Raw genomic sequence first — 277,078 nt, 5'->3', positions numbered from 1 at the left:
AGGCCCCTGCGAAGCCGTGCTTGCACTTGGCCAGAAGAACAAAGAGCTGTTGTTGGTGCGGCCGCGGCAAACCTCCTGCAGCCAGAGGTTGCCGACCAGAATCCTGGGAAGGGGGGAGGCGAACGAGACCCGGCGGGGTCAGCTCTGGCCGCCTGTGGCCCCCGGCCGGCTCCCCAGGGCCACTCTCCCCCGAGAGCAAGAGCGGTTGCGGGCTGATTAAGCGAAGGTCCCTGATAGATCGCAGACTGAAGGTCTTTCCGAAAGCTCTGGGCGATCTTTTTATCTGGAGCCAAGTCAAAGATAAATTGGCAGAAAGGAAACTTTCATCCACATTAATCCCGTCTCCTTACAGCTCTGCGGGCAGCACCAGCTCAGACGGATGGTTCCGGAGCAGCGTTGAAGCCCCCCAGTCCCGAGGCGGCCTTGTCCTCCGTCCCGGTGACTCTCTGACTCGTCCAGACGGCAAAACCCCAGACCCGTCCGCCTCTGAGACTCTCCGTGCTGGCCTCTGAGTCTCCCCGACCCGGGTCAGTGCCCAGGACAGTGAGTCCTGACCCCACAGAGGCTGGGCCCTCCCCCGTGTCCCTAGAGCAGGACGGCAGTGACCACAGCCAGCTCCCTCTCTCCCCCTCCCTGAGCATCCTCCAAGGCCGCGGTCTTGGGCAGGGCTGAGGGACACCTACGCCCTGGGCCCCACTGGACAGAGGACGCCAGATGCACCCACAAAGCCGGTGTCTCCAAGGGGCTCACAGCTCTCCAGGGCAAGACATGACGGGGCGGGTCCTGGGCCGGCCAGGACAGCAAAGCCCGGTGCCCCACACCAGCCTGGTTAAGCCGCCAGGGCAGGGGTCCGGTGGGGAGCTCTGCCCGCAGCCACAGAGCAGAGCAAGTGGCTTCAGAAGGGCAGGACCTGCCAGGGTGAGGGTGATGGACGGACCAGGTCAGACACGCCCTGACAGCAGAGAAGTTGGGTCACAGGCGGCCGGAGGGGGCAAGGGGGCGTCTGCACCTGGACGCTTCGTCCTGCCCGCTGAAGCAACCCAGGTGCCACCCTGGAAGCAGCAGACAGGCCTGGCCGCCTCGTCGAGAGCCTCTTCCCTCAGACCTGCCCTCCGGAGGGGCTGCAGCAGCCGGGCGGGGGGCTCAGGGGCCCTCCCAGCTCACTGCGGGACTGTGGCCTGGGGGAGTCCAGGGCCCCAGGGCGGAGCTCCGTGCTGCTCCCACGGCCTGGAGCTCCAGAACCCACGGCACACACGGCAGCACACACCCGACACACACCACAGCGAGGCCCGGGCTGGGTGTTCCCCCTGTACCCCACCCGCCCGCGCGCGCAGCCAGCAACTGGCCCCATCTTCCAGACGAGGGAGCGAGATAAGTGTCTCCAGATGTCTCGCACCCGCCCTGGGCCTCCCCGCGGGCTGCAGCGGGAGGCAGGAAGGGGTCAGTGTGGCCTCGGGGGGGCAGGGGAGGCCCCGCTCGGGGCTGGCAGCACCCGGCCTTGTGCTCCTGGTTCCGGCAGAACTGGAGGGGCAGCGCAGCCCCTTGGCTCCCCCCCGCCTCCAGCAGGTGACCCCTGCACCCAGGGGCCTGGGCAAGCACTCTGCCTGCCTCCGACGGATGGCCAGGGGGAGTGGAGCCACCCACAGTCCCCGGCCCGACCCCTGCGGGAAGCCCCTCAGACTGGGTCTGCAGAATGGAAGCACCAAGGTGCCCCGGCCCCATGCCCGTGTCCTGCCCTGTCCTTCCAGGGCCAGGACCCGCATGCTCCTGGGCGCTCCTGCCCTCCTGCCCCCACACCCTCAGCATCAGGGGTCAGGCGCAGAGGCCCAAGGTCCCCTGTGCCCGAAGACGCCGCCCGCAAGGTTCTGAAGCATCCCGGCCGTTGTATGCACAGAAGTCTCCAGAGTTCTTCCTCGACACCTGCTCGAGGCGCTCTGACCAGGATGCTGGAGAGGGCAGAGGTGGGCAGAGGCCCCGAGACCCAGGGCCACGCGGGTGCAGTCAGGCGCCTGCAGGCTTCTCCTCCTCGGGTCTGTGACGCGGGGAGCAGGGCCGGTTCTGCACCGTCACCTGGGTCCTCGGGGCTGAATGGTGAGCCTTGTCTGCCTCCAAGTAGCCCATCAGCAGGGCAGAGCCATGGGACAGGGAGAGGGGGTCTGCCTTACCCGTCCAACTCTGACATCCCACAGGGTCCCCCGAGCACCACCATAGAGACCCCTGAGCACTGCCAGACGTGGGCTGACACCCCAACCTGCTCCCCTGCCTCGGGACCCCAAGCCACCTGCAGAGTCTGCGGCATCCCCCACTCAGGGGCAGCCACACGGCCGGCCTTGGCCCCGGGACTCGCTCTCCGGTCTAGAATGACCCTCTAGAATTTTCTGCTACAGCTCTGTGTCCTCAGGCCAGCAGAATGCAGGACCAGTCCCCACCCAGGAGCCCTGACGCCCTGCACCCCAGCCTGCCAGGGTCCACAGTTCAGGAGAGCACGGTGGGAAGGACCCCTGGGGGTGGCCAGTGGCTAGCCGCAGCCCTGGGGTTCCACACCCCGGCAGCTGGCCGTCACCCTCCATGGCCCAGGGTGGGATGGGGAGGACATTGCTTGGGGGCGTTTCAGCGGATCAGATCCAGGTGAGAAGCCACCAGCGTCCCCCCCCAGTCACTGTCCCCCCCACAGCACCTCCAACCCCCAACACCATCTCCGGAGCCTGTTGAACTCACTTCCTAGTGCCGTGTGGGCTTGGACACTTCAAATCCCACCTAGGAGGGGCCCGGAACCCTCCTTCACTGCCGAGCAGGACGCAGAGTCACTGGGGTCTGTTTGGGAGGAAGCGCTGGCCGGCCTCCCCGCGACGCGACACAGCCCGCCTGCCGAGGGTCTTCCCCATGCCCCTGCTCAACACCAGCCCTGGGGGAAGCACCCAGGACCCTGTCAGCCCAGGGGGACATTCTTGCATGCACGGAGTCACCCAGCTTGGCAGCAACCCGTGCCCACCTCACCCTCCCCTCCCGGGGCTGCGGGACGCTGGTCCTTGTTCGCATTCACGCAGGCCGCCTCTGCTCCCCGAGAGCAAACTTGGCAAACACCCGCTCACCCGGCAGCTGCCAGAGATGCCACCAGGTGTGCCAGCTGCCGGGATGAGCACTCAGAATCCCTGCCCTTGCCACCCCCCCCCCCCCCCACAGACGCACAGACGCTTCCCCTCGGATGCTTAGCTAACGCTGAGATACACCGGGGGAAGGCGGCTTCGTATTCTCCCTTCGTGCAAATAAAGAAACAAAAGCCAAAACTCAAGCGCTTTAATCTCTTGCCGAGTTTCAAGGACACTGAGCCCAGGAAAGACTTCAGTCAGTGAGAGCGAGTGTGCGGGTGTGGCCTGTGGACACAGCCTTGCTCCCGCCACAGCCAAGGTCAGGTGATTAACGTGAAGGGGTAGGGAACCGACTCCAAAAGGTGAAGCCGGGATTTTTTGTTTGTTTTCTTAATAGGCCTAGAAAAATTGGGATTGAAAAAAATCAGAGCTGAGTGAGGACGTTTTAAGAAAATCCTTGAAGAAATTGTCGACCGTAGCAATGCCGTGGGGGGGGATCTTACCAGGCCTCTCCCAAGACGGCCGCAGAGGAGAGCCCCTCTTCACCACACCCTCCTGGTCGTTCCTGCCTGCTCGGGTAGCAGTGCTCTCCCTGGGGCAGCCACGCAGGCCTGGCCGGGCACGAGAACAGACCCCTGCAGAGAGGCAGAGCAAGGAGCCCCGGGGCCCGGCCGTGGGGCCCAGGGGACCGTCCAGACCTGCCCCTGTGAGTGTCGCCGTCATAGGGTGGACAGTTTCCGTTCACGTCGCTCCCGTGGATTCTCCGCTCAACCCTCGCGCCCTACGCTGACCCGCTAGCATGGGCCCCACCTGCTGCAGGGACAGTTCAGGGCTGGCCGCCGGGGACACGGGCACACCCCCCTGCAGGAAGTGGGGGCAGTCGTCCCTACTCCCAGGCCATGCAGAGGGTGCTGAGACACACGTGAGTGTCCCCGGAACAGTGCTCTGAGAGCCACCCCAGGAGACAACTGAAGCCGTGGTGGCCGTCTCACAGGCACCCGTGGGAAAGTGATGGACCACCAGCCTTGCCCTCCTGCTTCCAGGAGGTGAAAGGTCAGAGGTCAGGAGTGCTGCAGGGAGAAGGCGCCTTCAAACATCAGGGGACAGGAGGCAGCATGAAAGGCGCAAGACCGTGGCCGCGTGGGCCTCAGTGGTCCACAGGCCGTCCCCCACCGGGTGCTGCTTCCTGCGCTGAGACCCCCCCACCCAAACGGCCGAGAGCATCTCAGACCAGGGGCGAGGACCCTCCTGGACGCATGGGCAGGGCTTCCCCGATGCCAGGCAAGCAGAGTGCTCCAGGCTCTCTCCGTGGGCCGAGTCGCCGTGAGGCGGTTTGTCTGCGAGGGCTGGAGCGAGCGCCTGTCTCTTCACTCTCCCGCCTGCTCCCACACAGCCCTGGCGGCCGCGTGCCCTGGTGCCCGCCTCTGAGGCTGGGAGGACCCCGGGGAGCAGCTTCCTGGCTTCCGGTCCTGCCTCTGTCCACGGCTGCCTGGGAACCCAGTCGGCCTGTTGTGTCAAGACGAGACAACGCCAGGGCCGGAGCCTCGCAGGTGCAGCCCGGCTGGCCAGGGCCTGAGCCCCGCCATGTCCTCCAGCCCTGGACTGAACTGTGGGTCCAGTCGGCACAGACCTGCAGGAGGGGCCCCCAGAACTCCTGGGCGCGACTTGGGAGACCAAGAGTGCAAAAAGGGGAGAAGTGCTTATTGCGCTGACCACCGCGTGTGTCCTGCAAACAAAAGCTCGTCGGCATGACCCACTCCCTTCCGAAGAGCTGAGAATCCGTGGCACGGCCCGTGGCATGGGTGGAGCCGCTAGTGTGAAGGCTAGCATCGCTCTGGCTGGACTCAGGACCAGCTTCGAGTCTCGATGGTCAGTATCTTCCTAACGAGCTTATCCAGCCATTTCCAGTTTTCCCACTAAGCACTGTGGCACTGTCCTCCCGTTGTTCATCCATTTGCTCCAGCGGGCACCAGTAATGTCTCCATTGTGAGACTTGTTGTTACTGTGTTTGGCATATGGAATACGTCACAGGGAACTTGCCAGGCTCTTCTGTGCAGGCGGGATGCTCTCGGTAGCTTGCCGGGCTCTCCGAGAGGGACGGAGGAATCGAACCCGGGTTGGCTGCGTGCAAGGCAAATGCCCTCCCCACTGTGCTATTGCTCCAGCCCCTTTTCCACTAAAGCAGAGAATAAACTACACAACACACACAGAACTTCCTGGGACACTCAGACACCCTCTTGGCTGAGAAGGAAAAGCCCTCGCACTCATTTCTGAGCTTTAATGCTTTCGCTGAGAAGCGCAGGAGTCCTACTCCGTCTGATCACATAGCAAAGAGCCTCACGCTTGAACTCGTCCACATGAAGGGCCAGAAGACGCCCCCCCCCCCAGCACATACAGGCACTGGGGGTCCTGCCCCACCCCCACGCACGCGGGCTTAGGGGGAGGGGGCAGACACGACCCACCAGGATGGGTTTGCTTCCAAACCAGAAAGCGGACTTTGACCTTATCTCACTCCGTTCTGGAAACTGAACACGGCAGAAGCGTTAGCTGGAGAGAGCACATCTGGGCACTCCGAAACGTGGCTCCTTTTAACCCTGAGAATCCTCACAAAGGGGCCGGTGGGCGGCTCCCCCTGCCGTCCGCGCCTCTCCTGCGCCACCTAGCGCCTCCAGCGGGCAGCGGGCAGCGGGCGGGGACACTGCCTTCAGGGCAGCCCGCGGCCCTGCCTGGAGCCTGCCCGCACGGTGGTCTGGGCAAGCACACAGCCCCTCACCCCGGCCAAGTGGGGCTGAGAGAGCAAAGAGAGGTTCTGCCGAGGGCCAGGAACCGTGAGCACATGGAGAGGAAACCGAGACAGCCAGGAGCTGGAGCCGGTGAGATCCCCACGCAGAATGACCGCCTCAGCTGGGCCTCACCTGCAGGGATGTCGCGGGGCCGCTGCTGGTGCCCAAGTCCGCCTGGCCACCCCAGCTGCCCACACTGCAGGGGGCTAGACTGACCTATGGTCACAGGGGGCTCCGCCCTGGCCCAGCACGGGGTCCTGCTGACCTGTGTCCTGAGAGGGGCTCGGGGCTGCTCCCCACGCACCCTCCTCAGGCCTCGACTCCTTCCTGGCTCTCACTGCAGGACCTGGGCACCGCCTACCCGGCCTCCCAGTGCCCCTGCAGAGCTGAGCCAGGGCGCGGGAGCCCAGGGGGGTGTGGGGGTACTCGTGCTCAGGGGGCTGAAGCACAAGGGGATTGTGGCACGTGTGGAACTCGAGCACACGTTTGGGAAAGGGAGCACCTATGAGCCAGAGCACTGGGCTCAGAGCACTGTGGGCTGGAGCATTGTGGGCCCAGAGCACTGTGGGCTGACTAAGCGTGAGTGTGAGCAGCCAGGTCCTGCTCCGTGGACGGGACACGCAGCCCTGCCCTGCGGGGGCCTGACTGTCCCGCACCCCTGCTCCCTGTCTCTCTCACGCGTCGGCCCTGTCCCTGGAGCCAGCAGCCGGGGAGCGGCCTCAGCCCTGCAGGCCAGGCCCACTGGTCGGACTCGTGGTGCCTCAGATGCGGGTGCTGAACCCCAAGACTCTCTCCCGCCCCGGGTCTGAGTGTGGGGCTGTCGGGGCCTGCTCTCGCCCGCGGACGCCCCCGCCGCGCCCACCAGGCGGCTGGCCTGAGTGCCCCCGACTGGTACCGGGCGGGTGACGTTCCATGGTCCCCATTGTTCCTCCTCCCACGGAGACAGAGCAGCAATGATCTCTCTCCGTCCTTGCTGGGGTGGGTTCCCCCTTCACGCCCAGGAATCTGGGCTGAGTCTTGGCTCCCGTTAACGGGCGCAGGAGCCGCTGACCCGGGCCCGGGGGGATTCTCCCCTCCAGAGCCCCCAGATGCCGCGCCCTCCGCCGGCCCCCGGCCCCGGTCCAAAGCCCTCCTCACCCCGAGGGGGCCTTGTGTGCTCCCCGGAGACCTGAGCCACCTCCTCCGCTGATTCCCGGGGCCCCATGCAAGTTGGCGCCCTCCGCGTCCGGGGCCCTCAGCCTCTCTCCAAACCCACGGCTCAGCGTGTCGAGCTCCTCTCTGAGCTGGGCTCAGCGGCCAACCGACCCCACGACAGGGGCAGGGGGCCCCGGGCTGGCTGTGCCCCCAGCAACGGCAGAAGCAAGCATGAGAAAGACAAGCACTGAGGACCCAGGGTGCCCAAGGGTGCCTCTGGGCCCACTCCCGGCTCTAGCCCTGGCTCCACGCGGCAAGATGCAGTCAGGACGGCTGCTGGCCAGGGGCTGGACACCTCCCGGCACAGGCGACCCTGCCGTAGGCTGAGAAGTGAGGAGCAAGTCGCCCTCTTCAGGGAGTTTGTAAAAGTGGCTCCCGAAATCCGCAACAGCGCCAACTCCACTTAACACGCTCTCCTCCAGTGCCACCCGTGTCTTGGCCAACTGCACGACTCATCATTCGTTACAGCTGCGTAGTACTCCATGCGTGTTCTCCCATGTCACCGTGAGCCGCTGGCCTGTGGTTGGACACCGAGGCTGACTCCAAGCCCAGCCACTGTCCTGAGAGCTGCAGTGGATGACGGTTGCTTACGTCCTTTTGAGCAGACGCTTTTCTGTGCTGGACTACAACCCCAAAGGGGACTTGCCGGGTCATATGGCAGCTCAGTCTTAAGTTTCCTGAGACCCCCTCCCCCCACCACCCTGTCTTCCGCATGAGACCCAAACTTGGATAGCCAAGCTTAGAGAGGTACTGTCAAGGATGCAGGCTGGGGCGGGGGTGGGTGGGCCCCGGGACCCCGGTGGAGGGAGGCTGAGCCCGTGGCAGAGATGGAACATTGTGCGTCTAGACCAGCTGTGAACAGCTTTGTAAATCATGGTGCTTTCAGAAACACAATTTAAGGAGGAAAATGCACTGCACTGTGGCACTGTCCTCCCGTTGCTCATCGATTTGCTTGAGCGGGCCCAGTAACGTCTCCATTGGAGACTTTGCTGTTACTGTGTCTGGCATATCGAATACGTCACGGGGAGCTTGCCAGGCTCTGCCGTGCGGGCGAGATGCTCTCGGTAGCTTGCCGGGCTCTCCGAGAGGGGCGGAGGAATCGAACTCGGGTCGGCCGTGTTGGCTGCGTGCAAGGCAAACGCCCTACCGCTGTGCTAACGCTCCAGCCCAAGGGGAAAAATACAAAATCAGAAATACTTTTTCTACTGATTAAAAAAAAATTCCAACTGTGTGGCTCTCTAGGCACGGCCACAGGTTGGCTCTGCCCACCCTACCGGCGCACACACGTGCTTTCAGGCTTCTGGCTGACAGACCCCACCAGCCTCCCCCTTTCCCCAGAGGCTCCGGCGGCCTGTCTCGGGCCTTGCCCCAGGTGGAGCAGTGGGGCCATCGGAGGCGGGTGGGGAGGCCCTGATCGTGCCCGACCTGTACAGCATCACCTGCCAAGAAGCATCCAAGCCAAACAAGCGGGCTTGCCGCTGCAGGGCCAGCGCATCTGTGAGCATGTCCACGTGATGTGGGCCATGCATGAGGGCCCGTGAAGATCACAGGTTCTGGTTCGGGGAGGGGGGAGGGAGGTGGCCGTGGTCTGTGCAGACACCACGTGTCTCCGGCTCTTTGGTAGCAGCCCCTGAAGTCACAGACACAGCGAGTGGTCCCGGGAGCCGACTCCACCCTCCCTGCCACGCCGACAAGGAGAGGCCCTCTCAGAGTCAGAGGAGCACCCGTGTGGCCCCTGAGATGCTCCGGGTGTCCAGAGGACCTACAGACCAGCTAGCGCACTTCTAGAACGGGGAGGAGAGGAGAAACGTCCTCAACTTCCCGCAAAGTCTGAGCACCGGTTCCTTTAAAATAAATCATTTCTCTTTCTATTGCTATAAAACACGTTTATGATTTAACTCGCACTCACATGGACGTGTGCAAACATGTTGGAGGAAAATACACAATGCCGACAGCGTGCGACAGCCTGGCCCAGCCCGGCCGTGCTCTGGCCGTTCACAGGGAGGCCCTGGGCTGCCTGGCCATGCAGGACGCAGGGCCTCAAGCATCGGCGCTCCCGGGACTGCGGAGAGCCGAGCCCACCTTACCGTAACTGCACCCGAGGGTCTTCTTCCTGTTGGTGGACAGTGCCGAGACTGAGAGCCAGAGGCAGTTGTCAAGGAAGCGAGGGCCCACGCGGTTCCTTAGGGCTCCTCCATGGTCTCCCCGCGGTGCAGTGGGGCTCCGGCAGCTGCCTCTCTCTGGGGTGTGCCCAGGCCCGGGAGGCTGCACCCCACATGCTCTCCTGCCCGGCCGCGGCCTGCAGCCTTGAGAGTTCTCACAGGATGCTGCTGTCCCTCCAAGTGGCCCCGGGTGCTCCAAGGGGCTTGCTCTCTGTGGGCCAGAGTTAGTCTCTGCGCCACCTTCTGCAAGGCTTTCTGGGCTGTGTGTCCAGGATACAGCCAGCCCAACAGACCAGCGCCTGGCCAGGCTCGGAGTGTCTGCGCCTGCCCGTGTGCGCCCTGTCTGGGAGGGGTTGAAGGCAGGCGGGAGGCTGAGATGTCCCAGCACTGCATGGGCCTGGGGGTGAGGTCACACCTGTGGGTGCACATGCTGACTGGAAGCGCTTCCCCAGCCTGCCTCGGAGCCCCTCTCCGCATCACGGGGCTGCTGGGATAACGTGGTCTTGGGCGACCACATTTCACAGGTCAGGTTTACCCTGCCAGGCGAGGCCCCATCCTGGGTTTGCTGGTGTGATTTATCGCCTTCACGCTCTTTCTAATTGCAGAGGATTCTGTGATGTTGAAGGAAGTGTTCGAGACCATCAGCACTTTTGTAGGTTTTCTTGTTTTATAAATATCTGAATCACACCTCTACTGACTGGCTCTTAGCAACTCTTCCCCATCAGACTCAAAGATAGCAGCCAGGAGTTAGAAGACTTTTCCGTCCCTAGAGCTCAAGAATATCTCATATTTTCAACAGTGCTAAATGAGTTGTGTATGGGTGGATGGACGGACGAGGATGGACGAAAGCACGAATGAATAGAAGGATGGATGGTTGGGTGGGTGGATGGATGGATGGATGGATGGATGGATGGATGGATGGATGGAAGAAAGGAAGGAAGGAAGGAAGGAAGGATGGATGGATGGATGGATGGATGGATGGATGGATGGATGGATGGAAGGAAGAAAGGATGGATGGATGGATGGATGGATGGATGGATGGATGGATGGATGGAAGGATGGGTGGATGGATGGATGGATGGATGGATGGATGGAAGGATGGGTGGATGGATGGATAGATGGATGGATGGGCAGGTTAACATCCAGGTGGCTGGATGAGCAGGTGAATGGATGGAAGGCCAGGGACTGCCTGGCTGGATGAGTGAGAAGGTCGACCAATGGGCAGGTGAACAGGTAAATGGGTGGATGAGTGGGTGGATGGGTGTGTGGGGGTGGGAGGATGGGTGCTTAGGTGACTTCTCTGGAAACTGCTTTTACAAAATAAAGGATGGCTACCTGTGATGTATTCGATATGCCAAACACAGTATCGACAAAGTCTCCAATGTAGACATTACTGGGCCCGCTGGAGCAAATCGTTGAACAACGAGAGGGCTTAAAATAGTAAATGAAAAATCTACTCCATTTTTCTAAACCTGGTTTCACTTATTCATGAAGCAGGAAGAATAATTAATGTATACTAAAGGATTCTTGAGATAAAAATGTCAAACCCAGGGCCAGAGTGATAGTACTGTGGGTGGGTCTTTGTCTTGCACAGGGTTGATCCCAGCACCCACATGGTCCTGGAGAGGCATCAGTGGACAGGATGGGGGTGAGAAAGGCAGCCTGCTAGGCCTGGTCTGGAGCAGAGCCCAGCAGAACCCAGCAGAACCCAGCGGAAACCAGCAGAACCCAGTGGAACCCAGCAGAACCCAGAGGAACACAGAAGAACCCAGCAGAACCCAGCAGAACCCATTGGAACCCAGCAGAACCCAGCAGAACCCAGCACTGCTGAGGGAAAGGCCGCACTAAAGCTCTGAGCCTGGCAGGGGCCATGCCGTAGTCTCTGCCTCAGCATCCGCAGAGCCCAGCGCAGGGGCCACCCGCGCAGACACGCGGCAGGGGACAGGCAGGAGACACAGGAGCACCCGAAGGGGCCCACACGGAGAGCACCTGGGAGGGCTCCCGCTGCCTCACCCCCACAAGCACCCCCCAAAGGAGCAGCAGGAGGGTTAAGCGGCCGCTGAGGGAGGGCCAGGCAGGGCCCAGCCCACGCCTGTCTGAGGCCGCCTGTTTGTTTCTTCTGCCTCGCCAGACGCTGCGCCTGAGGCCCAGCTCCGTTGCCTAGAGTTTGCGGGGGCGGCAAGTTCTCAGGCAAGGTGGGCTACAGCAGCACCGGCCCCGAAGGGAGGCGCGGGGGCCCCACGGGCAGCGTCAGTCACAGCCACACGCCCGTCCCGGCCGCCCCTCCTTCCCAGAGGGACAGCAGACGCCCTGCACGGGCAGGGAACCAAGGGAGGCAGCAGGGACGGCGCCGTGGCCCTCCACACTCTCGTCCCTTCCTCAGGTGTCGCCTGTCACAAGCATACTCTGTCCCTTCCACCCACAGTCATACTTAGTCGCCCCTCCGGAAGAGCCTGAGACGCAGCCTCCAGAGGCTCTGGGCCCAGAGAAGACCCTCCATCCAGTGGGACCCCCTGGCGGGGTGGGCAGCTCTGAGCAGGAGGGACGGGCAGGGGCCCACGTGTGTCTCCCAGCAGGCCTGCAGCCTGGACACGGAGCCACTCCAGCTGTGGGGAGAGTGTGGCGTGTCCTTCGGCCCCTGGCCACCAGCACACGGGCAGGACAGGACCCCGGGCCTCCGCTCTCTCCCCGGTGAGGCCGCGCTGGCTCGGGCCGAAGGCCGTGGGAGATCAAGGAGGGCGCCCAGGAGACCCTGTCGTTTGCAAGGGACTGCAGCTGTGAGAGGCGGGAGGAGCACCTGACAGGGGGCTGCTCCCTGGGGGGCAGCAGGTCTGGGCCCAGGGTCCACCTTCAAGGAGCCTGACAAGGCGTGAGGCGCTGCTCAGGTGCCAGCCCAGTGCTCAAAGGTGCTGCTGGAGGGACCCTGACTTAGAGATGCTGCAGAAGTACAACAGCCTCCCCCCCCCCCCCGCTATCCACGGGCCCCGGTGCCCACACTGTCCCCCACTGTCCCCGGGCCCCGGGCGGATGCCCACCTACCCCTGCGCCCCCTTCCTGACTCTGTCCATCCCGGACACGGGTGAGCTCGAGGAGGCCCTGTGGCTCTCTGGCCTCTCAGGACGTCCAGGAGTGCCGGGCAGGTCAGGACCCCGAGCTCCTGCCTGTCTCTGGACTGGCCTGAGGCCCCCTCGTGCCGTGGGCCGTGCGGGGCAAGCTGGCTGCGTGTGACATGGAACAACACATGTGCCCTGGGAACTCGCCCATCCCGGGAGCAGAGCTTGGAGCGCCAGCCCTGCCGATCTGGGGAGATGTGCGAGGGGCAGGGCCCATCACCTCCGTCCTCTGCCATCTGACTGGGTGGCAGGGGGCCTTCCTCTGCAGGGAGAGTGTCGACCCCAGCGACAGGCGGGAAGAAGAGAGTGTGGCTCCGAGTGGGCCGAGGGCATGAGCTGGGGGCACCCAGACCCAGGCCCCGCCCAACTCCTGTCTCGGCAGAGATGGGGAGGTTGACGCTGCTCGGAGCCGGCTGCCCACGAGAGCCAGGTCAGTGCAGACCCAGAGAGGAGTCTGGGCCCACGGGTGGGGGGCAGTGCCCCCAGACACAGCAGGAAGCTAGGGGCCCTGACCCATGACCTTACAACAGGGGCCCCACCCGGACCCCTGGGGGTCCCCACCCCGTCCCTGCCACGGGCTCAGTCCTGGCCAGGCCACCTGGAGGGAAGCCCATCGCCCACTGCAGAGCCAGCCCACGCGGCAGCCCCACAAGAAGCCGCTCGGGATGAACCCCATGACATCTCCCCTCGCGACTCACAGTCACGGGCACGGTCACAGCAAGCCTGTGGCCGTGGGGACATCCCAAAAGAGAGTACACGTGTGGGTTCGAGAGACTTCATGCTGACCCGCATGCAGAGACACCCGGACAGCTCCGCCCCTCCCCCACCGGCTCACTTCCTCACAAGCCCTCACTCTGCTGGTCCATGGCCTCACTGGCCACGTCCCCGACCTGCCCTGATGTCCAGCAGTGCAGGAAACCCACGAGGAGGACGGGGGTTCACTCCGTTCTCAAACTCGCGCTTTGTTGTGTCTCTGGGCCACAGAGCGCCGCAAAGCGTTTTTCACTTCAGTTTGGCGATTAAGTCATTGTTGTGTACGCTGCCAACATCTCCTACCTCACTCCTAGTTACAGGAGTACAAATAAAACAACAGACCCCGAGAAAGCCATAAAACAAAGGTTGGGTCACTCTCCAGCATCGGGGAAAGGACAGCCGGCACGAGGGAGGAGCGCGGGGAGCGTTCCAGCCAGCAAGACCCTCGGCCAAGCCTCGGACGGGCTGACAGCTCCGAGTTTAATGCCCACAGCGGACATCCCGGACGCTGTTCCAGCAGGTGAGGAGCAAACTTTTCCACGGCCACAGCCAACCAGCCCATCTGTGACACTGTCCACTCACAGCCCCGGGCAGGGGCCTCCGTTCCGGGACCAGATGTGGGTCTTGTGAGAGACGCTCCCAGACTCAAACTCCAGGCTTCACGCTGTAACAGCATTCTCTGACTGTTCCCTGCCTGGCGCAGTGACACCAATCTCCGACTGTACCCTCAGTAACACCATTATCCAACTGTATGTTCCTTGACTCCAGTAACACCATTTCCGACTATACCCTCAGTAACACTGTTCTCCAGCTGTACCCTGCCTGACTCAGTAACACCAGTCTCCGGCTGTACCCTGCCTGATTCCAGTAACACCATTATCCAACTCTACCTCCATGATTCTGAGTTCTGGAAAATTGGGAACATCCAGTCATACACAGAGCAAGGCTCACTACATGACGCAGGTGTGACTCTGGTTCAGGAATATACTGCTTGTTAAGTAAATACTTGCACACCAGCTAACAGGCCTGGGGTATGGGGTGGGAGCCCCTTACCCACTGCTGAGAGTGTTTATTGTTCCAACCCCTTGGAAAACAATATGAACACGTCTCAAAAAACTGAGAATCGAGCTTCCGTATGACCCAGCAGAACTCTTCATAAAAAGGGTAAAGGGTAAAGGCCCTCCCGTTGATCGTCGATTTGCTCGAGCGGGCCCAGTAACGTCTCCATTGGAGACTTTGTTGTTACTGTGTCTGGCATATCGAATACTCTCGGTAGCTTGCCGGGCTCTCCGAGAGGGGCGGAGGAATCGAACTCGGGTCGGCCCTGTTGGCCGCGTGTAAGGCGAACGCCCTACCCGCTGTGCTATTGCTCCAGCCCCATAATCGCCAAGATCTGGAAAGAACCCAAATGCCCAAGAACAGATGACTGAACAAAGACTCTGGCATGTTTACAGCAGAGAATACTGCTCAGCTATAAGGAAATAAGAACCACACCGTTCACCACCTTGTGGCTGGACCTGGCGAGTACCACGCCGCGTGAGTACCACGGCTGGTCCCCCACGTATCTGTGACATAAAGGAACAGTGAGGAGCAACAAGCGGCCAGAGGCGACAGGACTGAGGCCTTGGGACGGCACATCAGGCATCTGCCTCGCACATGGCCGACCCCATGAACCACATACGGTCCCCCCAGCACCGCCAGGAGTGATTTCTGAGCACAGAGCTGGGAGTCAGCCCGGGCACTGCAGAGAGTAACCAAAACACAAACACAGGCACAGGCTGCATAACCGGAGTTGTCCTCCAGCTCACGCTCCCTGGGGGCCGGGAGAGGGAAGGTCCCCGGGACACGGTAGGGGGGAGCAGCCAGCACCCAGGGGTGTGCGGTGTCGGGACAACGAGCACGGAACTGTCTTTCACAGGACCGAGAATCATAGAATCACAGTGAAAACGGGTGCAGGGCTGGGTGAAACCCAGTCTCCCCAGAACCCGGCAGCCTCAGACACAGGCACCGGGGAGCACACGCACGCCCACCCACACGGCGTCACCCGAGGGGCATCCCACAACCACCAATGGCGCACACCTGAGCAGTCAGCTCCAATGCCCGGAGAGAGCCGCGTCCCAGGGGCACGCCCCCGCTCAATGCCCACAGCCGCGGGCAGCAATGCCCACTAGGGCGAGGACAAGCCCGGCCAGTGCCCATGAGGAGACCCGCCAGGCGGCCAGCAGCAGTGAGGCCTGGAGCCCGGACCACCCCAACGAGCTCACACATGGGCGGGAGGACCTGAGGCCAGTGCTACAGGCGTGGGAGACGGCGAGGAGAGTGACCGGGCAGTGGCTGTCCACCAGAGAGGAGGGGCTGGAGGGCGTCTGTGCCGGGACATGGCCGGGCACTGGTCCTCTGAGTGCGGTGGCCATGCTCAGGCCCTGGGAGGGACACGTGGGGCTGTGCTGGCCTCACCCGCTGCGGCCGGGGGCTCTGAGGCAGGGGCTGTGCCTCTCTTCCCGGAGACCCCTGAGCCTCGCCCCTCCTGGGGGATGCGGGTCACCCTCTCTGAGAGCGTCACGGCCCTTCAGGGCAGAGCCAGTCCCTTGACACAGCCGCTCTGGCATGCAGAAGGTTCCCAGGGCCCTGACCTGTCCAGTGTGGCCTACTAGTCCCACCAGCTCCGCAGCAGATGGCCACAGGCCATTGGCACGTCCTTCCTGCCTGTGCCTCTTCCCCACTCCGTCTGCGTCCCCTTAGACACGGTCTGGCTTCTCGGGTGGCCGCCAAGGGCCTCAGGGTCGGCAAGTCCACGTGGGGGAAGTTCCTCTGAGCCCCCATCCAGCTCACAGAGAGGCACGTCGAGATTGGGGGCGGGGTGGGGAGCTCCCTGGGGTGTCCCTGGTCAGTGGCCATTCTCATGGGGGACGCTGACCGAAGGTGCCCATGTAGCGTCCTGTCCGGATGTGCAAGCCGCAACCAGCCCCTGCCAGGGTCTGGAACTTCCCCCGATTTCAAGGCTGAATCAAGGCTTGGCTGCCCGTCCCCGCGCAGGGAAGAGGCGCCTGCAGCCCCCAGCCAGCTGGACGCTGGCCCCGAGGCTGCGGCCACAACACTGAAGTCCAGGGGCACCCAGCCCCCGCTGCCCCTTCCCCCACCCCAGACCCGGCCAGTCGCCCTCAGCAGCCCCCAGCCCCGCCCCCCGCGCCTGCTGCCAGTCCCCCGGAAACGGGTGCGGGAAAGGCCCCCCTACCCGGGCTGGTCACTTCAGGAGAGCGGTCAGTCACCCCTGGCCCTGGCTCTGAGACCGAGGAGAATCCGGGCTGATGGTTCCCACAGACGGGCTGGAAGCGAATCATTGTTTAGGTTTGTTCCTGGCCGTCCCACCCCAGCCTCAGGCCTGTTTCCTGAAGGCCGATTTGGAGCATGCTAAGTCCAGAACCTTCCGAAACCCACGCCTGGAGGGGATCTCTGTCCATCACACGGGAGGAGGTGGGAGTCAGGCCCCCCGGCGAGGCAGCAACGAGCCTGCCCTGCTCTGACTCTCCAGGGGTGGAAACGGATTGCGTTGGGGTATTTTCTTTCTTTGTTCTATCTGATACCCGTTAGGTTTAAGCTTAAACACGGGCCTGTAACGTTAGTCCGACGACGCTGAAATCTCTCAGCCGGGCTGTAAGGCGAGGGGACGGGGTGGAGGACAACCAGGCAGTGGGCAGGAGCAAAAGCTCGCTGGGAGGAAGCGGGAGCGTGGGGGAGAAGCCGTTTCCCTGAGGCTGAGCTGCTGGGCTGTCACCTCAGGCGCAGTGTCAGGAAGGGTGTTGGGACAGTCGCCAGCGCCGGCCCCAGCTCTGCCGCGCGGAACCGCGGCCCAAAGCACATCCTGCGCGTGACGCGTGGGGTAGGAGCCTCTGCCCGACAGTCCTTCCGGCGGGCGGTGGGGAGCTGCCCCCCACGGCTCATTAGCCTCCCCCGGCTCACGAGGGTGTTACCATATTCTGTTGAGACGGAAGCGGTCATTGAAGCCCTAGCCAATCAGGGCATTCAAGCCCAATACATCAGGATCCTCCGTGAGCTGTATTGCGGATTCACTACCAGGATCTCACCATTCTACAAAGAAGTGATCGTTGATGTCAAGAGAGGGGTGCAGCAGGGTGATACCATTTCACCGAAACTTCAGTGCCACCCTCGAGAACATCATGCGACGACTGGAATGGGAAGGAATGGGAGTGAAGATAGATGGTCGGCAACTACACCACCTCCGCTTTGCTGATGACATTGTTTTAATAACACCAAACATCAGCCAAGCGGCACAAATGCTGGCCGACTTTGACCGTGAGTGTGGAAAGGTAGGACTACAGCTGAATCTTACGAAGACAATGTTTATGAGAAACAGCCTTGTTCCTGACGCCCCATTCGCTCTCAATGGAATGACCATCTCCGAATGCAACAGCTATGTGTACCTAGGTCGAGAGGTCAACATGACAAATGACCTGGCACCCGAGCTGCGCAGGAGGAAGAGAGCGGCTTGGAACGCCTTCAAGAACGTCGAAGAAATAGCTAAGAGGACGAAGAACCTCCGGCTCCGGGCACATCTCTTTGATTCCACTGTTCTTCCTGCATTAACATATGCCTCAGAGACCTGGGCCCTACGCAAACAAGATGAGAACGCCATTCAGGTCTCCCAAAGAATAGAAAGAGCTATGCTTGGAATATCACGTTTCACTCAAATGAGAGAAGGAATCCGGAGTTCTGACATCCGTCGACGATCAAGGATCAGGGACGCTGTCTCATTTGCCAAGGTGTCGAAAATCAGATGGGCTGGTCACGTAATGAGATTTAAAGACGACCGTTGGACTAGAGCTGTTACTGATTGGATTCCACGGGATGTCAAGAGACCGCGTGGCCGCCCACCTACCAGATGGTCAGACTTCTTTGTCAAGGTCATGAACGATCGGTTTGAGGCCCTCCATGTTCCCGGAGCGAAGAGATGCCATTGGGCTACACTAGCACGCGACAGGGACAAATGGAGACGTTACTGGCGCCCGCTCGAGCAAATCGACGACTAACGGGAAGTTAAGTGATTAAGTGATTAAGTGGCTCACGAGGGCACCAGGTTTAGATCAGCACGTCGGGGCGCGGGCAAGGGCTCCCACACGCGTGTCCCTGGGCTAGGGGGCATCGCTGGTGTCCCAGCACTCCAGGCACAGAAGCACTTGGGGACCCCTGGGAGTTCGCCTTCTTTCAAGAACAAACAAAACGTGTCCCCCAGCTGGGCAGGCGTCCGTGCGCCCCTGGACGGAGCCAGAACCCCAGAGTTTGACTCGGCAGCTCTGGGACAGCCACGCCCGGTCCCTGGAGAGGAACTTTGCTGGTGCCAGCACCGGCCGGTGAGCAACTCTCGCCCAACACGGGGTCCAGCCCTCTCGGTCACCAAGTCACGGGAAGAGAAAGAGCAGCTTTGAGGGGCAGCGCCTCCCGGCTGACAGCTCGGAGCGCCAGAGCGATGCCGGCGTGCAAGGGTGGGGCGGGAGAAGGACCACCACAGCGGCCTGAGCACTGCAGGGATGGCCTGTGGGCAGAAGGGCTGAGGCTGGGGCGGTGGAGCACTGCAGGGAGGAGGAAGAGGGCAGCGGGCAGAGCAGCTCGTGCACAGACGGACCCAGCATGCACGCCCGCAGCGTCCACCCCGGCTGCTGGGCTCCACTTCCACCCGCCGAGTCCAGGCCAGAGCAGAGCTGTGTTTGCGGGAGCCTCAGCCCTGGACCCCGGGGCCTTGAGGAGGAGCTGCCTTGGGAGTGTCGCGTGCGGGCACAGTCGGGTGCAAGACAGCCTTCCTGGGGCTCCTGGGAACCCCAGGTCTCTCACGAGCTCTCGCCGGCACCCAGCTTTCTGCAGGCCAGGAACACACTCCTTCCGCCTGAGGTGGCCAGTGCGGTGGCTTTCCAGGTCACACCCAGGCTGACGGGACCCGGGAGCGCAGGGCTGGGCGGAGCCGTCTCCTCAGACACTGCGTGCTCTGACCGAGGTGCTCCTACCACAGACCTCCCCGTCCCCTCAGACGCTGACCCCGAGAACAGGGGTGGAAGCCTGTTCTCGGCACCCCTCAGCGTGAGCCCAAGGAGACCAAACGAGAAACAGGAACTCACGTGGACAGGTCCGTGGCCACCCCCAGACCAGCCCCCGGCAACAGGGGGTGCTCAGCACACTCACTGCCCCGCACGTCGGCTGACCGTGGGAGGGAGGCCCAGCTCGGGCCCCCGGTCAGGGCAACCTGACTGAGCCACGTCAGCCACGTCCATCCCCCAGGCATCAGTGGGCACAGGAATAGGCTTAACCATCCCCAAGAAGAGTTAAAAACTAGGGGATGGAGGATAGCACAGCGGGGAGGGCGTTGGCCTTACATGTAGCCAACCCAAGTTCAAGTCCCAGCACACCATATGGTCCCCTGAGCACCGCCAGGAGTAATTCCTGAGTGCAGAGCCAGGAGGAACCCCTGTGCATTGCTGGGTGTGACCCAAAAAGAAAAAAAAAATCTAAAATAAAAAAAAATTAAAAAACAGACTCGAAACCACTGACGCATCTCCCCCTGGAGGCTGGGCTCCTGGGATCTTCCCCAAGGTGCCCCCTGGCATCTCTGTCCCCAGGCGGGGGAGAACCACCTGGATGGACACAGCTTCTCCCCAAGCAAACGTGTGACTCCGACCTGGCAGCTGTCACAGGGACTCATGCCCCACACTGCTGCCAGGACCGGGCTCAGCAGGACAAGTCAGGGCCAGGGCCGAGAGGCGGGGAAGGGGCTCCCGCCACGGACTCCCGCCCCCGAGGCTGGCGCTGCAGCACGCACAGGGCCCGGACCCCCAGCCCACCCGGTCTTGGTGTCCTCACCGACACTGTGTTTCTGTGCCTGGGGTGTTCCACCCCCTCGAGCCAAACAGCCTGGGTCTTGGGGACAGCCAGCTGGAACCCCCTGACAGCAGCAGCTGGGATCACTCAGCCCCAAAAGCCCCGTCAGCTAAGGCCAGTCGTGTGTTTTCAGCGCGGCAATCTGCTGAACAGCTCAGGAATCGAGCCATGAGACACTCGCCAAGCTCACCTCGGGCCTGCTCTGCCGCAGCCCTGGCTACAGATGTCAGAGGCCGCTGGCCAGAACCGCGCCCCGCTGGGCACCCCTGCCCTGGACGCCGAGGGGCTGCTGCCCCCACTGAGGCTGAGCCCTCAGCTGACCCAGAGGCCCGCTGGCGCCCACGGCCCGGTCAGCAGCCGCGGCCCAGGCCCCCCTAAGAGGCAGCCCAGCACTGCCCCAATTCTCCTGCCGGCCACGCACGGGGACCTGGCAGGCCCCTGACCCTCCACTGCCCTCGGTTCTAACTCACAGCTGGGCATCCTCCTTCCACCCCACGTGCCAGGACACGGGGACCACTCACGCCGCCCACGGAAGGGCCACCCACCCAAGCCGCCCGCAGAAAAAGCACTGCACACCTGGAAAGGGGCGGCCTTACCCCGAAACGGGCGCCAGAGTCCATGGGTCCTGCAGCCCCATCCCATGCCGCCCATGCCTGTCTCTCCCACACATGCTCCGTCCCGCAGAAGCTGCCTGGAGAGTCCCCCCCCCCCTCCTTGAGGACCACATTCCGGAAGGTTCTCGGGAGCACCTCCTCCACCTGCAGGGGCCAAGGCTGTGAAGGGGGTCCCCGGCGCCCCAGCCGCCTCACGTGCAGGCAGAGCCCACAGGACTCCGCCCACCCTGGTCAACGGGGGCTGGTCAGCGCCGCCGTGTCCCCCTTCCCAGGAGTCAGGGGGACACGGCCTCGAGCTCAGGCCCGCAGCCCAGAGCCGGGCATGAGAGGCCCAGAGAAAGTCAAGGCAAATATTGTTTTAAAGAACGCCGGAAACCTAGTGTTCATTCCTGAAATTCAAAGGAGTGGTTTGCCGATGCCACGGAACAGAGACCGCCCATAAAGCACGACTATCACCATTTGGACGTTTTTTCTTGGACCTGGATGTCTCCCTGTTCTCCCCGCTGCCTCCAGGCCCGAGCCGACGCTCCCCCCTGACCGTCGCCTCCCTCCGCCCTGACCGCTCTCCTTCTGGAGCCCACGTGCCCAGTGTCATTAAACTGTCCATCACAGCATCGGCCGGCCAGGAGCGCCGATGAGAAGAGAGTGAGTGCTCCCAAGACCATCCTACTAGGGCTCTGTAGGCAGTGCTGCAGGGCCGGAGTCCCTGTAGGGAAAGTCCTCTCTGCTGAGAGCAGTCAGGGAAGCGAGGTTCTAGCTCTCTCCAGGCAGCGCTAGAAGCTTCCGGATGAGGTCTGGCTTCATGGATACTTCTGCACTCTTTGCAATGAGAGGCCCCACGACCCCACCTGCCTGGGCACAGCGCCCCCGGCAATGCCTCGCACCCACCCTCCCACCACAGCCCTCGGCTCCACAGCCAGACCCCCAACTCCCCTCTGGAAGCTTCAGGCCCCCCTCCTGCCAGCACCCCAGGGCACAGGGACGGCCGAGGCAGCGGGTGGCTGGAGGCCTGAGGGTGCCTTGTCCTGCAGAGCCCACGTATGGGGCTGTGAGCGTCCCAGCACCCTGAATGCCAGGCCCAGGCTGGCTGGTACTCAGGGACCGTCTATCTCATCCTCGCCCCGTCCTCACGCCTGCCTCTCCTGCTCCTCTCTTAGGCTTAGCCATTTCTCCTTCCTCCTTCTCTGTTCCCTCTCAGCACAAACAGAGACCATGAAGAGTGGGGTACACACAGGTGGGGGTTCAACATTGTCATTACAACAGAGGCAAAGCCCCTCCTGGGCAAAGTTCCAGGAGATTAACTCAAGGACAGGATCTCTTCTGAGGGTTCAGCACTCCGGATTACTAGGAGATTTGCTCGAGGGTGAGATTCCATCCAGGGTGTGTTGCTTTCTCCTTTCCCCAGCTAGTAATCCATTTAAACAGTCATAGTGAATTTACATCTTATAGTATTTCTAGTCATTTTGTATGGACACAGTAAGAGCTATCTTAAGCTTAAAGGTGGGCTCTTCCTGGGGACATCTCGCCATGTATCCCAGGCCACAGTCCTCAGGCCAGGTCAGTCTTTCCTAATCCCAGCAGGGTCCTTATTCAGTTACTTCTTTTTTGGGTCATGGCAGAGTTTGTTCCATGACCAGGCTCTTAACTATTACACTTATGGTGGTAGCTTGTCCCTTTCCGATGCCAGGGTAGCTTACAGCTTGCCCTGGGTCCGTCCTTGTCCCTTGCTGGGACCCTCCTTTTGGGGGTGCTAGGAAGCAAGGGCAACTGAGGCTTAAGTCAGGCCAATATGATGGATGCCCGGGAGTGAATGTTATTCAGAGCCAACGTACTCCCATGTTACAAAGCACAGCCTGAACTGTCTTCCTGTGTCTACAGAAAAAGGACATTGTTAAACCATGCAAAGGACATAAAGGAGAGAGAAAAGCAATAGAGGATTATCAGTGCCTGGTGGAATTGGGTGTGCCTCGGGAGCACTGTGGTGGGAGTAACTCCATAAACCTGAGCTCTCTGCGGGAGCGGCAAGGACAGCCCAGTGCTGCCCAACACGGGAGGTTGGCGTAGCGGCCACAGCATCAGGACTGACGCCTTCGCCACACACAGAGCTGGTTCCCGCAGACACGTTGGAGAGGCGCCTGGGCACACGAACCCTGGCACTCCCCCGCGAGTGTCCACGTTCTCGGCGCCCAAGTCGCCTGCTTGGCCTCCTCCCTCCTGCCTCTCCCTCTCCCCAGGCCCCGCTCTTAGGCCCGTGGCGGAAGTGGGGGTCTTGGCAAGCCTGGCCGCAGTCGAGGGTCTCCCGGTGCACCCAGCCCAGCCGTGCCTTGGGGATGGCTGCCCAGACCCCGGGGGCTCGGGCCGCATGTCGCGTGTCTCGGGACAGGCACGGGTAGGAGTGGCTGAAGGCCCCACGGGAGGGGGAATCGGGGGCTCTGCACCCACCCCCGCGTGCCCGGGCTTCAGAGATGCCACAGCAGTGACGCGCGCGGCCTGTGACGCCTGTGGGCAGCGGCTGACCCAGCGTCCTCACTCGGGACCATCCGAGGAGAGTGGAGCGCCGCCCAGTTTCACGTGTGCCGTGGGCCGGCCGCCCCACGAGTCAGGCCTCTTGCTCCAGGCTTCGAGGAGCTGGGAATTAGCGCTTGCGGCCGCCCCGGGCCCAAGACCCCATTAGTGACCGTGTGGCATGTCCGCGCAGCTCAGAGCCCAGCTGCGGTCAGTTTGCTGACACCGGGAGGCGCGCCCGGGCCGTTCTGCCTGATTCCTTCACAGCCCGCGAGTCACTTGCTCTCTGCGCATCTAAGCGGGAGAACACCCATCCCCCTTCCCGAAAGGAAGGGTCAGCAGCGTCTGCGAGGGGCGGGGTCGTGGCACAGCCTGTTTCTTCACGATGGGGAAAGAGCCGCAGGGAGCGGGATGCCGAGCAAGAGCCGGGGAGCGGCTGGGGAGGAGGAAGGAGGAGCGTCCAGGGGTCGCGCGGCCCCGAGTCAGGGACAGAGACCTTCAGGGGAGCAGAAAACTCACGAGCTCGCGCAGAGGAGACACAGACGGCCAGAGAGAGAAGTGTGTGCAGCAAGCGTGTGTGCGCGTGTGTGTGCACATGTGTGTGCGTCTGTGCATGTGTGTGCATGTGTTGATGTGCATGTGTGTGTGCACACGTGTGTGTATGTATGTGTATGTGTATGCATGTGTGCATGTGGGTTCACGCATGTGTGTGCATGTGTGTTCGTATGTGTGTGTGCATGTGTGTCCATGTGTGTGCATGTGTGTGCATGTGTGTTCGTATGTGCGTGTGTGTGCATGTGTGTCCGTGTGTGTACATGTGTGTGTGCATGTGTGTGTATCTGTGCATGCATGTGTGTGTGCATGTGTGTGTGTGTGTGTGTGTGTGTGTTAGAGAGAGAAGTGAGAAAGCTCAGACTAGACACAGGCAGGGAAATGTCTGTTTGAGGTGATGCTTCATGTCAGAGCGGAAAGGAGCCGCCAGGAGGGACAGGCCGTCAAGCAAACCCCCATCGGGAAGAGCAGAGGTGGGAGACAGCAGAGGGGCCGCGTGCAGGGCACAGGCCAGAGCCCCGGCTCCATCCCAGCACCACTGGGCGCCCTGCCAGAAGTGACCGCTGAGCACTGAGATGGAGGTGACCCAGAAAGTAAAAAAAGATGGAATTTGAGTCTCACTTGACATTCCAGACAGGTAGGGGTCCCAGAGACGGGGGAGGCACCTGGCTTCTTGTTACGGGGAGACGCACCGCGCTCCAGCCAGGCCACCACTCAGAGGTACCTTATTCCCCACATCACCTTAAATGATGCACGTGAAGATTCTCTGGGACCCCTTTTGTCTTCTTCTGAAAGGTGACTTTTTTCAATCTTCTTGTGTGAATGGAGTCAGATAGGGCTTCTCGGAACAGGCCACGTGCCTGAGAATGAACCTTTCTGGGAGGTTCCTGGAAGATTCCCGAGGAGAAACGGGTCTTCTGGGGTCACAGGTGGCACGAGGCTGCGTGTCTGAGTGACCACGAGACCCGGGCTGAGTCGGCGAGCGGCCCGAGGCGCAGACGGGGTCTCAGCCGGAGTTTGTGGCGAAGAACACAAAACACTGAAAATTGCACAACACCAAAATTAAATGATTTCTCTTCTATAAACACCACTGGTACACTGAGAAAAGAAATACTACAAAGCCACCAGCAGTGGGAGGACACCTGCCAAGGGAACATTTGATTCAAAAGCTCGTGAGCATACAACATAAAAGTCTCTTACAGCTCGATGACAACGATGCAAACAGCACAATTTTTCAATGGGAGATAGATTTAAATAAACAGTACACAGCAACAGTACACTTGCCTTGCAGGATGTTCCCTGAGCCCACTGGGAGTAATCCTGAGCACTCCTGGGTGTGCCCCACCCCCAAAATACACATGGCAACTAGGACGTGAAAAGTGAGTTGCATGTGAACCCAGAGGAGAGCCCAGCACCCACATCTGCGTGAGCTATCAAGGGCAAACAAATCCAGTTTGCGGACAGACGTAGGGTCCCCTCGGAGGACGGAGGGTGGGTTTTATTGCAACGCAGGCAAATGTGCTTTGGGAAACAAGCGATGTCTTGAGAAGTTAAACGCACTCAGCATGTGACACAGGACGCCAGAAACTCAGACGCGGACTCGAGACGGGAAACAGACGAAACCAGGGCTTGCACTGAAGCACTGCGGGTGTTTATAACACCAACAACTGGAAACAGTTCCAAAGCTAATCTTCTGCGGATAAATAGGTTTTAGGAAGCCTGTATAATGGAATATTAATCGCCAATTAAAAGGCCAGCATGGGGCTGGAGCCATGGCACAGGGGTAGGGCATTTGCCTTGCACGCAACCAAACCGAGTTCAATTCCCAGCATCCCATATGGTCCCCCGAGCACTGCCAGGAGTGATTCCTGAGTGCAGAGCCAGGAGCAACCCCTGTGCAACACCCGGGAGTGATCCAAAGAAGAAAAAAAAAAAAAAGGCCAGCATGTGGGGTGCCAGTCAGGCCCTATGCCTCCCCCATCAGGCCAGCGTGTGGGGTGCGGGCAGCCCCCCCCCATTGTCCCTTTGCTGCTGCCATGGCCCCTGAGTCAGGGACCCTGTGGCCGTCCGCGCCCTCCCAAGAGGCCAGAGCCCTGCAGCTCTGTCCCTGGGGCCGTCCCTGCGCCAGCACAGCTCATCTCTCCCCAACTCCCCCCCCCCCCGCCTCCTGCTGTGCGTGACAAGCTCGGCCCTCAGTGCTCAGGGGAGTGGATGGTCGGCTGCGCCTTGCAGAGACCCTCAGGCTCACAAAACCCCCAACACATGAGTCGGAGTCACCAGGGTCCGGGAGTCTGAGCCGCGTGCAGGGTCTCGAGGGTAAGGGCATGAGGCCACAGGCCAGGGGACACAGCCCCGATCACAGAGCAGGGGCTCCTGGGCTGCCCCCCCCCCCAGCAGAGTCTCCGAGCCCCCAGTTGCAGTGACTCAGCAAAGCCCCAGACCCACAGTCTTCATTAAAGTGACCAAAATAGCTCTCGGTGGCAGCTGGAAGTTCGAGGATCGAATTCATCCTCCTGTCCAAGAATAACAGTTTTATTCTGAATCTGATAGGCTGACTCGGCCGTTCCCTCAGAGGGAAGCTTTGTCCTGCCAACAGCTCTGTTTGATTCTGAAAGAATAACGAGGTACCATCATTATCCACCAACCTAAGGACAAGCGTTGCCTGTCCCCCATCCGTGAGGCACGGGGGGCTCGTGCACCGGCACGTCCTTCCCCCTGCCCACGTCCCCGTCATCAGCAAACACTTGTTGCCGTTGCCCCAGGAGGTGGGGCTGAGCGTCTGAAGGCCACCCTGAGTCTGCAAGGACCCGCCCGGCATTGCTGCCCAGAGCCACGTCCAGACAATCCACCTCCGTCTCCCTCCCTTGGGCACCCATGCAGGCGCCCACAGCCCCACCCCACCCCCACCTCCTGCAACTCCACCCACATTTCCATCCCCCCACCAGCTCCCGCCGCCAGGACCCCAACAGCCGACACCACCGCTGACCCTGCCTCCTGGAGCAAGGCACAGCCACCACAGCCCCACTTCTGCCACCCAGAGCCCGGGCCTGGCCTTCCCGCAGCCTCTTGCCCGGCTCTGACGTCCAGTCTCTGCCCTCCACCTGCCCCACTCTGGCGCAGACGGGGGACCCCATCACAGGAGCACATACTGGCCACGACACCCACAGCTCCCAGACACCACGGCCAGTGACAGGCACTGGGCCTGCGAGCCAAATGAGCCACGTGGGGCCACACCGGCCAGCACGGAGTCCTGTGGAGAAAGCAGACCCCGTGACAGCCAAGGAGGCCATAGAGCACAGTGAGTCCAGACCGGCAGAGGGGAGGGAAGGGCTGAGGGACCACCAAACCCATCAGTCCCGGGCAACTGTTGCAGTTAGAGCCTTCACACTCACAGTTCACACACACGCACGCACACACATGCACGCACGCACACACACACACACACACACACACACACATCTCGTCTTTGCTTTATGAATTTGTGTTAAGAAATAACAGACTCAAGCAGGACCAATCTCAGGGGATCATTAGGATGGTTAAATCAATGGGTGTGTGGAACAATCTAGAGCAGGAGGCTGCCAAGAGTAAGCTCTGTTCGGAATGCTTATTCTGTGCTATGGTACAGAATAGACATCATGCGCCAAAAAAAAAAAAAAGAAAAAGAAATAGCACAGCAGGTGGGGCATTTGCGTTGCACACGGCCGATCCAGGTTCGATTCCCAGCATCCCATATGGTCCCCTGAGCACCACCAGGAGTAACTCCTGAGTGCAGAGCCAGGAGTAACCCCTGTGCATCGCCAGGTGTGACCCAAAAAGAAAAAAAATAAAATAAAATAAATAAAAAATAAAACAGCTTCTAACCCAAGGAGAAATGATGTTTGCTACACGTTCAAGAAGACGGAGGGAACAGTGTGGCTGCCAGGAGTCCTAAGAAGGAGCTCCAGGGAGTGAAACCCATGAAGCCTTCCTCCGTGCCCCCCCCCCCCCCGCCCTTCCCGGGTCTCCCAAGAACCACACCACCCTTGGGGCCACAGAGGAAGCCTCGGGAGGGCCCAGCAGGGGTGTTTTCAGCTCGTCCCAGCCCCAGCCAGTGAGGCCTGAGCCCCCGTGCTGAGCTGCGTCCCCCCACAGTTTCTGAGCCCCAAAGCAACTCATCCATCTTCTACCTATAAAGGCGGGAGGGCGGCCAGCCCTGCTTTTCTTGCCCGTGTGCCAGAAGGTTCCAAATAAACTATCCGATTTCATTGAGTTCGTCTGCACAACTGGTCCCAGTTAACTGTGTATTACATTTCATTTTCCAGAATGTCCGGTCCACGTTTGTTTTCTCAAAGATCCACTGGGCTGTGCACACAGCAGAGTGTGCTTCGTACCAGGCCCTGTGCACAGATGCTCTGAGGGCTAGACCTCACGTCTGAGTTCCTGGCTGGCATTTGAGAAGTGAGGAAACCAGGTTGCTGCAGCGACTGAATCATGATTACTGAGTTACGGACAATCATTACTGCAATTCCATGATTTCCCAGAAAGAGCACCGATGACCTCTAAGGGTATTCACCCCACCACAAAGGGAGAAGAAGGCCAGGGTGCGGAGATCAACATTTCGTAGCCGGGACCTCACGGGGACACGGTGGGTGGAGAGAGAGATGGCCCAGAACCTCGAGCGACTGACAAGATCTCCTTTCAAATGCGTCCAAAGCGCAATGGAAGAACCAGGCTTCATGCTTATCACTGCGATTAACAGTCCCAGGACAGGACATCGGATAAGCAGAGCACAGGGACCGAAACAGAACTGGCTGCCGGGACCTGAACACAGATGGCCGAGATTCTCACTCGTTCCCAGCGAAGGGGAGTGGGAAATCGGAGGGAAGCAACACCACTTCCAGTCACTCGAGTTCGCCTTAATTTACCTCCTTCACTCTCCAGTCGACAGTCTCTGGAGCCCGGCACATTCCACAAGCTCTGAATGAACATCCTCCAGAGACTGGAGTCCAGGGCTTACGTTGGCATGAATATTCTGACGCCCAAATTGGATAAGTTCTAAAATAAATTCAGATTTGGGGTCTAAAAAAATGTTTACTGTTTTATAAAAGCACGATTTATTTTTATTTCAAAATTACACACCATGAATTGACATTTAGTAATGTAAATTCAAGCATAAAACCACCACCAGAACTCTATCACCCGGTCCCCTGGTTTCATTAGTCAATAAAAATCAAGTTGATGTCCCTGTCATTCAAGCCCATGAAGAGTAGCTGGTGGCTGGCAGCATGAAAGTTACGGAGTCTAGGGCCAGGGCGATGGCACAGCTGGCTGGGAACTTGCCTTGCAGGAAGCAGACCCAGGTTCAATCCCCAGCATCACACAAGGTCCCCGAGCCTCAACATATTATGTTTTGCAGAAGAAAGAATTGGTGGGCTTCAAGAACCTCGTTGAGCAATAGCATATGATGTTGATTCACATTAATCCAATAGCAATAGCATGCAAAACTGAACACAGGAAGAAAGGGGGGGAAAACCTAGTAGATAAACACAACACATCTGTAAGCTTTTGGATACCTTCAAGTGTCCTAAAATAAGTGTAAAGTATCTCTATAAAAGGAAGGGACCAAAAAAAGAGATTTCAAGAAATGATGGTGGAGATATTTCCAGATTTCTTGGGGAAAAAACACTTGGGCCTTGAGGCTGCAGACTCACTGTCTCATGCCAAGAGGTCACAGTCTCTTACCTCTGCACAAAATAAGCAGAATAAAACTTGATGTTTGTAGCAACAAAGAATGTGCAAGAAGTCCAGCTTTCAGAGAGGGGGCGAGTGCGCAGTGCTCGTGAAGATCAGTTAGAAAGTTCCAGGAAGGGGAGTCATCCGGGGAGGGTGTAGGACAGGGTCGCCCCATCACAGTACGAGCCACCAACAATGGGTCCATGTAATGAAACCCCAGAGCACCCGGGAGAGAGACAGGAAGCACTAGCAAGCAAACCTGGAATGAGAGCAATGGAGAGTGAGTGGGAAGGCCGGGATGAATGGCCCAGAGCGAGGAGGAAGACCAGGACAGCTCGACATCCTCAGCTTATCCTGAAACTACAGAAGCTGATGCAGGGCTTTGGGGAGGAAAAATCGCTTAGCTGGTTAGATTTTAGTTGGTTAGAGCTGTGCTGCGAACGATTGGTCTTTTCCGGTTCAAGTTTGCATTATCTCACTTGCAAACTTGAACTGGAATAGACTAGAGGTGGGGGGCCCAAGAGAAGCCGCTGGATGTTGAAACTGGAGGTGGGAGGCTTTGCCGAAGGCAATGGAGTAAGTCCACGGAGTATCCGCGAGGTACTCGAGTAACAGAGTAAGACCGCAGAACAGCGGAGCGAAGTCACGGAGTACAACGGGATGATGCCATGAAGTGACAGTGCCGTGGAGAAATGCAGAGAGGCAGCGGATGGTGCCGTGAGCAACGGAGCAAAGGAGTAGGCCCTGGAGTAATCGAGTAAGACGGGAGTAATGGAAGAAGGCCAGCAAGTAATGGAGGAAGGCCCTGGAGTTAATGGAGGACGGGCATGGGGTAATGGAGGACGGGTGCGGGGTAATGGGGTAAGGCTGTACAGTATGCGATGGAAATGTGGGAAGGACACGGCTCTCCGTTCCTGATGGAAAATCAGGACTATTTCTTGGCAGGGTCACTGCTAGATGCTGGGTGTGTTTCGCTCCTGGATCTGGATGTCATTGGGACGAGTGCTCTGGCCCTCCGTGGTCAGATTAAGCGAGGACGTTTGGAATTGGAATATTCCACCCATGTTCAATTTTGCTCGGCCTGGCAAGCTCCCCGTGATGTATTCGATATGCCAAACACAGTAACAACAAAGTCTCCAATGGAGACGTTACTGGGCCCGCTCAGGCAAATCGATGAACAACGGGAGGACAGTGACAGTGACAGTTCATCTTACTGGTTCCTCTTTTCTTGGTCCAAGCGAGAACCATGACCCTTCTCGTTCCCACGAGGTCCAGTTGGTGTCCACCTCAGAGCACGACTCAGAGCCTCGGGAGGACGGCCAGGCTGCAGCCAGCAGCCGTGGTTAGTGACCACAGGGAATGGACAGGAGAGAGAAGCGACCAAATGAACAAGGACCGACTAGGCACCCTACAGGGAACTCGGGGCTGACAGGACAGGAACAGCCTATGGTGACCGGGAGCCAGGGTCCAGGGACCCTGAGTCCAAGGCAGCGCCGGGAAGTTGCCATGAAACTCCCTGCGCTGCGCCCCAGAGGCCTCCCTGCAGGACAGGCCACCGTGCCACACGGCAGTGAAAGGGACCCAGGAGGTTCTCCGGCCTCGCTTGACTGGGCAGTTTGCTCTGACCTCCAGGCTGAGGGGCTGGTCCAAGCCCACGGGAAACCACAATCCCTTCACCCGGCCCAGCAGGTCAGGACCCAGGTCGGCTTCTCTGGGGTTTAATTCCCTGCTATTTTTCTGAAATCACATCTCCGGTGTCTTGATTTCTCCAACAACAACAGAGCTGCATTTTTCAAAGAACAGAAACTTCCTGCCAGCTCCCCCAGTGGGAAACCCTGGCCGGGAGACAGCGGCCCAGGAACAGGGATGGGCTCTGAGGGGGCGGAGCACCCCACTGGACACTTGCTGGCCAGCACCCGCAGGGCACTGGGGAGAACACGGCCAGGGCAGAGCTGCTGCCACCAGCCAGGGGACAGCGGTCACCACCCTCTGCCACCCTCAGCCACAGCCGGCTTGGAGCGGGCCTTGCCCGGGCTGCTGTCAGCCCCTCTGACCCATGGCTGGGCGTGAGTCACGGGGAGCCCGTGCTGGGCGGAGCCGGGCCTGGTCAGGGCATCCCTGCTTGTCTGTCCAGCACTGCAGCTCCGTTGTTTCCGAGCCCTGACACTCTCGGGCCAGCTCCCGCTCCTGCCTGAGTCTCTGGGTGTCTGGGCTGCGAGCCCCTGGTCTGACTCTCCCTTTCCTCCTTCAGGGGGACGGAAAACGCTTCAAGGACCACACAGACCCCACCCCAGAGACCCTGGCCTGTCCTTACCTCTCGGACATTCCTGCTCCGGCTTGGGGCCGTGAGTGAGGGAAGTCGCCATCACCCAAGGCCCTGGACAGCAGAGCAGCCTGGCCACAGTTTTCCGAACGTTCCAGAATCACCTTCAGTCACGCTGCACCTCCCGGGACCACACGCCTCTCCCCACAGCCTGTCCCCTACCCGCCTGTCCCCGCGGTGACCAGCACAGAGCAGACTGTGGCCGGGCGTCCCCTCGGGCAGGTCTGAGCGGGAGGTCGGGCGCGGGGGAGCAGGCGCCCAGACGCATCGGGCCGATCCTGAACCAAACATTCACATGAACCCAGACACCAGCACCAGAGCCCGGCAGGCCCTGCCCGCCTGAGGTCTCCGGGTCCCCAGCTCGGGGGTCTCCTCTTGGACCCCAAGTGCCACACTCCCTTGTGAGCCTACACTAGGAGCGTTTCCATGGAAACGGGGGCACATGTCGAGATGCCTTCTCCCCCACTGCCTTGGTGGGCAGAAGGTGGCAGAGAGGAGAGAGGGGCCGGAAGGGTGCAGGAGGCAGCGCACGGCCCAGGCCCCCAGCACTGAGGAGCCGGCCTGGACTCACGTTGGGAAAACCAGAATTTCATCCTACACTAAGTGGAAACCAGCATAAAGACAGCAAGAAGAGAAAGTAGCTCCAGTCCCCCCCCCCCCCCCCCCTGCCTCGGGGCCTAGGGAGGCTCAAACACTTCAGGGAAACTCCCAGCCTTGGGCAGGCTCGGGCCACGCCCCAGGATGGACTAGGCGACTCAGCCACCACAGGCCGCCCCAGGCCAGCCCGTCACGTGGAAACATCCCAAGTTTTCACTAAATGCCATCAGATGCTGTTCTGGAGCTTGTTAACGGATCTGAAGATCGTTCTCAAACCAAACAAGCCAGGAAAGCCGAGACGCTGGGGAGGAGAGGCGTGACCAGCCGGGCCGACAGCTCGCGGGAACGGCCGACTGGTCAGACGCGGAGCCGGGAACGGTCAGACGCGGAGCCTGGCTGCAGAGCAGACGACAGCCAGCGAGGCGGAAGAGGCGAGAAACGGGCCCGTCAGCGTGGACGTGACGCTTCGGCAAAGGACGCAGCTCCGTCCCCTTGGCTCCAGGCCCAGGTCCTGAGCCCCAGCAGTGGACGGTGGCCAGTGGGCAGGGGGCAGCGCTGGGCGGGAGGGAGTGAGGCACGTCTGGACGCTCCTTGCAGCCAGGAAAGAGCGAGAGCCCAGGCCGTGGGCGCATAGAATTGAAGCGGAGGCTGTGAGAAAACCCGGACAAAGTCTCTCCTGGAGCAGGACGTGCTTCTAAGGCCAGGAACAGTAAGAGAAAAACTTACTGAATTGCAAAATTTAAAGGCATGGGAAAGAGAAACCTAAAAATGAATAAGGGGGAGCAGAGGACAATGTTGGTTTCTTGGATAGCCCCGTGTAATCCCATCAACAGCCAAGACTCAGAGACTATAACACCCAGCTCTTATCATCTCATCCCTACTTTGGACATACTGGCAGGCTACCGAATGTAGCCTGCCCACACGGCAGAGTCTGGCAAACTCCCCGTGGCGTACCCAATATGCCAAATACCAGTAACAATGGTGGGTCTCATTCTCCTAAAGAGCTTTGAATATGGCACTTTCTTAAAAATCTCAGGGCTAGGATGAAGGAGACGTTACTGGGGCCTGCTCGAGGCAATCGACGAACAGCAGGATGGTCGTGATCATCGTGGATATCCAAGGCGAAGAGCTGATACTCCCGTGCTGTGAGGAGCTGTTAGACTCGAGAAGAGGAAGGTCAGCGTACAAACCAAGCCCAAGAGCTCCTGAACAAGTGCAAACATTTTCAACCACATGAAAGGTCGCTCAACCTCAGCCTTCCTGCGAGAGGCCTGGGGCGTGCGGCTGACTGCGCGTGGCCCAGCACTGACAACCTACACCACGGCCTGCCTGGTGGAAGGACACCAGGACAACGGGGGCTGCCTCTGGCCCGAGAGACCCGCGCCTCCCCACCACGTCCCTACGCCGTGCCCTGCCCTGGCCGAGCTGGTGCCCGGGAGAAAGGGGCCCACACCAGCTGGCCACTGCGGCACTCTGTACCGAAGGACAAGGGAGACTGCCCAGAGGCCCAAGGACAGCCGAAAAGAGCCAGGAGGGCAAGTCCAGCATGGGGCCCCTCAGTGCCAGAGAACCTGGTGTGCTGAGTGAGTCCCCTTGCCAGAACACCACACCGTAGCCAGAGATGGCCCGGCCCTCGCTGCAAGCCCGGCCTCCTCACTCCTGCGTCTCCAGAGCCCCAAGCTGTGCAGAGGGTCACCGGGGGCCAAGCGTGTGCTCTGGAGGAGAGGGAGGTGCCCCCCTTTCCAGGACCCCCACAAGGTGTCTCAGGGCGATTCACGTTTTGCAGCACGACTGATCATGCCAGGGCATCCAGCAAACCCACTGGAGATGACGCCCTGGACCAAAGCAGGGCATTCAGCCACGTGGAGGGCAACCAGGTCTGCTCTCCCCCGGCCCGCAGAGAACCCGGATGAGGGTCTGACTGCGCTCCTCCCGCCAGGCTCACTCCCCAATGGCAGCCGCGGCCTCCACACGCTAATAAACCCTTGGGGCTGGGTGCTGCCTCTCTGCCAGAGGCCCAGCTCTGGCCCTCACAGGCACAGGCCACCAGGCCACAGGTCCGGGCAAGCACAACCCCCGCCCCCCCCCCCCCCCCCCCCGTCTTCACCTGGCTACAGGCTCCTGGAACGCAGAGCAGGCCCGCCGCGGGGTGCACAGATGGCTGGTCCCTGGTGCTCCACGGCCTGCCACGCCACCCGGGCCACCTTCCATCAGAGCAAAGCTCCCCCCTCTCCCGAGACAGCTGGCCGTGTGCGAGGAAGGCAGGGTCCTGGTGATGTAAGCAAGTAGATAGGGAAAGGCCCTTTGCAATGAAAAAAAGGTTTCATGGAAGAAGAATTCTAGGAATGACCCATCTTTTGGATACAGAAAACAAAGGCCTGATAAGACCATCTGCAGACCCTCGGGATATAGGCCTCCCCATGAAATTCCTCTTTTTGGACCTCCCTGGTAACCTCCTTAGCAACGAACTTTTACCTGGAAAGAAGCCCCACGTGGGGGCAGGCTGGAGAAACCCTATAAAGGCCACCTGGAACAAAGGAAGGGCGCGCAGATGCTGCCTGAGCCCATGTGTGCTTACGTCCATGTGGCTGAGCACATGTGGTGCCCGAGCACATGTGTCGCCCGCATCTCCCCTCTTGAGATGTGTACTTTCATGCTTTCGTGTCTAACTTTACTCTCTCTCTCTCTCTCTCTCTGTTCCTCCCCCCCCCCCCCCGCACCTAAAAGTCCTTCAAATAAAATCTATTTGTTTCACTGCTTGTCTACTCCTGAAATTCCTCTCTGCGAGGCGAGACAAGAACCCAGTAACCCTGGGTCCCGAGTGGCAGAGGCGGGTGGGGAGAAAGTGACCGTCTTTCTCCTCCCCGCTTCACATAAGTCACCTGTGGGGCCCACCGACATCGGCCCACCGACATCACTGGCTCGGCATCGCAGGGAGCTACACAGCTCAGCCGATGGCTCCCGCGAGGACCCCGCCGTGCCTGACTCGGGGTTCGTTCTCCCGTTTTTATGGAGTCGCCGTGATTCACAGCAGTCTAAGCGTTCCTGCAGTGATCTGACACGACGGCCCACCAGAGCGACCCCTTCCTTGTCCAGACCCCCTGCCCCTCCCCCACCCCCGCCCTGCTCCAGACCCTCAGCTCGGTGAGCCGCCGCCTGTCTGTTCCCTTTGGCTGCGGTCACTCCTTCCCAAATTTCGACTCTCATGAGAATCGCCTGGAATCCCTCTCCCATTGACTCCGCCAGGATTGACCCTCCAGGTCGTGGCGAAAGCATGACTCACCTCAAAGCCAAGGGGCAATGCATTTCCTGGTGCAGACATGTCATGCGCCACTGGGTCTGCACACCGCGCTGCCTCCCCCGTGTCGCCGCCGTTCCCTCCTCACGGACAAGAGCAGACGGGACGCAGCCCACAAGGCCTCAGCAGCAGAGACCGAGCACAGCCCGGTGTGGCTGGCCTGGGCGCACACTGTCCAGCAGGGCTGAGGAGGAGTCGAGGGAGAGCAGGAAACCTGCATCACGCCCGCCGGACGCTCCACGGACAGCCCCACGGCACACGCACAGCCTTAAACCCCTGGAGGCTCAGTGCTCCTGGCAGAACCTCCCGTGTCACTACGGGGACAAAAAAAACAACAGATAGTGCCTCCTGCAGGGGCGTCACTCGGGTCCCTTCTCCCCCAAAGGCCCCCTGAGAGCAGAGCACCACCGTGAGCACACACGGGTGTGCCTCTGCCTATGCATGTGTGAACGCGTGCGGGGGTGTGAGTGTGTCCATGTGTGGAACGGTGTGCATGTGTGAACATGTGTGCGTGTCAGTTTGCACATGTGTTTGGTGTGCATGCAAGTGTTGCCTGTGTGTGCACTAACGAGTGTGCATGTATACTTGTTGGGTGTGAAGACGGGCACATGCAGATGTGATTGTAGTGTGTGTGCAGGCCACGAAACTGCGTGCAGTGACTGTATGGGTTGAGTATGAGTGTGCGTGTGTATGTGGGTAGGCACAGCACGTGTGTGTAAATTCTTGTGCAATGTGAGCGGTATGACTCTGTGGTGAGTGCCTGAGTGTGTATATGCATGTGTGAAGTGCATGTGAGTGCGTGCACACGCAATGTGTGCAGTGTGACTACATGGCAGGGTATGTGTGCGTGTACATATGTGGGTGTGTGCTCTGCTTTGAGTGCATGCACATATGTGTGTGGTGTGATTACATGGATTGAGTGTGTATGCGTGTGTGTACATGTGTGTGCAACGTGAGTATATGTGAGGTGTGACTGCGTGGCTGTGTGTATATTCATGTGTGGGTGTGTGCAGTGGGTATGAGTGCGTGCACAGGTCATGTGTGTGGTGTGACTGCGTGGTTGTGAGTACACGCACAATGGCGTGTGTGTGGTGTGACTGGGTGGCTCAGTGTGTGGGTGTGTGCAGAGTGCGTGAGTGCGTGCACAGGTCATGTGTGTGCTGTGGCTGCATGACTGAGCGTGTGCGTGTGTGCAGGTGACCTGAGTCTCCTCACCCTGGGACCGGCTTTCCCAGAGGGAACCTCGGGCCCCAGGTGGGCCTCCCTGCCCTGGTGTCACGTCTGCCGCCCCAGAAGCCCTCGCCAAGGCAGCCCGCCTCTCCGTGACCGTCACACCAGCAACGCATAAGCTGACCCCATACCTCGTCCTCCCCTTGAGACGGGTCAGCACCAGGCCACCCTGCAGACCAAGAAGAGCCAGCGCAGGTGCCCTGGCCCCCGGGCCGCAGACAGGCTTGGGGACACGTCTGCGAAGAGGCTACGAATGAGCCAGTGGGAGGCCAGCAACGGGCCACAATCCTGCCTGTTCACGTGCAAACTAACACAGCACAGATGTGTGTGCGTGGGCTGCTTCCTGCCAACTCCATAGACGTGACCGTGTGACGCAGAACACATGACCGGGTGACAAGAAACACGGTCCTTGGGCACACACCAAGCAATGTGGGAGCTCGTGTTCACACACCAACTCCCACGTGGGGTGAGTCGGGTTCTCTAGCACCAAAGAGCCAGCAGGACGTTCGGGGAAAGAACAAGAGCGATGGGACCTCACTCAGGGGATCGTGGGACCCAAGCGTCCAGCTCAGTGTGACCTCGCCAGCCGCAGACCCAGGAGCCAGTGCCCAGTGCGCGGGGTAGCCATGCAGACTGCAGACTGAGCGGTGCTGGGGACGGGTCTGGAGCCTTCTGCTGTGACGCAGAGGTGCCGGCCGGGGTGCAGAGTCTAGAGGAAGCTTCCAGAGAATGTCCTCATGGCGAAGGGCAGGGAAGTCCACCTTTTTCGTTCTAATCGGGCCTTCAGTTGCTGGCTGGCATCCACCTGCAGTCGAGAAGATGCACCATCTGCTTTACTGGCAGGATTGAAGTGTCAGTCTCATCCCGAACCACCAGGAGACCACCCTGGGCTCCTCAGAGCCTCCCGGTCACCGGGCCAATGCTCGGGTCTCACACAGCATTTTCACACAAGCGTCATCCCTGGGTTTTCACAATCAGCCTTCTCAGTGTCTCTGACACGCCACCGTCAAGTGCTGTCATATTCAGGCTGTAATTCTGGGTTCATGGAGAGAACCGAGCAGCCGTCACCCTGGTGAGGAGCGTGGCCCCCTCCCCCGCCTGCGCTCAGGCCTCCTTCTCTCGGCCAGTCACCCGCCAAGCTCTCTCTTTCCACCCCAGGGGCTGCCTCCCGGCCACCTCAGCAAATGCCCCACTCATGTTCCAGCTCCGGAACCGTCTCTGCCTCAGAGCACACGATCACGAGACTCGTGCTACGGGTCACTGGCTGGGTTTGTTTGCTGCCGAGTCCAAGGCTGTGCCACCACCCTCACTGGGGTCCACCCCCGGCTGGTGGACAGCTACACTATGCCAGCGTGGAGCCCTCAGAAAGAAAGTCTCTACGTGTTGGCGAAGGACACTTTGCCCTGACATGCGTCTTTACTTCTCTCAGTTCCTCTAGGAGAGGAGCTGGCAGGAGACCTAACCCCACGGCCAGACTGAATCCATCCGTCCCGGGTGGGCTGGTGCCTGATGGTGCTCTCAGATTTCCTGCGCCTCATGGTGTCGGGAGCGTTTCCATAGCTTCTTTGCTACCTATGAAGCTTTTCCAGTCAAGTTTTGAAGTATTTTTCTCACTTATCAAGGTGTTTTGTCATAGTAATATTTCAGAGATGCTCTGTCAAGCTCTTTCTTAGATATTTCTATCGTGTATATTTTCAGCAACTGGGAAATTCCCCCACGCTGGGGGGTGGGGCGGTGAAGAGCAGGAGGGCCAGGGGAAAATGTGAGTTTTAGACCCCAGGCAAGCTGTAGCACTTCTCATTTATCATGAGCTTCCAAAGCCCAACAGCTTTCCCCAGAAGGTCAAACTTCATTTCGAAAGTAAGCTTTAAGTACTGAAAATAAATAAGTTGTCAATCACTCCAGAATTCTGTGCTCCTGCAGTTTCATGCTAGCCCCGGCGGCATTAGTTTTTATTTTATAACTTTATTAAGTCATCTGTTTGGTTACAGACATTCAATATTCTAACACCAAACCCTCCCACGGCCCCTTCCCTCCCCCACAATTTCCAATGTTCCCAACCACCCCTGAGCCTGCCCCATTGCAGGCCCTCAATAATTTATTGTATATTGCTTGTTATTAATAATTTGCTAAAAGGATGATCAAAAATGTTTTCTTGGGGGCTGGAGCGATAGCACAGCGGGTAGGGAGTTTGCCTTGCACGCAACCAACATGGCCAACCGGGGTTCGATTCCCAGCATCCCATATGGACCCCTGAGCACCGCCAGGAGTAATTCCTGAGTGCATGAGCCAGGACTAACCCCTGAGCATCGCTGGGTGTGACCCAAAAAGCAAAAAAAAAAAAAATGTTTTTTTAAAAGAAAGTGTGTGAAGTTTGTTGCATCTCACCCTGGAGCAGCAACTAGGAGGTTGTTACAGGTGAAGACTTGAAGCCTTCTGTGTTCACGGTTTGTTAATGACTGGTCATCTTCTACGCTACACCCCACCCAGTCTGGTGTGTTACACCTGGCGTATCAGTGTTGTGGGGTTTGAGATGTTGTGTGGCCATGAATGCAGCCACATCTCCAGGGTGTTCAACATTGCTTTTTTTTTTTTTGCTTTTGCTTTTTTGGGTCACACCCAACAATGCTCAGGGATTACTCCTGGCTCATACACTCAGGAATTACCCCTGGGGAATTCAGGGGACCATATGGGATGCTGGGAATCGAACCCGGGTTGGCCGCGTGCAAGGCAAACCCACTGTGCTATCTCTCCATCCCGGTGTCCAACATTTCTAACGGGGTGATACAGCTGGAGTTGAATTCTTAACTGAAGGGCAGCTTTGGAGTTTGTGTGTGATGGCCAGGCTTCTGGGAGGACAGGGAGATGGGGAGGTCACCCATCCCCAGCCCCGTGAAAGCTGGAGATTTCAGTCACAAAACCCACAGACCTGACTGCAATAGATTAATTTCTGGATGAGGCTCCTCCGAGCAGTGGGGTCTAGAGCGTGGCGGCGATTGTGGAGTGTGGAGGTTTTCAGCTGCCGGGGCTCTGTTTGGACAGGTGCTGGGCTCACCCACACCCCCCCCCCCGGGGTGCCCCAGACAACTCAGCCTGGCGCAGGGGCCAGGAGAAATTCTGCCACTTTTTGATCGAGATTTATTTACTCCGACAGCATTTTCATCTCCAGAGACAAAAGAGACTTTGGTCTGCGCCAGATCCAGCAAAACTACCACTTAAAAAAGTAAAAGAGGAAAAGCCAACAGCAGACTTGGCCGTGGCCTCGGGCCCCGGAAGGCTCTCGTAGAAAGAGAACGCAGCCCGGGCCGACCTCCCTGCCAACCACGAACAGAGCCGAGGGAAGCCGGGCCAGGAGGGTGCCTGGTGTCCCTTGGGCCTGAGCCCACGCTGCTGCCGGTTCCGGGGGGAAGCTCAGAAGGGAGACACGCAGACAAACCTTTCATGGCGAGGTGACAGCCTCGGTGCTGGAGGACGGGGGCTCGGTGCTGCGTTCCCACCTGAGTGGCCGAGTCTTGTCCGCTGCCTGATAAACGCTCACGTTACTCCCTGCCACCGCGGTGGGGTGGCCCACAGCGCCAACTACACAGAGTCAGAGAATCCGGGACCTGCCCCTGCCGGTGACGAGGGAAGAACGGGAAATACAGATACCTGCAGCCACGTGAACAGCAGCCCGGACCCACAGCTCAGCACGAACCTCAGAGACACGGAAGCCACGCTTCGAGATGCGTGGGTAAGGTAGCCTGGGGGGGGGGGCAGGCGAGTCCCAGCCCACAGCCCACCACCCACAGCCGCCATCCCAAGGCCAGCTTCCTGCTCCACAACTGATCTCTGCAGACACCAGACTGGCAAGTATCCCAGGGACACCAGCCTGGGGGCTGGAAACTCTGGGGTCTTCTTGGAGGGGGGCGGGCAGCGTCCCCCACACCCTGGACCCCGGAAGAACAGCAGCCACAGTGCCACAACTTCATGACAACCCTGGGAGTGATGCAACCCACGCCCAGCCCTGAGACTCTGCGGCCAGCCCTGCAGGTGCCTGTGTCCCAGAGCTGACAGCCACATGCACGACCAACGCCCCCTCCACTTCACACTCCACGGTCCTGACAGCGCAGTAGGAGCACAATTAGGTGGGAAAGTCCCACAGAAGGCAGCTCTCAACAAGAAACAGTGACTGCAAATGGCCCAAGAAACAGTAACAACACAGAATGAACGGCTCAGTGAACCCTCAGGCAAGGACTTAAGGACCCCTTGAGATGTAACAATTTCTACAAATTTTGTTTTTTACCAAAGTATTTTCTGATAATCGCCATGTCGTTGTAACAAGCAATATAAAATAAATTATTTTATGTCAGCTAAGGGGCCGGGCGTTGAGGACTGGGGACAGTTTTGGAACATCAAATGCCCAAAACAACTACACTCTGGACAGCTTTGCAAACCACAGTGCTTCAGTAACGTTTAGAAATTATATTCAGTTACAAAAATCACATTAAATTTTAAAAAGAGAAGGAAATACAGAAGCTTTTGAAAAGAAAGGGAAACATGGATATTTTCCCCTCTCGGATGCCCTTAAGCTAAGTCCCCCGACCCAGGCCCGGCCACCCCATCCCCCAGCCAGCTGCCAGGCGAGCCCCCCGCCCCCCACCCCCACCCCCGCCATTTCCATGGGCGGTCAGTGCATCCGGGACTGCGGCTGAGTAGCCAGTCGGTGCTCTCGGAGGTGGTTCCTGCTGCCCCCATGGGCAGAGCCCGGCTTGGCCCAGAGTCCCCCCGCCCTCCCCCCACACAAGGGCTACCCAGCCCCACCAAGGGACCCTCAGGGCTGGAAACACGAGGAACAGACACACCAGATGGAGCCGTGCCTGCAGAGAGTGAGGCCAGGGCTGGATGGGAGGTGACAGAAGCCGAGAGGAAGCAGGACTCACACTCTGACGTGTCCCTCCCCGGGACCCCTCCCCGCCCTGTCTCCCGCCACTCCCCTCAGGCGAGGCCCCTTGCCTCCCTTTTCCTTCTCTGCGCTTATTACGAACATACTGTAGGTGACAGGGTGACACTCCAGCTGCCACAGTCACGCACCCCCACCTCCAACACGCCCTCGACCCTCCACCACTGCCCCTAGGTCACCCCGCTCCCCTCTCCACGCCCACCCCACACCTCTGCCCAGTGTCTGTTGTATGTTTGCAGACCAACTAACGTCAAGCACTCATCGTGGTGTGGCATGATCTGTTCACTCCTGACAGCCCACAGACAAGGGAGGTCATCGATGCTTGCTCTGCCTCTGATGTGTTTCACTCAACGTGACGCCCTCTAGTTCTGGCCAAGTTGCAGGAAGCTGCAAGATTTCGCCCATGCATAATTTCTCTTGTGACGTGTGGTCTGAGCCTGTCACAGGGACCAGAGATGGGATTATACTGATAGGCTGAGGTCGAGGAGGAAGACAACCCCCACCCACCCCACCAAGCTGAAGTCAGTGCCACTAGCTGGTGGCTGGCCCTGGGGCCAGCCTGGGCCTGGGGACTTGTTACACTGGTCCCTGGATTTCTTCTTTCCTCCATAGTCAAAAAGTGTAGGAACGCCCTATTCTTCCTCCTTGCTAAGATGGTCTACTGTTTGGGGTGAACATTCTTACTTTGCAAAACAAATCTATAGTTAGGATATAGTATGAGACTAACACCCAAGGACAGTAGAGACAGGGACAGGAAGATTGCCCCATGGTTGGAAGCCCACCTCAGGAGCTGGGGGAGAAGGCAGCTGGGATGGAGAAGGGGTCACTAAGTCGATGATGGTTGGAGGGATCGCTCGGGATGGGAGATGGGTCCTGAGAGTAGACAAAGGACCAAACGTGATGGGCCTCTCAGTATCTGGATTGCAAACCATCATGCCCAAAAGTGGAGAGAGATTATGGGGAATCATATTTGCCATGGAGGCAGAGGGAGGGTGGGAAAGGGGGGGATACTTGGGACTTTGGTGGTGGGGAATGTGCACTGGTGGAGGGATGGGTGTTGGATCATTGTATGACTGAAACTCAAACATGAAAGCTTTGTAACTGCATCTCACAGTGATTTGATTAAAAAAAATAGAGAAAAGAAAACAAAAGATATAATCAAGAGCAGTTCGAGGAAACCTTTCCTTGTCTACTCCTTTGATTGTGTGACCAGGTCACGTTCCCACTGTCTCTGGACTCGTGACACCACTGCTTTCTCAGCTGTTTATCTGTGCTGGGGCATCTCTCTCTACACCCAGTGACCACTGCAGCGACCATCGCCCAAAGGAGACAGAGCAACAGCTGAGGGTCTAGATCCCAGGGAGACAGAGCTGGGGGTCGCTCCAGCAGGAAAGAAGCCAGTCCAGTCACAGCCTGCACACGGGAGGGAAACCCACCCTGGGCCGTGGAGGAGCAGGACCGGGGAGCCCCAAGGAGCAGGACCGAGGGGCCTCAAGACCACGGCGAGGATCACCCACAGACACCCTTGACCCAGACTGGGGTGAGGGCAAGTGGCCGCCCAAAAGAGGCCCTCGGCTGGTTAGAGCTGGCGCTCCCCAGAGGGCAGATGGGAGCAGCTGCCTCCAGAAGGGAGTCCGCCTTCCAGGGAGAAGTCTGCAGATCACTATCGAGAAAGATTTACGTCTCACGTCCCAGGCGCTGGCCTGGCTTGCTCTCCTGCACCCACAGTGGGCTGTGGTCCCAAACTCAGGGGGTGTCGCTGGTTTCTCTCTGCTGAGTCGATGGTCACCATCTCTCTTCGCATGGCGGAGCAATAACCGAGGAATTTGCGCACCCTGCCTAGTTCGACAAGGCCCGATGAGCACCATTCCATCGCTCTTCATTAGCGGGAGGGAGCATTTGGCAGGTTGATGCTGCTCTGATCATCGCTTTGGATCTCAGCTGCCAAGAACTTGGCAGAGCAGAGGAATGACAGCTCACAGCGAGTTCCAGTGATGGGTCCTGAATGGCAGAAACCTTCTCGGAGGAGGCTCTTCTCTTTCCACTCCCAGAGCACACAGATGGAGACTGTCTGCACATATCCCCTCAAAATGAAGCTGTTTTCCTGCCCTGGGATCAAGAGCATTTCAAGCCAAATGATGCACCAGCATCACAAAGGGTCCGCGAGAGACCCCAACCCCAGCAAAAATCGTATTTCCATGAAAGTTCTTCGCTGTTAGACAAGTGCTTTCCCCAAGCTTCCTCAGCTGTCTAGCACAAGTCAATTCCGGCATCTTTTGTGCTTCCGGCCTGTTTTCTGAGACTTCTGCAGTTTCTTAAACCCGCATAGTTGGGCTTCCTGCAACGCTCTGCAGTTCCTTAAACTTATATAATCATGCTTCCTGTTCCATTGAATTTTCCCCTCCTCAGCATCAAGCTGATGGTTCCTTCCTGCGATTCATTCATCATCTTTCCTTTTCCTCCCCATTATCTCCCTTAACTTAATTTTCAAAAGTAGCTGCAGGTCACGAGTTGCCCCCACGAGCAGTTCTCCGGCACGGCCATGGCTCCAGAAGCACAAGGACTTAACGCAGAGCCCGGCACCTTGCGGCAGAAAAGCGAATGGACTATGTGTTAATCCACGCCACCAGGCCTGCCGGGGAGGGAAAGGGTGTTGCTCCCTTTCGCCTTTTCCCCCTGGACAGCAAGATGGCGGCCGCCTCGGAGCTTTTTGGAAAGCCAGGTATGAGCCGGTGGTGACAGGGCAACTGAAACCTCATGGGAAGGGGGCATTCCTGGCTCGTCCTTCACGCCCTACCGAGGTCACGAGTTGCCCCCCACACGCGGCTCTCCAGCATGGCCATGGCTCCAGAGCCACAGAAACCATCCTCATAATTATCTGGCTCGTGGCAGAAATACCTCCAGGCTTAATAAGTAAAATATCAGAAATCCAAATTCGTGCGACCACTGTTATGGCCGTGCGACATCATATGGTTCTCATAACTAACTGTAGAAAACAAATTATTTCACAATGCCTTTTCGGCAGTTCTGATTGTTGGGTGTAAACTGTAAACAATAATGGTGCATCTTTTGTCGAAATAATGAACGTAATCAAAGTAGATAGAGTGTGAGGTAGAATTCATCTGCCTCACAGGCATTGGGAGGGGTAGCAGGGGGCTATATTGGGGTTCTTGGTGGTGAAAAATAAGTACCGGTGAAGGGAAATGTATTTGATCATTGCATAACTGAGACTTAAACCTGAAAGCTTTGTAACTTTTCCCACAGTGATTCAATAAATAAATCTAAAAAAAAAAAATCAAAAGTCAGCAGGAAAAAAATTAAAAAATAAATTCTCTAGGCAATAAAAAAGAAGTAGCTGCTAGAGTAAGACTGTACCCTGACCTGCTCGGGGCACAGCGGGGAGCCCCCTGCCCCAGTCCTCCTTCCTGCCCTAAGGGGGCCCTGCTCTGGCAAGAGTTGACGCCACCTGTGCACACCAGCTCCCCTCCCACCATGGGCAGCACCTGAGCTCTGCCTCGGGGTCCGGGAGCTGTTCACCCCGCAGGGCCGGAGGGTCTGCAGCCCTCTGCTCCTACGACTGTCCCCATGGCCCACCCCACTCTGCACGGCCCCCACCAGCCCCGGTCTCACTGCAGGGGGCACGTGCAGGCCAGTGGGTGCCGGACTCCAGAGCAGAAGCCAAGACTGCCGTCGGCAAGCAGTGTTGCAGTGGCCGTGCAGGTGAGCAAGAGAAGGTTCTAGAACACACGTGGCTATCTTTGAATAGGGACTGCTTCCGGGAAGGCCAACTGGAGGAGGGAGATTCTCGATGGCGCTTGGAAGGCAAATGCTGCCCCTCCGGGAGTGTGTGGAGAACCCCACATGGCAACAGGATGAACAGTCAGGAACCGGCCCTTCTGGGCCCCTCTGGGCCCCTCCAGGAGCCGCAGGGCCACCTCAGTGCAGAGGCCCGTTGGCCCGGCCACAGCCCACCCAGCTCCCTGTGGAGGGAGAGACCAGGAAGAACCGCAGCACCCTAATGTGCCACCAACCGTACACACCTGCCGCCTGCTCTCCGGCAGAAACTCTGCTCTTGAACTCTGCCCGTCAGAGCCACCTGCTTCTCGCCTGGGGTTGGCAGAGCACACCGCCAACTCCGCAAGGAGAGGCCGCGTGGACAGGCCGGACGTGCCACATACGCCAGAGTCCCGGCAGCCTGCGCTCAGAGGAGCCGCTGTTGGCTGAAGTCTCCGTGTTAACCTAAACCTCCGTTTCCGATGCTGCGAGGGTTTGGCTCTGCGTCTCTGGCATCTCAGGCTTCGGGCGCAGGTGCCGTGCGTGCCAGCAGGGAAGGGGCTTCCTGAGGACCCGGACCCGCCCCTACACCCGGGGCACTGCCAGCACAGGACAGGCTGCTCCACCGTGACAACCTAACTCGCTTCCACGATATTGTTCCAGCTCCGCCACCAGGACCGTGGCACAGAACCGTGGCAAACCCACAGTCCTGCCAAGGGGCACGGACTCTCCCCCCCACCTCCGAGTCCCCTAGGCTCCCTCCTTATCAAAGAGCCACTGAGAAGACCTGAGCATTGCTCACAAATTTCATTTTCATTTCATTTCATCATCCTGTTAATCGTCGATTGCCTCGAGCAGGCCCCAGTAACGTCTCTTTCATCCTAGCCCTGAGATTATATTCAGGGCTCTTTAGGAGAATGAGACCCATCATTGTTACTGGTATTTGGCATATTTGGTGCGCCACGGGGAGTTTGCCAGACTCTGCCCTGTGGGCAGGCTACATTCGACAGCCTGCAAGTTTGTCCAAAGTAGGAATGAGATAATAAGATGTCGCGCGGCCGCGAATGCGGCCGCGCGGTTCCGGGATCTGGATTTTATAGTCTCTGAGTCTTGGCCGCTGATGGGATTGCTCACAAATATATTTTAAATATGCACATTTAAATATGCATATAATATGCATTTAATATATATTAAATCCCCGCCCGCTCCTCTCTGGAAAGAAAGATGGCGGCCGCACGGGAGCCTTGTGGACAACAGGTTTGAGCCGGGCTCGGCGGGAGCGGCGGGGACCTCATGGGAAGGGGGGCTTTGTGGGCCGTCCCCCACGCCCCACCGAGGTCGCCAGCTGCCCCCCACGAGCGGCTCTCCGGCACGGCCACGACTCCAGGGCACAGAAACCAATCTCTTAACTAGCTAACTTTTAATAGAAATTCTTCCAGGGTCAATAAGTAAAATAGCAGAAATTCGCCGCGCGACATCATTTTATTCTTAAACCAAGTTGTAGAAAGCAAATCATTTCACAACGCTGTTTCAGCATGTCTGATTGTGGGGGGTGGGTCGTAAACTCTAAACAATAATTGTGCATCTTCTATCGAAACAATCTATCTAGTCAAAGTAGATAGAGTATTAACTAGAACTCATCTGCCTCACAAGAACTGGGAGGGGTGGGAGGTGGGGGTCTATTGGGGTTCGGGGTTAAAAATAAGTATTGGTAAAGGGAAATGTGTTTGATATTTACATGACTGAGACCTAAACCCGAAAGCTCTGTAACTTTTCCCACAGTGATTCAATAAATAAATAAATTATAAAAAAAAAAAATATATATATATATATTAAATCACTAGATTATTGTATCACTGTCATCCCGTTGTTTATCGATTTACTCCAGCGGGCACCAGTAATGTCACCATTCGTCCCAGCCATGAGATTTTTTTTTTTATTATCGCTGGAGCGATAGCACAGCGGGTAGGGCGTTCGCCTTACAAGCGGCCAACATGGCCGACCCAAGTTCGATTCCTCCACCCCTCTCGGAGAGCCCAGCAAGCTACCAAGAGTATTTGATATGCCAGACACAGTAACAACAAAGTCTCCAATGGAGACGTTACTGGGCCCGCTCGAGCAAATCGACGATCAACGGGAGGGCCTTTACTTTTACCTTTACTTTTATATAATATGATTTGTATTTTTTTTAATTTATTTATTGAATTGCTGTGGGAAAAATTACAAAGCTTTCAAGTTTAGGTATCAGTCATGCAAATATCAATCACAATTCCCTTTACCAATACTTATTTTTCACCACGAAGAACCCCAATAAACCTCCCCAACTCCCCCCCAATGTCTGTGGGGTAGATGAATTCTAGTTAACACTCTATCTACTTTGACTAGCTTCATTGTTTTGATAAAAGTTGCACCATTATTATTTAGAGTTTACCCCCCCCCAAATCAGCCATGCTGAAAAAGCATTGTGAAATGATTTGCTTTCTACAGCTGGGTTCAAGAATTAAATGAGGTTTTGGATTTCTGCTATTTTATTTATTTTTTTTTGACATAACTCTTTATTTGCAGTAGTAATAGAGAAATGTACTACATGATATGGCAAATGAGCTCCCATATACAATTCAATGTGTACATCTGAAGGCCTTATGATGGCTCTAAGTGAAAAGGGGACACTTGGTTATTTTCTCATGATATATCAAAATGACTTGATAATTTTTCAGAGCTCTTATGATACTAATTAAGACTTTTGAGACCCTGCAAGTATTTCTACTGAGAGTCAGATAGTTAAGAGATTGGTCTCTGTGCTTCTGGGGCCGTGGCCGTGCCGGAGAGCTGCTCGTGGGGGGCAACTGGTGACCTCGGTTGGGTGTGAAGGACGGGCCGGAGCGCCCCCTGTCCCATGAGGTATCCATTGCGCCCCCACCCCTGGCTCAGACCTGCTCTCCACCAGGCTCCCATGCGGCCGCCATCTTTCTTTCCAGAGAGCGAGATTTTTTTTAATCTTTATTAGTGAAACACCATGAGTTACAGTTGTAGACTTACAAATTTTTGTACCCATCCCTCCTCCAGTGCCCACTCTCCACCACCACTGATCCTAGTATCCCTCCCACCCCCCAACCACCCCATCCCACACCCTGCCTCTGTGGCAGGGTTTTCCCTTTTGTTCTCTCTCTTCTTTTGGGTACTGTGTTTTGTAAGAGAGGCATTGAGTGGCAATCATGTTCGGTCTAGAGTCTACTTTCAGCATATATCTCCCATCCTGGGAGGAGCCTCCCAACACCCTTTACTTGGTGCTCCCTTCTCTATCTGAGCTGCCTTTTTCCCTAGCATGTGTGATGGCCTCCAAGCCATGGAGTGAACCTCCTGGTACTTACCTCGGCTATTCTTGGGTGTTAGTCTCCTATTTTGTTATTGTATGTTCCCCAGATGAATGCGATCTTTCTATGTCTATCCCTCTCTTTCTGACTCATTTCACTTAGCATGACACTTTCCATGTAGTACCACTTGTATGTAAATTTCATGACTTCATCCTTTCTAACAGCTACACAGTACTCCATTGTGTAGATGTACCAAAGTTTCTTTAGCCAGTCATCTGTTCTCGCCAGCCCTGAGATTTTAGCAGCCTCTCCTTACTCGTCCTTCCCAACGCTGCCGTATTGGGGGCTCTTTCAGGGCCAGGGGAATGAGGCCCGTTATTGTTACTGTTTTTGGCATATCGAATACGCCACGGGGAGCTGAGGTCTCAGTCATGGAAGGGGAAGGTGCCCCACCCTGAAGCCCATCCCTGCCTCATGAGAACATCTAGAAAGTGGGGGTTCAGAACACAAACCCCAAAAGTGTGGGTGGCAGGAGAGTCAGTGGAGGTCCCAGGACCAGCCTGGAAGCGGCCTACTCCCCACTGCTCTCGAACCCCACTGTCTCACTGGCCACATGCACCGCATTTGCCAAACTGCTTCGATTTTATCTGCAACCTTCTTACTTGAGTTTTCCATTCTACTTCATTTTAAAAGAAAAACCAGCTCCTGGCCTCAAAAGTCATCAGGATGAATGATGCCCAGAAGTGGACAGGCTGTTTCGCAGCGACCAGGCATGCCCACTGGCTGCCAGTTTGCTTCTTCAGCTGCATTTTCAGGCCTCGCCACGTGTCTGAGTGTGGGTCACATTCTAGAACCTTCCAACCTTCTGCATCCGTATTTTCCTTCTCAGCACCCTTTCTTCTCTTTCCTATCACAAAGGCAAGTGTGAGTTGCCCTGAAAAAGGCGAGTTTTAAAGACCATCAGGATGAAAATCGGCACATTTGGCATTATCCAGTCCTCACCCAAACACAATGGGCCCTTCCCCTGAGGACTTCTGACAGACAAGCACAGAGTCCAGCTCGGTGGGAGTCGTATTTTTAGGACATGACTGTAACATAGGACATGGATTTTCAAGATGTCTTTCACGTGTTTCCATGCCCAAAGGGCCTTTTCAGGGACCCAGAGTGGAGAGCTGTGAGGAGGACAGATTCATCAAGGACAGGGAGTGGGGTGACAAGTGACAGACAACAATGACTTGGTTGCCTGCTGTGCTTTGGTTAAAGACATGAGCGTTTGTTTGGATCAAAAAAAAAAAAACCCTCAGGAAAAAAAAACCCTCAGAGTGCAAGAATAAATCCTAAAATTGATCTGATTTTATAAATAATCTCAAAGAGTGTGCACAAAGAAATCTCTGGGGAGTCACCTGCTCCCAGGCTTCTCTGAAATCTAGAAAACTAAGGCAAACTAAGCTACAGTTAAGAGAGGGAAAACTCCCAAAGTTTCAGGCCCAGGAGAGGATCTGAGAGCAAACCACTATTTCTCTCCACAGAGAAGGACTTCAGAGTTCAAGAGACCATCAAGGAGAAGCATCTGAAACACAAAAGAGCTGCCCTACTCTCCTGCACGTGCCTCCTGAGAAACCCCTGAGACAACCCTGAGAGACCTCTGAGAAACCCCTGAGAGAAGCCCTGAGGGAATCCTGAGAGAAACCCGAAAGACCCCTGAGAGACTCCTGAGAGACCCCTGAGAGGACCCCAAGAGAACTTTGTGAGACCCCTGAGAGAACCCTGAGAGAACCCTGAGAAAACCCTGAGAGAATCTGAGAGACTCCCTGAAAGATCCCCTGAAAGACTTCCCTGAGAGACCTTTGAGAGACACCCTGAGATAACATTGGAGAATTCCCAAGAGATCCCTTTATAGATTATGAGAGACCCCAAGAGACCCCTGAGGGAACAAAAAAAAACCCTAAGTGAACCCCTGAGAGAAACATGAGAGAACTCCCAAGAGAACCTCTGAATACCCCCTGAGAGACCCCTAGAGACCTTCTGAGAGATACCTGAGAGACACATTGAGAGACTCCAAGAGACCCCTGAGAGAACCCCCTGAGAGAACCTCTAAGAGACACTCCGCCCACTCAGGGAGCCTTGCCACAGGGAGGGGCCACACAGGAGTCTCCCAGAGGGTGAGCCGGCAGACCACTGAGGAGACACAGAGGCCAATAAAGGGCTTGAGAACCAGGTTCCAGTCAGGAAAGAGAAATCTGAGAAGATCTGAGTCGTGTGTGTCTCAGGACGAACAAAGTCACCGAGGCCAAGGCCCCTTCTCCTGTGCCGGCTCCGGGAGCAGCACAGCTTCAGCAAACACAGCCTGGCCCCTCTGAAGACCTCCCTCCACCCCAACCCCCCAACTTCTCTCCCGTCCCAAGATCATGGCGGGCTTCCCCGTCTGATTTGGGGGTGCATCTGGTCGTCTCCAGCAGCGGGAACCCCCTTCTCCCAGGTCCCAGCGTAACCACTAACCCACACTATCACCTGTGAGTCAATACAGCAGAGGGGTAAGAGGGGCTGGTGTGGGCCCGTTGCACACCCCACGGGGACAGGAATAGGGGCCTGGGGTCAGGTGGGCGCTTCTCTCTCCAGGGTGCAGTGGCCACCACGAGAGTTGGCGCTGACCAGAAACACGGATCATTTCTTGTTTGTTTATTTGCTTGTTTGTTTGTTTTTATTTTTGGCCTTTTTATTGGATTTGGGGTCATACCTGGCGGTGCTCAGGGCTCAGTCAGGCCTCGCCACGTGTCTGAGTGTGAGTCACATTCTAGAACCTCCCAACTCTCCGCGTCCGTATTTTCCTTCTTAGCACCCTTTCTTCGCTTTCCTATCACAAAGGCAAGTGTGAGTTGGAGTCTGCACTCAGGAGTCACTCTCCTGGTGGTGCTCTCAAGACCGTACAGATTGCTGGGGATCGAACCCCGGTCAGCTGCATGCAAGGCAAGCGCCCCCCCCCCCACTGTGCTCCAGCTCCGGCCCCCACTCAGCTCATTTCAGGGCAGGCAGGAATCTCCAGGGGGAGCCTGGCAGGGGGCTCTCACACCTGTGCCTGAGGGACCCGCTTGACCACACTGAACGCCTCTCTCCAGCGTCTCCAATAGCCGTCACCCCGACCCGCTGCCAGACCCATCACCCCTCTCTCCCGCTCCTTGCCCTCAGCTAGTCCAGTGACTGCTCAGGAAAGACGGCAAATGCCTGTTCCTGGGGACTCGTAACCCCAAAACAACAGGGTCTGAGCTGGAGAAACTCCTTCTCGGTCTTCCCGGGGACCGAGAAATGTTGGGGATGAGCCGTGCCTCTCTGCTGTGTGGCAGGGAGCGTGCTGGGCCCCCGTGTCCCCTCCCCGCCTCAGCCGACAGCCCCACCCGGGCAGCAGGGGGCCGCCTCAGTTCCCTCGAACGAGCGCGACTCTCTTGTCTTCCCTCGTCTCAGGCCTCAGTCCTGAGCTGCACTGTCTCCCCGTCACCAACACCGCCGTGGGCTGCAGGGATCTCCTGTGCCTTCCATGACTCTAACTCCCAACCACTCAGACCCCACTGAAGAGCACTGAGATGGGTACTCAGAGTATTCCAACAGAGGAAGAGAGCGGATGGCAGCGCCGCAAACTAACGTCTTGCACACACGTGACCAGACCCTCCTCTGCGAGAAGCAGCCCCGCGCCCAGCCCAGCCCAGCCCTGCCCTGCCTCGCCCAGAAGCCCATGCAGACGGAGGGGAGAGGGAAACTGGACACAGGAACCCTCGTTCTTGTCCTCCCCTGGCCTCAGAATAACTCGCATACAACAAACTCAACGCGAGAGGATGCACCAAAGCAGACGGGGGCGGGGCGGGGGAGCCCTGGAGGGGACAGCTGAGCGTCACTGCACTCAGAAGCAACAGGAAAAATCAATGATGCGTGTGGACACATCCTCAGCCTGGAGGATTGGCGCGAGGAGAAGTGGGAATTGCTGCAAGGCCTCGTTCCTCAGCGTTCCACATTCTGGAGCAAGCTTGGTGGCCGAGGTTGGCGACATGACATGAGTGTCATAAACTTGCCGGGAACTTGGAAAGCAGCGCGCGCTGGAGAGCGCAGCCTTGGTCTGGCAGCCGCGGAGACCTTTATTAGGAAATATTTCCATTGCAACAGCAAATAGGATATTAAAGAGATCAGATCCAATTTTTAGGATGTTTGCGGTACAGCCCTGCCTGAGACAGAGCCATAGACCAAGTCTGTGAGCACGAATTTCCACAGACTCTGGAACACAGCAAGAGGACGGTCCGGCTGGCCCCCAGCCCTCCAGGGGCCTGTCAGACCCTCCCCTACCCCTCATGTATGCTGGAACCATCTGAACAAGGCTGTCGGGACTCAGCCCGTCCTGGCTCCATCCGAACCCAGTGCTGTGAGCGCAGAGCTGTCGCCTCTCCGGGACCGTTTCTCCTTCACGCAGCCAAAGGCCTGACAGTGCAGTGGCTCCCGCCCAGGGCGAGCAGAAGGAAGTGTCCCGGGCAGGTCTGGCAGTCAACCATCTATGCTGCTAGACTCTGTGTCTCGGTCAGTAGTGACCCTGAGGATCACAGGAAGCGGGAAGCTGCCCGGAGGCGGGGGCAGAGAGGAGAGACGGGCAACCAGGGGCTCCATGCCCACGTCTCGCCCAGCCTCTTTGTCCTGTCTGAGGCAACTGGCACAGACAATGCGTTACCTGCAATGAAATATTAGATCTCAAGTACACAACTGAATAAAGCTTGGAAAAAGCTTAGGCCCAGGGAACCAGCACCACGGCCAAAGGTACGAGACGCTCCTCAGCCCCAGAAGGTTCCAAGAGAATTGTTCCAGCTGCCCCGACACCCTGGGCAGCCCCTACATTGATCACTGACCACGGGTGCTGAGTCTCCCTCTTCACAAACACCCCAGAAACCAGCTCAACGAGGTCCAGGCCTTGGGGCTATCCTGCCACTTCTGTTCAAAGCCACTTGAGAGCGAGCTCCAGCCTCGATGGGAAAAGTCAGTTCCCTTCTCTCATCAGCAAGGCCCACGCGGGTGCTTTGGGGGTGTTGGGAGGAGGAAGGACCCAGTGTGTGGGGGGGGGGGTGAATTCAGAGAAAAAGGGGAAGCAGGGATGGAGGGAGAGAGGGGGGAGCACGCCAGGCGGGGGGAACTAGGGTCATGCTCTGGGTGGCCAAGTCTGGAGTGGGGTCAGCAGTGTACGGCCATGCAGAGGGGAGGGGAGGACTGGCCAACGCAGGAGCCCTCGGCGACTTGCAGGGACGCACAGAGGGAGGGGAGGTCTGCGGCTCCCTGGACCTCCTGGAGATTAGCGGGGACGGGAGCCCTGGTGCTTGCCAAGCTCCGCCCGGGCCAGCAGATGCAGGATGGCAACTCGGCCTCTCAGCAGGGTGGGGAGGGACGGGCACCACCAGGCAGAAGCAGGGCAGAGCATGGGGATCTCCTAGCGCAGACGGGTGAGAGTGTGAGCGAGGGGGTGGGGGAGACAGTGGGCCGAGCCCCCAGACACGCGGGTGTTGGCAGGGCCGGAAGCTGACCTCTGGTCGATCTCCGTTGGGCCCCGCTCTGAATTAGCAGAGAGTGGCCAGCCCCTGGGCTCATTCCCGCCCCCTGCCCAGGCACGCAAGTCCCCGCCGCACCCCGCTCTCTGGTCCCAGGGCCATGCTCCCAGTCAGGTCCGCAGAGCACAGCTACTCAGGCAACACCAAGGTGGGATCCCGCAGCAGGTGGGAGAGGCCCCCCCAGCGGGGCGGGGGCTTCAGGGGTTGGGGGCTGGGACCAACCGAGGCTCCGATTTGCCGAGCCCAGGGCAGAGACGAGGTTCAGGCGAGGAGAACGGCGGGGGTTCCAAACAGGAGCAGGTTTTGATTTACATTTCTCTGACAGTACGTGACAGTGCCTGTCCCCAGCGCCTGCGGGCCATCTGCGTGGCTGAGAGTCACCGCCTGCTCCTCTGCGTTGCTGTGAGCTGGTTCCTGCTTATGCCTCTTCTCTACTGAGCCCTCCTCAGGCGTGTGATGTGCAAACAGGACTCCCACGGTTTCCTTTTGATCATCTTCTTCCTCCAGGCAGAATGAGAGCCATCCCCGTCCCGAGAAGGAGACACAAGAGGGACAGCTGTGGAACCCGCCACCCCTTGGGACAGCAGTGCAGCCATCACTGCCTCCACGTCGTCCCTGACTGCCAGGAGCCCTGGCGGCCTCTGCCAAGGGCCTGGTCATGTCTCCGGTGACTCCGGTTCTTCTCGCGCTCAAACAGTCTGTACAAACGGACACTTCCGCTCACCCTGAGCCGCTGAGTGCGGGGAAGCAGCAATGTGGACCTGCTCACCCCATCTTCAACCCGAGTCTCACTGCTGAGCCAAACCCCATGCCAGGGAAGGCTCTCGACGCTTCCCCTGGGCATGGTGTAAAGTGAGACTCTGGGCGGAGGATTTCTCTACACGGACCTTTTACCTAAGGATGGCAACGCGTCTTGTAACGGCAGCTGAGCGGCCTGTTGGAGACAAAGGAGCAGGTCGGGTCCAAACCGCCCAGTTCAAGTCCCCTTTTTTTCCCAGAGCACAATTCCTGAGGACTAGTTCTACCATCACGAAAGGAACTGCATGATGTTGACCGATGTATTCGTTGCCCAGTGACTCATTCTTACCCACTCATTAGAAGGGTGAGCATGCACAATTCTCTGGCAGTTTTGTTTCGGAGAGCTTCACCCGCAAGATGTAAGTGTTTCTGAGAGTGCCACCTTGCGCGGCCTTCCGGGTGAAATGGGAAGGCTGGCAGACACGCCTCCCCCAGGCTGGGCTCCAGGCTCTGACTCCTGACACTGGAAGCACACGTCCTCTCTGCCACGCCGTGCAACTTAAAGAATGTAACTGAATATTGCTGCCCATAAATCCCTGAACCATACCATATTTTACACATATTGAAATGCTATGTTTTCTTTTTGCTCATTTATGAGAAAGAATTCTCTACTCATTTCCTCTGATGTCCCCCCAAAATAATGACATGAATTATATTTGGTCTTTGAAAATAAAATGTTGTCACTACTCTGAGTGGGTAACCAACTCCTTCTGATTTTATGCTGTTGTTTAAAGCTTATTCTCTAACAAAGAACATTCTGGAGTCCGCTGCTCACAGGGATCTGAACTCATTGGCAAAACAGCACATAGATTGCACCATGGAACATTCTGGAAGCCCCCCAAACAAAAACATAATTCTGGAATTTGAACTCTCAAATCAACCTTGTATCACTTAAATCACTTGTCATCCCGTTGATCGTTGATTTTGCTCAAGCGGGTGTCAGTAATGTCTCCATTCATCCCTCTCATGTGCTAGTGTAGCCCAATGGCATCTGCTTGCTCCAGGAACACAAAGAGGAATTGAAAGGAATCGAAAGAGCTATGCTTGGAGTATCACGCTTCACTCAAGTGAACAAAGGAACCCAGAGTTCTGACCTCCGTCACCAATCAAGAATCAGGGACGCTGTCTTGTTTGCCAAGGCATCGAAAATCAGACGGGCCAGATACATAATGTGATTTAGAGACAACCGCTGGCCCAGAGCCATTACCAACTGGATTCCACGGGACGTCAAAAGGATGCGTGGGGGGTATGGTGCCGCCAGCAGGTCAATCTGTACCTCTGAGGCGAGTGCATCAGCAGCCTGATGGCGCCTTCAGACTTCCAGATACCCCAAAGTTGCTGCTGTGCCATTGGCAAGACCCCAAAAAGTTGGGGCAAAGTTTACCAAGAAAGTAAACGGCCAAAAGTCAAGTATGTGGGAGACACACCCACAAACCACCTCTGGCTCAGCTATAAAATTGGAGGCAAGGCCTCTCTGGTTCCTGATCAAACTGCTTAACAACCATGATCCCAGAGACTCAGAAACAAATCTCGAAACCCAGCGGCTTTTGGCAGAAATGTGTCTGGTCCCTGCAGTAGGTTACTGGTGCTGGGCCAACCCAGGTGGGAATAGGTTTCGGGCCTTGGCCTGTTCCCCCGGGCGGCCCAGTGGCCGCCATCCTCCACAGGCCACTGGACAGTCAGGTTTGGGCCCCCAGTGACGAGACACGCAGGGCCTCACGGGATGGGGGGTGGAGCCAATCCTGTCCTCCCCACCCCAACGAGACCCTAAGTCATCGCCCACTAACGGCCTGATCTCTGGCTCCTGATCAAGCTGATTAACGACTGTGATCCCAGAGACTCAGAAACAAATCTCGAAACCCAGCGGCTTTTGGCAGAAATGCGTCCGAACCTCGCAGTAGGTTACTGTCGCCGGGCCACCCCAGGGGGGAAAGGGTGCTGTCCCTCCGCCTGCTTCCCCCTGACGGCTCAGTGGCCAACATCCTCCAGTGGCCATTGGGAAGTCAGGCTTGGGCCCGCAGTGATGAAACTTGTTGGACTTTACAGGATGGGGGTGGAGCTGGTTCTGGTCTCCCCGTCCCAATGAGACCCCAAGTCATCACCCACGAATGGCCTCTCTGGCTCTTGATCAAGCTGCTCAACGGCCATGATCCCAGAGATTCAGGAGCAAATCTCAAAACCCAGTGACTTTTGGCAGAAATCTCTCCAGATTTAAGTGCTAAAATTTCGGAATTTCAAAATCACTTGGCGCTACTGCAGCCACGCGACATCATATGTTATTCATAGCAATAGAACACAAATTGTCTACTGTTGCCTTTTCAGCAGATCTGAGTGTTGGGGTAAAATCTCAAATAATAATGGTGGGTCTGGTGTCGAAATACTGAATGTGATCAAAGTAGAGAGAGAGTAATGTGGAAATCATCTGCCCCACAGGTAGGGGGAGGGTGTGGGATGGGGTATACTGGGGTTTTTGGTGGTGGAGAATGGGCACTGGTGAAGGTACAGGTGGTTTCATTGTATGACCGTTACTTAAACCCGAAAGCTTTGTAACTGCTCTCACGGTGATTCAATAAATAAAATTATAAAAAATTTAAAAAGTAAGGTGGAGTTCATGCACAATTCAATCAGCTAATCAGTGGCTGAATAAATAGCAGACTCCTACATAAAAAAAAAACAAAAGGATGTGTGGCCGCCCACCTATGAATTGGTCAGTTCTACCAAAACCCTGAACAAATGGTTTGAGGCTCTTCGTGCTCTTCCAAATCAACCTGTGCAAAAGATACTCAGTTTCAGTACTCGGTCAAAATCATGCTGATGTTGCAACAACAGGCAACGAATCCCTAGGAAGGGATGAACGCTCATCGTTCCTAAGCGCTGTGGTGTCTTAGATTTTCCAAGGGTTTATTTGGTCCAGAACGTATGTCAATCACTTTTTTTAAAAATAGACGCAGATGTCCAGATATAAATGTTAGCCGAATAGCCCCCGTGGACGGCAGGGTAGTGTGTCTCCCCACACACCTGGGGCAGAGTCCTTACTGAGAGCAGATAGTCTTCCCTTGGATGGTTTGAGGGCTTCGGAAGAATTCCAGCAGGAATGCGCAAGTATGTTAGTGCTAACGTTACTTACATCGACAATATGTCATATTAAATTAGCAGTAGCTCATGTGTTTGGTTCCAAAAGTTCTCAAGTGTACACTTAGAGAATGGTATAAAAACATAATGGAAAATAGGAATGAAAAGGCTAATGGCAGTGAGATGCTATCTGACAGATTGCTACAGGCGAACCTCAGGAAGGAGCAAAAGCGCCCAGACGCTCGTGAGGAAGGTCCACATTGCCAGGAGAGCGACTCAATCACCAAGTCTTCAGAGATTGCTCCGCCGGGCTACCGCGGTTCCGGAAACCAAAGGCTCCATTTTCCAGGAAAGCACTTTTTTTCTAAATAAAATTTAAAGCCAATGCCAGCCAAAAAAGTCAGAGAGAGAACAAATTAGGGTAACATTTTTTTTAAATCTGAAAACAAATACTCCATTTTTTTGCCAGTAGCTTTTACTTGCACCGGAAATTGCCCTAAATCTTACGCCTCAAATAGCATTTATTTCTTGTGATCCCGGGAGGCGGCTGAACGTGCCAAAGGTCCACTTCTCCACGGCTGCCCAGCCGGCTCTGTGGGTGCTGAAGAGCAGAGCGGGCCTCTGCTTCCGACGGAACCCACCATCCAGGAGGACAATCGGGTGTCTGGGCACACTGGGAAAGAGAATTCTAGCGCACTGTCCCTGACGAACACATGTGCAAAGATCCTTAGCAAGATCCTAGCGAATCAGATCCAATTACACATTAGAAGGATCGTACACCAGGATCAAGCAGGATTTCCTTTGGATCCAAGATGGTTTAATATAGACAAGCCAATCAAAGTAAAACACCATATTAATTCAAGTAGAGATGAAAACGTCAACATAGCAGCAAAGAAACATTTGACAAGCTCCAACACCCACTCATGATTTAAAATTTCTCAATAAAATGCGAATAGAAGGAACTTTCCTCAATATAGTCAAAGCCAGCTACCACAAACCCAAAGCTAGCATCAGACTCAAGAAACTAACATTATACATTCCGTGAAAAACGGAAAGCCTTTCCTCTAAGATCAGGCCGAGACAGGGCCGCCCACTCTCAGCACTACTATTGCTTCTGATTAGACAGGAAAGAGACATTCAGGGGATCCAAATTGGAAAAGACAAAGTAATTCTCACTGTTTTCGGATGACATGATACACTCACTAAACCCTACAGACTCTTAGAAGTAATAGACAGTACAGTGGTGCGGCAGACTGCAAAATCAACACGTAGAAATCCAAGCACTTCTGTGTGCAAACAATAAAGTGTAAGGAAAAGAAAAAAATAATCCATTGAAATTTGTGACACAAACACACACACACACACACACACACAAGCACAAGTTCCTGGAAACCACTATAGAGAGTTAAAAGACTTAGACGAAGGAAGCTATGTTATTACAAAAAATAATGATAATAATTTTTAAGGAAAAGAAAAAGGCACAAGGGAATGGAAACTCATCCCCTGTTCATGGACGGGAAGGATTAATATTGTTAAAATGATCATCCTACCCGAAGCACTTTACAGATTCAACGCAGTCCCTATAAAAATTCCTGTGGCATTTGTTTAGGGACACGGACCAAATGCTGTTAAAATTTCCGTGGAGTAATAAAGTTCCCCATAGCCAAAGCCAGCCTGGGGGACTCAGAGTGGAGGATCCTCTTTCCCCAACTTTAAATCACATTGTAGAGCTCCAGTGCTGAAGACTGTGTGGTACATGTCAGCACTAGGGGCTGAGACCCTCCCAGAGTAGGCAGAGGCTCTAGGCAGGGGGTGGGGGTGGGCACAGCCTCTACAGCAGGTGGTGTCAGACCCCGGACATGGCAGGGGGACACTGGCACTGTGGGGGGGACGCAGTGTTTGCCTGTCGTAAGTCTGAAACTTCCACCCACGTGGCGAGCAGCGGAAGCCATCAGACAGAGGGACGGTGGTCCCATCCCCACCCCCTGAGGGCCACCATGCCTGCCAGGATGACCCCTGAGCACAGGCCCAGGAGTCCGCCCTGAGCGCAGCCGGGTGTGACCCCAAAACTCAAAGATCCAGTGTTCCTAATCACGGTGTCTCAAGAACAATTGGAAGGGGAGGGAGAACAGAGCTGCAATCTAGTGGACGGTCTATTTTTATCTCAAGTAATTAAAAGTGGGTTGTTTTTGTTATTTCCATTACAGACATCACAAAATATTTCCCAAAAAAAGTGGATCCTTAATATGAAAAATAAGGTAATCCAATTCTGTAAGCACTGTTTAGAGGCAGTAATTGAGGAGCGAATGCCAAACATAATTCTGCGTGCTTCGCTGACCCTGAGTCACGGAATCCTGGTCCTCAGAGAAACAGCCCCAGCGCCGGCCAGCGCAGACCGCCTGAGCCTGGGCGAGTGACAAGAGAATTTCCGACCATCTAGAGCAAGTCCAACAGCCGCTGGTCTCCCGGGTAGGAAGTGTCTGTCACCGCCACTTCACACTTCTGGAAACGGCGGGAAACGCGCGTCCTGCTGCGGTGTCAGGGCCCTTAGGAGGGGACCAGCCCGAGAGGGGGCTGCCCACCATCCCGTCCCTCTGCCGGCCCCAGAGCCTCGTGCACCTGACGGGTCCCCCAAGCAGACGTGGCACTGACGCCGTGTCACCCCCAGCTCCTGCTCCAGCAGACGCTGAGGCAGAAGGTGCGTCGGGGGCAAGAGCCATCCACGCCTTCCCACCGTCTGAAGGGACCCCCTTCTTCCCTTCCGACCTTGAAACCAACCCCTGACCTTTGTCTCTTATTGGCCCGTCTATACTCGAGTCTTCATGAAATGCTTTTACCTTAAGATGCAAAAAATAACATATAATTTTGCGATCTTCCATTTAACTCAATAATTGTTTCCATATTCTCTGGCCCTCTCTGGCTAGTGTCAAGCTGTTTTGATTATTGGCTGATGAAAACGAGGAGACTGTTTTCCTCCCTGTCCTGCCGTCCGGCGTTCCTCAGCGCGTCTGTTCCTCGGCCGCCTCTGCTGCCCAGTGCTGCTTAACCCCTTCACGGGCAGGCTCCCCTGCTGGCTCGGCCGGACGCGTCTCTGAGCCACAGGAGAAAGTGTCTCTGTTGGCAGTTGTGCGTCCTTGGAGCGACATTGGCCCACGGGGCCGCAAGCCACCTTCCTTCCCTCCAAGGATGGAGGAGGCACCACACTGAAGCGACGCCTCTGAAACACGGCTGAGGAAAAGGACATTGGCCGCCTCACCCAACCCGTGCGTCAGACGTGAGCAGGCAGCACTCTACCTTGGTGGACTGGTTCGGTTAGATTTGGGGTTTAGTGTAGAGAGTTTCATGAGCTGCGTAAGAGGCCAGGCGCCCGGGGAGGGTCACTGCTGGGAGTTTGCTGCAGAAGGAGATTCTCCCTCAGCAAGCACCTCAGAGGTGAACCCATACCCTGTGTTCTGGGCATTATGGCTCTTCCACTGTCTACCTCAGCAATTAACCATCCACGCCCGGCCACCTCCCCTCCCCGCAGAAGCTAATCATGTTGGAAGCCAATTTTCAGGGAAGACTCTGAGGAAATGAGCACAGTCTCCCTCCGACTGCCTCTCCCACACCCCGGCCATGAGCTCTCTCCTGGGCTCGGCTTCTGGCAGCCGCCTTCCTACCACCAAGGCCTCCCGGGGCCTCGGCCAGCAGGGGCCTGTGCTGGCTTTCAGAGGGGAGACGCCGAGCCAGCCACTTGGCTGATTCCAAAAGGGCCTGAGTTCCTGAGGGATCATTGTTCCTGAGTTTCCTCAGGGCCGGCGCCAGGACACCCAGCTCAGGGGCCCCACAGGCGCCAGGGGAGTGGGCACATGTGGAGAGACCCAGAGACGCTCGGGGCAAGGCCCATCCTCAGGGGACATCTCCCACCGACACGCTCTTCCGTCACCTTCCCTCATCAGAGTCTCAGCTCGACCCTCTCAGGAGCCGCGTCCTGAAGAGCCCGAGCTTTGTGCTGAGTGACGTCCTTCTCTCCTTCATGCTGAGGAGAAACAAGGTGACAGGGTCGTCCCTGAGGAGACGACACGCGTGGAAGAAATGCCGAGGAAGAGGAAAGTCGTGTCATTTCTTGTCACCCACGCGTCAAGGACATGTCCAGGACACAGAAGCCACGAGCAAGCAGAGGCTGTGTGCAGGGCGCCCGAGAGGGCCAGCCTGTGGTCCCTGCAAATGCAGCGCCACAGACACACTCTCCTGCAAGAACATTCACCCGTCCCTGTGCCTGTGTTTCTTGGTGTTGTTCAGTTAGTGCTGGGAGGACACCGAGCCGCCCCAAGGGGTGCTATTCCCGCTTTCCTGAGCGGTGTGGGTGCGTGGGGGGCTGCAGGGAGTCCGTGGAAACCACAAGACGTGGTTCTCTTCTGCCGTTATTATTGTTTGGCACCAGGACCTGTGCCTGAAAGATTTCTGAAAAGTTCAGAACACATCTTGTGTGCACGATGTAATTATCCTATTATATGTGATTTTTTTTCTACCTCCTTGAGGGAAACATGTTCTTCTCGTTTGGTTCCCAGATGGCACAATTCCTAGGCCTTGTGCACGTGTGTGAGTGTGTATGTGGATGAGTGTGTATGTGACTCTTTGTATGCGTGTGGGTCCATGGAGCTACATCGATTAAAAAGTGTGCACAGAGGTGTGACCGTGCACATCTGTGTGCTATGGATATGTATGTGTGCTGTGTGTATATGTGTACGGGGTTGTATGTATGTGTGGATGCATTGTGTGTGCGTGTTGAGTGTGTCTGTGACTGAGGGAGTGTGCTTTTGTGTGTATTTTGTATCTGCATGCCTGTCTATGCAAGTGTGAGTGTATATGGGTGTGAGTGTGTGTATGTGGGGGATGAGCATGGGTATGTATATGCGAGAGTGTATGTGCTTTGTGTGTATGTGTGTGGCTTATATGTGTGTGTTACGTGTACACGTGTGTGCTTGTGTGTGTTGATAAATCCACCCCAAGGAGACTGTGACTGTGACAAGGAGACTGCACATACACACATGCGCACACACGCATATGCACACACAAGCACACGCACACACACACTTACACGTTCCCAGCCTCCTCTCTGGTCGACAGTGCAGAGTCACGTGCCGGCCTGGCAGGCTCGAGTTCCTGCAGGCGTCTGCCTTGAATATTCACTTGCCAGCAAGAGTCCTGCTGCAGGCGCTGCGTCCATGGGCCAACACCGCCACCTCGTGGCTTCATCTGGCTGTGGCGTGAGCAGTGGCAGCCTCGGGGTGGGGCGGGTTCCCCCAGAGAAGAGCCCAGAGGGTCGCAGAGGGAAGGTTCCTGGGTGCTGGTGGCTGAGCAGCAGTGCACGTGGCTCTGTGCACGGGGGCAGAACCCCAAGAGCAGCCTTGGGCTCCGAGGCTCCTCCCCGAGGCCCAGGCCGAGGCCAGGGACCAGCTCTCCCCGGCTTTTCAGGTTTCCCAGCTTCAGCAAGAACCTCCAAATCAGGGAAGAAAACCGGATCCTCTACAGCCACCTGTAAACAGTGAAGGTGGAACCACAGCGCACACTCACGCCGGAGACCCGCGGCCCTGAGCACGCAGAGACCGACCAGACCCAGACAGCACACGGAAGGGGCACCGGCAGGGTCCGGGGCAGGTGTCCAGTGCGAGGCCCACGGGCCAGACAACAGAACCAAAGCAAATGGACGGCGTCAAACTGAAAAGCTTCCGTGTTACCGAAGAAACTAATCAAGACGCCTAGGTGAGGGGAGAAATGCTCACACACCACCCACGGGCAGAGGGCTGAGCCGCGGGGCTCTACGGCACTCACAGAATTCAACAACCAACGCCCCAACTGCCCACGCACAGGTGGGCGGGGAGGTGAAGGCCCCGTGGTACCAGGCCCGGCGAGAGAGAGCACTGGGGACCCTTTCTCCAGGCCCCCCAGGAGGGGGAACGGCAAACGCAGCCGCAGCCGGGCCTGCAGAGGCCTGCGGGGAGATCTGAGAACACACACACATGTGCGCGCACGCACACACACACACATGAACACACACGCATGCACACACACGCGCACACATACATACACACACATACACACACGCACACACATACGCATGCACACACACACACAGCCTGTGAGGAGACAGAGCGTTTGCTCTTGGGGCAGGGTGCTCCTCCCCATCTGGACTCCTGTGGCTCCTGGTCCTCCCTTCAGGGCCGGCCGCTCTCCCCGTGGCGTCCTCCCTGGCCACACCGGTCCCTCGTGTCAACAACTCCTCCTCAGCCCTTCTAGGTCGACCCGCGAGGTGTCAGGACAGCCCAGACGGAGGTGAGAGTGGGAGGGAGCCTGGAGCCGCCCCGGGCGGCCACTCTGACTGCCGCCACGCGGGGCCATGTGGGCGGGCGGCCAGTGGCCAGCCTGACCGTTTCCCATGGCCACAGGCCCCCGCGCAGGGCGGCTGACACCAACTCCCACCTCGCTCCCACAACTCTCCAGAATCTCGACTATTTCTCTCAAATGAAACTGTCGCGAATCTGGCCAATCAAGAAATAAATCCATCTCTTTTTCCAGGAAAAATGTACTAATTGGATCTCTCCCTGAAGTTGAAAAATCCCCAGCACGGATTTTCAGCTGAAGCGACTGTAAATTCTCTAACAACCGTTCTGCTTCTGCCTCCTCGGCCATTCGCAGGTTGCGGAGAGCAAAGCAGCCGGCCACATGGAGTTCCCCTCGGACCCTCGCTCACACTGACAAGCCCCGGCTGGGGGCGGGGGGGCTGGCCAGGGAGCCCGCACGGGCATTTCTAGGCCTTGCAAAGCCTCCCCAAACCTCCATAGCGCGTGTGTAAACAGGGACACTAAACGCAGCATCGCCAGGACCCTCAGCCCGCCGCAGAGAGGAGCACAACCCTTCTCTGCCGCTTGATGTCTGTACAGGGAGTGTTTGGAGGCGCACACAGTAGGGCCACGTGGGCACGGAGCAGATTTAAAGAGCAAGTCGATGCACCTGCTGGGAGCCAGCAGGGTGTGCTCAGGGACGCCTTCCATTCTCGAGCTGCCCCGTGCTGGTTTCCCGGTGAGAGGGGGAGGGGTCACACGGGAGGGGCACGTGCTCAAGGCGGGACGTGAGCAGGGACGCCAAAAGCCCCGTCCTCGTGGGGTCAGGACAAGCAAAGCCACGATCAGACTGGAGAGAAAGTCAAGTCAATGCGCCCAAGACAAGGCAAGCCTTAGGTCTCCCTCTCTCTCTCTCTCTCTCTCTCTCTCTCTCTCTCTCTCTCTCACACACACACACACACACATACTTTCTCTCTTTCCCTTGCTCCCTCCCTCGTTTCTCTCCCTCTCTCTCTCCCTCTCTCCATCTCTTTCCCTTTCCCTCTCTCCCTCCCTCTCCCTCTCTCTCCGTCTTTCTATCCGTCTCTCTCCCTCTCTCTCTCACTCTCTCTCTCTCTTGCCCTCCCTCTTCTTAAAATTAATATAGCCCCATAAACTTCCATTAGAAAGCCTAGGGTGCAGGATGTGGGGGGAGGGAACGGTGAAGACTCGAGGGAGCAAATACGTGTCCCCAATTAAGTAACGCTGCCAAGAACATTTACTAAGATATTAAGTCCATCTAGACGTGAATGTGTAGTATCCACAGCAAACCAACCCGCCTCCGCCCACACGGCCATGACGGGAGACCAGGAAATGGTCCCATGAGTGTGCCCTGTGGAGAGGCAACATCAGATCATCCTACGTCATCCACCAAAAATGCGGCCATGGGCGAGGAGAAGCCCCTCACGCGGGTAACGTGTTCCAAATCCCGCCGCAGCCCCAGGGCGGGTGTCACTGTCACCGGGAAATCTGAGGCTGGAAGTCGGTTTCTGCACTCCCCGGCATCAGCTCCCCAATACTCAGATTCCCAGCGGAGGGCGTGGAGGGGACGCATCTGTGGCAGGGGAGGGAGGGACCATTTCCAAGCTTTCTTTCCCTCTCAAGGGCTACAACGGGTTGAATCTGGTGACCTTTTCCCTCTTTCTCTGCAGACAAAACGCTACTAGGACGCATACACAGAATATATTTTTATTAAAAGTGTCTAACGCCTAGGGGAAAGCTAAAACTCGGGGAGCAAAGTGCCACGAAGCCCCCGCCCCGAGATCCCTGGGCCCTGGCAAGGCTCTCACGGGACCCCCAGCCTGTGCTGACCTCCCAGACCCTCCAGACGTGCCCCAGGGCCCCCTCAGCAGCGACCTCTCATCCCTCTCTCCCACCGCCTCAGAGACCCCTACTCTGGTCACTACTGGTCACTCCTCTCGTCGGCCTCCATGACACTCTGTCTCACCCTCTGAACCGAGGACCCCACTAGCCTCGGCCTGAGGCCGGCTCAGAGGGAGCCACGGGGTGCGTGTCCACCCACAAAGCACGACCCACGGGGTGGGCGGTTCCCAGGGGGACTCGAGCACCGGAACGGCTCAACGAGAGAGCAAGGCTCTGCGGCAGCCGTGACCAGCAGGGGCTGACGACCTCCGCGCCCACAGGTGGACACCCTGGCCACTGCGTGCAGGACTGACCACCCAGCCCGGCTCCCAGCCCCAGTGAGGGCAGCTCAGCTTCCCCGGGGATGTGGGAGCCAAGGGCCTGGGCCCCGCACAGAGAGACGCTCCCTCGGGGCCAGTGGCCCAACACTGGCAGCAGAGACGCACGACCCAGGGCCAAGAATCCCCCTCCCAGTGCGCAGAAAGAGCCAACGGTGCAGGGTGGGGAGGGACGGCTCGCGGTGTCGTTGGCACTGGATAAAGTGGCAGTGGCCTTCCTCGCCGTGACCAACGCAGGCTGCTCCCCAGAAGGGGTGACTCCTGAGCACTGGCCCCGAGTCAGCCCTGAGCACTGCCGGCTGGGCTGGATCAATAGCACAGCAGGGAGGGCATTGGCCTTGCACACGGCCAACCCGGGTTCATTTCCCAGCATCCCAGAGGGTCCCCCGAGCACCGCCAGGAGTAATTCCCGAGTGCAGAGCCAGGAGAGACCCAAAAAGAAAAATGAGCAATGCTGACTGTGACCCTGAGCCCAAAACAAAAGAACCAGCCAGGGGGCTGGCATGGGTCATGCGGGCAGTAGGGGGGTGGGCAGCCAGCCCAGCCCCCTTGGCTCTGCCGGCTCCTGAGGGCGAGGACCCCCGAAGCATCCATGACAGTCCCTTGGATGGGCAACGGCCCGGCCAGCTCGCGTCACAGGAGACCCACTGCCAAGAGCAAAGGCCTGCGAGCACGTCTCCTGGCCTGGCCCCCCTGCACCGGGTCCCTCGAGGAACGCATCAGGGTTCTTGCCGGAACCTTCCTCCGCCCCCAGGAGAGGCGGGCCCTCTCAGTCCCCTTCTCTGACCGGTGGCAGCTGAGTGCAGAGTCCAGCCACAGTCTCCCTCCAGGCCAGCAGCAGGGCAGGGCAGTGCCCACCCCGCCCTTGGCCAAGGCCAGCCGGGCGGCCAGGCCAGGGTCATGTGTGAGGTTTCCGCAGGGAGGCAGCAGCCAGTTCCCAAGCTCGGCTGTTCCGACAGAGAGGGGTGAACAGGGCAGGACGTGCCGAGTGGTCTCAGTGCGGTCGCTGTTGTTGCGAACAGCGGCCCCTCTAAATCTGGAAAGAGCAGCCCCGCGTCAAGTGAAGACAAGCTATTTCAGACATCAGTGATGCAATGGGTCATGACTCGAAGGCTTCTATTTTTTTGTTAACATCACACCCATATTCTGAAAGCTGTGGTTTTATTGGAGGAATCCTCATTCGCTTTTTTTTTCCTTTTTGGGTCACACCCGGTGATGCTCAGGGTTTACCCCTGGCTCTGCACTCAGGAATGACTCCTGGCAGTGCTCGGGAGACCCTACGGGATGCTGGGAATCGAACCCGGGTCGGCCGTGTGCAAGGCAAACTCCCTCCCCGCTGTGCTATCGCTCCAGCCCCCTCATTCACTTTTATGGGCCACATGCAGTGACCCGGGGAGAGGGGACACCGGGAGCCCGGGGCCTTGCCCATGCTGGGCCTTCCTCTGACTCGGTCCCTGAGACCCGGCTCTCACATACAGAGCCCCAGAGGCACCGACGGCTGTGGCGAGGTGAGAGGGGGCCATGCCCGGGCCAGCGCATCTCTCCCACCTCCTGGAGAACAGACAAGGGGCACCCCCGCCCGCCCACCGTCTAACACACCCCCCGCACTCACTCTAGCACTTGTTTGGGGAGATTCTGTCCCGGTTGGCGTCCATCCTCGTGCCCCTGGAAGCACCCCCAAACAACGATCCTTCTGGCCTTTGCGGTTGTGTTTTCTTCTGTCTCCTGAACTCCTGGCCTGTTGTTTGCGGGGTCATGAGTGCGCCCTGACCCCTGCAGCCCCCGGCCCTCGGGCCTGACCCATGAGGCAACTCCCTACCTGCCGTGCTCCCCTGCCACTGGGACTGTCCCTTCAGGTGACAGCCCCGGGACCCGAGCTCAGGGCCCTGGAGACCGAACCACCTTGTGAGCAGGACCAGCCTGGACCTGGGCCGTGGCTGCCACCTGCACATGTTCACGCCGAGACTCTCAGCCACGAGGAAGCAAGAAGCAGGCGAGGGAGCCGTGCGGCGTCTGTTCCTGCAGAAGCTTCACACAGCAGCCCTGGGAGCCTCGAGCCGGCCCCCGCCAGGGTACCAGGCGCCTCTCATAGGCCCAGACAGAAGCGCTCTTCCCAAAGAGCCAGGTAGAAAGCACGTACAAGAATCTGATTTTCAACTATTTCATTACAGCTTGCTGACACCTACCTCGCAATTTCTTTTTTAACTTTTTGATTGAATCACCGTGAGACAGACCCTTACAAAGCTGTTCGTGATGGGATTTCAGGCCTACAGTGTTCCAAGCCCATCCGTCCACCAGGGCACGTTTCCCAGCACCAGGGTCCCCAGGTTCTCTCCCATCACCCCCCACTCTCCACCCCCACACACACACCTGCCTCGATGGCAGGAGCTTTCCTTCTCTCTCACTCTCCCAAAACAACTATTTTTTTAACTATTTCACAACAGCAGAAAGAACGACCAGCTCAGGCAACACTTAACTCAGTCACACAGTGACCCCAACTTAGAATTTAAATGAATTCGTACCAAGGGGCAGGAGTGAGGTTGTGACGTGCAATTATACAGCTTACTCGAACTTTCTGTGTGGGAAAGGCAGTTGCTTTTTGGCTCAGATTAAATCTGCTGTGACTAACAATCAAAAAATCTTGCAGGAATCTGGGCCCCCTGCAGAACGCCCTCCAAGTCCCTCTGAAGAGTGCTCAACTGTGTGGGTTCTATCTGGGAATAGTATACAGCCAAGTCCTTCTTCCTAAACACTCCAACCCACACGAGCTTTCTGGAAAATGTCACTGTGCCCTATGCATTTCAAGGTGGGTATAGTTGATCAGATCCCTTGGTCGGGTTTCCGTGACAAAATCAGGGGTGAATCAGACAAAAATACACCAGCACTCTTTTTTTTTAATAGTAATTCTTTTTTTTTCCTTTTTTTTTTTTTAGTTTTATTACCGAAACGCCATGAGGTACAGTTGTAGACTTACTAGTTTTTGTGCTTCGGTTTCAGTTATACAATGATTGGGTACCCATCACTCCACCAGTGCCCGTTTTCCATCACCACGGATCCCAGTATCCCTCCCACCCACCATCCCTCCCATCCCCCCCTGCCTCTGTGGCAGGGCACTCCCCTTTGTTCTCTCTCTCCTTTTGGGTTACACCAGCACTCTTCCTTCAATTACGTCTGTAAACATTTCTATCATATGCTTTGAAGGAAGCGAGTCTCTCTCTCCCTGTTTGGGATCTGAGCTGAACACCAGAGCAGGCCCCGCATCTCAAACAGTCGCAACTGAGACACCAGGAGATTTCCTTGGGGCGTGGAGCGCCGCTGTCACGAGCTTTCCATTAGAACAGGACAGCGGACAAGCAACACATTCTCTGCATTCCTGCCTAAATGACCTGGGTCCCAGAAAGACCGTCCCACACTTTAAAGCTGCGTGATCCCCCTGCAGAGGGGCCTGGAGGTTGCGGCTCCCCACGGCCCGCGAGGATTTTCTGGACTCCGTCCCCCGCGGTGCGTTTACGAATCCCATGACTGGACAAAGGGAGATTACCCGTAGCAAAGCCGTCCAAACGGGCACCTGTCCAGCAGGCCGGGCCAAGGCCGCCCAGGGGGAGGCCGCACCGACTCGGGGGCAGCTGTGCGCTCACAGCAGACAGCCGCCTGCTCTCCCGGTGCCCGGGGTCTCCAAGAAGAATGAGCTGAAAGCGTTGCTGGGGCCAAGACTTTTGGGCAGGAGCCCAACCATCTGCCTACGTGTGGTGTGTCTGCCTCCAAACAATTATTCAACAACACGAGATCCCCGGCTTCACCGCAGGGCAGGAGGGTTCTCACGGCAAACCAGACAGTAGCCACGGGGGCAGGAGCACTGGGCAGTGGGGGCCAGCGATTCCAGGGCCCCCGGTGGCAGTGACTGCCCTGCAGGGCACGCGGATTCACTCACACCCTCCCGAGCACCCAGCCACACCTGTGGGGTCTCCTCGGCGCCTCGGAAGTGCCGCAGCTCTGGGCCATCCAGACGGCAAGCCATCCCGGAAGAACCTGGCGGATGCACAGGTGAGCCGAGCACAAAGGACATGACTGTGGATGGTAGATGAGGTGTATGGAGATGGGTTGGAGAGACGGACAGGTCTGAGACAGCTGCCGTGCTCTGCTCAATCCCGGCAACTCAGGATCCCCCACGCCTCACCAGGACGAATCTCTGAGCACAGTCAGGACACGACCTGGGTATTACACTTATCTTAGCACTGTAGCACTGTCCTCACATTGTTCATCAATTTGCTTGAGCGGGCACCAGTAGCATCTCCTTTGTGAGACTTGTTGTTACTCTGTTTGGCATATCGAATACATCACAAGGAGCTTGCCAGGCTCTGCCGTGCGGGCGGGATACTCTCGGTAGCTTGCCGGGCTCTCCGAGAGGGGCGGAGGAATCGAACTCGGGTCGGCTGCGTGCAAGGCAAATGCCCGACCCACTGTGTTATCACTCGAGCCCACGCTTATCTTACAGTAAGATAAATGTGAAAACGCGAAAGAAAGCATGATTATACAGCAAGAGGAGAAGCCGTCGGTCTACTAGACGGGCCTCGCTCCAGCCTGACAGTCTTCACACGCCCCGCTAGAAGCAGGGCAAGCTGCGTGAGGGCATGGCAACGGGGGCATATGAAAGTCAGAGGCGGAGGGACGGCCTCTGAGGAGGGGCGGCAAGTGCTTCCTCCGCTGACTGACGAGATGGCGGGGAGAGGAAGCGAGGGTCGGGTTTGAAGGAGAGGCCCTGAGGAAGAGGCGGCCCAGCAGAGGACGAAAACCACCGTGTCGGTCACACCTGCCTGTGTTAGAATCTGCTTGAGACCCATGCTTTCTCTTACTGTTCACAGCATGCAAATACCATGTTCTGAAATGTGTAATCAGCATGTACGCGGACGAGAATCAGGAAGTTCACTCTCCTGCAACAGGCCTCCTGTGCGAACCACAGTTCCATCTTTTATTCTGTGTAAATGTGTGCTTTTGTTTTTGTTTTGTTTTTGTTCTTTGTATATATGTTTTTTAAACGTTTACCAAAACTGAAAGCTGGTTTAAGCACAATAGTTCACAACCTGAGGCCTCGTCACGCTGCGTTCACAGAGCGGGAAGGAACTGCTCTGCCTCTTCAGAAGTCTCCAGACCGCTCCATGTTTGCGATCTCTCTGTTCCAGCACGAAGAGGAATGCCTTCGCCGAAAATGAGAGCTCTGTGAGGAGAGGCTCATATCCGAGATGAATGTGCCTTCTGACGTCATGCCAAGGCTAGAAATTGGCCCCGTAAATAACCATCACTAGAGCTGATAGAATGATACAAAATGATCGCTGTGTGTGGGACTCAGATACGCAGCACGGTAGTAACAGGAGCAAAGGCAGCACAGTAGAACGGTCTGTCCCTGATGGGGTGGGGCGGAGTGGGGGTGCCGGGATCTTCGGGGAGGGAGGTGAGGACCCTGGTGCTGGGCTGGCGTGGGAGTCATGTGAGTGGGAAACACTCACCAACGTCTCATCCATCACTGCAGGGACGTCACTGGCCTTGCACGCAGCCAACCCAGCTTCCATCCCCAGCATCCCGGATGGCTCTGGGATGTTCCCCAGGGCACCGCCAGGAGCGATTCCTGAGTGCAGAGCCAGGAGTAGCCCCTGAGTGTCACCAGGCATGGCCCCAAAACAAACAAAAAACTTGGAATAAAGACAGACCCTCAGATCAACAGGACAGAGTTGAATATCCTGACACAGATGCCCAAATATATGATCACTTGATCTTTGACAAAGGAGCAGTAATATGAAGTGAAGCAAAAAAAGCCTCTTCAACAAGCAGTGCAGGGAAAACTGGACAGCTACAGGCAAAAAAAAATGAACCCGGATCTCTTTCTAATGCCAGGCAAAAAATAAAATCAAAATGGAGTAAAAATCTCAATATCTGAATCCATAAGGCACAGAGAGGAAACTGTAGGCAGAACCCTCCATGATGCTGGAGATAGAGGCGTCTTCAACGATGAAACACCACTGACCAAGCAAGTGGAAGCAAACATAAACAAGTGGGATTACATTAATTTAAGAAGTTTCTGCACCAAAAAGGAAACAGTGACCAAGATACAAAGACAGCCGAGACTGGGATAATTTATTTACCTAACACCCATCTGATAATGGGTTAATATCCAAGATATATAAGGCACTGGTAGAATTTTACAAGAAAAAAAATAACATACAACCCCACCAAAAAATGGGAAAAAAACGAAACTTCCTCAAAGAAGAATTCCAAATGATCAAAAGGCACATTAAAAATGCACTATGGGGGACTGGAGTGATAGCACAGCGGGTAGGGAGTTTGCCTTGCACGTGGCCAACCCAGGTTTGATTCCCAGCATCCCATATGGTCCCCTGAGCACCGCCAGGAGTAATTCCTGAGTGCAGAGCCAGGAGGAACCCCTGAGCATCCCTGGGTGTGACCCAAAAAGCAAAAAAAAAATCTCTATGTCACTAATTATGAGACAACAAGGAGGTATCATCTCACACCACGGAGACTGGCCCACATCCAAAAGAACAAAAGCAACCGGTGATGGCGTGGATGTGGGGAGAAAGGGACTCTCCTTCACTGCTGGTGGGAATGCCGACTGGTCCAGCCTTTTTTGGGGAAACAATCAAATACTCCTCATTAAACTAGAAATTGAGCTTCCACATGACCCAGTAATACTGAATATTTACAAACTCAGCAGTTATATAAATAACCAGACCAAGCCTAAAGGATGCTTGAAGTTTTAAGATCGAAACACTGGGAACAGACGATGGCGGCCCAAAAGCACACACAGCAGAAATGTCATCTGCCCTTCTAGATTCATTGCAGCACTATTCATGATTGCCAGAGTCTGGAAACAACCCGAGTGCCCAAGAGCAGATGACGGGACAAAGAAACGATGGTGATCTGTACAATGGAATACTAGGCAGCCACTAGGGGAAATGAAGTCATGACATTTGCTTATACATGGATGGACATGGAGAGTATCACGCGGAATGAAATGAGTCAGAAAGAGGGGGGCCACCGCCTGTAAACTTCCCGTTCCAGCCAAGTTCTTCCTTTCCTTGCAGACACCGCTGCCGCAAGCAGGGGGAACGTACTGAAAACCCGCCGGACTTTTTGTAAGAAATGTGGCAAACATCAGCCCCACAAAGTCACACAGTCCAAGAAGGGCAAGGGTTCTCTGTAGACCCAGGGAAAGCGTCAAGACGGGAAGCAGAGTGGTTATGGAGGTCAAACTAAGCCTATTTTCCAGAAAAAGGCTAAAACTACCAAGAAGATTGTGTTGAGACTTGGATATACCCATCTGCAGACCTAAGAGAATGCTGGCCATCAAGGGATGTGAGCATTTTGAACTGGGAGGGGATAAAAAGAGAAAGGGACCAGTGATCCAGTTCTAAGCTTCATCTTTTATTGTGAAGACAGAAACCCTGGGCTGTGTTAGACTGATGGAACAACCCATGTTTTAGGAAGGAAATTAAGTCGCGTCATGAATAAACTCCCTGAGAGGAAATTTGTGTGATTAAAAAAAAAGAAAGAAAAGAAAAGAAAAGGAAGAGGGGGGCTGGAGCAATTGTACAGTGGGGAGGGTGTTTACCTTGCACACGGCTGACCTGGGTTCAATCCCCAGCATCCTCCCCGCCTGTGGGTCACTGGGTGGGTGCCTTGTGTGTGAGAAAGCCCCACGTGGGCTTCTGCTCGGGCATCGGGGACAGGGCAGGCCTGGGCACCCACGTGGTGGTTCCCGGGAGGCTCCGGGTTGTCCTGAGACCTCGCCTCGGGCTTGTGACTCATCACCACCTGAGACGATCCCTCAACCAGGGCAGGGGTGACGCCCCGCCCCGAGCTCTGCCACCTCCAGGGAGTTTGAGACATGGACGTTTCCGGAGAACCGCGTAGGTGACGGCTGCAGGCCTGCGTGCGTGCCAGCGTGACGAGCGGCCGTTCTGGGGGGAGGCGGGAAACGCGTCTGAGTCACACTCTGTCCAGTGGGAGGCTGGAGGGCCATAATTCCTTCTTCCTCAGCTTCACTTTCCAAATTTTCTCCAAGTCTAAAAATGTTCAGATTTAATGAGGGGTGCGGGCCAAACGTGCCCTCAGGAACCTGGAAACTCTGGGTTTCTGGGTCTTGCCTGTGAGAGCTCATGTGGGGGGAGCTGCTCTTGGTGGGCGTCCAAACTCCCTCCAAACCCACGCGGCCGAAGCCCCCAGGGTCTGTAACGCAGTCTACTGGCTGCAAACCCCTTGTCTCAGCTCTCTGACTGGGGGCAGGGGTGACGCGCCCCGAAACCAAACCCAGGCCAGGCCCTTCACAGAGCCGGCGGCCAAATGACCCAAGGAATATGGTACCTTCACCCCGTGTCTTCCTTCTCAGCGATGAAGCTGTGTCTCGAACAAGGCTGTGAATCCAGGGTTTGCCCACGAAAAATGGTGGAAAACCCACACACTTTGGACCTTCTAAGGCCTGACCCTGCTGTCAGGGACACGCGGATGGAAGGAAGCCCAGGAAAGGGGGGGGGGGCAGTGTCCCCAGAATGGTCAAGCCGAATGTGCTCAGACGATGGAGTCCTGTCGTGCCAAGGAAGCTCCACATGGATGCGGCTCAGAATCAGCAGCCGTGGAGACTCCGCATGATTGCCCCGAAGCCCCAGAAGTTTCCAGATGCTGCTTTGCCTCCACGGCTCAGCCCTGGGCAGCTTCACAGTAGACAGGAGCTGTTTGCTGGTGCCCAGGGACAGGCCCAGCACGACCCCTGCCTTTCCCACGGGCCGGGGCCCCATCTCAGCCCAGTTCTGGCCCATGTGTGCGTGTGCGTGTGTATGTGAGCAGGCCGGCTGCGGCTCTCGGGGGCGTCAGCCTTCCCTCTTGGGCCTGTACTGCCGTTCCCTGGCGGAAATGTGCACGGGGTGTGGGCATGCGGACGCAGGTCACAGGCACCAGTCGCAGGCGCCAGGCCACAGACGCTAGTCACTGGCCATGCGCCCCTGAGAGGTGGAGGGAAGAAGCAGGTGAGAAGGAGGGAGGGAGGAGCCAGCCGGGACCGGGAGGAAGCTGGGAGGAGCAGACGTCGAGGGCAGGACCCCGCTCTGCTCAGGCCTCCTGGGGGGCCGGAGGGGGCCCTGCTGGGCGGGGGGAGGTCTGTAGCTCCGTCCCTCCAGGTGAAGACCACGCAGGGGGAGTGAGGGTCATGAGGGGCAGGCAGGAACCTGGGGTATGACAACCCCCCCCCATGCCCGGCCCCCTGCAGGAGGTACCCGGAGATAAGGGAGCCCTGCCAGGCGGGGGTGGGAGGCCCCGTGGCCCTCCCCGTTCTCTAGGCGGGAATGCGTGTGAGCCCAGCGTCTTGCCTACGCAGACCACGGGCCCCTCCACGCTGGCCACCTCCCGGGGTCCCCCTCATCCTGCTGCTGGGAGTCTCACCCAAGGGGGTCGCGGTAAGGAGTGCGTGGCCCCAAGGGTGTGAGTCGGAGCCCCAGGGAGCAGACAGTGGGGCGCAGAGCACCCAGGAACAAATCGTGGGTGGGCCAGCTCTGGAGCGGCTCCGTCTGAGGGGCCTCAGGAGACGAGCAGGTTCCCGGGCAGATTTCCCCTCCACGAAGGGGCCTCCACGCCCGGGCGGCCAGAGAGCAGGTTCCGGGTCCCAGGTCACCGCCTGTCTCCTGCCATGCCTAATGCAGCGGCCCCCAGCCCACCTGGGCCCATCACCCCCAAAATCTGCCTCCTGTAAGCGGACGAACGAGAGGTGCCCCAGGTCAGCCCCGACTGCTCCAGCACCCCAGGGTCCCCTCTGCGGGGTCAGAAGCCCCTGGGCTGTGCGGGAAGTGGCTGGAGCATGGGCGGCGGGCCCGGGCGGGGGACGGGCTCCTCTCCGGGGTGTCCCAGCACCCCGTATCCCACGTCCCAGGAAGGGTCTGACCTGGGCAGGACTGAACGCGGCCAAGGCCACCCCCAGAATGCCCACAGCCGCAGACATGGCTCACGGGCACAGAGTGAACCCTCTTCCTGGCCCGGGTCAGACACCCCAAGAAGCTCCCAAGACTCCATCACTTCCTCTCCCCACATTGCGGCAGAGAGGGGCGCTCCCTGCCTCCCTGCTGGGGGGCTCTCTCCACAGAGGCCTGTCCCCAGGCATCCCCTGGGGCAGGGCTTAGGAAAGCCCGTAAAAATGCCATCCTGAGGCAGTTTGTGTGCACGGGAACAGCTAATTAAAGCTTCCCTCCAGGAGAACATGTAAACACTGGCCTCGAGAAGCCGTTTCCTGGGGCAAACGTCACGGCCTGATTTCCCAGAAGAGCCCTGGAAACTGGACAGGAGGCAACGCCTTGTCCAGGGCCCACCGGCCCGGCTCAGCCCACGCCCCCGGAGAGTAGAGTGAGGCCAGCGTCTGTGGCCAGAGCCAGGAGGGGCTTCTGTTGGGGAGAGCCCGGTCAGGGCCCTGCGGCCCTCAGCCCTGTTTAAACCTGCCCGGACCCGAGCCAGCGTCCAGCCCGCCGGGTCCCAACCTGCCGTGCAATCAACCCTATCCGGGTCCAATCCCTAGGTCCCATACAGTCCCCAAGCTCAGAGCCGGGACTCAGCACTGAGCACCGCCCGGGGCTAGGAGGGGGGAGTGGCCCCCAATGAGCCCTGAATCTGTGTGTCTGCCTTGGGGAGGGGCCGGGGTGAGGGGGCAGACCCAGGCCTGGGTGCGCCCTCACCATGGGCTCATGAGTGGGCCGGGGACAGCCACTCCTGCATGACTGTCTCCACCACGTCTCGTCAGAATCAGCCCGTCAGCCCCTGCCTGCCCCGCCCGGCCCACCAGCAGCCAGGGCCGGTCAGCAGCGCCCCCTGCACTGGGCCTCCCGTTGCTGGCCGCTGCTGCCCAGGGCTGCCCTGGACATCCTGTCCACCTCCCAGCCGCCCCGGTCAGCCCTCGGCCGTCTGCTCGGGCCCCATCTGGCCTTTCTTCCCTGGCAGCTTGGCCCTGGGACCCTGGGGGGGGTTTCACCATCCCTGACTTTTACACACGGTCCTGCAGGGCTAGTTTTTGAGGCTCGCCTTCCTTGCTCAGAATAATAAGGATGATTAGTAGAGAGGCAGATGGAATTTATTTCATTATTTTTAATGGAAAACTTTATGGTAATCTTTAGGCTCATAATATTAAAGTACACACATACGTGTTTCTGGTCCAAGCATGTAAAACGCCTGTGCCAGGTATTTTGTAGGAGAAATTATTTTTCACCCGAAATTACCCACTGGTTGCAAACGCCTGTAACTCAGCTGTTGTCTGATGCAATTGAAAGCACGGGGACTGGGCGAGAGATAGCACGGGGTGACCCGGGCTCTGTCCTCAGTACCAGGGCTGTCCCCTGAGCATGGCCAGGAGTGACCCCTGAGCACAGCGCCAGGAGGAAACCTTCAGTACAGGTGGGTGTGGCCCAAAATAAGAGAAAAAAGAAAGAGTATTGGGTTATAGGGTTTGGATTTTAGTTCTCATTCTTGGACAAATCATTCATTTGAGCAGTAGTTTAGTAACAGAGAGAGAAGAAGAAGAGAAAGAGGAACAGGAGGAGGAGGAGGAGGAGGAGGAGGAGGAGAAGGAGGAGGAAGAGGAAGAAGAGGAAGAGGAGGAGGAAGAAGAAGAAGAAGAAGAAGAAGAAGAAGAAGAAGAAGAAGAAGAAGAAGAAGAAGAAGAAGAAGAAGATTGTTCCAAAAACCTCACCAAATTGTCAGGGTCAGTGAGGGACCAGACTCATGGGGAAGAGTGTGTCAGCCTCACCCCCTCCTCCCACCCAGTGCCTATGGCCCTTGCCCTCAGCCCACTCCCCCTCCCAGGGACAGCACTGCAGGGAGAAGTTTCTACATCGCTGTAAGGGCATCTAGCGGGGAAGTCATTCTCCACCTCACTCGCAGGCCCACCGGGCCACGGCCAGCCCTGTCTCTGCAGAGAGCTGCAGAGTCCAGAGGGCCCGTGCAGCCGTGTTTCCTCCCCCTGCAACCCCACTGTCCCTGCAAACCCTCCTGACTCTACGTGCAATGTCCACTCCTCCTTTCAGGAACAGCCAGGCAGCCCCTGGGTGGGGGAAAGCCCACCTCACCTCTATAAGGGCCCTCAGCCGGCAGCCTCCAACATCTGCGCAAGAAGGTCTCATCGGTTCATGGTCCCATGGTCTCATGGGCTCGTGGGCTCATGGGCTCATGGGTTCACGGTCTCATGGGCTCATGAGCTTATAACCTCGTGGCCTGTGACATCGTGACCCCTGAGAGGAAGGCCAGAGGCAGAGTGGGGCTGCGTGGCTTCCTCTGTGCTGGCAGCACTGGGCCCCATTGGCCAATGTCCTCAAGCCCTTTCACTGAACCATTTGGCCCACGGGGCTGCATGTCATTGGGGTGACCCCCAACCCCCTAAGCCAGGCATGGGCAGCCCCCTCCAAACCATGCATCGTGCCCCAAATGAGTCACTCCAGCTGCGTTCTATTTGTGGGGCGGTTGCAGTCACACCCAAGCACAAGGTGAGGGAGTGCCCCCGTCTCCTGAGAAGTGAGGTTCTCAAAATACCCTGGTGAGAACTTGGCCGTTCCCTCCCCATGGACCCCACACCCCGCAATAGCAGTAGGGGCACACAATTAGGGGAAAGACAAACAGATAAAAATAAAAACCAGGGGCTTAGTAAATCTAATACTAGAGACACAAACATAATTCGTTCCTACGTTCCCAATTAGCAATTGAAAAATTTTAATTTTACGATTGTAAGGCACAGAGAGGTAAGGAGTTAAGATGCGTGCCCCGCAGCTAGTGATGCAGAGTGATGCCAGCATCTCCCGGGGGGACCACATCCCGAGCATGGAGCCACCAGGGGGAGAGAGCTCACCATATGTCACTCAGAGCAGCCCCCGGGAGGTGCTGGTGGCCCACGTCTTGGGAAGCCCCAAAATAAAATTCTGTTTTAAACCTTTCAATGAGAATGGGTTCAACCCACAGAGAATGGTTTGTTGGTTTGTGATTGTGTGGGCAGGAAACAGGGGCAGCTTTCACACACACACACACACACACACACACACACACACACGAACCCCACTGGGCTGTACACCACGACCAGGCAGTGTGACTGTCTCCTGGAACAGAACCACTCTGAACTTCTTGGATTCTCTGTTCAGAAACGCGGGAGGCCCGTCCCAAGCCCACAGACCTTCATGACCCGGGGTTCAGTCCTGTGCCGACTCATACGGCATCACTGGTCTGTGACGCTCAAACCCACCAAGTGGCGTGACTGGACTGTGCCCTTCCTGGAGGAGCGATCGTGCCTCCGGGAGCTGTGAGAATGGGCACAGGTGTGGCCCTGAGCCCTGCCAGAGACCACGCAACCAGCACTCGGGCCAACACACCAAACCTGATCCTCCGGGGGCCAGGTGGGGGCCCAAGCAAGAACACGGCGGCAGCTTGGAGCTGTCCACACTCTCCGAGTTTGCAGGGCTTAGCTGTGTTTACTTGGATTGTTAGAAAATACTGAGAGAGAAGAGGAGGAAACCGAGGGCCATGGGGCAAGAAAGAAGTGACTTTCTTAGAGTGGCCCGCTGCCCTTCCAAAGCCATAAGTTTCTTTCCTGGACGAATGGGCTGAAGCGAGGCTCGGTGTGGGCTGCTGGCGGCCGGAGGACGGCCTGGCTCCAGCCCCAGCCTCTGCAGCGGCTGCCCAGGGCTTGTGCCCGTCGGACGCAAACACATCAAAGTGACCAGACGTCCGGGGCAGCCCTGCTCATTCCGCTCGGAGCAGGGGACTCAGTTCAGGCCAACCCACCTGCGTGTTGGTGAGACGCCAGAGAGATTTCTGCCGCGTGAGGGGCCTGAGCGGGCTCACTGCACCCCCCAGCTTGGCGCAGAGTCCCTGGCACCCTGGCAGGGGCCCTGTGCCCGCAGCTGCCCCAGGAAGCGAAGCGCAGGATTAAGTCGCCTGGAAGGAGGGGGAACACACCTCTGCTTGTCGGAGGGGAAACTGGGACGCCAACACCTGGACGCAGAGCGCCAGCCTCAGGGCCCCGGCCCCGTCCTCTGCTGACTCGTGAGCAGACGCTCATTTCTTCCCCCCCGCCTACCAGGCAGTCGCAGTTATGAGGCTTCCCGCGTGCACACGATGGATCATTTCCTACTCTCTGGACTGAGCGAGTCCCTTTCAACACACATGTCAGTGGCAGGATCCAAATGATCGAAATGACGGTTCGTTCCAAAGCAAGCGCAAAGGGAGCTTCTCGGGCCCAGGTTTCGGGGAGCCCTTGGATGAGTCTTGAGCGAGGGCAGGGCCGCAGGACCAACGCAGGGCCGTCACGCCCCGCCAGGCTGCCCTCCTGGCTGTGGAAATGCCTGCGCGGGCAAGGGCAGGACGAGAACCCCCAGGGGAGGGAAATATTCAAAATATTCACCTACTGGAAAGTAATGGAAGGAATTAAAGACTATGGATGTTTAGAGAGTCATGGAGATACGTTTCAAAATTTCATCTTAAGGAAAGCATCCCTGTTTTTAAGGAATCGGATTCAAAATGATTAAAGCCAATGTCCTATCGATTCCTTATTTCTTAACACCGTTTTAGGTAGATTGATTTTTCAGTGATCATATCCTTTCCCCAAAGAAAATGATTTCTGATATCCTTGGAGATGGAACTTGCTAAGAATGGATTAGTGAACAAATTCCACATTATCTGTAAATATTTGGGTCTTGAAAACAGAAATAAGCATAAAGAAATCCAGCCTGAGAGCGGGAGGGGACCGTGGGTGTGGGTGGGTCCGTGCCTTGCGGCTGACCAAGGTCCTAGCCCTGGCACCCCAAGTGGTTCCCCGGGCTCCCAGGGGTGACACCCGAGCACAGTGAAGGGTGTTCTGAAAATCAAAACAAAACAAAAAAAAAGTGAAGAAGACCCAGACAGAAGTTCTGGGGCCTTTGGGAAAAGGCCTAACAAAACCGTCTTCCTGCTGAATGTTGAGGAGAGAGAAACTGGAGCGGAGAACAGGGACCAGATGGACAGAACAGCCCAACCCACAGGGAAACGGGCCGAATGGCTGAGCCACAGGGCCAGGGTGCAAGGCAGGCGTTTGCCTTACACGCAGCCAGCCCAGGCTTGATCCCCAGCCCGCCAGGAGTGACCCCAAGTGCAGAACCAGGTCTGCCCCCGCCCCACCCCCAAAGAAGAAACTCTCCAGAAGGCCCGGGACTCAGCAGACCCACCCGTCCTGCCGTCTGTGAGAGACGAGACTTGTTGCGACCACCTGAGGGTCCCAGCAGGGTGGACAGGAAGCGTCAAATCTCCCTTCGTGTCCCGCAAAGGGCCTCCCTCCCCCGGACTCGCCCCCCACTGTGGGACCTGCACCCCCAAAACGGAGGTGGGTGACTCAGCCCACAGCTTGCAGGGCACTTTCTGAGGATGTGGACACAGACTCGAGGGCACAGGTAAGCGTCTGTCCTTGGGGGAGGGGGTCCTCACTCGTGCCTCTGCCGGATCTCGCCACGCCAGCGAGAGCGGAATCCAGGCTGCTCCACGCAGCACCAGAGCCCCTTGTGACTCCGTGGCCTCCATGGCTCCGTGGCCTCTGTGGCTCTGTGGCCTCCCGTGGTTCCGTGGCACGCTTCTTTTTAGTCCTGGAGAATGCTCTGTGTTGGGTGAAGCTGTTTCTTTCTATGTCTGCCTGCTGACGGCTTCCTGGACGCTTCCTCGCTTGCAGAATTGTGGGTGAAGTTGCTCCAAGTCTCCACACAGGTTTTGCTGGATACGGGTTTTCCGCTCCCCAGTGCCGATGCGGGAGCATATGACAGATGGGGCCTCTGTGCCCCGACTCATCCTCAGCCCCGCCGCGGGCCCTGAGCACCACCCAGGGCCACTCCTGCCTCTTACACCTCCCTCTCTCTCCGGACCCTCTCCCCCCTTTCTCTCTTCCTCTCTCCCCCCACACTCCCCCCACACCCCCCTCAACCTGCCCCCCAGAAACTTAAGTTAAAACAAGGAAAAGCACCAGGGTCATTGGTTTCACTTTTCTTGGTGTCTCCAGACCACCTGCTGGAAGATTTATCTGGCCCCTAACTCAGCACAGGGAATTTGAACTCCCACCGTTTCTGGTAGAGTCTGACGATTCTCAGACAACACCGCCCCCCCCCCCCCCCCGCATGCGTGCCCCTCTCCTGACTGGCAGATGGAAAAGTCAGAGCAGTTTGGTTTCCAACGCAAGGAGTCGGGGGAGGGGGGCGTCCAGGCACGGTCAGACAAGAGTTGCCCCGTCTTCGGGGGCGAAGGCTCCAGACGCACCCACCACAAGGCCAGCAGGGGCCACCAGCCCTGTGGTGTCTGGGATTGTGGAGCTGCCCCCGGGCCCAGGGCCGGGATGCCCAGACAGAAGTCGCCGTGGGGTAAAATCACAGCCTCCTTTCCACCGGCAGAAGCTCATTCGCCTGCACTTTCTTCAGCCACAGGAAATGGGATTATTCCAGGAGGAAATGGAGCTGCGGTTCTCCTTTCCGAGGGAAAGGCAGCTTGGCTGGGATGAGGAGTGGCCCTGCTGCCAGCCGTCTGGGCCACCGGTCTGAATGGCCTTAAGTGATGTGAGCGAGACGCAGAGCAGACGCCCGGCCCCAGGGGCTCCCCCGGGAGACCAGCAGGAATCAGTCATCCACCTCATCAGGAATCAGTCATTCAACTCAGTGACCTGAGACGGTGGCACAAGTGCTCAGGAGACCCAGCGAGACTTCACGCGAGTGATTTAAAGTCTTGCGCTGTGTCATCACAAGGCCGGCTCAGCCTCTGCAGAAACTCCGAGTGTTTGTTCTGTCTGCAGTTACCTGCTCTCGGGGTTTGGCCAGAAATCTCAGCTTCCTCCCAAGCGTGCAGAACGTCCCGGCAGGAGAATGTTCGCAAAGGAGCACCTGGAGAGTCGGGGGCGTCTGAGCGGAAGCGGCAGACGAGGCCATCGGGATCTAGGGCAGGTTCAGGGCAGTTGCGGTTAAGCGTCTGTAGCCGGCCAGAAGGTGGTCCCATGGTCAGGGTACAGCCAAAACGGACCCAGGTTTGATCACACCACCAGACAGACCCCAGCAGCACTGCTGCAACCGGCAACCCCGGGACCCCCACGCCACAGGTAGCTCCGAACCCCCAGACCCCTCCCGGCCACACATCCCCCGTCCCAGCCAGCTCCCAGCTCTATCGGGGCAGGTCTCCAGCCAAGGCAGACGAGGCCGTGGAGTGCCAAGGTCAGCGCCACCTCGAACCTGCTGCCACATCAGCCTCCCCCGAGACCCACTGCCCGGTTCCACGGGCCCGTTCCCCATCAGGGGAGACCCCCAGAGACCACAGTGGTGCCTGTTGCCTCCTCTCCAGCCCCCCACATGAGCTGCCATCTGGGCTGGCCTGGAACATGGAAGAAAGTGTGTCCACAGCTGACGGACTCCCACAGAGGAAGCGCCAGGCCAGAGAGGTCGCCCTGGGATGCCAGAGACAGCCACGGGAGACAAATTTCCCATCGTCGAAAAGCCAGTTGATCTTCGAAGGATGGTGCACGGGAGCTGGAGACCCAAGAAGCAGCTGACCATCTGGCTGACCAAATGGGACCTGGACATGGCGTGTGGGCCCCAGATTCTACCGGGTGATCCCCAAGCACAGAGCCAAGAGCAAAACCAAAACAAGACAAAACCAAAAACAGGTCCGTTAAAGTTAAAATTAAATCAACCCTCCCTAAAGTCAATCAAGGTTGATCCTTTCCTAGGGTCTTGACTATTTTTTTCTGTCCAGTTTTGTTTTTAACTTAAAGTCGTGTGATTTTTCTCTGCTGTATCAGTACTTACAAGGTGCTTTCTTTCTTCCTTTTTTTTTTGCTTTTTGGGTCTCACCCGGCGATGCACAGGGGCTACTCCTGGCTCTGCATTCAGGAATCACTCCTGGCAGTACTCAGGGGACCATATGGGATGCTGGGATGCTGGGAATTGAACCTGGGTCGGCCGCGTGCAGGGCAAATGCCCTCCCCGCTGTGCTATCGCTCCAGCCCCACAAGGTGCTTTCTTTCCTTATTTGTTTACTTCTCGTTTTGATGTCCTCTAGCTGTCTAGTTGATAATTTTACTGATGTTTCAAAGAGTCAACTTTTGACGTTTTTATTCTTTATTGCATTGTTTTAAACTTCATTAATATCTTTTATCTTTATTATTTCCTTCCTTTTATCACTTATCACTTATCACTTAACTTCCCGTTAGTCGTCGATTTGCTCGAGCGGGCGCCAGTAACGTCTCCATTTGTCCCTGTCGCGTGCTAGTGTAGCCCAATGGCATCTCTTCGCTCCGGGAACATGGAGGGCCTCAAACCGATCGTTCATGATCTTGACAAAGAAGTCTGACCATCTGGTAGGTGGGCGGCCACGCAGTCTCTTGACATCCCGTGGAATCCAATCAGTAACAGCTCTAGTCCAACGGTCGTCTTTAAATCTCATCACGTGACCAGCCCATCTGATTTTCGACACCTTGGCATATGAGACAGCGTCCCTGATCCTTGATCGTCGATGGATGTCAGAACTCCGGATTCGTTCTCTCATTTGAGTGAAACGTGTTATTCCAAGCATAGCTCTTTCTATTCTTCTTTGGGAGACCTGAATGGCGTTCTCATCTTGTTTGCGTAGGGCCCAGGTCTCTGAGGCATATGTTAATGCAGGAAGAACAGTGGAATCAAAGAGATGTGCCCGGAGCCGGAGGTTCTTCGTCCTCTTAGCTATTTCTTCGACGTTCTTGAAGGCGTTCCAAGCCGCTCTCTTCCTCCTGCACAGCTCGGGTGCCAGGTCATTTCTCATGTTGACCTCTCGACCTAGGTACACATAGCTGTTGCATTCGGAGATGGTCGTTCCATTGAGAGCGAATGGGGCGTCAGGAACAAGGCTGTTTCTCATAAACATTGTCTTCGTAAGATTCAGCTGTAGTCCTACCTTTCCACACTCACGGTCAAAGTCGGCCAGCATTTGTGCCGCTTGGCTGATGTTTGGTGTTATTAAAACAATGTCATCAGCAAAGCGGAGGTGGTGTAGTTGCCAACCATCTATCTTCACTCCCATTCCTTCCCATTCCAGTCGTCGCATGATGTTCTCGAGGGTGGCACTGAAGAGTTTCAGTGAAATGGTATCACCCTGCCGCACCCCTCTCTTGACATCAACGATCACTTCTTTGTAGAATGGTGAGATCCTGGTAGTGAATCCGCAATACAGCTCACGGAGTATCCTGATGTATTGGGCTTGAATGCCCTGATTGGCTAGGGCTTCAATGACCGCTTCCGTCTCAACAGAATCAAAGGCCTTCTTTAAATCAATGAACGTTAAGCAGAGCGGCATCTTGAACTCCCGAGAAACCTCAATGAGCTTGGTTACCGTGTGGATATGGTCGATGGTGCTGAATCCTTTGCGGAACCCTGCTTGCTCGCATGGTTGTCCTTCATCTAGTGTTCTGCCAATCCTATTCAGGATGACTCGAGTGAACAGCTTGTAGATGACAGACAATAGGCAGATCGGGCGATAGTTGCCAATGTCATGGATGTCTCCCTTCTTGAACAGTAGTACGGTCCTGCTGGTTTTCCATTGGGACGGAACCTTGCATTCAGACAGGTAGCGAGTGAAGAGCCGAGCCAGTGTATTGATGAGTACTGACGGCAGGTTCTTCAGGTGTTCAGGTCTGACCTTGTCTGGGCCGGGTGCTGTTTGCTTCTTTACCAACGAAATGGCGTGTCGGATTTCGGAAGGGAGAACGTTAGGAACGACATACCCATCCTGTGGAATTTGGTATGTCGGCAAGTGGACATGGCTATCGAAGAGATTTGAGTAGAAGTCATGGATAATCTTCTCCATTGCCGTTCTGGAGGATGTGATGGATCCATCAGGACATCGGAGGGCAGTCATCTTGGTCTTATAGTTGGCGAAGGACAGGCGGGCGTTACGAATACTTTTCCCGGCTTCTGCCGCATCTATCAGTACTTCTGCTCTTCTCTCTTTGAGGTCTTCCTTGATCGCATCTCTGCACTGCTTTGCAAGCTCGGACGTTAGCTTGCGGTTGCCTGAGGCATGCGCCAAACCACGCTGGCGAATTAGCTCAAGAGTTTTCGAAGATAGGCGACTTTTTGTGGCTATCTCTCTCTTGGCGTTCCTCGCACATTCATGGAGGTGCTGAACCAGTCGATCGTATTCCTCGTCAATGTTGTCAACAATGGCATCTTCCCATGTTGCCGCAATAGTACCAAAGAGTTCCCAGTTGGTGGTCATTCTGGGAGTTCTCTTTTTGAACTTTGCAGCCCTTTCTCCCCTCTCTGTGAAGTAGAATTTTGCACGAAGGAGACGGTGGTCCGATCCCGTTCGAAATTTTGGGACAACAGCGACATCAGTCAGGCAAAACCGTCGATTGAATATGATGTGGTCTATTTCGTTGTGGAATCGTCCACCGGGAGACTCCCATGTCCATCGTTTAGATTCTGCCTTCTGGAACTGTGAGTTACCATGAATGGTCTTGGTCGACATGATGAACTCAGACAGTCTCTCACCCTGTTCGTTCCATTCTAGACCATGGGTCCCGATGTGAAGTTCTTCAGCTGATCTTCTCGGTCCTATCTTGGCATTAAAATCACCCACAATGATCTTGTAGAAGGTGTGGTCTTCTTTATAGAACTTCTCTAGCTCCATGTAGAACTTCTCGATTTCTCTTTCATCATAATGAGATGTTGGTGCGTAGACAACGAAGATAGAAACTGCAGGCAGTGAGCCACATCTATTCAAATGTAAACGTCCGATTAGGGTTGTTAGGCATTCAAATGAATCAATGCTCTTGGCCAAGTTTGTGTTGACAAGGACACCGACGCCTCCAACACCTCTTTTATCGCATGTTCCGAGGAACAATTCTTCTCCGGTGTCGAAAACAGCATGGTGAGATTCGTGCCTTCTTGTCTCGGTCAGACCAATGATGTCGTACTTGATCATTCGCGCTTGTACCATCAGGTCCTCGATGGATGCATCTGATGCTAGCGTACGTGCATTGAAAGTACAGACGATCATTTTTGTCTTCCTTCGTTGTGGCAGCCTAGGTCGGCCTTGAGATTTTGTCGGCCTCTCCTTTTTCATCCTTCTCAGTGCTGCCATGTCGGTGAAGCCTTCAGGGTCAGGTGAATGAGACCAGTTGTAGTTACTGGTTTTGGCATATCGAATACACAGCGGATAGCTTGCCAGGCTCTTCCGTGCGGGCGGAATACTCTTGGTAGCTTGCCAGTCTTTCCGAGAGGGATAGAGGCTTTTGGGGTGACCTCTAATCACCCTTGTAGGTGTTACCATATTTGAACCCTATCAAATATGGTACGACAATTCCAGAAGATGGGTATTTAGTGTATTATGATGTGTCGCGCGGCCGCAAGCGGCCGCGCGGGTCCAGAAAGCATCCTGGAGTGTGGCGACGGCTGGGTAGTGGAAGTCCTTCCTTTTAATTCATTTATATTTATTTTTCTGTGTTTTTTTTCAAATTTCTAAAATGACCTGGCTAGATCGCTACTCTTCAGATTTCTATTTTTATAATGCAAGTATTTAAGGCTACAAAGTTCTTACAGATTCTTTTACTCCAGTTCAATTTTTTCTTGTTTCTAATACGATTTCTTCTTTGAATAAAATGATGGAAGATATTTTTTAATTTTGATGATAGGCAGCTTGTTTTGTTATTTATTTAGTTTTATTGCATGTTACAATTATCTTGCAATCAACAAACATGGTCAGGGACTGTGACTGATAGCAAAACTGGGAGGGTGTTTGCCTTGCACATGGCCAACCTGGGTTCAATCCACGGTATCCCACCGCCAGGCAATTCCTGAGTGCAAAGCCAGAGTAACACCCCTGAGCATCGCTGGGTGTGGCCCAAAAGCCAAAAAAAAAAAAAAAACACTATGATCTACACCATACTCAGCATACAGTCAAACTTTAGAAATGGTCCATGAATGTTCTTGAGGAGAACATACATGCACTAATTTTAGGGTTTCATTTTCTATATCTGTCCATTAGACGAGTTCGATTCCTCCGCCCCTCTCGGAGAGCCCGGCAAGCTACCGAGAGTATCTCGCCCGCACGGCAGAGCCTGGCAAGCTCCCCGTGGCGTATTCAATATGCCAGACACAGTAACAACAAGTCTCATGACGGAGACGTTACTGGGCCCGCTCGAGCAAATCGATGAACAACGGGAGGACAGTGACAATGACAGTGACAGTCCATTAGATTTTGTTGGAGTCTTTGCTAATTTTTTTGCTGGCTTAACTATAAATTACTTTAAAGGGTTATTAAACTCCCCTAGGCAATTGATGATATTTACCAACTGGCAAGTTGAATACTAGACAATGTCTCTATTTCTATCCACAGTTCTGTTCATTTTTACCTTATAAGCCTAAATCGACATGAATTTATCAACTGGTACATTTAAGCCTGGAGTCATTTCAGTTCTTCTTTCCTAGTGTTGAGACTCAGTCTGTTCCGTCCAGAGTGACTTGGCCCTGCCAGCTTCCACTGGCTTGGCTTTCCCACGGTTATTCTGGGTGTGGGTGTGTGTGTGTGTGTGTGTGTGTGTGTGTGTGTGTGTGTGTGTGTTTCGTCTCTGCTTTTCACAGAGGATACTTTCACTAAAAACACATACATTTACTGAAAACATGGGTTGCAGTGTACTGTGCCTGGTCTTTATTTATTTTTTTTTTCCACTTATTTCCTCCTTCCCGTTTTCTCCCCTCGGGCCATCTGCGTGCTTTGCGCTTACTCCTGCCTCTTCAAGGCCTTGAAGCAGCCATGACGCTAAGGAGAATGAAGGTTCTCTCACTGTTGGCCGACGCGAGCCAGGTGCCTGGGGTGTGCGGGCAGTGCTGTCGCCTGCGGACTGGGGGCCATCCAGGGAGTGCTCAGGGTGCAGGGAGAGGGGAGGGGGCCCCGGGTGGGACAGGAGAGGCAGGACAGAACGGGTGGGGACCCTCTGGGCAACAACCCCAGGCAGCTGCCACCTCGGGGACGTCCGTGAGAGATCTGGAAGCAGCAGGGAGTGGGGGCTGGATCCAGGCACCTTTTTGGGGGACCCTCGCAGTGGAGGCTTCCGGAGAGAGGCAGAGACCTTTCTGTCCTGTCACGGTTTCTGTGGGCTGTGCAGGCCACACCTGCTGGCTTTGCCCCGAATCCCGCCACCCAGACCAGTCTCCCTGGAGGGTCTGCTGCAGGTTAGAGCCTCTCGGCCACCCCGTCTGTCCCTGCAGCGTCTCGGGAGAATTCACCAGCGAAGGCCCAGCCTTGTGACTTTCTTGACTTTCTCTGCTGGGAGGTTTTTCATCCCAAATTCAGCGCCCCGGGCCAGAGCAATAGTGTGGCGGATAAGGTGTTTGCTCCGCCCGCCTCTGGCCTGGGTTCGATCCCTGTCACCCCACGTGGACCCCCCAGAGAAGACCCAGGAGCGACCCCTGAGAACAGAGTCAGGAGTGACCCCGGAGCCCCCACTGGGTGTGGCCCAAGAAAATCCAGGTCCTTCACGGGCAGTCTCCGTCTCTCCCACTCTCGGCCCTGCCCTGGTGGGTGACGCCCAATTCCGGGGCTGATTCGTTTCTTCCACACTCGCGGCGTGGGGTGCGACTGTTTCCCTTCCCACCCACAGGGCCCTTTATAGTTCATGGTCCAGTGGACGCCCCGCCCTCAGCGCTCACGTTATGGATTTGAATGTTCTTGGTTTATTTCTCAATGATCTCACTAAATAATCCATCTTGATTTATAACGAGGAATATCTGAAACACTGGCAATGCCATGACGCAGTGTGACCTTGACAAGCAACATACACACATGGAGGGATGCCAGCAGGACAAACACAGAGTCGAGAACCAGGTTTCTGGCTTCGTTGCTGCTTCTGCTGCCCTGGCCACTGTCCCTCCCAGCCCTGCCCCTGGTCACTGTCCCCAGCCCTGATCCGGTCTTGTTGAGCCCCTCTGGAACCTCGACTCCGTCTGTCCCTTCCCCCGTTCCTGCCCAGGCCCTGGCTGTTTCCACGGGGTCTCCCCTGCCCCGGGAGGCTTCCCCGCGAACCCCCCACCCCACCCCTGTCTCGGTTCTGCCATGCAGCTTCTGCTATCAGAGTTGTTTGTCTCAAGATATGTTTTCGGTCTCTCTTTTGACTTCCCGTGGGCGCCTGGATCAGGAGTCCGCGGTTTCGCCGCCACAAACATGTGCATGCCGCAGCTTTCCCGCGACTGTTGATGTCTGGTGTCTCCCACTGTGGTCAGGAGTGAGCCCGGCCTGATTTCACTCTTCTTAAACCCCCTAAGCCTCTCTGGGTGGACTGTCATTTGCTCTGTCCTCAGGAATGTCCCCTGAGTGCATGAGAAGACGTGGAGGCGTTCTGCAGCTCTGGGTGGGGCGGTCTGTCTGCCTGCAGCTAAGGTCGTGGGTCTGAAGCTTTAGCCCAGTCAGCGCACCTTCTGGAAGGCCCACCCGGAAGGCCCACCCTTGTGGCAGTGGGCTTTGAGGCCCCCGCTGCATCTGCTTCTCCCTTTAGACGTGCCCGTTGCTGACCGAGAGAGGCTCTGGGGTTGGGTGCGTACAGATTTGCTGTCCCGAACTCCTCCGCTCATCGAGCCCCTGATTTTGACGCGATGCCCTTGTTGGCCTCTGGTCACCGTCACCGGGTGCTTCTCTGTCTTGCCTGACCCAGGTCTAGCTCCTGCCCTCTCTGCTTGCACAAGGCGACCCGTCTCCCCTCCTCCCAGCTGCCCTGAGCTGAGGGGTCTCAGCGGCGGCTGCACTGGGAGCTGCTTCTTGTACAGTCACTGGACCTCTTGGCTTGGGGGGGTTGACGGCATCTGGAGGGGGGAGCAGGTGGCAGGGACTCCCTGAGCCCCCCCCCGGGTGCCGGACGACGCGAATGATAGGTTCCTTGTTTGTTTCCTGCTCAAACGCTGCCTTTTTCTTCTTCTTTTGCTTGTTTTTGTTTGGGGGACGCAGCTGGCAATGCTCAGGGGTCACCCCTGACTCTGACTCAGGAACCCCTCTGGGCAGGGTGCAAAGGATTGAACCCAGGAGGACGTGGACAAGGCAAGCGCCTTACCCGCCATTCTCTCTCTCTCTCTCTCTCTCTCTCTCTGTCTCTCTCCCCCCCCCAATTGCTGCCCTTTTTTAATGAATACTTCCATGAACTGGACGTTTTCCATAACAGCTTCTCTCTGACTTTTGAGAATCTACTGTAGGTTTTTATTTTGTTATTACCATGACCCTTAACCATCCTGTAGAAGTGAAAGTCTGCCTTTTGCTGATAGCAATTTAAGTTCGACCACAAACATACACTCTACCCTTTTGTATTTTTACGTCCCATCTATGTCATATACTCATTACCAAATGTTTCACTGTCACTGTCACTGCGCTCCTGTTGTTCATCAATTTGCTTGAGCGGGCCCAGTAACGTCTCCATCGTGAGACTTGTTGTTACTGTGTTTGGCATATCGAATGTGTCACGGTTAACTTGCCAGGCTTTGCCGTGCGGGCAAGATTCTGTAGGTAGCTTGCCGGGCTCTCTGAGAGGGGCGGAGGAATCGAACCTGGGTATGGTTATTGTAAATGCTTTTCTATGGCAATCTGGAGCAAGTGGCTGGCAGCTTCCAGGGGACACCCCGGCTAGTCTACACCGGACCCCATGCGTGCCCTGGCCAGGGTGTCGTTCGTGCTCATGCTCTGAGCCAGCACTGCGGCTGCTCTGACGCCTAACCCCTCACGAGGCACTTCTGCCCCCGGATGGGGGAGGGAACAAACCCGGAGACGTCACACAGCATCATGCTGGTGCCACTCCCTGTCCGTGCCCCACCCCCACCCCGACATTCGCCCATCTCCTGCGTTCAGACACAAGCCAGCGGGCACATTCTTGTTCCAGTCCAAGCGCACGTGGGCAAAGCTGGCGCTGACGCAGCCCCAAAGGCCTCCTTTCCTGGGCCCAAAACCCGCAAACCTCGATGCTTCCAATAAGGTACTGTCCGGCCCTCCGGCAACCCAGAACTGACCAGTCCAAGATGAGGCTCCGCCCCCAGCTCCTTCCAGCCACCTCAGAACCTTCCAGAGAAGCTAAGTCACTTTGAAAATACTGAACGATTCTCTTCGTTTTTTAGCACCTCAGAGCATGTTGGCCATCCTCTGTCCGTTCTTCCGTCTTGTTCGCGTGCTTGTCTGGGGTTTGGTTTCTCTCTCCCGTAGCCAGCGGTAGGCTGAGGTGTTTTAGAAAATGAAACCACATGGAATTTCCCCAGCGCAGGAACGAGAGGGATCAGAGAGCGCTGAAGAGCAGGACACGCAGACGGACGCCCGGCTGAGCCACGAATGGCCCCCGGTGCTGTCTGCTAGGACTCCCGCTTCCGAGACGGAAGGGCTCCGTTGATGACGAGACGCTCGCGACTAGTTTGCAGGCAGGTTCCTGAGCAAGAGGATCGGGCGGGCTCCGTGCTGCCTGCAGGCACTCCCCGGGCTCCAGGGCTGCTCCCCACAGGACTTGGCCAACCAGCCCGGCTCGACACTCAGCCTCGACCCACGGTGCTCCCCCGGCCCAGCGTGGAGGGTGGACCCCAGGCCCTGGCCAGCTGGCTCAGGGGACCCGGGACAAACCAGCCTCGCACGCACCTGAGCCCTGAGCCCCAGCATTAGCCCAAAGTGAAACAGTGAGACGTTCGGCTAGTGACTGAGATTAGGGGTAGGGATGTGGGGTTTGGGGGTTGGCCCGGCTGTGCCCAGGGGTCCCTCCCATCTCTGTGCTCAGGGAACCTGTGGGGTGCCGGGGATCAAACCCAGCCAGCGCCCTCACGCCTGACGTTCCACTACACACTGTCCTGTCACTCCGGCCCGGCGTTTGGCACTGCCAGAGGTGACCGTTCCAGAGCAGAGACAGCCTCTTCCCAGGAGAACCCAGTGTCTGCTCGGGGATGGGAAGCCACGTGCCGGGCAGCCGGCTGGACCCTCCAACTGTCCGGCAGCTCCTGTGCACGCGCCGGTGAGCGCTGAAGGCCGGAGCGTGGGGACAGTGGGTGGCAGGGCTGCCCCCTGGCTCCTGGGAACCTGGGCACCTGTGCTGACCTTCTCAGGCACCTGCCTCTGGGGGAGGATGCCAGTGCCTGACCTCGTCCTGGCTAAGCTCGGGGACTCTGAGCCTTGGGCAGAGCCGAGAGGCGGAGTGACTGGCCGGTGCCCGCAGGCCAGGTCTCCATGTCAGAGCCCTCCGGTCACGCCTCTCCTCACCAGGCACCCTGTCACAGGGAGCGCACGGCATGGAGAGAAGCAGGTCAATGCGGGGACACTGGCCATGCTGAAGAGCCAAAGGGACAAGGGTCACAGAGGGGCAGGGCCCAGGCAACTCTCCCGAGGACACATGGAGTCTCTGGGGTGGGGGCCGTTCCCCTTCTCCACTCCTCAGAAGGCCCTCGGGGGTCGCTGCTGTAATGGTCCCAGCGGGCAGGGAGCCGGTCACTGCCGACGCATCAGGAGGGACGCAGAGTCCATCAGACACACATGGGACTCTGCAGTATGGCCAGAGAGCGCCCACATCCCAGTCCACTGCAGGCTCAGGGAGGGATGGGCAAATAGGCCCTGCCTGGTGGCCGTGGACAGCCGCTGTCCCCAGGCCAGGCGGGGCTGGCGGGATGTGGCACTGTCCGGCACTTTGCTCAGCTGACCGACAGCACCAACAAGCCTCAGAGCACTGGCCAGGACAGGAAACGGGGCCAGGGTATCACGCGGGTGACGGCACCTGCCTTGCACACAGCTGGCCCCTTCGATCCCAGGACGACACGGTGCCCTGGGCCCCGCCAAGCACAGAGCCAGGAGTGAGTGCTGAGCGCCACCAGGTGAGGTCAGGCTCACCGGAGCCACCTTCTCAGGGACCAGCCTTGGAGCGACTGTGCGCCGTGCCCGTGGACCTGCTGGCCACCAGGTGGCGCTCTCTGCCCTCGAAACCGAGCCAGCAGGTCCAAACCATCTTCTAGAACCTTCCCCAACTTCCCACACCGCGTTTGTCACCATAGCCCAACTTGAAGTCATCAGACTAAAGGCAGTGTTTGTAAAATACAATAAACACGCTCTACTTTATTAGTAAACCAGAACTAGTCAAATAAAGACTTCAAAACACAACAAAAATGGTATGTGACTGAACTAAGCTGCGATAATGACAGTGGAACAAGCGTCACAAAGAAGGCCGGGCCCTCCCAGCTTGTCCCCGCCTGTCCCACAGCAGTGACCCCCCCCCCCGACTCCTGGCTGCTCCACCCCTCAGACTCTCCCTCCTCCTCAGACTCTCCCTCCCCCTCCTCAGACTCTCCCTCCCCCTCCTCAGACTCTCCCTCCCCCTCCTCAGACTCTCCCTCCTCCTCCTCGGTCTCTGGCTCTGGGTGTGTCCTGCCCACAGCCACCTCCAGGCACACCCCAAGCACAGTGCTCTTCGGGCTCCTCTGGGCAAACCCGCCCGAGATGTTCCAGCAGCCCCGAGACAGCCCCCATGAAATGCGACATGACAAGGGAGGGTCGGACCCGTCCTGGGCCTTAGCGGAGACTGAAACCAAGGTCGGAAGGGAGAGCCAAAAGATTCCCAAGAGGGCGCTCTGCTCACAGACGCCGCACAGAGGCTTCAGTGCTGTGAAGCAGATGCCGTCAGTAAAGAGGCCAGGTGGTCCGGAGGGCAAGAGTGCGTGCAAGGCCAAGGCCCTGGCCGCAAATGGTCCCTGGGCACTGCCAGGAGCAACCCCAGCACCAGACCAAAGAACAGGCAAGCAAAAACAAGCCAAAACATGACAGCGGGTGCTGCTAAGTAATCATCCCACATAAAAGCACCAAGCAGCAAAGATTTCATGGGCAAATTCTAACAAAAATATCGAAGATCAGACAACCTCAGTGTCAGACAGATTGTCTTGGGAACTGGAGAGAAGCGAAAGTCCCAACTCTTTTTACATAGTAACTCTGGCATCACAAGATAAAACCGCACAAAAGCATTAAGGCTGATCTTAGGAACCTTCAAGTACAACTTCTAAGATGTCAGCAAACAACTTAGAATACAAAACACACGACAGGCAGCAATGCCCAGTAGTCAAGTCAGAGGCTGACGGGGGAGCAGAACACCAGGGAACTGGGAACTCCATCGGCATCGCCTGTGGCTGTAAAGTTAGTGAAGAACAGAAGTGAGACTGCTCCCTCTCCATTCATGCCGAAAAGGACTTGACGGAATATCACACCCATGTACCTATGGGTGCATTGTCAGGGCATGCACACACACACACACACACACACACACACACACAGTGCACATATCGAAACAACAAGAGTGCACATAGAAATTGGGTTTCAATTTGTGTTTTTGCTGTTTAATGGGGGGCCCCTCCCGGCAGTGCCTGCACACAGCGCTGGGGGAGGCCCCTCAGAGGTGATGGGTAGAACCGTGCACTGCCGTAGGGCCACACAAAAAGGGGACACCCAGGCACCGCACTGTGGGTGACCGACCGTCGTCTGGCCCATTCTAAACGCCCTACACCACCTTTCCCCAGAGAACGGCCCTCCTGTGGTCTCTTGCAGATGCCTCAAAGTCCTCTGAGGTCACACGTGAAAGGTCGCACTATTAGCACAATGAACTCTAACTTTAAAATTTTTTTGCATTAAAGACCCATGATTAACAAAGTTCCTGATTGCTGTGCTCTGGAGCACTGTAGCACCCTCCACTGTCGTTCATCGATTTGATCAAGTGGGCACCAGTAACGTCTCCATTGTGAGGCTTGTGGTGACTATTTTTGGCATATCACATACACCACGGGGAGCTTGCCAGGCTCTGCCGTGTGGGTGAGATACTCTCGGTAGCTTGCCGGGCTCTCCGAGAGGGCGGGAGGGAGGAATCGAACCCAGGTCGGCCTTGTGCAAGGCAAACGCCCTCCCCACTGTGCTATCACTCCAGCCCTGCTGTGTTCTAGGCACACAAAAATCCAACAGAACTCCGCCCCTTGATGGGATTACACGGCGCCAGGGGGCCAGTTGGTGGGTGTGATCCCATCAACGGCGAAGACCCAGAGACTATAAAACCCAGCTCCTGGAAGCGACATCTTATTATCTCATTCTTGCTTTGGACAACCTGGCAGGCCACCGAATGTAACCTGCCCACAGGGCAGAGTCTGGCAAACTCCCCGTGGCGTACCCAATATGCCAAATACCAGTAACAATGATGGGTCTCATTCTCCTAACTCTGAAAGAGCCTTGAATATGGCACTTTTTAAAAATCTCAGGGCTAGGACGAAGGAGACGTTACTGGGGCCTGCTCCAGGCAATCCACAAATAACAGCCAATTGTGATTGTGATTGGAACCCCTCCCCTAGTGCCAGCCCCCTCCCAGTTCCCAGATGCCCTCTGCAACACCCCCGCACCCCCCACTTTGACATTACAAAGTTTCCTGGTGGCTGCTGCTTCCCATGTTTTCAGTGTTGGGTCTGAGGTTCAGACCCAGGACTCTAGTCTCACCCCTAACGCTCCTTCCCGCTTGATTTCTTTCCTTCTCTTTCTCCCGGGTCCTGGGTGACCCGGGCATCCCCCTCACTGCGTTTCCTGACCCGTGATCTGTGCCGCGCGGGGACGTGAGGCCATCCTGCGTTTGCCCTTCTCCGTGGGCTTCGGCCGCACCGCGCACGGTCCCCAGGACGATGCGATCACGCAGCTTGGGGCCGGGCGTCAGCGCGCGGGCGATGACTCGGGCGATTCCGAGTTTGGTGCAGTTCCCCAGAACCCACCCGCGCGGGGCGTCGCGCGCGCGCCCGCAGTACCGACAGGTGGAGGAGCGCAGCCCCGCGGGCGACTGCCCTGCAGGCGGCATCGGGCAGGACCGGCCCTCCGGGACCCGGACCCTCCAGGCCAGACCACGCGGGGGCCGGCGCGGCTCCGCCGGGCCGTGGGCGCGCGCAGACCCCAGCCCGGGGCCGGTCCCGAGGCCGGCGCCCGCCCGCGCCACGCGTGCTTCGAGGGCCCCCGGGCCCCCTGGACGGCCCAGCAGGGGCAGCGCCGCTGACCGGCTCGGGAGCAGCCTTGGGCCCCGCTGCACGTGCAGCCGCGGCTCGTCCGGAGGGCGGGGCGGGGCGGGGCGGGGCGGGGCCGGCGTCCCCCTGCACCGCGCGGCCAGTGCGCTCCTGACCGCGGGTCTGCGCCCGCCGCCCGCGCCCCTGCCCACCGGCCCGCCCGCGCGCCCCTGCCTACCCCTGCGCCCCGGCCGGCCCCTCCCGACCCCCGCACCCCTGCCCACCCGTGCGCCCTTGCCCCGCCCCGGCCTGGCCCCTCAGAGGCCCCTGCTCCCCTGCCCGGCCCCCGCGCCCCTGCCCGGCCGTGCCCGGGGAGCGCCGGCGACCCCCGGCGCCCGGCGCTATGTTCCGCAGAGCCGCCCCCAAGCCCGCGGCCCGCAGCCTGGACGAGCTGGACTCGGTGCGGCGCGTGCTGGCGCACAGGTCAGTTCCGCGGCGGGCGGGCGGGCGGGAGACCCCCACAGCCGATGGCCCGCGGCGCCCCGAGCCGGGTCTCTGGACACGCCTCGGGCCGGGGTCGGCCGGAGACCCCAGCGAGGCGCGGACGGGCCGGGACCGGCGCGGGGACCGTTGGCCCGCCGACGGGGTCTGGCTGGGGAGGGCGCCCGGGTGGGTCTGGGGCTCCCCCAGCCCGGACTCAGCAGGGGCCAGAGGCTGGGTTTGGGGACCCCCAGACCTAGTAGGGGTCTGAGACTGGGTTTGGGGCCCCCAGACGCAGCAAGGGCCCTCTGCTCACGCGCCCACCGACCCGGCGTCCCCGGGACCGCCTGCGCTCGCGTGTCTTCTCCCTCCCACGCTGCTTCTGCAAAGCCCCTGTTCGCTCTAGCGGCCCCCTCGCGGCAGAGTCCCACGGGGCAGGTTCTTTTTTCTTTTAGGTCTTATTAGAAAGACCTAATAAGACCTTATTGGCTCCCCTGCTTGTTTCTTCCATTGCTTGTGCCTTTTCCGCTGCGACTGTGGTTCTCACTGCGTGCCCTGGGCGCCCTTCCTGGGGCCACTACCTTGCCGGAGCCCTGGGCTTTCTCCACCCGCGGGTTACAGGAGACAAGCGAGTCCCGGAAAGGTGAAAGTCCTGTCCAACGCGAGGGTTCCCTTAGCAATCTTCCTAGGAATCGAGAAAACCCAAGCCACTGCTCTCGCACTGGGAAGGCCCCGAGAAACTGCTTCTATGCGCAGCCAGGCCCTGGGTTGCCTGGCTGCCGGGTTCTGAGCCTCAGGGCACCGGGTGCTGGGGTGCTGGGCTCCAGTACACGTCTTGACACCCAGGCCAGCAGAAACCAGGAGCCCCTCTGCTCAGCCCAAGTCCCACATGTTTGATGGCTGAACTTTTTGGTCACAGCAAAACACACATCTTAGAGGCCCCAGTAACTCCCAGAAGTCAGGGCTGAAAAGCACATCCCAGTAGCAAACGGTCCTGAAGAATGAGCTGGAGCTTTAAAGGAACCGATGATGGCTGGAGCGGGAGGGCGGTTGGTGGGGCTCCCAGGTATAGGCTCTGCACCCCCTATGGCGCAAGGGCCAGGCCCACTCGGAGCCGCAGGGCCCCCACAGAGGCGTGACCCTAACCTTTTGCTAGCTCCAGCAGGACCCAGCTTTCACGGGGCTAGAATTCGCAGGGCTGTAGGCACCGGCTTGCTAATGGGTCTTTTGTGGAGACAGGCAGGGGTGTGCGGGCAGTGCTCAGGGGTGCGGGACAGTCGCCTCAGTGCCAGGCCTGAGGATGTGCAGCCAAGCAGGGACCTCCTGGGTACCCCCTGTCTTGCCCGGGTGCCAGGCTGGGGCTCTCATTAGTGTGCGGGTGCTTGCAGCCTCCACCCAACGCCATCTGTCCCCCACCCCCCCAAAAAAGTGTTATTTGTAGTCTCTCTACTCCAGCCTCAGTTGGAACAGTTCTTTGTAAAATCTCCTCCTCAAATGCTCTGCTGGTCTACGGGTTAATTACTCATCATTTCGTAAAGTACTGTGGCTGTCGGTATTGCCACAGTTCGTGGGCTATTACTCCCATGTCCTCGGAATATACCGTCACACTGCCTTCGTGCCTCGTAGGGACAGGGCTGAGACGGGCCCTGCTCTGACCCTGTTTCCATGTGCTTCTCGTCTCTCTGCGGGCAGGGAAAGGGCTCTTCAGCCAGAACAATGCTAAATATTTTATTGCCTTCTTATCGGCTGTACTTTCTGTCAGAATTGTCTCACTTGCCTACTCAGATGGTAATCTATGGAAAGAAGGGCCCAAGCCCCGGGCATAGTCAGCAAACCCTGCCAGGCCCTCAGGAGCTGCCAGGTCTGGTGAAAAGGAATCCAGAAGGGAGACCGTGCTGCGGTCTCTGTCGGTTCTGTCTTCCAGTTGCTGTAAGGAAGCTGACGAAGGCCAGATTCTCACAAAGGAACCCTTTCTTCGCCCGCCCCAAAGAAGGAAGCTTGCTCAGCTTTGACTTTGTTACACAAGGTCATGATATACAGAGTTAGAAATTGGATCCCCGGGGCCAGAGAGATAGCAGAGAGGGCAGGGCACTCACCTTGTAAGTGCCCGACCGGGCTTCAATCCCTAAATGCACCGTGTATAGTCCCTTGAGAACCACCAGAAGTGATCGCTGATGAATCCACACCCTGGACATTTCAATAACAATTCCAAGCTCTCAGTGCTGGAGAGGTAGTACAGCAGGTAGGGTGCTTGCCTTGAGCACAGCCAACCCAAGTTCTATCCCTGGCATCCCACGGGTTCTCCCAACCCGCGCCAGGAGTGACTCCTGAGTAGAGAGCCAGGAGTAACCGCTGAGCACCGTGAAGTGTGGCCCCAAAACCACACAAATACATAAATTCTTGCTACTTTGGGTTGGGGGCCTCACCTAGCAGTGCTCAGGGTCTCTCTGTGGTACTGCAGTACTCAGTACTCAGGGACTATGCACGCTGGGGAACGAACCTGGCGCTCCCGCATAAAATCATGAGCCCAGTTCTCTGAGACACCTCCTCACCCCTGCGGGAGGAAGACCAAGGAAAGCGGTTATGGTTTTTCATTTTGCAAGACGGTGCGGGGGAGAGGGGAGCATTAAAGTAACATGGAAATAAATTAGAATAAATTAGCCAAGGGAGTCGACATCATTCAGAAGTATACCAAGGGCCCCCTTTGAAAGGAGAAACCCGGGAGAAACTCCAGAGCAATAGCACAGCGGGTAGGGCAGTTGCCTTGCACACAGCCGACCCAGGTTCGATTCCCAGCTCCCATTTGGTCCCCTGTGCACCGCCAGGAGTGATTCCTGAGTGCATGAGCCCGGAGTAACCCCTGAGCATCGCCGGGTGTGACCCAAAAAGCAAAAAAAGAAAAAAGAAAAAGGAGAAAACGTGGCTCTCCAAACATAGCAAACCGTACAATCACCGCTGGCGATAGCCGGGCACAGTAAGCACTTCGCTGCGAGTCGGTGATCGCAAACAACTCGGTTCTTTGCGGGTCTCTGCGACCCGGGTGCGCACTCGGTGCGGGCCAGCGGCTGGAGAGGCCCGCGCGCCCTGCGCCCACCCGGGGCCACCGCGAACACGCGGGCAAACCGAGGCGCAGGGGACCCGCGGGGCGTGCGCGAGGCCGCGGACAGGCGCGGGGCCGGTGTCCCCTTCCCCGGGGGGCCCGCGCGCCGCCGCCGGCTCCCGCCAGACCCTCACGACGCGGCCGGGATGCCCAGCCCGAAAGCGCGTCCCGTCTCCCGGGCAACGCCAGCCCGCCAATCGCCGCGCGGGGCTGGGATCACGTGGCGGCGCCCGGAAGCCGAGCCCGGAGCGCGTCCCCGTCTCCCGGGCAACCCCAACCGGCCAGTCGCCGCGTGGGGGCCGGGTCACGTGGGCGGCGTCCGGGCAGCGCCATGGCGGCCCCGGGGAGCCCGCGCGGCCCGCTGTGACCCCCCGCCCGGCCATGGCGGCGTCCGCGCCGCGCCCCTCGCCGCCTCGGAGCCCGGAGCCGCGGGGAGAGGAGGACGACGGCGCCTCGGACCTCGGGGCCAGCGACTCGGCGTCCTGCACGTCCGGCAGCGACGAGTAAGGGTCGCGCGGAGGGACATTCCCTGCGGCGCCTGCGCGCGCGCGGCCCGGCGGGAGCCCCCCCCCCCCCCAGGGCCTGTCCACGGCGCTGCCCCGGGACGGACGCCCCGCCGACGAGCCGCGCCCACGGGGGTCCCCGGGGCCCAGTAGCCACGCGCCGCCCCCGGCCGCCTGCATCCCTGCCCTCTGCCCGCGGCCTGATCCTGTTCCCTCTGGGCATCCCTGCCCTCTGCCCCCTGGCCTGACCGTCCCCTCTGGGCATCCCTGCCCTCTGCCCCCTGGCCTGATCCTGTTCCCTCTGGGCATCCCTGCCCTCTGCCCCCTGGCCAGACCGTCCCCTCTGGGCATCCCTGCCCTCTGCCCCCTGGCCTGACCGTCCCCTCTGGGCATCCCTGCCCTCTGCCCCCTGGCCTGATCCTGTTCCCTCTGGGCATCCCTGCCCTCTGCCCCCTGGCCTGACCGTCCCCTCTGGGCATCCCTGCCCTCTGCCCCCTGGCCTGACCGTCCCCTCTGGGCATCCCTGCCCTCTGCCCCCTGACCTGATCCTGTTCCCTCTGGGCATCCCTGCCCTCTGCCCCCTGGCCTGACCGTCCCCTCTGGGCATCCCTGCCCTCTGCCCCCTGGCCTGACCGTCCCCTCTGGGCATCCCTGCCCTCTGCCCCCTGGCCTGACCGTCCCCTCTGGGCATCCCTGCCCTCTGCCCCCTGGCCTGATCCTGTTCCCTCTGGGCATCCCTGCCCTCTGCCCCCTGGCCAGACCGTCCCCTCTGGGCATCCCTGCCCTCTGCCCCCTGGCCTGACCGTCCCCTCTGGGCATCCCTGCCCTCTGCCCCCTGGCCTGATCCTGTTCCCTCTGGGCATCCCTGCCCTCTGCCCCCTGGCCTGACCGTCCCCTCTGGGCATCCCTGCCCTCTGCCCCCTGGCCTGACCGTCCCCTCTGGGCATCCCTGCCCTCTGCCCCCTGACCTGATCCTGTTCCCTCTGGGCATCCCTGCCCTCTGCCCCCTGGCCTGACCGTCCCCTCTGGGCATCCCTGCCCTCTGCCCCCTGGCCTGACCGTCCCCTCTGGGCATCCCTGCCCTCTGCCCCCTGGCCTGACCGTCCCCTCTGGGCATCCCTGCCCTCTGCCCCCTGGCCTGATCCTGTTCCCTCTGGGCATCCCTGCCCTCTGCCCCCTGGCCTGACCGTCCCCTCTGGGCATCCCTGCCCTCTGCCTCCTGGCCTGACCGTCCCCTCTGGGCATCCCTGCCCTCTGCCCCCTGACCTGATCCTGTTCCCTCTGGGCATCCCTGCCCTCTGCCCCCTGGCCTGATCCTGTTCCCTCTGGGCATCCCTGCCCTCTGCCCCCTGGCCTGACCGTCCCCTCTGGGCATCCCTGCCCTCTGCCCCCTGGCCTGACCGTCCCCTCTGGGCATCCCTGCCCTCTGCCCCCTGGCCTGATCCTGTTCCCTCTGGGCATCCCTGCCCTCTGCCCCCTGGCCTGACCGTCCCCTCTGGGCATCCGTGCCCTCTGCCTCCTGGCCTGACCGTCCCCTCTGGGCATCCCTGCCCTCTGCCCCCTGACCTGATCCTGTTCCCTCTGGGCATCCCTGCCCTCTGCCCCCTGGCCTGATCCTGTTCCCTCTGGGCATCCCTGCCCTCTGCCCCCTGGCCTGACCGTCCCCTCTGGGCATCCCTGCCCTCTGCCCCCTGGCCTGACCGTCCCCTCTGGGCATCCCTGCCCTCTGCCCCCTGACCTGATCCTGTTCCCTCTGGGCATCCCTGCCCTCTGCCCCCTGGCCTGATCCTGTTCCCTCTGGGCATCCCTGCCCTCTGCCCCCTGGCCTGACCGTCCCCTCTGGGCATCCCTGCCCTCTGCCCCCTGGCCTGACCGTCCCCTCTGGGCATCCCTGCCCTCTGCCCCCTGGCCTGACCGTCCCCTCTGGGCATCCCTGCCCTCTGCCCCCTGGCCTGATCCTGTTCCCTCTGGGCATCCCTGCCCTCTGCCCCCTGGCCTGACCGTCCCCTCTGGGCATCCCTGCCCTCTGCCCCCTGGCCTGATCCTGTTCCCTCTGGGCATCCCTGCCCTCTGCCCCCTGGCCTGACCGTCCCCTCTGGGCATCCCTGCCCTCTGCCTCCTGGCCTGACCGTCCCCTCTGGGCATCCCTGCCCTCTGCCCCCTGACCTGATCCTGTTCCCTCTGGGCATCCCTGCCCTCTGCCCCCTGGCCTGATCCTGTTCCCTCTGGGCATCCCTGCCCTCTGCCCCCTGGCCTGACCGTCCCCTCTGGGCATCCCTGCCCTCTGCCCCCTGGCCTGATCCTGTTCCCTCTGGGCATCCCTGCCCTCTGCCCCCTGGCCTGACCGTCCCCTCTGGGCATCCGTGCCCTCTGCCTCCTGGCCTGACCGTCCCCTCTGGGCATCCCTGCCCTCTGCCCCCTGACCTGATCCTGTTCCCTCTGGGCATCCCTGCCCTCTGCCCCCTGGCCTGATCCTGTTCCCTCTGGGCATCCCTGCCCTCTGCCCCCTGGCCTGACCGTCCCCTCTGGGCATCCCTGCCCTCTGCCCCCTGGCCTGACCGTCCCCTCTGGGCATCCCTGCCCTCTGCCCCCTGACCTGATCCTGTTCCCTCTGGGCATCCCTGCCCTCTGCCCCCTGGCCTGACCGTCCCCTCTGGGCATCCCTGCCCTCTGCCCCCTGGCCTGACCGTCCCCTCTGGGCATCCCTGCCCTCTGCCCCCTGGCCTGACCGTCCCCTCTGGGCATCCCTGCCCTCTGCCCCCTGGCCTGATCCTGTTCCCTCTGGGCATCCCTGCCCTCTGCCCCCTGGCCTGACCGTCCCCTCTGGGCATCCCTGCCCTCTGCCCCCTGGCCTGACAGTCATTTCAGACACTCAGCGAGCGCCGCCCACCGTGGGTGGTTCCTGGAGAAGCCATGGGCCACCCGCCTGCAGGGTGCGCTTGCAGGGGCCTGGGGAGGGGCTGCGGCACAGGGCACCGACAGGGCCGGCCCTACGGCACCTGGCCTCAGAGGCCTCCATGTCTCCCATGCCCCCGCCACTGCTAGTGAGGCCTGAGGGCCCGAGAGAAGAGCGGTGCTGCTCGCCCCACAGAGGAAAGGGCCTGTGGGTAGAATGCGCCGCCCGCCCCGCGCCTGCCCTCCCCAAAGGTCCTCCCTCGCCCACCCAGCCTGGAACGGGCGAGAGATCTGTTCAGGAGAGGCCCTCCCCCAATGCCGAACTGCTAGCTTCATGGTTAAAGACACGTGGATGTGTGAGCCCACGCACACACACACACGCACACACTCACAAACCCACATACACATGCACACACTCACAGACCCACACACATGTATACACATTCACACACAAACACATACACATGCACACACACAAACACACATACACAACATGCACACACACACAAACACATGCATAATCTCACAAACCCCCACACACATACACATGTACACACAAACACACACATACACATGCACACGCACACGTGCATACATATGTGTGTGTTTGTGTGTACATGTGAAGCATATGAATCCACAGAGAAGCATATGAATCACACAGTCACTCGTCCGTCCACGTACACTCATACACATACACACTTCTGTGAACATGCTCCCCCACACTCATGCATACACACATCCATCCATGTGTGTCAAAGCCCGACTCGGGGCGCTCCGTGTAGCCACTGAGTATTTCTGAACCCTCCTGGTAGGTGATCAGTGATATGGGCGAGAAAAGTCCATAGCCTTTCGTGGCCAGGCCCAGTGGACAGCAGGGGTTGGTGCGGAGCCTGTTGGGGTTGTGACCGCATTCAGGGAGTCGGGAGACGGCACAGCAGGGAAAAGGTTTGTCTTGCACCCCGATGGCCCGGGTTCGCTCCGTTAAGCAACTCCAGGCATGGCCCAGAAAACTAAACAAAACTTGCCCGGCGTCCCCGCTTTTAAGCTGATGCTTAGCGCTGTGCGACAGAAAGCCACCAGGTCCCGGGCCAGGGTCTCCCCTGCCTGCTCTGGAGGAAGATCTATCTGTGTGATGCTGTCGCAGCGGCGGCGGGTCCCTTTCCTCCCACGGGCACCCGGGAGAGGTGCTTCGGAGGTGACAGGCCACAGCGGTGAGGGGTGGTGGCGGGCTGTGAGTCGGGCTGACAGCCAGGGGCTCTTCCCTCTGCTGACACTGCCGCGGGCTGCTGCCTGTGGTCACTGAGCAGCGGGGCGGGAGGTGTCCAGGGGGCAGGCAGACCCTGGACCCCAGTGACCGGCGGCTGGGAACAAGGCTTTGCACCCCTCCTCCCTGGCCCTCCGCCTTTCCCATCCAACCCCGAGTCTCCAAGGGCTCACCACAGCCCCCCCCCCCAGTAACCTAATGAGACCCTGGGAAGGGGGCAGAGCCTCGGACAGTCCGGAGGGGCCCCCGCTGCCCTGGGCCCCGGCCCACCCCTGACCCTTGCCCTCCCCGCAGTGACCTGGAGCCCGAGTGGCTGCACGGCGTGCACAGGCGCGGGGAGCTCTTCTACCTGGAGCTGGACGAGGCCGAGGAGGACGGGGGCGCGGCCGTCCCGGGGGGCCGTGCTGTGCGCTTCAGCGAGGCCGAGGTGGTGATCGCGGTGGGCGAGGACACGCCCCGGGGACCCCCTGGCCTGCGGCGCCTGGCCAGGGCCCTGCGGGGCCGCCGCCTCCTGCCCCGGCGCGCGCGCGCCCCGCCCGTGTCCATCCTCAAGGCGTCTCCGGGCGCACGGGCCCCGCCGGCCAGCAAGGAGGTGAAGCTGCATGTCCACCCGCGGGCGCCCGTGCGCCGGCCCCTCGAGACGCTGCTGGGCATCGTCCACCGCGGGCGGCGCCGGTCCGCGCCTCTGCAGGTGCACGGGCTGCTGCCCGGAGGCCCAGCGCTCGGGAGTGGCCAGGTGCTCATAGGTGAGTGCTCTGGGTACCTGGGGCGCGCCTGGCCACCAGCCCCCGGAGCTGAGCGCGCCCTGTGCCCCTCCCCCAGGGGACGTCCTCGTGGCCGTGGACGACGTGCCGGTGACCACTGAGAACATCGAGCGGGTTCTGGCCAGCATCCCGGGGCCCACGCAGGTGCGGGCCGAGCTGGGGCAGCCCCGGGAGGTGCCTGCCCACCCTGAGCCGCACTGAGCCGCCCGCCCCCCCCCCCGTCCCTGCCCAGGTGAAGCTGACCTTCGAGAAGGCCCCGGCTGCGAAGGGAAGCTCAGCCCCGCCAAGCCCCAGGCAGATGCCCGCCGGCCCCGGGGAGCTGGTGCGGCTGCTCGGGGGAGACCAGGACGGGGACGCGCAGCGGCGGGCGCTGGCTGAGCCGCACGTGGCCATGTGCCTCTCGCTGCGGCTTGACTCCGATGACGCCAAGGACGAGGTATGTGTCCCCGTGGGAGGGCGCGGGCACCCCCGATGACGGGTTCTTCTGCCGGGAGAGGGCTTGGCTGTTCTCCTTTGAGGCTGGCACTTCGAGCCCGCGGCTGCAACAGACACAGACAGTTCCAGTCACCCCGACCCTTAGAAGCGAAAGCCGGAAGCAGGGAGGGTCCTGGCCTGGCACACTGCTGCCCCCAGCTCAGTCCCCGCACCCCATCGGGTCCCCCCAGCCCACGAGGAGCAAGCCACAAGCAGAACCGGGACTCAGCCCTGAGCACCCCCGGTGTGGCCCCGGCTCCCTTCACCCCAACGACGTCGTGGCTCTCCTGAGAGCGGAAACGTGAGGGGACGCTGACTGGCCCGCGGTGGCTGGAGGTCTCCCAAGCCGACGGCTACAGTGGGCGTTCAGTGGCCATGCCCGGCACCCTCCTGGGTCAGGCGTCTCTCTAGTGACGCCAGGGTCCGGCTTGGGGCCACACCCTGCGGTGCTCTCTCAGCGATGTCTCCCTGTGGGGCCCTGGGGCTGATGCCCAGTGTGCTGTCCTGCCCGCCCCTCCCCCGCCGACACGCGAGCCCACTTTATATTGTCACCACTTGCCGTCCAACTCAGCGAGGACAGTGCCATCCTCTTTCCCGTGTGACGCCCTGAATCTCAGGCGTCCGGGGTGTCTGGGGGTGGGCAGAGCAGTGGGCAGTGTCGCGTGTGCCTCTGTGGCCTCTGGTCTGGGCTCCCGACCCAGTGCTGGCTCGCGGGCTTGGCCCCTGGCTGAGGCTGGGGAGTGTTGGAGTCCAGCCCCAGGCAGAGCCCGAGCCCTCCCTGTCCCCACACCAACCACAGCAGGAGATCCTGTACCTGTTCCCCGCGACTGACGCGGCGCAGAAGCTGAAGAGTGTGCGCGGCGTCTTCCTCACGCTCTGTGACATGCTGGAGACGGTGACGGGCACGCCGGTCACCAGGTACCGCCCTGCCCTCGCGCCCGGGGAGGGGCCTCCCGCCACCCGAGAGTTTACCTGAGCGTGTTCTGGGCCGTGTTCTCCTGCTGAGGCGGGTTTGAGCGTCTGGAGTGTCAGGGGCCGCCGGCGCTGTGGGCGTCCCGGGCGCCCCGACCAGGGGGGGCTGCTCCCCTGCAGCTCGGCCCCGCCTGGCTCTCTCACAGCTCGTCACTGCTCCTGGACGGGAGGCAGGTGCACGCGTCCTACTGCAGGGAGGGGGACACGCTGCTGGTGCTCAGCCTGCCCGCCCGGCGGTGAGTCGGGGGACCGCGGGGAGCACCACCCGCTGTGCTGGGTGCAGGCTGCCACGCCCTCCATGGCGCCGGGTCAGCGGGACGCAGAGTGCATGGGCATGGGTGGGACCCCAGCGGCTGAGATGCCTCCGCACGCCCAGGTCCTCTCCGCAGAGCAGGTGGACGGGCTGGCCAGGCCGGGTGTGAGGCAGACTCGGGCGTGGCCCAGACCCTCCCACCTCTGCCTTCACCCAGATCTGGGTCTCTGGGGGCGCTGGGCTGACCGGCTCAGCACCCTGGACAGCAGCCCCTCCCCTGTTGGCCAGTGTTCCCGCCACTGTCACTCAGACCCTGCCCTCCTTGGACCCATTACTGGCCCCCCCCATGGTCCGTGCACCCCCACGGGCAACCCCAGCCCCTGCCTGCCCCCCAGCCGCCGCGCCTCCCCGCAGGGCCCCCCTCCCACAGCTGCGGAGCATGACGGAGGCGGCAGTGCGGACCCTGCGTTTCATGTTCGGCTCGCTGGAGAGGTGAGAGACCCCCCTTCCCCTGCAGAGGGCAGCGCGGCCTCGAGCTGACCCCTGGAGAGGTGAGGGAACCACCCCCCCCCACAGAGGGCATTGAAGCCTCGAGCTGACCCCTGGCTCTCGTCACCCAGCGCCTTTGGCCAGGCCGAGAACGCTGCGCACCTGGACCACTTCTTCGCCTTGTTCTTCCAAAGGGCACTCCAGCCCGACACACAGCACTGCGGGGCCGTGCTCCTGGACACGCTCCCCGGGGCCCACTGGCTGCCCCTCCCTCAGGACATCAAGGTGACCCTCCCACGGTGCACGCCCAGCCTTCACATCCCCTCCCTACTTTCCGCTTGGGCTCAGGGTCCGAGGGGGCGTCTGGCTGAGGCCAGGAGGAGGCCCACGGCAGTGAGCTTTGGGGCTTCTCCAGCCATGCTGGGGTCTTGGGCCATGTCCAGCCAGTGATGGGCACCCGCCCGCGTGGGCTGAGGCCCGGAGGGGACCTGTGGGTGCTGGGCTGCCTCTCAGGGCCTCACACGTGACGTGATCTCTCGCTTGCGCTCTCCTTAGCCCAGGAAGACAGAGTCCGGCTCTGTGGTCTGCCTTCAGCATTCCGCCTCGTCCGCACTTGGGACTCTCCAGAAACCATTTTTAGCTGCTGGGCGCACTTTGCTTTTGCGTCTTTGTGGCTTTGATCTCCTAGCATGAGGCTTTCCGCGATTGTACTTCTGATTAGGCTGCAGGTCTTCAGAGTGACAGATAGCATTCTTGAGGGGGAGGGGAGGGGAGGTTTGGGCACCTGGCAGGGCTCGGGGTCCCTGGGGTTCAGGAGCGAGCTGGATTGGCCACCTGCGGGGCCAGCAGTGTGACCCCTGCATTCTCAATACGAGCTGTGCTGTGTGTCGCTGAGACACAAGCTGCGTGCTGGCAAATTCCCCCTTGGGCGAGCGCGAGAGCGGCGCTGCCCTGGCCGTCCGGGCTCACGTGGGGTCTCCGTGGGGGGTCGGGACTGTCCCTGTCCCCCGAGCTGCTTGCCGCCCTTCAGCCTTCCCTGCTGCGTGACGGCAGCGACCCTCCTGTGGGAAGGGGCCTCTGGCGACGTCTTAGCAAAGCCCGGGCTGGGCCATTTCCTGCGTGGACAGTCTGGGCCCTGTGCGGACCCCTGGGTGCAGAGCCAGGAGCAAACCCGAGCACAGCCGGGTGTGGCTCGAAGAGCAGAAAGCAAACCCGCGTGTCTTGTGACTCGTCTCCTACCGGAACGTGCCGGGATTTCATGCCGAGAACTCGGGTTCCGCAGAGCCTGCGAGCAGGGACTGGAGACGCGTCTGCTGTGGGTGAAAATGGTTCTTCCCCCTCCCCAGCCCTGCTGAGCTCCCTGCCTATCCCTTCCCGAGGGCCTAGGAACGGCCTCGTCCAGGACCCGGAGAGATCGTGCAGCGGGGAAGGGCTTGCCTTGCAGCTGCCTGGCGCGGATTCAACCCCCGGCCTTCCATATGGTCCTCAGGCCCCACCAGGAGTGGCACTGAGCACCTGGGCACCGCTTAGTGTGGCCACCGCTCCCCAAACACAGTCACCTCATTCTGTGCGTTCCATGTCACTTTCCCCGGGCACACAGGGATGATGCAGAGAACAGACACGTTCCTGCCTCTGAGAAATGCAGAGTCTGTTGTCCGTTGTTGGGAACGAGGGGTTCCTTAAACAGCACAAGACCGGCAGTTGTAAGGGGGGCTTTCGCCAGAAGCTGTAGCCACACAAAGGAGGACCTGGAGGGTTGGCAGGGTGAGTAATGAGCCCCCAGAGAGCCCCAAAGCGCAGCAGGCATCTCCGTGAGCCCCTGGTGAGCTTGCCTGCATGGCCAAGAGCAGAACAAAGTGGCGGATTCTTGCCCACAAACAGTGTGTGCGCGCCAAGCGTCCCCGGCATCGTGGCGCCATCGGGGCACCCAGACTACTCTGCCCATCAAGTGTTTCTGTTTGCAAGTTCTGAATGCTTTCGGGATGAATGAGTGCGTGAAAGCGTTTGATTTCCATAGAAACAAAAGCAAATTTGAAGCAAGAGATTTTCCTAGTACCTCTGCTGGGGGCTGCCCCATGCGGTTCTGGGCTCGCTGCCTTCTCGCTTTTAACCCACCACAAAGCTGCAGAGGCGGCATTGGACACACGCCCTGGGAGAGAGGAAGGGCAGGGGCAGGAGTTCTACAAGAGTCCAGGGCAGGAATACGCGCTATACAGACGTGACTCAAAATAGAGCGCATGCAGTCAGGTGGCGCCCGCGCTCTAGGAATTTGAATAAGTTTAAAGGCCTTTCTCAGTCCTGGAAAGTAGTTTTAACCTCGTTAGAGTGAAGTCAGTTTGGCAATTCTGGAGACTGCATTTTTAAAAACGCTTACATTTTAAGAAAAGCGCCTGGGGCTGGAGCAATGGCACAGCGGGGAGGGCGTTTACCTTGCACGCGGCCAACCAGGGTTCGACTCCCAGCATCCCATATGGTCCCCAGAGCACCGCCAGGAGTGATTCCTGAGTGCAAAGCCAGGAGTAACCCCTGAGCATCGCTGGGTGTGACCCAAAAAGGAAAAAAAAATAGCGCTTGACATAACTGCAAAGCTTAAATCAAGGTGTTCCATTTCAAGACTTGTCGTAAGTAACGAAGGTGAGCGGTGACTGTTTCAGGCTCCTTTTCCCGCCCGTGCTCCCCTGGAGCACACCTCCCTCGCTCGCCTCTGCTGGTCACGGGAGAAGCCCATGACACGTTCTCCTTCTCTCCCCACCGATCTAAGTAAGTTTCAATAAAAGCCATCTTGCTTCACACACACACACACAAAGATGCATGCTTGTTGCAGTCATAAAGTGATTTTTAAGTGCTTTTACATGCCAGTATTATTAAAAAGTTGGCATTGTGTGCTTCAAATGTTGACGTGACTTTTGTTCTTTCACAGGTGGAATTAGACACAATATTAAGTGACCTGGAGGCTGCAGATTTTGAAGAATTGGTAAGCATAGGGAAAACTCTTTGTAAAGCTGTGTTGTGTTCTTATTTTACAAGTTATTAATCGTTCTAAATATTTTTCAGAATGACATATAATCCAATCTTGAAACATACATTACATCTCCATTTCCAACAACAATCTATTTTGCTCGCCTTCAGATTTTGTACTACATTGAAAACGTTTGTTTCATAATGGACATTTGAAATGATATTTAATACGTATTTGGTATCGTATGTACATAATAGGCGATACACATACTTGACATAATGACAAATGCATGACATTCACAATACATATATTCATGTAGAACGGAACTTTGAAGATAGGACCCATGTGTACCATCAAGTGAAAGACCTGGCTGGGGCCATAGCAGCAGGTACGGCACTTGCCTTGCACACGGCCGACCTGGGTTCCATCCCAGCACTCCGGTCCCTCAGGCGCCACCAGGAGTGATACCTGAGTGCAGAGCCGGAAGTCAGGAAGAACAGCACACGTGTATTCCATCTCTTAAATGCCACTACACTGGCCCGAATTGCCTGTTGTGGTTGTGCTTTCAGAAATGGTCAGTGTGGTAGCAGTGTTTTACGTGAACGAGAAGAGAGGCTTCCTGCCTGGCCCGATTTGTCTCGCTCTTGGAAAACAAGTTGTGTGTTCTGCATCCTGCAGTGTCTCTGGCCAGCCTTCTGGGAGTCCCAAAGGGGCCGCAGCCATAGCACAGCGGGGAGGGCGCTTGCCTTGCACGCAGCCAGCCTGGACCCAGCCCTGGCATACGTGTGGTCCCTCCAAGCCCACCAGGGGAAAGTTGATGGAAAGTCTGCAAAGTTCCATCCCAGAGGACACAGACTCCTTTCTGGCGGCTGTGCCCAGCTGGGTCCGTGTGGAAGCGCACAAGTGTGCGTGTCTTTGTGCACACATGCACGCTCTGTGGTTCTCTCCGCAGTCCGAGGATCAGTGTGACATGAGGCGGCTCTACACGATTGTGGGGACTTCGCTGTTTTACAAGGTGGGTCGAATTCCTTCGTACTGCTCTGTCTGTGTTATAGGTACATCCAGCCGGCCCCATCGGGCTGAGCCTAGACCTCCGCACTCAGCCCCGCAAATCATTCAGGCCAGAGGCACAGTACGGCAGAGAAGCGCTTGCCTTGCACGCATCTGGCCCTGGCTTACTACCTGGCACCCCATGTGGCCTCTGAGCACTCGAGAGAGAGTCCTGAGCGTGGGGTCCAGCCCTCTCCCACAGACAGGCATTCATTCAGGGTAGGGGGGCTCCTCCCTACTTGCCGCCAGGAGGAAACATCTCGTTTATCCTGACGGAAGCGGGCTGTCTGGGCCGACACCCTGCCTTGGCCCTCGGTGAACTGTGCCCTGCTTGTGCCCAGGGCCACCTTCTCTGCAGCCACCTGCCCAGGGATCACCTCCTGGAAGTCACCGGCTACTGCCATCACTTGGGGCTGCTGCCTCTGGCTGCGAGGCGGAGGGTCGGCCAGCTGGTGGTCTGGAGAGAAGTCTTCCCTGGGCGCCACCTGCAGCCTGCCAAGGACGCCGAGGCCGACGCCCCCCAGGAACCCGATGGCAGAAGCTTCCTGCTGGTCGTCGGCCTGGTACGTTCCCTCCATTGCTTCCTGGGGGTTGATTGATTGATTCCACCAATTGCTGACCAAGCAATCACTTCCAATGGTTGTCAGAGACCAGACTCGGGCACCAGTGTGTCAGGCTGGGAGCACTCGGGGGTGAGCACCTGGGGCTCGTCGCTCCGAGCTCTGCCTGCCTTGGCCCTGGTGGCCCCCACACGCGGCGGGCGGTGCCCACCCAAGGGAAGAGTAGCCCGATTCCTCCTCACGGGGGAATGTTTACGAACACAGGCCTGGACTTGAGCGGGAGCTTAAGAGCTTCCGTTCCCACCTGCCTGGAGAAACAGACGTGGACCGCGTTGGGCCAGAATGAAGGACAGGGGGAGAAGGTGCCGCCCCCGGGGGCTCCACGGCTGCGTGCCCACATGCAGCCTGCAGCTCGGCCGGGCCCCGCGGGTGCCCAGGGCCATGGGTGCCTCTGAGGAGGCCGGGCAGAGGGAGGGCCAGGGCGGGGGACTGTGCGGGTGCCCGTGGCTACCCTAGAGGCATGTCCAGGGCCGGGCTCCTCTGTCCTCTCCTGCAGGGTCACTGCTTGCTCTCGGTGCTCCTGGAGGCCGGCGGCTGTGCGTCCCCGGCCGTGGACAGCCCTGGCCCCGACTGTGTCTACGTGGACCAGGCGCGCGCCACGCTGTGCCAGCTGGAGGCGCTGGAGGCCCGCATCAGGCAGCAGCTGGCCGCCGCGCCCGGCCCGGTCTTGTCCTGCGCAGACTGGCTCCTGGCCGGACCCCACGAGAGTGCCACCCTGACCCCAGGGGCTACCAGGGCCGCCGCATCACCCACATGCCGGAGGACGCTTTTCGGGGACTGTGCGGCCAAGACGCGGGGCAGCGGGGGTACAGAGTGGGCGGACCCGAGCCCCCAGCCCACGCCTGAGGCAGAAGAAAGTGGGACTTTGCCCCAGGTGCGTCCTGGGGCCCAGCTGGGCGGGAGCCTCTGGGCTGGGTCTGTGTCAGTGTCACCGACGGCTGAGAGGGAGCAGAGGGAAGGCCGAGTGACTCCTCAGCTGGGTGCCCTCGGGTCCCGTAGTCACAGCTCACACGCTCACTGCTGGGCAGGCCAGCTCTCCATCACGCAGCCCTTCGTGGGCATTCGGGCTATTTCCAGGTCTTGGCTATTGTACTCAGTGCAGAGATGGGCACATCTCTGACACATCTTTGCCGGTGAATGCTGTGTGCTTTGGGGTCAGATGCCCCGAGTGGTGTGGCTGGGTGACACGGAACCAGGTGCACGGGAAGCCACCAGCAGCAACATTGTAAATCCCACGGCTGGTCTGGGCCAATCTCTGGCACCCCCAAGAGTGATCCTCGAGTGCAGTCAGGAGTCAGCCCCGAGCACTGCCAAGTGCGGTCCCAAATCAAGAACTGAGTAGTGGGGCCGGAGTGATGCCACATCGCTGGCAGGGCACTTGCCTTGCGTGTGGCCGACCCGGGCGGCCCACATGCCCCTGGAGCGCCAGGAGTGACCCCTAAGCATCGCCACACGGTGCCAGCAGGCATGCGGGTGTCTGCCTGTACCTCCAGGTGTTTGCCCTGCCTCCAGCAAGCGGTGCTCGGGAAGGGCTGTGTGAGCCCTGCAGCCCATGTGCCACGGAGTGGATGTGGCCCGGTTCCATGGCAGAGGCTCAGGTGGGGTCGGTGCCAGGGTGAGGGATGAATTGTCACCAAGGCCAGCTCTCCCGCCCGCAGAGGTGGCACATGCCCTGGGACAGGGCAGCTGGGCAGTGCAGCTGGAGTCTGGTGCCATGAGCAAGGCCAGGAGCGTGGGGGCCGTGGCAGCGTCGTAGGCTCCCCCTCGTGGCTGTACTGCACCTGATGGTGATGCCGCTGTTTCTCAGGCCCCGAGGAAGAAGCCTGCCCTCCTGAGCCCGTTTCAGCTGGGGCCCTTGAAGAAGGACCCTCCGGAGAAGGCCGCAGGACTGGACAGCACCCTGAAGTGAGCCCGCCCTTCCTGCTCGGGGCGTTGAGGTCGTGGCTGCAGGCGGCCGGCATCCCGGCCCTCGCGCCTCCTGGCTTCCTGCTTTCTTTCCCAGGCTGACTTCGGGCCCCGAGAACACCCTTTTCCACTACGTGGCCTTGGAGACCGTGCAGGGGGTCTTCGTCACCCCGACCCATGAGCAGGTCGCGCAGCTCGGCGGCACTGTGCACCCCCGGCTCCTCCAGAACTTCCACCGCTGCTGCCTGGCCATCCGGGCCGTGTTCCAGCAGGCGCTGGCGAAGGTGAGTGGCCGGCACGGCCAACGTTGGCTTTCCGTTTTCTTGCTTCTTTGATTTCTTGGGGGTGCTCGGGGCCGACTCCTGGCTCTGCCCTCAGGGATCACTCCCAGTGGGCTCGGGGAACATATGGGGTCCCGGGAGGGCTCAGACCCAGGCAGCCACGTGCAGGGCCTGCCCCCCACCCCATCCTTGATGGGCTCTTCCTCCCGCCCTCACCTGTCCGGTCCCATTCAGGCCGGGGGCTTCCAGGCGCTGCTGCCACTGTGTGCCCCTCGCTGGGACATCCCTGGTCGTTGTTTCAGGACACGCTCTGCTCCCCCGACAGGAGACAGTTGCCTGCGTGTTTTGGTTCGGTGGCTGCCCCTGGAAAGCTGCGTCTCCCGGTTGGCACCAGCAGCCCTTCCTGCCTGGCATCTGTGCTGGCATTCAGAGGCAGCTGGCCTCGAGCACCCTGGGGGGGGCACAGACACAGGGTATGTGGGGCTTAAACGGCTGGCCCGGGCCTCACATCCCAGGGTGCTGCGACCATGTCTATGCCAGCTGGACGGCCCAGGGCAGCGCGAAGGTGTGCTAAAGGGGGACCCGAGGCCCAGTGCCACCTCATGAAAGTCCCCTGAAGCCACATCCCTCAGGGACACCCCTGCATGGCCGCACCACGCCTGTGACACATGCCAGGAGCCCGGCCCGGGCTGCTGGATCCCATGTGCCAGGAAGCCTGGTTCTCGTGGCCTCTCGACATTTCCACGGCCACCCCACGACTCCTGGGGCCCTGTGCCCGTGGATGTGCTAGAGATTCTGTAAGGGCCACACGGGGGCATGCCCTGTGCTTCCTGCCATGGTGCAGCCATGCGCACCACCGAGCACAGAGCCGGGAGTGAGCCCCGAGCACTGACGAGCGAGCAGACGTCCTCCCCACAAGGCCCCCTGGTGGGGCAGAAGGGAATGCGGGGGGCCCGCAGGGCAGGCCCCGAGCTGTGGGGAGACCCATGTGACTCTGCAGGAGAGGAGCACGTCGGCTGGAGGCGGCCCCCCGGCCACAGCCCCTCGGAGCCCCTGGCTGCACCCCGTGAAGGAGCACGGCCTGCTGTTCGAGTGTCCCGCAGAGGATGGGCTGCACCCCAGGAAGGACCCCCCGGCTCTCGCATACTGGGTGGTGGGGTGAGTGTGGGCGCCTGAGGAACAGCCGGCGTGGCCAGGGGGTTCCTGCGGCTGCTTCCCTCAGCCCTTGTCTCATGTCTCCCACCCGCCTCACCCCGGGGCCGGGGCTCTGGAACCTGCTGCTGACCTTCGCCCTTGTGTCTGTGGGTGCGGTGGCCTCTGCCCTCAGGGGCTCCCTGTTGGGTCCAGGATGTGGTCACTGCAGATGCACAGCAGTGTGACAGGCTGGCAGGGGGGTGCGGGGGCATGTGCAAGGGGACATGGGCCGGACGCAGCCCCAGTGCCCGCACAGCTGGCCGAGGCAGGGGCCGCCTGCAGGGACCCTAAGTAAGGCTGTGGCTAGGGGCAGGGCGGGAATGGGGCATGGGCAGATTCAGGCTGGGGGAGTGGGAGACATTAAACCCAGATCACAGACTCAGACACCAAGATGGAACATTCTAGAAAAGGGTGGCATGACAGAGAACCCCCCACCCCCAAAAAGGAATCACGAGAACCAGCCAAGTGGCTTCTGGTTTGCCAACACAGGGATCAGCCTCCAGACGGTGAAGGCAGAGAAGCTCGAGAGGACCCTGGGTTCCTGAGGGGCGGGGGGCGGGGGAGTCCCTGAGCCCTCCGGCCAGGGAGGAGAGGTGTCCCCGAGTCCCCAGGCTCTGTCCTCTGGCTGTGGCAGAGCCATCCCGAGGCGCCCCCGTGAGGAGCGCGACTCACAACACCATCACAGACAGGTGCCCTAGTGACCAGCACACAGCGGCCACACAGTGCCTGGTCACGATGGTCCTTCGGAGGTGGCCGCAGAGATGGTCAGGAAGCTGCATGAGAGAGCTGGGTGGCCGCAGGCACGCCCAGGGGCGAAACAGGCGTTTTAAGGGGCCACACTGTGCTTGGCGGCCCCGGGCCCAGAGGGGCGATGTGTGAAGCTGCTCCGCGTCTTAGGGAAATAAGGTGACGCGAAGGCCGGGTGCCCGGTGCCCTGAGCTGCTGCCGTTCTTTCCCGCAGGCGGCTCTTTCTCCAGCCCAAGCCTCAGGAGCTCTACGTCTGCTTCCATGACTCGGTCACGGAGGTCGCCATCGAAATGGCTTTCAAGTTGTTCTTTGCACTGACCTTGTAGCTCCGTGCGCCGGTGTGGCCTCGGCACACAGCTGGGCTGGATGGCAGAGCCCGTCGACGCTGGATGGGGTGGGCCACGTGAGCTAGCCGGGACCCTGTGAGTTCAGTGTCCCTGTGCTGTGACTGCCTCCTCCGGACATGCCGTTCCCTCCTGTCTGCATCACGTCCTGCGCTGCTCCCTCCTTGGGTGGCAGAGGCATGAATCCGGGCTGCACCGCTGACAAGGCTGCGTCTGTCAGACTGTCCAGGAATCTTCCTCGTTTCCTTCTGGATGAAACACTCCCTGGCTCAGGCGTTGCAGCCGAGTTCTAAGTGGACGCTCCTTCGTCCTCAGGGGTGGGAGGGTCGGGCCACACCTGGCAGTGCTCAGGGCTGACTCCCGGCTCTGTGCTCAGAGCTCACTCCTGGTGGGGTTTGGGGCCATTTGTGGTACCAGGGATCTAACCAGGGTGAGCCACATAAAGGCCATTGCCTTAGCCCTGTCTCTATGGAACTGTCAAATCCTTGTCACGGCCAAGCCTCAACAGCCCTCATGGTCTGCCCCCACCATGCGGGACCCTGGGTCTGCCCCTGCCCACCATCCTCGAGCACTCCAGGAGTGAGCTGAGCACCTAGTTGTGAGATCTTCAGCCTAGTCTTGTTAAAAATGCCCTGTGGGTCGCAGCACTGAGTGGTCAACCCTACTGGCCCCAAGCACTGCTGGAAGCCCCCAAAACACTGGCCTAGTCGGGCAGAGAGACGCCATGGCAGCTTTGTCCATAGGACACTAACTTGCCTTCGAAACTGGATCGGTGTGTTGGTTTCCCCACAGTGGGAGGAGCCGGGCATGAGCGGCTGAGCGATTCTTGGGCCTGAGACTGGGGAAAGAGGGTGCGTGTCTTCACCTGTACAGCCGCCGATGCACCGGAAGCCTCAGCACCCCGACAGTGCTGGGCCCGTATTTGGTGTCTGCATCCTGAGGGCCTGGGCGGCGGGCCCTGGGGACACGTGGCGAGAGCAGACATCTGAGTACTGAAGGGGCTTCACGAGGACACAGTGCCGGCTGCTTCCAGATGTTGCAGATTCACTTCTGGCGGGAGATGGAGTTGGTGATGGCTGGACAGGAGGTGCCCGCCTGCCCCTTGACTGCACACAGGCCACGTGGGAGCTCAGCTCCAGATGCTGGGATCTGTCCACCCTGCGGTGGTTTCCTTTCGGCGGACTCCATGTACACATTCATGCAACAACCACGTGAAAAATCTACCAGCTGTCTCACTGCCATCAATGATGCCCCCAAAACTCTAGTTCCGTCTGGTTTGTTTTCTTCCGTGGCATGAGAAGTGTACCTGGCGAGGGAGTCAATCACTGGTGCGAGAGGCGTGGCTGTGGCTTCCCTGGGGACATGCATGATGCTCCACGCATCTGCTCTGGGCTCTCGCAAGCAAGACCAAATGTCCCTCAGGGTCTCCGGGGGTGCCTGGCTGCAGAGGGCAGCAGCCTCTAGGGTGGGCCACAACACAGGACCAGGGACTGGGCCAGAGCAGCGGCCATGTGTGGCTTGGGCACCGTGGGCAGCGCCCCTACTACCATTCCAGTAGGGCCTGGCCAGAGTTTTGCAAAGGTCAAAGAAGCCAACACAAAGAAGGAGAAAAGGCTGTCTCTGTCTTTGGAATAGGGGCTAAGAGTCATTCCTAAAACCCAAACTTGGCCCTGATGCTGCAGGAGCTGAGGAAGCCCACTATGGCAGTCTCATCTAAAAGTCAAAAATACCTCTGCACACGAGCCCTGCAGGCCAGGCAGCTGTCTTTTTGCTAGTGACAAGTTAGCATGAAAAGCATGGTCAAAAAAAAGTGTGGCATCGCCCTTAATAAAAAAAAAAAAGTTTTAGGGGCTGGAGCAATAGCACTGCGGGTAGGGCGTTTGCCTTGCACGCAGCCAACCTGAGTTCGATTCCCAGCATCCCATATGGTCCCCTGAGAACCGCTAGGGGTAGTTCCTGAGTGCAGAGCCAGGAGTAACCCCTATGCATCCCCGGGTGTGACCCAAAAAGAAAAAAATTCTAAAATTCAAAATAAAAAAGTTCCTGAAAGTATATCCGACATTTTATATGCACGCTTCAAGACAATGCAGGTCCCCCAGAGCAAGTGATCGAAAGAATCAATCCTGATTATAAGGCTCACAACAAGCCATAAGAAGGAACCAGGAAAATAGGTGCCACTGCCAAGGGTCCAAGGACGTCTGCAGTGGACAGAGCAGTGGGAGGAGGCAGCGCACAGGCGCCCCCAGCCTTGCCAGGGACTCCAAGGGCAAGACTCGGCTCAAAGCGGGAGCCGCCCCTTGGTGCGATTCTCACTTGTGGGCAGGTCCTGGCGTGGCACGGGTCGCCGAGTGTCAGGTCCTCAAGCCCGACAGTTAGAGAGTCGAGGAGCCGGGTGAGTGTGCCCCGCCTGCTGCAGCACAGCGCCGCCTTGGATCCCCAGGCGGGGCCCCAACGCCTACCCCGCAGAGAAAGCGACGGGGAACGGTGCTCAGGAGGCAAGCCAGCCTCCACACCCAAGCCTGGGCTCCTCCCCGAGTGCCACGTGCATGCCCGATTCCACTCTCGGGGTGCGCCAAGGGAGTCGGCCCGCACGCTGGCAGGGTGTCTGCGTCGCTGGCGGGGGCACTTCCTCCCAGGCCGAGCCAGGCCTCCTGGGCGCCCTGGAACCCCCCCGGGGGCGAGTCCTGCCTAGACCAAGCTCGCCCGCCCGGACAGGCCGTTTCTGGCTTGGCTGCACGTCTGCAGCCCAGGTAACCTGGAGCCCAGCCTGGCCGCCCTGCCGGGGCGACGCCGCAGCACGTGGGAAGGCGCGGCCGAAGGCCACGTGGTGCGGGAGGGCGGGGCCGAGGGCCACGTGGTGCGGGAGGGCGGGGCCGAGGGCCACGTGGTGCGGGAGGGCGGGGCCGAGGGCCACGTGGTCCCCTGGGGGGCGGGGCAGGTGCCTGCGGGGCTCGGGGCTCGGCGCGCCTGTCCAGGGTCTCGCTTGCCTTGTCTCCCCAGAATCTCGCGCATCTCCCCAAGGTCTCGCGTTGTCTTCCAGTCCCGCGTCGTCTCTCGTGGTCTCACGTGGCCTCCCCCCCAGTCTCGCGCCATCTCCCTGCGGTCTCGCGTTGTCTCCCCACAATCTCGCGGCATCTCCCCAAGGTCTCGCGTTGTCTTCCAGTCCCGCGTGGTCTCTCGTGGTCTCACATGCCCCCCCAGTCTCGCGGCATCTCCCCAAGGTCTCGCGTTGTTTCCCACGGCCTCGCGTCGGCTCCCCCTAGTCCCGCGTGGGCTCTCGTGGTCCCACGTGGCCGCCCGCCCAGTCTCGCGGGATCCCGCCAAGGTCTCGCGTCGCCGTCTTCCGCCCGGCCTCGCGGCCTGCCCCGTGAGTCCCCCGGCCGCCGCGTGAGGCGCGAGGCGCGAGGCGCGAGGCGTGAGGCGGTTTGGGGCGGCGGCGGCGGCCATGCAGCACGACCCCCCGCGGCGCCGGGAGCGGCGGGCCGAGGCGCGCCTGCTGGCCGCGTCGTCCTTCGGCCGGGACCTGCTGGCGGGCGGCGTGGCGGCCGCCGTGTCCAAGACGGCCGTGGCGCCCGTGGAGCGCGTGAAGCTGCTGCTGCAGGTGCAGGCGTCGTCCAAGCAGATCCGGCCCGAGGAGCGCTACAAGGGCCTGCTCGACTGCCTGCTGCGGATCCCGCGCGAGCAGGGTGCGGGCGGGACGCGGCGCGGGAGGTCGGGCGGGTCGCCGGGACGCGGTTGGCTGGGGAGGCGGGGGGCGGGGGCGCGAAGTGGCGTCGCCCGAGGGAGGGGACCGTCGGCCTGAGCCTGGGAGGAGCGCGCGGGCAGGCGCCGGGCGGTGCTCCCGTTCCGGCGGCTCCTCCCCCTCCCCCCACCCCGCTGACCCCTGCGCGGGGTTTGGCGCGGGTCCGTCTCCGCGGTGCCCCGGGCTGTGGGGTGTCGGGGTGGGCCCCGCGCCTGCCCGGCCCCGACGTCGGACCTTCAGCTGGAGGGGTCGGAGCGGCCGGCGCGGGCGTCGCTCTGCCCGTGGGGCCCCCTGGGCGCCGAGGGGGAGAGCGGCCCCGGGCAAGGGCCAGTGCGAGGAGCCCGACGGAGAAGACGCGCCGCGGCGGGGTCAGCTTCGGTTTCTGCGGCTGAGGAGGAGAGGGGGCCGGTGGGTGGACACCGCAGTCCTCGCTGTCCCCGGCGGCTGGCCCTGGCTTGCTCCGTGCCCCCTGAGGTCGGACGCGCGGGTGTGCCCGGTGCTCGGAGATCAACGGCCCACAGCCAACCGGAAGATCGCCGTCTAGGGGCGCGTGTGGAAATGGGGGAGGGGTCTCGTTTCCTCTGTGAGAACCAGTCGTGAGACTCAGGCCGTCCACTCCCTTCCAGAAGGCCAGAATGTGTCGGCCAGACCAGGTGTCCGTGGGCCTGTGGTTTGCCCGAGAACAGACGCGCTCTGTGCTCCTCACGGATTTCCTCTCTCCTTGGCGGGGAAGGAAGCCCGTCGATGATTCTGACTGGCTCAGACGCAGCTTCTGGGTGGTGAAGTGAGGGCGCTCCCGTGCCTGCCCGCCTTAAAGAGACTCTCTGGCTCTGCTGGCGGGGTTGGAAATCATCTGCTGGATCATTCCGGAAGCTCGCCGGACAGTCACGTTCTGAGGTGGTTGTTCCCTGAGATTCACCTCTGCTGCTCTCAGGCACCCCGTTCTCTCCCGGTCCCTTCATCCGGTCTCTCCCCGTGCCCCTCAGCTCCACTGACTCATCTCCCCGGATTCAGTGCAGTGCACGTTCCTCTTGCCCTGTTATTTGGGAGGTTCTTCTCTCGGCAGTAAGTGAAATAAGCAAAAGGCTCGGATGTTCCGCTGTTGGCAGAGCAATGCGGGCGCTGTTTCCATGCTTGTGAGGAGGCGTTTGCTTCTCTGTTAGCCTTTGCCTGATTCTCGTCAGAGTCTCCTCTTTGTCCCCAGAGGCTGTGACGACACCAGCTTCAGACATGGAGTCAAGCCTCATCCTTGTGACCTGGAGCAACCCTCTTCATCCCCTCTTAGCCTCAGTTCCCCGGAAAAGATTGAGAAACTGAGGCCAGTGGTCCTTCACAGTCAGCACGCCGGGACAGTGAGACAGAGAAAGTCCTGGTGCATATATTGATCACGTGGAGATACTCAGGAGTAGATTCACATGCTGTTATAACGTTCTCCATAGGTCTTTGGACATTCAAAGGTTTGGAGGGATTAACATAATTGAGATGTTTGTAATGCTTTTTTTTTGTCTCTCCGGTGGGGACCTGAACTTCACTTTTTCCTGGAGAAGAAAATAACACTTTATCAAATAGATAAGTCTTCAGACACTGAGTTGTTTAACAATAAAAGGTAGGAACTGGAGTAAGCGCGTACCTTGCTTGAAGCTGCCAGCCCAGCACCATGTGGCCTCTGAGTACCCAGACGCAGCCCTGAGGACTATGAGCTACTGCCAGTGCCCACGAGTCCCTCACCCCAGCAGCTGGGCACTGCAAACCGGGGGTCCACCCAGAACCCCAGTTTCTGGGCATCCCACACCCGGGGATCCCACCCAGCATCCCAGGGGATGAGCGTTCCAGGACCACATGAAACCACTGGCCTGATTGAGAATCCCTGGGAGACACAGCCTGCCGAATCAATGATAAAGTAGAAACTTAAGTTTGTGTTTCCTTTGTAGGTTTCTTCAGTTACTGGCGTGGCAACTTGGCAAATGTTATTCGGTATTTTCCCACACAAGCTTTAAACTTCGCTTTCAAGGACAAATACAAACAGATTTTTATGTCTGGAGTTAACAAGGAGAAGCAGGTATGTGCATTTACTATGGCTGGGTCACGTTGCCCGTGGCGCTCGGTTGGAAGGGCTGCTGAGGCGGCGGCAGGGGTCCTAATCCAGACTGGGACTGGCCCAAGTTGCGCAGAGTCAGGGTCACCCCCCAGCACTCAGGCCTGGGCATGGCACAGTGACAGGTGCTTTGCTCCAGGTGATCATTTGGGCACTGACACCTCGCCGCCTCTGGCGGAGGTGGGAGAGTTAGTCTTCCCTAGTTGCATTTCCGTCCTCTGAAGAGCGGGTTTGCCAGTGAGCCCACGTGTCCCAAGCGCAAGGGGAGCTGCATCTGGGAGCAGCACGGGCCTCAGCGCAGGTCACCACAGCCTGTGGCCTCTCCCGAGCGGCCCAGGAACAGTGTGGACTGGTGTTGCCCTGAGCCTGCTGTCTTGGGCCGTCTGCCCACACACATGGAGAGCACAGGCCCGCAGCCCTCAGCAACCCTGCCAGCCTGAGCGGGGAGCCCGAGCAAGCAGATGCAGAGCAGGAAGGGAAAGTTCCACCCAGGAGAGAGCAAGAGTGTCTGTCCCAGCCCAAGACCCAGCGCCAGTCTGCCAGCTCCCAGGAGACCTGAGCGGACACCAGTGCCGCTCCCCCACCCCTGAGCAGCAGAGGAGGAGGGTGTGGCCCCCACGGCTCCTGCCCGGTGCTCCTTCAGGCTGCCCCATCCAGTGCTCAGCTGCTGCTGGTCTGTTCCTGGCCCCATTCGCATCAGTACTGAACACGAGTGATCTTCGAGCTGTTAAAATTGATTCCTATTAGGATAATGGTGACACGTAAAAAGTATTCCTTCCCCTGCTCCAAACAGGCACGACTAGCCTCCATAATTGTGCAGCTCTTTAGTCCAAACTAACACTTACGTTGGGGCTGGAGTGATTGGAATTGGGGAGGGCACTTGTCTTGCCAGCCTCCACTTCATTTAGCCCCAGGGCCCTACCAGGAGTGACCGTGGGCGCAGAGCCAGGGTCGGACCCTGTAAGCTTTGAGCACTTCCAGGTGGGGCCCCAAAACAAAAACCCAACACTTTGTTGTTCAAAAATAAATGTAAACTGATGGTTACTTTATATTCCTTCCTAACATGGTCTACTTTTCATGGGCCTAAACTAGGGCTTTTAAATTTTTCTCAGTTGCAATTCTTTATTGCCCAAGATATTTGTGTGCAGTAGATATAAAGTAGGTGTGCAAATTAAACGATCACGACCATCCTGTTGTTCGCCGATTGCCTCACAGGCCCCAGTAACGTCGTCTTCATCCCAGCCCTGAGATTTTAAAAAGTGCCATATTCAAGGCTCTTTCAGGGTTAGGAGAATGAGACCCATCATTGTTACTGGTTTTTGGCATATTGGGTACGCCACGGGGAGTTTGCCAGACTCTGCCGTGTGGGCAGGTTACATTTGGTAGCCTGCCAGGTTGTCCAAAGTAAGAATGAGATAATAAAATGTTGCATGGCTGCAAATGCGGCTGCACGCTTCCGGGAGCTGGGTTTAATAGTCTCTGGGTCTTGGCCGCTGATGGGATTACACAGCACCAGGGGGCCAGTTGGTGGGTGTGACCCCTGCCTACTGGAATTTGGAGGATCTGGGTGGAGGATGCTCAGCCCCGATCCGAGCAGGCTTGGAGATCTCAGCCCCGGGACCCGCATTCCTTTGTTCCTCTGCCAGTACCTTCATGCGTGTGGAGGGTGGTCTCAGCATGGTGGTGGCTGGTTCCAGAGATCTTCGGAATTAAAATTAAACATTTACTGATAATCATAAATCATTTTAGGACTACTTTTCTGCACCCCCACGTTCAGTAGAGCCCACAGTTTAGAAGCTAGAATGCAAACTGCCAGAGAGGCTCAGCCAGCTAGCACCCTGCCGGGTCCAGGAGAGAGAGGTCCGGGCCTGCGTGCCTGGCAGGAATGGTTGGTGTGTCCGATTCAGCAGCATCTCAGATGGTGCCCGCCTAGGAATTGTGTTCCTGTCTTTCAGTTCTGGAGGTGGTTTCTGGCAAACCTGGCTTCTGGTGGCGCTGCTGGAGCGACTTCCTTGTGTGTGGTCTACCCCCTGGACTTTGCCCGGACCCGTCTTGGTGTGGACGTCGGGAAAGGTATGGGGGTTCAGAATGCTGTCTCTTCTCTCCCTGTGTGGGTGCTGTACCGTGTCTTGAAGAGTTAAGCTGTATTAAATGTTTGGGACAGTCTGCGTAGCCGAATGGTAAGAGTTAGGGACTCAAAGATGACTCAACTTTCCCTCTGAAAGAAGACAGGGTGGTGGGGCCAGAGGCAGAGCACAGCAGGAAGAGCATTTGCCCACACACGGCGACCCGAGTTCCATCCCCAGTATTCCATATGGTCGCCTGAGCACTGGCAGGAGTAATTCCTGAGTGCAGAGCCAGGAATAACCCCTGAGCAGCGCCAGTGTGACCCCAAAAGCCAAAAATTTAAAGAAGACTAGGCTAAGAATGTGGCTTTCTGGACTGGCCTTCCTGACAGTCTTGTGAGAACAAGAGTGATGGACCATGAGTGGTTAGCTAAAAGTGCCACGGACAGATCTGGAAAATCTGTCATTTTTCGATGCGTGATCAGGGAAGAGTATAAAAGGGGCAGTCATGAGAGCAAGGAGAAACATAGACACTCTGTCGCAGTCATGTAACTGGGAGTCTAGGTTTTCTCATTACTGCTAAGAAAGTGAAACTGACTCTTGGAATTATCTTAAAGGACTAGAAAGAGTATTTTTTGGCAAGGGGCTGGAAAGAGGAAGTCACGTGCTTGCCTTGTGCCTGCCTGACTCCAGTTTGGTTCCCTGGCATCACACATGGTCCCCTGGGCAGATCCAGGAATGACCCTGAGCATAGAACCGGGCATAAGCTCGTACACAGCTGGATGTGGCCCAAGAGCAAAACTATTCTTGCAATGCTGTCCAGGAGTTCTAGGTCGGAATAAAACCAACACACTGGAGGGGGAAACGCGACCTCATCTACATTGTCAGTGATCCCTCAAGTCACAGCAGGCTTCACTTGATCGTGTCCCACCAGGCTTGTGTTTTACAAGTCCCTCCACCCTCAAAAGATTGCAGCTCACTGCAGGAGTGCCTGCTGGCCCACGTGTTTTAGCAGTTGAAAGTTATGCACCTGGTTACGTGCGTGGTTTCCTGGGCAGTCGCTGTCGCAAGCTCCAGTGGAGTGCAGACCCCCGGACCGAGAGTATGGCGGCGGAAGCTTAGCTCTCTGCGTGGGGAAGCCTTCACCGTGACCCAGAGCCCCTGCCCCATGCCCTGAGGCAGCCTCCGTCTCCAGCTCTCACTGCTGTTGAGTGGCACAAGCTGTGCACACTTGAATTCCAAAGCACTTTCCAATTTCAGCAAGTAACTTACGTTGATTTCATTACCGTGTATAAGCCAGTCAGATTCCATTTCGAATTTTTTTTTCAGATACTACCTGAGATCTTAATTCTTGGAGGGGTTTTTTATTTGTAACCCTTTTAGTTAGAAATACTTCTTTCTGCATGGCACTGCAGCACTTACGCACTGTCCTCCCGTTGTTCATCGATTTGCTCGAGCAGACACCAGTGACACCTCACAACAGTTGTGAGACTTGTCAGTTTTTATATTTAAACCTGTAAAATTTTGTTTAATGTACCTCAAACTAATATGTAATATTGCTGATCAGTTTTCAATGGCTTTATTGTAGGACCTGAAGAGCGACAGTTCAAGGGTCTCGGGGACTGTATCATGAAAATAGCAAAATCAGATGGCATTAGAGGCCTGTACCGAGGGTTTGGGGTCTCGGTTCAGGGCATCGTTGTCTATCGAGCCTCTTACTTTGGAGCTTATGACACAATTAAGGTAAGTTGAAACTTGAGCGGGTTGTGAGTGTAACGGGTTTGTTTCTTTAACCAGTAATACGCCCAGCCCCGTGTTCCGCATTACGGAAATCAGAGCAAATGATGGGATGGGATGTTTCCCTTGTGAACTGATAATGTGTTGTGTGCTCAGAGGCACTCCGCTGCGGACAGAAAACACGCTCCTCACTCACATGGTCTCCATAAGGCCGTGCTTTGTACTCTCACGTGGAAAACGAGCAGAATGCGATGCCTTCACTAGCTGTGGGGGAGGCTGCGCTAGCTCTCCAGGCCCTGCTGTTTGCAGTGAGTGCACTGGGCGTGCTGGGGTGGGGGAGGACACTCCTGGCTCAGTGCTCAGAGGACAGTGCAGTACCAAGGGTCAAACTGGGCCTGGCCATGTGCAGGGAGACACCTTAACCTCCCACACTATCTCTCCAACCCCCAAAAAGAAAAAAAGAACACTCCTGTAAGTAAAGAGAGATTGCCGTGATGGCCACCACCTTACCCTTCAGTTGGAGGGACCTTCCAGTATACTTTATACCGCCTGAGTACTCAGGCAGCTTTGAGTCGCTGTTCTGAAGAGACCGCCTCAGGCTGGTTCTGGGCTGTGCGCCACGATGCCACTGTCCTCCAGAGAGTTTGAGGCTGGCTTCAGGGTCACTCACTAAATAAGAATAGGCTTGAGGGAGGAGGAGAAGCTGGGCCTGGGTACATTCGTGGAGTGGGCCTGTGTGGTCCCCTGAACACTGAGCATCACCAGGTGTGCCCCCTACCCAAGCCCACATAAAGGTGAGGGAAATGCCATAGCCTGCATATCTTGCACCTAGAACCCCATCTGGCACGCACATGGCATGCTCTGACACTGGGCCCACAGTTCGCGCCTCTGGCGTGTTTGAGGCTGAGTGAATGGAGTCAACTTGTTTCTTCGCCCATCCCCCCCAACTGTGTGTCCCATAGCAGGGGCCAGCTGGCCAGAAGCTCCTCGCAGCAGGAGTTTGCCATCCCCCAGCTCTGAGGGGTGCCATCACTGCCCCCTGCCATTGTCAGGGCACACAGGTCCTTCGAGCAGAGCCTCATGTGCCTTCCCCTTACTCAAGGATGTGCAGTGTCTCCATCTTCCCACAGTGGCCACTGCTTTCAGCCGAAACTTAGGGGCTTGAGCCCTTTGACCATGTTTACTACTCTGACGTAAGCATTTAGGATAGTCTGTAAGTCTCGATGGTTACTTGGTACCTTTTTTCCAGGGCGTACTATCCATATCGAAGGAAACCCCTTTCCTGGTCTCCTTTTTTATTGCTCAAGTTGTGACCACGTGCTCCGGGATACTCTCGTATCCCTTTGACACAGTGAGACGACGCATGATGATGCAGGTATTTCACCAAATTGGGTTTTGTTATTTTTTGTTTGGGGGGCACGCCTGGTTCTGCGATCGAGGGTCAGGGGACCATATGTGGTGCCAGGGAAACCCCCTGCCCGCTGTGCCATCACTCGGGTCCTTTGATTCTCTGGAAGCGGAAGTGAGGTTCCCAACACCCCTTGCATTTGGGTGTGATGTGTTCGGGATGGAAAAGCTCTGAGGGACCAGGCAGACTTGACACCGCCCCCCCCAGATCGGGTCTGGTTAGGGTCCTTTCTGTCATTCATGCCTGCGTGACGTGTGCTAGGGCACGGAGACAGTAACGGCCCAGGGCAGGACTGGCCCACATGTGTGGCTCAGCTCTGCACGGGCTGTGCTGCAGCGCCAGGGGTGCAGTGCTGGCCGGCTCTGGTGCGGCCTCCGACACAAGCGAGCACTGCGAAGGCACCTAGAGGCAGCGCTTGTTGGGGAAGTTGCACCAGCCCGGGCGACACGTTCTCCTGGGGCAGGTGGACACCCCGCCAGAGCTCTCCGCCTGGAATCCGCCTCTGGGGACCGTTCCACTGTCTGCTGGTTCCGTTCTCCACACGGTACTGCAGTGTCCCGTCCTCTGGCCTCGCTCACTCTCTGCAGTGGCCCAGGAGAGGCACGACTCAACCTGTGGAGTTAGGCCGCACCTGAAGGGCCCGTCCCCACTGGCCTGTGTGTGATCTTCACGAGCACTGTTCACTGTCTCCCTACTCCTGTCTTGCTCCTTTCTCCCTGCCTCTAGTTTTATGCAGAAAACATTTGGGCAGGAGGCGGGGGTGGGCCCGGGTTATACCTGGCCTGCTGAGGGAGCACTCCTTGCTCTGCACAGATGACCATAAGCGTTTGCTAGGAATGCAAACGAGTGTGATCCGGGCACAGGCCTTACCCCCTAGACAGTCTCTCCACCCCTACATTGGAAATCTTTGAATGGAAAAACTTCATTTGCATATAGGATGGATTTAGCAAATGGTACTTTTTTTTTTAATATTTTTTTCCCTTTTATTTTTTTTTTAACAGTTGTAGATTTACAATTTTTGGTGCTTGGGTTTCAATTATACAATGATCAGATACCCATCCCTCCACCAGTGCCCGTTTTTCACCACCATGGATAATATCCCTCCCACCCCCATCCCCCCATCCCCCTCTGTCTCTGTGGCAGGGCAATCCCCTGTGTTCTCTCTTTCCGTTTGGGTGTTGTGGTCTGCAAAAGAGGCATTGAGTGGCAAACATGTTCAGTCCATAGTCTACTTTCGACATGCATCTCCCCTCCTGGGAGGATCCTCCAAACATCCTTTATTTGGTGCTCATGGTACTGGTTTTGATGACTGTTCCTTGGCTATAAGGAAATCCTTTTGTTCTAGAAAATGCACACTGGTGTTTTAGGACAAAGCAATGGATCTGCAGTGTGTCGTCAGAATAAGCGAGAAAGTGTGGAGTGGCCTGTGGGCTTTCACGTGCGTGTGCACTGGGGAGGGAACAGCCAGCGCGCGCCTCCCCCTGCCCCTACTGGCGGGCCGCTGCCTCACCTGGGCTTGTTCTCAGTTCCCATCTGCCCAGATGGCCGCGCAGGCTGGGGGCCTCCTGGGGAGCTCAGTGTACACGGGTTCCCACGCAGACACCAGGGGACAGCTCAGGACTTCATGAGGAGCCTCGTGGGAGCCCCTTGAATCCCTCTCAGCACATGAGAGTCTTGCCATGTTATCTGTGTAGCCTGTGACCTCATCAGATCATATTCCAGACGCTGCCTACGCGAACTCACCAAAGGGCTCGGTGATGCTCGAAGTGCCAGGAATGAGACCCAGGCCTCCTGCATGCAAAACAGTGCTCAGCCCACCAAGCTCCTCTTCAGCCCCTGAGACAAGGTTTTCTAGGAAATCACAGCGTCACCCTGTCCCGCCCCGCCCCTCCCCTGCTGTTTTTCAGTTCTTTATGTTTCCTTCTCTTGCCTTCCTGCATGAGCGAGACACCTCGTGTCGCAGTGGTAGAGTGTAGTAACATCAAACCTTGCTCCTTACCTTACAAGGAATGCCTTGAACGTTACGCCCGTGGTCTTAGCTGTGGGTTCTTTTAGTGACCCTTCGTACGCTTTGTCTCGCTCTGCTTCCCCACCCCACCCGCCTTGTCGATTTATTTCTGATCAGTGAAGTGTCAGCGGAATTTCAGAGGTGTGGCAGCACATCCGCGTGCCCAACATCGAAGTTCCAGCGCCAGCCCAGACTGAAGAACCCTCTGCCAGTTCCTCTCATTTACCCACTGTCCAGCGTTTTCACTGAGTCTCAGAGTTGGGGAGTTTGTTTCCTTTTTTGCTTTAGAACCACACCCAGCGGTGCTCCGGGCTTACTCCTGGCTCTGCGTTTAGGATCACTTCCAATGCTCAGGGGACCATAGTGGGTGCCAGGAAGGAGCCCAGGTTGGGCACATTCAAGGCACATGCTCACCTGCTGTACTCTCGCTCCCGTCCCTTCAGTTTGGGTAGTTTGTTTGCCTGAGTTCTGACACGCTTCACACCCAAGTGAATTCCTGTGGCTTCAGTGACAGTGGCTGGTGAGGTCCCTCCATGGCCCCTGGGTCTCCTGTCACAGACACAGCCTCCTATACCCAGGTGTTGGGTCATCCTGCTTTCTCTTTCTCTCGCATAATTCGTCATATGGAACTAAATGTTCATTGGATGTTTGGTAGAACTCACCTAAAGAAGCCATAGAGAAGTGTAGTTTCCTTTGAGATCATAAATGATTGATTTTCTTTATTGAATGTAGTATTTCAATTTTTCCTAGTCTTTTTGTAAATTACGCCTTTAAAATATTTTATCAATTCCAATTTTTAAAAATAATGTGATGTTTTGACTTTATTGAGCTTTCTGTTGTGCTGTTTTCTATTTTTTATTCTAATTATTTTATTTTTACATTTTAAGTTTGCTCCCTGTAAGTGTTTGGATTACTCATTACTTTCAGCCTTTCCTTTATAATATTTCCTGATTGTTAGAAGACCTTAGAAATTTATTAAGGGACCCTCGAGCAAAAGTGCAGTGGGTAGATTGCTTGCCTTGCATGTGGCCAACCCAGGTTTGATCCCCAGCATCCCATATGGTCCCTCAAGCACTACCAGGAGTAACCTCTGAGCACTGCTGGATGTCGGGGTGGGAGGTGGGAACTTGATAAGGCCTTGTGGTTATCCTTAGGTTTTTAATATTTGAGCAAGCTCTTCTCTTTTTCTAATTGCTCTTTTGCTACTTATGTTCCAGCATAGTAAGGTGCCGTAATATGAGGCCATCTTTTAGAATGTGTTGCGTAATACATGGTCAGTTTCATTGTGCCTTAAAACTAGGAATACTAGGGGCTGGAGAGCTAGGATAGTGGGTAAGGCACTTGCCTTGCATGTGGTAGACCCAAATTCAATCCCCGGCACCACATACGGTACCCCAAGCCGTACGAGGAGTGATCACTGAGCACAGAACCAGAAGTCAACTGTGAGCACTGCCGGTGTGACTCAAAGGTATTACAGCAGTCAGCGTAGCCTGTTGTCTCCAGAGCTTTAGTAAAAGTCAGGCATGTCCATCCTTGGGGCTTATCGCACTTCTGTTTGAGCAACAAGATGCAAGTGTTTGTCTTCCTGCAGAGCGGAGAGGCTGAGCGGCAGTACAGAGGCACCCTGGACTGCTTTATGAAGATGTACCAGCAGGAGGGGCTCGTTGCGTTTTTCCGGGGGGCCTTCTCCAATGTCCTTCGTGGTACAGGAGGTGCTTTGGTATTAGTGCTGTATGATAAAATTAAAGAATTCCTTCATATTGATACTGGGGGTAGTTCATCAGGAGAATAAATTGAGAAATGCATAAATTTTGTTTGTAAAACAAGCAATCACATAGCTGCCATTTGGATACATTTTGATGTAGTGTTATTACTGTCAGCATTTATGAAAAGTGATAATTCTTAAATTGGGTTTTTGTCAAGGATTTAAATACTGAAAATCAGAAAAATGTGTACTTTTTACTTAGTTACTTTAATAAGATGTTTTGCTTATATGTGTTTGCTTATATATTTTGCTTAGATGTTTTGCTTATTATGTTTTGCATTAATGTGTTCTGTTCACTTAATAACCTTTTCTTTGTGATAAAAATTAAGATGTACATTAAACTTAAATAAAAGTTTTACAATACTGTTCTTTTAACATGTCTGTTTTAGTAGTTAAATGACTTTAGATCAAGTGGACAAAGTATGTATGTATGTGTATGCTAAACACATGTTCTGTGCTCTTGGAACTATCTCAGGGTTAGGCCCTTGAGGAAATGTTCATTGCATAGTGAATACAATAGCCAGTATAGGGAAACGACCCAGATTTCCAATGACAAATGAAGAGAGAAGTTGTATGTGGAATACTATACAGCCATAAGAAAAGATGAAACCGTGCAGTGCACTGCAACCTGGATGGAACTGGATGGGGTCCTGTAAGCAAGAGGGCTGGAGCATATGGCCTGCAAGCATGTAGTCCCAAGTTCCATCCCTGGCACTGCGCAGCCTCTGGGCACCACTGGGGAGAGCCCTGATGGCCCCCGTCCCCTGCACCTCAGGGCCTAGCACTGAGCCAGGCAGCACACTGTGGATGGAATACATGCCTGAAAATTGGGCAGTCTAGAAGAAAATGGATGTCTTCTTAAAATCATCGGTCTCCCTGGACTAAATAGGAAAGAAAGAGGAAATCTCAATAGCTATCACTATGAGAATGAGGAGACAGAGCCCATCGGAGACAGCCGCCCCCAACAGAAAGTTCTGGGCCTGATCATGTCGCCAGTGAGGTTTACAGAACGTTCCGGGGCAATAAGAACCAGCCTTCACAAGCTTTCCCGCCAAGTTGGAGGGGCAGCATCCACACCCTAAGTCGTCATTGGAGGCCAGCCAGTAGTGTGTCAAGCCATGTGGGTGGCACACGCCGAAGCCAGCGCTGCAGCATGTCTGCCCACCAGGAGACACAGGTGCTGCTGTTGCACGCTGGCATCAGTGTGGCAAGAGACACTCCTGGCTCCACACGGGGAAATAGAAAACCAGTGAAACCAATTGTGTGTTTTCAAAAGTCCGGCGGCGCTCTGTCTCGCTCGCCGCCTGCATTCATTGGTCTCGGGCCGTTACCCCCACCCCGGGGAGGTCAATGGCGATGGGCAGGCAAAGGAAGGAACGAGGGCCAGGCTGGTCGGTATCAATTGCAGTTTATTCCGTCTTCACTCCCTTCTGCCTCTCTCTCTCTCATACCTGAGCCCCTCTCACCTCTGACTCTGCCATCTGGAGCCTCAGCCTCCTCCTCAGCCTGACCCTTCTCCTCCCCTCCACGCTTACAGTCTTCGTTTATATAGCAATCGTTTAGGGTGGTGACACAAAGGTGGGTGGAACATTAACAAATCAGCAAAGAGAGGTAAGACCACTCCTGAGGAAATTAACTCAAGGATTAAATCTCATCTAAGGGGATTTATTCCAGATTACTAGGAGATCTGTTCAAGGGTGGGATCCCAACAAGGGTGTGTTCTTTCCTCAGATAGTAATCTACTTAAATAGTCCATTATTTCTAGCAATGTCATTCCGTATGAACACGGTAAAAGATATAAATTTACAGTTTGGTTCTTCCTGAGGACATATATTCTGCCGTCCTCAGGCCAGGTTAGTCTTCCTAGCCCCAGAAGGGTCCTAGTCTTCGTCGTTACTTACTTTTCGATCCTGACAGCATTTGTCCATGATCATGCCCTCAACTTACAGTTGAGTATCGTGGCACTTTGGCCTGGCCCATTTCGATGCCAGGGTAGCTCACAGGTTGCCCTGGGTCCATTCAGTCCCTCGTTGGGACCCTGCTTTTGGGGTGCAGGAACTAGAGGCAACTGAGTCAAGAGGGCACATGCCCAGGAGTAAATATTATTCGGAGTCAATCAACTCGGAGTCAGTCTGCCCCCGCGCCTGGCTGTTCCTCGCTGGGACCCGTTGGAGGGGAGCGGGTAGAGCTTTCCTCCCCACCCCGACCAGGGCTCCGGCAGCCGAAGACCTCCAGGACCAGCCACCACCATGCTGAGACCACTCTCCGCACACCTGAAGGTACTGGCAGAGGGACAAATCCACGCGGGTTCCGGGGCCGAGATCTCCGAGTCTACTCGGATTGGAGTCGAGCATCCTCCACCCAGATCCTCCAAATCCCAGTAGGCGGGGGTCACACCCACCACCTGGCCCCCTGGCGCTGTGTAATCCCATCAACGGCCAAGACTCAGAAACTATAAAATCCAGCTCCCGGAACCGCGCGGCCACATTCGCGGCCACGCGACATCTTATCAGGACATCTTTTTATGACACCTTATTATCTCATTCCCACTTTGGACAAACTTGCAGGCTATCGAATGTAGCCTGCCCACAGGGCAGAGTCTGGCAACTCCCCGTGGCATACCAAATATGCCAAATACCAGTAACAATGATGGGTCTCATTCTCCTAAAGAGCCTTGAATATAATCTCAGGGTTAGGATGAAAGAGACGTTACTGGGGCCTGCTCGAGGCAATTGACGAATAACAGGATGATGTAATGAAATGAAATGAAATCAACTCCCAAGTTACAAAGCATAATATTAACTGTCTTCCTGTGTCCACACAGGAAGGACATTGCTTTAAGGTAAACTATGCAAAGGACAGAACGTACAAGTTCAGTGTCCTTGGAAGGATCTAATCTGACAAGCTAACAGAATGATTAGGGAGAAAAGGTGATTAACTGGCTGGGGAGGAGAGCACAGAGAAGAATTTGCAGATAAACAGAGGAATGGGAGTGACTCCCATGGGAGCACTGTGATGGGTGTAACCAATAAACCTAAGCTCCCTGTGGCAATGTTATCCTACAACCAATGACAGAAGAGTTAAGAGAAGTTTATTCCCCCCTGAGACCTCTACCTCCCCCCCTCCCCTAACATATAAATTCCTTTAAATAACTCTTCTTGCTTCCCTTAAAAATTAAATGAGGGAGCAGGGGCTGCGGGCACTGGGAACGGCCCGCATCGGCCCGCTGCTACCAGGACCTGACCTCCCCACGCTCCCTCAAACCACCCCCACCCCCACCCACGGGGGAAAGTTCTTGAGCCCAAGCTCAGTGTTTGGAACCTGCAAGCACCCAGCTTCTTCCCTCTGTGGCACCTTGCGGCTTCCGACGGCTGTGCCCTGACTCCTGTTGCCTCCAGGCTTTACTGGTCAGACTCCCCGAGTAAGTTGGATGGATGCCAGCGTTCTTTACTTGAGCTGACATTTTGTTTTTGGTTTAATCAGTCCCTCTTCACCGTCACCCCCACCACCAAACACGCCACCTTGATTGGAAGAAGAAAAACAACAAAGATCCCGTTGGAGACAATTTGGTACAATGACCCTAGTGGCATAAGTATAGAAGATGATATATAAATGGAGCCATTGAGATTAAGGAAGAACGTCAACCAGCCCTCACTCTTAACAAAAATACATCAATTAGCTTCATTCTATGTCTTTCTATATTCTGATCAGGTCCTCATCAGGTAAAATATTATAAAATTTCACAACGTACGAAAGATTTGAGTCAGCACTTCTCCAAACAAGATAAACCTATGGGGAAAATAAACATTAATGTTCAAAAAATAGATGTAAAAAAATTAAATGAATAGACAGCTATCTGGTAACAAATGTTGAGAACCCATATGAGAGAATGCTGTTTTAAAATATATTTATTAAAATATAAATCAAGCCTGGGAAATGAAGACCCTGAGTTTGGCACCTGAACGACTCCCCGGCCATTGTCAGGCACAGCCCTCTTAGTCCCCAGGCACAGAACTTACCAGATTCTCAAGCACAGCTGGGGCACCCCATCACCACATGCGTATGTGTGTGTACGTGTATGTATGTATGTATATGCATGTACATATCTATCCGTATTGATTAAAGAAATTCTAGAAAAGACTATACCAAACACACAACCAGTGCTCATGAGTCTACTCAGGAGCTCCCGGGCTGGAGTGATAGTGCAGTGGGTGTGGCACTTGCCTTCACATGGCCACGCGGGGGTGGGTCCCAGTACCACATATGGTCCTGAGCCAGCCACAGTGATCCCTGAGCGCCTCCAGAAAGCGGGTATGTGTACTCAGAAGCTACAGCCAAGGTGTCTGGCGTGCTTCTTGCGAAACTTCGCACCCAACAAGAGAGAAAGAGCAAATGGGAATGCCTGCTACAGAGGCAGGAGGGGATGGGGGGATGGGGGGTGGGAGGGATACTGGGATCCGTGGTGGTGGGAAATGGGCACTGGTGGAGGGATGGGTATTTGATCATTGTATAATTGAAACCCAAGCACAAAAACTTGTATGTCTACAACTGTACCTCACGATGTCTCACTAATAATTTTTTTAAAAGCCAAGAAAAAAAAAACTTTGCCAGAGGGAAACTAAAAGCAAACCTTGACTTCGGTGAGACTAGCCAAATCTTACCAAGCTAGTTGAATCATGGATTCAGTTTCAAATCAACTCAGATGCGTACATTGTCAATTCAGTAACCAGTCGAGTCCATTGCCCCTCAGACTCCTCGGGCCTGCCTTGTTACTCCTGACATTGAAGGGGATCAGGAAATCTCTGAACACCGATCACAAATACGAGTGAGGGGAGCGTATTGGCTGACTTGGCCAAGAAGGCCAAGAGGATCACTTTAACTTAGGCGGTGAGCAGAACCTCCGTGCTGGATTTCGACCCCTCGCTACCACCTCCATGGGATGTGGGCCGTGTGGAAACCCAGGGAAAAGGTTCCTCCCCAAGCCCGCTGGTCCTGCGGACAGAACCCGCAGACCCCCGCCACCGGCCTTAGCAGCCTGACCCCGCTGGTTGGCCCAGCCCGGGCTTGCGGCCTGGTTCCTGGCCAGGTTATGGTAAATTCAAAACCAGTCCGTTGCCCCTGGGCCGGGTCCTGCCGTCCCCTGCAGCAACCCAGGGCGTCTCTGGCTGCCCTGGATGCTGGCTTGGGAAGCAAGGGACCGGCTGAAGGCGCGCCCGCTGCCCAGACCCCGGCGGCCAGGCCTCAGCCGGCGCCGGCACGCGGTAGCGAGACCCACCCTGGCCTCCCAGAGGTCTGGACTTACTGTGGAAGTTGTTCGGAGCTTTGGGGTTTTTGTCGCCCACACCCAGAGGTGCCCAGGGCCAACCGCGTGCACGGTCAGCGCCTCCTCCTGCCTGGCCAGAAAGGCCCCGCCGCGTGTAACAGACCCCAGCTGTGACCCCCCCCCAACAAACGGCCCGGGGTTCTTGGGGGTCACCGAGGGCCAAGGTTCTCGGCTGCCCCCCGCCCCCCGCCGGTGCTCAGAAGCCAGCGCGGAGCGCGAGGGGCGGCCCCCGGCTCGGGGCAGCAGTGGGCGCGGCCCGCGGGGTCGCCAGGGTTCCGGGCGGGGGGCGGGGGCGTCGGTCCTGGCGACGGGCGCGGCCCCGAACGCGGTGGCGCCCGCGCCCGCGCCCGCCAGGCCATGAACCCGCTGCTCCTGCTGGCCGCGGCGGGCGCGCTGGCCACGGTGGCCGCGGCGGCGCTGGCCGCGCTCCTGACCCTGGCCCTGCTGCGCGCGCGGGCCCACGAGCGCCCCGGGAAGGGCAAGAGGCCGGCGCGCACGGGCCGCGAGTGGGGGGTCCCCGCGGGGAGGCGGCCCGCCGGGTGGGGGAGCCCCGCGGGGAGGCGGCCCGCCGGGTGGGGGACCCCCGAGGGGAGCCCCCCGGAGCCGGGGACCCCCGAGACGCCCCCCCTCGGAGTCGGGGCCCCCTCAGAGGCCCCCCGCGGAGTCAGGGACCCCCGAGGGGAGTTTCCCCGCGGAGCCGGAGCCCCCCGAGACGCGCCCCGCGGAGCCCGAGCCCCCCAAGGCGCCGGGCCGGCCGCGCCCGCATCGGCCCCCGGCGTGAGTGCGGTGGGCGCCGAGTCACAATGAGCCGCGTGGGCGGGCGGAGGCCGCGAGGGTCCCGGGCAGGGCGGGCGCGACCCCCGGGGCAGCTCACGCCCGGGTAGGGAGGCGCGGCCGCGGGGACCGCCCTCGAGGCCTTCCGAGCGGGGTCCCGGGGTCTGTCTCAGGGCGGGGTCCCGGTCCTCAGCCCGGCTGGGTCCGGGGAGGGTCTCGGGGCGGGGTCCGGGGGGGTTCTCAGCCGGACGGGGTCTCCGGGCGGACCCCAGGGCTGCGGGCGGGCCGAGCCGGAGCTGCCCGACTCGCAGCGGCCCCCAGAGGGATGGAGCCCGCGGGCCTGTGCACCCTGAAGCGTTTCCCCCGGCCCACCGCAGACGGGGGACCCGTTTGCCGGAGCTTCGGGGACCCGGGCGGCGGGGCGGGTCTGGAGGGAGGGGCGGGGCCTGCAGGCCGGGGGCGGGGCCTGGAGTGGGGCGGGACCTGGCGAGCAGATGGGGCGTGGCTTGAGGGGTAGGCGGGGAGGGGCTGGCAGGTGGGGCCTGGCGGGTAGACGAGGCGGGAGTTTAGGGCTAGGCGGGGGGTCGGGGCTGGCGAGCGGCGGGGCGGGGCCGGCGGGCCGGCGGGGCGGGGCTGGCGGGCGGCGGGGCGGGGCCGGCGGGCCGGCGGGGCGGGGCTGGCGGGCGGTGGGGCGGGGCCGGCGGGCTGCGGGGCGGGGCCGAAGGACCGGAGGGGCGGGGCCGGCGGGCCGCGGGGCGGGGCCGGCGGGCCGCGGGGCGGGGCCGGCGGGCCGCGGGGCGGGGCCGAAGGACCGGAGGGGCGGGGCCGGCGGCGGGCACGCGCGGGCCGCGCGCAGGCGCAGGGCGCAGTAACCGCCGCGTCGCGGAGGGCGCAGCGGCCGGCCAGCCTGTCCCCGGCTCTCGCAGGCGTCGCCGGCCCGGGGGCCGCAGCGCGGGAGCGGACGCGGGCCCGGCGGCCCGGGCTGCGGGCGGCGGCATGTCGGTGGTGGGCATCGACCTGGGCTTCCTCAACTGCTACATCGCGGTGGCGCGCAGCGGCGGCATCGAGACCATCGCCAACGAGTACAGCGACAGGTGCACCCCGTAAGTGCGGGCCTGCCCGCCGCCGCGCCGCACGCGCCGCACGCGCCCGCCGCAGGGGTGCGGGGAGCGGGGAGCGGGGAGCCGGGCCCGCTGCGGGGGTGCGGGGAGCGGGAGACGGGCCGCCGCAGGGGAGCGGGGAGACGAGGCCCGCTGCAGGGGAGTGGGGACATGGGCCCGCTGCAGGTGTGCAGTGGTGCAGGGCTGCTGGGAGTCGGAGCAGGGCCGTAGGCGTGCAGGAGAGTGGGGAGATGGGGCCCATTGCAGGGGCGCGGGAGACGGTGCCCGCTGCAGGGGTGCGGGAGAGTGGGGTACGGGGAGACTGTCTGGTGCAGGAGAGATGGAGAGATGGTGCACGGTGCAGGGGTGTGAGGAGACAGTGCCCAGTGCAGGGGAGAGGGTGCCCGGTGCAGGAATGCTGGGGTGCGGGGAGATGGTGCCTGGTGCAGGGGCTCTGGGGTGCGTGAGCCCCCGGTGCCCTGTCGGCTCTGGGCTCTCACCTCGCGCCGCTGGGGGTTCCGGGTGGCTGCCCCGCGGGACCGTGTGAGGCCCAGCTGCAGCCTGGGGCCGGCCTTCCCCTCCAACTCTCCTGCGAGGAGCCGGGGGTCCCCGTGTGAGCCAGCCAGGGCGGCTTGGTGGGGAGGGTCTCCCTCCTGGCAGCAGGGCTCCAGCGTGGGTGAGGAACAGCTCTTGGGGGGCATCTCCCTCCTTCCCCAGCAGCCACACAGCGGGAGGCGCCTTGGAGGATGGGGCCAGAACTAGCCGCCTGCCCGCGGGTCGGCCTCAGGCTCTGCTGCCGAGTGCGGGGTGTGGGGTGTGGGCTGTGGGCCGTGGCCTTTGGATGAGCCGTGGTCACCCGGCGGGTGGGGAGGGCTGAGTTCTCACTTCCTGTGAGGTGCTGCTGCAGCCCAGCAGGCCGGCTCGGTTAGGAGCTCTGCCCAGATGCCTGCCTGCCTGCGGGCACCGGAGCCCGGCAAGGCCTCCTGGCACATACTGGGCTGCCGGTGCCCCCAAGACCAGCTCTCGCCAGCAGACCCCTGCGGGCCTGGCCCTACGGGAAACACTTGGTTCTAACATCCTTCACCGAATGTCGAATCCCACCGGGTTGGTGCTAGTTTCTCAGGAGTAGTGCCTTCATTCAAAATGCCTTTAACACGTAAAGATAAAGAAACGTAGCAACGCCAAACACGTTGGAACAGGCTCGGAGGAGGCGCTGGGAAGGCCAGCAGTGGACGCCGGGCAGTTCCGTGCCCCAGAGAGGCCGTCTGCCGTGTGTCAGACTCTGCGGGCTCATGTCTGGGCTTCTAAAATACTGCAAGGCGTTTCAAGAGGATTTTGTTTCAGCACTGAAACTCCGTTTGATCAGATTTTCTCTTCAGTGGTCCGGAGTTTCTGTGGGGTGGCTTCTCTCTCTCTCTCTCTCTCTCTCTCTCTCTCTCTCTCTCTCTCTCTCTCTTTCTCTCTTTTGTCTTCTTTATTTTTCTCGTATTCGCAGAGTATGAAAGCCAATACGGGAAGACTCCAGTGTGCTGTGTGTCCCCGGGACTGTGCCGAGTCGGGGAGTGGACACTTTTGATGGGACAGTCTGGGGCCAGGAGGGAAACGCCCGTGTTCTTAGCAAGTGTCTTGGGGCTGTATTTTTTGCTGTTGTGTGTTTCACTCTGACTTCACCTTTGCTGCTGAAGAATCTCAGACCACGTTCCCGTCCCCCTCGAGTGTGTGCTGGACACCGCAGGGAACATCTCCTGTCAGTGCCATGAGCGGGCGTGTGTGGAAGGCAGGGAGGCCCGTGACCTTTGAGTACATGCCAGTGCAGTACAGATGAAGGGACACGGCCACGTTTTTTTTTTTAATTTTTATAAAGTTGTTTGCAAAAATTTATTGCTCTCAGTATTTCAACACCACTCCCACCACCATTGCAACGTCCCACCACCATTATTATTATTTTTTTTTAATGTAGGAGTACTGCTATTTATTCAGCCACTGATTAGGCTGATTGCATTGGGCATGAACTCCACATACCACTATAATTTTGAATTTCCCCAAGCCTTCCCAGAAGGCAGATGCTAAGTAATTCATTTTGTATCACTTGTTACGAATAATCCACTAAAAATTATCAGAAAAGTTTTTTTAGAAGAAAGTGTTTCTCACCTTGGGGCCACTAAGCCCCTGTAGAAGAGATCGGTAGGACGTTGTTACAGGTTGAGGCTTGTGTTACGTATGTGAAGATCGGTTGCCTCCGACTTTACCCCCCATCAAATGTCGTGTGCTGCTCTTGGTGTATCAGTAGCATGAAGTATGAGACACAGCTCCAGGGATTCTACAATTCTCAATAGGGTGCTAGAGCTGGAGTTCGATTTTTAACTGGGTGGTGATTTGGGGGTCCAGAGGCATCTGTGCAGCGTGTTGCTCTCTTCCGAGAGTGATTTGTGAGTCTCTGGCCCATGGCCATTAATGAGCTGATACCGTGCCCTGAGGCGGTTCCTGGACGTGACTGCCAGGCTCCCAGAGCACGGGGAGATGGGGGAGGGCACCCATTCCTGACTGCCCGTGAGCCGGGAGGTTTCAGCCACAAAACTCGCATACCTGGGCTTTTCAGCAGATTCATTTTCATGCGTGGGGGGCTCTTCCTGAGCTGGCGAAGATTGGCCCCGGGCACGGCAGCAACCTGCCAGGGTCCTGTTGGGGCAGGCGAGGAACTGTCCAAGGTGCCCGGATGAAGTCAGCCTGGCGTGGATGAGGGGCACCTCTGCAGCGTTTCTCTCTCTTCCGGGACCTGTGAGTCCACGGCCGTGTTCTGACGGAACTGCACTCAGCGATCGCAGCGGCCATCCTGTCCTGGCAGGCCTGGGCACAAGACACGGGGACTGTGTACTGAGCTCTGGTGACATTTAAGGGTTCGTCCAAACGTTTAGAGTGTTTGACAGCCAAGCTCAGAGTGAAGTGACGCCTAGCAGTGCCCGCCAGGCCGGTGATTGCACAGAGGGAGAGGGAGGCTGGCCTCCTCTAGCGACACCACACAGTCCCCAGGTTCAGCGCCGGGGTGCCCGCAAAATGGATAGAATCATGTCTGATGATGTCGCTAATCAGCTTCTTAGATACTGTGTTGGGGGCGCACAGATGGCGGAGCTCAGACTCACCCCTGGCCCTGGGCTCGGGGAGGGGCAGGCCGGCAGCAGGCGAGGCCAGTGCCCAAAGCCTCACGGTCTCTGACCCCACACACTTCAGTAACTTGTGTTTTCTATTAATGCTTCGGGGTGTGAGCTAATTTTTATTTGATTTATAGCACTTACTATAAGCACTTGGAAATTTTGTTTTGGGCCGCACCTGGCAGTGCTCAGAGCTTATGCCTGCCGTTGTTTTATTAACTGAATCACCAGGAGATACAGTTACAAGATGGTTCATGGTTGGGTTTCAGTGATACAATGTTCCAATACCCGTCCCTGCGGCAGGCAGTGACCCCAGTTTCCCTCCCCCTCCCCCGCCTCTCAACGGCGTGCACTTTTCTTGTCTCTCTCCCCCTCTCCCTCTTTCCCTCGCTCTCTCTTTCTCCCTCTTTTGGGCATTATGGTTTGCAGTACAGGTATTGAAAGGTCATCTTATTTGTCCTTTGACCTACTTTGAGCACTCAGTTCTTGTCCAGAGATTTCACTTACTTCTTGCGCCAACAGCCTAAATTTTTGGCAGGTTGATTTCTCCATTACCTTGTCCCGAGATGCTGGAGCCCGGCCAGGAGCCCGGCGGCAGCGCACTGGGCTGATGCGCCCCCTCGGAGGTGCCCCGGCGGCCTCAGCCACCTTTGGGTGTTCGAAAACTCTTGGCAGCTGGTTGATCTCCTTGGAGATTTATTTTGGAATCTCTGAGCAGGGCCAGTAGCTGAGCACCAGACGAGTGACTGGCGCAAGACGCGCTTATGTGGAGGTAGATGCGCTGACGGGGAGGCCGACGTCTGTGTGGCGCCCTGGAGGTGGTTCGTTTATTCCTGAAGTGCTGGGGGACCACGGGACAGTCATTGAGCTGGGCTTGGCCAAGCGCAAGCCAAGAACTTTAAATACCCTGGTGCTCTCTCTCCAGCCCTGCATTTGGAAATTCTTAAGGAAATTGTATTCCGTGTTAATTATTAAGTGAATCTTTTATTTATTTATTGCCCAGATTGAAAAATTATAAAGTTTTTGTTCAGCAGGTGTTTTTCTTATCACAGAGCTGCCCGGGTCCCTTCATCTGCTCAGACACCGAACACACCAGGAGGTTTCCCCAGAGAGTCTCGCTCCAGGCCAGCTGGGCGCACCCTGCCCTCCTCAGCCCAGCTGACACTGTCTCCACGGGCAGGGGTGCGGCATGGAGAGCCAGGCGGAGTCGGGACCCGCAGCGGCACTGCCTGTCTAACTTCCCTAGAGATCAGGGCTGTCAGGATCTTGTGGCTGCTTATGCCTCCAGGGGTGTGTGTGCTTCGCATGTGTGAGGCCCCGGGTTCGAGTTCCCCCTGGGTCCAGGCAGAAGTAGCCTGTGGAGGTCCCGTTTAAGTGGACTGTGCGCCGTCCATCAAATAGACTGAGTGTCTTCTTCCCTGCCAGGGCCCGCCGGGGGAGGGGGGTCTGCTTCAGGCTGGGGACGAGGGGATTTTCCTCAGCACCCTGGGCGCTTATGTTCTGGAATCCTTTGACAGAAAGTGGAGGACGGGGGGTTTCTGGCACTCCTTGAGCTATGTGGAGGTTTTCCTGGGTACCATGGCGGCTTTTGAACTTCGAAAGTTGTCTGCTCACTGCGTCTGAGGGCTCCCCAGGAGTGGGCCCCGTGGCACGTGGGGCTTGGGCCCTCCTTATGTGGGTCCAGCCAAGCAAGGGGTTTCTCTGCACTCGGGTAAGATAGCGGGTGTGCAGGACTAAAAGCGTTCGGAGCTGTTCGGATGACGGAGACAAGAGATGGATCTCGCGCTGCAGGTGCCGTGGGCCAGGCCGTCCGGGAGCTGGCGCGACTCGCCTGCCCAGACTTGCTGGTCCTTGGGAGTTACTCGGCATCACTCGTCAGATTAGTCCTGAATTGTACTTTCTTTTTTCTGTTTTGGGTCATACCTGGCGATGCTCAGGGGTTCTTCCTGCCTCTGCACTCAGGAGTTACTCCTGGCGGTGCTCAGGGGACCCTGTGGGATGCTGGGAATCGAACCTAGGTTGGCCGCATGCAAGGCAAACGCCTTCCCCGCTGTGCTATCGCGCTGGCCCCAAGTTGTAACTTTTTTAAAAGCGGATTTTCTATTCCTTGTGAAGGGTGTGAAAAGCACAGAATTCTAACGTTCCGTCATCCGTTTCCAAAATGACGTGCGGGCGGCGGCCTGTGCTGGAGTGAGGCGTGGACGGGCACGGAGCCAGCCAGCCCGGCCATGGTCCTCGGGCCTCCTCGGGAGGGGGGACGTGCGGAGACGGCTGCCCTCTAAGGCATAGGCCCTGCCCTGTTTGTCCCTCCGTAGGGCCTGTATCTCTCTGGGGTCCAGGACACGAGCCATCGGGAATGCAGCAAAGAGCCAGGTAAGCTAGCACAGGGGGTGCGGTGGGGGGCTCCCAAGGGCCCAGGGGGGCCAGCCAGGGAGGAGTCGCCAGGACAGGCTGCAGGGCTTGGGATCCCTCGAGTGCAGCACTGCGCCCCAGGCTGATGGCCTGCGGGGTGGGGGGACCTCTCTGGGGCCACTCAACAGGACGCGTCTGCTCTCTGCCACTGGACTGTGGTCCCCAAACACATGTCGCGTTTGTGCCGAAACAGCCCCCCTGCCCAGCCGTGATCCACCGTGCTGGTGGGACCAGCCTCTGCCTGCATCCGATGCCCCCGTCCATAGCAGTGTCCAGTGGCCGCACACAGTCCAGCAGTTCCTGACCAATGCCCTGTGGCCTGTTTGGGCCATGTGCAGGACTGCAGGACACAGTCCAGCCTAAGGAAGCACTCGGTGGCCCAGACACGCTCGGAAGGGACTGCCCTTCTCTGCCCACGCAAGCAGTGTTGGGACATGGGCTGCTCGGGGAGCCAGACCCTGGGGGACAGGTGGGGCAGTGACCGCTGCGTCCAGCTTAGGAGGGGCAGGAAGGGGCAGAGACCCTCAGCTGAGCCGAGTGGGCGGGACAGCAGAGATCCTTGGGAACTTGGGCTCTGTTCTTTTTGAAAGACACGTCCTTCTAGGGCCAGAGTGAGCTGCACCCGTTCTTCCCGTCCAGTTTGACTCCGGGTGTTCCTAGTGGGGGGAACCCTTGGTGTCCCCAAGCGTTAGTTAGCTGGGCTCATTCTGCGTTTGTTCGAGTTGCTAAACCCAAACCTTGCTCCGACAGATAGTCACGAACGTACGGAATACCCTCCATGGCTTCAAGAAGCTTCACGGGCGCTCCTTCGACGACCCCATCGTGCAGACAGAGAGGGTCCGGCTCCCCTACGAGCTGCAGCGCATGCCAAACGGCAGCGCGGGGGTGAAGGTGAGCCCACAGCCGCCTCTGCCGTGGCTGCCTCCAGGGTAGGGAGAGGGGTCGGGGCAGTGTCATAGACGTGATAGCGGGGGCGGCAGCGACGCCACTGAGAGGGTCTCTCATCAAGCAGCACTTTCCCGCCTGAGAGAGTCATTCTGGGGCCTGGGTGACTCGGGCTAGAAGCACGTGCCTTACGAGCGAGCTGCCCAGCTTGGTTCCCTGCTGCCCGCGGCTCTGGGCCCAGGGGTGTGTGACCTGGCCAGCTCATGCGCAGGGCCCCCCACGCAGTGCGCACGAGTCTCCTAGCAGCTCTGGGGAGGGAGCCCTCTAGGGGCCTGGGTGCGATGGCCCGCCCTGGGCACCAGCACTGCTGAGCTCTGCGGGGAGACTGCACAGAGAGCGGGGTCTGGGAGACTGCACAGAGAGCTGAGTCGGGGAGACTGCACAGAGAGCGGGAGTTGGGGAGCGGCACCAAAAGGGAGATCAGCGATTGCAGAAAACCCTGGAGCTGGAGCTATGGCACAGTGGGGAGGGCACTTAGCCAACCTGGATTCAGTCGCCGGCATCCCACAGGGTCCTCCCCACAGCTCTACCAGGAGTGATCCCTGAGTGAAGAGTCAGGAGTGACTCCAGCCTCCCTGGGTGTAACCCAAATAACAAAAAAAATTTTTTTCAAAAGTCTTTTCCAGGGGCTGGAGCAATAGCACAGTGGGTAGGGCATTTGCCTTGCACGTGGCCAACCTGGGTTCGATTCCCAGCATCCTGTATGGTCCCCTGAGCACCACCAGGGGTGATTCCTGAGTGCAGAGCCAGGAGTAACCCCTGTGCATCGCTGGGTGTGACCCAAAAAAAGCAAAAAAAAAAGTCTTTTCCAGTAGCTCAGGATGGGAGAGCAGCGTTGGGTGCGTGAGCGGGAACCAGAGGCAGGGCTGGCGCTAGTGCCCGTGTCCCTGCTGACTCAGAGCCCGAAACACCGAGACGCCTGCTGCTGTCCACGTCGGGGGATACGGAAGTTTCCTTCTGCCCTGATGTTTTATTCCCTTCTCCCAAAATGGTGCGGTGGAAGCGTTTTATCCCAGACGGAGTTTGGGCTTTGAGAGAGACGATGGCCCGTCCCTCACCCCTGGGCGGAGCGGGGGCTGTGGGGAGGACAGGCTGCCCGGTCACTGCCCTCTCGCCTCAGGTGCGGTACCTGGAGGAAGAGCGGCCGTTTGCCATCGAGCAGGTCACCGGGATGCTGCTGGCCAAGCTGAAGGAGACGTCGGAGAACGCCCTGAAGAAGCCGGTGGCCGACTGCGTGATCTCGGTCAGCCCCTTCCCGCCCGGGGGCCAGCTTGGGACTCAGCCTCTCCCTGGGTCACGTCTGATTAAGAGAGAGACCACCTTATGTGGTGGAACGTGGAGTTTGGTCAATAACTGAGCGTTAAAATAGGCCGGGGCTGGGGTGCTCCCAGGGAGTCGCTGTGGGTATGAGCCCCACGGCCCCCAGACCTGAGCTCCCGCTCCTGTGGCCTCCCAGACAGAAGCGACCGTGGCGCCAGGGGGACAGCAGTGGGTGGACGCTGTCCTGTGCTCAAGGGCCCACCCCGACACTGCTGGGTACCAAGCGGGAGGGCAGGTAGGGGCGGGCCTCCCCCAGGAGACCCTCCAGCCTGCAGTAGCCCCCAAACACGACACGCCTGAAGGGTGATTGGCATTTTATAGGTGTTAAGCCACAACCGTGGAGTAAGTCGTACTGACCCAGTTGGACAGACCAGAGAGTTGAGACTCGGTGACTTCCGTGAGTTGCCCCAAATGAGGAAAGGCAGGTTGGAGTGGAGTGAGGTGATGGGGCCATCGCCGGCGGTGGCGTCCGGAGCGGGTGCAGCCTCCTTGAGGGGCAGCCCTGGGCCATCTCGGCCGGGAAGAATGGACCGGAGTTCCCTGGGCTCCTTCTCGCCCCCAGAGGCTCACAGGACTCGGTGAGAGGCTGCGGCTGACCCAGACCCTGTCTCCTCTGAGGGAGCCTCAGAGGGCAGGGCTGGCGGGATAGAGCACACAGCCGCCAGCCCCAGCCCGGGGCCGCCCCGCCAGGAGGGTCCCCGAGTGCTAGGGGGGGCCCCAAGCCCGAATGAAATAAGTATCAGCTAGACGAGGTTTGTTCGTTCAACCACAAAAAGCTGGATCAGAGAGACAGTACAGGGCGCTGAACTACGGCCTCACCGCTCCTCTCAGCACCACCGACGCTCCCCCAGGCACAAGCAGGAGAGACCCTGAGCCGACTGGCTGTGCCCCGGGAGCACACGCCGGGCAGATTCCGCAGGAGGGTTCTCGGTGGAGCGACCCCAGGCCTTTTTGTATGAGCCCCCTTACCCTGGGGAGCCCACGCTCTGGGTTCCCTAAGGCCACCTTGGAAACAGCTGTCAGCCTCAGGGCCATGCTGCTCTGAGCCCGCTCCACCACGCTGTGTGTGCGGGAACTCGCACCCGGGGCCTCGCGCGCACAAGGCCGCGTTCCAGACCCAGAGTCTGACTCTCTTCATGTTTTGGCGGGATTTTAAAAGAAATGGGGCAGGGCTGGAGTGATAGCACAGCAGGTAGGGTGTTTGCCTTGCATGTGGCTGACCCTGGTTCGATTCCCAGCATCCCATATGGTCCCCCAGCACAGCCAGGAGTAATTCCTGAGTGCATGAACCAGGAGTAACCCCTGTGCATCGCCGGGTGTGACCCAAAAAGCAAAAAAATAAATAAAAAATTTTAAAAAAATAAAAGAAACGGGGCCCCTATCCACGCTTCAGAGGCTCTTCTGAGGTCCCTTGGGGGTGGGAGAGACGCGCTCGGGAAGTGGGCCGTTGGCACGTCGACCTGACCTGCGCTGCTTCAGCCGTGTGTTCAGCCTCATTATTAAAGATGAGCACAGGGGCTGGAGCGATAGCACAGCGGGGAGGGCGTTTGCCTTGCTGCGCCCGACCTGGGTTCGATCCCCAGCATCCCATAGGGTCCTCCCAGCACCGCCAGGAGTGATTCCTGAGTGCAGAGCCAGGAGGAACCCCTGTGCATCGCCGGGTGTGACCCAAAAAGAAAAATGAAAAAAGATGAGCACATACCTTTTCTCCTCTATCAGATCAAGACAGTCCTTCCATGAGTCTAGTCTGAGAATTCTGCAACATTAGTCCATGTCGTGACGTCAGTGGTGTTCGTACTTACAACTGCACCAGAGGGAAAAGCTTCTCGGGTAGAAACTGCCCAGCAGGAGGGCCGCCGCGGTGGCACAGCTGGAGCCGGGCCTCATCGTCAGCCCCCAGACTGACCCTGAGCCCGGGGGCTGGCAGCCCAGCTCTCTGGCCGGAGCGCCGTCTGCTGCCCTCGCTGTCGGCTCCCCTCAGTGCGACGTTGGGCGTTTCAGGCTGGTGAGAGACTGAGTGTAACCTGCTGCTCCTCCCCATGTCTCGGCAGATTCCGAGCTTCTTCACGGACGCAGAGAGGAGGTCGGTGATGGCTGCCGCCCAGGTGGCTGGTCTGAACTGCCTGCGGCTGATGAACGAGACCACAGCAGGTGAGCGAGGCCGTGTCCCCAGGGCGGCGCCCTGCCCTCCCTCACCGCCACAGGCCCCGGCCACGCCAGCCCCTTTGCAGCTGCCGAGTCCGGCCACCTCGGCACCTGGTCCTCCCTCTCAGCTGCCCCTTTGGAAACGGCTGTTCAGTGTCTACAGCTGCCTGGTTTTTTAATCAAAAACATACTGGCAGGGGCCGGAGTGAGAGCACAGCAGGGAGGGCGTTTGCCTTGCATGTGGCCGACCTGGGTTCGATTCCCAGCATCCCATGTGGTCCCCAAACACTGCCAGGAGTAACCCCTGTGCATCTCCGGGTGTGACCCCAAAAGCAAAAAAAACCCACATATTGGCCGAGTCCTGACAGACTACAAGAATTGTTCATATCGTACAGGTGTTGGAACATTAGCCAAAATTAACAAAACTCCCTGTCCCTAAAATAGCGATTGGTGCCGTCGGGCCCCTCGCCAAGCGGAGGTGTCCCGGCTCCCCTCTGCCGCCGTCCCGGGCCCCGGCGGGCAGTGACCCCCGTTGCCCTCCCTCCCGCAGTGGCACTGGCCTACGGGATCTACAAGCAGGACCTTCCGTCGCTGGAGGAGAAGCCGCGGAACGTCATCTTTGTCGACATGGGGCACTCTGCCTACCAGGTCTCCGTCTGTGCGTTCAACAAAGGGAAACTCAAAGTGAGTAGACGAGATCCACGTGGGTGGGTGGCCGAGGGGGCTGCGGGGGGCAACGACCCCCGAGCCCCAGCCCCTGGGGCCAAGTCCTGCTCACCGGGGCCCGGGCCCCTCCCAGGAGGGTCGTGTGGCCGACCCCTGCCTGGCACTCGGCTGGAGGGCCCGTGAGTCGCCTGGACGCCTGCTGGGCGGGGCAATGCCGAGGGCCGGCTCAGCTCCCGGGCGCCCACACAGGCGCGGGGGCATCCGGGCAGCTCCACGCCGCTCTCTGCTGTCCTTTGGAACCTTCCTGAGGACTGGGTCTGGCGGGCATGGCTGCCCCGCATGCATGGCCTGCCCCGTCCCTGCCTGCCCGCTCACTCACACCCACCAGAGGGACTCGGCACCACTCAGCCACGAACTGGGCAACCTGGGAGAGGCAGCTCAGTCTCAGCACCATCCCCCCTGCCACGGCCAAGGGGAGGGGGGGGAGGCAGGAAACGGGAGCCGTCAACCATCAACTGGGAGTGGACACCGCCCCAAGGGCAAAAGCCCACCCCAGGCTTCTGCCGGGCTCACCGTCCCACACCCCTTGTGCTGGGTCCGAGAGGAGAGAACATTCCTGATGGCCTCTGATGCCAGGAGCAGAGGACAGACGCACTGAAACATCCCGATACACGGACACGAAGATCCTCGACAAAATCCTAGCAGACCAAGTTAGCAAAGCAAAAGGCTCGCACACCCTGGCCAAGCGGGACGGTTCCAGGAACGCAGACGGTTGTAGGCGCAGACGAGTCAACATCGTCCACCGTCTCGGCCAGAGGTCGGTCAGCGCGTGAGCACGTCTAGATGCAGAGAGAACTTAGGCCAGAATCATCGCCCGTTCGTGATAAACGCCTCGCTTGCCTCGGGGCAGTCGGGGCCAGTCGCAGCCCACACGGCCCACCCGAGTCGGCGTGCTTCTCCCCACGCGGCCACCGCAGCTGAGGACGGCCTGGCTCAGACACGAGAAGGAAATCAGAGGGGTCCAGAGCGGAAGAGTCTCTCAGGCGCCACGGAGGGTCCAGAAGACCCTCCTGAAGAGCTCTTAGTTCTGTGACTATGGAAGTGACTTCACTGTTGTAGACTGTGAGGCCCCAAGTGAAAATAGACTTAAAACCAGTGACTCAGAAACAACCCGTAGAGCAAAAGTAGCAGACGACAAAAGCAATACACAAAAGTCTGTTGCATTTGTACATGCAAATAACCGATTCTTCTTTAAAACCACCCCATCTGGTCCTCTGCCTCCTGAGTTGGTTGATGGTGGGACAGCAAAGCACCCCAAGAGGGGGGTCGTGGGTCATTATGTGAAGGAGATGGGTGAACCGGCACTCCACGTCCACCTGCGCCTTCTGCGGCGAGCCCAGGGTGAGGAGACGGGCCGTGCATCTGCGCAGGAAACCGGTAGGGGGCCGGGGGTATCTGAAAGATGGTCAGCCCGTAATAGACCGCGGGTAGACAGCCCCATTTAGGGAACTCGAGCAATAGCACAGCGGGGAGGGGTTTGCCTTGCGTGTGGCTGTCCCAGGTTCGATTCCCAGCGCCCCATATGGTCCCCCGAGCACCGCCAGGAGTAATTCCTGAGTCAGAGCCAAGAGGAACCCCTGAGCATCGTTGGGTGTGACCCAAAAGGAAAAAAAAATGAGTGGCCACTGGCTGTGGGGCACTCTGAGAAATGGGCCTTCCCTCCCCGTTGCCAAGACGGTCGTCTGCTTCAGCCTCTGGAAAACAGTATGGAGATTCTCAGGAAGGAATTAGGGGCGAGAGACCGCACAGCGGGAGGCCTTGCACCGGAGTGCTCCCCCCCCAAATCAGGAGTGATTCCCAGGTACAGAACCAGGAGTGAGCCCTGAGCTGGGCAAACCCCATCCCCCACTCACCCCACCCCCCAGAAAAAAGAAAAAGAAGAAAAGAATTGTGTTCTGACAAGCGATTTCATTTCTTGGCCTTTACCCTCAAAACACAAAAGCAGAGGCCAGAGAGCTGGTGCGGGGGTCAGCGGCATCTGCCTGCCCGACTGTTGGATCCAGTGCCGTGAGTGTCTCCTGGACACGGCCAGGAGTGGACCCTGAGCACACCCGGGGTGGCCAGAAAACAGTGACCACGGTCACTGCATGTCCGCCTGCAGATGAGTGACCAGGCGTGGCGCACACACAGGGGCGGGGAACTGCCAACAGGGACGGTGAGCTTTGGCAGTTCCTGCAACTTGGATGGAACTGGGGAGTATCCTGTTGCGCCAGAATAAGTCAGAAGGAGAAAGACAAACAAACACAGCATTGTCTCTGGCAGAGCCGGAGCGGCAAAGCAAGGGCCTCTCTCGCTGGGAGACGACAGACACTTGGCCCTGACTCAGAGCTGAGGCCTCCGAGCGCCAGAGGGCCGCTGTGGAGGGACGGGGCGTTGGTGCTGGGGTTCAGGAACTGCATCAAGGCCTGAGTGTTGACACCCCTCAGGCACGTCACTCGGTCACTCTGACAGTACCCCGGTTCCTGCTCTGTGACTGAACCAGTTGCGGTATTTCAGATCTTACCCCTGGATTTTGGCCTTTGTGATCATCTAACCGGGTAACTTACTTACTCCCTTAAATGTGATTCTTAGAATACCGCGGGTAGGGCACTTGGCTTGCAGGCCGCCAAACTCGCTTCAATCCCTGCACCCCCGGTGGTCCCCCAGCCTGCCAGGAGCGATCCCTGAGCACAGAGCCGGGAGTCAGCACGCAGCCCGGTCCCCCTGGTCGCCAGCAGGTGTGACCCCAGACCGGAGAGTGCAGAGGCGTGCTCTTGGCTGGGCTTCCTTTCCTTGCTGTGGCGGGGGTGAGGAGACCGTGTTTTCGTGTGAGTCAGTGTCTCGACGCCGGATTCTCTGTGGGTTGCAGGGCGGACTGCCCCGGCCGCGCTCCCCACGGGTGACTGACTGGCCACAGCGATCCCAGGCTTCGCACCCGGCCGCCGGGACGTGCCCTTGACTCTGAGTTTCCGTTTGCGAACTGTGCTCGGCCGATTTCCTGAACCCCGAGTGTTTCTGAGGCCCGTGCCGCCCCCACACACAGGTCCTGGCCACCACCTTCGACCCCTACTTGGGCGGCAGGAACTTCGACGAGGCTTTAGTGGACCACTTCTGTGACGAGTTCAAGGCCAGGTACAAGCTCAGCGTGAGGGAGAACTCGCGGGCGCTGCTGCGCCTGTACCAGGAGTGCGAGAAGCTGAAGAAGCTGATGAGCGCCAACGCCTCGGACCTGCCGCTCAACATCGAGTGCTTCATGAACGACCTCGACGTGTCCAGCAAGATGAACAGGTGCGGCCCGGGTGTGGCCGGGGGGGGGGGGGGGGGGGCGGCCGTGCTCAGAGCAGCAGGAACGGTGCCTCTGCTCTCTCCCAGGGCTCAGTTCGAGCAGCTGTGCGCCTCCCTCCTGGCCAGAGTCGAGCCGCCCCTGAAGGCGGTGCTGGAGCAGGCCAGTAAGTGGGGTCCCCGCGGGGCGGCAGAGACGGGGTGGGCGCGGCGAGAGCCCCCGGCCCACGCCCCTTCCCGCGGCCCCCGGCCAGCCAGGCCGTCCTCCCCAGTGCGCCCTGTCGTCTCCCAGGCCTGCAGCGGGAGGACGTCAACAGCATCGAGATCGTGGGGGGCGCCACGCGGATCCCCGCCGTCAAGGAGCGCATCGCCAGGTTCTTCGGGAAGGACGTGAGCACCACCCTGAACGCCGACGAGGCCGTGGCCAGAGGCTGCGCCCTGCAGGTCCGTGGCAGCGCCTCCCTCTGAGGCCCTCCCTGGAGGGGGTCAGCCCGTGTCCCCACGCATCTTCCCGCCCCGGAGCCCCGTGGGCAGCCCCGGGCTCAGTCCCGCTCGCTCGCTCGCGAGAGCAGGTGCAGATGCAGCTCTCGGCGGGATTCAGCTGTAGGTCACGGCCGGGCCGGCCTGGTGCTCTCCGCCTGTTTGCCTGGGGCCGCGCCCGCCCGTGCTGGGGCCACTCCTCGGGAGGGACCCGGGCCTGCGCGAGGCTGAGCCCTGCCGCCTTGCCTTCCAGTGCGCCATCCTCTCGCCCGCCTTCAAGGTGCGCGAGTTCTCCATCACCGACCTCGTGCCCTACTCCATCACGCTGCGCTGGAAGACCTCTTCCGAAGACGGGGCCGGGTAGGTCCTTCGCAGTGACGGGGTTCCGTTCCCAGCCGCGGACTCGCAGAGGGTGACCGTCTGCAAGCCGTAGAGTGTGTTTTGACAAGTCTCACCCTGGAGACGTTACTGGGCCCGCTTGAGCAAATCGATGAACAACAGGACAGTGACAGTGACAGTATAGATTGATTGATTGATTGATTGGTTTTGGCCTCCACCTGGTGATGCTCAGGGGTTCTTCCTGGCTCTGCACTCGGGAATTACTCCTGGCGGTGCTCGGGGGACCATATGGGATGCTGGGAATCGAACCCGGATCAGCCGCGTGCAAGGCAAACGTCCTCCCGCTGTGCTCTCTGCCCTCGTATAAATTTATTTTAAAATGAAAACCAGCGCAGGGTGTGAACCCTGCAGACCTGACCTGCTCTCCCTGCCTCTCAGGCCTGACCGCCGCCAAGGGCGTGCTCAGTCGCAGTCCTTTCCCTTCTCTCAGCAGACTCGGGGCTGCGCTCGGGGCTCCCGGTGGGGCACGGGGGACCACATGTGATACTGGGAATCAAAGCTCAAACCCAGGTCGGTGTCGGGCCAGGCAGGCGCCCTCCCTGCTGCGCTCTGGCTTCTGAGGCGCAGACTCGCTGCCGCTGTGCTCGTGGCGGGACGAGGGGACTCCGGTGCTGCAGGAGCGGCCGAGTGCTCTGGGTGATAGGGCGGTGCTGGCTGACCCGGCAGGAGCCTCAGACAGCTGCAGCGTGAAGCTGAACCAGGGAAGCCGCATTTGGGGCCGGCAAGAGTGCGGCGGGGAAGCCCCGTGCCTTCCTCTCCCCCAGCCTGGGTTCCTTCCCGCACCACGTGGTCTCCTGAGCCCACCAGGTGTCAGCCCTGAGCACAGAGCCGAGAGTCAGCCCCGAGCACAGAGCCGGGAGTGAGCTCCGAACACAGAGCTTGGAGTGAGCCCCGAGCACAGAGCTTGGAGTCAGCCCCGAGCACAGAGTTAGGAGTCAGCCCCGAGCACAGAGCCTAGAGTCAGCCCCGAGCACAGAACTGGGAGTCAGCCCTGAGCACAGAGCTGGGAGTCAGCCCCGAGCACAGAGCCGGGAGTCAGCCCCGAGCACCGCTTGTCGTGCCCTCCCGCACCCCGCACCCCCACTCCCCACGAACATTTTTCTAAACAAATACTAACGTTGCAAAATCCTTTATTAAAAGAATGTGACAATGTGTATTTCTGTTACCGTTGCGTGAAATGAGCTGTTTTAGCTCATTTTTCATCGTCCTTTACTTTTAAGGTTCTAATAAAAAAAGAAAAACAGTGATTAAATTTGTTCCTGACTCCTGCGAGCTATAATCTCTCCTTTTCCAAATCAACATCTGTATTTTCTTTTCCACGAACAACTGTTTAGAACTCAGATAGCTGCTTCCATGCAAAAATAAACATTTGTGGGGCCGTAGTGATCACACAGCCTGTAGAGCATTTGCCTTTCACACGGCCAACCTGGGTTCGATTTCTGGCATCCCATATGGTCCCCTGAGCACCAGCAGGAGTGATTCCTGAGTGCAGAGCCAGGAGTAAGCCCTGAGCATCGCCGGGTGGACCCCAAAACAAAACAAAACAAAAACACATCTGTTTAAAATACTGTATTTGGTAGGTTTTCAGTAGTATGGTGTGTGCAACAAAATAACCCTGTATTTAGGTTTTGAAGTTGGTTTTAAACTTTTCTTTAAAAAAAAAAAAGCGAGTTTTTTTTTTCTTTGCTATCTGAAACAAGTCCTCATCCAGTGCATTTGGCTGGAGAGAAAATACAGCAGAAAGGGTGTTTGCCTTGCACGCGGCGCCCAGTTCCATCCCGACATCCCATCCGGTCCCCTAACCCTGGGCACCTCCAGGAGTGATTCCTAAGTGCAGATGGCCCAAAATTCAAAAATAAATTTTAAAAAACTTTTTTTTTCTAAAGACATTCTTGTCCCAAGAAGTTGCAAATTTTTGCTGACTTTAGAAATAGAAAAAAAAGTTTTTACACATTATTAAGTGCCCCCTGTGCTTGTCAATTTTGAGGCAAGTAAACCAGTTAAAGGAGTTCCAGAAAAGAGGCATAAGGAAAGCTCGGGGCCCGTGTGACAGCGGCCAGCGGCACCCTGGCGGGCTGCACGGAGGGGAGGGGGCTGCGGACGCTGGCGCTTGGGAGGGGCCAGGGGTGGGCAGTGTTTGCTGGGCACAGCGGGGCCAGGGTCTGTGCCCACATGGACCACCGGGGGTCAGCGCGCGCCAGGCCTGTCCTGGCCCAGTTCTGTGGCTTCATTTCCACAGTAGAGGCTACGCCGCCCCCCTCGTGTGCGTCCAGCAGTGGGCGCGTGGGCAGGGGACGCGCAGGGCTGCCGCAGAGCGAGGCCGGGTCCCGGGGTCCTCACGGGCTTCTTCTCGCCTGCGCAGGGAGTGCGAGGTGTTCAACAAGAACCACCCGGCCCCGTTCTCGAAGGTCATCACTTTCCACAAGAAGGAGCCGTTCGAGCTGGAGGCCCTGTACACGCACCTGCACGAGGTGCCCTACCCGGACCCCAGGATCGGTGAGTGCCCGCGCCCGGTGCTCCCCGGCAGTGCTCGGGTCTGGCCGCGAGAGGGCGTGTGCAGACGCCCGCGTCCCCGCTGTCGCCCTGCCAAGGAAGGACGGGAGCCCAGTCCCTGCGCCTGCTGGCCTGAGGCGGGACAGGCATGGCCGGGGCCACTGCCCTGGGCACTCCCTGGGCCTGTGTGGACGAAGCCCCTCGGGGCGGGGACCTGGCCGGGCGCCGTCTACTGGCCGTGGAGGCCCGGTGTGCGGCTCACAGGGGCCTCAGCGCCGCTTCTCTGCGGGCCACTTTCTGTCTCGGGATCTTTTGAGAAATCAGACATGCGTCGGTCTCTTGAAGTGAAAATTGACCCCTAGCGAGTTTAGGAGCTGGGTAGCTAAGTGATTTTGCTGCAGGATGAATCCAGAACGTATTTTGAGTGCTTCGTGTCTGATTTACCAAGAAAGCTATTTTTGTAGAGCTTAAAGCGAAGGGCGCTGTGCTGAGAGTACAGCCGGCTCCGTATCCGACGCCGCCCGTTGTCCCACAGGCCCCCCCAGGAGTGGCCCCCAGCACGGCCAGGGCAGAGCCAGACAAAAGGGGGCTGTCGTTTGTGTCCAGGCCCAGATTTTGTTACCTTGGTTTTGGAGGAGAAACATTTAAAGTACTTGAAAGCTGGGTCCAGAGCTGGAGAGGCACTTCTGCCTGCTGAGTGCCCCTCAGAGAGCACAGGTCGCCGAATACCCCCAGGGAGCACGGACCCCTGGCCTCAAAGATGGCCCCTGAGCCCCAGGGAGCATGGGCCCTGACCCCAGAGCACAGCCCCTGACCCCCAGAGCACAGCCCCTGTTGCCCAGAGCATGGCCCCTGACCCCAGAGCACAGCCCCTGACCCCAGAGCACAGCCCCTGACCCCAGAGCACAGCCCCTGTTGCCCAGAGCACGGCCCCTGACCCCAGAGCATGACCCTGACCCCAGAGCACAGCCCCTGACCCCAGAGCACAGCCCCTGACCCCAGAGCACGGCCCCTGACCCCAGAGCACGGCCCCTGACCCCCAGAGCACAGCCCCTGTTGCCCAGAGCATGGCCCCTGACCCCAGAGCACGACCCTGACCCCAGAGCACAGCCCCTGACCCCAGAGCATGACCCTGACCCCAGAGCACAGCCCCTGACCCCAGAGCACAGCCCCTGACCCCCAGAGCACAGCCCCTGTTGCCCAGAGCACGGCCCCTGACCCCAGAGCACGACCCTGACCCCAGAGCACAGCCCCTGACCCCAGAGCACAGCCCCTGTTGCCCAAAGCACGACCCCTGACCCCAGAGCACGGCCCGTAGGCCCCGGGCAGCGGCGGGAAGGGGTGGGCTCAGTGCTCAGGAGACTTCCCGGGCTGGGTGTGACCCCGCCACTTCCCGTCCCAGGCAGCGCTGGGCGGGCGGGGGGTTCTGTCTGCGTCTGACGCCGTGGGCGTCCCGAGGTCCCACACTGACGGAAGCTCTTTCTTTCTGAAGGGAGCTTCACTATTCAGAATGTCTTTCCACAGTCTGACGGCGACAGCTCCAAAGTGAAGGTCAAGGTGCGCGTCAACATCCACGGCGTCTTCAGCGTGGCCAGCGCGTCCGTGGTCGAGAAGCAGATTGTGGAAGGGGACCACAGCGACATCGCCATGGACACGGAGAGCGCCTGCAAGGGCGACAGGGAGGACGCGGTACGTGGACACTCGGCGTGAGCCGCGGCTATGCCCCCCCCCCCGGCACCCGCTGTCCAGTGCTCAAACCCGCGGCTCTCGGGCCCACCGAGCAGTCGGACATGGGGCGCTGGGGGGGGGGGGGGGCAGGACCTCGCCAGTGCCCCCACGGTCAGGGCAGCGGCAAGCAGAGGGGGCCGGGCCCAGCGATGGCCCTGGTCACACACACGCACCCACCGGCACTCACTCTTCCAGTCCCTGCTGTTGCCTGGTGGCCCCGAGTGCGGCCCGAGCAGTCACTCCTGTCCCAGGTCCTCTCTGGCCCGTGTGTCCGTGTGACACTTAGACCCACAGTCACCCCATCCTTCTGCCCAGCCTGAGGACGAGTTTCTGTCCTGCCATCCCTGTGGCAGTGGGTGGGCAGGTTTCTGACCCGTTGGCCCGATGCCAGGCAGCAACTTTCCTGGCCGTGACTCTTGGGGACTCGGGGGCTCCCAGCGTCTCCGGGCATCTGTGGAGCAGAGACCCTACAGTCCAGATGCTGCCCTGACCCACAAACTCCCTGGCGTGGCCCCCGCGGGCCCCCAGTCTGTGTGGGCAGGTCGGTGAGGGGCGAGGCACGTCTTGCCGCCCTGCCCCTCCCCCAACCTGCCAGGAGCGTCGAGGGCCCAGGCAGCGAGGGCAGGTGGGCCGGTGCTCTCCGACCCGACCCCGGGAGGGAGAAAGAAGCACCTGGTGCTCGGCGCTCGGTGCTCGGGGCCTGCGGGCTGGGGGGCGGCTGGGGGAGGCCTCCCACGGGCAGGCGCCTCACCCCTGCTCCGCCCGCCCGCCTTGCTTGCTTCCAGGATAAGATGCAGGTGGAGCAGGAGGACGGAACGCAGCCGAGGGGCCACGCGGAGCACACGCCAGAGGAGGATGCGGCCCACGCGGGCGCCCCTGGGAAGGTGGGCCGGGAGCTGGTGTTCGGGGTGAGGGTCGCGGCTGGGGCCAGGCTGGGCCTGTGAGCGGGTCGGGGCTGACGCTGGCCCTCGGCTCCAGGCCCGGCATGAGCTCTGAGCACCGCGGGTGGCCCCCGGGTGAAGCCCGTTCCAGGGGTTGCCTGTGCGGAGTCGCAGGAGGCTTTGGGTTCCGCGCCGTACTGGGGCGGGCAGGGTCCCTCGGTGAGGTGACGTGAGGCAAACCCTCGACTCTCAAATCATCAAAAACATGACGCTTGTTGACTCAGCTCTCAGCACGAGCAGTTTGGGGGTGGGGGCACTCGGGGGCCACAGCCGGTGGTGGTCGGGTCTGACTCCGGGCTCCCTGCTTGGTGGCCACTCCTGGCAGCACTCGGGCGACCGTCCAGGGTGTCAGGGGTCGGACCCAGGGGGCCACACGCAAGGCGAGCGTCTTGCCCGCTGGGCCATTGCTCCAGCCTGGGCACTTCTTGCTTTGAAAGCCGGTGGGCTCTGGGGCCGGAGCGAGCGGGCAGGGCCCTTGCCTTGTCCACAGCCGCCCGTTCCCATCCCGGCATCCGGTATGGTCCCCCGCACCCTCGAGGGATCCTGAGCACTGCCGGGTGCAGCCAAACCAGGAGCAAACAGACACAAAGCCTGAGGCTAAGATTCCTGAGGCGGTGCCCGGGGCCCGCGGTCAGCCCACAGCTGCTGGGCCGTGTGCCCGCCACCCCCAGGAAGCCTCTCCTATTGGCAGACAGACCCCCAGCCGAGCCTCAGCCCAGTGGCCCCGCTACCCGGCGTCCCTGCACACGGCCCTCAGCACCTGCCTGCCCCAGGCTGCCCGGTGCTCACACCCATCGGGGGTCTGTGTGGCCCGTCTGCTGGCCGGGAGCCCCGGGGCCGGACGCCACTGTGGAGCTTTCCAAGCTAGTGCTGGACTCCACCCCCTGCCCACACTTGTCCCTGCCGTTCCCAGAGCCCAGGGGGCGTTTCCCTGGGGTCTGATTGTGCATTTCCGGTGTGACGTGTGACGTGAGTCGTGAGTCGGTGTCAGGGCCTGTTTGGGGCTGAGTGCCGGTGGCGGTGGCGGCAGTTCTGCACAGCGTGACTCCCACTGAAGCCATGTCTCCGGGTTGGGGCTGGAGCCAGAGCACGGCGGGGAGGGCGTTTGCCTTGCACGCGGCCGACCTGGGTTCGATCCGCAGCATCCCTTAGGGTCCCTCGAGCACCACCAGGAGTGATTCCTGAGTTGCAGAGCCAGGAGTGACCCAAAAAGAAAAAAAAAAAAACCTCCAGGTCTGCCGTGCTGGAGCTCACGCGCTTCTCCCTCCCGCAGGCGGCCTCGTCAGACAAGCAGGAGCGCGGGGCCCCGACGGCCAAGAAGGGGAAGGCGAAGAGCATCGACCTGCCCATCCAGAGCAGCCTGTGCGGGCAGCTGGGCCAGGACCTGCTCAACAGCTACATCGAGAACGAGGTCCCGCGCGCGCCCCTGGGCTCCCCGATCTCGCGGGCGGGCCGGACCCTCGGGTCTGGGACACGGAGAGTCCAGTCTGTCGGGCGGAAGCCCCTCGGCCCCTCGCCAGCCGCTGCTGCGGCCCCCAGAGCCGCACCGTGCCCCGAGCTGCCGCCTCCAGCCCCGACACCGTCCTCGGCCCTCAAGGAACGTGCTGTGGGGGCAGCGCGGGCAGCCCCGGTCACCTGGGCAGCTGCTGGGGCCCACGGCCTCCGTCTGCTCCTAGGGATGACGGGCATCCAGGCGGGGGTGCAGCCCATCCCCCTCTCATAGCAGGGTCAGGGACCAGGGGTCGGGGGTCAATGCCGCCTAGCTGCTCTCAGGGTCTGAGAGCCCGAGCGTGAGGCCAGGCAGAGGGGAGCCCAGGGCTCGGGGGACAGGGCCGCGTGTGCCCCGAGAGCTGCGCGTGCAGGCCCTGGAGCAGCATGCCCACCCGTCCTGCCCCTTGTTGGCAGCCAGCGTCCCCCCCCCCCATCCTGTGGGCCTAGGAGCCCTCGGTCCAGCGCCCTATGACCGGGCCAGACTCGGTTTCTCTCCTCCGTGTGCCTGGATGTACGGGCCGTCCGTCTCTCCGTGGCCAGCCCTGCGTGCCGTGGACAGAGCTGCGTGCACATGAGTCCGCAGCCCCTCGAGCCTGGTGTCAGCTGCTCTGGCTACACTTGGGGAGCGCTGGGGGCTGCTGGGATTCCTTGTTGGCGTTCTGAGGAACTGCCGGGCTTCTCCGCGCCGGGGCGGGGGCGGCCTTGGGTGCTGGTTTGGATTTCCGTTTCCCTGACCCAGTTCCCTCATGGCACTTTCTGAACAGGGCAAGATGATCATGCAAGATAAGCTGGAGAAGGAGAGAAACGACGCCAAGAACGCCGTGGAGGAATACGTGTATGACTTCAGGGATAAGCTGGGCACCACGTACGAGCCGTTCGTCACTCCTGAGGTGAGTGTGTGGGTGTGGCTGGGGAGCAGCTGGCCTCAAGAGAGGCACCCACACCCGGTCCAGGAGGGTGTCAGTCTCCTGAGGGCAGGGAGAGAGGTGGGGAGGGAGAGAGAGAGAGAGTGAGGGGGAGAGAGAGAGAGTGTGTGTGTGGGCGCGCGCGTGTGTGTGTGAGCATGGCAGGAGGAAGCTTACTGCCTCACAGGCAGCTGGCACTGGTGCAGGAAGGTCGTCAGTCTGAGGGGACAGAGTATGGCCAGTTCTACGTGGCTGCATCTGATCAGCTTTAGAAAGGCGAGATTTATTATGATCATACATGTACCAAATGCAGCATCTCCGTCATTCTTCATGAGCACATTGGGTTTGAAAGGTTCATAATTTTAAAGCTTCTAAACTGCAGTAGAATGGTGAAAGTGTGTTTATAAGTAAAAAGTCAGAAAAATCTTAAGTCGTCAGAAAAACCTGAAATTTAGTCTTTCACACTGGTAAGATATTGTCTTTTATGACTTTTGATACTAAGCAAAGTATTTTTTAAATTAATCTCTCTTAAATGTGTCCATAGGATATAAATAAGCTGTCTGCTGTGTTAGAAGACACGGAAAATTGGCTTTACGAAGAGGGGGAGGACCAGCCTAAACAAGTGTATGTGGACAAGCTTCAGGAGCTGAAGGTAGGATGCCTGGAACCGTGAGACATCCTCGGGCGTCCGGGAAAGCCTTTCGGAAGGCGCCCTGCGGTCACATGACCACACGTACCGCCAGCGCGCACTGCTCGAGGGGCCCAGCCAGCTGCCACAGCACACACTCCCACACACAGACACACAGACACACAGAGAGACACACCCACACACAAATACATACCACATACACAGACACACCACACACAGAAGTACACACACCAGACACAGACACAGACACATAGACACACTCAGGCACACACACCACACACAAATACATACCACATACACAGACACACCACACACAGAAATACACACACCATGCACAGACACAGACACATAGACACACTCAGGCACACACACCACACACAAATACACTACATACACAGACACACCACACACAGAAATACACACACCAGACACAGACACAGACACATAGACACACTCAGGCACACACACCACACACAGACAAGACACACACACAGACACACACTCCCCCAGCCCCACACTGACGGGAGCTCTGGGGCTCCCGGGTGCCGCCAGGGGCCACCCCTGAGCAGCGCTGCCGAGGCGTGTGTGCGCGTGCGTGTGTGTCTGTGTCTGTGTCTCCTCCCTGGCTGTGCGGGCCAGTGCGGCTGCTCCATGCGCGTGCAGTGACGGCTCCTTCTCTTCCCCGTCCCTTCTGCTGACAGAAACACGGGCAGCCCGTCGCGGCGCGGCACGCGGAGCACGAGGAGAGGCCCCGGGCGCTGAACGACCTGGGCAAGAAGATCCAGCTGGCCATGAAAGTGCTGGAGATGCACAGGAGCAAGGTGCGGGCCTCGCGGCCGTGCCAGGCCGTGCCATGCCGTGCCAGGCGCCCGCCCAGGCCGCGGCGGGCGGGCAACTCAGTTCCGTTTCCTGATAGGATGACAGATACGATCACCTGGATCCCGCCGAGGTGGAAAAGGTCGAGAAGTACATCGGCGAAGCCATGGCGTGGCTGAACAGTAAGATGAACGCGCAGAACAAGCTGAGCCTCACGCAGGACCCCGTGGTGAGAGTCTCGGAGATAGTCGCCAAGTCCAAGGTGAGAGGATCAGCGGGAGGGCGCTCGCCACGCGCGGCTGAGCCAGGCTCGGGCCCCGGCGCCCCGGCAGGCCCCCGAGCCAGCCGCGAGTGAGCCTGCGCACACTCGGTGTGGACCCCTCCCCTGCCAACAACACACACACACACACACAAAGAAGATGAAGGGACCTATTCGATGGGTGTCGGCACTAGAGTTCGTTCATGGCAACCGTAACTTGAGAAATGGTCAACTTCCAGAAGAACTTAGCAAAAACAAAAATGTAAAGATAATCTCCCAAAGATTTTAAGCAGGATCTTGCGGAAAACTGTTTTTCCATGTGAGACAGGAAGGACCTGAGCAGGCTGGAGCCCCTGTCAAGAATTCCAGACAACTCATACCTCACACCACCCGGACTCCAAGAGTACTGCACCACATTTGATGGTGCTTAAGAGGCAGCCAATCTAAGAGGGAAATTTTATTTTTACAGATATATATGTATATATACGTACATATATACATACACACACATATATTGCACACAAGGCTCAACCTTTAACAACACGTTAGTGATCTCGTATAGAAGGGCTTAATGACCCTTGGGTGAGATATAACAATTTCCGCACTCTTTGCTCTAAGGAACCTTTTTTGTAGCATTTTCAGCGGTTTTGCATAACAGTAAAAGTAAAAAAGTAAAGGCCCTCCCGTTGATCATCGATTTGCTCGAGGGGGCCCAGTAACGTCTCCATTGGAGACTTTGTTGTTACTGTGTTTGGCATATCGAATACATCACGGGTAGCTTGCCAGGCTCTGCCATGTGGGCGAGATACTCTCGGTAGCTTGCCGGGCTCTCCGAGAGGGGCGGAGGAATCGAACTCGGGTCAGCCATGTTGGCCGCTTGTAAGGCGAACACCCTACCGCTGTGCTATAGCTGGTATAGCAGGTAAAGTACTTGCCTTGCATGTTGCCAACGTGAGCTCAATCCTTGGCACCCTATATGGACCCCAAAGCCCTCCAGGAGTGATCCCTGAAAGCCACACCAGGAATAAACCCTGAGCACCACCAGACATGGCCCCCAAACAAAACACTGTCACTGTCACTGTCCTCCTCTTGTTCATCGATTTGCCCGAGCGGGCCCAGTAACGTCTCCATTGGAGACTTTGTTGTTACTGTGTTTGGCATATCGAATACATCACGGGTAGTTTGCCAGGCTCTGCCATGCGGGCGCGATACTCTCGGTAGCTTGCCAGGCTCTCCAAGAGAGGCGGAGGAATCGAACTCGGGTCAGCCATGTTGGCTGCGTGCAAGGCAAACGCCCTACCGCTGTGCTATCGCTCCAGCCCAACATACTGTATGTACTGCATAACAGTACAAAATAAATTATTTCGGTTCTGCTTTGGGGCATGGGTTGGGGTTTGGGATGGAAACATCTGAAGTACGGCGGTGGAAAGGTGTAGTGGTGGTGGGATTGGTGTTCAAATATTAAACATCATCAAATATTGTCAACTACTTTAAAAATTAAAAAAAAGAAAAGAACTCCAGGCTCGGCCCGGAGCAGTTGGACAGCAGGTAGCCTCTGCCTTGCACGCAGCCCCCAGGAGGGGTGCCTCAGTGCAGAGCCAGGAGGACCCCCTGAACATCGCCGGCTGGGACCCCAAAAAAACAAAAAAAACGAGAAGAATTGCAGGCTCAGGGCGAGAGAGGCGGCAGCAAAGAGGGAACTTGCCTTGCACATGGCCCACCCGGGGTCCAGCACCAGCCCCACGTGTGCTCCCCCGAGCCCCCAGGAGTGATCCCTACGCAGTCCAGGATAAGCCCCGAGCACCCCACGGGGTGTCCCTAAAACAGAACAAGCAAAGAGATTACAACAGGCGTCAGCTGTTGTGGGGAGCGTGGGACGCAGCCCTCCCCGCGGGGTGTCTGTCCGTCCCGCAGGAGTGCGGGTGCCATCGTCCCGGCCCTCACACGCTCCTGTCTTGTGTCCGTAGGAGCTGGATGATTTCTGTAACCCCATCCTCTACAAACCCAAACCGAAAGTGGAACTTGCCGAGGACAAGCCCAAAGGTCATGGAGAGCACAACGGGCCGACGGATGGGCAGAGCGGGGCCGAGGGCCGAGCGGAGCCCGCGAGAGACGGCGCCCAGCACGGCAAGGGCCCGGGCGAGATGGAGGTGGACTAGCCCCGCCCCAGCCCCGACCACCCGCCGCCTTAGTTCGTGGAGTGGTTCTGAAAAGCGTTTTCTCCCGGTGCACCTCTGCCCACGCCCTCGCGGCTCTGGCGCTTCCGCCGCGCGTAGCGCCATCCCGTTCTCGCCAGACCCCCCGCCGCCCCGCCCCAAGCCGGCCCCTCCGTTCCCGAAGGGACACTGCTCGCGGGGCGCGGTGGCCGGACACCCTGTTGCTGTTGTTGTATTGTTAGAGTTAAGCATTAAAGCTCGTCAGATTCCGGACACCGTCCACCTCGTGGGTGTCCGTGAGGCCCACGGGGCCTCGAGGCGGGCGCCGGGCACTGGGTGGGCACGGGTGGGGGCAGTCGGAGCTCCGCGCAGATGTTTCACTCGCAGCTGCACCACCCGTCCTGAGCACGGCTGCCACCATGTGCATCTGTGGCGCTGAGCGCCCGTTCCCGTGTCCTGGCTGCCCAGTTCTCTTCTTGGTCTTCCTGACTCGGGACACAGGGCAGGGAGAGACGGCACGTGTGTGCTTCTACCCGTTACCCCCAGCTTCACGTTGAGAGAGAGATCCGCACCCGGAGTGAGCCTGATGCACTGAGGCCCTAAGCTCAGGAAACAGTGCTCAGGGTAAACCTGTGCCCTGACGGTGGGTACAGAGGCCGCGTGGTGCACAGGGCGCGCGTGATGCAGTGATGGAGCTGCCGTTCGTGCACGCCAGCTCCAGCGGGGGCCGGAGGGCTTCAGCAGCAGCTGGGCGCCCTCCTCCGTCCCGAGCAACGAGGAGCAGAGACGCCAAGGCCACGGTCCCCAAGCCTCGCACCCACGAAGGCTCCTTCCTCCCGCGAGAAAGGCTGCTAGTCCACAGTCTGCGGGGCGCCCGTGTCTCTCCCGGGGGGCTCTCAGGACTCTGTGGGGTGCCCGTGTCTCTCCCAGGCACCCTCGAGGTGCGTGTGCTCGTGTTCTCTGGCAGTGTGCAGGTGGCGGTCCCCGCCCCTGTGGTTGCAGGAGTGTCTCCCTTCCCGGCCCTGAGGGTCTCCTGCCTTTAGACGTGTGTTAGTCCCCTGCCCTAACTACATTCGCTCCTACTCACTGAGCGGACATTTCTGGAACACGCTCAGTCACCGTGTTTGTAGGTTGAATAGACAGATTGGTTTCAGGTGCGCAGCTAGGAAACTATGGAAACCAGTCTGCCAAGGAGCAGCGGGAGCCACGGCTTCTTCGAGTCAGCACGAGGCACCAGAGCTGTGCCTCGAAACGTCCCGGGGTACGTGCGGGCGACCCTGGGAGTCTGAGCTGCTGCCAGACCCCGTCTCGCCCACTCCGGGTCCCTGTACATGATTCTCCCCAGGGACAGACAGGGTGGTACAGCAGTCACTCCGTAACTCATTGAGAAGGGGCATGCATCAACTTCTATTTTGTTTAAAAGCCCTTTGTCCGTAGATTGTAGTGATTCATCTAACGCACTAGAGAGAGTATGTTCTCCTTAATCCAGCTTTGCTGAAAAGTATGGTTCAGTGTCATTTTAATCTGCACTAAAATGTGCAGTGCTGGAGCAAGAAAGTAAAGGTTATTTAGCCTAAACCCTTTTTTTTTTTTTTTTGCTTTTTGGGCCACACCTGGCGATGCACAGGGGTTACTCCTGGCTCTGCACTCAGGAATCACCCCTGGCGGTGCTCAGGGGACCATATGGGATGCTGGGAATCGAACCCGGGTCGGCCGCATGCAAGGCAAACGCCCTCCCCGCTGTGCTATCGCTCCAGCCCAAGCCTAAACACTATTTTAGAAGTTATTTTTTTGACTATCAGAATAGACTTTTCTCTATAGCATTAAGCAAATAGAAGTAGGTATGTAGGAATTATCCAGGGTGATTAATAGACTATCCTTTGCCTTTATAGAAAAGCATAACTGACCTGTTCTAGTAACCAACTCCTGATATCCACCCTTATTCTGATTATAAAAAGATTGCAGTGAATGAACCAGGGGCTCAGGACAGATGAACCTCATAAAGGTTTATGCCGAAAGAAAGAAAAACAAAGATCGCTCAACGTTCAAAGTATGTGGTACTTGGGGGTGGAGACACAGTTCAGTGGGTTGAGGTCCTGCAGATTATGCTTTGCCTGTGAAGGCCGCAGTTCGATCCCCTGAACCACCCGAGTAAGCCTGAGGAGAAGTGAGGCGGAAGCCCTGAAAGACCCAAACCACTGCCCCACCCCAGCGCGCGCGCGCACACACACACACACACACACACACACAGTTGACTGACATAGCCACTGTCTTTTGTTTTGCTTTTAATAGTTGGTATTAGATACTTCATAATAATTAAAGCTGTAACTTTTTTTTTTTTGCTTTTTTGGGTCACACCCGACGATGCACAGGGGTTACTCCTGGTTCTGCACTCAGGAATTACCCTAGTAGTGCTCAGGGAACCATATGGGATGCTGGGAACCGAACCCGGGTTGGCCACGTGCAAGGCAAACGTCCTACCCGCTGTGCTATTGCTCCAGCCCAAAGCCGTGACATTTTATATGTCGCAGATTTAGAACTGATCGTTAAATGGATAAAAATATGCAGCTTCACTTTCTAACCAGTAAGCATTTTACAACAAAAATTCTTAATTCTAATTGTTACTTTGTGGTTAAATTTGGAAATTTGGAATTACAGGGTCAAATTCGCTTTTGTGATATTTGATTCTGAAAACTTAAGAGGTGTATCTGATTGCTTTGATACAGTTAAAGTTTAGAATCTGATCACATTGATTTTTCAAATGACATCAACCGGGATGCTTATAAGGTTTGGTTTTTAAAGACGTCACTCTTCCTCCAGCGTGTCCAGGTCATCGCAAATCGGCCTCCTTTTAATCTGGTGCAGAGAGGCTCACCCAGCTGACTGGGCCCGCTGGATGGCACAGAGATGGGGTCTGCGTGTGCCAGCCCTGCACGCCAGCCCAAGAGAGCCCTTTCTGGTCAAAAGGGAAACTGGTTTAAAACTACCCTACTTGGAAGGTGGAGTTCATGCCCAATTCAATCAGCTAATCAGTGGCTGAACAAATAGCAGTGCTCCTACATAAAATAAATAAATAAATAAAAATAAATAAAACTACCTTCCTTGGGGACTGGAGCAAGAGTACAGTGGGGTGGAGCACTTGCCTTGCTCATGGCCGACCCGGGTTCGATCCCCGGCATCCCATGTAGTCCCCTGAGCACTTCCAGGAGTGACCTCTAAGCATCGCTGTGTGACCCCAAAAGCCAAATCAAACACCTGCCTTGCTTTTTCTGTCCATCTGATTATTCCAAGGTACGATTTTAACTTAAATCCCAGAGGAACGTAATCTTTGGAATAAAAAGTAATAAAACATTTCATGTGGCTCGCAGGGAGTTTTCTCCTGTGCTGGGGTCAGCCCCGGACCCAGGAGTATGAACTCAGACTCCAGGCAGGTGCCACACAGGCGTTCTCCCCACTGTGCCGCCTCCCTGGCCGGGGGCAAGCCAGAGCGCGCGTCTCCAGCTGACTGGCAGGCGCCTGCCGACTTTCCCAGGTGCTTCGCTGCTGTTGCAACAGAGCAGCTCTGCCTCGGGCCTGTCTTGGAAACTATGGCATCATGCGGGGCTGACGGTCTAGGAGGCCAGGCTCCTGATGACAAGGGACCCCTGCGGGAATGCGCCTGCTGGGGGCCTCCTGTCCCCCGGAATAGGCCTCCCGCACGCCCCTGAGGCATCAGTCCAATTCCACAGCTTCCACGCGGCCCTCAGTTTCTCAAGTGTATGTTACGTTGTACTGTTGTTTCAGGCTTTTGTCTCGGCGTCTTGTCGGGCACCCTGTCCCCTTGGTAGCTAATCTCCTGAGCTGTGTCTCCTAGACATCAGATTTTTGTATTCAGTGCTCACAGTACCGCCAGACCCCAGCACTGCATGGGCCTGACTGCCTGGTTGGTTGCGCGTCGCTGGAGGACCCTGACAATTGCTGGGGGGCCCCATAAATTCTGCGCTCATGCTTGAAAAGCCATATTCTTACAAGCCTCCACATGAAGTAGCTTCAGTAGCTTTTTCTATACTCTGATCTCAATACTTAAAGCCATTCTGGACCAAAAAGAGTTTTCGGGGTTTTTTTCCGTTTTGTTGCTTTTTTTTGGGTCACATCTGATGCAATGCTCAGGAATTACTCCTGGTGGTGCTCAGGGGACCATATGGGATGCTGGGAATCAAAGCCGGGTCAGCTGCGTGCAAGACAAATGCCCTACCCGCTGTGTTATGGCTCCAGCCCCCAAGAGGTTTTTAAAAATTATCCTGTATATACCAAGATCCCTTGTTTCTTTTTTGGGTTTTTTTTTTTTTTTTTGGCTTTTTGGGTCACACCTGGCAATGCACAGGGGCTACTCCTGGTTCTGCACTCAGGAATTACCCCTGGCAGTGCTCAGGGGACCATATGGGATGCTGGGAATAGAACCCTGGGTCGGCCGCGTGCAAGGCAAATGCCCTCCCCGCTGTGCTACTGCTCCAGCCCCAAGAGCCCTTGTTTTTTAAATAAAAATAACAAGGGTCAGAAATTCAAAATAGCTATTTTGATGACCCGTCAATTCTTTGCTAGTTCTGGTCACATAAAAGTCTCATGCTGCATCTTTGTTTTTGATTTGGGCAGTGCTCAGTGCACAGAGCACTCCTTGCTCTGTGCTCAGTAACGACTGACTCCTGGTGGTACTTGGGGGACCATATGAGATGCCAGAGATTTTTTTTTTTTTTTTTGCTTTTTGGGTCACACCCAGCGATGCACAGGGGTTACTCCTGGCCTACACTCAGGAATTACCCCTGGCATTGCTCAGGGGACCATATGGGATGCTGGGAATCGAACCAGGGTCGGACGCGTGCAAGGAAAACACCTTCCCCGCTGTGCTATTGTTCCGGCCTCCAGAGATGCCAGAGATTTAACCTGGGTCAGCCATATGCAAGGCAAGTGCGCTACTCACTGTACTATTGTTTCAGCCCCCAGTATTTTTTTTAAGCATTTCCTCAACTCTTGCTTCTAGGACCTTGAGTTTATAAAATGCTCTTGCAATCACCTGGCCTGTCCGGTAGTACAGAGGTTACATTGTAGTGGAATTGGGAACTGGCTCAGGACATACCTTCCGTGATTCTTCCCCTGGAAAAAACTTGCTTTGCTTGGAGTCTTGGAAGGAAGCACAACTGAGAAGCATCCCGTCCATGTCTGGTGGGATGAAGCGCTTGTGTGTGCCACAGTACACAGACCTTCCAATGAACTCACCATTGTTTAGTAAAATCAACAAGATGGCATCGTCATTTTCTCCTTTCTCCATAATTAAAAGGATTTTTGTACGTGCAGCTCTGACTGGTCACTGTTGGCAGTTGGAATCCGACCAGTCCACTCTCCTTGTTACTAGGGCGCAGGGTGTTGCTGGGCTCCGTTACTGAAGCACGTGCTCCGTGCGTGGGCCACCGGGTGTGGCACAAAAGCAGAAACAGGACAGAACTAGACTCGATTTCTCCATCTCCCAGTCTGTTCTTTTACCAGGAAGACTGGCGAGTGCAATGCAGAATGAGGAAGCATGCTGTGTCGTAAAGGACGTGAGCCCCCAGCACTGGGCCTGGCCCAAAGCGCCCCCAACAGTTGTGCATGAGATGCCCACTTCAGTGAGGCGCTGGCAAAGCCAGGCCCCTCCCAGGGGTCTCCTGTGATCCTCTGTGGCGCCCCACAGCCCCTCCCCGGACAGAAGGTGCCCCCGATGTCAAGTTCCTCAGAGCCAAGAAGAGACGGTCCGGACCCTGGGAACACGAGAACGGGGCTCGGCTGTCAGGACACAGCGCAGAGCCCAGAATCTCTGGGGTCACAACAGGCAAATAAATCTAGAGTAGGGGACAAAGAGGGGCATCAGAAAAGGATGGGGGGGCAGCAGCCACGGTAAACCCACAGGGGACAGCCAGACGCGCCTGAACAAGAGCAACCTGGAAACCAAAGGAAAGGGGCCAGCAGACTCGGCCAGCCGGCCACAGAGAGGGCAAGTTCAAGGTGCCCGGTCCAGTTAGAGGAACGCCCAGCATTCTCTGCGATGCGCACGAATGGCAAGTGGACAGCGCCCTCCGGTCCTGCCTGGAGCGCAGGCTTTGCAGGGGCCCGGGTTTGACCCCCACGACCCTGTGGTCCCCTGAAACCAGGAGCAAGCCCCAGCACTGCCTGTGACCCCCAAGTAACGACCCAAAGGATACATTTGTATACACTGTTACCTATCCAGGAAAAGGCAAGCCCCTCCGCGACGCCACAGTGCAAGACTGAGCCAAGGAGTTGAAACATTCGCAGGCAAAAAACCGAGGCGCTTCCCCGAGGTTGGCAACCTGCCCCCGCACGGCCGGGTGTGCCCAGGCCAGGGTCTGCGGTGACACGGGAGACCCTGCAGGCGACAGGGGGCGGGGAGCGCGGTCCCGGTGCGCGCGGGGAGGCGCACGCCGTCACCGCGGCCTCGGTACCGGCACCGTGGGTCCGGACAGGCCCAGTCCCAGGGGCACTGGTCGGAGACAGGAGGCAGCAATCCGGAGCGGACCGGGCCAGAGACCCGGCCCGGCGGGGCCCGGACCTCGGGGAAGGCGCAGGGACGCGGCGGGACGGGGCGCTGCAGCTCCTGACCCCGCCCTGGGGTCACCAACAGCACAACCGACGGCGCCGCGGGCGGGGCGGGTGGGGGGTTCTCGGGGCGAGGCCGGGGTTGGGGGTCTCAGGCAGGCCCCGCCAGGCCCCGGTCCGCAGCAGCCCTGCGCGGGGGCAGGTCGGCGAGCAGCGCCCGCTTCCGGCCCCGGCCGGCCCGCCCCGCCCCTTCCGGCCCGCCCCCGCTTCCGGCCCCGCCCCCGCTTCCGGCCCCGCCCCCGCGCGGGCTTCCGGCGCGGCGCAGTGACGTCGGCGCGCGCGCCCGGCGGGAGTTTTTCGAAATGGGAGCGCGGCGGCGCCGGCCCGGGCTCGGGGGGCGTCGGGGCCGCGGCGGGGCGTCCGGGCGGGCCTAGCGCGGGCGATGGGCGCGCAGGGGCTGCGGGACGGGCCGGCATGGCGGCCTGCGTCGGGGACGCGGTGGAGGTGAGGCGCGGGCGGGCGGGCGGGGCGGCGGTTGGGCGGGCGGGCGGGCGGGAGCCGCGGCGGCCGGGCCGGGGGCCGGGCCGGGGGCGGGGGGCGGGGCCGGGCCTGGGCGGGGGCCGGGGGCCGGGCCGGGGGCGGCAGCCGGCCGGGCGGCCAGTGCGGCCGGCGCCCCGGACATGCCCGCGGCCCGCTCAGCGCCCCCCGCGCCCGCCCCGCAGGACTTCCGGGTGGGCCAGCTGCTGGGCAAGGGCTCCTTCGCCGGCGTCTACAGGGCCGTGTCGCTGCACACCGGCCTGGAGGTGGCCATCAAGATGGTAAGGGGGGTCGCGCCCGCCCACCCCGGGGCTCGGGGCGGGAGGTCCCCACGCCCCCCCCCCCCCCCCGCAGGCTGGGACTGGGGCTGGAGCCCACCCCGGGCCGTCCTGCTGCCTTTGCAGATAGACAAGAAAGCCATGTACAAGGCCGGCATGGTGCAGCGAGTGCAGAACGAGGTGAAGATCCATTGCCAGCTGAAGCACCCGGCCATCCTGGAGGTGAGCTCGGACCGCAGGGGGTGGCCGGGACCCGGGCTCGCCCGCCTGCTGTGGCTCACGGGGTCTCTGGCCGTTCAGCTCTACAACTACTTCGAAGACAGCAATTACGTGTACTTGGTCCTGGAAATGTGCCACAACGGGGAGATGAACAGGTACCTGAAGAACAGAGGGAAGCCGTTTTCAGAAAACGAAGGTAAACTGCTCCTGTTTCCTTGTTGCCGGGTGGGTAAGCGGTTCCCTTTTGTCTGGCTTGGCCCACGCTTGGCTTGGCAGCGTGGCCAGTGTTTGGCGTCGCCCTGGCGATGCTCCCGCCTCCCGCCCATCAGTGGTAGTTTCTAGGTGAAAGAGTGAACAGTGTGCTGTTTCAGGATATGTAACGTTTGCTGTCACTCTGGGCGACAGCTGAAGGAACCCCGTCCCCAGAATTATAAAAGCCATTTATTCCTGTAATTGAGGCATTACAGAAATGAAGTAAAAGGATGAGCCTCTTAACCGCCCTTCCCGGGAACGTTTCGTTTTGGAGCCGTGCCTGGTGGAGCTCGGGGCTCCTGTGAGGCTGCTGCCCAGGGCTCGCTGCGTGCCCAGCCCGTGCTCCCTCTCCCAGCCCCCACACGGAACCATCATGGAGCGGTGTGCATCCTTCCACGTCTAGAAACCCACTTTGCAGAATGCTACTGCTGGGTTGAAAGCTTGTGAGTCAAGCATGAATGCCTGTTGGAGCCACTTAATTTAGGGAATGCCAAGGCCTCTGAACAGAGCAGTTGAGTTGTTTCAAGAGTGCCCAGTGAGGGGCTGGAGCGATAGCACAGCAGGTAGGGTGGTTGCCTTGCAGTTCCTGACTGTAGAGCCAGGAGTAACCCCTGTGCATTGCCAGGTGTGACCCAAAAAGAAGGGAAAAAAAGTGCCCCGAGCAACCTAGTGAACCCCAGCCTCCACGCTCAGCTCGCTCTCGTTGTTCTGTCTGCCTCGTTATTCCCAATTCCCAGAGTGGCTTAAAGCAACCCGTAGGCCTCTCCTCTAAGCGCTCGGCAGTTACTCCGGTCACTTGCACTTCCTAGTGAAAGTAGCTTCTTTAACTGGAGGTGGAGCAGGTGCTCGGACCGAGCGAGGCCGGAAGGCGCTCCTGTTGTCTTAAAGGGAAATCCCCAGCGCCCGGTGTTGTGCGGGGTAGCGGCGGCGGGCCCTGGGCCGCCTGTCCTCCCTGCCTGAGCCGTGCGTCGCGTGCCTGCCCCCGCAGCTCGGCTCTTCATGCGCCAGATCATCGCCGGCCTGCTCTACCTCCACTCCCACGGCATCCTGCACCGGGACCTCACGCTCTCCAACCTCCTGCTCACGCGCAACATGAACGTCAAGATCGCCGACTTCGGGCTGGCCACGCAGCTGCGGCTGCCGCACGAGAAGCACTACACACTCTGCGGCACCCCCAACTACATCTCGCCCGAGATCGCCACCCGCAGCGCCCACGGCCTCGAGTCCGACGTCTGGTCCCTGGGCTGCATGTTCTACACGCTGCTCGTCGGGCGGCCGCCCTTCGACACGGACACCGTCAGGAACACGCTGAACAAGGTCGTGCTGGCCGACTACGAGGTGCCGGCGTTCCTGTCGCGAGAGGCCAGGGACCTCGTCCGGCAGCTGCTGCGGCGCAACCCCGCGGACCGCCCGAGTCTGTCTTCGGTCCTGGACCATCCCTTCATGTCCCGGCACGCTCCCCCGCAGGGCAGGGACGTGGCCACCGTGGAGGACTCCATCGACAGTGGCCACGCCACCCTCTCCACTGCGGTCACGGCCTCCAGCGCCAGCATGAGCGGGAGTTTTTCTGGCAGGAAGAGACTGACGGTGGGTCAGCCGCTCCCGAGCAAGATGACTGTCTTTCCCCAGAAAAACTCGAGTGGCGTCTCTTGCTCCGGAGATGGGAGCGGTTTCTTTGCTCCGTGGGGACACGAAGCCCCCGAGAGCAGCAGCGGCCGGCGGGGGAGAGGCACGCAGGACGCCGAGGAGAGGCCGCGGTCCCGGTACCTCCGGAGGGCCCATTCCTCGGAGCGCTCGGGCCCCGCTGACGGCCGACCTCGGGCCAGGACCCACCCCATGGAGCGGTGCCACTCGGCCGAAATGCTCGCATGGTCCAGGGGGTGCGGAGGAGACGCCGGGGCGGAAGGGCACTTGCCCGCAGACAGCCTTGCCAGCGTGTTCCCCTCCAGAGAACAGACGGCCAACGGTTCCGGGTGTTTTGAGGAGCCTGGAGACGGCCGTGCTCTGTAAGAGGGCTTGCGGGAAGCACTTTACTGTGATAGAATTGGGCTAGCGCAGACGTCAAGCAGGAGGGCCGGGGAGGGGCACTCCTCCCGGCATTGTCCGGCGTCTCGAGACTGCAGCATTCCTGGTGAGTGCTGCTCACGCGCAGCTGACCCCAGAGGCAGGCCTTCGCTAGCGAGCACATCCTCGCTAGCTGTTCCACACATGGAACCTGGCGCCCTGCCTGCTGCGCTGATCTTTGGTTCTGTGCTGCAGTCGCGCCAGGGCCCGGCTGCGTGGACACTGGCATCTGCATTCAGCTGCTGGGAGACGATTTGTGATAGAAATTTTGGGTTCTGTCCATATTCTAGCGAGTCACGATATTCAGATGCCATTCTTTTTAATACCTAAAGGGTTTTGACCTGATGATTTTTTACTATTTTTTATTATTGTGTTATTTTTTTTTTGTTATTACTAGTAGCTTGAGGGAATTTTAACTTTCTTTGTTTTGCTCCAGTCATCTTTGTCCAGGGAAAACTCCATTTTCGTTTCCACACCAGACATCTCAGACCGAAATGGTGCCCCGGTGGTTTGGGAATCTGCAAATAAATGGTGAGTAGCTGGTGAAAAACTAGGGTTCATCCACTGAGCAAACGCTGCGGTTTTCTCTGGGATTTTCTTGGGAAAGAGGTACATTTTCGTGGCGCACAGAGAGAACTCAGCAGAGTGTGGTTTGCGTGGGGGAGGCCCAAGTTTCCCCCTCCGAGCTCCTGCCTGTGGCCCACAGGCTGGGACAGAAAGGAAACGGGCGTTGGGGCCACTTGGGACAGCAGCGGAGCCCGGGCTGCGCGTGAACCCAGCCGTTGCCGTTAGTGCTCAGCGGGGGCTGTCGTGGGAGCACCTGCAGCCCCCTTAGGAGCCCTGGCATGGGGGGTGGGTGAGAGGCCCCGGTCCTCTGCGATTGCCCGCTGCCGGGCCCTGCTGGACAGGGAAAGGCGCCGTTTCTCAGTATTGGACCCGCCCCGCGCACAGACGGGCCCCTTGGAAATAATGACGAAGGCGGCATATGGGGAGGAGGTTCACGGTGTCGCGTTACCTCTCCTGGTCTCTCTCCACACTGATCCAAGCCCGGGGGGACCTTGGCATGTGTCAGTGTGGGAAGCGTTCGTTCAGGCTTATGTTTTTGACTACAGAACTGCCCCGCATCCAATCTTGGACCTTGCTTTCCACTGGCGCTCGTTTTCGGTTGCGCGTGTGTCTAGGGTGAAGCAAAGTCCTTGAATAACAGCCTGAGGTGCTGCCTCGCTCCCAGGGCACCAGGGCTCCCCCCCCCCCCCCCAGGCAACTCCAGCTGGGGGGGGGGGCACTGAGGTCACAGAAAAATCAAAATGAAAGATGTTGCAGATATTGAGAGATTTGCAGTTGAAAAATCAGATGACAGAACTGTCGATGTGGAGTTGCTTCGGCCCGAGGACACGCGGGCCAGGCCCTGCTTTAAACTACAATGTGTCCAAGGAATCGGGCTCCTTCACAGTGGCTTGGTTCCTCGAAAGCCGCCCTGGCTAGTGCAATGCTGTTTTACGCAGACCCCGACGCCTGGGAGAAGGCCGAGGCTCCCGCCGACTTGCGCCCCGCCCAGCCGCCACACTCCGAGAAGTGCCCGCCGGTGTTTCCCGGCCCGCCCGAGGCGCAGCTCAGGGAATCCCCGCCGGGCGCCCAGAGAAGCTCGCTGCGGAGCGTGACGTGCCCGCTGACGGCCCGCAGGCTGAAGCCCATCCGGCAGAAGACCAAGAAGGCTGTGGTGGGTGCTCCTGCCCGCCTGCTCCCGGCTGCTCCCGGCTGCCCCGCCCCTCCCAGTCAGAATGCTTGAGGTGAAAACGTTTTGAATAATAATAGTTGCCGAGTATTCCATTCACCATTCTAATCACTGATATTCAATATCACCTTTGTGTTTATTTCTAATTTTTGTCCGATCTCAAATCAGAAAGGCAAAATAGAAAATTTTTGGTTTTTTTTACTGTCAGAAGCTTATTTGAAGGTATGTGTACAAAGTCTAGAGTTTGAGGCTGTGCGTTGTGGGCCGGCCACAGAGTGGCAGGTGGACGCTTGCTTTGCCCCGGGCAGGTCCAGGTTCAGCCCCTGCCCCCAGAGGCAGGAGTGAGCCCCGCCCTCCCCCAGGGGTTCCCGAGTCTCCCTCCCACTTTGTCCTGCCTTTGTTCACCTGCCTTTGTCCTGCGCCTCGGCCCGCCCCTCCTCCTGCTCCCCTTCTGCTCCCCTGCTCTGGCCCCGCCCCCCCACCTGTCCGCCCTCTCCCCGCACCGCACTGTGGGGCCAGTCGCTCAGTCAGTCGAGGGCCCGGGGCCGGACGGGCTGGACGGCCGAGCGAGCTGCTGCTGCCATGGTGAGGTGCCCTCCGGCGTGGGGAGTCTGGGCGGCCGGGGAGCCGCTGACGCGGGTGTGTTTCCAGGTGAGCATCCTGGACTCGGAGGAGGTGTGTGTGGAGCTGCTGAAGGAGGCGGCGGGGCAGGAGCACGTGAGGGAGGTGCTGCAGATCTCCAGCGACGGCGCCCGGGTACGTGCGCAGGGAGGGGCTCCCTGCCTGTGGGCCGCGGGCTCCCCCCCCCCCCCCCCCCACGGCATCTCTGGCAGTCAGAAACGGAAGTGGTTGGCACAGCTGCTCAGTCGCCCGGTGTGATTTTAGAAATGACACGGCGAATAGCAAATCGTATGCGACAGGCATGAATCTAAGAGACTGTTTAGAGAATCCATAGCGCTCGCAGCGAATTTTTTGGTGCTATACGGAAAAGCGTGATTTTAGTAACAGGATGTAGTGCTGTCATCGTTGGCACATAATTAGGATCCTTCAATATTTGTCAGATCACGATCTATTACCCGAACGACGGGAGAGGCCTCCCCCTGACCGACAGACCACCCTCGCCTCCTGCCAGCACCAGCAGTTTCCACTTTGACAGCTTACCAGGTACGTGGGCACCGAGGCAGGAGCCCCGCCTCACGTGCGTGCTTGATGCCCGGGTCCCCGATGGCTTGGGGGGCGCCGGCTCCGACGCTGCGGCTCAGTGAGCCCGGCCCCGCCCTGGGGCACCCTCCTGGGGCGTTTGTGTCTGAGATGAGAGCCCGCTCTTGCTGGATTCGTGTTTGGGTCACATCCCGTGCCGGCCAGCCCTTGCTCCTCACTCTGCAGGAGTCAGGGTCAGGGGCCATGTGTGACGCCGGGGAACCCTGCCTGGTTGTCGCCTCTGGGCAGGCTTCCTCCCCACTGTCCAAGCTTATGGCCCCATAAGTTTGAATCTTTGAGGAAAAGTAGAACTAAACAGTTCATGAAATTAGATGTGGAATATCGCTACTTACATTTGGTCACTTTCTCTTCTAGAAAAATACTGGCGGAAATACCAATACGCGTCCAGATTTGTACAGCTTGTCCGATCTAAATCTCCCAAAATCACTTACTTCACAAGATACGCCAAATGCATTTTGATGGAGAATTCTCCCGGTGCCGACTTTGAGGCTTGGTTTTATGACGGTGAGTCGCGTTTTCAAATGGGACTTTTAGCTTCTCACGTAACAGGTGCAGGATTTTTCTGTTTCATCTGAGCAAGGTTCGTTTGGTTTGGGTGAGGGGCTCTACCGGGCCGGGCTCAGAGGCCACTCCTAACTGCTTAGTGATCACGCCTCGTGGCTCGAGGGACCGTGGGGCGCAGGGGTTGGCTGCGTGCCAGGCCCTGACTGTTGCCCAGAGCAGCTGTCGAGACCGTGTGTCCGGGGCACTGCGTGTGCACGTAGACACTGTCCGTACCCTCTTTTCCTGCTGGACATAAGGCTCGTGAAACCGACCCTCAGCATGGCAGATCCTGCAGAGCACCATGCAGCCTGGACACCCCACGGCCACCTGTTACTGCAGGGACAGTGGGCCCTGGAGTGACCCCAATTTCCTTCGGGGACAGTGGCCCTGGAGCGACCCCTCTCCTGTAGGGGCTCCGGGGCTGGACCTGGCTGTGCTGGCCGGAGCCCAGGTCCGGGTGAGCCTTCGCCTGACCCTGCGAGGAGGCAGGCCGGGCTGTGCTTAGGCCGTTGGTCGGTGGCCACTAGGGCCTGGAGCCCGTGTCCCGTGGGACTGGCCATGTCGGTGTCTGCGGAGGCTGAAGGAATCGCCCGGTTGCTTGTACCCAGGCGCCAAGATCCACAAAAAGGAAGCCGTGGTCCAGGTGACGGAAAGGACGGGCAGCACGCACAGCCTGCCGAGCGGGTACACGGCCCACGGGCTGCCCGAGGGCCTGCGGGGCTACCTGGAGCACGCCGACGAGGTGGGTGCTGGACAGCCTGGGACAGCGCCGCCCCCCCCCTCCCCCCCCGCCCCCGACTGTGGCTGACGCAGCTTCTCCCCCAGAGCCACCGGCTGTGTCTGGCCCTGGAAACCGCCATCTCGGAGGAGGAGAGGAGCAGTGCCGGGGCCTCCTTCTTCCCCATCATCGTGGGCAGGTCGGGGCCCTTCCCCTCCCTCAGTGTGGGCGGGTGGGGGGGTCCTTCTCCACGTGGGCAGCTCGGGGTGCCCTCCCTGGCCCGAGCGTGAAGGCTGTCTCTCCCGCAGGAGACCCGGCAGTGCCAGCTCACCGCAAGCCGCGTCCCCGCCGCTGCCCCCCGTGCAGCCGGCCGGCCCTGGGCGAGGCAGCGGAGCCCCCTCGGGGACACAAGCCGCAGCGCCCGGCCCTCCCGTGAGTACGGCGGCGGCTCTGACACCCGTCCCCTCACGTCAGCAGCATGGAGACACAGATTCGTGGCAGCCCCCGGGTGCAGGGGCTGGCAGTGGCAGGAGGGCAGGTCGTAAGGGGGGGGGGGGGGGGGGGCTGGGAAACTCCAGCACACTCTGGGCCTTCCGGCGCTCTGGCCTCTGCCTCCTGCCGGGCCAGAAACGTGCCATGTCTCCCTGCAGGCGCTCCGGGACGAAGCCCTCAGCCTTGGGACAAACGCCTCTTCTCCTGCACCGGCGCAGCTGCTGAAATCTGTCTTTGTGAAAAATGTCGGCTGGGCTACACAGGTGAGCGCTTCCCTTAGGAAACCGGTTTCCACAGTGGATAGGTGATTACCGAGAACCGTGTGTTATTTTCAGGTCTTATCTTAGCAAGAATGTTTTTCACCCTGCTAATAGCATTCAGATTTTGAATACGATTTGCTTAGAAGTGGAAACCCTAGACTTGGCTGGTGACGCGTCTCCTGTTAGTGCAGGAGTCTCCGGCTAGACGCATCTGCAGCCCTGTGACCTGGCAGAAGGGGATTCTGTTTAGGGCCACATCTAAGTCTCCCCACCCGCCCACACTGAGGGAGGGGAAGGGCCCCGACCTGCCCACGATGATGGGGAAGAAGGAGGCCCCGGCACTGCTCCTCTCCTCCTCCGAGATGGCGGTTTCCAGGGCCAGACACAGCCGGTGGCTCTGGGGGAGAAGCTGCGTCAGCCACAGTTGGCGGGGGGGGGGGGGGGGGGGGGAAGGGGGACGGCGCTGTCCCAGGCTGTCCAGCACCCGAGTCGTGGCGGATGTGGGAAGCGACTGGCCCAGGAGCCTGGGACAGGCCCACCCTGGCTGCCCCCAGAACCCCTCTGCTAACGAACAAGGCTCACAGCCCCTGGCCAGGTCGAGGTGCCCCCGCAATACTCCATGTCACTGACTACGGGGGCTGCTGTGGGAGGCAGGGGCCGCTCGTGACTAAGGAGGGGAGCCTTGTCCCTGAGGCTTCGTGCTGGTCGGTCAGGGCAGGAGCACTAGAGGGTTTGCCCCAGGGCCTGTCGGATGTGGGCGGCACCTCACATCTGCTCTTTCCAGCTGGCAAGTGGCGCCGTGTGGGTGCAGTTCAACGACGGCTCCCAGCTCCTGGTGCAGGCGGGCGTCTCCTCCGTCAGCTACACCTCCCCCAGCGGCCAGACCACCAGGTACGCCCAAGTGCCTCCCCGGGCCAGCCGCGCTGACCCTGCTGTCACTTTTCGGGGCCAGTGGGTAGCAGGGGTGGGGGGTCCGGTATGTCCTCCTAGCGCGGGCAGGTGTCAGGCTGCTTCTCCCCGAGAAGGACGTGGTGCCCCTCAGACCCCCAGGGTCAGCGCAATCGGTGCAGATGTCCACTCCAGCCTAGGGTTCCTGGCCCTGTCAGGCCCTTCTCTGGGGTGGGCTTGGGGTTCTTGGTGACCTTGTAAGTAGACATGAAGGAACGTGGGAGGCTGTGACCTAGCGGAAGCTGGTCTCGGCCCCCTCAAGGAGGCCGGCACAGTACTGGGCAGAGACCAAGCCCAGCGCCCACTCCTCTGCGAGTCCTAGCACTGGGGACACCCCTGGTCTCGGCCCGTGAGAAGCTGCCGCCTGCCAGGGCTGGGTGGGCCGCAGCCCCCTCCCCCAGGGATTCCCAGCGTTACAAGGCGTGGGGCAGAATCACGCTCTTCGCTGCGGGTTTCCACAGTCACGTATGTCGGGAAGTCCAGGCTGGGCCTCAATGCGGGCTGGTCTGCCTCAACCTCCACTGGGTGTGGGCCCCGATGGGGGTGACCGAGGCTGGCCCGGCCAGGGTGTGCTGGACAGACACTGACCAGACGGCAGGGCGACCCAGCGAGTGTGGCCCCCGCTGCACTCGGGCGGCAAGGGGATGCAGGGAAGGGAAGTGACTGGGAGCGACGCTAACGTGTGCCCTTCGGGACTCAAAGCCAATAATCCCGTTTTTTTGTTCCCTCTTTTGTTCCCTCTCAGGTATGGGGAAAATGAAAAGCTGCCGGAATGCATCAGGCAGAAGTTACAGTGTCTGTCCTCCATCCTCCTGATGTTTTCTAACCCCGCACCTGGTGCGCTCTGACGAAAGGTGTCTTGGTATCTAACGCGAATAAATGGCCTCGCTGGCTTCCAAGTCAAGTGCCCTTCATTCCTGGCCACCGCCGGCGGGCCTTGCACAGGCCCACTGTGTCCCGCGCTCTCGGCCGAGCCCCCCGACTCCCTGCGCCCAGACTGGATTCTGCAGACAGGAGCACCGGGGTGTGCTCGCCCTCATGGCTGCACAAGCCCACGGCTGTGGGCTGAGCGTTTGGGCTTCTGAACCTGTAAATAGTGTGTATGTATGTCGTGAACATGTATTTTTTATATTTATATTTGTAGCACCAGTTTGTGATAAAGATTTCCACGAATGCATTTTATAAGGAAAAGTATAGTGATAAGTGGCTTGATTTAAACACTTTAAAATGCATTACTAGTAAATGTTTCAATTTTTTGTTTCCTGTTTATTCAGGAGTCAGTTGGTAAATAAATAATCTGCCTTTGGAAGTGTCTGCCCTGGTGCTCTGGGTTCTTCCCCTCGCTGCGGTCAGATGTCCAGGGAAGCTCCGGTCAGGCCGGCGCAGGGGTCTGAGGCAGGGGTGCTGCGTGGTGCCGGGGCCAACCCAGCCCCGTGTACCCTACATGCGCCCTGCCAGTCCAGAGCCGTCTGCTGCCGTTTGCAGCCGGGGGTGGTGGGAGTAAGCCCACTGATCCAGTGAGCAGCCTGCCACAAGCTGGGGCCCCAGTGCTCGGTGGGCACGGGCTGTGGTGGTTCTGACCCTTCCCTGGGGTGGCCACCGGACACAGTGGCTGGAGACAGGCCGTTAGCTGTGTCCAAAGGCTGGTGGTTAAGGCTGAAGGTGACACGTTATGTCACAGGTAAGTTGCCCACGTATCCAGGGAAGCTCCTGGCCTGGGCAGAGGCATCTGCCACGGGCCACCCTGCGGGCATCCCAGATGGCCAGGGCTGCTGCCACCCTCACTCCGGTGCCCTGGGCCTGCCTGTGGGAGGGGGTCTGGGCGAGCCACAGTAGGTCAAAGGCATGTGGCCCAAAGCCAAGCCCACCCGCAGGGCCTCAGGCAACAAGGAAGGCGCCTGTCTACCATGCGCCACAGGGTGCTGTGGGCAGTGCCCAGGGGCAGCAGCAGGGAACATGATCCCTGCTGGCCTGCTATGCGGCCTGGCACTGGCCCTGCTCGCCTGTGTGCGGGCCGTCAGTGGGGAGCTGGGTGAAGGGCACCAGCCTGCGGTAGACGGTGGCCAGCAGGGCCAGCGTGAGCAGCAGCAGCCCGCACACCAGCCCGAAGGCCCAGCGCGGGCCCCACGCACCGTACACCTGGCTGATGAACACCGGGCCCAGGATCCGCGCGCCGCTCCCGGACGCCGTCAGCCAGCCCATGTAGACTCCCTGTAGGGGGCAGTGGGGGGGATGTGAGAATCGCCCACTAACATCAGCGCCATCGAGTCCAGTCTCATTCATGCCGGGATGCTTCCCTCTGAAGCCACCAGAGCTGCAGGACCTGCCGTGGGTCTGACTGTGCTGTCAGGTCACCTGCTGTGGGGTCTGACTGCTCTAGGCTCAGGCTGCTGGCGCTGGGCACGCCGAGGCCTGGGACCCTGCCCGCACCCCAAAATGCCCAGCCCTGGGAGGGACCCGAAGTGGTAACGGCTGAACTCAGCTCCCCCGCTCAGAGACCCACTGCCAAGGGTCGGTGCTCACCTGCGGCTCAGGCCCAAGCACCTGGGAGTAGAGTGTGTAGGACATGACGTTGCAGGCCGGGTAGCCCACCCCGACGAGCGCGGTGGCCGTGAGGAACTGGGCCAGGTGGATGGCGGGGACGGTCAGGCACCAGGCCTGCTGCACCGGGCAGCCCGTCGGCTCCTGCTCTCCCGCCGCCTGCCCATAGGCTGCGAGCACCCCCCGGGCCGTGGCGTTGGGCACCGAGGTGTTGTGCAAGTCTGGAAGGCAAGAGAGAGGCTCGGGGACGCCCGGGCAGACGGCCGTGCAGGGCACAGAAGGGGCGGCGCTACCTTGCCACTGGACCCGGGGAAACTGGTTTCCCCACGGCAGCAGGATGAAGAAGCCGGCCCAGATGGCCACGAGGCCGCCCAGCAGGACAGTCCGCTCGCCGACCCTGCGGAGCAGAAGGCACGTCACGGCAGGACCGCCACGGGCGTTCCCCCCATCCCTGCAGACACCAGGGGCTGGGGACCGAGCACCCAGAGAACCCAAACCACACCAAAGGTGGCTGTGCATGCGGGTGGCACCACCAGGAACAGCCCCAAGCGGCCGGAGCGCATTGGGGATTTGGCACACGGAATCTTTCAGGCATGACCGACTCCCGAGATTGGATCAAACGCATCACCCAGGATTCATCACTGATCACTGAAGGTAGTTTTGTGGGGTTTTTTTTTTGGTTTTGGTTTGGGGACCAGAACTGGTGATGCTCGGGGGTTACTCCTGGCTCTGCACTCAGGAACCAGGAATTACTCCTGGTGGTGCTTGGGGGACCAGATGGGATGCCGGGAATAGAACCACGCAAGGCAAACGCCCTCCCCACTGTGCTATCACTGCGACCCCTGAAGTCAGTCCTATACGAGTCACTCCCCCAGAACAAGACCTTTACCGTGTCATTGTTTAGAACGCTGGTTGAACGGACTCTGGGCTGGAGAGAGCACACGGAGGGGGGGGGGGGGGGGTCACTGGCCTGCACATGGCTAAGCCGGGTCCACTCCCCAAGCAGCGCCAGGTGTGCACCCCCAACAAAAGGACTCTGGGGGGCCAGAGTGACAGTACTGAGGGGAGGGCACTGCTTTGCACACGGCCAACCTGTGTTCAATCCTGGGCTCCCCATAGGGTCCCCCGAGCACCACTAGGAGGGACCCGAGTGCAGAGCCAGAAGCAGCCCCTGAGCCCCAGCCAGTGTGCCCAAAAACAAACCAGGAGACCCCAAACCCCGCCAGCAAGGCTCCCAGTAACAAGTGCTACGGCGAGGCATCCCGGGCAGTCAGGCGGGGGGGGACCGAGCACGCAGGGCCCAGGCTCCCTCCCGGGCAAGTCGAAGCGCAAACGGAGCCCAAGCGACGCCGCGAGCCACTGCCGGCTCCTGTTCACGGTTCACTCGGGCGAGCCACAGGCACTGGACTCACTTTCGAGAGAGGAACTTGACCCCCATAAAGACCACGACGGCCTCGACCCCTAGCGCCGCCAGGATGATGCCGTCGTACAGCACGGCCTGCTCCCGCGTCCAGGCATACATGTCCATCGTCAGTGGCGTGAAGATGCTGAGGACAGAGCACAGGTCAGCCTCCCCGTCACCGCACCCACTGAGAGTGCACCCACAGTCACTGCACCTGTCACTGCACTGTCAGTGCGCCCACTGACACTGTATCCACAGTCACTGCACCTACCACTGCACCCACTGACACCGCACCTGTCACTGCACCTGCTGTGGGGAAGAAAGAACCAGCCCAGCCCATCTCTCACGGAGCGAAAGGACTGACTCCGGGGTCAGTGGGAGGAGGCTGTCCCTTCTCTGCTGTCCCTTCTCCGGAGGGACCTGCACATCCCCCTGCGGCGTGTCCTGCTGCTCCCACTTTCCACCTTCCTGGGAAGCCCCCTGCTCGCTGCTGCTGAGTGGGATGAAAGGACCCTTCCTGCACCCATCCTCCCCTTGAAACAACCCCCATCTTGAGGCTCAGATGGGCTACGACTGTGCGTGCACAAAGGCTGTCCAGATGCAGAATCAGCCTCCTGGGGGCCAGGGCGCAGGCTCCCGGCTCCACACCCAGCGGTGTTCAGGGCGGACTCCTGGCTCTGTGCCCAGGGTTCCCTTCTGGTGGAGCTCCGGGACTGCGGGAGGTGGCGGGACCTGAGGCCAAGCGGGCCGTGTGCAAGGCCAGCGCCTCCCGCTGCCCTGCCCTGCCGGTGCTCTGAGGGTAAGCGCGAGGCTGGGGGGTCACTCAGTGGGGCCCAGCTTCGGCGCGTGCACCGTCCTCACCGCCACGGCTGCACAGAGCCACACAGGCCCCGGCGCGCCGGGCCACAGGACAGAGCAAGACTCACGATTCGAAAAGGGCGAAGATGAACAGGACCACGAAGAAGAGCACGTTGGAGGCCACGACGGCAACAAGGTCGATGCGTCCACGTCCACAGGGCCCCGGGTCCTTCCCCGCAGCATCTGCGGGACCAGAGGAGCCCAAGGTCACACCATGCACTGGCCCTGCCTCCAGAGGACACGCCAGGGTGGGCAGGACCGGCCCCAGACCTTCGCGTCCCTCTGGAGCCACGGCCGGGCGGTGCGGGGGCCACGTGGGGACCTCGCACTGCTGAGCACGAGCCCCCGTGCAAAGGCGGGCCCTGCCCCTGCGCGGCTGCCGGGCCTGGAGTGGCCGCGGGGCAGGGAGGGCCGCGGGCCAGGGCGGCCACTCAGCGGCACAGACAGGCCTCTGGGAAGCAGCCCGGGACGAGACGCGGGCAGGGTGGGCGTGGAGGGAGGAGGGGAGGAGGGGAGGGGCCAGGCGGACGCAGCAGGAGCGTCCCCCTAGAGGCAGGGTCCACGTCCCTCCCCCAGGCCGGGGCGGACAGCCGGGAGCCCGGTACCTTCCTCGGCGTTCACGCTCCCACACTGCCGGCCCAGGTCATCCACGCGGTGCTCCCTGGGAAACACGGACGGCGCGGCCATGAGGTGGGGCACTGCCAGTCGGTCTCTCACACACACACACACACACACACACACACACACACACACACACACACACACACACGCTTCCGGCCCACTCGCCACTGCACCGCTGTGTTCCCGCCACCCCAGGCGACCCCAGGGCCAGCACAAACGCGTCTGCCGCGCTGCTAATTCCCGCCGGCACATGGCGCGGGCTGGGCCGAAACCAGGCACGCACGGACCCTCGCGTGGCCCAAACCCCGGAACAGAGAGCCCGGCAGTGCCGGCGGAGGGACGCGACTTCCCGGCAGCCCACACACTCGCCCCGCACGTCACCGGAGCACGGCCAGGATGAGCAGCACGTTGAGCAGCCCCAGGAGGGCGGCCAGCAGCACCGGGGCCGTGTACATGTTGATCTGCAGCCGCAGACTCGCCCAGGTCACGCCCTGCTCTCCGATGAGCGCGAAGCAGGTCTGGAAGACTGGGAACAGGGGCCGAGTCGGCGGGGGAGGCGCGAGCAGACGGGCCCTGGAGGCCGCATCGGGGCGGACTCCCAGCTCCATGCTCACGGCTCACTCCCACCTCTGTGTTCAGGGCTCACTCCCGGCTGTGCTCAGGGTTACTCCTGGCTTTGTGCTCGGGGCTGACTCCTGGCTCTGTGCTCACGGCTCACTCCCAGCTCTGTGCTTGGGGTTACTCCTGGGTTTGTGCTCAGGGATGACTCCTGGCTCTGTGCTCGGGGCTCACTCCCGGCTCTGTGCTTGGGGCTCATTCCTGGTGGGCTGCGTTTGGAACCAGGGTCAGCTGCATACAAGGCAAGTTTCCTACCTGCTGTCCCACCTCTCCAGCCCAGAGCAAGAATTTCCATTATGGAAGAGGACAGGAAAGTCCCCGCAGTGACAGACCACTCCCAGTACAAGGGCCTTCGCTGGGGAGTCGGGCCCGTGTCCACAGCCCCTCAGTGGCCCTCAACGTTGTATCCTGGCCTGGGTGTCCTCACCCCACCACCCCGTCTGGGAGCCACTGGCCCAACTCGCCCTCAGAAACTCCTCCCCCACCCCAGGGCCTGGCAGTGATGTCCTAGACACCATCAGTTCTTCCCCACGGTGACCCGTGCCGGGAGGGAGGCGCCTACCTGGGCCCAGGATGAAGCCGAGGGCTTGGCAGGCGCTGGTGTTGGCCATGGCCCCGGTCCTCTCCCGCAGAGAGGTGGCCCCGGCGATGTAGGAGCGGACCACGGCCACGTTTCCTGAGGGGAGACACGTGCCGTGGGGAGAGCCGGGCCAGCTCAGCGCCGCCTGCCAGGCGCAGACCTTTCTAGAAGGTTCTAGAATGTCCCGGGCTGGCTGGGCAGTGGCAGCAGGGGCGGGGCGGGGGTGCGCGGGCCCTACCTGCCCCGAAGCCCACGAGCCCGCGCGCAGCCAGCATGTAGTACTTGTTGTGGGCCGCGGGCAGGTGCACGTAGGCGTACAGGCAGTTGGCCGCCACCGACACGGAGATGGAGGCCACAAGCGGCTCGGCCCGCGGCCGGTGGTTGGACCACAGCCCGAAGAGCGGGGACGCCAGCATCTGGCCCAGGCTGTAGGCCGCGATGACCCAGCCCACGAAGCTCGTGTTGGCCGTGGGGTCAATCTGCAGAGGAGGGTGTGGCGAGAGGGTCGGCACGCGTGCCCGGGCCTGGTCCCTCCCGTGGCCCGGCCCCCGGTCCCCAACGCGGCCACAGGACCTACCTTCTGGAGGTAGGGCCACACGGACATGACGACGATGGAGAAGCCTGCGGGGCACGGCAGTCAGCGGGCGTAGGGGCACAGGCCTCAGGCCCCCACGCCTCACCCACGGGCAGGGCCGGGGCGGCATCACGTCTCGCCCCGGCGCCTGTGACGCCCCAGGCACCTGCCCGGAAGGGCAGCTGCTCCCTCCCGCCACGGCCTGCCCTGACTAGGGGTCGCTCCACAGGAGGGCTGGGCAGCCCTGCCAAGGCGGGGAGGGCCCAGGGGTCCGCACAGAGGGGGGCGCAGCCGGGGCTCCCTGTCCTGAGAGGCACGCAGGAGGGTCGGGACGAGCCCAGGGCAGACAGCAGCTCCCCTGCACCCCTGCGCAGGTGACCGCCCCCTCCGAGGCAGTTCCGCAGCCCCCGGGAAGCCCTCCCTCCCGAGAAGCTGTCCCCAGCCTCGTGATCGTCTGCCTGGGCATGAGTAAAGACCCCAGGTCACGCCTCTGGGGGAGGGCGGTCACCCTGCACACGCCAACGAGGTTCGATCCCCGGCATCCCATACGGTCCCCCAGCACTGCTAGGAGCAACCCCTGAGCATCGCTGGGTGTGACCCCCCCACTAAAAAGAGGTTAAGATGACCTTTTTTTTCACCACAATTAAAAAAAGTGAGCCCCTCCACAGGGGCGGGAGACCCTGCGGTCTACTCGCCTACGCTGCTGAGGAACATGGTGAGATACAGCACGCGGATGGACCGCCAGCGGCTGGCGCGGTGCTCCTCGGTCTCCACCGCCTCCCAGGCCCTGCGCGGGGAGGGAAGCAGGACTGATTGGACGCTGCACGCGAGGCCCAGGCACGCCACGGCACACGCTCTGCTTCCCGGGACCTAGCGCACGCTCCGCTTCCAGACCCCCATGAGTGCACGTGGGCATCGTCCCACAGGCCCGCAAGACAGGGGCGGCCGGAAGGACTGGCCGTTGCACAAGGGAAGCGAGGACCAGGCTCCGTGGGCGGGCACAGACACGGCGGAGTGTCACACTGGGTCACGCTGCCGGACGAGCAGCCAAAGATCACAGGAGCGCGTCACGCAGACTCCCGGGGCAGGAGCCGTGACTTGCGCCCACTTAGTGGCTGGCACCGTCAGCAGAACCAACACCCAAGGGGCTGGGGCAAGAGGACAGAGGGGAGGGCAGCTGCCCTTCACGTGGTCAACCCGTAATGACCCCCAGCGCCCAACCTGTCCCCCCACGCCTGCCAGGAAGGACTGCTGGGTGTGGCCCAAAGAATCATCCACCGAGTGGCCCCAGGAAGGGCCGTGTGGCCTCCTGGAACTGGTTCGGTGAGTGGGTGAGCAGAGCTTCTGCCCTGGCTCATTTTCCGGGGACGGGAGAGGATGGTCCCCGTGGCCTCCCAGCCAGGGGACACGTCCACCTAGGAGGGCACAGAAGGGGCAAACAGCTGCGGTTCTGCCCACAGCACTGCCGGCCAGACCGAGGGCAGGGGACAGGCCACAGCCATCACCTGAGCGGACAGGGTGCCAACCCAAGAGGCACAGGGAGGCTTGGGGGACAGTGCCCACGGGAACGACTACACCAGCCCAGGGCTGCCGGATCTGGGACTCGGCCAGGAGGGCCCAGCGGAGCAGCAGGAGGAGGAGGAGGGGAAGCCCAGGGGTCAGCTGGGACGCAGCTGGCCGGCCTGGCAACCTGCAGGAGGGATCCCCGAGCACGGCCAGGTGTGGCCCCCAAACACAAGAACAGGGGAGAGTGGCCAAGGTCCCGGGGCCCAACCTGCAGGAGCTCGGCCCTCCGGGGGCCCCTGACCCGGGACGGCTGACAGCTGGGCCCTCGGGGTGCAGGGGTGCGGGGGTGCGGGCTGGGGGCTGCTGCGCGTGGGGGGCGTGCAGGGGTGCGGGCTGGGGTCTGCTCAGGGGGGTCGTGGGGGACAGAGAAGCGCTCGGGCAAGGGGGCGGGCCGGGGGGCGGCGCGGACGGGCGTGCGCCGGGGCGTCGGGGGTCCGCTGAGCTCGCCGGGGCTCGCCGCCGGGGCTCGCATGGGCTCGCCGGGGGGGGAATGCTCCCGGGGGGGCGCGGGGGGGCAGCGCGCAGGCGCCGTGGCCGCGCCGGGCGCGCTCTCGCGGGGGCGCCGGGTCTCGCGCGACCCGCGCCTGCCCACACCCGCTCACCTGCTCCCGGGGGCGCGGGCGCCCAAGAGCGGCTCCCGCTCGGCGTCGCCCGCCCGGCCCGCCATGGCGCACGGCGGCGGCGGCGGCGGCCCGCGCGGCTCTCGCGACACCGGCCCCGCCCGCTCCCGGCAGCCTCCGCGGCGCGGGGGCGGGGCCGGCGAGGGGCGGGGCCTTCCCGGGGCGGGGCCTGTTCGGGGGCGGGGCCGGGCCCCGACCCTGTCGGCGCTCCGCTCCTCGCGAGACGCCGCGCGGCGGGGCGGGAGGAGGGGCGGGGCAGCTCTGGCCCCGCCCCGTCCGCGCCAGGCCCCGCCCTGGCCCCGCCCCGCGCGCGGGTTCCTGGAGAGGCGCGGGCGGCCCCGAGCGAGTGTCGCCGGGCGCGGTCCAGGCCGCGGGAGCTCGGCGGCTGCAGGGAGGCGCCCGCGCAGCGCCCGGTGAGCGAGGGGCCCCGGGGGTGCGCCGTGCGCGCGGGCGTCCGTGCCGGGGCGCGGGGACGCCGGGACGGGGCGGGCGGGGACGCCGGGGACGGGGACGGGGACGCCGGGGACGGGGCGCGGGGACGCTGTGGGGACGCCGGGGCCGGCGACGGCGGGGACAGAGACGGGGACGGACGGGCGCGGGGCGGCAGCCCGGACAGCCCCCGCGCCGTCCCCTGCCCCGACCGGGCCCGCGCGTGGCCTCCCGTGCGCCCCCGCGCCCAGTGTCCCGCGTCCCGGGCCCGGCGCCCGTTCGCTGCCGGCCAGAACCGCGCCGACCCTCTGGGTCCCGCCCTGGGGCACGCGCCGCGCCTGCCCCGACCCCAGCGCGGGCCCGGGGACGCGGGGACGCGGGGGCGCGGGGGGAGCCCGGGAGCTGCGGGGCGCGGGGCTTGTGCCCACGAGTGCCGGAGTCCGGGCCCGGCGCCCACGCCGTGCGGCTCTGCCGGGCTCAAGGTCAGCGCTGCGCTGCGGGACAGCCTGCCCACGGCCCCCTCCGAGGGACGCGGGGCAGCCCCGGGTCCCTCCCGCACGGCCCCGCGCACAGCTCCGCGCTCCTCCCGCACGGCCCCGCGCTCCTCCCCGCGCTCCTCCCGCACTGTAGGTTTCTGGGTGGCTCCCGAGGCCGGTGTCCCCTTGAGCCCCGCCGAGCACGGGCCACGGGCCACTCTGCCCCTGGCCTGGACGGCGGAGTGTGAAAGGACCCGATGGCCCACCCCGGGGCTCCCCTAGAGCACTGTGCGCGCCCGGGGGCTAGTAGCAGAGCCTGAGGGGGTGCTGGGGAGGGGTCCCCAGGCCTCTGTCAGGACAGTCGTGTTTGTGGGTTAGAGTCATGTACGCGGGGACAGTCATGTGTGTGCAGAGGATGGTCGTAAGGGTGGGGTACAGTCACGTGTGTGGGTACAGTTGTGTGTGTGGGTACCATTGTGAGTGCGGGGACAGTTGTGGAGGGGAGAACAGGCGCGTGTGAGGACAGTCACGTGTACAGGGACAGTGGTGTGTGTGCGTAGCCATGAGTGCAGGGACAGTCATGTGCAGGGACAGTCACACGTGCGGGGACAGTTGTGTGTGTGGGGACCATTGTGAGTGCAGGGACAGTGGTGTGTGTGTGTGTGTGTACCGTCATGAGTGTGTGTACCGTCATGAGAAACAGTCATGTGCAGGGACAATCACACATGCGGGGACAGTCGTGTGTGGGGGGGACCATTGTGAGTGCAGGGACAGTCGTGTGCGGGGACAGCGGTGTGTGTGGGGGGGTACAGTTGTGTGTATGGGTACCGTCATGAGTGCAGGCACAGTTGTGGAGGAGAGGACAGTCGCATGTGCGGGGACAGTCGTGAGTGCAGGGCCCCACCGGTGTGCCCCCGTGAGCGGCCCTGGGGCCCGGCCTGCGAGTACGTGCAGAGGAGACACGGCCGCCTGGCTGGAAACCGGAGCAGCCGGGCTGGGGATAAAAATACCGGATGGCCTCATCGACCGCCGCCCGCCCCAGGGAGCCTGTCCAGCAAGGAGGCATTTCTAGGAAAGCCGCGCCTGGCACTGCCAGCCGCCTCTGTGACTCACCGGGCAGCCCTCGGGCCGACGGGCTCGGAGCCGCTGGGGGCTCCCTCGGAGAGTCGCCCGGGCTGAGGGCGGTCGGCCGGTGCCGGCCCCGCGTGGTGCCCGCCGCCCCCCGCCCCCCAGGCTGTGATGCCACACGCAGTCCTCTCGCCAGGACGGTCGCTGCCGCCCCGATGCACAGCCCGGGCTGGGTGGGGCCGTGGGGACCCACGGGGGCACACTCACATGCTTTCCACGTGTGTGCATGTGGCTGTGCGTAAGGAAATGTGTCTGTGTGTGCTTAGGTGAGAATGTGGGTGTGTATGTGGGTGCAAGCGTGTGCGTGAACGTGTAGGTGAGTATATGTACGCGTGTGCGTGTACGTGAGTGCGCGGTGGGTGCCTGTGTTGTGTGTGAGTTCTGAGTGCACGTGTGTGCACGTGTAAGGGTGCATACCTCTCAAGGGTACCGTGTCCGTATGTGTGCGTGTGTGAGAGTGAACGTGTGTATGTGAGTGCGAGTGTGCGTGAGTGCGTGTGTGCGTGTTGTGAGTGAATGTGTGTGCATTGCACGTGTGGGTGAGTGCATATGTGGGTGAGTGTGTATAAGTGAAACGTGTTTGAGTGTGTGCATCTGTGAGAATGCACGTGAGCAGGAGTGAAGTGTGTGTGTGAGCATGTGTATGTGTGTTCTCAGAATGGCGTCCAGCGACCCCAGCAGGGCTTCGTGATTGAGCCACAGCTATTGCTGCCCGAGGGGGCTAGGTGTGAGTGTCCCAGGCAGGGACGGGACGGGGCCCCGCTGGGGGTGTCTGCCCAAGGGCGCCCAGGCCGCAACTGCCGGCTGGCGGCTGGTTCCTCCTGGCCCTTCGCTGCCTTCCTGGTCCTGGTGTCAGTGGTGGGCTCTGATGTGCTATTCGTGCCTGACTGACGTGTGGTGGGCAGCTGCTGGGAGAACTGTGTTTAACCTGTAGTTGAGCTTGTTTGTCTGGTTGGGGGTCACGCTTGGTCAGGAGTTACGCCTGGCAGTGCTCAGGGCACCTTATGGGGTGCTGGGGATTGAACCCAGTCGGCCGCATGCAAGGCAGGTGCTCTTCCCGCGATAATACAGCTCTGGCCCCAACTTGTATCTGATATTTGAAGTAATGGTTAGGAGATTGATCGACTGCCTAAAAAATTTTCCTTCTTTTCATTTCCATTTTTCCCGTAACTTAAAAAATCACTTTAAATGTTGTCTTACAGGTGTCTCTTGGCCACTCATGGGTGTGAGCAAGTTAGATGTCCTGTACCGGAAACTTCTCCTCACGAAGCTCTTCATCAGAGGATGGGGGCGGCCCGAGGACCTCAAGAGGTGAGCGTTCTTCCTGAGTGCTTGCTCCAGAGTTGATACTTAATTTTTTTTGTGAAAAATCGGTACTGCCAAAGTCATTGTTAAACTGTCTTAGGTGGGGCTGGAGCGATCGCACAGCAGGTAGGGCGTTTGCCTTGCATGCGGCCAACCCGGGTTCGATTCCCAGCATCCCATATAGTCCCCTGAGCACTGCCAGGGGTGATTCCTGAGTGCAGAGCCAGAAGTAACCCCTGAGCATCGCCGAGTATGACCGAAAAAGCAAAATAAATAATAAACTGTCTTAGGTGAAATTGTTTCCTATTCTCTTTTAAATTCTTCCTCCTGAGTGTCAGTGCCTGTGGTCATCAATGCCTGTTGTAAAGGAGTGTGGGTGTTTGGGAGGGGGCCACACCTGGTGGGCTCAGGGGAGCTCGCCGTCTAGCCTGCAGCCCCCCAAGCCCTCAGGCAGTGCCCTGACTTTATTATTATAACAATTGTCACAATGGAGACGTTACTGGCCCGCTCAAGCAAATCGATGAACAACGGGAGGACAGTGACAGTGATGATGATGATGGTGACGATGGTGATTATTATTACTGTTATTATTATTTTAGGTACCATGATTCTCAATATTGATAAGGCAGAGTTTCATGCCAAAAATATCCCAGTTTTTTCTTTTTTGGTGAGGGGCCACACCTGGCAGTGCTCAGGGGTTCCTCCTGGCTGTGCACTCAGGGGTCACTCGCGGTGGATGCCCGGGACCGTACGTGGATTGAACCCAGGTTGGCCACGTGCAAGGCAGATGTCCTCCCCACTCTTCTGTCTCTCCAGCCGCAAGTCCAGTTTTCCTCACGTGGGTAATCGTTCAGCCAGGTCCAGCAGAGTCCGGCGTGCCACGTGCCTTCAAGCCTCTGATGCACGTGGACCCTGGCCCTCAGGAGGGACCCTGAGCACTGACAGTGCCCCCCGCAGGAGACGCGCCCTCAGCTGACGAGAGACTCTGTCTTCGCACAATCACATTTTCTTTTTTTCTTTTTTTTTCTCTTTTCTTTTTTGGGTCACATTCAGCATTGAGCAGGGGTTACTCCTGGCTCTGCACTCAGGAATCACTCCTGGCGGTGCTGGGAGGACCCTATGGGATGCTGGGAATCGAACCCGGGTCGGCCGTGTGCAAGGCAAACGCCCCACCAGTTGTGCTACTGCTCCAGCCCCACAGTCACGTTTTCTTGGCCACTTCACTGTGCAAATGCTGTAAAACCGTGGCCTCAGGAGAGCGTGGACAAAACAGCATCGCGCCTTCACGCCTTTTGTGGGAGCCGTGCTAGCCTTTGTTTTGCCGCCCACTCGGACGGGAAGGCGTCAGTCCTTCCTGCCGTCCACTCTCGGTCCTTCCTGCCAGCTCTTCCCGCCTCCCCTGCAGTCTGCACACGGAGCTGGGGGAGATCTTCCATCTCCTGTTTAGTCATTTTCTAAACACTGTTATTTCTCTTAAAGGATTTTTTTTTCTTTAACTTTGGGCCACACCTGGTGGTGCTCAGGGCTTACTCCTGGGTCCCAGGGTCACTCCTGGTGGGGCTCAGGGGGCCGTATGTGGTGCCGGGGATCGAGCCTGCATGGGCCACGCACAAGGCCAGGGCGCGCCCCCGCCTCCCGCACCCCTGGGCTCTCCCCCAGCCCTCGCCTTCGGTGGGCCTTTTGGGTTTTATTTGTTTCTTCCTGAAAGTGGAAAAATGTCTAAAATTAAACTTTAGAGTCATGTGTTGGTCATCTTTTCCCTTTCTGTCTCTCCCTCTCCCCTGACAGGCTCTTTGAATTCAGGAAGAAGATTGGAAATCGGGAAAGCGGCAAAAATCTGGTTTCCAGAGATTACCCGGTGTATATCGATAAGGTACCAGTGATGGCAGGCAGCGCAGACATTCTGACCAGCAGAATGCGGGCCGGCACAGGGTGTGAGTCTCCAGGAGGGCGAGAGCAGGAAGCAGAGAGAGACGAGCGTCTCGTGGCTCCTCCAGGGTGCCGAGGCAGGTGGGGTGGGATCTCACCTTGACACCGTCTCCCTGGACCGTGATAAGGTTTCTGTTTGCTTGGGGGCACACCCAGTGGTGCTCAGGGCTGGCTCCCGGCTCTGTGCTTGGGGATCACTCCTGGCAGGGCTCGGGGACCATGGGGGGCGTCGGGGATCGAACCTGGGTCTGCCTGCTGTAAGGCAAGTGCCCTACATGCTGTACTGTTGCTCCGGCCCTCAGTGTTTTTGAGATGATGTTTGTGTCCTCACGGGACGCTTATCATGGCTCTGCTCCCGGGCCTTCGGAAGGGCAGAGTTAGTACTTTGAGGCTCACTTTCTGTCTCGGGTACCAGAGAGTGACGGTCAGGGCAGGGACAGTGTGCCTCAGTGGCAGGGTTTCCTCGCAGATCCCCAGAACACGGGGAAAAATATCATTCGGTATATCATAAGAATTTTGAATAACATCCAGAAAACGTCGTAGGATCCAGCTGAACCCTGACAATGGCAGGAAGAAATGATCACGGTGGAGAGAAGGAAACACGTGTGAAGCGGGTTGTGTGTCCTTGCAAGCATTCTCCTGAGGAGTGTCTGGGCCGGTGGCGCGGGGGCGAAGGCTCTGCCAGGCCCGGGGCTGAGGCCGTGCCCAGCCGGTCTGTCCCCGAGCGAAGTCCCTCTGCATCCTTCACGGTGCCCCGGCCTGAGAGACAGCGCAGGGCCTACAATGCGGGCTGGCACACGGCCAGCCTGGACCAGTCCCCGGCACACACTAGCCCCAGCAGGAGTGAGCCCTGAGCCTGCCAGGTGTAGCGCGCGCACACACACACACACACACACACACACACACACCCCGGGCGGTCTAGATTTCCGCCCTCCAGGTGTCATCAGAAGGGGGTGGGGTCTGAGGTCACTGTAGAAGATTCTGTATTGCCGAGGGTTTTGCTGCTGAAACAGGATTTTGCACGCTGAACATCCCGGCTTTTACTCCTTCCCCCCTTCTGGAGTCGGGCTGCATCTCCCCCGCGTCTCTTAGCGCTCCCCGTGGTCTGTTTCTGTCTTCAGAGAGCTCGTGTCGGGGCCAGAGAGAGGGCCCAGATGACAGGCTTCAGGACGTCCCTGTCAGCCCCCTTTCCCTCTCTCTCCCCCTGCCCCGTGCAGAGGCCCGGGGGCCAGGCCCAGCACCACGTGGCCCCCCGAACACTGCCAGTGTGGCCCGCAAACAAGTGAAAGCGAGAGGCGGGAGGGGCCTCCGTGGGCGAGAGCACAGGGGCCTGCCTGGTGGCGGCACGGGCTCGCACGCTTGCGCCCAGCAGGCCCCAGCCCTGTCACAGGCCTCCCCCGGGAAAGGCTGGCGGGAGAAACGCCTCAGCAGCGGGGACACACGGGTGCTCGGAGGCTCGGCCCTGCAGGGACAGGCCACAGAGCGGCCCTGAAGACGCCACCCCTGTGTCAGCCACGGGGACTGTCGTCATGAGCTGCAGTGGTCGTGCTTCCTGGCCCTGAACTCTTATGAGCACTGTGGCCTGAGTACTGGGTGGAGGGCACCCAGGGTGGCCGGTGTGGGGCGCCCAGGGAGGACTGTGAGCACTGTGGTCTGAGTACCGGGGAGGGCGCCCGGGACGGGTACACACGGTGCGGAGGGAGCCGGCAGCTGGGCTGTCTTCCAGGTCGAGGAGCGCTCGGACTGCCGGATCCTGGACGGCCACTTCGTCTCGCCCATGGCCCACTATGTGCCTGACATCCTGCCCGCGGAGTCCGTGATCGCCAGGTGAGACGCGGGTGTCCGGGCCTGGGCTCCGGCCCTTCCCCACCCCGGCTGCGGGTGCCGGGCCCTGACAGCCGTCCTCTGCCCCTGCGCAGGGAGGAGGGGCTCTGACCCGGGATGGGGCAGCCGTCGGCCCAGGCTGGGACACGGCCCACGCACAGGTGCCAGCTTCGGGGTGGCCCCCTCCCGGGCAGCAGACTGCAGGTGTCGGGGTGCTAAGACCCCCACAGAGGGACGGGGGGTGAGGGGGCAGACCCGGTCAGGGGCCCGCTGGCTCCCACAGGACATACTAGACCCACATGGAGAAGAGGGCCTGGGCAGCGGGGGAGGCTTCCCCGAGTCAGATAGGGTCCGAGAGAGGAGAGCGTCTGTGGGCGGAGGTCAGGAGAGGGTCTGATGGTGAGGGCTCGGGCGGGCGGGCCTGAGAGGAGCGCTGAGAGACGAGATGGGGGCCCAGGGTCCAGCAGGCACTCGCCCGGGCAGACTGGGGAGCGGACACGCCGTCCTGCAAGGGCCACCAGAACCCTGAGTGCCTGCCGGGGGGCCGCAGTGGCCCCTCCAAGCTCCGCCCACCGGGACAGCAGCCTTCGTGAGGAGCGAGGCCACAGCTGTGGGTCGTGAGAGGGGGAGGGGCTGCCATTGGGGGTGGGGGGGAGCGCGTCCTGGGGCGATCTGGTTCTCCCAAGGATGGTCCCTGGATGGGGGCCAGGGCCTGCACTGAAGCGTTGCTCCTAACGGCTGCACAGCACACAGGCAGTGCCCGAGCTCCCGGGAGTGAGGGTCCCTCCCCCAGCGGTGTGGCCACAGACCCTGGTTCAGGCCCGGCATCCCATCGGTCCCCGACGCCCCGCCAGGAGTGATTCTGTGTGTGCAGAGCCAGGCGTGAGCCCGAGCACGGCCAGGGATGCCCCAGACAGAAAAGCATCAGTCGCTTCTTCCGGTTTGGGGTGTCTGTCGTGTGCCGGTGTCGCTCTGTCCAGGGGAAGATGAGTAGCTCTAAGGAGGCTGCGCTGAGGGTGCCCGGGGAAGGAGGCCGCCCGGAGCACTGCCCTCGGGAGCGTGAGCCGGAGTCCCCGGGTTCAGGGCCTCGACATCCCAGAGGCCCCGAGCACTCCCTGGGTGGCTGGGAGTGACCCCCAGGCACGTCAGGGTGTGCCCCAAGACCCAAAATGCCTCCTGCGCTGACACGGACGACGTGCCCCGTGGGCCCTGTCGGCCTGGGCCCGTCTGTGGCCGTTTTCATAGCTTTTAATTCGTGATCTGTGTTGAATTGCAAGTAGTTTTTTCCATGGTTTTCTACTTGATGCTTTATCTAATTTTTGTTTACTTGAAAGGAACAAGATCCTTTACTTTTTTCTCTGCATTGTTGGTTACAAACCATTTGCTGCTTCTGGTAAGTGGTTTTTCTTCTTAAAGCTTTGTTTGCAATAAAAATGATGACACAGACGTGATAGCTAGTTATTTGTGTGCATGAGAAATCTTTCAAGGAGCGCTTCTAGTGACGTGGAAGTGTGGTCACTTGAGCACGTTGGGAAATGAAGCCCCTCCGCCAAGGTGTGGACCAGCAGAGCGCAGTGGGCAGTCGGGGTCTGGTGGAAACCCCCCCCCTGTCCTCCTCAGGCAGTGCCATAGTCTGTTTTCTCCTCTGCCGGTAGCTGCAGGCAGTGTCGTGAGTGCAGGACCAGGACTTTGGAATGAGACCGTGTGGGCTGAACTCTGGCCCCTCGCCCTGACTGCCATGATTTAATCTCTGGACCCAGCTTCAGAAGGCAGGAGCGAGGGCTCAAAGGCACCAGTGGGGCCGGGACACTGCTCCGTGGCAGATGCCCGTCCAGTCTGGGCGGGTCTGGGCCTGCCTCCAAACTGCAGACAGACAGACAGGCCTGGGTCTGCGCTGCGCTGAGCTGCTTCTCCTGGCCCCCGCCCTGCTCGCGTGACGAGGGAGAGGCGCCGTGGAGCCCCCGGCCCACCCTGCGCCCAGACGCCGTCCTCGTCCCGCACCGGCAGTGGCCAGCAGTCACTCCCCTCCCGCCCCCGCCGACCTTGGGCAGTGCCCAGTGACTGTTGCCCGTGCACAGAGCCTCAGCAAGAAATACTCAGGCTCAGCAATAAAGCTCAGTTCCCCCCGACACTCGCACCCGAGCCCAGCCGGCGGTGGCCCGAACCAGAAGTGACGCGGGCAGAAGTTAGGCAAGGGTCGTGTTTGTTTTCTGGCGAATATTTATTATTTCTGGGCGCCAGAGAGGCAGTACCACAGGCGGGCGCTGGCCTCGGCGTGGCTGGCCCTGGCTTCTTCCCCAGAGGCCCCTGAGCCCCGCCGGCTGTGGCCCGGGGTGTAGGCGCGCGAGCTCCCCTGGGAGTAGGAAACGGTCGCCGGCGAGGCCCCGGAGAGCCGCCCCTCAGGGCTCACTGCAAGCCGCATCCCAGCCCTCCCGGCCCCCAGGAGGGTCCTTCACGTGCTGGGGGTGCCCGTGGGGGTTTCGAAGAAGGGGCGGGGCGCGGGTCTGGGGGGGCCTGAAGCCCTGGGAGAGGACGAGCGAGTGAGGCAGAGGGCAGCGTCACCTTCCAGCGGGATATTCTGGTTCTTGGCAGCGGGGATGTGCCACGGCCGTGCCAGCCCTGGCTCAGGGACTCCTCACGTCAGCCCTCCCCGAGGCAGGGACACAGCAGGGCTGCAGCGGGCGCGGGGGAGGGGCTCGCTGACGGCACCAGGGCAGGGCACGCTCCCCAGGGAGCCCCACAGTAGGGTGCACCCCCAGGGAGCACCATGGCAGGGCACGATCTTCCTGCGGGGAGAGAAACCTCTTTCCCTCCACGAGGTTCTGAACATGCATGTTGCAGGGCATGGAGCGTGCTAAGGGCTAGGGAGAGTCCAGGCCATGGGCTCTTGCCTGGGCCCCAGCTGGCCTCAGTTTGGCCCCTGTCACCCGAGCACTGCCAGGGGTCACCCCAGAGCACCGCCTCCCCGATGAGAAGACATATTTCCGCTGTGAATACCATTCAAAAAAGAAGCTGGTGCTCATTTCATAGTCTTTTTTTTCCCCTTTATGTCAAGAAAAAAGATACTGGGTCCGGAAAGATAGTACAGAGGGAGGGAGGGTGTTTGCCTTGTAACGACCAGCCGGGATTCGGTCCCCGGCATCCCATATGGCCCCCCTCGGCCCCTCCAGGAGTCACCCCCGAGCATCACCAGAGGTGGCCCAAAAAGCAAAACCTAAAGAGGGTCTTTCTGCCGCGCTCCGATACTCAGCTTTGGAGAAAGGTTGGCGCGCGTTTGCGTGGCCGTTGCTGCCCGTCACCTCCAGGGATGGATTCCGTCCCTTGGTCTTCCTGTGGGTGCTCAGGGTTTACTTCAGGTGCTTCACGTCCAGCGGTGCCGGGAGTTGGGGAACGGGTTCGACCCAGGGCCATCCGCACGTATCGTCGCGGGCTGGTGGGCTTCATTCCAGGGGGTTCTGAGTGCCTGCTGCAGTGTCGGGCACGAACACAGACGCCCTCCCTGCCCCCAGACGCGTGTTTAGACTCGGGGATGGCAGGATGGGGAGGCAGCCTGAAGCCTGGCACCGCCGTGTGGACACGGGCAGGCGTGGTGACCCGTGCGCCCAGCGTTAACCGAGGGCCCGAAGCCAGTTCCCGATACTTAACCCCAGGCATCGCTCGCCTGGGAGTTGGGTCCCCCGAGCACTGCAGTGGGAGCACAGAGCCCCGGCACGAGATCAAATCGTTCAAATAAGTACGACTAACTTCACTGTTGGGTTCACCACGGTAACGCCAGCCTAAAAGTGACAGCGAAAGGTTCTGTCGTGCCGTCACTCAGTTGGCAATCCAGGAGAGTAGATGGGGCGGAGGAAGCTTGCCCCGCCCTCCTCCTCGCCCTGAGCCTGGCCTCAGGCCCTGTCACGCGCCCCGAGTCCAGGGACTGAGGAAGGGGGCTGGGGTGCGGCTCTGTGTGAGTGAGGCCCACGCCAGGCGGGGCAGGAAGGCTCCTGTGGGACTCAGCCGTGGTATCGATGGTGCCATAGACAGGAACGTGTTGGGGCCAGAGGTCAAGGGCTGAGCCCTGACTGCGCCTGCAGGAGGCACCGCCGGGAGGGACCCCAAGCACCCTGGGTGTGACCCAGAAACAGTCAGGGGAAGGTGTTGGTATTCAGTTGTCCTGTTGCGGTACTGAGCTCGGTAAGGGAACGGCGATAAGGGCTGTGTGTGTTGCACCGTTCACAGAACGTTGTTGTGGGGGGCGTCTCCCAAGGGGACCCACAGCCCAGCCAGCGTGGGGGCCGCGTGGAAGGGGGTACCCCGGGCTGCTTCTGCATGGGCCCGGCCCTGGGCAGTCTGAGCACCCGCGGCGGGGAGGGGGCGGGCCCGCGCGATGGGCGAGGGCGCGTTCAGGAGCGCTCACGCGTGTGCTTTGTCTGAAACAGGTTCCAGTTCATCGTGCCCAAGGAGTGGACCAGCCGGCACCGGCCTGTGTGCATCCACCTGGCGGGCACGGGAGACCACGTATGGACCCGCGGCGGGGGGGGCGGGCGCGCCGGAGGCCCGGCCTGACCCTCCGTCCCCCCGCAGCACTACTGGCGGCGGCGGACCCTGATGGCGCGGCCCATGATCCGGGAGGCCGGGATGGCGTCGCTGCTGCTCGAGAACCCCTACTATATCCTTGGGGGCGCGGGGTCCGTCGGGAGGGGGCAGACAGAGGGGGTCCCGGCGGCTGCTCTGCCCTGGCGTCTGCCAGGCCGGCGTTTGCTCTGTGGGAAGCGCACGCGTTGGAAATGCTTTCTCATCAGCATTTGAGGTGTGGGCGTTTTTGAGCGTTCTGTTTTGTTGGGCCCCCCCCCCCACGGAGCTCAGGGCAGGCTTGCAGGATGAGGGGCGCCGCTTGCTGGGCCGATTCTCCAGCCCCGGGGGCGGTTCTTTGGGGGGGCAGCGGGGGCACCCCCGTGGTGCTCAGGTTTCATTCTGCTGGGGCTTAGGGGACCCTGTGGGTGCCAGGGATGGACCCCTGGTCTGCTGCGTGCAGGGCAGACGCCCTCCCCCGTGCGCTGCGGCTCCGACCCCCTAGAACAGTTCTTAACTGAACCTTCAAGATGGTGAGAGACTGTCCCGTGAGAAGAGACGAGATGCTCAGGTATAAGGAACGTCCGACACGCCGGGCGGAGAGAGCGGAGGGCTGGGGTGGGGCCCACAAGCCTGTTTCCGCGGGGAGAGGTCGGGCAGCTGCGAACCTTAGCTCCTGGGGTGACGGGCAATAGAGTCTCAGACCCGTCAGTCGGTCTGTGTCGGGGGGCACGGCGCACGTAGTCACTGTCCGACTTTCTCTTTGACCCACGTCCTCACATGGCTGCAGGAAGCCCAGGGACCAGATGTGAGTACACGAACCGCCTTCCTGCCGCCTCGGCCGCATTTTCCCCAGGGCGAATCGTGGGTAGCGGGGGGCTGGAGCTGTGACACAGCGGGGTGGGCGCTTCCTTGCATGCGCCTAGCCCTGGTTCGGTCCCCGTCGTCCCATACGGGCCCCCGAGCCCAGGAACGGTCGGTCCCTGAGCACAGAGCGCTGAGCCGCTGTCACTGGCGCGACACAAAAGCAAACGCGGGACACGGTCTCTGACTTGGCTGCCCGGGTGCGGTGGGGTCGTTGGGGGGTTCCGAGCTGCAGGTGCGGACAGAGGCTTTATTGGCTCCTTGCTTGGCGGCACTCAGCAGAGCAGGGGTGAGTGGGTGCGGGCCCCGTCTCCTGCCTGCCTGCTGGGGCCACGCCTGCCGTATCCAGTGCCCCCCTGCGTGCTCAGTGCCCTGCCCGCCGCTGCCCTGCTGGTGCTCTCCCTCCCCCCTTGCAGGCCTCTCCCTCCCACTGGAAGGAATCAGGGTTTTCCCAGGAGCCAGTTGGGGGTGGGGGGGAGCTGGGGTCTGAGCTGACTCTCAGGGCTGGTCTCTGGGTCGGGGCTGGTCTCTGGTCCACGCGGCTTGGGCCAGAGCCGTCCCCCCAGGGGCAGGGGTCGCTCCTGAGCCCCGCCTAAGCCTGGCTCTCCCGAGGCAGAAGGTCCTGCCTGAGGAACGTGTCGGACCTGTTCGTGATGGGCGGCGCCCTGATCCTGGAGTCGGCGGCCCTGCTGCACTGGCTGGAGAGAGAGGGCTACGGGCCGCTGGGCATGACCGGCATCTCCATGGGCGGACACGTGAGCCTCCCGCGGGACTCCAGAACACGCCTCCTCCTCCCGGGGTCGGGGTCAGGGCCAGCCCCACTGACGACAGAGACGGTCTCCACATCAGACGGCAGAGGCCCTTCAAGGCTCCACAGTCGGACGGCAGAGGCCCTTAGAGGCTCCTCAGTCAGACGGCAGAGGCCTTTAGAGGCTCCACAGTCGGACGGCAGAGGCCCTTCAAGGCTCCACAGTCAGACGGCAGAGGCCCTTCAAGGCTCCACAGTCGGACGGCAGAGGCCCTTAGAGGCTCCACAGTCAGACGGCAGAGACCCTTAGAGGCTCCATAGTCAGATGGCAGAGGCCTTTAGAGGCTCCTCAGTCAGACGGCAGAGGCCTTTAGAGGCTCCACAGTCGGACGGCAGAGGCCCTTCAAGGCTCCACAGTCAGACGGCAGAGGCCCTTAGAGGCTCCACAGTCAGACGGCAGAGGCCTTTAGAGGCTCCACAGTCAGACGGCAGAGGCCTTTAGAGGCTCCATAGTCAGATGGCAGAGGCCTTTAGAGGCTCCTCAGTCAGATGGCAGAGGCCTTTAGAGGCTCCACAGTCGGACGGCAGAGGCCCTTCAAGGCTCCACAGTCGGACGGCAGAGGCCCTTCGAGGCTCCACAGTCGGACGGCAGAGGCCTTTAGAGGCTCCACAGTCAGACAGCAGAGACCCTTAGAGGCTCCATAGTCAGATGGCAGAGGCCTTTAGAGGCTCCACAGTCAGACGGCAGAGGCCCTTCAAGGCTTCACAGTCAGACGGCAGAGGCCTTTAGAGGCTCCTCAGTCAGACGGCAGAGGCCTTTAGAGGCTCCACAGTCGGACGGCAGAGGCCTTTAGAGGCTCCACAGTCGGACGGCAGAGGCCCTTCAAGGCTCCACAGTCAGACGGCAGAGGCCCTTAGAGGCTCCATAGTCAGACGGCAGAGGCCTTTAGAGGCTCCACAGTCAGACGGCAGAGGCCCTTCAAGGCTCCACAGTCGGACGGCAGAGGCCCTTAGAGGCTCCACAGTCAGACGGCAGAGGCCCTTAGAGGCTCCACAGTCAGATGGCAGAGGCCTTTAGAGGCTCCACAGTCAGACGGCAGAGGCCTTTAGAGGCTCCTCAGTCAGACGGCAGAGGCCCTTAGAAGCTCCATAGTCAGATGGCAGAGGCCCTTCAAGGCTCCACAGTCGGACGGCAAAGGCCTTTAGAGGCTCCACAGTCAGACGGCAGAGGCCCTTAGAGGCTCCACAGTCAGACGGCAGAGGCCCTTAGAGGCTCCACAGTCAGACGGCAGAGGCCCTTAGAGGCTCCATAGTCAGATGGTAGAGACTCTTAGAGCCTCCACAGTTGGATGGCAGAGGCAGAGCCTCAGTGGTTGCAGGTGAAAAGCTTCCAGAACTTAGAGCCACGGTTCCTCCCGTGTCCCCAAGCACGGTGCCCACCCTGTGGTGAGCAAACGGAGCCCCTGCCCTGCGATGAGCAGCCACTGCCCCAGCCTGGCCACTGCCTGCCTCTGCCCCTTCGAGACCTCCCCCGCCCCCAGGGCCACTCAGTCTTGCTGGCTATGGGCCTGTCCTTGTGCCTCTGCTGCCCGTGGGGGCCCCAGCACTGACCCTCGTGCTGTCCCCCGCAGATGGCGTCCCTGGCCGTGTCCAACTGGCCGAAGCCCATGCCGCTGGTGCCGTGTCTGTCCTGGTCCACGGCGTCGGCCGTCTTCACCACGGTAAGGCCCGGCGCTGGGCTGAGAGGGGACAGCACCCGGAGGCCACCGTTGGCCCCCAGCTGCCCGTGTCCACGCGAGAGGTCACAGCCAGAGTGGGCAGTGGCCCGACTCATCCGTTCCTTCGGGTGAGCTTATCCCGTTCTTGTTCTGGAGTCACGGCAGCGTGTGCAGGGCTCCTGGCAGGGCTTGGGGGACCCTCCGGTTCCCAGCCACGTGCCGAGGAAGCACCGTCCCTGCCCTGCACGTCGTGAGGGCCAAGGACAGCTCTCTGGCTGCCCGGCCAGCACGTGACAGCTCCGTCTGTCCAGGGCGTCCTCAGCAAGGCCATCAACTGGCGGGAGCTGGAGAAGCAGTACTACACGCAGGCCGTGTACGAGGAGGAGATCACCCAGCTGCTGGAGTACTGCGGGGTGAGCACTCGCTGCTGGGGGCCGCCCGCTGCCCTCCCTCTGTTCGGCTCTGGGCATCTCCTCTGGCCGGAGAGAGCTCGGGTGAAGCCCTCCCTGTCGTCGAGGGCTGGGTCGGGTTTCAGGAGCCGAGCAGGGCTGCTCAGGACTCGGAGTCTGCACTCGGGACACAGCTGGTGGGCCCGGGGAGCGGGGGTCCCTGGGGGACTCCAGGCATGGAACGTGAGGCCGGCTCCCTCCCCGCCGTGTGCCTTGTGGGCCCCTCTCGTGGCCCTGGGCATCTCGTTCACTCCTCGTCTCTGATAAGTAGGAAGCACGATCTCTGCATCCCGTCAGCCTTGGCTATATTTTTCCCAGCTGGCATTCCTTTGACGTTTTTTGCATTTGACGTTTTCTATATATTTTTGTTTGTTTGTCCTACTTTCTAGTCTCCCGTTTTAGTAGACGGCTTTGAAAGAATGTACATATGTAGGTCACACCCGGTGATGCTCAGGGGTTACTCCTGGCTCGTGCACTCAGGAATTACTCCTGGCGGTGCTCGGGGGACCATATGGGATGCTGGGAATCGAACCCGTGTCAGCCATGTTGGCTGCATGCAAGGCAAACGCCCTACCCACTGTGCTATCGCTCCAGCCCCAAAAATGTATATTTTTTGGTTTTTTCGCCACGCCCAGCAATGCTCAGTGTGGTGCCCTTACTCTGCACCCAGGGCTCACTCCCAGTGCTCGGGACCGTATGGGATGCCGAGGCTTCGAGCGAGTGAGTTGCATGCCAGGCGAGCGCCCTGCCCACCATGTGACCGCTCCAGCCCCACGATTTGGAAACTCGGAGGCAGCCTTTTTCCCCTGGTAGTTTCAGGCTGTTTAGCTCTGCTATGAGTCTGTGTCACTGCCGGCTGTAACCGGGAGCCCTGCGGTCACAGCGCCTGGGGACTCCTGGGCCCTGGGCTCAGGGCGAGACCAGGACAGCACCCAGGTCGGTGCTGGCCTCTCCCCTGCCTGGTGCGCGCAGGGGCTCCTCAGGGATGCTCGCGGTACAGAGGTGTTTGCTCCGGCCTGGGCCACTGGGCCAGCTGGGGCCCGTGCAGAATGGCACCTGCTCTCCCACCAGGCCGACTCCTTCAGGGTGGGGAGCCTGAAGCCCGCCCCTGACGGCACAGGCAGGTCCCCGGATCTGGATCTGGCTCCTCGGACTCTGAGTCTGAACGCGCTGGACCCCGAGCCTGCCAAGTGCCCCGCCACGGCCACTGCCGATGGGCTTCTGCCGCAGGAGAGCACCGGGCGCCAGCAGCTCTCTCGGACCCTCCCCGCCAGGCCCCGCCCGGAGCCCCTCCCACCCCGCCGTGCCCAGAAGGAGCCTCTGACCTTCATGAAGGGCGTCATGGATGAGTGCACACACGTGGCCAACTTCTCAGGTACCAGCTGGGGTGGCCGAGCCTGGTCCAGAGACACAAGGGGAGGGTCCAGCCTGGCCCCCACACCCCACACTTTGGGGGGTCCCACACACAGCAGCTCCCGCAGAAACAAAGCACCTCTCAAAACCAAAAACAGAATAGAATCACTGCTGCCAGGAAATATTTCCTTGCATCGTTTGTTGGGGGGGGCCACACCCGCCCATGCTCAGGGAACACTCCCGCGGTGCACGGGGACCATATGGGATGCCGGGGAGCCAAGCCTGGCCCGCTGTGCTATCTCTCGGCCCCTGAGGGGAAACCCTCCGAAGGGCTGTTTCCTCGGGCCGGGTAGGAGTGTGTGCATAGAACCTGGCGATGTCCCCAGCTGACCCCTGCCTGCCCACTCATCAGCGAATGCGTCGTCCTTGAGCAGGGAGACTCATCACTTAAGAGCATGGCTGGGCCGGAGCATAGCACAGCAGGGAGGGCGTTTGCCTTGCAAGCGGCCAACCCGGATTTGATTCCCAGCATCCCGTAGGGTCCCCCGAGCACGGCCAGGAGTAATCCCTGAGCATCACCAGGTGTGACCCAAAAAGAGCAAAAAAAAAAAAAAATAGAGCATGGTGGGGCCGGGCGGCTCACAGGGCAGCTAGAGGTGCCAGGGGTCTCTGCCCACCCACACTGGGTGTGGTCAGGCCGTGAGGGTGAGGGGGATGTCGCCCTGCGGGTCTCAGTGCCCCTTCCTTCCCCACCCCGTGCCCAGTTCCCGTGGACCCCAGCCTCATCATAGCGGTCCAGGCCAAAGAGGACGCTTACATCCCGCGGACGGGCGTGCGGAGCCTGCAGGAGATCTGGCCGGGCTGCGAGGTCCGCTACCTGGAGGGTGGCCACATCAGCGCCTACCTCTTCAAGCAGGGGCTCTTCAGGCAAGGCTGGCCGGGCGCGGGCAGGCAGGGCGGGGGGCCTGAGCTTCATGCCGAAGCCTCCTGTAAGAGGGGCTGAGCCCAAGGACGAAGCCAAGCACTATCTCTGCCGTGTCTGCTGAACGTGGGACATTCTGAATACTGTGTGTCTTTTGTGTGTGTGTGTGTGAGTGTATGTGTGTGTGTGTATTTTACGTGGGTGTTTGTGTGTATTTTGGGCCACACCCAACGATGCTCAGGGGTTACTCCTGGCTGCGCCTCAGGCATGTGGGATGCAGATTGAACCATCCTACACGCTGCACCCTCACTCCAGCCCTGCGTCCTACGCTCTTTCAGCTGTGTTCACATCTGGGTTTTGTGGAGATTTCTTTTTTTTTCTTTCTTTCTTTCTCTTTCTTTTTTTTTCTCTTTTGGGTCACACCCGGCAATGCTCAGGGGTCACTCCTGGCTCTGCACTCAGGAATTACTCCTGGCGGTGCAATGCTCGGGGACCATATGGGATGCCGGGGGTCAAACCGGGTCAGCCACATGCAAGGCAAACGTTCTCCCCTCCCTGCTGAACTGTCGCTCCAGCAATTTCTCCAGAGCCACATATGTGCATCACGATCACGACCATCCTGTTGTTCGTGGATTGCCTCGAGCAGGCCCCAGTAACGTCTCCTTCGTCCTAGCCCTGAGATTTTTTAAAAAGTGCCACATTCAAGGCTCTTTCAGGGTTAGGAGAATGAGACCCTTCATTGTTACTGGTATTTGGCATATTGGGTACGCCACGGGGAGTTTGCCAGACTCTGCCATGTGGGCAGGTTACATCCGGTAACATGTGTGCATGGCCCTCAGGAATGAGGGCCGTCCTCAGCGCAGTGCTCGAGGGGACGGACAGGTGCCAGGGATGGAGTCTGGGGCTCAGAGGCACCGGCCCAGCCCTCGAATATTTATTTTTGAGATGATTCAGAAAGAATCATTTGAAATTGAAAGAGCTATGCTTGGAGTATCACGTTTCACTCAAATGAGAGAAAGAATCCGGAGTTTCCACCTCCGTCAACGTTCAAGAATCAGGGACACTGTCTCGTTTGCCAAGGCATCAAAAATCAGATGGGCTGGACACGTAATGAGGTTTAAAGACGACCGTTCGACCAGAGATGTTACCGACTGGATTCCACAGATGTCAAAAGACCGCATGGCCGCCCACCTACCAGATGGTCAGACTTCTTCATCAAGATCATGAACGATCGGTTTGAGGCTCTTCGTGTGCCTAGAATGAACAGACGCCATTGGGCTACACTAGCACGCGACAGGGACAAATGGAGACGTTATTGGCGCCCGCTCGAGCAAATCGCCGATTAACGAGAAGTTAAGTGATCAAGTGATTCGGAAAGGACCGTGTTCTAAAAGGTTATGTAGGCAGCTGATTTTTGACCAGTGATAAAAAGAAGTCAGTTTCTTTTTTTCTCTTGCCTTTATGAGACGTACGTGTGTGTGTGTGTGTGTGTGTGTGTGTGTGTGTGTGTGTTTTGTAATAAATTCTAAGTCCTGTGCCATTATCCAGAACAAGATGGTGCTTCTGCAGTGCCACAGTCGACAATTCCCGGGGTCCTTCCGAGGGTTGTCGGGGCGGGACAATTCCCGGGGTCCTTCTGGGGTTGTCGGGGCGGGACGTGCCTCTCGGTGGAGCCTGAGCCTTGTCTCTGTCTCCCTGCAGAAGGGCCATCTACGATGCCTTTGACCGCTTCCTGCAGAAGTATGCCAAGTGACCGCCACCCCGTGGCCCCCCCACGTACCGTGCTCATGGCAACGTGACGCGCCGTCGCCGACCCTGAGTCCAAGGACCGTGTTCCGGAACAGTCCACCGTGGCCTCACCTCCCCGGAGCAGCGATCAGCCAATACTTGGATGAAATAAGTGTGTGTTACTGTTTGTGGGAATCGCCTATGTTCCCAAAATATCAAAAAAAAAAATTTGATATTTTCTCAGTATCAAATCTGCCACCACTGTTTGTGAAAACTTTACATTTTAAATTATGAGTGATTTGTTAAAATAAATTTATTCATAGAAACCCTGTTGGCTTTTAATAGGACTGAGGAAGGAAGCAGTTGGCAATACATCAGCGTCTGTTATATATCCTTAGATTTCTGCTGGTGTGTCGTGGGAAACATTTATTTCGTTCTTTGACTCCAGGGTAAATGTAAACTTGTTGTTGTTGTTCTGTTGTTCTTTCTTTGTTTTGCTCATTCCCCCATTTGTGAGGGAAGCTGAGGGCCTGACCCTGCAGTGCTCAGGGCTCACTCCTGGCCTTCCTGGGGGACCAAAAGTGGTGCCAGGGACCAATTGTGTTTTTATTTTTACTTTTGTCATTTCCTTCAACATTACTGGAAATGAAATATTATTTTCACCTCTAATTTTCTGCCATGAAAATACGATGTGTGAAGTCAGTGTTAACTTGAAACTCCAGAAAATCCTGATAGCTTTGTAAGTGGATGCTTTTTAGGAATTAAGACAAAAAATTTAAATGAGTGTGGGAATGCGAATTAGATGCTTAAGACTTGACTGAACTTTACAACTTTACCAATTATTAGTTAGGAAAAACTGCCAAACCATTTCCCCCACTTACTACTGTCAGTTCTGACAAACAGAACTGGGAGCCATAGAATAGTGGGGAGGGTGTTTGCCTTGCACGTGGCCCACCTGGGTTCGATCCCTGGAACCCTGTATGGTCCTTCCAGCATCACCAGGAGTGGCCAGGAGTGCAGAGCCAGGAGTAAAACCCTGAGGATTGCCGGTGTGGTCCCCAAAAAGGGGAAAAGCGTCAGAACTCGGCAAGGTGCGTTGTGCCCTAGATGCTGTGTCCTGTGTCCTCCTGGCCGGCAGGTGCTCTGGTCTGGGCTGAGGCCGGACCTCCTCCAGGCCTGTGACACCCTGAAACGTCTGTTTCACAGAGAACGTGCAGAAAGCTAGACGCGTGAAATGAAAGCCGACGTGGCCAGGGGTGGAGCTCTCGAGGGTCTCGCTCTGAGGGTTAAACGTTTTTCTTTCTGACCAGTCGAACCTATTTTGGAGGTGTGGCGTGACGTGAGTGCCGGGGCTCTGAAACCCGGGAGACTGGCAGGTCCCGCGTCCGTCTCCCCACCTGGTGGGGTATCCCCGCGGTGTGCGGACTGGCAGCCTCTTCCAGGAGGCCGGTGGCCCGTGGTGTCCGACCGTGCAGGGCAGAGCCTGCCCGTGGGAAGGCAGGCGGCTCCCTCCGTGTGGAAGGCCTCGGTGGGGTCAGAATGAGGGGACAGGGGGTTAGGGTTCACCACCCGGGTTCACGACCCCCAACACCCTGTACGGTCCCCAGCCCCTTCGGGAGTGACCCCTGAGCCAGGAGTAAGCCCTGGGCACTCCCGGGTATGCCCCCCTCTGCCACCAAAATAACACGGACCCCCGAATGTGGGAGGAGACTCTCCTAGATGCACCCCCCCCGCGTGAGTGCCAAATGCCTTTCCTTACCTTTTCTCGCCCTCTGCTTCCCCAGAGGTGACGTCAGCAGCGTGTTTGTGTGCACATGTGCTTGTGGACACACCCACGTCTGTGTGTGCCCACGCACGTGTTCATGTGTATACGTGTGTGTGCAGCATGCACGTGTGTACGCGTGTGTGTGTGCGTGTGGGCACTGGTGGCTTGGGGCCAGCCGGCCGTGTGCTGGCGGCTGAGGGCTCCTGCTCCCCTCGGACCCGTGGCCTCTCTGAGTCAGGCTTGCGGAGCAGCTGGCGTTGCTCTTGTGTGTCCGAGTGTCTTTCGAATGTGACCTTCCCGCGTGGTGCTTTCCTAAAGCCATTGGATTGTTGGCACTGTCACTGAATTTTTCTAAATCATTTCTGAATATTTTATATGTCATAATAAAAGCCTTTAAACACTCCTGGACTGTGCTCGAGGTCTTTTTTCTAAAGATGGAAAACAGTTGTTGCCTTTGATGTTTTTCTTTGGATTTTTGTTTGTTTGGGGGCCACACCTGACGGTGCTCGGGGGTTACTCCTGGCCCTGCACTCAGGGATCGGCCCTGCTGGGCTCAGGGGACCATCTGGGATGCCGGGAAGGAACCCAGGTGGGCTGCCTGCGAGGCCCACGCCCACCTGCTCTAGCTCTCGCCCTGATTTTTATTTTTGAGGGCTGGGCCTAGGGATTGAACCCAGGGCCTCTCCTACACACACATTCGGTTAATGGGTTCAAGTGTGACTCCGAGCCGGCCACCGGCCCTCCCTCTGCCTCCATGTGTGTGCACGCGCACACACACACGTACACACACATATGTACACAAGCACACACATACACTCATATACACATCATATACACACATACACATACACACAGGCCTGCGCCCGCGCAGGCTGACACCCCCGCGGCGACCATCCCTGTCTTCCCGTGTTTCCTCTGGCGGCTGTGGGACAGTGGCCGTCAGTCTGTCCCCGTGACTCTCACACACTAGCGCCGTCCCCCCACCTTGTGCCCGTGCGGTGAGCTTCAGGGTCCCTCTCTCCTCCCAGCGTCCGGCTCAGTCTCTCCGTCCACCCTCTGCCACGCTGAATGTGGGGTGCCAGGATCTTTGAATGAGCAGTTCGGGCTCTGGACGCCAAGAATTGCTGGTTTCCACGGAAACTTCGCTCCTCTCCCTCCTGGGCCACAGGCGCTGAGCCAGATGACGTCCCCTCCAGCAGTGGACGCGAGTCCTCTCCGCGTCCCCCGGCGCTGGCTCTCGCCCTCCCAACTGAAGGCCAGTCTTGCTGGTTTGGTTTGCGTTGCCCTGGCACCGGTGATGCTGGAACTCCTCCTGCTCCTATTGGCCATCTTGCATCTTGATTTTGTGGATGGGCGAGGCTAGCCCACAGGGGGCAGTGCTCAGCACTGCCTCTGGGCTCAGGGCACTGTGTCCTGGGTCAGCCCTGCCCACTGACCAGGGCTGAGAGGCACCCAGGGGGCCTGGATGGGCCTCGCTCAGAAGCTCCCTCCCTCGGGACACAGCGTGGGCAAGTCCCCACACTTGCTGGGGGGGCCCAGGAGCACAGCGGGGCCGGGAAAGTGGAAGGGAAGCCAGTGGCCAGGCAAGAGCATCAGTGTCCACGCGCCCTGCGGCCTGAGAGCATCAGCGTTCAGCATCCACATGGCCCCTGCGTCCTGAGAGCACATCAGTGACCGGCGTCCACGCGTCCTGCATCCTGAGAACATCAGCATCCACACAGCTCCTGCACCCAGAGAGCAGGTGGTGTCTGGCGTCCACGCGGCCCTGCGTGCTGAGAGCTGCCTGCGGCCACACTCCCCGTGCTTGTCCTCACCCGTGTCCTGTGAGCCAGAACGCTGGGCCGGGCCTCACCGCGAGCCTCACGGCCACACCTTCCCGCCGGCGAAGCCCACCGAGGAGGCAGATGTAGCCTCGAGAGCCGGCGGCGAGGCCCGGCCTTCAGAAGTCCCGGAGCAGCCACTGACCCAACAGAGGTTCCGACAGAGCAGACACTGGGGTGGCCACGCACGCGGGGCTCAGTCAGGAACATGGGAGCAGGATCCGTGGTTCTCCCACCGACCAACATGGCTTCCCTGGTGATGCGTCTCGTCCTGAAAGGACACACCAGAGGAAAGAGAACCCCAACAGGGAAGCAGAAGGGAGGACGGGGAGGAGGGGAGAGGAGGAGGAAGATGGGGGAGGAGGAGGAGGAAGAGGGAAGAGGAGGAGGGAGAGGAGGAAGATGGGGAGGGAAGGAAGAGGAGGGGGGAGGGGAGGAGGAAGAGGAGGAGGGGGAGGAGGAAGATGGGGGAGGGGAGGAGGAAGAGGGGAGGGGGAGGAGGAAGATGGGGGAGGGAAGGAAGGGGGGAGGGGAGGAGGAAGATGGGGAGGGGGAGGGGAAAGAAGAGGGAAGAGGAGGAGGAAGATGGGGGAGGAGGAGGAGGAAGAGGGAAGAGGAGGAGGGGGGAGGAGGAAGATGGGGAGGGGAAGAGGAGGAGGAAGAAGAGGAAGAGGGGGTAGGAGGAGGGGGAGGAGGAAGAGGGAAGAGGAGGAGGGAGAGGAGGAAGATGGGGGAGGGAAGGAAGAGGAGGGGGGAGGGGAGGAGGAAGAGGAGGAGGGAGAGGAGGAAGATGGGGGAGGGGGAGGAGGAAGAGGGGGAGGGGGAGGAGGAAGAGGGAAGAGGAGGAGGGGGAGGAGGAAGATGGGGGAGGGAAGGAAGAGGAGGGGGGAGGGGAGGAGGAAGAGGAGGAGGGGGAGGAGGAAGATGGGGGGGAGGAGGAAGAGAGGGAGGGGGAGGAGGAAGAGGGAAGAGGAGGAGGGGGAGGAGGAAGATGGGGGAGGGAAGGAAGAGGAGGGGGGAGGGGAGGAGGAAGAGGAGGAGGGGGAGGAGGAAGATGGGGGAGGGGGAGGAGGAAGAGGGGGAGGGGGAGGGGGAGGAGGAAGATGGGGAGGGGGAGGGGAAAGAAGAGGGAAGAGGAGGAGGGAGATGGGGAGGGGAAGGGGGAGGAGGAAGAAGAGGGAAGAGGAGGAGGGGGAGGGGGAGGGGAGGAGGAAGATGGGGAGGAGGAGGAGGGGTGCAGGAACTGAGGCACTCGGGAAGGCGGGGCTGAAGTCTCAGGGCCCTTGTTTGCTCTGCTCGGGCCACACCTTGTGTTCGGACCCTTCCTGCAGGGCTGGGGCCGGGATGGAACCAGGGCTGGCTGCGTGCCCGGCGAGCGCCTGCCCTCTGGACTCCCTCTCCAGGGCTTTGGTCAGTTTTCAGGAGGGAGGGGCTGTCTGAGTACGTTGTATTTTGTGACCCAGATGTCACGATGCTGAGGGGTCAGGCGTGAGGGTGGCGGGTGGCTGCCCTCAAGCCGGCTCCCCGGGAAGACGGGAAGCCGCTCTCCCTCGCCGCGCTCGTCCTGCCTCGCCCGGCTCTCGGCTCTCGGCTTTCTCCGTTTTATTTCTTGTTGTCATTTTTGTTCTGGGCCACACCCGGCGTTGCTCAGGGGACAGCATAGCCCTGGCCACTCTGCTCTCTCCGTGCGCTCATATCCTCTCTATTTCTTTTTGCTTTTTGGGTCACACCCGGCGATGCTCAGGGCTGACTCCTGGCTCATGCAGTCAGGAATTGCTCCTGGCGGTGCTCAGGGGACCATATGGGGTGCTGGGAATCGAACCTGGGTCGGCCATGTTGGCTGCGTGCAAGGCAAACGCCCTACCCGCTGTATGGCTCCAGCCCCATCCTCTCTTTTTTTGATTTTCTTCTGCTTTTCCTTCTGTGTGTTCTCTCTTGAACACACACTCCTCCCCTTTTTCTCCCTTCACATTTGCGGGGCGGGGTGGGAGGGGAGAAAGAAGGACAGCATGGGGGTTACGGTGTCTGCCTTGCGCACAGCTGTCCGGGTTCGGTTAGGGGCCCCGCCAGGAATAAGCCCTGAGCACTGCGGAGCATGGGCAAAACTAAGCCTCCAAAAGTAGCGTTTAAGTCAAAGTTTGGGCTGGGGCGATAGCACAGCGGGTAGGGCGTTTGCCTTGCACGCGGCCAACCCCGGTAGAGCCCGGCAAGCTACTGAGAGTATCGCCCACACGGCAAAGCCTGGCAAACTCCCGGTGATGTATTGGATATGCCAAACACAGTAACAAGTCTCACAATGGAGACGTTACTGGGCCCACTCCAACAGGGAGGACATTGCTACAGTGCAGTGCTACAGTTACAGTTGAGGTTGTTCCAATAGCATGTGCCATGTCCAGTCACTGCACCCACCCGTGAATGCCCCGTGGCCTTTCCCAGTGTCCCTCCTGCCCCCAGCCCGAGTCTGTCCCGTGCCAGGGAATCTCTGCCGGGGGCGCCCCGGGTCCCGGCTTCTGCTTTGGACTGCTGAGCACAACCCAGCAGCCGGGGAGGCCCGAGAGAGGCTGGCTAGGCAGGAGGCTGTTTCCAGCGCCACTGGGTGTGGTCTCCAAGGCAAAAACACGAACAAACAAGCCGGCACCACCTTGGAGAGCGAGATCATCTCTCTGCCCTCAGGTTCTTATCTCTGTCTCTGCTGCCCGCAGGGCTCACATCTGACTCCCCCGGGAGACCAAAGCAGAGAGCTGCCTCTGTCCACACCGCCTGGCGCTGGGCAGCCGTCCCATCCGGCCAACAGCAGAAATACATGCCCCTGCAAATGCCCAGGGCCGGGGAGGGATGAACTCGGGGGGCCTTCTTCCCTCTGAACCCCGAGAACCCCGCTTCCTGTGTGTGGCCGGGACCAGAGGGCAGGCCTGGGTGTGAGAGCCCTGCCTGGTCCCCGAGTGTCTCTGGGAGCAACCCCAGAACCAGAGTGGAGAACCCGACAAACACAATCAGCACCAGCAGTTATTTTGGGGGCGGCTTTTAGGAAAGGGCAGGACATCTGCAGGACGGGGTGAGGACCACGCGTGCTGGGCTCGGAGCTCTGACATTTCCTGACTGAAGCCAGATGCCACCTTACTCTGTCTCCGCGTCCCCCGAAAATGGAGGTTGTAGGAGCTGGAGCGATAGAAGAGCAGGGAGGACGCTTGCCTGGCACGCGGCTCACCCGGATTGATCCCAGCACCGCAGACAGTGCCCTGAGTCTGCCTAGACTCCCGAGGGCAGGGCCAGGAGGAATCTCTGAGCTCCTCTGGGTGTGGCCCAAAGCCAAAGAAAACAAGTCAGGAAAGAGGAGTCCCTGGGTTGTTTGTTTGGGGACTCACCAGCCCAGCAAGGCTCAGAGGTTCCTCCTGGTTCTGCGCTCGGGAATGACTGCTGGCGAGGCTTGGGGGACCACACGGGCTGCCGGGACGCACCCGGGCACAAGGCAAGTGCCCTCCCCACTGCGGCCCCAGCCCAGGTCTGTTTGTTCTGAGAAGTAAAGAGTTAACAGGGGGCTGGGCAGCAGGTGGACTAGCTGCCCCTGGCTCTGTGAGGCCCCTCACGCCCAGAGCCCAGCAAGGTGCAGGCCCGCACCGCCAGGCATGGCCTGGACGCAGAGAAAGCAACCGAGGAAGGAGCTAGCTCTTGCGAAACACCCAGAAACTGTGGCTGGAAGTGCGCTGGTGCCCGGCTGGTTTTGGGGGGGCCACGCCGGCTCGTGCTGGGAGAGGGTCCCTGCCAGCCGAAAAGGCCTCTGCAGAGGTCCTGTTCCTGCCGCTGGAGGCGCTGACCGTCTGGGCCCCTCTCGGCCACGGCAGTGAAGGCAGCGGCAGCAACACACACACTGAGGTGTCTGGGGCCAAGTTTGGGCGATTTAAAACGTTCCAGAAAAAAACGAGTGTCTGATTACAGACGCGGGAGGGAGGCAGATGGACACACACCCCGGGAGGGCCCCAGTTCTTAGAACCTGTGGACATGGTCGGGATGGGGAGGGGCCCTGGGCGGGGCAGCAGGTGGGGGCCCCAGGGCCGTCCCTGGCTCCAAGGGCTTCCACACAGTGGGCTTCCATGTCTCGCTTGGGGTCCCAGGAGAGGACCCCCAAGACAGAGCGAATGGAAGCCATGTGGATTCATCCCAGAGAGTGTCGCCTAGCAAGGCTGTGGGCACGGGGGGCTAGGTCCCCAAGCCTGAGCCGTGAGGGTGCTGCAGGCCCTTAGCTGGGCTCGCCCAGGCTGGTTCTTCCTAGTCAGTGGGGGCAGGCGGGGCGGGGGGGGGGGGCGAGCTTTCAGACACACCAGGGCGGTGCTGGCTAATCCAAGACGAGCACCTGGCTGGGAAGGGCGGTCCCTGAGACAAGGGTCCGGACTCGGACACTCGGGGGAAGGAGGCGCGTGAATCAGATTCAGAGAGAGCAGCTCTGGGCCGGTCCCGGGCGTTTCGCCATCCCTAAACCAGGGCTCTTTATCTGGGATGTGGGGGCCACACCTGGGGCCCGGGAAGGCTGTTCTGTGGGGCCGCGCCTGTGCTGGTTCCCACGCAGCCCCCAGGAGGCAGCTGTGGGTGGGCTGTGGGGACAGCAGAGCACACGCCTGGCCTGCCCGAGACCCCGAGACCCGGGGTCGGCCCCCAGCACCACCCAGCAGAAACACTGTCGGGGCTGGAGGCGTCACGGACCCTCAGGGGAAGCTTGGTTGGGGGTTGGCTTGGGGTGACGCCCGGCGGTGCTCTGGGCTGGTCCTGGTTCTGCATCGCTCCTCACGGGGCCCTTGAAGACCATGTGAGGTCCTAGGGCTCGAACCCGGGGTTGCAAGGCAAGCACCTTCCCTCCGTCACCATTCCTTCCTTCTTTGGTTTTGTCTTTGTCTCGGCCCCGTGCTCAGAGCTTCTCTGGGGCTCCGGACCTTATGGTCCCAACTGGCTGTGAGCAAGGCCAGGGCCTGACCTGCTGTGGGACGGCCCTGCCCCTCCCCCACACCCCCATGCCCCCTCCCCACCTTCTTTCTGGGCCCTTCTCTGGTGTCTGCCAGCCCCTGTCCGGGCAGTCTGGGGGCTGTGTGGGGTCAGTCGGTTCTGGCACTGCTGCTTAAGTCCCAGTGGCCGAGGGCACTGCAGGGAGCAGCCCTGAGCACCGTCCCCCTCCCCCCCCAGAACTGGGGCCCAGCCGTGCCCCGCCCCTGTCCCTGATCCTGAAGCCCCCTAGAGGGAAAATTCACAGCTTTTTTTTTAATCTTTTTTTTTTCTTTTGGGTCACACCCGGCAATGCACTGGGATTACTCCTGTCTCTGCACTCAGGAGTTACTCCTGGCGGTGCTCAGTGGACCCTACGGAATGCTGGGAATCAAAACCGGGTCGGCCGCGTGCAAGGCAAACGCCCTCCCCGCCCGCGATCGTCCAGCCCCAGAATTCGCAGCTTTGAAGAAGTCCGGCTGCTGTGGCGACACCGACCCAGGTCAGTGTGGCTCCCAGCAGAAGGCCCCTGGAGGGTGGGGCCCGGAGCCGGGGGCTGGAGTCCGGTTGGCTCTGGGGGGTCCCAGCAGACGCCAGCGAGACTGCAGCCCCCAGCCAAGCAGCCCCGAGCCGGCAGGTGTGGTTCAAACCCAGAACCCGCAGGTGGGAAGCTCAGCCCGCTTGGAGGGAGCCGGGAAATGGGGGGAGCCTTTCCCAGGCCTGGGGGCATCCCACCGGGGGCTTCCCCAGGGGTCTCCCACCCCTCAGGGACGCTCCAGCCAGAGAGAGCCATCCCGGACCCTCCTGCCGCTTAGTCCCCACCCTGGGTGCAGGAGGCCCCGGCTGGGGGCGAGGGCGGGGCACAAGCGAGGCCCCAGGCCCTGCAGGGCAGTGCCGGGCAGGGCACCGCTGGGGGCGGCAGGACCAACCCCAAGTGGAGACCCCGCAGCACGGCCGAAAACTCCCAGGGTGCAGCCCCTCCGACTCCCTCGGAGAGGAGAAAGGGCCCGCGCCGCCCACGCTGGGCAGACCCCCGGAGCCCACCCGGATGCCCGCCTCCAGCTGCCCCCAAGCCCACCCAGAGGTGGGGGCGGGGCGGGGCGGGAGGGGCGGGACTCTGGCGGCTGGAGCGCGGGGCCCCTCCGTGTTTCCAAGGGCCCCGGCGGGTTGCAGCAGAAAACAAGGCGTGGCGCGCAGCGATAGCAGCGGGCAGGGCGCGGGCGAGGGGCCCGCCCGGGTTCTTCCCCAGCACCCCACTGGGCCCCCGGCATCGCCAGGGGCGGACTCCTGAGCGCAGAGCCAGGGTAACCCCTGAGCATCGCAGAGTGTGGCCCCAAACAAACGAGAAACAGAAAAACGCAAAGCAGAGGATGGCTGCGGCTGGGGGCCGCGCAGGGGGCGGATCCCCGGCACCTCCTGGGGGTCCCCGAGCCCGGAGGAAGCCCTGGGCACAGTCAGGTGTGGCCACAAAAAGGGCCAAAACAGAAGGAAACAAGAGCGTGGGGCAGATGCAGGCGCCGACGGTTCCGAAAACCCTTCCGAGAGCCCGTGCGCGGCGCTCCACCTGGACCGAAGGGCCCCTCAGCCGGGGACCCTCCGGGAGCGGGGGCTGCGGGCGGGGGAGGGGCGCAAAACGTGGGACTGGCCCCCCGGCCGCTGGGCTCGAAGGAGACGGCCCCAGCCCGCGCGAGCGCATCGGCAGCCGGCCCTGCAAGGGTCCCAGCGGGAGGGGGTCTGCACCCATTCGGGCGTCCCTCCTGCGCGCAGTCCTGCACTTCTCCGCGGGGACGGGGCGGACGGGGACGCGCGAGCAGACGGGTGGTCGGACACTGCCGGAGACCCGGGGGATGTGGGATGGACACGGGAGCGCGCCACGCTGCCAGGGTCCCCGGCACCCACACTGTCCCCTGAGCGCCGCCGGGAGTGGCCCCCGGAGAAGACAAACCCGCCCACCCGAACGTTCCCTCCCGTCTCCCTCCCGGGCCGGGGCACAGGCCGTCCTTCCCGACGGGAGACGCGGGGACAGGTGCCTGGGAAAGGCGCACTCGGGGCGGCCAGGGTTACGCCGGGACTGGGGGAGGGCACCGGACCGTGAGGGACCCCGGGCCGGAGACGTGCTGGGGTTCCGTGTCCACCCGGACGGCCCTGCGCGGAGACGGCCCGGCACAGCCGCGCGCGGCGCAGACTCGGGACGAGGGTGCCCGAGAAGCGGAAGCCACGCAGTGCCCTGCTGGGTGGTCACCGCCGCGGCCCTGCTGGGGGCACGTGCTGCCGGCACCCGCGGGCCCGCTGGGGGCGGCAGACCGCGACCCCTACTCACGGCCCTCGCCACCGGGTCCCTCTGGGCGCGAGAACGCCGCTACTGTGCCGGGTGGCGTGGACGGGGGTGCCCGGGGCGAGGCTGGCGGGGACGAGGGTGCCCGAGAAGCGGCCCGGGGCGAAGGTGCCCGGGGTGAGGGTGCCCGGGAAAGCGACCGGGGCGAAGGTGCCCGGGACGAGGGTGCCCAAGAAGCGGCCCGGGGAAAGGGTGCCCGGGGAAGCGGCAGAGGAGGCGGGTGCCCGAGAAGCTGCCCGGGACGAGGGTTCCCGGGACGAGGGTTCCCGGGAAGCGGTCTGGGGCGAAGGTGCCCGGGGAGAGGGTGCCCGAGAAGCGGCCCGGGGCGAAGGTGCCCGAGACGAGGGTGCCCAAGAAGCGGCCCGGGGCGAGGGTGCCCGGGGAAGCGGCAGGGGAGGAGGGTGCCCGAGAAGCGGCCCGGGACGAGGGTTCCCGGGAAGCGGTCCGGGGCGAAGGTGCCCGGGGAGAGGGTGCCCGAGAAGCGGCCCGGGGCGAAGGTGCCCGAGACGAGGGTGCCCGGGGAAGCGGCAGGGGACGAGGGTTCCCGAGAAGCGGCCCGGGGCGAGGGTGCCCGAGGAAGCGGCCCGGGACGAGGGTTCCCGGGACGAGGGTTCCTGGGAAGCGGTCCGGGGCGAAGGTGCCCGGGACGAGGGTGCCCGAGAAGCGGCTCGGGGCGAGGGTGCCCGGGACGAGGGTTCCTGGGAAGCGGTCCGGGACGAGGGTTCCCGGGGAGAGGGTGCCCGAGAAGCGGCCCGGGGCTTGAAGGTGCCCGAGGAAGCGGCCGCCCAGCCCGCCCAGCCGCTGCAGGGCGGCGGAGGCCCCGGGCCGCGCGTGGCCCCGGCCGAGGAGCCCCGCCCCGGCCGCCCGCGGGGTCACTCCCGGGTCCCGCGCCGCCCCGCCCCGCCCGCTCCGCGCCACGTGCGCCGCGCCGCGCCCCGCCCACGTGACCCGGCGGCCCCGCCCCCGCGGACACGCCCCCGGCCCGGCCGCCCCGGGGCGGGGCGCGGAGGGCGCGGCGGCCGCGGCCTCGCGGGGAGGCGCCACGTCATCGCCCCGCCCCGGCGGCCCCGCCCGCGCCCGCGCCGCGCCCGCCGCCCGCCCGCCGCGAGCGGTTACCGGCCCCCGGCGCGCGCTCCCCGGGTCTCGGGCCGCGCTCCCGACGCAGGTGAGGCCGCGCGGGCCGGCCGGGCCGGGCCGGGCGGCGCGGGCGGTTGGGCCCCGTTGGACGCGCGCAGGGCGGACGCGGTGGCGGCGGCCGGGCTGTCGGGTTCGCTGCCCCGGGCCGGAGCCCGTCGGTGCCCGGGCGGAGAGACGCGCGGCCGGGCGCCCTGGCCCCGCGGCGCCCCGGGGCCCATGTCCGCTCGCGCCCCGGGCCCCGCCGCGCCCGGCCGCGCCCCGCCGGCCCCGGCCGCCCCGCAGGCGCCGCCGGCCGCCGCCACGAGCGCCGGGGCGCGGGGGGAGCCGTCGCCGGCGCCGGTGCGGGGCCACAGCGTGCCGCAGGCGGCCGTGCCCGTGCGGCCCCTGGCGCTGCCCCTGGCCTACCGGCCGCGCGGCCCGTCGCCCCCGCCGCCCGCGCCGCCCGCGCCGGCCCCCGGCCCCGCCGAGCCGCCGGCGCGCAAGGACAACCCCTGGAGCCGGGGCCCGCCGGCCGCGCCCCCCGCGCCCCACGCAGGTCTGTGCCGCGGGCCGGCGCCCACGTGCGCGGCGCGTCCGCCCGGCCCGGCCCGGCCCGGCCCGGCCCCGGCCCGCCGAGCCCGCGTCGGCCCGTGCGCCCGCCCGCCCGGCCGGCCGGCCGGCAGGTGCGCGCGGGCGCCGGGGACGGGGCCGCGCCGACAGCTGTGGCCGCGGCCCGGGCCGCGCCGACACCTGGCGGCGCGCGCACCGCTGGGGGGCCGGGCTCGGACCCGGACCCGGACGGGGCCGAGGTTCCTCCGGGCTCCGCTGTGCCGCGGGGCCACGCCTGGCGGTGCTCGGGGGGCCGCAGGGGCGGGCGCCGGGGATGGTGGGCGCGGGGCGCCGTGCGACCCCGGCCGCGGTGCCGCCGCGCACCTGGCCGGCCCGGGGCGGGGGGGGGGTGGGCGGGGGGGGGAGGCCGCGGTCGGGGGTCCGAGCCGGCGCCCCCTGCCCGCCCGCCGGTGCTGCCGGGGCGCACGTGGCTGGCCCGCGAACTGCAGCTGCGGTGACATTGGCTGGCAGAGCCGCTTCCCCTAGGAGTTTGCACGCCGCGCTGCGGAGACGCGCCGCGGGCGAGGATGGTTCTCTTCGGTTACATTGTTTCCTTAGGAGTTGGGGTGCCGCGGTTACGGTCGTGTTCAGGTTTGTGGCGTTGGTGTACAAAGTTGCTGCGCCTTTTCCAGCAGTGCCCGGACTCACTTTATCTTTGTGACTGACAGTTTGGTTACTTACTTGCATGCGCAAGTACACACATGTAACCATTTTATGGAGGCGCCCAGATGCCCAGTTGGGTCCCTCGCGTTTTCCCGAGCACACCTTGCCAGCTAGCATGCGCCCCACTGTCGGGACCCCCCCACTCCCCTTTCGGGAGGGAGGAAAAATCTGGGGTTGACCGATTGCGCTCCCGTACTGTTTCTTATCTGACATACCGAGGGGCTTGTTTTCTGTCTCTGTCTGTCTGTCTCTCTCTCTGTCTCTGTCTCTCTCCTTCCCCCCCTCCCTCCAGATGGTACCCAGGGGTTTTGCAGGAATTACTCCCTGCCGTCTCGGCGGGCCATATGGCATGCCGGGGACCCAACCTGGTCAGCAGGTGCCCTCTCTGCTGTCCTGGCACTCTGGCCCCGAGGTTCCTTTTCTTGTGAGATGACGGTGCCTACACGCTCGGGGCAGCAGAGCCAGCTCCTGCGTCACCTGTGTTGGCTTCCTGCCCGCGAGCCCTCCGCCTGGCCCAGCCCTCGCCCGGTCGGTCAGCTCCTCTTTCCCGTTGGCTTCCTCACACCTGCTGTCCACTCGAGTGCACAGGACCCTGCGCGCCGCGGATAAGTCTAACTCTGGCGAGGTCCTCTTGTGGAGGAGTGCCGGCCACGCCTCGTCCAGCCTCTCCCACCTCACGCCCTGCTGGGGTGCCGAAGGGTCCCTCAGTGACCGATGGTTAATTGGTGGAGCTCGGCTCCTGCCCCCGTGCCAGATGGTCGGGAAGGAGCGAGCTGTCGGTGCCCCGGTGGAAGGACAGGAGGTGGCCCGGCCGGAGTGAGGCTGGTGCGCTTTGGGGAGGTGCCCGGCGCCTGTATGCAGCAGTGGGTGTTTTCCTAGAGTTTCTCTCACGTAGAATAAAGCTATGTGAGGTACTGATGCGGCCGGTTCTTTTTTTTTTTTTTTTAGTAAAAGTTTAGGGAATCTGAGGGGAGGGAGGGGAGATCCCTCAAGCAGAGGTGGGGGTTCATGCCCCAGAGGAGTGGAGGGGCGCCCTCGGGGTGGGGGCACTGCCACAGCTTAGTCCCCATGTGGTCTCAAAACCAAGAAAAAACATTTGTTTTTATGTGAGCACAACCGTCTCTTGTTACAGATTTTGTTCTTAGCAGCCAGGCTTTTATGTATTGAATTATTTTTTCATCACCAAGCTTTTTTTTTTTTTTTTTTTTTTTTTGCTTTTTGGGTCATAACCGGTGATGCACAGGGGTTCCTCCTGGCTCTGCACTCAGGAATCACCCCCAGCGGTGCTCAGGGGACCAAAGGGATGCTGGGAATCGAACCTGGGTTGGCTGCGTACAAGGCAAACACCCTCCCCGCTGTGCTGTCGCTCCAGCCCCAATAGCCAAGCTTTTAAAGTGAATTGCTGATTTAGAGATCTATTGGTCTCCAGGGTTAAAGAATAGCACGGGTTTGATCCCAGCACCGCCAGAGGAGCACCGGATAGACTGTTCGTGAGGGGCTGGGCGGCAGGGTGCATCCCATATGGTTCCCTGAGCACTGCAGGGAGTGATTGCCGAGCACAGAGCCAGGAGTTAGCCCTGGGCGCTGATGGCTGTGGCCCAGAACCAAAGCACACACAGAAGAAGCAGTTGGTTTGGTTTGGGACACGGCGCGGCGCGGTGGGGGCGCTGTGCGGGGTGCCGTGTGGCAGAGGTCGGTGTCTGGTGGCGTGCCCTGCAGGAAGGGGTGCTGTGACCAGCGTCTGCACGGCCAGCTGACCTCGAGGGCCCCTGCTCCGTGCGGCACTCGTGCGCAGGACCCCGAGCAGAGCATCTGTGGGTGTGGTCCAGGCTCCAGCCCCCCGAAATAGCTCGTCCCCTTTAGGGGACAGCTGGCCCGCGAGAGGGCGTGTGTGCGTGGGGAGAAGGCCGTGCGTGTCCCGCGGCCTCCGGGCCTTGCGCTGGCGAGAGGTCTGGCCCGGGAGGGACGGGACCCGAGCAGCTGTTCCCAGAACGGCTCCTCCTGGAAAAGTCAATGAACTCGAAGGGCCGCTGGGTAAACAGTCGTTGTGAAATCGCTTTCCTCTGCGCCTCCAGCCCTGCCGTGCCCGTGCCGTGCCCAGCCCTGCCCGCCCCCTCCCCAGCGCGCCCCGAGCCCGGAGCTGCAGGGAGAAGCGTGTCCTTTTCATTTCCAGCATGTGAGGGGACAAAGTTCAGGCAGCCACTCCCAGCCGCCAGGCTCAGAGGTGCCTGTCTCTGCGCGTCGCCCCAGGCGGGGGGCTTCCTGCGGCTGTGGTTGGTTGGGGCGACCTGGCCAGGGCCAGGAGCGGACTGGGGTCGTGTGCGTAAGGCAGGTGCTTCAGCCCTTGCTGTCTGTCCAGCTCCGTATTGATTTCAAAATCAGCAGATTAAGTTAATTTTTGAAAGGACAGATCACGATTATGAGCTTGGATGTGTTCAAATTTGTTTTCTTCAGTTAATAATTTAATTGTGTCATCTTGAAGTCGAACGTTGTCTCTGTGGGGTCAGAGTATCCTAGGGAAGGCGGGGCGGGACCCGACCACGCAAGGCGCATGCTCCGTGGCGAGCCGCGCCCACCCTTCCCGTGCCCTGCAGTTCTCAGTGCTCTCCCGGCCACCTGTCCCTGTGCTGTGGAGGTGTGTGCATGGCAGGGGGCGTGGGTCAGACCTGGCGCCTTGCTTGGCTTCTGGGCTCTGGTTGTGTCAGCTGGACCTTGGGGCCAGTGAGGCGAGTGTCCTCCCGCAGAGGACCTCCCCCTGTGAGAGCGCACACGGCAGGAAACGGTCAGGGCACCTCCGTGATGCTGCGCTCGGTTTTCTGGACGCCGCGTTTTGTCCCGTGCGTTCCCACGTGTGTGTGGGCCGGGTTGGGGGACCCTCAAGGACGTCACAGGCAACAGGGGCAGCTGCCCGTGCCAGGACCTTTGGGCCCGCCTGCACGCCTGTCCTCGCTGTCACTGCAGGGCGCTCAGGTGTTGCCACCCTCACCAGCCAGTGTCCTCTGGGTCACACAGGCCAGGGCTCACTCCCGGCTCTGCTCAGGGCTCACTCCTGTCTCTGTGCTTGGGGATCGCTCCTGGCTCTGTGCTCAGGACTGACTCCTGGCTCTGTGCTTGGGGATCACTCTCAGCTCTGTGCTCGGGGCTCACTCCTGGCCGTGCTTGGGGCTGACTCCCGGCTCTGTGCTCAGGGATTGCTCCCGGCTCTGTGCTTGGAACTTGCTCCTGGCTCCGTGCTCGGGACTTGCTCCCGGCTCTGTGCTCGGGACTGACTCCTGGTTCTGTGCTCGGGGCTGACTCCCGACTCTGTGCTTGGAGATTGCTCCCAGCTCTGTGCTCGGGACTCACTGGGAATGCTATTCAGGATAGCACAAGTGCTTGGTGACTCCACATGGTTCTGCCCAGACAGACCTGTGATCTGTCCCAGGGTTTGCCTGTGGTGGTGTCAGAATGGCCACGCCTGGCTCTGCCCCAGCTCATTCCTGCTGCCTTCACCGGACCAGCTGTGGTGCTGGGGGGATAGGGCCGGCTCTTCCCCTCCATCCTGCCCTGAGCCCTTCAGGCTCCTCCCTGGTGCTCCGTCTGCAGGGAGCCGCCCTGCACCGGCTGTCTCCTGTGTCTCCAGGGGGTCGCCAGCAGCGTGAGGGTGGATCTGATCTGTGGCGGGCCACACCCAGTGATGATCAGCTCCTGGGGGCCCTGCAGTGTGTGGGGAGGGAGCCCACCCCCCTCCCTCCAGCCTGTCTCTCAGAACAGCCGTTTTCCACTCTCTGATCCGAGCACTGAGCCCATCCGAATCTCCTGGGCGCGTGGCCGGTTCCACGGCAGCAACTTGGGTTTCAGAACTTAAGATCTGGCCGGGAGTTCGGTTACACACATGTTGAGAACAATTATTTTGTTTGGGGCCAGAGAGATAAGACAAAGGTTAAGGCACTTGCCTTGCATGTGACTGACCCTGGCTCCGTTCTTGGCACTGCCGTGCGTGACCCCTGAGCACAGAGCCAGAAATAGCCCCCCTGAGCACTGCCAAGGCATGGCCGAAGAACAGGCGGCGGCAGGGAAGTGGTCGTAAGAGCGGTCCTGTGTGTTTTCCTTCCAGAGCTCAGTTCCCCCAAAACCATAAAGGCCGGGAAACTCAAGACAAAGAAAGCCACCAAGGTATGTCCCGCCGGCTGGCTTGGGAGGCGGGTCGGGCGGTGTGGTGCCCGCTGCCCCCTGCCCGGGCCTGGCAGTGAGGAGGGGGAGGGGGGTGGGTGGTCTTGGTGCTCACGGGGTCTGTCTCTCCACAGGCCAGTGAATTCAGCGACATGGCGAACTGGCCCACCCCGAGCGAGCTCGCCAGCACCGGGGTGAGTATGTCCCAGCCCTGCGGGGGCTCAGCACACGGCACGCGTGGGCAGACCTCCAGGGAAGGCATTTCCGTGTGACCTGGTGGGGCCCACCCAGCGGTGCTCCTGGCAGGCCCAGCGGACCTCGTGCTGGGTCGAACCGGGTCAGCCGTGTCAGGGTGTGCGCCCTCCTGTGCGCAGAGACCGATTGCTCTCCAGTACCTGCTGTCCGTCTCCCTGACCGTCGGGCGTGAGGGCCCAGAGGACCCTGGCCGCACTGGCCGGTCAGCACAGGGCTGTCCAGGCCCTCTGGACACTGGCAGGGCTGCCCAGGGCTGTGGACACTGGCGGGTCAGTGCAGGGCTGTGGTGTGAGCTTGGCCTGTTCCCTTTAAGCCCTGGACTCTCCACTGGAAGAGCTGAGCGGGGGGATGGACACTCAGTGGACACGTGTGTGGGCTCTGGGCCCCTCTGCCACTGGCTCTGGGCTGCTCCAGGCCCAGCCAGCAGGGAGCCCTAAATCTGAGGTCGCCTGCTTCCCCCGGGAGGACGTGTGTCTCCGGGCTCCCACAGCCTCTCTCCCGTCTGCCCCCAGGCCCCTGCCCAGAGTGACCGAGCTGGGCTGTCCCGGGGCCTTGGATCCTCGCCATCCGTGCCACGGGTGGGGTGAGGCTGGAGTGTCGCCGCCGCCTGCCAGAGCTCGGGGGGATTGGGCGGGGGGACCGAGTCTCTGCTCGCCCACGAGCGGCGCCTCCTTCCGTGGGGGCGCTGGACGCGGGCACCGGCCCAGGGGACGCCTCTGAGGCCGGTGCCTCCGCAGTGCCAGAGCGCCGTCAGCCAGGGCGGCCGGAAGCCGCAGGGCCGCAAGGAGAGAGACGACAAGGTGGAGAAGCGCAGTGAGAGCGGGAGCAAGGAGGCGCGGGAGGCCCGGCCCGAGGGGCCGGCGGAGAACGTCAGCGAGGACGAGGCACAGGCCAGCGGCCAGCGCAAGAGAGGTCAGCGTGCGCCGCTCGGGCTGCGCGTGGCCAGGCCCCCTTCACCCGGGGTTGGCCTTTCTCTGGGTCCCCGCGGGGTGGGGCCACTTCCAGGACTGTGCTGGACAGACCCGCCCGCTCTGCCTCTGGGGGGGTGCCGGCCACCCCTGACGGCGGCCCCTCCTGGCCGTGCCCTTCCCTTGCAGCCAGCAAACACCGGTGGGTGCCGCTGCCCCTGGACGTCGTGCGGCCCGACAGCCAGGAGCGCCCCGGGTCCCGCACCAGCTCGCGCTGCCAGCCCGACGCCGGCAGAGTCCCGCATGGCAGCCGCAGGAACGAGGCGCGGAGTGAGTGGCCGGGCTGCTCAGGGGCCGCGCTTGGGGACGGGCAGGCGGGCAGGGACTGCTGGAATGGGAACCGTTGTCGTAGCAGCAGCTGCACACGGGCGTACGCCTTAACCCCTGTGCCATCCAGCCCTAGAATAGACGTTTTTCAGGGTTGGAAAATTCATCTGTCTTTACGGTTTTGGCTTAAGGGGCCAAACCTATAAGTGCTCAGGACGTGTTCCTGGCTCTGTGCTCAGGGTCACTCCTGGCGGGCTTGGGTGACCAGATGGGGGACCGTGGTTTGAACCCAGGTGGGCCGTGTGCAGGCCAGCGCCCCACGGGCTGTCCTTGACTACCTCTCTAGTCTGTGGGGAAACTGTCTTCGTGCTGGCCGGATAAGGCAGGAGCCCGGGTCCCTGGGGCACTGCCATCCTGACTCCTCTCGGAGTTGGCTCTGAGTCTGGGTGGAGACAGGAGGGTCAGCAGGATGCCCCCGTGTGGCTCTGCATGTGGCAGGCACCTGGCTAGGCACATGGTTGACCGGGAGGAGGCCGGAGTCCCGGGCAGCGGCTCCCCACAGGACGCTCACACACTCAGACTCCACAGCACACGCACACACCCACGCTCGTTCTGGGGGTGGGTATGGCCGGGCCACCTCTCTGCCCGTGTGCGTGGGACGGCTGGGTATGCCTGGTGTGTCCTGCCTTTCTGAGAGTCTGAGTGTCTGCGCGTGTCTGTGTGTCTGAGAGTGCGTGGATCTGAGTGTGTGTCTGAGTGTGTGTCAGAATGTGATCATGTGTGAGGTGTCTGTATGAGTTTGAGAGAGTGGGAGTGTGAATGTGTCTGAGTGTGTCTGGTTGTGTGTCTGAGTGCTTGTGAGTTTGAGTGTGTTCCTGAGTGTCAGAGCGTGTCTGTGTGGTGCGGGTGGCCAGGCCCTGGTCTGCACGACCCGGGTTGGGCTCTGGCGGCCGGGTCATGGCCCTCCCGTGTCTGAGTGTCTGGGCCCGGCGGGCAGGGCGGGGCTGTCCCGGGCACAGCGTCTCTGTTCCCCAGGTTGGAGGCGCGAGAAGAGAGACGAGCAGGACGAGGTCTCCAGCGTCCGGAGCGAGGGCGGCAACGTGCGCGGCTCCTTCAGGGGCCGGGGCCGCGGCCGGGGTCGGGGCCGGGGCCGCGGCCGTGGCAGCGCCCGAGGTGCGAGCCGCCGGCCAGCTGGCCGGCCGGGGCACCCTATCCCGGGGGGTGGGGGGGGCGGCGAGACCGGGCGCCCGCTCACGGTCCCTGCCCGCAGTGAGCCTGGACTACGCGTGCGTGCGCGCCGAGGCGCCCTTCCCCGCCGAGCTGCACAGCACCATGATGTACTACTACGACGACGGCTCGGGCCTGCAGCTCTACCCCGTGGAGGAGGCGCTGCTGAAGGAGTACATCAGGCGCCAGATGTGAGTGGGCGCCGGTGAGCGGGGCCTGGCTCTGTCCGGGGTGCCCGGGCCCCGGGTCACGGGCGTGGCGGCACGGCCCCGGGGGCGGCTCCCTCCTCGCGGGCGCGGCGGAGGGAGTGGACCCGGCCTCCTCCTCCCCGCAGCGAGTACTACTTCAGCACGGAGAACCTGGAGCGCGACTTCTTCCTGCGCAGGAAGATGGACGAGCAGGGCTTCCTGCCCATCTCGCTCATCGCCGGCTTCCACCGCGTGCAGGCGCTCACCACCAACCTCGGCCTCATCCTCGAGGTGGGTGGCGCCCGGCGCGCCTCCGCCCTCGCCCGCGCCCTCGCCCTCGCGGCCCGGCCCGGGACCCAGGCCGGCCCTTTGCTCCCCGCTCGCAGGCGCTGAAGGACAGCACGGAAGTGGAGATCGTGGATGAGAAGATGCGGAAGCGGATCGAGCCCGAGAAGTGGCCCATCCCCGGCCCGCCCGCCCGCGCCGCCCCGCAGCCCGACTTCTCCCAGCTCATCGACTGCCCCGAGTTCGTCCCGGGCCAGACCTTCTGCGCCCACTCAGGTAACGGCCCGCCGGCCCGCGGGGTGGGGGGGTGCAGCGCCCGTCGGGAGCCCACGTGCCTCCCCTTCTTCCAGTCAGGGTGAGGATCTACTGAGGCCCGCGCCGCCCCGAGCAGCCGCAGCGGAGGACCCGGGGCCCGGTCCCGGGCACACTGGACAGACCGCCACGGCCACCTGGCGGCGCCGGCCTGGAGGGGGAGATGGCCGCCCCCGGCAGACAGGACTGCGGGCTTGCGGGGCCCTCCCGCACGGCCTCCCGACGCCTCCACGGAGCTGGCGGCCGGGGCGCGGGCGGGCGGCTGCCCCCCGCTAGTTCCCGCCGCGAGCCCGCCGACCCCAGGCCCGGCCACCTGCCCACGGGGGCTGCCAGGCCCCCCGCGCCCCCGCCTTGGGCAGGTGTTTTCAAAGTTGAAGCCAAGTGACATTTTTTAGGATTGTAAAAAAGATGTAATGTCTGTATATTTAAGTTAGATAATTTATTCTATAGCCCTTCCCGTCCCGCGTCGGAGGACTCGGGCTCCCCGGTCTGGGGGGCCGGGCGGGCTCTGGCGCCTGTTCCTTTGCCATTTCTGCATTCTTAATAAATTACAGCCGAAAAGCCCGTGTCGTGCGGCTCGAGCCCTCCCGCCCGGCCCCACCTCCGGCCGTCGCGCCCGCAGCCCCGTTCACCTGTGGAGCTTGTCGTGTTACGACGCGCCTGGCTCTTAGCGGAGCCGAGGGGCCGTGGACGGCGCCAGCGACGGAGCCCAGTCGGCAGAGGGCAAGGAGAGGGCTTTGGCCACCGCCCTCGCTCCCCGGGCAGGGACGGAGTGCGTGCGGTCACTCTGGGCAGCCCCGAGAGATGCTTCTGAAGCTCCGCGGCCCCGTGTGGCCCCACGGCCCATCGTCTGAGCAGCCAGCTTCAGACCGTCCCTCCGTTGGGAGCAGGAGGAAGCCAGGGTGGGCAGGCCCGGGCAGGCCCTCGGGACAGGCCCGCCGACCCTCGCTCCTCTGCCAGCGGACCTTCCTGAGCTCGGCGCGGACACCACTGGGCTTGGGAAACGCTCAGAACGTGAAAGCGACTCGGGGATCCGGATCATCGTCTGGGCCGAGGAGAGGGGACTTCCCTGTTCCATCTGTCACGTGGGAGAAATGCGCACGGTCACGTGTCAGACTTCTCAGAGCCCGGGACGCTTGTAATACGTTACGTGGTTTTGGTTCTTTTAAAGAATTTTTACTTCTCCTCGTGTAAAGGCAGCCGGCGGGACGGAGAGATGCTCGTTGGAATGTAGCTTTTGCTCGCCCGTGGGTTTTACAATACTGACTGTACTGTCTGCAGAGGTTTCAGGACCAGAGTGGTGGGACAGTGGGTAGGGTGTTGGCCTTGCGTGCGGCCAACCCAGTTCCATCCCCAGCGCCCCATCTGGTTCCGAGCTCGCCAGGAGTGACCCCTGAGCACTGCCGGGTGAAGCCCCAAAACCTAGAGAAAAGAAATTCTCAGCACCAAGTCCAGAGCAGAGAATGACTGTCTTGTTTTCCTGAATGTTGAAAGTGTCCAGGAGACCATGGTGGTCACTGAGTGCGGCTCTCCCTGAGAACTCCAGCCGAGGAGGCGCCTGGACTGTCCACACCCTAAAGGCCGGGGTCCATTTCTTCTTGTTTCCTGTTTTGGGTTTGGGGCTACACCTTGTGGTCAGGGCCCACTCCTGACTGAGAGGCCGGGGTCGGGCCCTGGACCATGCCAGGCCAGCGTCCTCCTGCCGTGCTGTTCTCCGCCCCGTCTTCCCAAGCAGCGACCAGAGCAGGAGCTCAGATCGTGTGAACACTGGATTCGTCTTCCGGACTTGGGAAACTCTAAGGGCGCTGATCTGGATTTGATTTTTCGGACGGGATGTGTGAAGAAAGGCCCTCCTGATCCCGGTGGACACGGGGGTCGGAGCTGGAGCGTGGCCGCCGCTGCCCACCCTGCCTCCCGCCACAGAGAATCTCCGCTCTCGGGCCTTAGCGTCTGACCCTGGTCCCCGAGCCCAGGAGGGCGCCCGTCCCGCCCTGCCCACCACCAGCCAGCACCAGGGCCGGGCACCAACTCAGTGGCCTCTTGATGCAGACACGTGGTCAGCCTGGGAACCCCCGGTGGCAGCTGGCGCGCCTGCGACGGGCTTCCGGGGGTGCCTGTGTGTGACGGGGAACCCGGCCCCAGCAGAGAGGGAGGGAAACGTGCTCACTCTCTGAACTCTCCTTTCAGCGTGGCTAAGTGGGCACTTTGCAGTCTGTCCCCAGCTCCCCAGTGAGAGTCTCCCGGCCGGAGACACCAGACAGCCCCGAGGTGAGTGGCCGGCCCTGGGGCGCGTGGACTTGGTGCCGGGCCGAGCTCCAGGTCGCCTCCTCCGTGCAAGTGCCGGCGTGTCGCGCGTGGGAGAGGAGTGACCCACCCGCTTGCTCCAGCACTGCCCACGAGCCTCCCTCCCTCCTCCTGAACTCCCCGGGGGTGGGGGTGAGGGGTCCAGGGGAGTCAGGCTGGAGTGTTTCCTGCTGCTGTGCTGGGCGGGTCCTCAACACTGTCCCTGCGGGGGCTGCTGCCCTGCTGCTGGGCAGAGTGGCCGAATGGACAGCGGACCCCACACCCCGTAGAACCCTGGATCTGGGAGCCGTGGCCAGTCGTAGACTCAGCTGCTGCCTTGGGGCAAGAAGGTGGAGAATCGGGTCAGCCGATGGCCTCCAGGAGAGAGCACGGCCAAGGGGCTCCAGCCGGCAGATCTGCGTCCCGAGCCCGCGGGCCTGTGGCAGACACACTTTATTCTTGGGAAAAGCCTGGAATTTATGAGGCTAAAAGGCCGGAGAAATGTATCCTAGCTGAAACGAAAATGGGGGTATGGTGACTGACTGTGGAGTAAGTCTAAGAGGCGATCCTGCGGACACTGAGATAAGGAGAAATTCCTGAAAAGTACACCGCGTCCTGGCAAGGCTGGAGGAGGGGCGGCCGCGCCGGGGCCACCAAACGGGTGTCGCGAGGAAGGGCTGGTGAAGGCACCGCCTGGGGTCCCCCAAACACATGCACGCCAGTGACCCCCACCCTGCAGGTTCCCTGCTGGGCCCAGGTCCCTGCCCCAGGTCCCCACTGTTTCTCCCCTTCCCCTGGCTGGGACTGAGCCTGGCGGTTCCGTGCGTCCTCTCCTGCATGCGACCTCAGCAGTGTCCCGCTGGTCCATCTTAGACACCGCCAGCCCTGGCCTTTCTGTCAGGGGACAGCCCTGTGAGGTCCCATGCCCACGGCCAGGAGAGGGTCAGCACCACGGTGAAGCAGGACGCCGTAGGTGCGTGAATGTGCCTCTGTTCTCTTGGCTGGTGAGGGACCAGAGCAATAGCACGGCAGCTGGGTGCTGGCCTGGCACCCAGTTTGATCCCCAGCATCCCATATGGCACCCTGAGCCCCTCAGGAGTGATTCCTGAGCAGGGCTGGGTGTGGCCCAAACACCAAAAGGAAAATAATGTTAGTGAGAAGCACCTTGGGGTGCCCGGCTGCCACCCCCCCACCCCGCAGTGGTTTTGGCTGTTGGACTGTCGAGGCCATACCCAGGAGTGCTCAGAACCCACTCCTGGTGGCTTGGGGGCCCCTAGGGGGTGCCAGGGATTGAAGCTGGGGTGGCCACCTGCCAAGCAAGTGCCCTCCTTGCGGCACTGTTGCTGTGGCCCGTGTCATTCAGATATTTTGTGTGTGTTTTCCACTTCTCTACTGGCACACGGACCCCTGGGGTCACCGAAGCCTGAGGCAATGGGGGCTTGGGTTGGGCTGACGACCACGAGCTCCTGCCAGCTGCAAGCCCAGCCCCGGCGGGAAGGCCGACTGATGGGCCTGGCCCACGGCAGTGAGGGGCAGTCTGGTTACCGTTTGGGAGGAATGCGGGGGGCGGAGTGCCAGCACAGCGGGGAGGGCACGCCCTTGCAGCTGGCTGACCTGCGTTCAATCCCCGGCCCCCCCGTAGGGTCCCCCAGGCCGAGTGCTGGGCCAGGAGTCAGAGCACCGCCAGGTGTGGCTCAAAGCAACCCCCAAAATGCTGCTCGGCAGCCCTGGGGGAATGGTGTGCCTGCGGTCTCCTCCCTACAGGTGCTGCCCGGGACCTCCCGCCCCCACGGCCAACTCCTGCCTTGGTACTCCCCCCGCACTGCCTCTCCGGCTCCCTGACGGTGCTGGAAGGGAGCACGGAGCCATCTCTGGGATCCTGCTCACTAGGTCGGTTGGGTTTTCCATGCTCAGGGCTTCCTCCTGGAGAGGTCTGGGCACCACGTGGGATGCTGGGAGTCGAGCCTGGGCCAGCTGCGCTCCCGCCCAGAAATTACTTTCAAAGAGCTCACGGCCAGGCAGGTCACGCATTTTTGAGGCCCTGGGTTGGATCCCCAGCTCGGGGGAGCCCAAGTCAAACGTCATTACGTCGCCCTTAAACTAGCTCTTGCGCCCTCTCGGCTGGAGCTTATTCCTGGACGGGCGCCGACGCCACAGCCTGATCATGTCCACTAGGTGGCAGCACGGACCACAGGCCCTCCCAGCCCCCAGCCCCCGCTGCCCCCACCCCGCCCTGCTCCTCTGCCTCCAGAGACTCAGGTGCCCGCCGAGCAGTGCCCTGAGACTGGGTCAGGCTGGAGCTCCGCGGGATCTGGTAGTCTGTCGTCCCCGCGCTGTGGCTGCGTGTGTTCAGGAGCTGGACCCTCCGTGACCCGAGACCTGATCGTGCCCTGGTGCTCCTGCCTGGGGACGTCGATGAGCGAGAGTGGCCCCAGGCCGAGCATGAGGATGCAGCGGGGGCCCGGGGGCGGCAGGTCGGGGTCCCTCAGCCTGTTCAGTTCCCCGCATCACATGCTCCTCAGCCGGGCTTGGCACCGGCCAGAACTGCAGTGGAGGGCTCACAGCAGAGTGCTGGCCAGGCAGAGCTGGGAGCACTGTCGGAGTGGAAACAGGCCCTGTGCACACTCGTGTCCGTGCGGCCATGCACCTGGAGCGGCTGAGCCTAGCAGGAATGCAGGGGATGGGCACTCAGCACCCCGCCGCCCCCCCCCCCCCCCCCGCCAGCCCTGCACCTGGGGCGATGCGGCCGCCTGTCCGTACCTGATGCTCGGCCCCACCATGGGGACAGACGCCTAACCCTGTCTGCCTGGGCCTGCCGGACACACGAGCCCTAAGGACCAGGCAGTGCCTGTTGCGCTCCTGCCTCGCGGTGCTCGGGGGCAGAGCAGTGTGCGCCGGGACCACCCCCCTCCCCCCCCACACACATACACACACATCATGCTCCCCGGAGCTTCCAGGACGTGTGGGCTGGGCCCCGGCAGCTCTGCCCCTCCCTGCATTGTGCTCGCCTGTGGTCACTGCTGTGGCGGCCCTGGCCTGGCTCTGCTCCCGGAGACAGCCGAGTGCTGACCTCTGTCCCACAGCCAGCCAGCCTGGCCAGAGCCTCTTCCGATGACCCAGCCCCATCGCATCGGCCCTGCCGCCCCCCCCCCCCCCCCCCCCCCAGCACCTGCAACAAGCCCCAGGGCCAGCTTCCCACGGGCCTCCCAGGGACCTTGGAAAGGGCAGCTGCCCTCTTGGGGGGCCTGGGGCCACACCCAGTGATGTCAGGGCGCCCCTGGGACACCAGGGACTGGACCTGGGTCGGCAGGTTCCCTCCCCACTGCCTGGCGCCAGGAGCCAATTCCCTCTCCGGACTTCGCTCTGTGTTTCACCCAGTTGGCCCTGCGCCCGCCCAGCTCTGTCTCGGCCTTCGGGAATGGCCCTCTGCGACCTGCGCAGGGCTGGGGGCTGAGCCCTCACAGCGAGTGCCGTCCCAGGCTGTCCCTGTGGCACAGCTGACGTTTCTGTTCACTGGTCAGAGGGCCGCGCAGGAAGCTGGGGGCTGGGCTCACCACTGAGCTTTCTGGAAACCGGCTCTCCCCAGCACCTGGCCGGTGCAGGCACTCCTGCAGACGTGGCGGGGCAGGTGACCACCAGGCCACACAGTCTGTCTACAGCACGCAGGAGCAGGCGTTTCCCTGGCAACTCCTCGGTGGGGAGGCCTCAGTGGACACGGGCTGAGCACGGCCTTTGCATGGACTAGTTTGGTTTCCGGCAGCACGAACTAGGGAACAAATCTGAAGGAAACCGGACTATTTGGGGGCTGTTTTTATTGTCTTGGGGCCATGCCGAACTGGGAAGGAACCCGGGGCCCTGCGTGCCTGACACGGCCTGCAGCCCTCTGAGCCACAGGGAGCAGAAGCCAGCCCCGGGGCTCGCCAGGGAGGGGGGACCCGTCCCAGCTCCACGAGACGATGGGGGGCCAGCGTGGCCCCTGCCCTGTGTCCCGGGTCACGTCTCACTGTCCCACTGCGGGCACGTCCCCAAACTGACCAGGTGGGGTGTCTGGCCACACACCACGTCTGCTGCCTCTGTCGAGTCTCCTGGGCGTCCTGGGAGCCGTGGGCTGACGGAGAGGCCGCAGCTCAGGCCAAGCCTGCCCACGAGACGTGGATGCCTTCTGCGTGTCCCTGTCCCCAGCCTACAACTGGGGCTGAGGAAACCGTGTGCCTGGCAGCGAGGGCCTGAGTCTGGACGAGCGCCAGCGTGTCTGCAAGAACCCGCAGGCGTGAAGACTCCGGGGAGCACACACGGGTGGGTGTGCGAGTCAGGGCGGCGTGCTTTGGTCTACGTGCATGCTTTATTCAGACGGTCCTGGTATGTACAGTATCCGCAGACCTCCCCAAGGCGCACACACACTCAAGACACAGCCACACACCACCCACACCACAGCCCGGGCACCCACGCCACCAGGCGTGAGGGTCACACCCCTAAACTAGGCAGCTGTTGGGGGATGGACTGTTGATTGGTTTCTCAGTTTTTCTGAAAAGAGAGAAGCATGGGGAATGCATTTGGCCTTCCAATGCTAGTCAGGTTCGTGTACGTGGACATACGTGGCAGTTAACACTGAATATTCCTTTGACGTCCTAGAGACAGGCTGACAGGGGATGCTGCAGCCAGCAGGACCCCCACCGCGGGGCTGCTTGTAGTGACTTCCGAATTCACAGGGGGGCTTTCCCTAAAGTAATTCAAGTCTAAGTACGCGAAATAAGGCACAATGAATATTGGTCTGCTAAGGGAGAGGAGGACACTATTTTAGCTCGTCTTACGGGGGGTGAGCGTGGACTCAGTCACCTGGAACCTGCTCTAAGCCCAAAGGCCTTCTCACAAAGAAAGGTTTTGTGTTTTCCCTGACAAGCCCGGAAAGAAATGAGGGAGCCCACCCTCTAGCCTCTGAGCCCCACTGCCCTCCCGGGCAGCCTGCCCGACCCCAGAACACTGGGCCCGCAGTGGAGGAGGGCCCGGGCGCACCACAGGCCCTGCACACTTGAGTAGCAAATACGTATCTGGTTGTCTTTGATTTAAAAAAAAAAAGGAAGAAGAAAGGAAGAGGAACCTCATGCTTTCTTGCTCGTCCACCACTCCTGAGCACTGCGGGCCGGGCGGCCGCACACAGGCCAGGAGCGGGTGGACTCAGGCGCGCTGGGCAGTCTGTCAGGGTTCTCTGCAGCAGCTGAGCCAGACCAGACGCTGGCCGTTCCGTGAGGAGCAAGAGTCGCAGTTCTGAAGGCCCCGGCTTTGGTTGCTTACGAGTTCAATCCTGTTTGGTGTGATCCTTGGTATCTTCTTCATCTGTGTATTCCGACGGTTCTTCCCCTGGCTTTAGGAGTCTGCCTACGTAATCGTATTTTTCTGAAAGATACAGCAAGCAAAACCGGTCAGGAGATGTCAGCGCCCAGCAGCCCCCTCCGCTCACCTGGATGCTGCCTGGGCCGTGGAGGCCAAGTCCAGTCAGGAAGGCCCGGGCTGGCCCCAGCCTCGCCCACCCTACGACAGCCAATCCGAGCTGCTGCCCAGGAGCCCCGCCTACCCCGGGGCGGCCAGTCCCGGTCTCCGGAAAGACAGGGGGTCTGGGGAGGACAGCTCTTCAGACCTTGCCACCCGAAGCAGGGACCGGCACCACGAAGGTGCCAACTTAACTCCTACGACAGATGGGTCTGAATGACAATGGGGAGGAAGACCCCACGAGGCTCCAGAGCACAGGGCCCTTTCTGGGGCTGGCAGGGCAGAGGTGGTTCGAGTCTTGGAAGGGCGCAAAAAGCTGCCTCCGGGCCTCCCAGGGAGTGGGCAGTGCCCCGGGCACCCACTGATGCCCACCCACGTCTTCCTGGGCACGCGGATACACCCAGGGGGCAAGGCTGGAGGCAGGCCTCAACCCCAGAGCCTGTCCTGGGCCGTTTGGAGACGTGGCGGTCACAGCTAGAACTGCCCGGTGGGACGGCTCAAGGGCGAGGTCAGGAAGACGGTTCTGGAGCAGCCGTGCCTGTCCTTTCCACGGTCCCCGGGCCCAGCGCCGTACCTCTGAACTGCATCTCCCACTCCCGCACGCTCTCCATCTGCACCGCGTTCAGGTCCGAGAGATCATCATACTCCTCTCTGAGTGCGTCCTTGTCCAGGCAGAAGGTGGCCAGGCCCCGGGAAGCGTCCCTGCCGGCAAATATCCCATAGGGGCCAGCTGGGGAAAGGGAGCAGGCGTCAGTGCAGAAAGGCCCAGGCCAGCCGGCGGCACTGCGGACAGGCTCACGCCCAAAGGCTGCCCAGCTCGGGAAGGGCCGAGCAAGTGCCCAGCACTGCCCTGCCCCAGACCCCCAGCTCCATCCTGACAGTCACGCCCCCCTCCCCAGGAGACGAAGCCGGGAGGGACACGAGCAGAGGACAAGGCCGAGATCCCGCTGTTCTCAACTGACCTCCGAAGCCACAGACACGACGGCCTGTTCAGAGCGAGGCCCCGAGCCCTAGCAAGCGTGGCAGAGCCCGCCAGGCCCCCCTCAGCACCCTGCGGCCACCAGCCAGCACGTGGTCCTCCACACCCGAGGCTGACGCCCATCCAGGCGCACGGAGGATAAGCGGGTGCTGCCCACTCCACGTCCCTCCTCGGACCTGCCACTGACCTTCCCGCTAGTCTCAGGACGACCCGAGAATCACACTCTGCCACTCCATCACTGGCTGAAACAGAGCAGGTACAAACCCCACTCACAAAGCCCAGCCGGTGATTTCTCAGGGAACGGGAGCCGCAGCTGGGGTCAAGGCCCCATCTCAGGCCTGCAGCTGGATTTCACGGCGGCGGTCTGCAACCTCTCTGCACCTGCGGCCCGGGCTGAGGACCACTGTTCTAGACATTTAATTAATCTGTCTTGTTTGGGGGTGCCAGCGATCAAACCCAGGTCTCCCGCACACGGGGCCTGCGGTTGGCTTCTGGGCCACACAAGCACCCTCGTGTGGACAAAGACCAGACACATGCCAACATGCCACCGGCCCGGTGTGATTCAGCTTTTCCAGTGTTTAGAAATAACACGGCGTGGCAGAACTTCACAGCTTCGAAATCAGAACATCTACTAGTGGGCCCGGAAGCTGTTTCAGTACCAGCAGAGAGTGGGGTGACAACGGTAATCACTGTTTTGTTGTCACTTGACTCTGGGAGGGCCGTCCAGCCCCGGGCCACATGGGGTGAAAGGCATCAATGATCACCGTTCATCAGTGTGAAAGACTGGCACAGCAGAAAACTTTCGGGAAAATGAAAAACCAAACAAACAAAAACCTCCGGTACATAACAGAGCAACTCTGATTATTGGTCCAACTATGAAGCTACCTTTTTTGGGTTTGTTTGGCGGCCACACCTGGTGCGCGTTCAGGGGTTACCCCTGACCCTGCACTCAGGAAACACTCCCGGCGGTGCTTGGGGACTGTACGGGATGCCACGGCCTGGGAACTGAAGCCTACTGCTGCACCATCCCTCTGAAAATCCCCGCCTGCTCTCTCTCTCTCTCTGGCCCCAGGGGAGCCCCAACATTATTATGCACTAAGAGGAGACGGAATGAATATTTTGGCCACTTCCATGATACGAGAACCAGAGCCCCCAGAGAGAGATTTCAACTCATTTGCTTATGAATCATCCATTTTCTCCTCTGGTAACAGTCTCAGAGCAGCTAAAGAGCAGGGACTGAGGGAACCCATGGTGGGGGCGGACCCGGCCCTGTCGAGCGACCGGGCCTCCCCTCCAGGCCTGCCCTGTGCACACCGTCCAGCTTCCGGCCACTGACCGACAAGAGCGCAGGACGTCGTCCTGAGTCCCGCACGCACCCAGGGACAGTCACATGCTGGCACTTGCAGAAGGCGCTGGAATGCTCAGACCGGTTCCGGGCCCGCCCGCCCACTGAGGGGAGTGTGTGGACGCCTCGGGGGAGAGAGAGACTTTCTCTCAGCACCTCATTGCAACAGGGGAGCACGTTGGACCTGTTCCGGAGCCACCAAAGAGCTGCCTGGAAACACCTTCACCTCGATCAGGGGAAGCCTGCGCAGGCGCACCTCTGGCCTCGCAGACACCAGGCGCTGCACCAGGCATGACGGCACTGACGGGCACAGGTGGGGACGGGCACAGACCGATGTAGACAGGCACAGACAGACAGGGACGGGCACAGATGGGCACAGACAGACGGGGACGGGCACTAACGGGCACACAGATGGGGAAGGGCACAGTCAGTGACGGGCCCTGACGTCAGAGAGATAGTGACGGGCAGAGAGGTGACAGTGACGGGCCCTGACGTCAGAGAGATGGTGACGGGCAGAGAGGTGACAGTGACGGGAACAGACTGTGATGGTAACAAGCAGAGATGGTCACAGACAGTCACATATGGCCACAGGCACAGACAAACATGGGCACAGATCATCAAGGTCACAAAGTCACAGACTCTGGTCACGGTCTGACAGGCAGAGTCACACACAGAGTCACCTCCAGTCATGGTCACTGGAACAATCATAGACATAGATCAGCAAGGTCACAAAGAGTCACATGGTCATGGTCTGAGAGTCACAGAGTCACACACACAGACGGTCACGGTCAGACAGGCACAGACAGTCACACGCACACATGGTCACGGTCAGACAGATACAGGCAGTCACACAGAGGGTCACAATCTGAGAGTCACAGTCACACACAGATGATCATGGTCAGATAGGCACTGACAGTCACACACAGATGGTCACAGTCAGACAGGCACAGACAGTCACACGCACACATGGTCACGGTCAGACAGATACAGGCAGTCACACAAACAGACGGTCACAATCTGAGAGTCACAGTCACACACAGATGGTCATGGTCAGATAGGCACTGACAGTCACACACAAAGGCAGTCACGGTCTGACAGTCACAGACAGTCACACGCAGACAGTCAGATATAGATGGTCACAGATAGGCACAGACAGTCACACACAGATGGTCACAGTCACGAACAGACAGTCACACACACAGACGATCATGGTCAGACAGGCACAGAAGATCACGCACACAGAAGGTCACAGTCTGAGAGTCACAGATAGTCACAGATGGTCATGATCAGACAAGCACAGACAGTCACACATACAGATGGTCACAGTCTGACAGACACACACAGTCAGTCACAAACAGTCACGGTCTGACAGGAACAGGCACACACACAGATCATAGTCAGACAGCACAGTCAGTCACACACACAGAACATCAGTCACACATACAGATGGTCACAGGCAGACAGGCAGAGTCAGTCACACGCACAGACGGTTACGGTCAAACAGGCACAGACAGTCACACACATAGAACGTCATGGTCACGGTCACACGCAGAGACAGTCACGGGCAGTCACAGACAGACGGTCAGCTCCAGTCGTGCTCACAGATGGTCCCCTGGGAACAGGACGGGCAGCAAGGCCCAAAGCTTTCAGGAGCCGAGAGCAGGGACTGAGCGACAGGACACGGGCAGGCAAGCGAAGGCACCTGAGTGTCGGGATGAGGCTGCCGGGACCGACTCTTCCCACCAAGGGAACCCGCCGGCTGCTCCTTCGGAGGGAGGCCGAAAGCCCGGAGAGCAGAAGCCAGGCAGGGCAGGCCCGTCAGACGGACACCCACACTGGACAGAGCCGAGCAGAGGTGGCGGGAGGCCCTGAGGTGCCACCGCCGTGCAGCGGTCAGCAACGCCTCTGAGGGCCCTTGCGGGTCTGAGGCGGCGCCTCTCACAGTCCAGCCCGTAGGAGAGGCTGACCGCGGAGGGCACTCAGGACACACAGGGGACGGCGTGGCCCCGGAGGAGGGAGCAGGGCTGGCATCGAGAGCAGCGCCCTGACGGACTGCGGCCACGGAGGGGAAAGACACCGAGAGAACCTCGGGCTGACCAGGACCAAACTGGGGCTCGCTCACACACAGTCCCCGTCCCTGGCCGACATGAACCAGGCGCTGCATCGGGCCACTGCCCTGAGCAGGACTGGGCGGCCCGCACATCTCTGGTCAGTGGCCGTGTGTCCTGAGCAGGACCACGAGCCTGCGCGTCTCTGGTCAGTGGCCGTCCGTCTGGCAGGACCGGGAACCCGCACGTCTCTGGTCTCTTCCCAGCTCACAGAACTCAACACAGAACTCCAAGGCGAACTCGGTGCAGCCCCCTGCAGGAAAGGCAGTGGCGGCCGACAGGACCAACGGGACCAGGCAGGGGCCGCGGGGCCTGCCAGGGAGTGGGCAGGTGCGAGCTCAGGGCACAGGACGGGGGCCCCAGCCACAGGCGGGGGGGGGGGGGGGGGGGGGGCAGCCAGGGAACAGGCCAGGCGGGCCTCCAGGTGGCGCAACTTTGCTGTCGCTGCAATTCTGGACTGTAAAGAGGCGACTGAGCACTTCAGAGGAGCCAGAGGCGGGGCCCCGGCCGCTCTTCCCTCCTTTCGGGCAGAAGTGATGAGGCAGCCGGGGTGGCTGACACGCGGACCTGCGTGCTCAGGACGCGGGCATGAGGAAGGGCAACAGCAACGTCCTGCCCGCCAGGTCCCGGGGCGAGCCGGGCTGTCGCCCCGTTCGGACCCGGCCCTGCCAGGAGTGATCCTGAGCGCAGGAACTGCGCCGAGCACTCCAGAACCAAGACTCGGGGAGAAGTCCCCGCAAGGTCCTGTGCAGACAGTGTTGGGCCGGGCCGCGCGCAGCCCCGGTCTGGGGAGGGATGGAGCCAGGGCTCGCCCTGTCACGCCACTCACTGTTCTCACTGACCCCTTTCTTTCCTCACTCGCTGGACCCGCGCCGAACTGTTACCAAATCCATTACCCACAGAAGTAGCTGGGGCCAACTGTTGGCTAACAAGTGCTTACTCCGCTAAATTAAACTGTCAATATTTACGTGTTTAAAAACCTAAACTTAAAAAATTGTTCCGTCCAAAGCCAAGGTCCTTCCAGGGCTGAAGAGAGCGCGCGGTGGGTGGGGCGCGTGGCTGACGGGTCCATCCCCAGCAGAGCACTGGGCTCCGAGCCCCTCCGGGAGTCCGCTCCGAGCCCCTGCGGGGTGCGGCCCACCCCACCCCCCAGAAAGCAAAAGCTCCAACATTCTGGGAAACATGTCCCCAGGACGGCCGCGAAGGCACGGCTGGGACACGCTGGACGGGAGCCGGGCTGGCGGACCTCACTCTGGGAGGAAGGGGACCCTGAGAACCCTCATGTGGCTCCCGCCGTTCTGGCTTTTCACCGGGAGGTGCCACACCCTCCGTGAACGAGCACTGACCTCCGATTCCTGCATCCCAATGCGGCCGCTGCTGGTCAGTGCCTGGGCCGGGCCTGGCCCGGGAAGGGCGGGCTCACACCTCTGACCCTTATCTGAATTTGCCGGGTTGGCGCCCGGGGATGCCCTTGCCCCTGGCCCTCCGCAGATAGCGCCGTGCGCGGGGCAGGGCTGGCAGAGGTGGGCCCTCTTCCCCGGGCAGGGCGCTCCAAGACCTGGTGGGAGCCAGCACGGGCCAAACCCCTGGCCGAAAACCCACGCACGATTCGGCCTGGTCCACGGCCCCAGTGCTGTCCTTGGTCCCCACCGCTCTGGCCGAGCGCACGTGCCTCCCGGCGGGCCAGAGAGGGCACGAGCGCGGGTGGACGACATCTGGCTTCGCGTTTCCACCCCCAGGAGCCAGAGACTTTCCTGGGTCTGCAGCTGCCGGGCACCGAGCCTCTCCCCCTCTGCCCCTCTGCCCGGCACGCGCGCGGGGGGCCGAGGCAGAGCGGAGGGGCGCGCCCACCCTGCGCCCTTTCCAGCCCGGGCACTGCAAGACGCCCCCCGACCCCCAGGGCGTCAAGACGGCAGGTCCAGGGTCCCCCTGGATCCCAGAGCAGCAGGAGCAGGAGGGACGGGGCGGGGTGGGGGTGGGCGCGCCCACCGTGCGCCCTTCCCGGCCGGGGGTCACCAACGGGCGGGCGGAGCTGGGGGGCGGGTCCCCACAGGAGCCCAGGCGCGGCGGGGGCGAGACGGCGGGTCGGAGGCGGGGGCGCGGCGACCCCCTCCCCTCCCCTCCCCCTCGACCCCTCCCCTCCCCTCCCCCTCCTCACCCGGGCCGTAGAACTTGCTGCCCTTGCTCACGTCGAAGACGCGCCCATTGACGGCCAGCAGGATGCGCGGCTGGCGCGCGCCGTCGAACTGGCGCAGCTGCTCCAGGCTGAAGTCGCGGCGCTTCATGCGGGGCAGCGCGGCGGGGCTGGGCCGGGCCCCCGCCGCGCCCGCGCCCCCCGGCCCGCGCCGCCAGCGCCGCCAGAGCCGCACGGCGCCCAGCAGCAGCAGCGCCAGCAGCGCCGCGCCCAGCAGCGCCTCGCCCGCGCCCGCCGCCAGCGCCGCCGCCGCGCCGCCGCCCCCCGCGCCCTCGCCCCCCGCGCCGCCCGCGCCCGCCGAGCCCGGCCGCGCGTCCCCCGCCGCCGCCGCCGCCGCCGCCATCGCCGCCGCCGCCCGGCGCCGCCCCGCGCGCCGCCCCGCCCCCCGCGCGCGCGCGGCCAATCGCGGCGCGCCGGGGCGGGGCCGCGCGGCGCCCCATTGGCCGCCGGCGCGCCGACGTCGCCCGGCCCCGCCCCCGCCCGAGCCGCCGGCGCGCCGCCGCGCCAGCCGCCCGCCGCGCCGCCCCGCCCCCCGCGCCCCGCGCGCCGCCGCGCCCGGGGGCGGGGCGGGGCCGGGCGGGGCGGGGCCGGGCGGGGCGGGCGGGGCGGGCGCGGCGCGCCTGCGCGGACTCGGAGCGCCACGCGCCCGCCCGCCCGCCCGCCCGCTCGCTCCTGCGCAGGCGCGGCGCGAAGGGCGCCGCGGGGTCCCGCCGCCCGCCGCTCCCGAGTGTCATCGTCCCCCCGGGTGGGTCCCGGGTCTTGAGGGTCACCGTCCCCGAGTGCCCCCGTCCCGACTGTCACCCCCAGGTCCCGAGTGTCGCCGTCCCCGAGTGACACCGCCCCCGAGTATCATCGACCCCAGTGTCACCCGCAGGTCCTGAGTGTCACCCCCAAGTCCTGACTGCTACCGTCCCCGAGTGTCACCGCCCCCAGTGTCACCATCCTGAGTGTCACCCTAAGTCCTGAGTGTCACCACCCCCGAGGATCATCCGACCCCAGTGTCACCCGCAGGTCCTGAGTATCGCCGTCCCCGAGTGTCATCATCCCGAGTGTCACCACGGGGTCCCCGAGCATCACCATCCCCAAGTGTCACCGCCCCTGAGTGTCAACATCCTGAGTGTAACCGTCCCCAAGGGCCGCTGTATCCAAGTGTCATCACGGGGTCCTGAGTGTCACCATCCAAGTGCCACCACAGGGTCCCCAAGTGTCACCATTCCGAAGTGTCACCGTCCTCGAATGTCACCATCCCTGAGTGTCACCATCCCGAGTGTCGCCATCCCGAGTGTCGCCATCCTGAGTGTTGCCATCCCAAGTGTCACCGTCCCAGATTGTCACCGAAGGGTCCCCAAGTGTCACCATCCCCAAGTGTCATCATCCTCGAATGTCACCATCCCTGAGTGTCAGTCGAGTGTCACTGCCCCGAGTGTCACCGTGGGGTCCCCGAGTGTCACTGTCCCTGAGTGTCACTACCCCTGAGTGTCACCACAGGCTCCTCTCCAGCCTTGACCCTGCATCTTCCCCCAAGGCTTTGCCATTTCGGGGGCTTCCCACCCGACGGGGGGGCCTTGCTCAAACTCAACCCTCTCCGCCGCGGGACCGAAGGTCCCTCTGAGCCACTTGGAGTGGACGCGTCTGGAATGGGGCCACTCGCCCCCTCCTCAGACGTCTGTTGGAATTGGGGAGAAGCCCCTTGCGGCCGAGATACGCCCTTCGGCTACTGCCGCAGTCCCTCCCCACGTAACTTTGTTCCTGGTTTCTTTCGGAGGGTCACAGTGGTGGGCTCAGGGCTTCTCCTGACTATCCTCAGGGATCACTGCTGGGGTGCCTAGGGGCTGTATGGGGTGTCCTCCCCACCGTGCGATCGTCCAGCCACCTTTCCCAAATCTTGTGATCAAGTTCTGACCGGGGGCCGTGGCGGCCGGGACCCTAGAAAGCAGTCACAGAGCCGGCTCCTGGGTGGGCCCGGGCCAGGTCCGGAGAGATTCTCTCCTGGGTCACAGAGCCCCCCTGCCCAGAGGAGACAGTGGGCGAGCGTGGGGGGTTTGTGGGGCTGAGTCCGCATTCCTCGGCTCCCTCCCTTCTCCCGAGGGTCCAGAGAGGCGGGTTGGGGAGCCCAGGGAGGAGGTGGCCCTGGCCTGCGGGGAGGGAGGGTCCGGCTGTCCCCCTGGCCAGCTGAGCTGAGCTGAGCGGCACATTCCTGCTGTGGGCAAGGCCGGGCTTGACCCTGTTAGGAAAGACAAAGATAAGATCCCTGATATTCTTCCAAAGTGACCCTCCCGGCTGCCGGCTGCTCTCCCTAGTTTGGGGGGTCTTTTGTTTGTTTGGTTTTTGGTTTGGGGGCCACATCTGGCAGCGCTCGGAGGTTGTTCCTGGCTCTGTGCTCAGCGGCTAGCAATCCCTCCTGGCAGCGGGCAGGGGACCGTGCAGACCCCCCAGACGACCCTCCGCGGTGCTCTCGCTCTGCGTGTTAGCCCCCTGGCCCACCCCCCGGCTCACCCCCGGGCCAGCAGCCCTCCCTGAGATGCCCAGCTAGCCCCACACTGTGTGCAGATGTTCCAGCCTTTGGCTCGAGACCCGCGTCCCGCCCTGGGTGCCCGCCTGGCAGTGCCCAGCTCCCCGGCCCGATGGTGCTGCAGAGTCCAGCAGAGGCGACTGGGCTCATCACCTCCAGCCCTTGTCCACTGATCCTGCCCTCTGTGGACACTGTGACGGGTCCTGCAGGCGGTGGCCCCCGAAGGGCCCCAGGGCTCACCCACTCTGCTGGACCCCAGGGCGCCCTGCAGAGCTCCCCAATCCCAGCACCCAGTGACATGCGGCCTGTGTGGGCCACGCAGGGCAGCAGAGGACTCCGCCCCACCGGGCGCCCGGGGATTCCCAGGGAGAGGACGGCCGAGAGGGCGCTTTGCCCAGAGGCCGGTGGCAGGACAGGCTGGGGGCAGGGCTAAGGGTGGTCAAGGTCTGCGCTGCGCCACAGATAGCCGCGGCCAGCGTGGAGAGGAGGCGTGGGGTCAGCGGTTGGCGGTGGACTCTTGGACTTAGCTCCCGGCATCCCACCAGCAAGGCTGGGGCCCTTCCCCGGCCCGCGCCTCCCTGCAGGCAGGGACCTGCGAGATAAGGCGGGGCCTGTCCCTGCTGATAAGGGGCTGCGACAGGGTCCCGCAGGGGCAGCCACCACGGGCGTGGCAGGGCCCCCGAGGACAGGCTGGGCATAGTCCCAGGACTGCTGTGACCCGGGGAGGGCCTGTCCTACGGGAGGGAGCCCTCCGCACCGCCTGACCACCGGGCAGGCTTCTGCTATGTCCATCCATCCGCCTGTGTCTGTCTGTGTCTGTGTCCATCTGTCTGGGTCTGTCTGTCCATGTCCATCTGTCTCTCTGTGCCTCCCTGTATCTGTCACAGGGTCGACGTGACGTGTCCTAGATGTCCACCACCAAGCCCCTGTCCCCCCACCCAGGGTCGCTGATGTGCTGGACGCTCATGTTCAGCCCTGGGCCCCTGCGGGATCGTCTGGGGCACCTGACGCCGACTGTCGCCTTCTGTCCACTGCCTGCTCCCCCTCAGCCCTGGGACTGTCCTCCCACCCTAAGACCCTGCGACCTTGTTTTGGGTCATGCCTGGCAATGCTCAGGGGTTCCTCCTGGCCCTGCGCTCAGGGGACCACGCGGGGCACTGGGGATTGAGCCCGGGCCAGCGGCATGCACGCAGACGCCCTCCCTGCTGGACTCTGGCTCCGGTCCCTCCATCCTTCCGAATCTAGCCCTTCGGCGGTCACTGCTGACGGTCTTCCTGGGCACGGGGTGGTGGGCAGTGTGTGGTAGGCGGGGAGAGTGGCCGCTAAGGGTGGTCTCCTTTGCAACCGGGGGACACAGGGGTGCTGGGCCCGAGCACTCCCCACTGCGGGCCCCCGGGCGCGGGGACTGCACCCTGCATTCAAGGTGCCTGTCTGCAGCTGGGTGGGGGCGCAAAGGTGGGCACCCCACCCTTGGAGGTCAACCCCAAGCTGCCCCTGAGCGGGACAGGTTGGAAGGGTCAGAAGGGCCCCCCGGGCATGTGGGGCGGTGTGACCCCCAGCTCGGGAGGACACCGTCCCGTTTGCGGCTCCCCATGGGTGGGTGTCGCTGGATCGTCACATGGGCCCTCTAACCCCGACGTCTCTGTGAGGGTGCAGCCAGGCCGGGTGGGACCCGCAGACACGACGACGGCCTCAGCCTCCTCCTTCCTGTTGGAGTTTTGACCACACAGTGCTCGGGGATCACCCCTGGCGGGCTCGGGGACCCTTGGGGATGCCGGGGATGGAACCCGGGTGGGCAATATGCCCGCTGTGCTGTTGCTCCGGCCCCGGAATGGCAGCTTCTCGTCTTGGGCCTTACCCGGCGCTCTCGTGACTGTGTCTGCCTCCCTGGCCCCTTGCATAGCTGCTGAGTGAGTGTAGGTGCCCAGCTCCGACAGGCTCTCGGGGCTGTGTTTGGGGTTGGATTTGCTGGTGCTGTTTCGGTGGCTGCCTGGGCCCGGCCATGTGGAGGGAGGCAGCGGCTGTGTGAAGCGGCTGTGTGACTGGACACCTGTCCAGTCCCCAGGTGTCCCCTCCTTGGGCTCTCTCCTGCCCTCGAGGCAGTGTCTGTCTGGAATCGACCCTGACGGCCTCGTAGCCATCAGTGATTTTCTCTTTTCCCTTTTCTCTCCTCCTGAGGAAACACCCCATCATCGCGTTCATGGGGAGGGTGGGGGCAAAGACCAGGGACCAACTGGCCTTGCCGGGAAATGCCAACTGGGGCCTTGGGTGCCCCACCTGCTGCCCTCCCCAGGCTAGGGGTCCTTCTGCCCCTGACAAGGAGCAGACCCTGCAGCAGGAGGGGCGGTCCTGGGTGCAGGTGGTCTGAGTGAGGCTGGAGCCAGTCCTAGGACGCAGCAGGGGGCCAAGTCCATGCTGCTGGGCCAGTGTCACTCGAGGACTGCCCGGCAGGGACAGTTGTCAGGCCAGATCACCACAGGGGGAACCAGGCTGGCCTGGGCTCCCCACAGGGCTGGGCGGGGCCCCTCTCTCCTGCCCAGGTGGCGTGACGTGACCTGCCCCTTTGATGTGGCCGGGGGGGACCTTTGGCCATGGCGGTGTCTGTCACTGTGGGCACAAAGGTGCGGCTCCGAGGCACAGGAAACTCTCCCCTCTGCGCCTCAGTTTCCTGGGTGTCCTGCTGTGCTGGGACCCTCCCACACACACACACAGCCCTCCCCTCGCCCACGGGGCCAGAGTGCCCAGCACGGACCTTCCCAGGCAGGACAGGGCAGCCTAGGAGCAGTTTTCGGGGGTCTTCGTGCTCATTTCTGTTTCCTTTCTGGACTGGGGGCCCCTGGGGTGCGGGGATGGGCCCCCTCAGTGCCAACCCCCCCCAGCCCCCACCGTCCCCCTGCTGTGGCCTCGGGTCTCCCGGCTGGCAGAGGGGTGGGCAGGGCTGCACGCTGAGGGGCTGGGGCCTCCACTGCCCTGCCCTGGAGGGTGGGGGGTTGGGCAGCTCCCTCTGGGGTCCCCTCTGCCCCGGGAACAGCCCCTCAGCCTCTGGGCCGGGCAGAGCCTCTGACCTGGGCGACCCCAGTGTAGGATGACATTGGTTTGTGCTTTCTCCTCTGCCTCGAGGAGATTAGGTTTACTGAGCAACACCCATCACCGTGCTCCCACTGAGTAACACCCATCACAGTGCTCCCGAAGTGCTCCCATTTCCTCGGGATTCACCTTTAACTTCCCTGTTAAAGTCTCTGCTTTCTCTACCTGTTAATCAGTCATTTCCCCGAAGCAGTACCTGTGACTTGTAAAGTGATTTGTAAAGCCAAATTCTTTTTTTTGTTTTTTGCTTTTTTGGGTCACACCCGGCGATGCACAGGGGTTACTCCTGGCTCATGCACTCAGGAATTACTCCTGGTGGTGCTCAGGGGACCATATGGGATGCTGGGAATCAAACCCGGGGCTGGCCACGTGCAAGGCAAACACCCTACCCGCTGTGCTATTGCTCCAGCCCCCTGTAAAGCCAAATTCTTCAGAAATCTCTGATTTTGTATTTGTAAGTGAAACGTTGCTTTTCTCCTTCCCCTGTGTCCTTCGCATAGTTAGTTCAGAGCAATGTCCTTTTTGTATAGTCACAGAAAGACAGTTAATGCGATGCTTTTGCAACTTGGGATTTAATTGACGCTGAATAATATTCACTCCTGGACATCCGTTTTCTCGACTTAAACCGCAGTTGCCCTTTGTTCCTGTAGGGTTAGGAAAGACTAATCTGGCCTGAGCACTGCAGTGTGAGATCTGTAGCAAGAAGTCCCCAGGAGAGCCGCCCTACAAGCTCAGTGTGTCTCTTACTGTGTCCGTGCAAAATGACTAACGTTAAGGTATAGAATTAAGATGAAAGTTTAAATGGTTGTGGGTCTGAGGGAAGCAGAAACACACCCCTAGACGGTGTTTGGTGTTCGGTGTTTGGCCCTTGAGCATCTCCGGGCTGCAGGGGATCTTCGGAAGCGCTTCCTGGAAGGAAGGGCCTTCACATCTGCTGGTTGTGCCGCCTCACCTGTGGGGCTGCTACCCCCAAGACTTGAAGGTTGGGGCTAGCCCGAGTCTGCGAGAGGTAGCGACTGGGAGAGACAGGAGGAGACCGCGGAACTAGGGGCGGTGTGAGACTGCAGTGGGGCGCTCAGTGAGACGGGAACAGGCACCGGGAGAACGGGAACGCGGAATAAACGGGGACTGATCCCCACCCAGCCTGGTGGCCTGTTCCCTCCTTCCTGCGTCGGTTGGCGGCGGCTGCAGGCCGGGGTGGGGAGGCAGCTCCCGGCCACGTGGCAGGCCAGAGAGACTTCAGCGCTGCCTGCCAGAGAGACACCGCCACCCGAAGCCTTCACTCACATATTTAGTGATCACACGCTTGGGGTCCCTGTGCTCTGGCCCCGAGGGACGGAACCGTGGCTGGCTGGCCCACGTGCTCCCCGAGGGCTGCCCAGGGACTCTGGGTCCCCTCGCCCAGATGTCTCCCTCCCCGCTGTTGTTGTGTGCAGCCAGAGAGACGGGCACGTGGGCGGCTGCGGAGGGCAGGTGGCCCGACTGGCCACCTCTGTCTCTCCGAGCCCACGCACGGCAGGGGAGCAGAGCCCGGCCGCCCGTTGGCTGCCGCGTGTCCATGGAGAAGAGCTTTGGGTCCTGGGCGGGGAGGCCGAGGCCAGGCCGTGTCCCCCACGTTCTGCGGCTCACTGGGCGCTCACTGGCTACCCCTCACCCAGTTCCTGGCCACGCCCGCGGTGGGGACAGTCGGGTCCAGCCTTGGTGGAGAGCAGCGGGGCCGCTCAAAGGGACAAGGTGCAGCTCCAGGTCGCCTCCGGCCTCTGCCCCCGGGCACAGAGCGCTCATTCGAAAAGGTCTCCGCATGCCCGTGGCAGGCCAGGATGTGGACACGGCCCAGTGTCCAGTGGCAGTAGATAAAAACAAAAAGGGATGCTTCACGTATACCACAGAAGACTGGCACCCTGAGAAAGGACGAGCCCTCGATTCTGTGGGTCTGAGGCCACACAGGGCAGCACTCGGCTCTCTCCTGGTGGGGCTCTGGGCGTCAAACCCGGGTCAGCCCCAGGCCAGGCAAACTGCCCGCAGCAGCCTGGGGAAAGAGGTGGCCTCGGGCCGGGAGACTCAGGCCAAGGTAGGAGGAAGCAGACGAGCTCACCGCCCGCATCTAGAGCCACCAACGATGGTGCCGAACACTGGCCTTGGGTTTCCCAAGTGATGCCCTGAGCACGAGAGGTGGAGGGACCAGCCGGAGCCTGGGCTCCGGTAACTGTCGGGCCGAGGGGAAGCGCAGGGAGGACCTGAGGCAGGGGTCAGCCCCACTCTCTTCACGGGCCCTGAACCCTGTCAGGAGCCGCCCCGAGCACCGTCGGGTGTCCCCACTAAACTCCTCCAGACTCAGCCCTGGCACCATCGCCACCTTGTCAGTCAGCTCCAGCAGTCACGGAAACAGGAATAAGAGACACGGCCGGGCAGCCACCACCTGCCCTGACCCTTCCTCGCGGCCCTGAGCGCCTCCAGCCACGGCCCACCCGGGCCTCTGCCCGCATTCCGGCTGTCACCTGACAGGGTGGTCACTGCCTCCAGCCTGCAGTGGGGAGTCTGGGGACGGCCCGTGGCAGGGCTGTGGCCGGTGAGTGGTCAGTGGCCGCTGGCTGGAAGGGCGGCAATCCTCGTGGTAACGTGCAGGGTGGGGATGGCAGGGAGCCCCCCGGGGAAGCCGCAGCCCGTTGCTGGCTCTTTCTCTTTTACGTGGTCAACGCACAGCCTGAGTCCATGTGCCTGGGGGTTTCCACGGCGGGGGCTCTTGCAAGGGGTCTGGCTGTGGGGAGTCTGGCTGCAGTCCCTGAGGACGAAGAGACCTTCCCCAGCAGGGAGAGACGTCCCGGTGCTGCAAGGGCCAATCTGAGGGTGGAGGCTGGTTCATTCGCCTGGGAGGGAGGGAGGCCCTGCAGACAGGTGGGGGCCGAGTTGTCCTGTCCCAGGACACTGTTGCGGGGAGGGGGCCGGGGGAAGTGCTCTGTCCTGGGGGCACGTGACCCACAGCAGGTCTCAGTGCCCGTCTGCGTCGCCGTCTTGGGAGCCGCGTCTGCCGTGAACGCCTGGGCACTGCCTGCCTGGGGAATTACTGTTCCCAGAAACCAATATTGCCAGTCTGAGGCAGAGCTGGGGATAATCCCGGATTAGCGGAGGCCCAAGTGCTGTGGAGGTGGGGGAGGGGATCCTCTCTGTTGTGACACACCAGGTCCTAGCCTGGAAGCAAGGCACCTGGGCCGTGGGGGCAGGAGAGAGAGAGAGAGAGAGTGTGTGTGTGTGTGTGTGTGTGTCTGTGTGTGTGTCCTGGGCCACGGGGGCAGGTATGGGGCATCCTGCTCCCATGGAGGGAGGTGCTGGGGTTTGAGGCTCACGGGGGCAGGTGTGTGTGTCCTGAGCCCACAGGGGCAGGTGGTCGAGCGTCCTCGCCTCCTGGGGACACAGTGGCTGTGGCCGCATGTTCCATCCAGGAGAGTCTGGCTCACGCACGTTCCCAGCAGGACGGCGTGGGGGTCCCAGGGGAGGTGGCGGCACCCCCACTCCGCCATCCTGAGTGTCTAGCTCGCGCCCCGCCCACCTGCACAGAGATCTGCCTCCACCTGGGGTTCCCGCGGTGCCCAGCCCAAGGCACAGGCGCACTTGGCCCCTCAGGCCTCCAGGCCAGTGTGGTCCCTCCCCCCACCCAAGCCCGGACACGCCATTCTCTCGGGGGACTTCTGGGGGTCTTGGTTGGAGACAGCACCATGGGGGAGGGGGGTCTAGTGGAGGAAGGGCCGAATGCACGCAGAACCCGTGCTCAGGAAACAGCTGTCCCGGGCCTGGTGGGTGGGACACGGAGCGTGGCGCCTGAGCCTGTAGGGACACGGGACACGGGACACGGGACAAGGGAAACGGGACATGGGACATGGGACACAAGACATGGGACATGGGATGCGGAGCCTGAGCCTGTGGGGACATGGGACACGGAACATGGGACATGGGACACGTGTCATGGGGTGCAGAGTCTGAGCCTGTGGGGACACGGGACATGGGACAAGGGACACAGGACAATGGGAAATGGGACACAGGTCATGGATTGGAGTCTGAGCCTGTGGGGACACGGGACACAGGACAAGGGACACGGGACATGGGACATGGGACACAAGACATGGGACATGGGATGCGGAACCTGAGCCTGTGGGGACATGGGACATGGGGCACAGTCCAGGCACCTGTGCTCTCGGGGGCCATGGGACACGGCCACGGGACACGGGACTCAGGACACAGGCCGGGCGCCTGTGCGCTCGGGGCGTACCAGGCTGAGGGAGACCTCGAATGCGGGGGCAGGTGAGCTGCCTGCAGCCCCCAGAAAGGCGGGCGATGGGGCCTTGCCACGGGCCCTTTCCTAAGCCCATCCTGGCTCAGAGGGAGAAGCAAAGGGGGACCTCGAAGTGCACCCCACAGGGCGGTCGCTCCGGGGGTCCCGCTGGGCCCCTGCATCTCCTCTCCCTGCCCGGCACTAGAGCTGCTGCTGCCTCCGTGCCTTGCGGAGTCGGAGGGTCAGTCCCAGGCCGGGATGGCGTGGGGGGGGGGAAGCCACACCCACGGCCCCCTCCTGTCCGCCGGGCACTCTGGAGAGCGGGGGCAGGGCGGCTGACGCAGGCTCTGGGGGTGCGGGTGGCCGAGGAGCTCCGGGCAGAGGAGGCCCCAGCACTGCTTCATTCTTGCTTCCCGGCAGGCCGAGCTGGGGGCGAGAAGCCGGAGTCCGGGAGGCCCCCACCTTCCCGGGGCAGCCCCAAGTAAGACCCACCTCAGAGCTGGTGGCCACCCGACTGCACATTGGTGTCTGCGGCAGGAGGCTTGGCCTTTAAGGAGACCCTCGAACCGCTCTCCAGGATAGATGGAGCTCTGGGAACTGCCTGAACTCAGACCAGGGCTGAATTCTTTCTACATCACTCCTGGCCGGGCCAGCCTGAGGTTCGGTTAAAGGCAGCAGCGTTTGTAAGGTCCTGAGTGGGGCAGCTGCTTCTCTTTCTGCAGGCATAAATATCGCAGGGGGACTGGAGTGATAGCACAGAGGGTAGGGCATTTCTCTTGCACATGGCTGACTCGGGTTCAAGTCCCAGCATCCCATATGGTCCCCCAAGCACCGCCAGGAGTGATTCCTGAGTGCAGAGCCAGGAGTAACCCCTGAGCATCGCTGGGTATGACCCCAAGATCACATATATATATGTGTGTGTGTATGTGTATGTGTGTGTGTATATACACACACACATACATACATAGCACTGTCGCACTGTCCTCCCGTTGTTCATTGATTTTCTCGAGCGGGCATCAGTAACATCTCCATTGTGAGACTTGTTACTGTTTTTGGCATATCAACTACATCACAGGGAGCTTGCCAGGATATATCTACATATATATATATATATATATATATATATATATATATATATATATATTGCGGGGCTGGGACCCTGCCTGCCCTGGAGGGAAAGGAGCAGCGTGCAGGGCTGTGGGGAAGGTCGGGGAGCACCGGCTTCTCCGAGGGAGCCTCCTGCTCTCTGAGACTCGCTCGTCCCAGTAGACACACCCGACGCTCACCTCACCTTCCCACGCAATGTTCCTTCAAGCTTGTCGTTCCCAACTCGGAGCTCGCTTTGGGAGTCTGTGTGTGCAGAAATGAGTCTCTCACTGAAGGAGCGGTTGGAGGACAGTCCTGCTTCTCTCACGCCTCTCGGAGGCTGCGGAACCAAGGGACAGTCGGAGAAGCTCCTCAACCTGCGCTTGACTCAGACCCCGGGGAAGAGAGAGGCTGAAGGATGAAGTCAGGGTTGTTTGCTCAGACGCTCGCTTCCTCACAAAGGTGTGAGTGTTCATCTGGCTCCCATCCATCCGGTATCTGATCATCCATGCAGATATTACCCATCACTCATCCATTGCCATTCACCATCCGACCATTTGTCCGTCCACCCACCTGCCATCCGTCCATCCACCATACATCACTCGTCCTTCATCCATCCATCCTTCATCCATCCTCCATCACCCACCCATTTTTTAAAAATTTTTTTGCTTTTTGGGTCTCACCTGGTGATGCACAGGGGTTACTCCTGGCTCTGCACTCAGGAATTATCCCTGGCGGTGCTCAGGGGATCATATGGGACGCCGGGAATCGAACCCGGGTTGACCGCGTGCAAGGCAAACGCCCTACGCACTGTGCTATTGCTCCAGCCCCCACCAATCCATTTATCATCCATCCATCATCCATCTTTAATTCATGATCCATCCGTCCGTCCATCCCCATCGCCATCCATCCGTCATCCATAACCCATCATTCATACATGTACCCTGCCTTCCTTCTCTCTATCCATCATCTATCCATCATTCAAACATTTGTTAGTCATCTACTGTGTTTCCAGAAAGAGCATTTTCTTGTTTTTGTTCTGGGACCACACTCGGCAATGCTCAGGCACACCTGGTTCTGTGGTCAGGAATCATTCCTGAGTGCTCAGGAGACCATAGAGGAGTCCTGGGGTTGAACTGAGGTTGGCCATGTGCAAAGCAAGCACCCTGCATAGGGTACTATCTCTCTGGGCCCAGAGCACCTTTTAAAAGGCTGTGGTGATGACCAAAGCCAAACTTCATCTCTTATTTAAGTTTTGGTTTGGGGGCCACATTGGTGGTGTTCAGGGGTTACTCCTGGCGACTCCCAACAGCACACAAGGGACCATGAGGTCCTGGGGATCAAACCTGGTCCTCTTGTGTGCAAAATCTACCCGCGACTTCCTATCCCTGGTCACCACCACAGCCCCATGCAATCACAGCATCACCATCACCATCCTGTCCCATACCATCACACCCCATACCACCTCCCCATCACCATCCCATTCCACACCATCACCCCCCATACCATCATCACCCTCACCATCCCCATCCCGTCCCACACCACCACAGCCCATACCGTCACCACACATACCATACACCAACCGTCCCCCTTCCGCTCTCCCGAGGCCCTGCATGCCCGCTGGGTGGGCTCCCTGTCAGCCCGCGGCCCAGGACTTGTGGCGGGCGTGAGCTGGCAGGCCCCACTGAGGCCCAGGACTCATGCGCTGGCAACCGGGAGCCCAGGGGCTCACTGGGCCATAAGTAGGCGGGACATCAGGCTTTTTCGTGACTGATTCTCCCGGGGGGCTTTGGTACCCGATTCTTGAACTTGTGTCGCGCACCCAGCGGAGAGGCTGGGGAGGGCCTGAGCCCAGGTGCAGCCAGTCATGACGGAGTTCCAGGGCTGGTGTGGCTTGTGGGAACGGGCTGATGTGGAGCGTGGCTGGGTGGAGGCGTGGGGACAGTCCCCGGGAAAGAGCGTCGCTCCAGCTCGTGTCCACCAGGGGGCGCCGCTGCCGCCGCTGCTCTGGGGAGCGGATCCTGCCGCTGGCTAAGCCTCTGCTGGGCAGGAAGGCGGCCTCGGCCTCGTTGGCCTCTCGCAAGTCCTTCAGGCCCAGCCCCGGGCCCCACCATTCACTGGCGATTTATGCCCGAGATGCGGGTGGTGTCCAGTTACCGCGGCAGCGGGAGGGCGCGGGCAGGGAGCAGGGCTGAGCGGCGGGAGATCGCTGGCTTCACACGCCGCGCTGCGGGTATTTATAGCCTCGGAATCTGGGGCTCCGGCTGGGCTGCCGCGGGGCCGTAGGGGCACACACACGCTGTCACACACACACACACACACACACACCGTCTCACACACTCACGGACACACAGCCACACAGTCACACACGCAGCCACACACACAGCCACACACAGTCATACACATTCACACAGTCTCACAATGACACAGCCACACACACAGTCTCACACTCACACACTCACACAGTCATACACACTCACACACACAGTCTCACAATGACACAGTCACACACACAGTCTCACACACTCACACAGTCACACACAGTCTCACACACCCTCACACAGCCACACACTCACAGCCACACACACAGTCTCACACACACTCACACAGTCTCACACATACTCACACAGTCTCACACATACTCACACAGTCACACACAGTCTCACACACACTCACACACTCACACAACCATACACACAGTCTCACAATGACTCAGTCACACACAGTCACACACAGTCTCACACACTCACACAGTCACACACAGTCTCACACACCCTCACACAGCCACACACACACAGCCACACACACAGTCTCACACACACTCACACAGTCTTACACATACTCACACACTCACACAACCATACACACAGTCTCACAATGACTCAGTCACACACAGTCACACACACAGTCTCACACACTCACACAGTCACACACAATCTCACACACACCCACACATTCACAGCCACACAGTCACACACACACACGCACTCACAGCCACACATGGTCACATACGCACACAGTCACACACTCACACACAGTCACAGACACAGTCCAACGTACAGTCACAGTCACATGCAGTCATACATTCAGTAATACTCAGTCACATAGTCACAGACATTCCCTCATGTACTCAAGCACACACACTCTTAGAGCCACACACTCATATAATCACACCGTTACACAGAGTCAGACACGCAGTCACATATGCAGTCACACATAGTCTCTCACACACACAGTCACACACATAGTCACAGTCACACACTCGCACACTCATACTTGCTCACACACTGACAGTCACACGCATTCACATACACACACAGCACATGCACTCACACACACACTCCCCCCCACTACTAGATCACAACAGTTTTCTAGAGGAAGGAATGAGTGTGCTCCCTCGTGAGCGTCAGGAGGATGACGCAGGGACACAATTTCTTTTTCGTCAGAGACTCGGAAACCAACACCCTGTGCACACAGAGCAGCACAGGCTTCCAGAACCTTCCCGCAGATGGTCGGTGTGCGCACGCTGCCTCCTTTGCTGGAGCCACGGCTGCTTCAGGCCTTCCCGAGTCCCAGAAAGTCTGGGTGACACGGCGTGTGACTCTTTCAAGCACACAGCCGCTCTTGGGCTTTCCAGAAGATTCCAACCGTGTCTAGAGCGTGGGAGGGTGTGTGTCCCCGGGCGCCTGTGTCGGGGGGGGGCTGGCTTTGGGGTCTGGGCTGGCGGGGGGGGGTCAGCTGAGGACACATACCTGCTGCAGGGCTCCAGGCCCGTCCCTCAGCTGACCCTGGTGGGCTCCTTCCCTCCCTTCAGCTGCAGCTGCTCTGTGGCCTTCTTGGGGCCCGGCAGGGACGTCCGGCAGGAGGACGCGGACGGGGTCTGATCAAGCATCTCCCGCGGTTCAAGAGGGCGCAGGACGCACTCTGGCAGAATCCCCAGGGCTTGTCGGCTAGATCTGGAATTAGCTTTCGGTCGGTGCCTGTTCAGGAAAAGTTTTTGTTACTGTTGGTTTGTTTATTGGGGGGACACACGGGGGTCAGGGCTTACCCCTGGCTCTGTGCCTCTGGTGGGCTGGAAACCCTCTGGGGGTGGCGGCGGGGATCGAAGGCCAAGGCTGCACCCGGACCCTCCCCCTCCCCGGGGTGCCTCCTGCCCGCCGCAGGGCCCAGCGGCCAGGAGTGACCGGAGCGCTCTGCACCCCCACCTGCCCGGACACCACCTCCGTGAGACTCTGGCTGCTGGAACGCAGGTTCCGGTGCCCAGGCTGGGCAGAGAGAGGGTCCTCAGTGACCAAAGACCCTGTACCCCATTGTTCACTGGCCCCCGCTCCTTTGTGGGTCCCCGAGCGCCTGGTCCGAGCGCTTTGCCCAGGGCAGGGGCCAGGCACTCTCTGCCCGTCAGAGGGGCTGCTGGCCCAGAAAGGGCCCAACACAAGGGCGGTCAGCGACAGACAGACACCCAGGGCCCAGACAGACAGACTCCCGGGGCCCGGCTCTGTTGGCCCCCGATCCTGGGAGACCCTGGGAGACTGCAGAGCCCACCCGGAACTGACCAGGAAGGGTGGGATGCTGGCCCCCGGAGAAGCAGCGCAGGGTGCAGAGCCTGGGCCAGTGTCCCCACCTGCCCTGGGAGCAATTGACAGCATGGCGCCGTGCCCGGAGCCTGGGCATGCCAAGGCCGCGAGCTGTCCAGCAAGTATAGGGGCCCCTGCGAGCCTGTGTGAGCCCGTAAGCATGTTTGTGAACCCATGTGGGCATGTGTGTGAGCCTATGAGCCTGTGTGTGAGCCCATGTGGGCATGTGTGTAAGCTTATGAGCCTGTGTGTAAGTCGTGTGGGCATTTGTGAGCCCATGCAAGCATATGTGTGAGTCTATGTGAACTCTGAGCATGTGTGTGTGTGTGTGTGTGAGAGCAAGTGTGTGAGCCCTGTGCATGTGTGTGAGCCTGTGCGAGCAGCATGTGTGTGAGCCCATGTGAGCCCATGTGAGCCCGAGCATGTGTGTGTGCCTGCGTGTGAATCTGTGTGTGCCTGGGCCGTGCAGTCTGTGCACGTATGTCTGCGTGTGTCCCACCCTCAGGACCGTCTCCCCATTTCTGAATTTCCACTCCTTTAAAGTCCAAGCCTGGAAGTTTCCAGAACCGGGTCATCGGGGGAAGGGGAGGACAGCCAGCACTGCAGAAGACAGGAGCGAGGGTCCCGGGGCACTGGGAGGGGTGCACGGCTCTGAGCCACAGTGAGAGGGATGGGCCGTGGGCTCGTGGGGGCACGAGATGCCGCGCAGGGACAGGAGAACGCGGCCTGGGACACGCTGGCCCTGGTCACTCTGCCCTGGTTCTGGAGTGTCGGCGGGCCGAGGCCCAGACTCCTGCAGGTCGCGGTGCTGCTCCGGTCTGCCAGCAGGGGGCAGTCGGTCCCGCGCGTCCTTGCGAGCCTGGGCTGGAGGCTGAAACCTCCTCCTGGGTCTCCGCAGGCACATAGGGCCCAGGGCTCGGAATGGGCACCCAGCAGGTGGCTTCCAGCGATGCGAGGACCCCCGGGACTGGGGGCCAGTTCCTGCGGCCCTGGGGAGGCGGTCAGCCCTCTGGCCCTGTCCAAGAGCCCTTCCCCACTTCTCAGGACAAGGCCAGGGCCCCATGGAGACCCGGGGCCCCTGTGCCAAGAGCCCTGCCCGTCCCCACCGCTACGTGACAGCAGGAGGCAAGTGAGGAGCCCGGGACAGTCGCCCTCACTGCCCGAGAGGGCCTCGAGGAAGGACACAGCAGCAGTGGACTCCGAGGCCCTCACATCTTCCCACTCTTCCGATCCCTGAAGTAACTGTGTCAGGTGCAGTCTGTGCTGTGTGCTGACTGTGTGCTGTGTGTGACTGCGCTGGCTGTGTGCTGGCTGTGTGCTGACTGTGTGCCCGTTGTGTGCTGGTCTCCTGTTGGCACACAGAAGCCGTGTGAATGAAGGCAGAAAGGAGTGCGTGACCGAGCGAAAGTCTCAGGAGATCCCTGTTGGTAACGTGGGCGGCCCCTTCCCGCCTTGGCTCCCTGCTGCCGGCTGCCGGGTGTCTCACTCCTGCTTGCCTCGCTGCTCCCCGAGCTGGTCCCTGCCAGGCGCCCTGCCTCCCCCGTGGGGTTCTCTCTGCTCTCCCCAACCTGCGCTCCATCCCTGCCGCAGCCCAAGCGGAGAGCGTCCCCTCTCTCTTCCCCTGCGCCCGGCTCTTGCTGTTGAGAACAGGGCTGGGAATCGGACAGCCGAGCTTAAGCTTTGCTTCGTGAGACTCATGACTCATTAGCATGATCATAGAACTCAAATGCACAGCCCGTTAATTGCGACCCTGCTCCGTGGAGAACAAGCCCAGTGATGGCATTTGCATATTGCGCATTTAAGCCGCGCGTCAGATAGGCGCGCTTCAGGGGGAAAGCCTTGGGAAACATGAGTTCACGCCTGTAACGGGAAGACTCGCACTGGGCTGCAAACGGGGAAGGGGGCTCCCTTGAGACCCGCAGCCCTGCCCCCAATGGCTGCGAGCCAGGAGGGGCCTGCACTGAGTGGCCTCTGCGTGTCCAGGAGTGACCTCTCACCCCGCACGCGGCCTCTTGGTGGCATCTGGGAGCTCCCGTCCGTCTGGGACGTTTCCCGCCACTGCCCTCCAGGCCGGCTCTCTTGTGAGGGGCACAAATGCCTCCATGCCTCCCGGCAGGCAGCAGTCAGGAGTGAGGCCTGTCCCAACCACGGCAGGCGCTGGACCGTCCCGACTCCAAGAGAAGCCACCGCAGGGTCCCTGTGCCATTTCCCGGAGATTGAGGCCGGGAGAGAGCAGGAGTGTCGTGGCAGCAGGAGCCCTGTCCGTTGTGCACAGATGGGGAGCTGGCAGGCACGGCAGACACGCCAGCAGTTTCGAGGGGTCCTGGACACAGCTAGCAGCAAGACCGCCGCCACGCATAGCCCAGAGCTGCGGGTCCTCTCAAAGGGGGACGTTGAGGTTCCATGTAGGGGTTAGGAGCCTCAGGGGTGTGGTCTGGGGTCCACCTTCATCTCTGCTGACCATCAGAAGCTAGGGGCCTAGACGCTTTCCATAGCCAGAACCTGGGGTGGGCAGCAGAGACGCCGTGTGCCCTGTCCACGGGTGACAGCAGCGACGCCGTGTGTGCACAGGTCACCTTGGTCAACCTCCTGCACTCCCTGTCCATCTCTGCCTGCCGCCCTCTCTCCTCCCCTTCTGCAACGTGTGTAGCAGCTGTGACCAAGACTGAGAAGTCAGCTGTGACTGGGTGGCCCAGCTGGTCCTACCTACCTTTCAGCAGAGTCCCGAGGACACAGCACAGACAACACCCAGTCAGCACACAGTCAGCACACAGGCAGTATACAGACAGCACACAGTCAGCAACAGTCAGTAGAGTCAGCACACAACCAGCACAGTCAGTATAAGTGTAGAGTCAGCACACAGCCAGCACACATGGCCTGTCGGTGCATAGTTAATGGGGACTGGAATCAGCAGAGAGCAAGAATCCTCCTCAGGATTATTGTTTCTCTCCGAAAGGCATGACTGTAGCAAGTCCTGCACAGTCTTTGTTTTGGGGTCACACCCCGCTGCGCTCAGGGCACCATAAGAGTGCTGTGGATGAAGCCCCAGTTGGCGTGTGCCAGGCAGTGGCCAGCCTGCTGTGCTCTGTCTTTCAGCCTCAAACCCTCTCATCTGAACCAACACCATCAACCTTTCTTGATAGTAACAGGAACTGTAGGCCTAGGCTGGAGCGATGGGGTGGGGAGGAGCGGGAGGGGCGGCCAGGGGCCCAGCAGGCTGCCCGTCAGGGTCCCCTCCCCCCCCCCCCCCACTGACACAGTGCTATGACATCCAGAGAGCACACAGTGCCCTGAGGAGCAAGAACCCTGAACCTGGGGCGATGGTCTAGAAAGGTGTGTGCTCCCCAGACCCCAAGGCAGGCAGGACCTGGGCCCCCAGAGGCTCAGGGCCTTCCAAGAGGGGCAGAAGTCACTCCAGAGCCAAGGCCTGTCCCCAAACCATACGTGCCTGTGGGTCACAGCTGGCCACTACTACCCGCTTGATCTTGCCGCCAGTGGGCGTGAGTTTGTGTTTGGAGGGATCTTTGTGGGTGAATGCCAGAATGAAGAGGCTGAACCCCCAACCTCCTTCTGGGGCCCTCGGCACTAAAATTCTCACCCTCTGTGAAATTCAAACAGATGAGATCATACCGAGAGATTTGGGGAGCGAACATAGAAGAAGGAGTTCAAACCAACAGATGATTGTAACTGACAACAGAAATGGAACTGTGAACTTTAAAAATATGCTAATGCTTATCCCTGTACAGAAATATTAGCCTACGCTCTGTCTGTGACATATGTGTGTGTGTTTGTAATCTATTTCTGTAGTAAGGTATAAAAAAATCCTTTCCCAAGCCCTCTCTCTCCCCTTCGACATTTTGCAGTGATAGCAATAAAGTCAGACAGTATTCGCATCCCAAGGAAGTTCAGAGATGCTTCCTAAAAGCTGTACATCTTCGAGTTTTGTTTGAAAGGAGCCTGATGTGCACCATGATTCCTGGTCATTAATTTTAATGATGTTTTAGATGAGATTCACACATATCAGATGTTGACTGTTGGCATCTGGGATCCAGTTCTATTTCTTTATATAGGTTCGGGAATGCCCAGAAAATAAAAGGGTAAAAATTATTTTGACAAATAGATGGATGGGTGGGGCGAACAGATAAATGGATGGGTGGATGAATGATAATGAGTGAATTGATGGATGCTTAGATGGATGTTTGGGTTCATTGATAGGTGAACGGGAGGGTTGATGGATGGCTGGAAGGGCAGATGGATTCATGGCTAGATGGATGGAGGGTGGGTGGATTCATGGATAGATGGATGGGAGGGTAGATGGATGGATGGTTGTATTAATGGATAGAGGAATGGGAGGGTGGATAGAGGGATGGGAGGACGGATGGATAGATGGCTGGATTAATGACTAGGCGGAAGGGGTAGATGATTGGATGGTTGGATTAATGGAAGATAGATAGGAAGGTGGATGGTTGGATGGTTGGATTAATGGATAGATGGATGGGAAGGTGGTTGGATGGATGGGTGGGAAGGTGGATGGATAGATGGATGATGGATAGGTTGATAGATGGGAGGTTGGATTAACGAATGGGAGGGTGGATAAATGGATGGGTGGAAAGGTGGATGGATGGACAGATGATAGGAGGGTGGATGCTGTTTGGTGACTGGCTGGAGGAGGGGTTGATGATCAGATGGGGTGGCCGGGCGACTGGATGAGATGAGTAGATGGGTGATTGGGTGGGTGGACGGGTGGATGGGTTGGTGAGTGGATATGGATTACTTGAGGAGAAAGAGACGTAGATGGAGAGAGGGGCCATGTGTTTTCTGTCGGTGTACATGCATGCATGTTGCATAGGTGTGCATGGTACACCTGTGTGTACCTGCATGTGTATATGCACATATACTTATGTGGGGTGCACTGTACATGAATGTGTGTTGGTATGTACCTGTGTCTACATGTGTGCATGCATATCCTGTGTGTATGAGTCATGCATACACACAGTGTGTCTGTGTGTGTGCATGTGCATATATGTGGCTAGGTGTGTACCTGTCCCCTATGTGTGCACTGATACTGTGCAGGTACGTGTGTCTACGTGAGCGTGCGTGTGTACCGTGTGCAGCTGTACGGAACTAAAGCATAAGCCAGGAGAAGGAGGCCAGGAGAGCGCCCTGGTCAGCCCAGGCCAGCAGTGCTTGGCTTTCACTTGGTAAAATGCTCATTAAAAGGGGCGGCTCAATTTTAGGGCTGACATTCACTTCGGTGTTTACAAAACACATAGAAAATGTTCCCCACGTGACTTCCCCGCACACCCAAAGAGATTCATAGCCGTGAGCAGCCTGCTGAGGTTCCTGCCACACCGGGGCAGCCGTGGGCCAAGGGCAGGTCCGGGAAGGGCAGTGGGGGAGTGGGCGGAGTCTGGAGGCGGCTCTGCCTGCCCACCCTGAGAGGCCCTGGGCCTCCCCCACACCTCGAGAGCCACCTGCCCACAGATCCCCAATGGCTCCGGCACAGCTGGTCCTCACAGTGCCCGGTGGCAGTACAGAGATGGGGTGTGAGAGCAGCCTGGGGCTGCGCTGAAGTCAGAGAGGACACGGCTCGACAAGGCGGGCTGGGGCCACTGGGCTGACGGGGACAGTCTTGGCTGCAGTGTGTTCACGCTGGCTTGCATGAGGCCTGAGAGGATAGCACAGGGCCAGGGTTGGCACCATCCCAGGCAGACAGGGCCTGGGTGCTCCCCCACACCTCGTCTGTGAAGACCTGGGTGACGGGGCCTGGGCGCTCACCCCACGCCTCCCCCGCCCCATATCTGCACAGTCCCCGGGTGGTGGGGCCTGGGTGCTCTCCCCCACGCAGCTCTACCTGGATCAACTCTCGTGTGTTGGCGTGGCTGAGGCTCCCCAGAGACGTCTGGGTGATGCTGCTGGCTGCTGGGGGGGGGGGGTGTGGGCAGGATTTAGAAGTGAGGCTGCAGGGTCCAGGCACACACACACACGGGAAAGGTTGCGTGTGCATGTGTGTGTGTATGCGCATGCACGTGTCTGTGTGTGTCTGTGTGTGTGCATGTCTTTGTCTATGTGTGTCTGTGTGAGTGTGTGTGCGTGTCTGTGTGACTGTGTTTGTGTGGTGTGTGTCTGTGTGTGGGTGTCTGTGTGAGTGTGTGTGCGTGTGTCAGTGTGCATGTTTGTGTGTCTATGTGAGTATGTGTGCGCATGTTTGTGCCTGAGTGTGTATGTGCATGTCTGTGTCTGTGTGTGCGCGTGTCTGTGTCTGTTTGCGTGTCTGTGTGTGTGCAACCCAGGCGCTCTGCCAGGCTTGGGAGGATGGCCTTGGGTGCCGGCCAAGCCGCACATCGTCTGCACAAGAGCCCCTTTGTTGTCTTGTTCCTACGGAGACTAGTAACTGCTCTGACCTTCCTCACAGAGGAGGCTGCGAGTCTCACCACACCACTTCAGGCTGCACGACAGAGCCCGGGGCCGCAGTGCAGAGTTGGCAGCTGGAACCGGCCTCACACGGCTGCTGCGGTTCCAGGGGAAGCGAGTGGAGCTCCGGGGTCCTGGGCTTGGCTTCCAGGCAGCCCAGGGTGTGAGGAACCAGGCCCGGCACAGAGACCAGCGACCTCCACTTTGACACACACCTCGGGCCCAGGACGCACTTCAGACTACAGGACACACAACCCGGGACACACACCCCAGGGCCCAGGACACACAGTATTGTTCAAGGGTGTGCTGCATAAAGTTTGCACTCTAAGATCTGCCTTCCAGAATTATCTTAAAAATGGAAAACAAACTAAATTCAGCCATATGGATCTTGAATTAAGATGCGAGTATTTAGATAATGATTATAAAGAGCTTAATAGACAGAAAATTTTGAGGTAAGGGAATTGTTTTACTGTGAAAAATTCATCGGCCTTGAAAGAGCACAGAGAGGCCACCCTCGGCGGCCCGGCCTGCTCCCGGCTGCTTCATGTTGCCTCTGTGCCTGGACCATTGAAGCAACTCGTGAAAACGCTGCTGCCACTTCAGAGTCGTGGGGTCCTGGGTGGGCGCCTGCCTGCCAGGCAGCTGGCTTCGGCTCATCCCCGGCACGACCACGGTCCCTGAGCACAGGGCCAGAAGTGATGCTGAAAGGGAAAGAAGCGTTCCAGCAGGGGGCTCGGAAGAACAAGGATTTCTTTCAAGGGACACGAGGAGGGAGTGAAGGGCTCGAGGCTCTGAGTGCAAATCCTGCTCAGGGGTGTGTGTGCGCGCACGCACACATGCACACCCACACACACACACGCATGCACATGGCCCGCAGCACATGCACCCCAGAGTACACTCAAATACGCACCCCACAGCACACAAACACACAACACACCTATCCACAGCAGCCCCCATTGCGCGCGCGCACACACATACACACACATACACACACCCCTCCCCCAGCATACACAGGCACACACCTCACAGCACCCAATCCAGCCACTCTGCATCATCAGTATTGAAATGGAGCTGGACTCACATTCAGGTGCTTGGGAATTCTGATGTTTATTTCCTCCAGAAGGCAAAACAGAGAACATTTTTTTTTTATTAGTGAAGCACCATGAGGTACAGTTGTAGATTTACAAATCTTTGTGCCTGAGTTTCGGTCATGCAATGATCAAATACCCATCCCTCCACCAGTGCCCATTTCCCCCCATCCCCCCTCCCACCCTGCCTCTGTGGCAGGGCATTCCCCTTTGTTCTCTCTCTCCTTTTGGGTGTTGTGGTCTGCAAAAGAGGCATTGAGTGGCAATCATGTTCAGTCCATAGTCTACTTTCAACATGCATTTCCCCTCCTGGGAGGATCCTCCAAACACCCTTTATTTGGTGTTCCCTTCTCTATCTGAACTGCCCTTTCCCGTAGAATATCCGGCTGGCCTCTAAGCTATGGAGTAATCCTCCTGGTGCTGATCTCAGCTATTCTTGGTTATTAATCTCATACTTTGTTACTTTATATCCCCCAGATGAATGCAATCTTTCTATGTCTATCCCTCTCTTTCTGACTCATTTCGCTTAGCATGATACTTTCCATGTTGTACCACTTGTATGTAAATTTCATGACTTCATCTTTTCTAACAGCTACATAGTACTCCATTGTGTAGATGTACCAAAGTTTCTTTAACCAGTCATCTGTTCTTGGGCACTCAGGTTTCTTGCAGTTTCTGGCTATTGTAAAGAGTGCTGCAATGAACAAACAAGTGCAGATGTCACTTCGACTACACATTTTTGTCTCTCTGGGGTATATTCCCAGGAGTGGTATCGCTGGGTCAAATGGGAGCTCAATTTCTAATTTTTTGAGAATCATCCATACTGTTTTCCAGAAGGGCTGAACCAGTGGACATTCCCACCAACAGTGAAGGAGTGTCCCTTTCTCGCCACATCCACGCCAGGACGGGTTGCTTTTGTTCTTTTGAATGTGGGCCAGTCTCTGAGGTGTGAGATGGTATCTCATTGTGGTTTTGATCTGCATCTCCCTGATGATTAATGATGTAGAGCATTTTCTCATGTGCTTTTTTGCCATTCGGATTTCTTCTTTGAGAAAGTTTCTGTTCATTTCATTGCCCCATTTTTGGATGGGGTTGGATGTTTTCTTCCTGTGGAGTTCCACCAGTATTTTGTATATCCTTGTTATCAACCCCTTGTCAGATGTGTATTCGGTGAATATCCTTTCCCATTCTGTAGACTGTCTTTGTATTTTGGTCACTGTTTCTTTGGAGGTGCAGAAGCTTCTTAGTTTAAGATAGTCCCATTTATCTATCTCTGTTTTCACTTGCTCGGCCAGTGGCGTGGCATCTTTGAAAGTACCATTAGCCTCAATGTCATGGAGGGTTTTGCCAACTTTGTCTTCAATGTACCTTATGGTGTCTGGTCTGATGTTGAGGTCTTTAATCCATTTTGATCTTATTTTTGTACATGGTGTTAGGCAGAGTTCTGAGCCCATTTTTTTGCATGTAGTCGTCCAGTGATGCCAGCACAATTTGTTAAAGAGGCTTTCCTTACTTCACTTCACATTTCTTGCACCTTTATCAAAGATTAGATGATTGTATGATTGAGGGAAGATGTCAGTGTATTCAACCCTGTTCCATTGGTCTGCAGTTCTGCCTTTGTTCCAGTACCATGCTGTTTTGATTATTACCGCTTTGTAGTAAAGTTTGAAGTTCGGGAGGTTGATTCCTCCCATTTTCTTTTTCCCAAGAATTGCTTTAGCTATTCGTGGGGGCTTATTGTTCCATATAAATTTCAGGAGTGTTTGCTCCATTTCTTTGAAGAATGTCATGGGTATCCTTAAACAGAGAACATTTTACATAGGATATTTGGTCCTTGATTAAGATAGGATCATGGGTACTTGAGGAAAGAAATGTTATCCATGTTTGAATTTAGCAGATCAATTAAAAAATAAACAAATGCAGGGGCTGGAGCCATAGTACAGAGGGACGGCATTTCCCTTGCACACGGCACACACGGGTTTGATCCCAAGCACCCATCACACCTATATGGTCCCCGGAGACCTGCCAGGAGTGACCCCTGAATGCAGAGGCAGAAGTGAGCCCTAAGCACCCCGGTGCGACCCAAAAAATAAAAATAAAACCACAACAAATAAATAAGAATAAGGTGATGCGGGTAGAACCAGGGGCCGTGGTTCCGCTCTCTCAGAGCAGGGGGGCCTGTTCTGGAAAGATCGTCAGAGTGTGGTAAAGTCAGCATGCAGCTCAGAACTCAGGGGTAGACACACCTGCTCATTGGAGGAATTCACGAATAGGGCCACAGGTATGGGGGCACAGGTAGAGGGACACAGGGGTAGGGCCACAGGTATTCACAGACTCAGGTAAGGCTGATGCAGGTATAAACAGGCCTTGGAGAAGAACTTGGATGTGCCTTTTTCACGTTCCAGGAGAGAAAAGTCAAATTCCATTTTTGCATTAATTCACTTTTCATCAATAATGTGATCCAAGTTACTCTTTGGGGAAAATTATCTTTTGAATAAGCCCATCAAAACAAAGAAGTTTGCCAAAAATGTTAATATTTTATTGCTTTTCTTCAGACAACCATGACAAATATGGCTTATTCTCAATAAACATTCCAGGCTTTTGCAGATCCACTCAACTCACATTTCTTCTTGTTCCCTGCCCGCCTGTTCTGGAAGAGACACTTTCCCTTAGGACAAAGCCACTCACGTTTCTCTGAAGAGCAAAGCAGCTCCTCAGAGCACGGCCGCTCTCTCCATCACTAAGCGCCTGGCTGCTCCCACTCACTGCTGCTTCAAGGGGACCCCCGTGTCCCCAGAAAATAGAGGGAGGGTCAGTGCTGACCCAGAGTCACCCCGAGAAATGCCCTCAGCAGCTCAGCCATCTCCTGCAGCCCCCAATAACGCAGACTGTCCAGGGCACAGGGGCAGCGCTCCGTCGGAACCATCCCCCGGACAGCGGGATGGACAATGAACTTGTGTTAAGAACAGCCCAACATTTGGTTTCATTTAGGGCTTAGGGGCCAGCCCTGGGGTGCTCAGGGAGCCCCACGTCGCTGCCTGTGTGCAGTGTCCAGGCCTTGGGCGGTCTCCCTGCTGTGCGGAGGCCGTTCAAGATTCAAAGTGAACCAAGGACAGCAGAATCGTTATTCAGCTGACTTGCTATAGAAGGCGATGGTTGTTGGTATCTGAAAGGATGGTCGAGGGTGGAGAGATGGCTCAGTGGGCGGGGCCCATGCCTGCCCGCCACCCAGAGCACTCAGCAGGGGCCCTGTCAGGCGTCACACGCGGGGTCATGACACCCAGGGTTGGTGCTGCCCCTGCAGCCAGGAGCCAAAGTTCGAGCCTTCGGGGGGCTCCACTCCCAGCCCTGTGGCTCTCCCCCTGCCCCGCCGGCTCTCCCCCACAGCCCCAGAAAGGCACAATCACTGAGAAATAGGTCGGAGTTTCCCAAAGAGGATGTAAATTCGGGTTTTTATGCATTCTTTTTACACACAAACACACATATATTTAGATTATCGTATGAAATGCTTTTTAGAGTTTTGGTTAAATGCAGCTTTAAATTTTTCTTAAAAGGCTTGAATGAGAACATTAAAAATGTAATGGAGCTTCTCTGGTTTCTAGGAATTCTGGAAAGAATAGACTTATAAGCACACGATGCATATAAATAATTGACTTTATTAGAACAGAGCTCATTTCATTTAAGAGATCTTATAATCTAATTTATTAACAACCTCCAGAGGTCAGGCAGCATCTCACGTGCACGAGGAGGGGCCAAGCTTTTCCTGAGCGCACAGCCTGACGCAGCGGCTGCTGGCCGGGCGATCCCAGGGCCGGAGCCTGCGGGCCCATCTGCAAAGACAGAGCTTGCTGGTGGGCAGCATCTAGCACCTGATGCAATCTGAACTCGAAAGAAGAATGACGCCGAGGAGGCCCACCACCCTCATCTGTCCTTCAGAGACCAGGAGACCCAACACCCAGTCCCCCACAGTCATCACGGAGCCTGCAGGGGCGTTTCTGCCAGGGAGGCCCCGCCTTACCCATTTGCAGAGTTGCCAGTGGCTGAGCGAGCCGTGCTGGCCCCGGGCAGGACAGGCCACGTCAGCCCAGACATATCAACTGTCTGCAAACTAGCACAAAGGCACTGCACACCTGGGCTCAGGCGCTTTTCCTGTCCCCTGCCTCCTGGAGCTGGGCATGTGGACCCTGGCAGAACCAACCCGCCACACAGCCAGGCTTGCTGATGTGAAGCAGGAAACAAAACCCTGAAACGGTGGGACTGTTGCCTGGCTGAATCCTTTTGGAAAACAATATGGACGCTTCCCCGCAAAAGCTAAGAATGGAGCTCGCAGATACGACCCAGTAATTCCACTTTGGTGCGTCTACCCCAAGGGCCCAAAAACTCTACTCAGAAAAGACATTTGCATTCCCACGCTCACTGCAGCACCACGCACGTAGCCGAGTGTCCACGAACAGATGGCTGGATAAGGAACCTGTGGTCCGCCTACACAGTGGAAACTGCTTGGCTGCAAGGAAAGATGAAACCCCGTGATTTGCTGCTCCGTGCATGGCTCTGGGGAGCGTCATGCTGATTGTCGGCAGGAGGAGGACAGACACAGAATGGCCCTCCGGTGTGGGAAAATCGCCACATGGGTACGGGGACCTGAGAACTGACCCACAGGATCGAGCTTGCCGTAGTGGGCAGATGGGGATGGGGGGCAAGACCCTGGGGGCGGCCAAGGCCTGGATCACTGTCATGAAGCCGACCAGAGCAGCCTTGTAAACCACAGCCACTAATATTCCCCACAGCCAGAAACACAACAAAACCCTCCACGAGAAAAGAGAAAGACCTTCCGTCCGTCTCTGGCTGGTGGGGCCACAGTGGGTGCTGGCGGCTTCTCCCCAGCTCGGGGCGTCAGGCTGGGGCCTCCCCACGCCTTAGGAGGCTGTTCTTCACCTGGTGCCGACAGGCTGTTTTCTGCAACTTCTGATCTGAGTTTCAGCCCTCCTCGGGAAGCACGCGGCATAAACGGATCCCTTCCTTCAGTCCTGAGTCAAGTGTCACAGGGCTCACGCTCGGCCAGCTGTGTATCACAGACGGGGCCTGCTGGCCTAGCGCAGCTCTCTCGCCTGTCCACGCGCCCGAGTCTCTGCTCCTGTCACTCTGGCACTGCTCTGTGCAGGGATTTCTGACGGGTGACGGCCTCTGAGAGCAGTGCAGAGTCTCATCAAATGTCCCCACACCCGCCTGCCGGATGCATTGTCCTGGATCAGCACTTTCTGAGCCATTTGGACAGCACGCCCCCCCCCCTTTATTTTTTTTTGCTTTTTGGGTCACACGTGGCAATACACAGGGGTTACTCCTGGCTCTGTGCTCAGGATTTACTTCTGGCGGTGCTCAGGGGACCATATGGGATGCTGGGAATCGAACCCGGGTCGGCTGCATGCAAGGCAAACGCCCTACCCACTGAGCTATGGCTCTAGCCCCAGCTAAGCACCCCTTCTTAAAGGAAAATACTGGGGCCACTCCATGTGGTGCCCAGGGCTGAGTCCTGGCTCTGTGCCTTCCCCGTGCCGGCCGCTGCCCACCTACACACTGACATCTGCAGCCACCAAAGCAGGCCGCCCGCGTCACCTCTGTCAGCACCTGCGCCTGGGGCAGGCACTGTCCTTCAACCCCCCTCCCTGTGACCTGCCCAGGTGACCCCAGCACAGCCGGTCGCTGTCTTTTGCCTTACCCGCCTTACCCACCCCCGCCTGGCCTTGCTCAACCTGTTTGGCCAAGTTTGTGTCCGTGTCCGGGGAAACGCCCAGCGCTGGGCACTCAAGATCTCACTTCCTTGAAACAGGGGAGCACGCTGGAGGCCTGGAGGGGACATTCAGGGCCTGAGAGGGGCCGGCGAGGGACAGACAGCAGCTCCGCCGCACAGGGGCCACCTGCAGGAAGGACCCTGGATCTGGATAAAAGGGCAAGGGACGGTCCTGTCCAAGGACAGCTGTCAGAGAGCACCCAGGACCCCGTTTCCTGAGCGGGCAGGCCACAGGCAGGGGAGGAGCGGACACAGGCTGAGCTTGGCAGAGGAAGCAGCTCGCCCGGCCACGGGAGGCTCGGGGCATCTCTGTGCACGTGTCACTGGCTCCGAGGTCTCGACCCCAGCTGCCACCTTCGCAAATGCCAGGGAGGGGACCCAGGGCTTCACCTTTCCGAGACCCGCAGTCTTCCTTGAGCCATCCCCGGGCCACTTATATTCACTGTGACACCCTCTGCCACCCCCAGCAACAGCCCTTCAGACAGAACAATAGTGTGCCAAGGGCACTCCTCTGTGTCCTTCCCAGTCTGTCTCCTCCTCCTGAGTGCTCGCCGTGACCCGACACCCGCACGACATGGCATCCCACACTAGCTGTCTTCACCTCCTGGTGTCACTACGTCTTATATTGAGGAACCCTTCATGTCCAAGAGCCAGAAGACCCGTTTTAGGGGCTCAGTGACCCTGCTCCCCGCCCCCTGCCCTGCTGCCCATGGGCCTGTCCCTGCCTGCACCGGGGCCCCTGGGCCTGTTCGTGCCCGGCTCTCCCTCTGCTGCCTTTGCTCTGCGCCCCTCCCGCTCCTCCCGTGGCACAGCCGTGGGCCGACTGCAGGGCATCTAGCCATGTCCCCCCAGCTCCTCTCTGCTGGCCCCCGGTTGTCCTGGAAATAGTCTTGCAGCAAACGCAAGTGTCCCTGTGACCCGTCCATGTGAGCATCCTCGGGGGCAGTCGCCGAGCCCTGTGCTAGGCTTCCTGGCGTGGAGGGGCCTAGCACACCCAGCGGTGCTCAGTAGTGACCCCCTGCTGTTGTCCGGGGAGCACCTGTGGTGCTGAGGATTCCAGCGGGTCGGCACCTGCAGCCCGGTGCGATGTTGCTGGCCGTAGCCCCATCTGAACTGTCCCATAACTCCCGGCTGCTTCCCGGGGTGCTGAGTCAGGCTCTGTGGGCTCGCTCACCCTTTGCCTCGCCTCCGGCCCGCACGTTCCTTCTGACCTTGTGGACAGGCCAGTCACTGGGCTGAGGGAGTGACTGTGTCACAGCCCACGACTCCCTGATAGCTGGCAACAACGCACATTGTCCTCCGGAACTGTGTGTGCTAGGGTGCCTCCCATTCCTGGGGGCAGACCTGGCGAATAGCATGGAGCCATGGGCGGGGGGCGCCTGGGGAAGGTTTAGGGAGCAGGCTTGGGAGAAGCAGCAGGGGTAGGAAGGACCCCCAGACTCCCCGAAGCAGAGGAGCTGGGACCTGTGAGACTGACGCTGGGGCCGCGGAGGATGACCCCTACCTCCGAGGCTCTGGGGGCTCGCAGCCTCTCCCTGCAGAGCAGGCGCAGCACCCACAGACCCCATGCCCGAGCTTTGGTCTCAGATTCCCTTCCTGAAGGCAGGAAATGAGCAGGGCTAGAAAACAGGCCGCCTGTGCCAGAGCAGGAAGCACTAAGCCCCAGCACTCCAGGACACCATCGCCCAGGGGAATGGGTCATGAACCGTAGGCTGCCGACGGATTTGGCCCCCCGCGGAAACAGGGGTCCCGGGCACGCAGGTGTGTGATCCCTGATGGGGAGCTGCCGAGCACCCCTTGGGACGTTTCCAGGGCATTTGACTGTGGTCAGCCCCGGGGGAGCCTCCGGCACCTGCTTAAGAGCCGTGAGCCTCTC

At 60.0% G+C, this 277,078-nt stretch overlaps 7 protein-coding genes across 11 annotated transcripts; 6 read left to right on the top strand and 1 right to left on the bottom strand.

Annotated features, from left to right (window-relative positions):
• The first annotated feature begins 101,737 nt into the window (after positions 1 to 101,737).
• On the top strand, positions 101,738 to 121,497 carry INTU (inturned planar cell polarity protein). The gene is made up of 18 exons (XM_056134524.1): positions 101,738 to 101,915; positions 106,369 to 106,820; positions 106,897 to 106,982; positions 107,071 to 107,274; positions 108,112 to 108,230; positions 108,431 to 108,520; positions 108,952 to 109,029; positions 109,158 to 109,311; positions 111,947 to 112,000; positions 112,938 to 113,000; positions 113,377 to 113,598; positions 114,152 to 114,529; positions 115,463 to 115,560; positions 115,658 to 115,844; positions 116,842 to 116,999; positions 117,997 to 118,104; positions 120,872 to 121,064; positions 121,390 to 121,497. Exons 1-18 carry the CDS (start codon positions 101,794 to 101,796, stop codon positions 121,495 to 121,497), a joined length of 2,874 nt encoding a protein of 957 aa, XP_055990499.1. The 5' UTR covers positions 101,738 to 101,793.
• A 74-nt stretch (positions 121,498 to 121,571) lies between these two features.
• Positions 121,572 to 132,974, top strand: SLC25A31 (solute carrier family 25 member 31). Its single transcript, XM_056134541.1, has 6 exons — positions 121,572 to 121,812; positions 123,800 to 123,927; positions 125,919 to 126,036; positions 127,618 to 127,772; positions 129,016 to 129,141; positions 132,774 to 132,974. Exons 1-6 carry the CDS (start codon positions 121,572 to 121,574, stop codon positions 132,972 to 132,974), a joined length of 969 nt encoding a protein of 322 aa, XP_055990516.1.
• Positions 132,975 to 139,893: 6,919 nt separating this feature from the next.
• Positions 139,894 to 166,484, top strand: HSPA4L (heat shock protein family A (Hsp70) member 4 like). Its single transcript, XM_056134501.1, has 19 exons — positions 139,894 to 140,147; positions 145,609 to 145,666; positions 146,456 to 146,596; positions 147,771 to 147,893; positions 150,022 to 150,121; positions 150,666 to 150,799; positions 153,864 to 154,108; positions 154,193 to 154,269; positions 154,395 to 154,546; positions 154,836 to 154,942; positions 157,344 to 157,477; positions 158,967 to 159,163; positions 159,988 to 160,086; positions 161,417 to 161,554; positions 162,399 to 162,524; positions 163,084 to 163,191; positions 163,890 to 164,009; positions 164,105 to 164,266; positions 166,231 to 166,484. Exons 1-19 carry the CDS (start codon positions 140,041 to 140,043, stop codon positions 166,420 to 166,422), a joined length of 2,520 nt encoding a protein of 839 aa, XP_055990476.1. The 5' UTR covers positions 139,894 to 140,040; the 3' UTR covers positions 166,423 to 166,484.
• A 6,863-nt stretch (positions 166,485 to 173,347) lies between these two features.
• Positions 173,348 to 183,197, top strand: PLK4 (polo like kinase 4). The gene is made up of 16 exons (XM_056134522.1): positions 173,348 to 173,487; positions 173,706 to 173,801; positions 173,925 to 174,020; positions 174,099 to 174,213; positions 175,258 to 176,275; positions 176,770 to 176,864; positions 177,839 to 178,053; positions 178,720 to 178,824; positions 179,130 to 179,232; positions 179,644 to 179,793; positions 180,441 to 180,574; positions 180,658 to 180,749; positions 180,859 to 180,982; positions 181,201 to 181,305; positions 182,087 to 182,193; positions 182,996 to 183,197. The coding sequence occupies exons 1-16, from the start codon at positions 173,458 to 173,460 to the stop codon at positions 183,096 to 183,098; spliced, it is 2,688 nt and encodes an 895-aa protein (XP_055990497.1). The 5' UTR covers positions 173,348 to 173,457; the 3' UTR covers positions 183,099 to 183,197.
• Positions 183,198 to 183,503: 306 nt separating this feature from the next.
• Positions 183,504 to 191,698, bottom strand: MFSD8 (major facilitator superfamily domain containing 8). The gene is made up of 12 exons (XM_056134508.1): positions 191,613 to 191,698; positions 190,140 to 190,231; positions 189,448 to 189,491; positions 189,109 to 189,349; positions 188,853 to 188,966; positions 188,054 to 188,198; positions 187,657 to 187,712; positions 187,120 to 187,234; positions 186,204 to 186,338; positions 185,085 to 185,188; positions 184,774 to 185,012; positions 183,504 to 184,461 (listed from the first exon to the last, which is right to left on the bottom strand). The coding sequence occupies exons 1-12, from the start codon at positions 191,675 to 191,677 to the stop codon at positions 184,225 to 184,227; spliced, it is 1,587 nt and encodes a 528-aa protein (XP_055990483.1). The 5' UTR covers positions 191,678 to 191,698; the 3' UTR covers positions 183,504 to 184,224.
• ABHD18 (abhydrolase domain containing 18) lies at positions 190,698 to 211,383 on the top strand. 2 transcript variants are annotated; one of them, XM_056134510.1, is made up of 13 exons: positions 190,698 to 190,767; positions 194,866 to 194,974; positions 196,757 to 196,841; positions 198,624 to 198,724; positions 203,143 to 203,221; positions 203,288 to 203,374; positions 204,058 to 204,083; positions 204,756 to 204,894; positions 206,519 to 206,608; positions 206,917 to 207,018; positions 208,126 to 208,429; positions 209,172 to 209,334; positions 211,031 to 211,383. In XM_056134510.1, the coding sequence occupies exons 2-13, from the start codon at positions 194,883 to 194,885 to the stop codon at positions 211,080 to 211,082; spliced, it is 1,320 nt and encodes a 439-aa protein (XP_055990485.1). In that variant the 5' UTR covers positions 190,698 to 190,767; positions 194,866 to 194,882; the 3' UTR covers positions 211,083 to 211,383. The 2 variants fall into 2 exon arrangements, with proteins under 2 accessions (XP_055990485.1, XP_055990484.1); XM_056134509.1 differs by lacking the exon at positions 190,698 to 190,767 and adding an exon at positions 191,954 to 192,043.
• Positions 211,384 to 223,043: 11,660 nt separating this feature from the next.
• Positions 223,044 to 232,551, top strand: LARP1B (La ribonucleoprotein 1B). 4 transcript variants are annotated; one of them, XM_056134515.1, is made up of 10 exons: positions 223,044 to 223,113; positions 228,433 to 228,491; positions 228,623 to 228,682; positions 229,481 to 229,655; positions 229,841 to 229,981; positions 231,014 to 231,151; positions 231,249 to 231,396; positions 231,540 to 231,684; positions 231,780 to 231,954; positions 232,033 to 232,551. In XM_056134515.1, exons 3-10 carry the CDS (start codon positions 228,641 to 228,643, stop codon positions 232,035 to 232,037), a joined length of 969 nt encoding a protein of 322 aa, XP_055990490.1. In that variant the 5' UTR covers positions 223,044 to 223,113; positions 228,433 to 228,491; positions 228,623 to 228,640; the 3' UTR covers positions 232,038 to 232,551. The 4 variants fall into 4 exon arrangements, with proteins under 4 accessions (XP_055990490.1, XP_055990488.1, XP_055990491.1 ...); XM_056134513.1 differs by having other exon boundaries at positions 232,029 to 232,551; XM_056134514.1 differs by lacking the exon at positions 223,044 to 223,113 and adding an exon at positions 223,600 to 223,620 and having other exon boundaries at positions 232,029 to 232,551.
• Positions 232,552 to 277,078: the final 44,527 nt, after the last annotated feature.

This window comes from Sorex fumeus, unplaced genomic scaffold, assembly GCF_029834395.1.
Source record: "Sorex fumeus unplaced genomic scaffold, SorFum_2.1 ptg000099l, whole genome shotgun sequence".
In the NCBI taxonomy this organism is placed as follows: Eukaryota; Metazoa; Chordata; class Mammalia; order Eulipotyphla; family Soricidae; genus Sorex; species Sorex fumeus.
Note: the sequence above shows the minus strand (reverse complement) of the source record. Positions and strands in the feature narration are given on the sequence as shown.

Bases quoted from the DNA above. Each gene is read 5' to 3' on its own strand.
- ABHD18 (XM_056134510.1), top strand. From the start codon at position 194,883: ATGGGTGTGAGCAAGTTAGATGTCCTGTACCGGAAACTTCTCCTCACG. The intron at 208,430-209,171 runs GTACCAGCTGGG...CCCCGTGCCCAG, and splicing joins ACACGTGGCCAACTTCTCAG to TTCCCGTGGACCCCAGCCTC. The intron at 209,335-211,030 runs GCAAGGCTGGCC...GTCTCCCTGCAG, and splicing joins TTCAAGCAGGGGCTCTTCAG to AAGGGCCATCTACGATGCCT.
- HSPA4L (XM_056134501.1), top strand. From the start codon at position 140,041: ATGTCGGTGGTGGGCATCGACCTGGGCTTCCTCAACTGCTACATCGCG. The intron at 145,667-146,455 runs GTAAGCTAGCAC...TTGCTCCGACAG, and splicing joins GGAATGCAGCAAAGAGCCAG to ATAGTCACGAACGTACGGAA. The intron at 150,800-153,863 runs GTGAGTAGACGA...CCCCACACACAG, and splicing joins TCAACAAAGGGAAACTCAAA to GTCCTGGCCACCACCTTCGA.
- INTU (XM_056134524.1), top strand. From the start codon at position 101,794: ATGGCGGCGTCCGCGCCGCGCCCCTCGCCGCCTCGGAGCCCGGAGCCG. The intron at 109,312-111,946 runs GTGACCCTCCCA...GTTCTTTCACAG, and splicing joins CCCTCCCTCAGGACATCAAG to GTGGAATTAGACACAATATT. The intron at 121,065-121,389 runs GTGCCTGCGGGG...GGCTCCCCCTAG, and splicing joins TCCCCTGGGGGGCGGGGCAG to TCCCGCGTGGGCTCTCGTGG.
- PLK4 (XM_056134522.1), top strand. From the start codon at position 173,458: ATGGCGGCCTGCGTCGGGGACGCGGTGGAG. The intron at 176,865-177,838 runs GTGAGTAGCTGG...TGTTTTACGCAG, and splicing joins TGGGAATCTGCAAATAAATG to ACCCCGACGCCTGGGAGAAG. The intron at 181,306-182,086 runs GTGAGCGCTTCC...TGCTCTTTCCAG, and splicing joins ATGTCGGCTGGGCTACACAG to CTGGCAAGTGGCGCCGTGTG.
- LARP1B (XM_056134513.1), top strand. From the start codon at position 228,641: ATGGCGAACTGGCCCACCCCGAGCGAGCTCGCCAGCACCGGG. The intron at 228,683-229,480 runs GTGAGTATGTCC...GTGCCTCCGCAG, and splicing joins GCGAGCTCGCCAGCACCGGG to TGCCAGAGCGCCGTCAGCCA. The intron at 229,656-229,840 runs GTCAGCGTGCGC...CTTCCCTTGCAG, and splicing joins CAGCGGCCAGCGCAAGAGAG to CCAGCAAACACCGGTGGGTG.
- MFSD8 (XM_056134508.1), bottom strand. From the start codon at position 191,677: ATGGCGGGCCGGGCGGGCGACGCCGAGCGGGAGCCGCTCTTGGGCGCC. The intron at 189,350-189,447 runs GTAGGTCCTGTG...CCTCCTCTGCAG, and splicing joins TGTGGCCCTACCTCCAGAAG to ATTGACCCCACGGCCAACAC. The intron at 184,462-184,773 runs GTGAGCACCGAC...TGCCCCCTACAG, and splicing joins TGCTTGGGCCTGAGCCGCAG to GGAGTCTACATGGGCTGGCT.
- SLC25A31 (XM_056134541.1), top strand. From the start codon at position 121,572: ATGCAGCACGACCCCCCGCGGCGCCGGGAGCGGCGGGCCGAGGCGCGC. The intron at 121,813-123,799 runs GTGCGGGCGGGA...TTTCCTTTGTAG, and splicing joins GCGGATCCCGCGCGAGCAGG to GTTTCTTCAGTTACTGGCGT. The intron at 129,142-132,773 runs GTATTTCACCAA...GTCTTCCTGCAG, and splicing joins GACGACGCATGATGATGCAG to AGCGGAGAGGCTGAGCGGCA.